The sequence below is a fragment of the Chiloscyllium punctatum genome, chromosome 45 (genome assembly GCF_047496795.1).
Source record: "Chiloscyllium punctatum isolate Juve2018m chromosome 45, sChiPun1.3, whole genome shotgun sequence".
Lineage (NCBI taxonomy): Eukaryota > Metazoa > Chordata > Chondrichthyes > Orectolobiformes > Hemiscylliidae > Chiloscyllium > Chiloscyllium punctatum.
Window position 1 is genome coordinate 29,404,443 of NC_092783.1, and position 288,358 is coordinate 29,692,800.

At 45.3% G+C, this 288,358-nt stretch overlaps 1 protein-coding gene across 6 annotated transcripts; it reads left to right on the plus strand.

Moving 5' to 3' along the window:
- Nucleotides 1-67,669: 67,669 nt before the first annotated feature.
- On the plus strand, nt 67,670-208,210 carry LOC140467264 (phospholipid phosphatase-related protein type 5-like). 6 transcript variants are annotated; one of them, XM_072563515.1, is made up of 8 exons: nt 67,670-67,804; nt 180,354-180,445; nt 185,074-185,262; nt 186,319-186,442; nt 190,486-190,736; nt 193,918-194,094; nt 203,527-203,645; nt 205,638-208,210. In XM_072563515.1, the coding sequence occupies exons 2-8, from the start codon at nt 180,380-180,382 to the stop codon at nt 205,741-205,743; spliced, it is 1,032 nt and encodes a 343-aa protein (XP_072419616.1). In that variant the 5' UTR covers nt 67,670-67,804; nt 180,354-180,379; the 3' UTR covers nt 205,744-208,210. The 6 variants fall into 6 exon arrangements, with proteins under 6 accessions (XP_072419616.1, XP_072419620.1, XP_072419617.1 ...); XM_072563516.1 differs by having other exon boundaries at nt 67,682-67,795; XM_072563517.1 differs by lacking the exon at nt 67,670-67,804 and adding an exon at nt 67,821-68,027 and having other exon boundaries at nt 203,527-203,661.
- Nucleotides 208,211-288,358: the final 80,148 nt, after the last annotated feature.

Sequence of the window (288,358 nt, forward strand, 5' to 3'; positions counted from 1 at the left end):
AGAAAGGTAGGACCATAAATTACAGGCTGGAGAGGTTAACAAAATTAGAAACTTCTAGAAACTATAATTCAAAATAGAATTGTTTACATGAAAAACATATGATTAGAAAGACTTAGGGTGGGTTTTCAAAATGGAATTATTGAATAACAAAGTTGGCAGAGGTATTGAAAATGGTAATAGAAAGGCTGGATGAAGGCAGCAGTGTTGACATATCACCCACAATGTTTTGATGGTTTTGACAGAATTCTTTGTCATGTATTTCATTGGGAATCTGCAATATATTTGACGGTAATGAACTAAAAGCTCTGGGACATATCTCCTGACAGCTCTCAATTGACTCATTTCTTTATCAGGTGAAGCATTGATTTGCTGGGATACCGCATTGCCCACTTGAGCTGCTCTCTCAACTTGGACTGAGTCGCTCCATAAATAAATGTGTTTGTGCAGCAACTCAAACTGCGCAGCATCAATCCGACTCTTTGTAATATGAATTCAGATTTGTTATAATCCCTTGCATTTGCTCCTGTAATGCTATAATACGCAAATTCTATAACATGCACCAACCACAGAAGGATGAAGCTGCCAGATATGCTGAAGAGTAAAATCACAGACCTCCTCCTATTCTCCATTCTGTGCCATTACTATTACTTTTGGTATTCTGACCTCTCAGTCTTTTATGAATGTGGCTACTTACTAACATATGTCTAATGGTCAGAACGTTCAGCAACAAAATTAAAACAAATGGGAGCAATGGCTTTGAAATCACAACAAAATAATTAAATAACACCCATCCAGGATCAATATAATAGCTTGGCTTTACATAACAGAACCACTCCACATTGTCTATTACAATTCCAGGTTCCTGTATAAAGTAGTGTGGTATGTTTTTTAAACAGAGGAGACCACCGCTTGTTGCTAGAACCACAGCTGCGATTCTTTCAGTTTAATATTTTGCTCTTAGACTCTGACAACAAATGGTCACAAATCGATCAAAGGTGAAATTAACAGTGAACCAGACTGAACATTCCATAGTTGCACATCACAGAGCATGGATAACACTACACACCGGTGTAATGAGGAAGAAAGATGTTGGGGAATAATAAAAAGTGATCCGCCACAGTATGATTTCTGTGATAATAAATAGTAGATCTGCTATTACCATAGCCACCAGATAGCGAGTGGTGCTAGTCGAAAGTCCACATTTTCCATGGGAAAGGATCAATATTGCCACTAAATTAACTGTAACAGAGAGAGAGAAAAATAACAGAAATGTGTGTTAAACTATTCAATGTGCCAATAGTGCAGTGCTTTTGCTTGGCTTTAGTTGATCACAACCTACACAATCAAAATCTCAGGTGATGAAGAGTACCAGCAGGAATCATGAAATAACAAAATAATTTTTTAAAATTTCAAATAGTAATTTCATAATATAAAAACCTCAGATGGTGAAAATTAACTGATCTGGCAATGATGTTATTGTCTGCTAAGCAATATTTCAAAAGTATCCACCTAAGGATAATTTGGAGAACCGAGACCTAGAGGGAACACTGACGTGAACAGAATTATAAATGGACAATTGCAGGGCATCATCAAATTCAGAACGAATGAAGTCAGTCAAATTCTGGGATATGTTTGGTAGAATGAGGCAGTGCTTGAGTTTTGAGGGGCTGCAGAAGGGAGATATTTACTTTGTTTATTTGATTGATCATCACAATGGGTGGGTAGAAGCAATCTGATTAATGACCATGAGTTATAGCAAAACTATGAGAGAGAACGCATAATTTGAGAAATGGACTGATAGTTGATACAAAACAAACCTCAGTGGAATATGTGTTAAATGTATCCAAATAGTTTGACAGAACATAGGAAGGTATGTTCTGCAAGGAATCACGACAAATTCATTGTACATAAAAGCAGAAACACATTTCCAAAATATACAGACACATACAAATTGAAATTATGGTTCATACAGAGGAAAATTAGAACAAACTGTCTGCATCTTTAGTGAATTTTCAGAGAGAACATTTAAAAGTGCAATTAAATTTACAATTACATTTGAACTTAAATTATTCTGCTAAGTTTGACTACGATCTTAAGATGAATCTTCTCAACTACCTCTTGGAGCTTACCAATGTGTGAATTAGAATCAGGAGCATGACATTCAGCTTGTTTAGGCTGCACTGCCATTCAATCAGTACATGGCTGATCAGACTGTAACTCAAATCCACATCCACAACTCCCCTGGATATAATTTTACCCACTTAATTAACCAGAATTTATCTACATTTACCTTAAAAATATTAAAGAACATTTTCAGAAAGACACATCCGAAGATGTCGTAGTAGCCAGACTACTCAGGCCCCTTGGCATCATGGTAACCCACAAACCCACAAACACACTAAAACAGCAACTAATGAACTTGAAAGACCCTATACAGACAACAAGCAAAGCTAATGTCATCTACAAAATACCTTGCAAGAACTGGAACAAACACTACATTAGACAAACGGGCAGAAAACTAGCCACCAGAACACATGAACATCAACTAGCCACAAAACGACATGACCCACTCTGATTAGTATCTGTACATATGGACAAGAAGGACACCACTTTGACTGGGACAACACACCCATCCTAGGACAAGCCAAACAGAGACATGTATGAGAATTCCGAGAAGCATGGCATTCCAACCAGAACTCTATCAACAAACACATTGATTTGGAACCCATTCACCACCCCTGAGAAAAATAACAGAAAATGACATCGCTGCAGGAAATGACATCACCAACCCAAGGAAACACAAACATATAAATAGAAAGCAGTCTACACCACCAGTGCTTCATTCAGTGGCTCACTGAAGATGTTACCTAGTATGGCGAAGAAACTTCTGAAAATGAACCTTTCAGCTCAACGAGCAAACCTACATCCAATGATTCTATGAATTGGATGCAAGTTACAGGTAAACTATTATAAATGGGGGATCTAAGATGGCACACTGCAGAGCTTCGCATCGCAGCAGGAGCAGGACGGTCCTTTAACCCACCCAACCCAGGTCATCAGGATTTCTTGGGGCATTGGAAAGATTGTGGAACCCCAAGAAACATTTAAAAATTGACTTACCTCTACTTTCAGCTGTCCAGAAATGCCTAAAAAGGGAGGAGGAGCATCTGAGGCCAGGTCTGCAGTTCAGCCTGCAGCAGCTTCGGAGGCGATTATTCTCCAGGACCTGGTGAATCAGCTCTCGAAATCTCGCGAGATGTTGGGGAAACAGATTGAAGAGAAGCTGGCTCCAGTCTCTCTCATGCTGCAGAAGCATGAGCAGCAGCTGGGAGACCTGGAGAAGAGGATGGATGAGGTGGAAGCTGATGCCAGTTCATTCAAGGAAGAGATCTAAGCCCTGAAGACGCAGGTTCATAGTTTGCGTGACCAAGTAGATGATCTTGAAAACAGTGACGGGAGAAAAAACATTCGGATCATCGGTCTGCCCGAGGGTAAGGAAGGTGAGCGGCCTGCGGAATCTGTTGAAGATTGGCTTCCGAAATTCCTTGACTTGGAGACTGGCATGAGAGGATTGAAGATAGAGAGGGCTCACCGGGTCACAGCGCGGAGGTCGGGTCTGGGTCAACGCCCTCATCCTTTCCTGGTGCGGTTCCATCATTACCGGGATAAGGAGAGAATCATGGAGGCTTCCAGACTCCAGGGGAAGGTTCCAAAGGTCCTAATTTATGACTAAGATCATGTTTTTTCAGGACTTTTCAGTGGTGGTGATCCAGAAAAGGAAATCATATGATGGTGTCAAGAGAAGACTGAAGGAGCTTGGGATTCAGTATTCCCTGAGATATCCGGCAGTGTTTTGGATCACCTTAAATGGATCCATGCATCTCTTTGACACATCGGAAAAGGCAAGAGACTTTGTGGACAAACTAATCTAATTTAAACAATTGCAGCATGTATAAATATTGTTGCTTTGGTATGCGTTTATCATTCTGTAAAAGAAATGGACGAAATCCGTTTGGAGCTTTGTTTTTCCCCCCTTTTTTTCTTCTATTGATAATAATTTGGTTCAAACTATGTCTGGCAGTCGTTAAGATGTACATTTTAAATTTCTAAGTTAGGACATACCAAAAGATGGATGGGGTATTTATATCCCCTTTTTTAATAAGAATGTTTTTTTGTTCATATTGATATTCTTTGGGGTGTTTACTCTTTTTAGCTTGTGCTTGCAATGCGGCTCTAGCTGGGAGAAGTGAAGGTGGTTGAGATGGTTAGATGCCTATTTATGGGCAGTTCGGGATGGGTAGTTGCCCCCTCTGGGCAGGGGGTGAGTTCCCCTACTCAGTGCTATTGGCGCTTTATATGTTGGTTTGTTTTCTGGTTTTTGCTGTTTTTTTATTTTTAATAATTTTGTATGTTTGTTAAATGTAGTGGTTTTAGTTTATGTAGTGTTTATATTTGGTGGACCATGCAATACTAAGGCTCTGCAATTTGTGGTTCGGGTTCCTCCGATCTGGAATTTAAATGTAATTACAGAAGATTATGGCTAATGATTTGATTAAATGGTGTATCTGGAATATCAAGGGAAGTAACTCACCAATTAAGAGGAAGAAGGTACTCTTGAGTCTTAGAAAGGAGAAGGTGGATATTGCTTTGTTACAGGAGACACATTTGGATGACAACGAACATCTGAAATTACAGCAGAATGGCTTTGACCAAGTTTATTTTCATCATTTAACACCAGAAGTAGGGGAGTGGCTATATTGGTTAGGAAAAATCTCTCATTTAAATTGTTGGAATGTGTTAAAGACACATACGAGGTTTGTAATTCTTAAAGCCTTGATAAATGGGGAAGAATATGGCATTTTAAATGTTTATTGTCCCCCAGCTAATCCTCTTAAATTCTTGGTAGATGCTTTTTCTAAACTGATAAGTCTCAAGTCTTGGCACATCATTATAGGGGGAGATTTTAACTGCCTCATGGACCCCACAGTAGACAGGTTGCCTAAAGGTCCCTCAATACCCTCTGCACAAACGAAACAGTTATTGGGTTTGTGTGGGGAATTAGGGTTGGTGGATGTCTGGAGGTGTCTCCACCCTACAGGTAGGGATTTCACGTTTTTCTCCAATCCGCACAGATGTCACACGAGGATTGATTTTTTTCTGCCCCCTGCGGTAACCCTGGATCTGGTGGCATCCTGTACGATTGGTAGTATTGCCATCTTTCATCATGCTCCAGTGTGCCTCATGGTTAAGATTAAGGATGTTACAGTAGATTCAAGTATTTCTGTAGGGAATTTCAGGCATTCCTAGACATCAACGTAGGCTCGGTTGAGAGCTCATCTGTTCTCTGGGAAACTGCCAAAGCTTATGCCAGGGGGTTAGTTATTTCATATTCCGCCAGTAGGAAGCAGCAGAAGGGTGAGCAGCAACGTCTCCTTGAAGCACAGTTGAAGGCAGCCGAGAAGGCCTATTTTGACAGACCCTCGTTTGTCAAACTACAGTGGATTATGGCACTGCAGTCTGCACTAAATTCCATGCTCACACAGGCGGCAAAGAAGGAGCTGGCTTTTGCAAAGCAAAGGTTATACGAGCATGGTGACAAGCCAGGCAAATACTTAGCAGACCTTGCCAGAAAGAGAAGTGCCCCACAAACCATTACAGCGATTAGGGAAGGGCCTGGAAGGCATTTGACCGAGTTGAGTGGCCGTACCTTTTCTATACTCTAGACCGGTTTGGTCTGGGCGAAGTTTTCGGTCTGGGTAAAGGTTCTGTACAGTGTACCTCTCACGGTGGTCATTACCAACGGGGCACGATCAAGCAATTTTAATATTTCTAGGGGCAGCCGGCAGGGCTGTCCCCTTTCACCATTACTTTTTAGGTTGGTGATTGAACCGTTGGCAGAGGCCATTTGTGGGGATCTCAATATATCAGCTGCAGAAGTGGGGTCAAAATTACATAAGATTTCGCTGTATGCAGATGATGTTCTAATTTTCTTGATAAATCCAGCAGTCTCAGTGCCTTGCCTGATACAGTGCATTCATGCGTTTGACGCTTTTTCAGGGTATAAGATTAATTTTGCTAAATCAGAGGCTATGCCTATGGGTGGTCTTACGAAACAGTTGGCTCTTGAGAGTGACTATAGATTCCCATTTAGGTGGTCACAGGGAGGTTTTGTATATTTGGGCATATTCATTACTCCAGTTCTGGAATGGCTGTTCAAAGCCAATTTTACTCAATTATTTGAAAAAGAATTAAACAAAATCTCCAAAGATGGGAGGCACCTCCAGGTTGGGTCGGATAGCACTTATTAAGATGAATATTCTCCCTCGTTTGCTATACTCTATACGGATGCTCCCCCTGAATTTCAATAAACAAACACAGACTGAATGGTTGGTACAGCTCCTTTATCTGGCATTGTAAATGACCCCTCATTAAATTAGCCAAACTGCAGTTGCCTGGGGAGAGTAGACATTCCAGACATTAAAAATTACCAATTAAGCTCGCTTTTGACCTACGTGAGTGATTGGGTTTGTGGGAACCCTCTTTCAATATGGCTAGATATCAAAGTCTCCCAGGCAAGGTGCCCCCTTACCAGTTTGCTGTTTATGGACAAGGTGAGGACAGGTGAGGGGAACGCAATGGGGAGTATGGAGTCAAGTAGAAAGATAAGCAGCAGGTTAGCATGTGTGCAGGGTGTAAGTTCAAGGCAGACTAGGAACGAAGCAAAAATGAAGGATAACTTAGGACATTTTACTGGAGGTGATGGAAATCACAAAGATAAGATAATTAGCATTAAAGTGCTTTACCTGAATGCTCGAAGCATTCATAACGAAGTAGATGAATTAACTGCACAAGTCATTGTAAAATGATTATGATGTGGTAGGCATCACAGGGACGTGGTTGCAGGGGGTTCAGGACTGGCAGTTAAACATCCAAGGATTTACAACTTATCAAAAAGACAGGAAGGTAGGTGGGGGGGGGGGGGGGGGGGGGGGGGGAGGGGGGGGAGGGGGAGGTTATGCTTGACCTGTTAGTTAAGAATGAAATTAAATCTATGCCACTGAATGACATATGGTCAGATGATGGGGAGTCTGTGTTGGTGGAGCTGAGGAACCACAAAGGGGAAAAAAAAAAGCCATAATGGGAGTTATGTACAGACCTCCCAGCAGTGGTCGTGACCAGGGGTGCAGCCATGTTCCTCAGCCATGTCAGGTAGGGCATGTCAGAAAGGCAAGGTCACGGTGATCATGGGGGACTTCAATATGCAAATAGACTGGGTGAATAGTATTGCCGATGGATCCAAAGAAAGGGAATTCATTGAATGCTTACAAGATGGCTTTTTGGAACAGCTTGTGATGGAGTCCACAAGGGAGCAGGCTATTCTGGATTTAGTGCTATGTAATGAGATAGACTTTATAAAAGATCTGAAAGTCAGGGAACACTTAGGAGGTAGCGATCAAAATATGGTAGAGTTCAGTCTGCAGTTTGAAAGAGAGAAGGCAAAATCAGATGTAATAGTGTTACAGTTAAATAAAGGTAATTACAGAGGCATGAGAGAGGAACTGACTAAAATAGACTAGAAGCGGAGCCGAGTGGGGAAGACAATAAAGCAACACTGGCAGGGGTTTCTGGGTGTAGTTGAGGGCACAGTATAGAGGTTCACCCCAAAGAAAGATTTCCATGGGGTGGGGGGGTGGGTTGGGTAAGCGGGTTGAATTAGACAACCATGGCTGAGGAAGGAAGTAAGGAAATGTATCACAGAAAAGGAGAGAGCCTATAAAGTGGCCAAGAGCGCTGGGAAATCAGAAGATTGGGAAAACTACAAAAACAAACAGAGGATAACAAAGAGAGAAATAAGGAAGAAGAGGATCAAGTATGAGCTAGCCAGGAATACTAGAAATGACAGTAAAAATTTCCTTCAATACATAAGAAACAAACGAGAGGCAAAAGTAGAGATTGGGCTGCTCCAAATTGATGCAGGAAGGCGAGTGATGGGAGATAAGGAAATAGCTGAAGAACTAAATAAATACTTTGTGTCGGTCTTCACAGTGGAAGACATGAGTAATATTCCAACAATTAAGGAGAGTCAAGGGGCAGAGTTAAGTATGGTACCCATTACAAAGGAGAAAGTACTTGAAAAGCTAAAAGGTCTAAAAATTGATAAATCTCCTGGCCCGGATGGGCTGCATCCTAGAGTTCAGAGGGAGGAGGCTGAAGAAATAGCAGAGGCATTGGATGTGATCTTTCAAAACTCTCTGGAGTCAGGTAAAGTCCCAGGTGATTGGAAAATCACTGTTATAATCCTCTTGTTCAAGAAAAGATCAAGACAAAAGATGGAAAATTACAGGCCGATTAGCCTAACCTCAGTTGTAGGTAAAATTCTAGAATTCATTGTTAAGGGTGAGACTTCTAAATTCTTGGAAGTGCAGGGTCGAACTAGAACAAGTCAGCATGGATTTAGTAAGGGGAGGTTGTGCCTGACAAACCTGTTAGAATTCTTTGTAGAGGTAACAAGTAGGTTAGACCAGGGAAACCCAGTGGATGTTATCTACCTAGACTTCCAAAAGGCCTTTGATAAGGTGCCTCACGGGAGGCTGCTGAATCAGGTGAGGACCCATGGTGTTCGAGGGTGAGCTACTGGCATGGACTGGAGATTGGCTGTCTGACAGTTGGGATAAAAGGTTCTGTTTTGGAATGAAAGTAGTGTCCCACACTGTTCAGTGTTGGGGCTGTAGCTTTCACTTTATATATTAATGATCTGGATGAAGAGACTGGGGCCATTCTGGCAAAGTTTGCTGATGATACGAAGTTAGGTGGACAGGCAGGTAGTTCTGAAGAGGTGGGCAGGCTACAGAAAGATTTAGACAATTGAAGGGAATGGTTCAAGAGGTGGCTGATGAAATTGAATGCGAGCAAATGTGAGGTCTTGCACTTGGGGAAAAAAAGAACACAGGCATGGACTATTTTATAAACAGTGAGAAAATTCATAAAGCCAAAGTACAAAGGGATCTGGGAATGCTAGTATAGAATTCTGTAAAGGTTGACTTGCAGGTTGAGTCCGTGGTTAAGAAAGCAAATGTTGTGTTGTCATTTATCTCAAGTGGGTTGGAATGTAAAAGCAGTGATGTGCTACTGAGACTTTACACAGCTCTGGTTAGGCCCCATTTGGAGTACTGTTTCCAGTTTTGGGCCCCACCTGGAATGTGTCCAGCAGAAATTCACACAGATGATCCCTGGAATGGTAGGCCTAACATAAGATAAACAGCTGAGGATCCTGGGATTGTATTCATTAGAGTTTAGAAGGTTATGGGGCAATCTAATAGAAACTTACAAGATAATGCATGGCTTAGAAAGGATGGACACTGGGAAATTGTTTCTGTCAGGTGGGGAGACCAGGACTCCTATTTCTTATGGTCCCATGGTCTTATGGAAAATTTAGTTTGATCCTAAAGCCAACCCTAATGCTAATCGTAACCGTGTCCCTAAATTGAATGATGAATTAAACCTTAACTCACATTGAACTTAAACATCAATCAAACCATAGCCCTAATTGTGATGTTTATCAAAAAACCAAAATATAAAAACCTGGACCAACTCCATCCTGACCCTCAAATTAATGATTGTTGTTATCCAACTGACAATTCTAAATCTGTGCTAAAAATGTGTTGCTGGAAAAGTGCAGCAGGTCAGGCAGCATCCAAGGAGCAGGAGAATCGACGTTTCGGGAATGAGCCCTTCTTCAGGAATGAAAAAGGGCGTATGCCCGAAACGAAGATTCTCCTGCTCCTTGGATGCTGCCTGACCTGCTGCACTTTTCCAGCAACACATTTTCAGCTTTGATCTCCAGCATCTGCAGTCCTCACTTTCTCCAATTCGAAATCTGTGTCAAAAATATTGTTAACCTTCAGAACCCATGCCTAACTATACCCATAAATCCTAGCTATTTCACTGCAAATGCTAATTGGAATCCTAACCTGTAATGAGGTAATAAACCGAACCATAACCCAATAGGTTCCACCAAATGTTAGCCCATTCCTTCAGGAATCGAGTTGTAAGCCTAGCTCAAGCAGCAAAATTAGATTTCATTACAATATACCCTCTGGTAAGGTATTGAATCAGCACCATTTAGGTTAAACCTGAGAATTTCTCTCTTCTCACTGTCCCCTTTTGGTGAGGAGGAGTGGGAGGGGTGGCTGACAGTAGAAACTGTGGGGGACAGAGATGGAGAAGGTGTAGATGGTGTAGGCTTCACTTCCTAAGGTCAAATCACATTGCACTAACTACATACCTTGCTCCCCTCACTGCTGACCCACTCTCCTGGTTGTTTCTCTCTCTCCGGGAATTACAGTGTTGCATAAATTCCAAATGGATCCTCCGACCGCTAAAGCAACTGAGATGAAGGTTATGTTTGTGGAACAGTGATGAGGGCATTAAAAAGTGATAGTTCAAATGTAAAGCATTCTACATAGAATAGGTGAGGGATTTGGAGGGAGGAGTAGTCAGGGAGATTAAAGGCAATTGAGGGGCTTTTTAGGTTATGGCTGAATGAATTTGAGACTTGACTTGAGTGCCTGAGAGTCGTTTACTTTCCTTACTATAATTAACATACTTGCAATGGGAGAGAGGTGATTAAAAATATAAAGATTCCCATGATTATGCTCTGGTCATGTAAAGGACTTTGTTCCCATAATTTATTTTGTTATGGACGAAAGCAGATCAGAACCACACCCAACTGCCCAATCCCCACCCCCCCTCAAAAATAAAAGTCTATAATGGAGATGGCACAGATCCTAATTTTCATATTCTTTCAAAGAATCATAGCTGGAACACATTTGTCTACTACCACATTTTCATCAAAATACACTATATCCGATAATGCAGTTAAAGTACAATAAAAAGAAAATTTTGCATCACTTTACTGTCTTGAAATACTTTATAAGAGAATGTATTATTTAACCACTAATCATTAACTAATTATCATCAGACAAGCAGCACCCCATAAGTATATCCTTGGCAAATGCAGTTTACCAAAACAATGATTATTTACACACGTTGTCTTTCTCCAGTCCAGTAGAAACAAGCACCAAAAGAAACAATCTCTCATTTTTGATTTATAAGAGGAAGCCTCTCTGTCTAGCAACAGAGAACTCAAACTTTCAGCTCCAGCATCCAGCAAAAAACACCAACTAACTGAAAGCAAAACCAAACTCCTTTGTCTTTCAGAGCCTGATCCTACTTACTCATGATTCTAATGCAGGTGGAACTCAAATCTGTTTATCAACTTCCTCTCTCAAGGAGACATTCTGGCTCAACTGTGACAACACACCTTTGCAATAGAAACAGCACATCTCATCAGGGAACAGTATCGTTACAGTATTCCAAGCAGTCAGGATGGGAGTGTTGACTGATGAGGAATGATTCAGCAGAGTAGGTCAGTGATTCTTAGATTGTCAAAAAAAGAAAACAAGATATGTTCTCTCTCCATTGTCTAGCAGTCCTGGAAACATTTACAATATTGATTACAACAGGTTTGCCTTTTCTTGGTCGGAGAATCTTGAACTAGGGCTCAGAGACCAATGTTGAGGATTCAGCAAATATGGGCTGAGGGGATGATAAGTTTCTTTACTTAGGGTGCTGTTAATATCTGGGATTTGTGGACACTGAGAGATTCCAGGTGACTTTGTTGGAGCTCTCTTGGAAGGGTCATATTTTCTTCATAACGTTGACATGAAATAAAATCTGCATGGAATTAAAGTGAACTGCTAATTAAGTATTTTTTAAGGCACAGTCATTTTTGTAACAGAGAAGACATATTTTTGCAAGGTTTGTGAAGGTTTGTAGCTCAGGTTGAGGCTTAGGGTGTAGATTTTCTCACTGAGCTGTAGGTTTGATATTCAGACGTTTCATTACCTGGCGAGGTAACATCATCAGTGGCAACCTCCAAGTGAAGCAAAGCTGTTGTCTCCTGCTTTCTATTATATGTTTGTCCTGGATGGGGTTCCTGGGGTTTGTGGTGATGTCATTTCCTGTTCATTTTCTGAGGGGTTGATAGATGGTATCTAGATCTATGTGTTTGTTTATGGCGTTGTGGTTGGAGTGCCAGGTCTCTAGGAATTCTCTGGCATGTCTTTGCTTAGTCTGTCCCAGGATAGATGTGTTGTCCCAGTCGAAATGGTGGCACTCCAACCACAGCGCCATAAACAAACACATAGATCTAGATGCCTTCTATCAACCTCTCAGAAAACGAACAGGAAATTACATCACCACAAACCCCAGGAACCCCATCCAGGAGAAAGATATAAATAGAAAGCAGGAGACAACAGCTTCCCTTCACTTGGAGGTCGCCACTAATGATGTTACCTAGCCAGGTAATGAAACGTCTGGGTATCAATCCTACAGCGCAGTGAGCAAACCTACACCCTAGAGAAGGTATATCTCAAATATTATAAGAGGAGAATCCCAAAACAGCTCAATGAGGTAGTAATTGTTTTCCTTTTCAGATGATGTTAGTTTAGTGATAACTAAAGGTGACATCAGTGAGAACTTCCCTCTGTTCTTCAATTCAGTGTGACCACAGGATGATTGGATGATATTAATGCATTTATTGTGCAACTGAACTTCATCTGAATGGCATCCCTTCAGTCGGCATTTCCCTTCAGTTTTAGTGCACAGTAAGGATGAGGAGTTGGCTGCTTCCAGGGATCTGGACATATGAGACAAAAGCTTTTACCTACCTGAGCAGGATTAATCCATGGACTGCACAGAATTATTGAAAGTTTTGTCTCAGCCAGTAATGTCTGTCTTTGAACAGTACAGTGTTTTCCAAATGTGATCCAAACAAGGTATATTGACACTGAGCCTGAACAATGATACCAGTGCTGGCCGAGTGTATCCAACAGGATGTGGAGGCAGGCAACAACTGTCACAATTATATTGTATCTGAAATGTAAGAAGAAATTACAAAGTGCTTAAATACAACATATGGAAAAACAATCATTTGTTTGTGAATGACATAAGCTGCTATCAAAAACAAGTGCCTAATTGCTCCTCAAACATTTTTTATTAAAAGACCCACCGAAAAGTGTTTAAGAGTTAGTCAAATGGGATTACAGAGGAAATTGCACCGCTTTCAGCACCATGAAGCAGAAGGCACAGACTCTAATGATGGTTTGTCCAACATCTTGCAATGCTCATGAAGCCAGAACTGATTGGGAAGATCTAATTGCTTGAATTATTTTCCAGCTTCAGATATTGAAGTGAAAGAGACATTGAACTCATGCTGTATTTTGTGAACAGTATCTAGATTTAGCACAGAACATCCCTGAGAGACAACCTGTCAGTTGGAACTATGACATAATGAAGGATAGATCAGTGGTGGAGTTCTATTCACGTGGGTTGATTATAATGAAAGCAATCTTGATTTGATTTGACTTCATTTCATTTATTACTGCCATGTGTACTGAGGTACAGTGAAAAGTGCTGTCTTACACACTTTATAGCGAGATTGCACTATACAAGTGCATCAGGATAACAGAACAGAGTGCAGGATACAGTACTACAGCTGCAGAGAGAGAGAGATCAACATTAACACTTAATAGGTCCATTCACAAGTCTGACAACAGCAGGAAAGAAGCTAATTTTTAATCTGTTCATATGTGTATTCAAACTTCTATACCTTCTGCCCAATGAAAGAGGCTGGAAGAGAGTATAACTAATGTGAGAGGGGTCTTTGGTGATGTTGATTGCTTTCCCGATGTAGTGGGAACTCTAGATGAAGTCAATGGATGGGAGGTCAGTTTGTCTGATGGACTGTGATGTGTTTACAACTTTCCATAGTTTCTTGTGGGGTTGGGAAGAGCAGTTGCCATAGCAAGCTGTGAAATAGCCAGATAGGATACTTTTGATGGTGCATCTATAAAAAATTGTCAGTGTCACAGCATCCTGAGGGAGTTGAGGCGTAGTTGTGCTTTCTTGGCTGCAGTGTCAATGTGGGTGGACCAGGGCAGATTGTTGGTGGATATCACTCCCAAGAAATTGATGGTCTCAAACTCCAGCACCGTCGGTTCAGACAGGGGCATGCCCTCCACTTCGCTTCCTGAAGTCAATGGCCGGCTCTATGATTTTGCTGATGTTGATGTAGAGACTGTTGTTTTTACACCATGCTGTTATGCAGTCTATCACCTTCCTGTACTCTGTCTCTTCGTTGTTCAAGATCCGACTTGTAATGGTGGCGTTGTCAGCTATCTTGTAAATGGAGTTGGAGTGGAATTTGGCTGCACAGTCATATTTATACGAGGAGTGTAGGAGGGGGCTGCAGGACAGAGCTTTGTAGGACACTCTTATTAGAACATAGAACAGAGAACCTTACAGCGCAGTACAGCCCTTCGGCCCTCGATGTTGCACTGACCTGTGGAACCAATTTGAAGTCTATCTCTTCTACACCATTCCATTTTCATCCATATGTTTATCCAATGACCATTTAAATGCCCTTTACGTTGGCAAGTCTACTACTGTTGCAAGAATTGCATTCCACGCCACTACTACTCTCTGAGTAAAGAAACTACCTCTGACATCTGTCCTATATCTATCGCCCTCAATTTAAAGCTGTGTCTCCCCCCACCCCAGGTGCTAGCCATCATCATCCAAGGAAAAATGCTCTCACTGTTCACTCTATCTAACGCTCTGATTATCTTATATGTCTCAATTAAGTCACCTCTCAACCTTCTTCTCTCCAACAAAAACAGCCTCAAGAGTCCCTCAGCCTTTCTTCGTAAGACCTTCACTCTATACCAGGCAACATCCTAGTAGATCTCTTCTGAACCCTTTCCAAAGCTTCCACATCCTTCCTATAATGTGGTAACCAGAACTGTACAAAATACTCCAAGTGCAGCCGCACCAGAGTTGCAGCATGATCTTGTGGCTCTGAAACTCAAACCGTATGCCTTCTTAACAACCCTTTCAAGTTGGATGGCAATTTTCAGGAATCTATGTACATGGACACTGTGGTCTCACTGCTTATCTACACTACCAAGAATCTTACCATTAGCTCAGTACTCTTTATTCCAGTTGCTCCTTCCAAAGTGAAACACCTCACACTTTTCCATGTTAAACTCCATTTGCCAGCTTTCAGCCAAGCTCTTCAAGTTTAGCTATGACCTTCTGTAACCTGCAACATCCTTCGGTCTTGTCCACAACTCCACCAACCTTAATGTCACCCATAAATTTACTAACCCATCCTTCTATGCCCTCATCTAGGTCATTGATAAAAATGACAAACAGCAGTGGCCCCAAAACAGATCCTTGCGGTACACCACTAGTAACTGAACACCGGGATGAATATTTCCCATCGATCACCACCCTCTGTCTTCTTTCAGCTAGCCAATTTCTGAACCAAACCACTGAAATCCATATACATCACATCAACCGCTTTATCCCCATCCACCTGTTTGATCACCATCTCAAAGAACTCAATAAGATTTGTGAGGCACAACCCACCCTTCACAAAAGCGTGTTGACTATCCCTGATCGACTTATTCCTCTCTAGATGATAATCACTATCATGCCATTGTGCAGCTTTTGTCAAAGAAAATGTGACGATTGTTGCTACTGACCACCTGCTAAGACCTAAGTAGCACACCAGGCAAGCTGATGTCTGCCAGAATTGGACAGTAAATTTCTTTTATTTTCAAATGAGAGGAGAAAAATTTACAAAACATGGAAGAGGCAAATATTTTACACAGAGGGTGGTTTGTGTGTGGAACGAACTTCCTGAGAATGTGGTGGATCTGCATACAATCATCATGTTTAAAAGACATTTGGATCGATACATGTATAGGAAATGTTTGGAGAGGTATAGGTCAGGAGCAGGCAGTTGGGAAGAGGTTAGTTTGAGATTATGTTTGGATTGGACAGGTTGGACTGAAGGGTGTGCTTCCATGCTGTATAACTCTATGACTAGTTGAATCCAAAACATAATTCCAAAAAAACTCATCTCCAATCTCTGGGACCTGGGTCTCTGTTCCCCACTATATGAATTAATTCTCCACTTCCTGACTAAAAGAATTTGGTGATTGTTTGGGAGGATGTAGGTGATGGGAAGGTGGGTCACAGATTTAAGAACTTATCTTGAGCGTCAGGGCCCTTCATTTTTGTTTCAGCAGCAGGAAGAGCGGGACTGTCGACCAGGGGGCTGACAGGAAGATGAATCACTGATTTAAAGAAGGTTATAGGCCTTGGATTGGTAAGATTGGGAAGGTAACTTGTCTTCTTTTACCCTTTATTTTTCTACAGTTTCGTTGGGAATTTAGAATAGTGGGGATGGTGATTAGGGCAGTTGAATGTTCCTCCTGCAGAATGTGGGGGGTAAGGGTCACTACTAATGTCCCTGCTGACTATATCTGTGGGAAGTGCACCCAACTCCAGCTCATTGAAAACCGCGTTAGGGAACTGGAGCTGGAGCTGGCTGAATGTTTGATCATTCGGGAGGTGGAGGAGATTATTGAGAGGAGTTACAGAGAGGTAGTCACACTTCAGGTGCAAGAGAAAGGCAGGTGGGTTACTGTCAGGGAATGGAAAGGAAACCAGCACATAGTGCAGGGATCCCCTATGGCCATTCCCCTCAATAACAGGTATACTGATTTGGATACTGTTGGGGGACCGACTTACTGGGGTAAGCCATGGGGTACAGGTGTCCGGCACAGAGTCTGTCCCTGTTGCTCAGAAGGGAAGGGGGGAGATTAGCAGAACATTAGTCATTGGGGACTCCATAGTTAGAGGGACAGATAGCAGGTTCTGTTGGGACGAGAGAGACTCACTGTTGGTTTGTTGCCTCCCAGGTGCCAGGGTTTGTGATTTCTCAGAATATGTTTTCGGGATCCTTGAGGGTGACGGGAAGCAGCCCCAAGTCATGGTCCACACAGGCACCAATACATAGGTAGGAACAGGGATGGGGGATTTAAGGCAGAAATTCAGGGAGTTAGGGTGGAAGCTTAGTGCTGAAACAAACAGAGTTGTTATCGCTGGTTTGGTACCCCTGCCATGTGATGGCGAAGAATAGGGAGAGAGAGGACTTGAATACATGGCTACAAGGATGGTGCAGGAGGGACGGTTTCGGATACCTGAATAATTGGGGATCATTCTTGGGTAGGTGGGACCTCTATAAACAGGATGGTCGACATCTGAACCAGAGGGGTACCAATATCCTGGGGGAGGTGGGGGTAACATTTACTAATGTTCTTTGGGAGGGTTTAAACTAATTCAGTAGGGGGGTGGGAACAAAAAATTGTAGTTCCAGTGTCCAGGAGTTTGAGAGCAGTGAGGTCAGAAATGAGGTTTCAAGGTCGCAAGCAGGAAAATGGATTGAAGTATGTTTATTTCAACACCAGGAGCATCCGGAATAAGGTGGTGAACATGCAGCATGGGTTGGTATATGAGACTTCGGTGTTGTGGCCACTTCAGAGACATGGACAAAGCAGGGACAGGAATGGTTGTTACAGGTTCCGGAATTGAGATGTTTCAGTAAGAACAGAGAAGATGGTAAAAGAGGTGGGGTGTGTCATTGCTAGTCAAGGACAGTACTACAGTGGCGGAAAAGACATTTGAGGACTCGTCTACTGAGGTAGTATGGGCCAAGGTTAGAAATAGGAAAGGAGAGGTCATCCTGTTGGGAGTTTTCTTCAGGGCTCCGAATTGTTCCAAAGATATAAGGAAAGGATAGCAAAGATAATTTTGGATAGGAGTGAGAGTAATAGGGTAGTTGTTATGGGAGACTTTAACTTTCCAAATATTGACTGGAAATTCTATAGATGGGTCAGTTTTTGTCCAATGTGGGCAGGATGGATTCCTGACGCAGCATGTAGACAATCCAACAAGGGCTGAGGCCACATTGGATTTGGTACAGGGTAATAAACCCAGCCAGCTGTTAAATTTGGAAGTAGGTGAGCACTTTGGTCATAGTAATCGTGATTTGGTTTTGTTTACTTTAGCAATGGAAAGGGAAAGGTATATACTGCAGGGCAGCCGTTATTGCTGAGGGAAAGGCAATCATGATACGATTAGGCAAGATTTAGAATGCATCGGATGGGGAAGGAAACTGCAGCGGGTGGACACAATTGAAATGTAGAGCTTATTCAAGGAACAGATATTTACCTGTCAGGCAGGGAGGAAGTGGTTGAGTGAGGGAGCTGTGGTTTACGAAGGAAGTTGAATCTCTTGTCAAGAGGAAGAAGAAGGCTTATGTTAGGATGAGATGTAAAGGCTCAGTTAGGGGGCTTGAGAGTTACAAGTTATCCATGAAAGACCTAAAGAGAGTGCGAAGAAGACCATGGAGGGGACATGAGAAGTCATTAGCAGATAGGATCAAGGAAAACCCTCAGGCTTTCTATTGGTATATAAGGAATAAAAGAATGACTTGAAAAAGATTAGGGCCAGTCAAGATAATGGTGGGAGGTTTTGTGTGGAGTCTGAGGAGATAGAGAAGCGCTAAATGAATATTTTTCATCAATATTTAAAATGGAAAAAGAAAATATTGCCAAGGAGAATACTGAGATATTAGTTATGAGACTAGATGAGATTGAGGTTTACAAGTAGGAGGTGTTAGCAATTCTGGAAAGTGTGAAATTAGATAAATCCCCTGGGCCGGATGAGATTTATCCTTGGATTCTCTGGGAAGCCAGGGAGGTGCTTGCAGAGACTTTGACTTTGATCTTTATGTTGTCATTGTCTACAGGAATAGTGCCAGAAGTCTGGAGGATAGCAAATATTGTCCCCTTGTTCAAGCAGGGGAGTAGAGACAACCCTGGTAATTATATACTAGTGAGCCTTATTTCAGTTGTGGGTAAAGCGTTGGAAAAGATTCTAAGATATTGGATTTATAATCATCTAGAGAGGAATAAATTGATTAGGGATAGTCAACACGGTTTTGTGAAGGGCAGGTCGTGCCTCACAAACCTTAAGTTGTTTAAGATGGTGACCACAGTTGATGTGGTGTATATGGATTTCAGTAAGGCGTTTGATAAAGTTCCCCACAGAAGGCTATTGCACAAAATAGAGGCATGGGATTGAGGGTGAATTAATGGTTTAGATCAGAAATTGGCGAGCTAAAAGAAGACAGAGGGTGGTAGTTGATGGGAAATGTTCATCCTGGAGTTCAGTTACGATTGATGATTGATGTAGACTGATGGGGCGGGTTGGATTTGTCCTGCTTTTATGTACAGGACATACCTGTGCAATTTTCCACATTGTTAGGTTTTGCTCCACATTGCCAGTTTTGTAACTGGAAGAGCTTGGCTATGGGAGTGGAAACTTCTGAAGCACAAGCCTTCAGTACAATTGCCAAGATGTTATCTGAGCATTTGCAGTGTCCAACTGTTTCTTGATATCATGTGGAGTGAATCGCATTGGCTGAAGACTTCTCTCTGTATTGCTGAGGACCACTGGAGGACACGAAGAGGGATCAGATCTTTTCTGCCAAATTGTAGCAGGGACAGTCAGAGAGTCAAGAAACCTACAGCACTGAAGAAAGATCACTCAGCCCATCAAATCTGTGTGGAGAAAAGCAGCCATCTAACTATTCCAATCCAGCACTTGGCATCCCAAGTACACATCTGAATACTTCTAAATGAGAGTTTGTGCCTCTACAAAGCTTACAGGCAGGGAGTTTGAGATTTCCACCACCTGTGTGTGAAAACATTATAATATCTTCTCTAAACCTGCTTCCCCTTCCCTTAAATCTATGGTCCCTGTAATTGTCCCATCCAATAAAGGAAAAATGTTTCTTCCCGTCTACTCTATTTAGTACCCTCAGAATTTTAGACATCTCTATCATGTTCCCCTCTCAACTGCACCACTCCAAAGGAAACAACCCAATCTCTCCAATTTTTCTTCATAACAACAACTCTCTAGCCCAGGTAACACCCTGGTAAATCCCCTTTGCATCCTCTCCAGTGCTATTGCATCCCTTCTCTGATATGCATTTTAAAATCTCACACAATGCTCTAGCTGTATGGCCTAGCCAATGATTGACACACTTAAAGCAGAATCTCACTACCTTAATGAAATTCCTGGGCTAATAAATGTAAGTATCCTGAAAACCTTCTTAAATACTATATCTCCCTGTTGAAGTTCCTATGAAGACTGATGGACATGCACACAGAAGTCCCCTGATCCTCAGTGCTTCCCAGCTTTCTACCATTCCACATGTATTCCCTTCTCCTTGTTGTCCTGTGTGGGAATATCACCTCATGCTTATCTGAATTGAAAGGTCTTCAGCATTCTGGTCAGGTCAGCTGCGAAGTATGTGGATCTCCCTGACCAGAGCTGTGTTTACACACCAGGAACTTTCTGATGAGCCTTGCGATGCTGAATGAGGTACAAGACACGGGTACTGACTCTTTCCTGGTCATGATCTGCAGCAGCTGCTTGGCTCTGAAGGAACATGAGTGCATCATCACAACTAGCTCTGAGTTAGACTGAGGTACCAGACATTGTTCCAGAGGTTTTGAATAAGGCTCAGTTGGTAGGCCTCATTATTTAGAAATCCCAAGCTGTTCTTTGCATCCACCCAAGTTTATCCCAAATCCACAAAGTGGTGGAGTCCAAGGCAGCAGGTGATATTAAACCTTTAAAGCCTCACACAACACAACCACAAAATAATTGGCAAAAATGAAACACACTCAAATTTGTCCTCATCAAGGGTATGGCTGAATCAAAACATTGTTAGCCCCTTGGAAGCAGTATCTCCATGTCCTGGACTGTACCCATTTCTGAGTTGATACAACTCAATGCCACAGATAGCTCTAGTCATTTGAATTGTAGTGTGCCATGAGGCATTCGTGAATACATCTGTGTGGGGAAACCATTCACAACTCACATTCAGCAGGCATCACAGGAATAGAAGTTGGCAGGTCCTGTTGGATGGTTTCCCGAGCAGTCCCCATTAAAATGTAACATTCAACACCTTCTAATTGTGAAAAAAAGAACTTTTAAAAGGTCATTTTGTCCTCAGTTGTTTTGATGGCAAGTTGCAATGGCAGAGATGCCGAAGTGGATCCTGGAGACAGCATATGTCAACAATTTAGGAGTCCTTCAGATTTTTTAAAAACAGCTATAATAACATTTGGAGGGAAGTAGCCAGTTCTCACAGATCAAGCTGTCTAGTCTGTAACTTTAGTGTCAGAAAGCTGTTTGGGGTCCCAGAAAATTTGGAGTTTCAGTAAATGATTCGTAACTGCTACTTTCTCTGAAATCTCTCTTCCTGTTGTTTCCTCCTGAATTGGCAAACTGCATGCAAGTATCTGAATTTATCCTTCTGCCAAAGGGTAGGTCTATGGGATGTTACTATACTGGAACAGTTATTTTGTAATTGTTACTGTATCTACTATTCGCTTAGGTTTGTCAATTGTTAAGTTTTCTAAATTCCTCTTTTGTTTGCACTTTAAGTTAGGGTTTAGGCTACCTTCTTAAAATATTTTGAGGGGGTCTGATCTGGTCCATAATACAATCACCATGTCCACTTTGGCATATGGAGTGAGGCAGCGTGAGGGGGAGTAGGGGGGCAAATGGTTCACTGGGACATGAGGTCAGGTTGCTGGGAAGTTCAAGTGGCAGCAACCAAGTGTTGGGATGTGCTTGGGATGTTTGTGGAGGAGAAAATGGCACTTCACTGATCTCCAGTAGGATTTGCTTAATAATGACATTACTAAGAGGTACAGTGGGGGTTGAGTATCTGTAAAGTTCCTGTTGGGAGTAAAAGTGTCAAATATCTATGTCCAATATTTGTAATAAAAGTAAAATTGGGCTGATTGCTTTTTGAGGAATTGCAACCTAGGCCTGTATCCTTGATGTTCAGGATAGCCAGCGGTGACTTAATGGAAACACATAAGATCCTGATGAGACTGGTCTGAGTTGATATGGAAAGGATGTTTAATCATGTGGACAATCTAGAATGAAGATCAGGATTTAAAAACAGGATTCAGTTATTTACAAAAGAGACAAGGGAACATCATTTTCTCTCAAATTGTTGTGATTCTTTGGAACCCCCTTCATCAAAAGGTAGTGGATGTAAAATCTTTCAGTATTTCTTTGGCAGAAGGAGGTCGATTCTTGATGGCGATGGGGATGAAAAATTATTAAGGGTATGCAGGATTATTGAGTTAAGGTGAAAACAAGATCAACCATGATCCTATTGAATTGTGGAGCAAGCTCAGATGGCATCCTCTTCAGCTTAGTTTGTACATTTGTGAGACCCTTTCATTCATTATTGCATTCAGTGAAATAGCATTTTGTCCTTTTTTCCAGAAGTAAGATTGAGAGAGGTGATGAGCAGTCTGCTTAGAGCTACTAGAGTAAACAATTTTTGGGACCTTCATTTTTAAAAAAAGTTAGAACAATAGAAGCAGCCTGAATGGGTGCGGTCACGTCCCCACAGGAGCAGGACTTTTAGTTTTAGTTTTCAGTAGTGGTTGGGAGGGTCTTGAAAGCTTGAAATGAAACTATTTTTCCTCCCTCAGTTACAACTAAAAGCTGGGAATTCTCTTCCTACTGCTGGAATTATATGTGAGACTATCTGTTTTACTGAATTTAGAACATAAAACAATACAGCAAAGTACAGGCCCTTCAGCCAATGATGTTGTGACAAGTATTTACCTGAATCTAAGATCAACCTAACCTACACACCCCTCAATTTACTGCTGCCTGTGTGCTTGTTCAGCAGTCGCTTACATGTCCCTAATGTCTCTGACTCTCCTAATAACACTAGCAGTGCATTCCACGCACCCACCACTCTCTGCATAAAGAACTTACCTCTAATGTCTCGCCTATACCTTCCTCGAATCACTTCAAAATGATGACCCCTCATGATAGCCATTTCTGCCCTGGAGAAAGGTCTCTGGCTATCTACTCTATTGATGCCTGTCATTACCTCATACCCTCTATCAGGTCACCTCTCATCCTTCTTCTCTCCAGTCTGAAATGCCCAAGCTCACTCAACCTCTCTTCATAAGACATGCCCTTCAATCCAGGCAGCATCCTGGTAAATCTCCTCTGCACCCTCTGTAAAGCAGCTACAATCTTCCCAAAATGAGGTGACCAGAACTGGATACACTATTCCAAGTGTGGTCTAAACAGGTTTTATAGAGCTGCAGCAAAACCTCGTGACTCTTAACTCAATCTCCTTGTTAATGAAAGCCAAAACACCAAAAGCCTTCTTAACAACACTATCAACTTGGGTGGCAACTCTGAGGGATCTATGTACGTGGACCCCAAGATTCCCCTGTTCCTCCACACTACCAAAAAGCCTGTCTTTAACCCTATTTTCAGCATTCAAATCCAATGTTCCAAAATGAATCACTTTGCATTTATCCAGGTTGAGCTCCATCTGCCACTTTTCAGCCCAGTTCTGCATCCTGTCAATGTCTTGTGGTCGCCTGAAACAGCCCTCGACACTATTTACAACACCAGCGACCTTTGTGTCATCGGCAAATGTAATAACCCACCCTTCCACTTCTTCATCCAAGTCATTTATAAAATCTACAAAGAGCAGAGGCCCAAGAACAGATCCCTGGGGGACACCACTTGTCACCAACCTCCAGGCGGAAAACTTTCCATCCACTACCACTCACTGTCTTCTTTTGGCCAGTTAATTCTGTATCCAGACAGCCACATTTCACTGTATCCCATGCCTCCTAACTTTCTGATGAAGGGCTTTTGCCCGAAACGTTGATTTTACTGCTCCTCGGATGCTGCCTGAACTGCTGTGCTCTTCCAGCACCGCTAATCCAGAATCTGGTTTCCAGCATCTGCAGTCATTGTTTTTACCTTTCTGAATAAGCCTACCATAGAGAACCTTCTCAAATGCCATACTGAAATCCATATACACCACATCCACTGCTCAACCTTCATCAACTTGTCTCGCCACATCCTCAAAGAACTCAATAAGGCTTGTGAGGCATGACCCTGCCCCTCACAAAGCCATGCTGACTATCTTTAATCAAAATATGTTTTTCCAAATAGTCATAAATCCTATCTCTCTGAATCGTTTCCAACACCTTCCTTACCACGGACATAAGACTGACTGGTCTGTAATTTGCTGGGATTTACCTATTTCCTTTCTTGGACAGAGGAACAACATTCGCCTCCCTCCGATCAGCTGGTTCTATTCCCATGGAGAGTGAGGATGCAAAGACCATTGCCAGAGGTGCAGCAATCTCATTCCTTGCCTCCCAAATTTGCATATGTCCAGGATCTGTTGATGAGATATTACTATATTGGAACATGACTTGGAGGTGCCGGTGTTGGACTGGGGTGGACAAAACACTAGCCTTCAGAGTGCTGTTCCTTCATCAGGTAGTTGTCACAAGCTAGTTGACTGTCACCTGTGGTGTGTGATTTTTAACTAATTGGAAGAGGTACTGTTGTGATGTTATACAATTCAACATTCTGTTAAGCTATCAAATCGAGTTAAGTTATTCCAATTTCTTCTTACACTGCAGTTAAAATACAGCAGAAGAATGAATAAGATCTGTTTTCCCTCAAATCTGATTGCTTGACAAATCAACTTGCATCCAGAATGCAATGCCTAGCATTTGCCTTTAAAATAAGAAACAAATTAAGGTCCAGGGCTACCTTCATTTCTCTCCTTTTATTCATTCATGGGATGAAGGCATCGCTGGCTAGGCCAGCATTTATTTCCATCCCTAATTGCCCAGACTGCAGTTAAAAGCCAAGCACATTGCTGTGGGTGAGGAGCCACATGTAGTCCTGACCGGGTAAGGATGGTAGTTTCATTCTTTAAGGGATGTTAGTAAACCACATGGGTTTTTATGACAATCAACAATGGATTCACAGTCACCAATAGACACTTAATTGCAGATTTTAATTTTCTTAAAATATTTTGAGGGGGTTTGGTCTAATCCATACCAGTAGACAGACTGGGGAAACAGACTTGGGGGAAAGACTCATGGAGACAGACAGTGGGGTCAGATTGAGAAGACACATTTGAGGAAGACAGATTTAGAGAGGGGGTGGTTTTGAAGTGAAGACGAATTCAGGGGAACAGATTTGAAAGACAAGCTAGTGGGGAAAGAACTGAGGGAACAGACTGTAAGAGAGACTGAGGTGACAGACTAAGGGAAGACAGATAGAGAAGAGAGATTGTCAGTGAGGGAGATAATGTCAAAGGGGGAGACCGAGAGAGGTAGGAGATACAAATTGGTTAGATGTTCACTCAGAGTCAAAAAGTGTGGCGCTGGAAAATCACAGCCAGTCAGGCAGTGTCCAAGGAGCAGGAGACTCAATGTATCGGGCATAAGCCCTTCATCAGGAATGTTAAGGCAGAAGGAGACTGAGAGATAAACAGGGCTTTGGGGGAAGGTAGCTTGAAAGATATTAGGTGGATGCAGGTGAGGGGTAATAGTGATAGGTCAGTTGGGAGGGTGGAGCAGATAAATAGGAGTGACAGGTCAAGAGGGCAGTGCCAAGTTGGTGGGTTGGATCTGGGATGAGGTGGGGAGAGGGGGGATTTGGACACTGATGAAGTCAATGTTAATGCCATGTGCTTGAAGGGTCCCGTGGTGGAAGATGAGGCTTTCTTCCTTCAGCTGTTAGGTGGCTTGGATTGGGGGGTGGAGGAGACCCAGGAATTGCATCTACTTGGGGGAGTGGGAAGATGAGTTGAAGTGGTTGGCCTCAGGGCATTGGGGATGTTCCCTGAAATGCTCCGCAAGTTGGGGTCCAGTCTCCCCGATGTAGAGGAGACTGCATCGAGAGCAACAGACACAGTAGATTTGGTGGGGGGATGTGCCGGAAAATCTCTGCTGGATATGAAAAGATCCTTTGGGGCTTTGGACGGAGGTGAAGGGGCAGGTGTGTGTGTGTTTCACCTCCTGGGGCAGCAAGGGAAGGTGCCAAGATGGAGGGTGGTTAATTTATTCTTCTCTGAATGAATGTTTATGCTGTCTGAAAGTTTGCTGTCATATTCTGAAACCAATCGAATTTAAGCTAAACCATCCTGATTTAATTGGGATTATTGTTGTCTTTCTGCAACCAATAGTACAAGGTGTTAAGCCCTTCAATTCTGGTTTGAGCTTGGTTGCAGCTGTACTATGTGCGGACCCATCCACCCAATCCGTGTTCAGAAGCTGGTAATAGATCAAATGAAAGACTACTGCAAGGCTCTTTGGGCAGCACGGTGGCACAGTGGTTAGCACAGCTGCCTCACAGCACCAAAGACCCGGGTTCAATTCCCGCCTCAGGCGACTGTTTGTGTGGAGTTTGCACATTCTCCCCGTGTCTGCGTGGGTTTCCTCCGGGTACTCCGGTTTCCTCCCACAGTCCAAAGATGTGCAGATTAGGTGAATTGGCCATGCTAAATTGCCCAGAGTGTTAGGTGTAGGGTAAATGTAGGGGAATGGGTGTGGGTAGGTGCGCTTCGGAGGGTCGGTGTGGACTTGTTGGGCCAAAGGGCCTGTTTCCACGCTGTAAGTAATCTAATCTAAAAAGGCTAAACTGGTTAAATTAGTCTGTGTGTCAGCTATATGCTGCACCTCTCTCTTGGAATGGGCAATTGGAGGAATGCTCAGCTCGACAGAGACACCGTTGTGCCCTCAGGCAAAACCTGGAACTTGAGCTCCTCGAACTGTGATTGACTGAGATTTAAGAATTCTCACTGAGATATTACATGGCTTAGAATGAACATCCCATGCATTTGGAATTCCTTGATACTTCTGTTTATAAAATGAAATAGCTGATATAATTAAACAACTACTAATCTCAGTTCTGTCTTTTGCTCATGCTTGTGAGTTCATTTATATCAAACCCCACCACACAGAGAGAAGGATAAATATTGAGGAATTGTCAACAGAGCAATTCATGGCCAATTTGTAAAGCCGCATAATGAGTATTTTAAAAACATTTGAAATAGAGGTTATGTGGATGGTTCTGTGGCTCACTCTCTCCCACTCATACCATGCAAGTGTTAAATCCTGACCCTGGAGTGAAAATGTTCCTTCTTCAGCTGATCCCTATGCGGATCAGATTAGCTTCTGCAGCACATTGGATCTCCATTTGTTTCTAGGAAGTTGGTTTAACATTAAATTTGATAATTAATTTGTGTAGTCATTTTCTTTTACATTCAGTTAACCTTGTGGTGATTGTCATCCTGAACAGAGGGCATTGTGGCCTCTCAAAATGTAGCACACATTCTCTGGTGGGAAAGGCTGTGGTCTGTATGATGCATTTCACATTGAGCTTCTGCATCACAAGCTATTCTCAGATTAATGCCTAAGCTGTATGTCAGCGCAGCATCGTTCACTACTTTGACTTTGTTGTTATACAGCACCGTGTTTCAAACATTGTCGCTTTTACTTTTGATTGATATGTGGCTATTTGTTGTCAGAAACTGAAAGCTAGATATTACACTCAGAAAATGGCAGGACATGTTAAAAGAAAAGAGGGCTAGGGTGGTGGGTGGATGTTCTTAAACTTGAACAGTTCTTTAACCATTCCTGGATTTTCTTCAGAGCAGAGGAGGCTGAGCAGGGACATGACTGAGATGCATACAAAAATCAGGAACTTTGATTTGCTGCACAGGAAGAAACATTTTGCCTTTGTGCAGGAATAAACAACAAATGGCATCGATTTCAGGTCAGAGGTAGAAAGGCTTAAGGGGAGAATTATCTGAGTACTGTCTTCACCCAATGGGTGGTAGTGCGGACTCACAGTTTGTCTCAGGGGTTTAGCCAGAAACCATGTTACATTAGGGAGGATTTAAATACTTACTGGCCATCCAAGAGGATGATGGGCCAAAATTTGGAAAATGGGATGAAGGTGGTCAGATCATTGTTGCCCTACAGATGGGCTGAATGGTATTAGTGAAGTTCCATTTGTATGCTGTGAAAGTCTATGCATCTCTGAGTAAGAGCTGTCATATTTTTTGTTTGATGTACACAGAGGCTGAGTCTGCATCCAAACTCCAGTGAATGTGAATTAATGTCAGTCTCCGTGGATTCCAGTTGTGTCACTGGAGGGTTTGGATAAACAATCTGTTTTATGCTATCCAATACTTTTACTATCCCATCCTAGCTATTGTTGGAGTCCCTGGTAAGTCTCCCCACCCAGTTGCTGATTCTAAGCATCTTGTTGAACAGAAATATTGTCCTGGCTAGTAATTCTTCCTCTATCTATGCTTGTGTTGTTTCTATTGGGCCTATTTGAGTTGTTCAATGTCTCCATCTTTTCACCTGACTCTGCACTGAACCCATCAAACAATCCATGGCAATTAATTGAAGTAAAATTCATGAGATTGACTGTTCAGTTAGCTCAATTACAGATCAGATCAATTTTAGATCAGATACAGATTTGGGTCAATTACATTTTTGGCTCAATTATAATTTTTGGTTATTACAGATTTGGGCCAATTGCATGTTTGACCAATTTAATCAGTTTAACTCTGATTTTTCTTCACAGATGCTGCCAGAAATGCTTTTCCAGCAAATGACAGTTTTGGATCAATTATGCATTTTGGATAAATCTGAATTTTGGTTCAATTACAGTGATGGAATGGTCTTTAGGGTGTTGGAGACATGTTGTGTGGTGCAGGTGTCTGTCAGAACATTAAGCCTTCTTAGCTTATTAACACAGCCTTTGTAGAATCACACAAATCAGTCAGTAACAATTCTTCATCTTTAAGATAGTTTTACATCATGGTCTTCTTTTTAATGAGATTCCTCAGTGTTCCCCTCACTCCTAGATCCACCATCATTCTCGGTTACCTTGCCATTTCTGCCTCCCATCACTCCTGCCTCACTCTGGTCTTCCTCCCCCCTGCTCTCTCATTGCTAATTCCCTTGGCTCTCCCGGTGTCTTTTGTTCTATACTCCTGACATCACTGTTAGGGATGTGTTAGTACTAGCTCCTGCATCTGACTGGAACCTGTCTTGCTCCACTATCCACCACTCATAGCAGCTCTGTAACCCTCACAAACCCATTAGTGCAGCAAGTCTGTCACTTCTGGTTCTGTTGACCCTCCAACTCCTTTTTCACTCAATATTTCTCTGTAACTTCTGCTCCTGCTGTCATCATATGCATAGCTGTCACTCCCAGTTGTGTTGTCGCTCCAAATTCCTAATAACTCCACACTTTCCTGCCACTTAGCATTGCCGTGTCTCTTGATCCTCCCGTTTTATCCTTACTCTGCCTCATTCCATATCATACTGTCATTGGATAATCTATATGATTCCATACTCCCCTGTAACGCCACATTCCCGTATGATCCCATATTTCCACATGCTTCCCAGCTGTGCTGTCGCTTCACACTGTCCTGGTACTTCCAGTTCTGCTGTAACTCCATACACCCCTACTGCTCCCAGTTCTGTTATATCTCCACACAACCCGACCACTCCCAGTTCTGTTATATCTCCATACCCCCTACCACTCCCAGTTCTCTTATATCTCCACACACCCTACCAGTCTCAGTTCTGTTTTATCTCCATACACCCCTGCCACTCCCAGTTCTGCTGTAACTCCATGCACCCCTATCAGTCCCATTTCTAACTCCACTCTCCAAGCACCCTCAGGATCCCATCTCATGATCCTTGTGACAGCAATCTCTCCACCTCAGTCAATCACTACTCCATTGTTAATCCAGCCTTCCAAAGACTCTCAAGTCCTCCAGCTCTCAGCTCCTCTGTCATTGCTATCTTTATGGAGTCCTTCCTACATTCCCTGTCATTCCGAACCCTCACCCTTCTCTTCTGGATTATGATGTTATCGATCAATTATGAATTACACTCCCTATAATTTTTAGTCTATTTACGGAATGGGGGTATTGCTGGTCAAGCCAGCCTTTATTGCCCATCCCTACTTGCACAGAGGGCAGTTAAGTCAACCACATTGCTCTGTGACTGGAGTCACATGTAAGCCAGACCAGGAAAGGATAGCAGAGTCCTTCCCAAAGGACATTTGTGAACCAGATGGGTTTTTCCAACAACTGACAATGGATTCATGGTTATCATTAGACTCGTAATTCCAGATTTTACTGAGTTCAAATTACACCATCTGCCCTGAGAGGCTTCAAACCCAGGTCCCCAAAATATTACTTGGGTCTCTGGATTAACAGCCGAGTGATAATGCCACTTGGCCATATTGATGAGCTAAATATAGAATTCTCTCTTACAGACACATTTAGGATGAATCTGTTTTGCCATCAATGAGTTTATTTACTGCAGTGCAAAAGACAGAAATTTCCAATCACTATTTGGCTTTTACTTTCTCTTGCTGCAGTGCTCCAGCGAAGCTTCACGCAAGCTGGAACAACAGCACCTCATTTTCTGTCTGGGGATCCTACAGCCCTCCAGACTCAATATCGAGTTCACTAATTTTAGGGCCTGAACTCCCATATCCTAGCCCCCTACCCCACACAACAGGTCTTGTTATCACAGAATCTACCACTAACAGCTATTCACCCTCCTAGTCAGATTATTATTCTCTCCTTTGTCTGTCCAACTGTCCTTCTCTCTCTTTGGGCTTGATCCCCACCTATTGTTTACACCTTACTCTCTCTCCCCATCCTACTTTCTGCAAATATTCCTAGCTACCATCAGGCCTGAGGAAGGATCACGGACCCGAAATGTTAACTCTGATTTCTCTTCACAGATGCTGCCAAATCTGTTGAGCTTTACCAGCAATTTCAACTCTGTTTTGTCTTTTACTGTCTGTGTTAGGATGCTTCAGTCTTACAAGGTTTTCATCCTCCACATTAAGAACTGTGAAGATGTGATCGGTGTCTGTTCTTTGGTGATCTAGTGGATGGTGGCTTCATACATTGTTCTTGTTACGAAGTCGAAAGCATGTATGTTCATTTTAAAATAGAGAGTATTTTCTGAATATTGAAGTAAACTTAAAGTGCAGGCTCAGCTGCCTGAATGGAAAGTGTGGGAGATGGGCTGTTCCAAAATAGATACATATAACAACTGGCTGTCCAAACTCAACCTGAGTTTTGGTTGCTGTTTTGACAACAATTAGAATTTACCAATTAATTGAAATTCTGCCCAGGATACAAAATCCCAATTGAGTTTGAATGTATTATTTTGACAACATCAGACCAATGATAGGGAACAATTTTGGGGGTATATAAGGTGTGGCCATTTTGAAAATTGTTCTGAGCAATGGCCACCAATCACCAAGCAACTGACCATCTAATATCTTGCTTTTCAAAAATTAGAAGACACTGTCTCACAAAGGTATATTTTCCTGTAAAACATACACACAGTAAAAAGAGGGAGATCAGCAAACGGAAGATTGAGGACAGTAGAGTAGAAAGAGACGGTGTGAACTTGAGATTAAGTTAGTGTAATGATTAATAAGTTTGTTATGGAACAGCATTGTATTCCATCAGGGGAAAGAGTGTTTAGTTTGTGAGTAGTTTTTTTTAGTTTTATTTTGAAAATATATTGTTATTTTTCTTTAAATAGTGGAAATTAGGAGTGCTCTTTCACTCCCTCACCCTTTAACAGATTACGAGGTGAGACAAGCTTTTCTGCATGTTTGGTTTTAATTAACAGAAAGATTCGATCTCTGCGTTGTAACAGTTCTCATATAAGTGTATCCATTGGTTTGAAGAGCAAGTGAGTCCTGTATTTGCATTTCATGTTTTCAAATAGTTTAGATCATTTCAATTGTTAATTCAGATACAAATGATTGAATTTGAAAATCTTAACTAGTTTTCAATCAACTAGTTTTCCTGTAGGCTGATGAATAACGTTCTTCATTTGCCTTCTTTACAGTTAACTTCATGACAATTTTCATACTGCTTCGCAGAAACTGTGGGCTGTCTAAATGGGCTAACTCATTATCTGCTGGCTTTGGCCATGGCTGGTCATTATTCTTGATCTGATATTGAGACATATTCCGATTGTTTAATTTATTCCCTGATGTCCCTCCCTGTGTGTAATATTCATGATCTCCTGATTTATGCAAGCTCTGACTGTTCTGTCTGGTTCACTGTGATGTTCACCATTGACCGATTTGTGGCCATTTTCTGCCAGAATCTGAAAAGTCAATATTGCAGTGAGAGAATGGCAACTGTGATTCTGGGAACAGTGACTGTGATCAGTTGTTTAAAGAATATATTCTGGTATTTTATGTTCTGGGGTTATTATCGGAGGCATAACATCCCTTGGTTTTGTTTGGTACCATCAGCTGGTCAGTGGTCGTCGGTCTATGGTGCAATCGAGTTCCTCCATAACTTTCAAAATCCATGTGTTCCATTTGTCCTGATATTGTTGCTTAATATTTGCACGGTCAGACATATTTTAGTGACCAGCAGAGCCCGCAAGAGACTCCAGGCTCACAGCAACACAGAGACTTCCAGAGACCAAGAGATGGAAAGTCAAAGAAAATCCATAATCTTGCTGTTTCTTCTCTCAGCCAATTTCATCCTCTTATGGTCATTGTTTATGTTTTATTCCATATGGTGGCGGATATATTCTTTGGGATATCAGTCTCTGTATCTTCAGAATATTGTGCAGGAATTGGGCTTCATGCTGCAGCTTCTCAGTTGCTGCACAAACACCGTGATTTATGCCGTTACCCAGACGAGATTCAGAGAGCACTTAAAGAACCTGCTATCATATCCATATACTCAGTTTTATCTATTAATTAAATATATTCATTAATCTATATTTTCAGGATGCCTTTCCTTTATTTCACATTCCCAACAGGTAAATGGTTTGATGCTGTAGTAGCAGATAGCAGATGGAACTTGTTTCTAATGGAACAGTACAGGGAAACTGTCCTGTGAGTAACAAAAATTATTTAACCATTGACATTCAAAATCAAAACAAAGTATTGCAGATTCTGGAGATCCAGAGGAGCAGCTAACATTCTGAATTCCAATCAGACTCTTCTTTGGACCTTAAATGATCGATTTTATGGTGATGGCGAATTGGGGAGGATGAGTAAGAGACACAGATTTTGAAGGGTCCCACAGCAAAAGATGTCCCACAGGGGATGCATATTTGTGTGCAGTTTTGGTTACTTTATCTAATGAATGACATGTCGGCGATGGAGAAACTGTAACAAAGATGTAATAGACTGATTCCTGTCAGGGCGGGAGAGGTACAGGTCTACCTGTCTATTAAAAAACATTCTTCCTGGCTTCTCGATTTGCAGGACCATATGAAGTGTTCAACAAAGTCCATCAGTGTACAAGGTGCTAACAGCCCCTAACAAGAATGGCTTGTATGATATGAACCAGCTAAAACTATTTGGAAGGGGACTGAATAATTATCACCATTTGCACACAATGTTGGGAGCAAGTGATGCCCAGAGTTAAGAGACTGGAATGTGATTGGTTTGGAAACCCAGTCCAAGCATTTGCAGGACCAGAGCGATGTTAACAAAATGACGATCCGGCAGGCACTTCATTGTCTCCCAACCCCGTAGGGCTCAGATGGATCCCTCACGCTCAACAATGGAAATGGAAACGAAGGCAAAAGGACAAGGGAAACAAGATGGATGGAACATCAATCCTCCAACTGAAATGGATAAGTGGAAGGGATGGAAGACTAGAACCATCCCTTGATGTAAATGAATTGGCTGAGGGGGTGAAGAATAGAATAAAAGGAATAAAGGAAAAAGCAATAGAATAAAAGGAATAAAATCAGATTGACTACACATAAGAGCAGAAACTATGTTTCTTTTATCGGACGGAGAATCATGATGAGAACATAGAAGACCACAATTGTTATTTTCCTTTGAAGGTGGTCCCTTCTTGGGTCAACACTCGGATGTTTTTATGAATAGGAGGGGATAATGTCGGTTGATTGTGAGCACTGTACATGAAAGGTTTGAACCGGTTTGAAATGTAGAGAGATTGAAGAACTCATAGGCTGGCAGATTTTGGAAGAAGGCAGCTTACATATGGTGGAGGAAGCAAGAATCTAGCACAGCTTTAGAGGATTACAAGTTTGCTAGAAAGGAGCTCAGAAATGGACTGAGGAGAGCCAGGTGGGGTCATGAAAAAGGCTTGGCAGGAAGGATTAGGGAGAAGCCAAGGGCATTTTACTCAAAGGTGAGGAATAAGAGAATGATAAGGGAGAAGGCCGGGCCGATCTGGGACAGTGTAGGGAAGTTGTGCGTGGAGCCTGAACATATAGGAAAATCCCTAATTGAGTTTTTTTGCTTTGCTTTTCACTAAGGAAAGGGAACTTGTTGTGAATGAGAACTTTGAGGAACTGGGATACAGCCTTGACCAGATCAAGACCGATGAAGTTGATGTGCTGTTTCTGTTGGCAAACATTAAAATTGATAAGTCCCTGGGACCACACCAGATTTATCCAAGGAAGGAAGAGAGGAGGTTGCTAAGCCTCTGGTGAAGATCTTTGCTTCGTCATTCTCCATGGGAGTCGTACCGGAGGATTGGAAGGCAGTGAGTATTGTTCCTCTTTTCAAAAGGGTAATAGGGAAATCCCTGGCAATTACAGACCAGTCAGTCTTCTGTCTGAGGTCAGCAAGGTTTTGGAAAGAATTCTGAGGGATAGGATTTGTGATTATTTGGAAAAACATAGCGTGATTAAAGGCAGTCAGCATGACTTTGAGAGGGGGAGGTTATGCCTCACAAATCTTAATGAATTCTTTGAAGAGGTGACAAGACAGGTTGATGAAGGTCAAGCAGTGGATGTGGCGTATTTGGACTTCAGCAAGGCATTTGATAGGGCTCCCCATGGTAGACTCATTCATAAAGTCAGGAATTATGGGATACAGGGAGATTTGGCTATCTGGATTCAGAATTGGTTGACTGACAGAAGGCAGAGAGTGGTTGTAGATGGAAAGTATTCTGTCTGGAGGTCAGTGCTGAGTGGTGTCCTGGAGGGCTGTGTTCTTGAGCCTTTGATCTTTGTAGTTTTTACAAATGAATTGGATGAGGAGGTGGATGGGTGGGTTAGTAAATTTGCAGATGATACAAAGGTTGGAGGTGTCGTTAATGGTATCGAGGGCTATTGAAGGCTGTAAAACGACATAGGCAGGATCCAGAGCTGGGCTGAGAAATGGGAGATGGAATTCAACCTGGATAAATGCAAAGCGATGCATTTTGGAAGGTCCAACTCAAATGCTGAATATAGGATTAAAGACAGGATTCTTGGAAGTGTGGAGGAACAGAGGGCTCTGGGTGTGCAAGTACATAGATCCCTCAACGTTGCCACCCAAGTGGATCAGTTTGTTAAGAAAGCATATGGAGTTTTGACTTTCATTAACAGGGGGATCAAGTTTAAGAGCCGTGAGGTTTTGGTACAGCTCTTCAAGTCCGTGGTGAGACCACACTTGGAATATTGTGTCCAGTTCCAGTCGCCCTAGTTTAGGAAAGATGCAGAGGCTTTGGAGAGGGTGCAAAGAAGGTTTACCAGGATGCTGCCTGAACCGGAGAGAGGTTGACTAAGCTCGGACTTTTCTCTCTGGTAGAGAATGAGGAAGAGAGGTGACCTGATCGAGGTATACAAGATAACGAGAGGCGTAGATAGAGTCAATAGCCAGAGACATTTCCCCAGGGCAGGATTGACTGGTATGAGGGGTCATAGTTTTAAGATATTAGGAGAAAGGTATAGAGGGGACGTCAGAGGTAGGTTCATTTACACAGAGAGTTGTGAATGCATGGAATGCATTGCTAGACGTGGTGGTGGAAGCAGAGTCATTCGGGACATTTAAGCGATTGCTGGACATGCATGTGGACAGCAGTAAGTTGAGGGGTGCGTAGGTTACATTAAGATTAATCCTTGGCACAACATCGTGGTCCGAAGGGCCTGTTCTATGCTGTACTTTTCTATGTTCTATGAACAAATGTCACTACGATGGTCACACTTTGGAAAGAAATGTGGGTTTTTATCGCACCATGGCCTGTCCCTGGAAGTTCCAGCCCTACTATCCAACCAAAATGGTGACTCCTTTTGTTTATTTCCTGTTTCCTTCTGTTCTTTTCCCCTTTTTGGTGTCTTCCCCTGATGTCGAGTGGACAGGAGGCATGGAGCAGAGAGGGCTGAAGGCCCAAGCAGCTCTTCAAACCCCAGAGACAACTTTGCTGGTGTGAATTTACATCAGAAAGAGAAAGGAGAAAGAGGGGGTTGATCGAGTTAGTGTGAGCAGGCTATGTATAAAGGATTCTGGATTAGTGGTGCTGGAAGAGCACAGCAGTTCAGGCAGCATCCAAGGAGCAGCGAAATCGACATTTCGGGCAAAGGCCCTTCATCAGGAATAAAGGCAGTGATCCTGAAGCGTGGAGAGATAAGCTAGAGGAGGGTAGGGGTGGGGAGAGAGTAGCATTGAGTACCATGGGTAAGTGGGGGAGGGGATGAAGGTGATAGGTCAGGGACGAGAGGGTGGAGTGGATAGGTGGAAAAGGAGATAGGCAGGTAGGACAAGTCCGGCCAAGTCAAGGGGACAGTGCTGAGCTGGAAGTTTGAAACTAGGATGAGGTGGGGGAAGGGGAAATGAGGAAGCTGTTGAAGTCCACATTGATGCCCTGAGGTTGAAGTGTTCCGAGGCGGAAGATGAGGAGTTCTTCCTCCAGGCGTCTGGTGGTGAGGGAGCGGCAGTGAAGGAGGCCCAGGACCTCCATGTCCTCGGCAGAGTGGGAGGGGGAGTTGAAATGTTGGGCCACGGGGCGGTTTGGTTGATTGGTGCGGGTGTCTCGGAGATATTCCCTAAAGCACTCTGCTAGGAGGCGCCCAGTCTCCCAAATGTAGAGGAGACCGCCTCGGGAGCAACGGATACAATAAATGATATTAGTGGATGTGCAAGTAAAACTTTGATGGATGTTGAAGGCTCCTTTAGGACCTTGGATAGAGGTGAGGGAGGAGGTGTGGGCACAGGTTTTACAGTTCCTGCGGTGGCAGGGGAAAGTGCCAGGATGGGAGGGTGGGTCCTAGGAGGGCGTGGACATGACCAGGTAGTCACGGAGGGAACGGTCTTTGCGGAAGGCGGAAAGGGGTGGGGAGGGAAATATATCCCTGGTGGTGGGGTCCTTTTGGAGGTGGCAGAAATGTCGACGGATGATTTGGTTTATGCGAAGGTTTGTAGGGTGGAAGGTGAGCACCAGGGGCGTTCTGTCCTTGTTACGGTTGGAGGGGTGGGGTTTGAGGGCGGAGGTGTGGGATGTGGACGAGATGCATTGGAGGGCATCTTTAACCACGTGGGAAGGGAAATTGCGGTCTATGAAGAAGGAGGCCATCTGGTGTGTTTTGTGGTGGAACTGGTCCTCCTGGGAGCAGATACAGCGGAGGCGGAGGAATTTGGGAATACGGGATGGCATTTTTGCAAGAGATAGGGTGGGAAGAGGTGTAATCCAGGTAGCTGTGGGAGTCGGTGGGTTTGTAAAAAATGTCAGTGTCAAGTCGGTCGTCACTAATGGAGATGAGAGGTCCAGGAAGGGGAGGGAGGTGTCAGAGATGGTTCAGGTAAATTTAAGGTCAGGGTGGAATGTGTTGGTGAAGTTGATGAATTGATCAACCTCCTCGTGGGAGCATGAGGTGGCGCCAATGCAGTCATCAATGTAGCGGAGGAAGAGGTGGGGAGTGGTGCCAGTGTAATTACAGAAGATCAACTGTTCTACGTAGCGAACAAAGAGACAGGCATAGCTGGGGTCCATACGTATGCCCATGGCTACCGCTTTGGTCTCGAGGAAGTTGGAGGATTCAAAGGAGAAATTGTTAAGGGTGAGGACCAGTTCAGCCAAATGAATGAGAGTGTCGGTGGAAGGGTACTGTTGGGGATGTCTGGAAAGGAAAAAACGGAGGCTTGTAGGCCCTGGTCATGGCGGATGGAGGTGTAGAGGGATTGGATATCCATGGTGAAGATGAGGCGTTGGGGGCCGGGGAAACGGAGGTCTTGGAGGAGGTGGAGGGCGTGGGTGGTGTCTCGAATGTATGTGGGGAGTTTCTGGACTAGGGGGGATAGGACAGTGTCGAGGTAGGTAGAGATGAGTTCAGTGGGGCAGGAGCATGCTGAGACAATGGGTCGGCCAGGGTGGTCAGGCTTGTGGATCTTGGGAAGGAGGTAGAACCGGGCAGTGCGGGGTTCCCGGACTATGAGGTTGGAAGCTGTGGGTGGGAGATCTCCTGAGGTGATGAGGTTCTGTATGGTCTGGGAGATGATGGTTTGGTGATGGGGGGTGGGGTCATGGTCGAGGGGGCAGTAGGAAGAGGTGTCCTCGAGTTGGCGTTTGGCTTCAGCGGTGTAGAGGTCAGTGCGCCAGACTACCACTGCGCCCCCTTTATCCGCTGGCCTGATGGTGAGGTTGGGATTGGAGCAGAGGGATTGGAGGGCTGTGCATTGTCAGGGTGAGAGGTTGGAGTGGGGGAGGGGGGTCGACCGGTTGAGGTGGTTAATGTCCTGGCGGCAGTTGGAAATGAAGAGGTCGAGGGCAGATAATAGGGCAGTGCGGGGTGTCCAGGTGGATGCAGTGTGTTGGAGGTGGGTGAAGGGGTTCTCGGAAGGTGGGCGGGAGTCCTGATTGTGGAAGTAAGCTCGGAGGCGGAAGCGACGGAAGAAGTGTTCGATGTCACGGCGTGTATTAAATTCATTGATGCTTGGATGGAGGGGGATGAAGGTGAGTCCTTTGCTGAGGACTGATCGTTCGTCCTCAGTGAGGGAGAGGTCTGGGGGGATGGTGAAAACCCGGCAGGGCTGGGAGCTGGGATCTGATGTGGGTGTAGAGCTGGGAGTGGGGTTGGAACCAGTATCTGGAGTGGGTGTGATGTGGGGGGAATGGGGGTGGAGGCATGAGCAGGGGTAGTGTTCACCTTGGGGTTCTGGGGGGTGGGGATAGTGACAGTGGGGTCTGTGGGGGGCATGTCAGCAGAATGCAGGTGAATGGCGCTGGTGGGGTCGGAAGTGGTGGTGGAAGTCACTGAGCATGTGGCATCCGCGATGATGTGAGGGCCGGAAATGGCTGTGGGAATGGCCATGATGGGGGCGGAAGTGACATCATCACTCAGTGTGGGGGTGGTAGCTGCATCAGCCGCATGGCTAATGGCATTTCTGAGGCCAGGGGAATCTTCTGGAATGTTTGAGGAGCGCTGGTTATGGAGGTGGGTAGATAAGTTTGTTGCACTTAGTTTTTGATGTTTGAGATGGAATTCTAATATTGTTTGTTGAGCGTATGAATTCTCCTGAGGATGTAGTACAGAGTGGGTCCTTTGCAATTCTGAGAGAGTGTGGCCCTCAGCTGAGGCAGGGCTGAATGTAGAGAGGTTAGGTGCCAGCGCATTGCTGCAAGCGTGGAGCGGAGGATCTTGAAGGAGAACTGTTGCTGGTGATTTTGAATCTGTAGTCTGTACTGTTTGTCCTGTTCAGGTCCGAACTCTGCTGGTTTAAAGGTGATCCGGAGTCTGTGTGGGATGAGTTGGTTACGGAGGCAGGCACTGAGGAAGCAAATGTGGCTGTGGTAGCGAGTTTGTTTCACGACATGGTTGAAGAGCTTAACCATACTGCGAATCCTCTTGCAAGGATGCCTGCCTTGAAGAAGTTTTCCTCCTCTCTCTACAAGAATCTCAGGGAGTCCCTCGCCCACTGCAACTCCCAGGTCATTTCCTCTGCCCTGACATTTTTTACAAACCCACCGACTCCCACAGCTACCTGGATTACACCTCTTCCCACCCTATCTCTTGCAAAAATGCCATCCTGTATTCCCAATTCCTCTGCCTCCGCCGTATCTGCTCCCAGGAGGACCAGTTCCACCACAGAACACACCAGATGGCCTCTTTCTTCATAGACCGCAATTTCCCTTCCCACGTGGTTAAAGATGCCCTCCAATGCATCTCGTCCACATCCCGCACCTCCACCCTCAGACCGCACCCTTCCAACCGTAACAAGGACAGAACGCCCCTGGTGCTCACCTTCCACCCTACAAACCTTCGCATAAACCAAATCATCCGCTGACTTTTCTGCCACCTCCAAAAGGACCCCACCACCAGGGATATATTTCCCTCCCCACCCCTTTCCGCCTTCCGCAAAGACCGTTCCTTCCGTGACTACCTGGTCAGGTCCACGCCCCCCTACAACCCACCCTCTCATTCTGGCACTTTCCCCTGCCACCGCAGGAACTGTAAAACCTGTGCCCGCACCTCCTCCCTCACCTCTATCCAAGGCCCTTAAGGAGCCTTCCACATCCATCAAAGTTTTACTTGCACATCCACTAATATCATTTATTGTATCCGTTGCTCCTGATGTGGTCTCCTCTACATTGGGGAGACTGGGCGCCTCCTAGCAGAGCACTTTAGGGAACATCTCCGAGACACCCGCACCAATCAACCAAACCGCCCCGTGGCCCAACATTTCAACTCCCCCTCCCACTCTGCCGAGGACATGGAGGTCCTGGGCCTCCTTCACTGCCGCTCCCTCACCACCAGACGCCTGGAGGAAGAACGCCTCATCTTCCGCCTCGGAACACTTCAACCCCAGGGCATCAATGTGGACTTCAATAGCTTCCTCATTTCCCCTTCCCCCACCTCATCCTAGTTTCAAACTTCCAGCTCAGCACTGTCCCCTTGACTTGGCCAGACTTGTCCGACCTGCCTAGTTCCTTTTCCACCTATCAACTCCACCCTCTCCTCCCTGACCTATCACCTTCATCCCCTCCTCCACTCACCCATTGTACTCTATGCTACTTTCTCCCCACCCCCACCCTCCTCTAGCTTATCTCTCCACGCTTCAGGCTCACTGCCTTTATTCCTGATGAAGGGCTTTTGCCCAAAACGTCGATTTCGCTGCTCCTTGGATGCTGCCTGAACTGCTGTGCTCTTCCAGCACCACTAATCCAGAATCTGGTTTCCAGCATCTGCAGTCATTATTTTTACCTATGTATTAAGGATCACAACTGTTAACACCCTTGGTGTACCAGAATTGGAGGCTTAGTTAAGTTCCCTCCAGGCAAAGGTGAGGGTAATAGTAAGTCAGGAAAATCGGGATCAAGAAAAAACAGGCAGGATAGGATGGCAAGCAGCACAGGTAGCCCTGAGTATCATTAAAATGTTAAGACCCCTTTGGAATATGATAAATGAGATTATAGACAGGATGGCTTATGACACAAACTGCAGTAATAACGTGGCATTTTGTTCTACATTTAGCAGCTAGCTTCTGTCCACGGTTAGCACAAATATGTTGAAATTAGATGCTCATCAAGTATCAGACTGGGTGTTGGGTGAGCATCTGAGGACATGGGTGGGGGAAGATGCCCCATATCACCTCAGATGTCTCATTCTCACCAAAGAGGACTTGTGCACCTGTGTTGACAATAAAGTTCAGCTTTACATTGATGCAGTGCTTCACACATCCAAACATAGGGACAATCTGACACTCCCCCTTATGCGAGATCGCAGTGTGGGTAAATACCATGAAGTAATATCATCAAACAGCCCACCAATCCATGCTATAGTTCTGGAGGCATCTAAAAGGGGGTTGAATTTTTCCAAATGTCATCTAGGGGAAATCGCTGGGCATGTCCAGAAGAAATCATCAACAAAGAGCTAACTCAGTGTGGATTTGTTTCTTATGAGAACTGCTGGTGAATAATAATTTTTTTCTTAAGTAGGCCTTAGGAGGACACATCTGCTGCCACTGCAGCCTCACAATACTGAAAAGGAAGGACATGGTGTACCTTAGAGGAACAAATTGTGGCTGTCAGCAAAACTCTTCGGATTGAACTATGAGCCACCAAGTTTTTATTAAGCCTGAAGACAATGAGAAACTGCACATTTATCCACTCAAATGGTACAGACAATGGTTTTTTCTGATTTCTAGCTATGGAACTTGTACCTATTCCATACTTCACTAAAAGCTGGTGAAGATCATTTTTGAAGGAAAGGAAGCTATTCATAAATCGACTATGTATCGTGGGCGGCATGATGGCACAGTGGTTAGCACTGCAGTCTCACAGTGCTGGGGACCCAGGTTCGATTCCATCCTTGGGTGACTGTCTGCATGGGTTTCCTCCATGTGCTCTGGTTTCCTTCCTTAGTCCAAAGATGAGTAGGTCAGGGGGATTGGCTATGCTAAAAAAGACATAGTACATTAGTCAGAGGGAAATTGGTCTGGGTGGGTTACTCTTTGGAAGGTTGGTGTGGACCTGTTGGATCGAAGGGCCTGTTTCCACACTGTAGTGAATCTAATCTGCACTTTTGGGATGACATGGTGGCTCAGTGGTTAGCACTGCTGCCTTACAGTGCCAGGGACCCATGTTCAATTCCAGCCTCGGGTGACTGTGTAGAGTTTGAACATTCACCTCGTGTCTGCGTGGTTTTCCTCCGAGTGCTCCAGTTTCCTCCCACAGTCCAAAGGATGTGCAGGTTAGGTGTATTGGCCATGCTAAATTGCCCTTAGTGTTAGGTGCATTTGTCAGGGGTAATTGTGGGTCGGGGTGGGTTACTCTTCAGAGGGTTGGTGTGAACTTGTTGGGCTGAAGTGCCTAGTGCCACCCTGTAGGGAATCTAATCTAAGAAGGAGATCAAAACTCACGCACAAGAGGCAAATAGGGACTTGCAGGCTCCAAGTTTCTGAAGTAAAACTTGAATTTGGGAACCAAACACCCGATTCTCAGTGTGGGTCAGAATTATATCTCATGTGATTGTTGTCCAGCAATTAGTTCTACTTACTATTGTAACAGCTTGTTTGTTAAAATGGAACATTAAGGAATGGAAGGGATTGACAACAGGAATTGGTCTCAGATACCAGAGGATAGCTCATATGAAGTTTATAATGGTTGCTTATTATAGGGTAGGAATAACGTCAACATAAGTTAGCTCGCTGAGCTGGAAGATTTGTTGTCGAATGTTTCATCACCATGACTAGGAAACACCAGCAGTTATAATAAAGAGGTGGGACATACCAGCAGCACTTCATCGGCGACTCTCACTGGTGATATTACTTAGTCATGGTGACAAAACATCTGAAAACAAACCTTCCAGCTCAGTGAGCTAACTTACATACTTAGCAGCAACCTGAGCTACAAATCTCAAAAATCAATAATGTAAACATTGCTAGTTCATGGTATTCCTTGCTATTTGTTTATTTGTTGTTTGTACTGATATTATGTATATCTTGCAAGATGTGAAAAGCACATGAAATGTATTTGTGACAGAAATAAATTGAATTGTAATATTGTTTACATTTATGACGATGGTTTGATAAGTACAATAATCTAAATGGCACTTCAGATAACACAACTGAAGTAATGCTTTGTTGAGAGTGGATCATTGGAAAGAGGTAATGCTCACCACTGTATGGAGGTGCCCTGGAGGATGAGGCCAACCCAATAGAGATGATCTTCAGATCAATCTTTGGACCAAAAGTGGGGCAGGTGGAGTGTTGGACAAGACTGAAGATAACTGGAACTGTTAAGAGGCTTTACATCCATCCAGGTCTGCTGGGAGTTAAAACTGCAGGAAATCAGTAACTCCAAATAAGGTGTGCGTTTGGACAAAATATTTGGGATTGCTCACTTGCATGGATAAGTCCAAATAAGGCATACACTTGGCACAGAGCCCAAAGCAATCTCTTTGTTCAGCAGCACATTGAAGATTCACATTGTATGAAGGTGCCCTACATCAGGAGGCATGGCGAAAATGTGGTGCTTGGTTACAGCCTGACCAGTTGCCAACTCTTCAGTAATAATGTTTGGGAAAGTTACAAAAATTATGGTAGTGAAAGATAGTGATCAACATAAATCTAGTCATTAAAAGTGTATGTTACTTGTTTAAATACTTAATAAATTAATTGGGTTTTATGCAGCTCTAAGTGTCTCGACTGTATCTTCACCTATGAATGTGGCGTTGTCTCGCAGAGATGGGCAACACTTGGGGTAGCAGGACTGATACATGAAGAGCGATAGAAACGATTTGACGTGTATTCAATGGCGTTTCAATGAATGATGTGGCATCAAGAGGAAACTACTACATTCCAACAGGAACAGCCAGGGTAAAGGTAGGAATGATGTTCTGGATGACCAGGATGTCCAGAACCAGGTGCTCACATTCTAAGGATATGGAGTAAACTATCTATGATTGAGCTGAGGAGAAATGTCTTCATCCAGACAGTGATGTGTCTGTCGAATTCACAGCCACTGAAAGTGGTTGCGGACAAAACATTGACTGTTAGCAAGGAGGAGATAGATATCGTTTTTAGGGCTAAATGGGTCAAAGGTTAAGAAGAGAAAGTGAGAACTGTGGCTTGAGTGTTAGATTCATAGATTCATACAGCACCCTTTGGCTCATTGATATAACTAACACTAAAATGCACTCGTTCTAATTTCCTGCACTTCCCTCGTATCCTTGAATGCCATGATATTTGAAGTACTCATCCAAATATTTTTTAAAGATTGTAAGGTTTGCAGGCTACACCATCTTCCCAGGAAGTGCATTTGACATTCCCATGACCCACTGAGTGAAAGTGTTTTTTTTCCCAAATCCCCCCTGAATCTCCTGACCCTTAGCAAGAACCAGGGGGCTGCAAGGAGAAAATGAGGACTGCAGATGCGATCAGAGCTGAAAAATGTGTTGCTGGAAAAGCGCAGCAGGTCAGGCAGCATCAAAGGAGCAGGAGAATCGACGTTTCTGGCATAAGCCCTTCTTCAGGAATTCCTGAAGAAGGGCTTATGCCAGAAACGTCGATTCTCCTGCTCCTTGGATGCTGCCTGACCTGCTGCGCTTTTCCAGCAACACATTTTTCAGCCCAGGCGGCTGCAGGGAAGGCAAATTTCCCATTTAGAGGCTGATCTCATGGAATCAGCTACCTTTGTTTAGCAGCAGCAGTGTGGGTGGTGAGAGCAAGGACCGGGGGCTGCAGGGAAGGTAAATTTCCCAACACCCCCACCACCCCACCCCCTCCATGGCCATTTCCCTCAATAATGCATACACTGCTTTGGGTAATGTTGGTGGGAGTGACCTACTACAATGTCCAGATCTCTGACACTGAGCCTGGTTCTGTGGCTCAGAAGGGATGGGGGGAGAATAGGTGAGTAATACTGATAGGAGATTTAATCGTGAGAGGAACAGACAGGAGATTCTGTGGTCACAAGCAAGACTCCCGGATGGTGTTTTGCCTCTCAGATGCCAGGATCTCTCTGATCGCGTCGACAGAATTGTTAAGGTGGAGGGTGAGCAGCCAGAAGTCGTGGCACACATGGATACCAATGACATAGGGAGGGAAAGGGAGGAAGACCTGAAAAGTGAATTTTGGGGAGCTCGGTTGGAAGCTAGAAGACAGGCCAAACAGTATAGCAATCCCAGAATTGGTCTAAATGCCACATACACGTGAGGCTAGGAATAGAGACTGGGAAACGTGGGACTTGTGCAAGAAGGATGGGTTGGACCTGTACTCAAAGGGCACCAATATTCTGGGTGGAAGGTTTGCTAGAGCTCTTCGGGAGGGTTTAAAATAGATGGACAGGGGGGTGGGAACCTGAGCTATGGATCAGATGATGGAGTAAGTAGTGAACTGCCAGATACAGAGAGTGGATGGTCTGTGAGGAGAGATAGGCACTTCATAGGGAAAAGGTGCAGTCAGCGTGATGGCTGAAATATGTCTATTTTAATGCAAGAGCTACCAGGAATAAGGGTGACAAACTCAGAGCATGGGTCAGTACTTGGAACTATGCTGTTGTGACCATTACAGAGACTTGGAAATCACAGGGGCAGGAAAGTTGTTGAATGTTTCAGGATTTAGATATTTCAAAAGGAATAAATGGGAAAGTAAAAGACGTTGGGGAATGGCATTGCTAATCACGGATAGCATCACAGGTGCAGAAAGGGAGATTGTCGAGGATGGTGTGTCCACCGAGTCAGTATGTGTGGAAGTAAGAAACAGGAAAAGAGCAGTCACTTTCTTGAGAGTTGCCTTCAGGACCCCCAGTAGCTACAGAGACACGGAGAAGCAGATTGGGAGGTAGATTTTGGAAATGTGCAGAAGTAACAGGGTTGTTGTCATGGGTAAATTGAATTAATTATTAATATTGATTGGAACCAAGTTAGTTCAAATAGGTTGGATGGAGCAGTTCTTGTCAGGTGTGTCCAAGAAGATTTCCTAATGTAATATGTAAATAAGTTGAATAGAGGAGAGTCCATATTGGTGCTTGGCAACGGACCATGCCAGGTGTCAGATCTCTCGGTGTAGGTGCATTTTGGTGATAGTGATCACACCTCCCTGATCTTTAGTATACTCATGGAGAGGGATAGGAGCAGATGGTATGGGAGTGTATTTAATGGGGGAGGGGGAATTACAATGCTATTAGGCAGGAACAGAGGTGCCAAATTAGAGAACAGATGCACAACAGAAATGTGAAGGTTGTTTAGGAAGCACCTGCTGATAGTGCCGGACAGGTTTCTCCCACTGAGGCAAGGGAGGGATGGTAGGTTGAAAGAAGCTTGGGTGACAAAGAATGTTGGACATCTCATCAAGAGGAGGAAAGAAGCTTCCTTAAGAATGATGAGGCAAGATGGTTAGCATTCAGGAAACCCCTAAGGCATTCTACACTTATGTGAGGATCAACAGAATGGCCAGAGCGAGGGTAGGGCTGATTAGGGATATTGGAGGGAACTTGCGCCTGGTGTTGGAGGAGATAGAGGAGGCCCTTAGTGAATACTTTGCTTCAGTAATTAAATACTTTCCCATACCATCTGCTCTACTTGATGTTCTGAGGGCAGCGTGAAATGGACTGATATGATAGAACAGGTTGCTGTTATGATGGAAGATGAGCTGAAAATGTTGAAAACCGTAAGGATAGGTAAATCCCCTGGGCCAGACAAGATACAATTTAGGTTACTACAGAAAGTGAGGAAAGAGATTGCTTCACCTTTGGTGATGATCTTTATGTCCTCACTGTCTACTGGAGTACTGTCAGATGATTGGAGTGTGGACAATGTTATTCCCTTGTTCAAGAAAGGGAATAGGGATAATCCTGGGAATTACAGACAAGTCAGTCTTAGGTCTGTGATGGACAAAGTATTGGAGAGGATTCTGAGAGTCAGGATTTATGTATGGTTGGAAAACCATTGTTTGATTAGAGATTGTCAGCATAACTTTATGAGGGGCAGGTCATGCCTCATAAACCTTATTGAGTTCTTTGAGGATGTGACAAAACACATTGATGAAGGTTGAGCAGTGGATGTGGTGTACATAGATTTTAGTAAAGCATTTGATAAGGTTCCTGATGGTAAGCTCATTCAGAAAGTAAGGAGGCATGTTAGACAGTGAAACCTCTCTGTCTGGACAGTGAAACCTCTCTGTCTGGATACAGAATTGGCTGGCCCATAGAAGACAGAGGGTGGTGGTAGATGGAAAGTATTCAGCCTAGAGCTCAGTGACCAGTGGTGTTCCGCAGGGATCGGTTCTGGGACCTCTGCTTTTTGTGATTTTTATAAATGAATTGGATGAGGAAGTGGAAGGGTGGATTTGTAAGTTAGCCAATGACATGAAGGTTGGTAGGGTTGTGGATAGTGTGTATGGCTGTCAGAGATTGTAAAGAGACAATGACAAATTGCAGAACTGGATTGATAAGTGACAGATGGAGTTCAACCTGGAAAAGTGTGAAGCCACTCACTTTGGAAGGTCAAATTTGAATGGAGAATACAGGGTTAAAGGTTGGCAGTTTGGAGGAACAGAGGGATCTTGGCATCCATGTTCATAGATCCCTCAAAGTTGGCACCCAGGTTGATAGACTTTTTAAGAAAGCATATGATATGTTGGTTTTCATTAGTTCAGGTATTGAGTTTAAGAGCTGCAACATTTTGCTACAGCACTACAGAGCCCTGGTTAGATCATACTTGGAATATTGTGTTCAGTTGTGGTTGCCTAATTATAGGAAAGATGTGGAAGATTTAGAGAAGGTGCAGGGGAGATTTACCAGATCGCTGCCTGGACTGGAGGGCATGTCTTACGGATAAAGGTTGAGGGAGCTAGGGCTTTTCTCATTGGAGCGAAGGATGAGAGGCGACTTGATAGAGGTGTACAAGATGTTGAGAGGCACTGATAGAGTGGATAGCCAGAGACTTTTTCCCAAGATGGAAATGTTTATCACAAGGGGGCATAATTTTAAAGCAATTGGAGGAAGGTTTGGAGGAGATATCAGAGGTAGATTCCTTATTCAGAGTGATCGGTGTGTGGAATGCACTGCCAGTAGTGGTAGCAGAGTCAGATATATGGGGACATTTAAGTGACTCTTGCACATGGAAGTTAGTACAATGAAGGGTGTGTAAGTTAGTCTGATCTTGGAATAGCATAGATAGCTGGCAAAATATCAAAGGCTGAATGGCCTGTACTCTGCTGTACTGTTCTATGTTCTATGTTACCCTAAACTGTGTCCCTTTGTGACTGGCTCCTCAACCAATGGGAACAGCTTCTCTCTATTCTCCCTGTTTATTCCCCTCATAATCTTATACACCTCAAGCATATCTCCCCTCACTCTTCTCTGCTCCAGAGAAAATAATCTAGGCCTATCTAGCCTTCCTTCTCGCTCAATTTCTCCATCCCAGGCAAGACCCTGGCGAACCTCCTCTGTACCCCTCCTTGTGCTATCAAAACCTTCCTGTAATAAGGTGACCAGAAATGCTCACAGTATTCCATTTGTGTTCTGACTAACGATCTGTATAACTCCTACATTACCTCCTTGCTCTTATACTCTATGACACAAATGGTGAAAACAAGTGTCCCATATGCCTTCTCAACTATCCTATTCATGTGCTCTGCTGACTTCAGGCATCTGTGAATAATTACTTAAAAATCCGTCTGTTTCTCTAAGCTACCCAGTGTCTTGCCAATCTCTAAATACTCCCTCATCTTGTTTCTTCTTCCAAAGTGCATCACCTCGCACTTATCAGGGTTAAATACCAGTTGCCATGGGCATTCTCATCTGACCAATCCATCTCGATCTTCCTGTAATCGACAACCATCTCCTTCGCTATTAACCACTCTACCAATTCTTATGAAGTTGAAGACATGTACCGTACCTTTAGGAGAAAGCGAATGCCGTTCTAAACTGAGAGATTACGAACACCTGTGATATGACTAAATGACAGTCTCAGAGTGTACTGGAAAGTTGAAAATGTGTAACATTTGGCTCTGAAATGGATACCCGAAATTAAACAATCAGTTTAAATTATGCCCCAGGACACTAAAACCCAATCAAGTTTGAATTTATTGTTTTGCCAATATGGAATCAATGAGATGATCTGATGTTGGGGATGTAAAAATGTGGACATTTTGAAAATTGCAGACAGCGCAACTGCCATCAAGGAGATCTAAGAAATTAGGAAACACTGTCAATCAAAGGGAGCTTTTCATATTAAACATATTCACAGTAAAAAGAAAGAAGGCAATCCAGGAAGATCTTTAGCCATAAGAAGAAAGACACTGAAGATGACAGCCGCTGTGTGGTTTTGAAATTAAGTTGACGTAATTTTAGTAAGTGTCTTGATGGAACATCATATTGTTATAGAGTTCGGGGCAGATAATAAGCAATTTAGACAAAGGGAGGCTTAGACTTGTGAATAGTTGTTATTTAAATGTTTACTTTTAGAGCTAAAAAATATTGATGTTGTTTTCTTTAAATAGTAGCATTTGGGAGTTCTGCGTCACTCATATGTTAACAGATTATGAGATGAGGTAAGCTTTTCTGGGTGTTTGGTTTAAATATCAGAGGGCTTCACTGCTGTGTCATATCACAATCTTGGTGTCATCTTCAAATTTGCGTAATATACCTTGCACATTTTCATCTATATCATGTCCATATGGAACAAACAGCTGACCCTTGTGATTCATCACTTGCACACTGGCTTCTAGTAACTCAAACAGCCATTACATATTACCCTTTGCATCCTTTTACTAATTCAGTTTTTGATCCACCTCACCAAGTTTCCCACAACTCAGTGTGTTTTTAAACTTCTCAATCAGTCTCCCAGTTGGCACCTTGTCAAAAGCTTTGCTAAAATCTACATTAATTGAACTTCCCATGATCATATTTTCAAAAGATTCTAACAAATTTGTTCAGCATAACCTCCCTCTGATAAAGCCATGGTGGATATCCCTCATTAACCCATGGATTTCCAATTGAATATTAATTTGATCCTTCAGAATGTTCTCAGCAGTTTCCCTATCACTGATATGAGACCCTCCAGTCGTAATGTCTGTTTCATCTCTATCTTCCACCTTAAACAGCGGAACCACATTAGCCATTCTCCAGTTCTCTGCACTTTCCCTGAGGCCAGAAAGGAAATAAAACTTTGTGTCAGCGCCCCTGCCTTGCAGCCCACAGCAATTCATCCAGGCCAATGGATTTTCCTTTTTCAAACCAGACACAGCCTTCAATACCTCCCCATTTCCTATGTCAAATTGTGCAAGTTCCTCATCGCCCCTCTTCCTGAATTCCATACCAACGTTCTCCTTTTCCAGAGTGAAGACTGAAGAGAAGTATTCATTCAACATCCTTCCAATATCCTATCGATTTACACACATTTGAATTGGATGATCAGTCATAATCATATTGAGTGGCACAGCAGGATCGATCAACTGAAAGGCCTACTCCAATTCTTATTTTCTAAGTTTCTTGAAACTATATAGAGATGAAAACATAGGTTTTAATGGTCAGTGTTAATCACACACAATGATCTGAGCAGAGAGACAAACAAACCATTTGGAGGGAGTGCTTGGATAAAACTGGAGGTTAGAATTTGCAGAATGGGGCAGACTATGACCTTTTCCTCAATTTTGACCATATCCTGCACCTTGTTCTATTCTTACTGGCATTTATTCTCTCCCAATCCATCGTCCAGTCAATATCACTCTCCATGTTTCACCCTTAACACCCAACCAATTTTCCATCACCAGGTTGATCATCACTGTCCCGTCCCACTCCACCATTTCTCATCACTAAGGGTGATTCACCATGTCGATTATCATTCTCACTGCTCAGTCCACCATCTATAAACACACCATCGGCCATTGTTATTTTCCTATTCCACTCCAACATTACTCCCATTTCAAGGGCCAGCCACCATGTCCATTATCACTTTCCCTGCCTGCTCTGCATTCTCGCATACAAAATGGACCAGTCTCCATGTTCATGATCACTTTCCCCTCCAACCACACCATATCTCACATACCATGGGCCGGTCACCACATCCAAAATCATTCTCCAACTCCACTCCAACATTATTGCCATCTCATGGGCTAGTCACACTTCCTCCCACCATCCCCGTCACCACCATCCTATTGGCTGGTTCCTATATCTGTTATCACCCTGCTTCACACTCCAACGTCCCTCACACCCCATTGGCCAGGCTCCATGTTCATCTTTACTCTTCCTGTCCTCCAGGTGATCACTCCTTCTTGAACCCCTGCAGTTCATATGCTGAAGGTTGACCCATAAAGTTATTAGGGAGGGAAATTTGAGATTTTGGATGAAGGAACAGTGGTATGTTTCCAAGTCAGGATTGTGAGTACCTTTCAGGTGAATTGCAGGGGGTGGTGTCTCCCTGTATCTGCTGCCTTTGCCCTTCCACATGCAAATGATCGTGGGTTTGAAAGGTGCTGACTAAGGAGCTTGGTGAATTTCTGCATCTTGTAGATTGTACAGACTGCTGCGACTGAGCATGTGTCTTAGAGGGAAGGAGGTTTGTGGATGTGGTGCTGATCAAACAGATGCTTTGTCCTGGATGGTGTCAAGATTGTTGTTTATTGCTGAAGGCGTGCCCAACCAGGCAAGTATTCCATTTAATCCTGGCATGTGCCTTTTACATGGTAGATGATTTTGAGAAGTCAGGAGGTGAGTTACTTCTGGCCGTATTCCTAGCCTTGACCTTCTCTTGCAGCTGCTGTGTTTATGTGGTGATTCCAGTTGACGGTATGGTAATAATTCCAATTTCCTAATCATTCTCCAATGTCATGTGTCAGTCACCATTTCCAACAACACTGTCCAACACAACAACAATGCAACTTGCATCCCATTCTCCAGTCTCCATGTCTAACCTCACTCTCCCAACCTACAGGACAGTCCCAATATCCATCATTACTATTGATTCCCATTCCCGACTCCCATCCCTTTGGTCAGTCCCCATGTCCTTTCATCACTTTGCCCTCCAAACAACCATCACATCCAATCCATTGACAAGTGTGCACGTATTGATCATAACACTACCCTCCCACTTTACCATCACTCCAGTCCCATTGGCAAACCTCCATGTCCATGATCATCCTTCCTCCACTTCCCACACCATTACTTCCATCCCATTGGCCAGTCTCCCCTTCTATCCAGATAATAAAACAAAGAACTACAGAATCTGGCGGTCAGGCACAGAAACAGAACTTGCCAGAGAAACACAGCAGCATCTGTGGGAAGAAAGCAGAATCAACGTTTCAAATATAGTGACTCGTCATCAGAAGTGATAGTAGTTCGAAAAATGTGATACAGTATTTATGCTGAAGGGATGTAAGTGAGGGAGCAAGGATGGGCGTATGGGTGGAGAGAGAGAGAGAGGGAGAGAGAAAAGCATTAGATAAACAAGAATATTATGTAACTGCAGGCCAGGAAGAGAAGCTGATCAAGAGCTAAGATTAGGAGAAGGTGTGTCAGCTGTGGTGAATGCAACCCATTTAATGTGAGAATACGTGACTATCCTGTCATGACAGGAGCAGTGGGTGATCAGTAAAAAGCATGGACAGATGAAGTCAGCCTCTAACATTACTATGGAGTGGCATGGTGACTCAGTGGTTAGCACTGCTGCCTCACAATGCCAGGGACCAGGATTCAATACCAGCCTCTGGTGACTCTCTTGGTGGAGCTTGCACATTCTCCCAGTGCCTGTGTGAATTTCCTCTGGGTGCTCTGAGTTCCTCCCAAAAATGTGCTAAATTGTCCATAATATTCAGGGACGTGTAGGCTAGATGTATCAGTCAGGAGAAATGTAGAGTAATAGGGCAGGGGATTGGGTCTGGGTGGGATGTTCTTTAGAGGGTCAGCGTGGACTTGTTGGGCCAAATGGCCTGTTTCCACACTGTAGGGATTCTATGATTATTGAACTCAATGTTGAGTCCTAGATGGTGCAAAGCCCCCAGGCAGAAAATTAGGTGCTGTTCTTGGAGCTTGCACTGAGGCTTGAAGGAACATGGCAGGCCTGAGACAGAAGTGTTGGAATGGGAACATGGTGGAGTTTTGAAATGTCAGGCAACTGGAAAGTCAGGGTAATTTTTGAAGGCAGAATATATAGGCTCTGTAAAGTGGTGGTCCAGTCAACGTTTCATCTCTCCAGTGTAGGGGACACCATGTTGTGAAGAGCAAATACAATAGACTAGATTGAACGAAATACAGATGAACCGCTACATCACCTGAAAGAAATGTCTGGAGCCTTGGAAAATGAGGAGGGAGGAAGTCAATGGGCTGGTGTTACAGCTTCTGCAATTGCATTGGAATGTTCCATCGGGGTGTGAGAAGATCTTAGGTATGGAGGGGAAGTGGATCAGAATGTCCCAGTGGGAATGGCTTCTGCGGAGTGTTGACAAGGAAGGGCAGGGGAAAATTAGTCTGTTTGTGGCATCATGTGGGAGGTGACAGAAATGGCAGCTTATGATCCTTTGGATGGGAAGGCTGGTGGGGTGGTAAATGAGGCAACTGGAAGCGAACTTGATACACTTTTCCAGTTCAGAACAAGAGAGGGAACAGCACTGATGATGTCAATTATGTCCCAAAGAAAAAGTTGTGGGGAGGAACCTGGGTAGGATTGGAACAAGGAATGTTCCACATGACCCACAAAGACACAAGCATAATTGTGGATACCCATGGCCACCACTTTGATCTGAATAAAGTGAGAGGAGTTGAAGGAGAAGTTGTTCACAGTAAGGACAATCTTGGCCATGGAGAGGCGGGTGGTGGTGAATGGGGATGGTTCAGGTCTTTTGTCCAGGAAGAAGTAGAGAGGCCTGACACCATCATGATTGCATGTCCATGGTGAAGAGGAAGCTGCTGGAGCCCATGAACTGGAAATTCACAAACTGAAGTAAAGTGTCACAGTGCCCTCCCAACTCCACCAGCACTCTCACCCCACTGGCCACTCCCTATGTTCATCATCAATCCTTTCCTCTCCACAAATGTCATCACATTTGTCAGTCTTAATGTGCATCATCACTTGCCCTGTTTCCACACCACTGCTGCTATCCCATTGGCCAGTCTCCATGTTCATCACTGAAAGAACTGCGGATGCTGTCAAACAGAAACAAAAACAGAAGTTGCTGGTAAAGCTCAGTCGGTCTGGTAGCACCTGTGAAGGGAACTTGGAGTTAACATTTTGGGGTCACTGGTCTGATTTTTCTTGACAGATGCTGCCAGACCTGCTGAGCCTTTCCAGCAATTTCTATATTTATGTCAATTCTATCATCCATCTGTTTGCTCACTCCTCAACCTTTCAGCGTCATTCGCCAGTCACCATTTCCAACATCACTGTCCTCACCCTAACAAAAAATATTCCTCCCATCTGAGTGTCCAGTCTCCATCACCAACATCACACTCTCATCCCATCCTGTATCCCTCTCAATCTAATGGCCAATCACGATATCCATCAACATTTTGTTCCTCCATCGAAACCATCACTCCTATTCTATTGCCCAGCTCCATGTCTTTCACATAGCTCCCCTCCAACCCTCCTAATACTTTCATCCCATTGAACAGAATAGAAGTTATTCATCACTCTCAGCAGCTTGGTCTGTTGGTGAGGCCCAGTATGGCCCACTTGAAAGACGATGGTTCTGAAATGTTTACTTCTTTATTTTTCTAATTTAGTCCTAAGTTTTGTACCTAGATACCTTGTATCTAATATGCTATGCCAATTTTCTTTTTTGTTAATCCAATTTATTCCTCAGATCGTGTACCTTGGTACCTTTGTACTTAAGATGCTTCTCTGCACTTATATGAGTTCCTGTGACAATAACACCCCCATCCCATTCCACTATCTTTGCCACTCCATTGGCCAGACCCTATATCAATCATTATTATTGCTCATACCCCATTATAACTCCATCCTATTGACCATTTCTATCATCCCTCAGCCAAAGATCACAGCCAACCAATTTCCCAGTCTCCATGTGTTTTATTTATTCGGCCTCTTTCTTGGCCGTCTATTCTGTCCCATTGGCTGGTCTTCTCCTTGGCTGTCATCACTCTCTCCATCCATCACTACTATCTCATTTCCCAATTTCCATGTCCATCATCACTCTGTTATACCAACAAACTTAACACTAGGTTATAGTCCAACAGGTTTATTTGGAAGTAAAAGCTTTTGCAGTGCTGCTTCATCAGATTTTGGGTACCGACATACAATCACTTCCATCCAATTGGCCTTTGCTCATGTCCACCATGACTATATCCACTCACCATCATTCTAATCCCAATGGCCAGTCTTGAGGACAATGAATCATCAATCAGCCCACACCGATGCTCTTAATCAATTGGCTAATCTCCATATCCACTATCACACCATCCTACAACACACATCCACTAGTGCTCTCACCCCATTGCTCAGTTTCCATATCTATTACTCAGTCCACTAACCCCACCATTTGCCCCATTCCATTGACCTTGTCCATCATTACTCTCCTAGCCTCCTAACAATGACACCTGTCCTAATAGGCAGTCTCATATATTCATCACCACGCTGCTCGCTCTTCACACCATCACTTCCCGTCTCACCATTAACCCCACCTCATTGTACAGTCTCCATTTTCATCACCCTCCGTCTTGCTAACCACACCATTACTCCCATCTCATGGACAGTCTCCATGGTCAGTTATCATGTCTATCAGGACTTTTTTTTTCCTCTGTGCATTCACTCACTCGCACAGTGTCTCAAACATGCAACTTTCACAGATACAGACTCCCTCACACTCGCGCACACTTTCAAACACACAGACACACTATCTCTCCCTCACACACAAACTCTGTCTCCCCCTCGCAACACACACTCTCTCCCCACCCCGACACACACACACATGTGTGCACTGTGGGGTGAATTTACATTTGTAGATTTGTATTTGCAGATACATTCTATTTTGCTCCAAAATCAGACAATTTGTGGACAGTTAGTCAATTAGGCATTTTATGAACTGGATGTAGGTTTGCTCGCTGAGCCGAAAGGTTCATTTCCAGATCTGCGCAGTTACTGCCTTTGCTGTTTGAATTCATGTATCGCTGGACATCGAAGTGCGTCTGGGAAAATTAACAAACAGTGAAATTCACAACGATCTTGGAAGAACTGTTTTGGCGAAGTTCACAGCACAGAAACAGATAAGTGAATTGTTTTAAGTGTTTGGGTTCTTTCTTGATTATATGTTTTTTTTAGATATGTCTTGTGATTAAACTTTAAATACAAGCCATAACTATTAATTTAACCTGGGGTAGTGTTTTGTAGAGGAATAAGACGGTGTTATTTTCTGGGTCTGTAGATTGTGAAGGAGCAAAACTGGCCTTTAGAAGAATGATATGCGCTTCTTGTCAGATGTGGGAGTTTAAAGAGAGTTTGTGGGTTACTGTGGATTATATCTGCAATAAATGCTTTTGGTTGCAAATCCTATCAGATCGAATGGATCAGTTGGACAAACTGTTACGAGCAATGAGGGATTTGCAACAGCAACAGTATGTGATGGATGGCAGTTATAGGAAAAGGGAAAAGTCGCAGATACAGTCACATAGATGGGTTAACTCCAGGAAAGGTAAGAGAGGTAGGCAGTTAGTGCAGGAGTCTCATGTGGTTATCCCCATTTCAATCAAGTATGCTGTTTTGGAAAATGTAGAGGGTGATGGATTCACAGGGGAACATAGCGCGAACAGCCAAATTTCTTGTATTGAGACTGGCTCTAATGCATTGAAGGATTCGCCAGGTTCCAAGAGATCAATTGTGTTAGGGGACTCTCTAGTCTGAGATACAGACAGACGTTTCTGTGGCCAGCAGTGAAAAATCAGAACAGTATGTTGCTTCTGTGGTGTCAGGATCAAGGATGTCTCAGTGAGGGTGCAGAATGTTCTCAAGGGGGAGAGGGGCCAGCAAGAGGTCATTGTCCACATTGGAACCAATGACATAGGAAGGGAAAAGGTTGAGATTCTGAAGGGAGATTACAGAGAGTTAGGCAGGAATTTAAAAAGGAGGTCCTCGTGAGTCGTAATATCTGGTTAACTCCTGGTGCTACAAGCTAGTGAGGGCAGGAATAGGAGGATAGAGCAGATGAATGCATGGCTGAGGAGCTGGTGTATGGGAGAAGGATTCACATTTTTGGATCATTGGAATCTCTTTTGGGGTAGAAGTGACTTGTATAAGAAGGATGGGTTACACCTAAATTGGAAGGGGACTAATATACTGGCAGGGAGATTTGCTAGAGCTGCTCAGGAGGATTTAAACTAGTAAGGTGGAGGGGTGGGACCCAGGGAGATAGTGAGGAAAGAGATCAATCTGAGACTGGTACAGTTGAGAACAGAAGCGTGTCAAACAGTCAGGGCAGGCAGGGACATGGTCGGACTAATAAATTAAATGCATTTATTTCAATGCAAGGGGCCGAACAGGGAAGGTAGATGAACTCAGGACATGGTTAGGAACATGGGACTGATATGATAGCAATTACAGAAACATGGCTCAGGGATAGCCAGGACTGGCAGCTTAATGTTCCAGGATACAAATGCTACAGGAAGGACAGAAAGGGAGGCAAGAGAGGAGGGGGAGTGGAGTTTTTGATAAGGGATAGCATTACAGCTGTACTTAGGGAGGATATTCCCGGAAATACATCCAGGGAAGTTATTTGGGTGGAACTGAGAAATAGGAAAGGGATGATCACCTTATTGGGATTGTATTATAGACCCCCCAATAGTCAGAGAGAAATTGAGAAACAAATTTGTAAGGAGATCTCAGCTACTTGTAAGAGTAATAGAGTGGTTATGGTAGGGGATTTTAACTTTCCAAACATAGACTGGGACTGCCATAGTGTTAAGAGTTTAGATGGAGATTAATTTGTTAAGTGTGTTCAAGAAAAGTTTCTGATTCAGTATGTGGATGTTGTTACAAAACTTGACCTGCTCTTGGGAAATAAGGAAGTGCAGGTGACTGAGGTGTCAGTGGGGGGGGAGCACTTTGGGGCCAGCGACCATAATTCTATTAGATTTAAAATTGTGATGGAAAAGGACAGACCAGATCTAAAAGTTGAAGTTCTAAATGGGAGAAAGGCCAATTTTGACGGTATTAGGCAAGAACTTTCAAAAGCTGATTGGGGGCAGATGTTCGCAGGTAAAGGGACGGCTGAAAAATTAGAAGCCTTCAGACATGAGATAACGAGAATCCAGAGAAAGTATATTCCTGTCAGGGTGAAAGGAAAGGCTGGTAGGTATAGGGAATGCTGGATGACTAAAGAAAATGAGGGTTTGGTTAAGAAAAAGAAGGAAGTATATGTCAGGTATAGACAGGATAGATTGAGTGAATCCTTAGAAGAGTATAAAGGCAGTAGGAGTATACTCAAGAGGGACATAAGGAGGGCAAAAGGGGACATGAGATAGTTTTGGTGAATAGAATTAAGTAGAATCCAAAGGGTTTTTACAAATACATTAAGGGCAAAAGGGTAACTAGGGATAGAATAGGCCCCCTCAAAAATCAAGGTAAAAACAATGACTGCAGATGCTGAAAACCAAATACTGGATTAGTGGTGCTGGAAGAGCACAGCAGTTCAGGCAGCATCCAACGAGCAGCGAAATCGATGTTTCGGGCAAACGCCCTTCATCAGGAATAAAGGCAGTGAGCCTGAAGTGTGGAGAGATAAGCTGGAGGAGGGTGGGGGTGGGGAGAGAGTAGCATAGAGTAGTTGCGGTGGGAGACGGACTCCCTGAGATTCTTGTAGAGAGAGGAGGAAAACTTCTTCAAGGCAGGCATCCTTGCAAGAGGATTCGCAGTAGGGCTAAAATCAACGAGGTAAAAACAATGACTGCAGATGCTGAAAACCAAATACTGGATTAGTGGTGCTGGAAGAGCACAGCAGCCTGCCTTGAAGAAGTTTTCCTCCTCTCTCTACAAGAATCTCAGGGAGTCCCTCTCTCACCGCAACTACTCTATGCTACTCTCTCCCCACCCCCACCCTCCTCTAGCTTATCTCTCCACGCTTCAGGCTCACTGCCTTTATTCCTGATGAAGGGCTTTTGCCCGAAACGTCGATTTCGCTGCTCGTTGGATGCTGCCTGAACTGCTGTGCTCTTCCAGCACCACTAATCCCCTCAAAAATCAGCAAGGCGGCCTTTATGTGGAGCCACAGAAAATGGGGGAGATACTAAATGAGTATTTTGCATCAGTATTTACTGTGGAAAAGGATATGAAAGATATAGAATGTAGGGAAACAGATGGTGACACCTTCAAAAATGTCCATATTACAGAGGAGGAAATACTGGATGTCTTGAAACGTATAAAGATAGATAAATCCCCAGGACCTGATCATGTGTACCCTAGAACTCTGTGGGAAGCTAGAAAAGTGATTGCTGGGCCTCTTGCTGAGTTATTGTATTGATAGTCACAGGTGAGGTGCCGGAAGACTGGAGGTTGGCAAACATGGTGCCACTGTTTAAGAAGGGTGGTAAGGACAAGCCAGGGAACTATAGACTGGTGAACCTAATGTCAGTGGTGGGCGAGTTGTTGGAGGGAATCCTGAGGGACAGGATGTACATGTATTTGGAAAGGCAAGTCTGATTGGGGATAGTCAACATGTCTTTGTGCATGGGAAATCATGTCTCACAAACTTGATTGAGTTTTTTGAAAAAGTAACAAAGAGGATTGATGAGGGCAGAGTGGTAGATGTGATCTATATGCACTTCAGTAAGGTGTTCAACAAGGTTCCCCATGGAAGACTGGTTAGCAAGGGTTAGATCTCTCGGAATACAGAGAACTAGCCATTTGGATACAGAACTGGCTCATAGATAGTGGGTGGTGGTGGAGGGTTGTTTTTCGGACTGGAGGTCTGTGACCAGTGGAGTGCCACAAGGATCGGTGCTGGGTCCTCTACCTTTTGTCATTTATATAAATGATTTGGATGCGAGCATAAGAGGTATGGTTAATGAGTTTGCAGATGACACCAAAATTGGAGGTGTGGTGGACAGCAAAGAAGGTTACTTCAGATTACAACAGGATCTTGATCAGACGGGCCAATGGGCTGAGAAGTGGCAGATGGAGTTTAATTCAGATAAATTCGAGGTGCTGCATTTTGGGAAAGCAAATCTTAGCAGGACTTATACACTTAATGGTAAGGGCCTAGGGAGTGTTACTGAACAAAGAGACCTTGGAGTGCAGGTTCATAGCTCCTTGAAAGTGGAGTCGCAGGTAGATAGGATAGTGAAGAAGGCGTTTGGTATGCTTTCCTTTATTGGTCAGAGTTCAAGGATGCTGCCAGGGTTGGAGGATTTGAGCTATAAGGAGATGCTGAACAAGGTGGGGCTGTTTTCCCTGGAGTGTCGGAGGCTGAGGGGTGACTTTATAGAGGTTTAAAAAATTATGAGGGGCATGGATAGGATAAATAGACAAAGTTTTTTCCCTGGGCTGGGGGACTCCAGAACTAGGAGGCATAGGTTTAGGGTGAGGGGGGAAAGATAGAAAAGAGACCTAAGGGCCAGCTTTTTCACACAGAGGGTTGTGCGGGTATTGAATGAGCTGCCAGAGGAAGGGTGGAGACTGGTGCAATTGGATGAGTATATGAATAGAAAGAGTTTGGATGGATATGGGCTGGGAGCAGGCGGGTGGGACTAGATTGAGTTGGGATATCTAGTCGGCATGGACAGGTTGGACTGAAGGGTCTGTTTCCATGCTGCACATCTCTATGACTCTACGTTTCATGACCCTACTAGGTATCATCTTCAGTGGGCCTCCAGGCTGCTGCTGATTCCTGCCTTCTATTGATATGTTTGGGCTTCTTTGGGTTGGTGATGTCATTTCCTGTGATGTTGTCATTTCCTGTTCTTTTTCTCAGGGTGTGGTAGATGGGGTCTAACTCAATGTGCTTGTTGATAGAGTTCCAGGTGGAATGACATGCTTCTAGGAATTCTCGTGAGTGTCTCTGTTTGGTTTGTCCTCGGATGGATGTGTTGTCCCAGTCAAAGTGGTGTCCTTCCTTATCTGTATGTAAGGATACTAGAGAGAGAGGGTCATGTCATTTTGTGGCTAGTTGATGTTCATGTATCCTGGTGGCTGGCTTTCTGCCTGTTTGTCCAATGCAGTGTTTGTTACAGTCCTTGCATGGTATTTTGTAAATGACATTCGTTTTGCTTGTTGTCTGTATAGGGTCTTTCAAGTTCATTAGCTGCTGTTTTAGTGAGTTGGTGGGTTTGTGGGTCAGATTTTATGAACTCCTACTGTGGAAATAAAATCTGTCTGATTCTGGGTTAAGACACAGATAGACACCAAACAAGACCTCATGCCGAAAATGTCTGACCTGAGGTGTCACCTCCTTTATATGGAAAACAGCTTAAGTTTTCTCTGGGTAGTGGGATTTGCATATTAGTCAATCGAAATCTGCGCCCTCCATTGTGGAATTATGCTCAATTCTTTTGCATGAGTAGTATGACCCTTTGATTTTTTCCTCATGAATTCTGTGTCTAAGGTCTTCCTCTCTCACTAGCACCTGGTGAAGGAGCAGCACTCCAAAAGCTAGTGTTTTCAAATAAAGCTGTTGGACAATAACCTGGCATCATGTGATTTTTGACCTTGTTTGACCCAAGTTCAACACCAGCACCTCCACATCTTCAAGCATATTGGATTGATAACACTCCATGTCCTTCATTCACTCACACTCCCACAGGTTTCCATGTACATCAATAAAGTTGTGGGTGGCACGGTGGCACAGTGGTTAGCACTGTGGCCTCACAGCGCCAGAGATCTGGGTTCAATTCCCACCTCAATGTGGAGTTTGCACATTCTCCCCGTGTCTGCGTGGGGTTTCCTCCGGGTGCTCCGGTTTCCTCCCACAGGAATGTGCATGTTAGGTGAATTGGCCATGCTAAATTGCCTGTAGTATTAGGTGAAGGGGTAAATGTAGGAGTATGAGTCTGGGTGGTATACGCGTCAGTGTGGATTGTTGGGCCGAAGGGCCTGTTTCCACACTGTAAGTAATCTAATCTAATCTAAAAAAAAGACATCACCCACCACAACATTTGTGCCATCGCATTGGCCAGTCTCCATGTCCATCATCACTCTCACACAACCCAGCATGACGGCCACACAAATTCAGTCTCAGAGAGGTTGACTGAAGGACAAAGGTATGAAAACTCCAAGACAGAGAGACAGAGAAGGGGACAAAGAGAGAAGAAGATCGAGAGAAACACAGTAATATAGAGAAAGAGATAGAATAACAAACAGAAAGAAAGCAAGAGAGAGACAGAATGATGAAATAGCAGTTAGATAGATACACTATGAGACAGAGGAGCAGGAGAAACAAAACACAGTACAGCCCAATTTCTCAGTTATAAATGTACCATTAACTATTGGATAGAAGCAAAATAATGCAGATGCTGGAAATCTAAAACAAATATAGAGTCTGCGGGAGAAACTCAGGAGGTTTGGCAATGTCTGTGGTGAGAGAAACAGAATTAATGTTTAGAGTCTGACATGAGACTTCTTCAGAACAATTCACAATTGGGTTGTTCTGCAGTCACAACCACTTCTTGAGGAAGAGAAAAAGAGAGGAAGTGAAATAGAGAGATAAGGGCAGAGACATAAAGGGAAGAGAGAGAGAGAGAGAGATGGTCAGAGAGAGGAGCAGAGAGAATGAGCAAAAGGCAGGGAAATGAAATGATTAAGGTCCAGACAGGAAAGGCAGAGTAAGGAAGATGGTCAGAGGCATAGATAGAGGGAAGGGCAGAGGGAATGACTGAGAAGAAAACAATGGAGAGAGAGAGAGAGAGAGAGAGGGTTAGGACCGTAAGACATAGGAGGAGAAGTCAGCCATTCAGTTCATTGAGTCTGCAATGCCATTTCATGAGATCATGACTGATCTGATCGTCCTGAACTCGGCACTCTTGCCTTCTGCCCACAATATCTTGATTCCCTTCCTGACGAAAAGTCTGTCTATCCCAACCTTGAATAAACTTAATGAGCCAGCCTCAACAACCCTCTGGATAAATAATTCAATAATTTTATGCACTACTGTCTAAGAAGTGTATGCAATGGGAAACGGTATTGTTCAGAGACTGTTAATCCAGAAACTCAGTGAATGTTCTGGGGACCCAGGTTAAAATCCTGCCACGGCAGATGTGGAATTTGAGTTGGTTAAAAAATATTTGGAATTAAGCATCTGCTGATGACAATGGCCATGCAACCATTGCTAACTGTCAGAAAACCCTGTCTCATTTAGGGAAGGAAATCTGCCATCCTCACCTGGTCTGGCGTGTATGTGATTTCAGACCCACGATAATGTGGTTGACATTGAACTGCCCTCTTAAATAGCCTAGCGGTCTATTCAACTGTATCAATTGCTACAAAGTCCAATAAAGAAATGGACCACTCGGAATTGACCTCAGCACCAGAAAAGACAACATTGGAACAGTCCTTTGACCCTGCAAAGTCCTCCACACTTGACATTTGGGGCTAGTGTCAAAATTGTAGAGCTCTCTCACAGACTAGTCAAGCAACAGCCTGATACAGATGTACCAACAGAATCATACCTTAAAACAATGTTCCAGACACGACCATTGCCATCTCTGGATATGTCCTGTCCCACTGCCGGCACAGAACCAGCAGAGGTGGAGACACTGTGGTACACAATCAGTTGGGAGTTGGTTTGGGATTCATTAGCATTGAATCTGGACCCCAGGAAGCCCATTGACATAATTTCAAACATGGGCAGTATACCTTCTGCTGGACGCCATGAGCCATCCTCCCTTGGCTGATGAATCTATATTCCTTCTTGTTGAACAACATTTGAAGGAACGATTGAAGGTGGCTAGGGTGCAAAATGTACTCTGGGAGGGGAATTGCCATGCACACAATGGCTCGGCAGCATCATTACTGATTGAGCTGGTCGGATCCTAAAAGACAAGGCTGCGATACAGAATCTGCAGTAGGTGCTGACGGAAACAACAAAGGGAAAAGCAGACTTGACCTTATTCGGACTTTATGTCCTTGTTTGTTAAGATCTGTCCTGTACTGCTCACAAAACAAAGCTTTTCACTGTATTTGGGCACCTGTGACTACAACAAATCAAATCAAAGGGCAGCATGGCGGCTCAGTGTTTAGCACTGCTACCTCACAGCGCCAGAGACTTGGGTTCAATTCCAGCCTCAGGTGACTGTCGGTGTGGAGTTTGCATATTCTCCCCGTGTCTGCGTGAGTTTCCTCCGGGTGCTCCGGTTTCGACCCACAATCTAAAGATATAAGGGTCGATGTAGACTTGTTGGTCCAAAGGGACTGTTTCTACATTGTAGGGCTACTAAAATAAAAGATGCATCTGTACATGACAGTATTGGTAAGAGTGACCACTTCACAATCCTTGGGGAGACAGGGTCCTGTCTTCACAATGAGAATGCCCTCATTGTGTCACTATCACTGTACTAAATGGGACAGACTTTGAACAGATCTAGCAATTCAACACTGAGCATCCATGAGGTGCTGTGGGCCTAAAAGCAGCAGCAGAATTGTCCTCCAGCATGACTTATAACCTCATGGCCTGGCATATCCCCAACTCAAGCATTACCATAAAGCCAGAGGATCAACCCTTGTTCAATGGAGAGTGCATGCCAGGACCAGCACCAAACATACCTGAAGGTGAGATGTCAACCTGATGAAGCCACCAAATAGGACTACTTGATGCCAAACAGCATAAGCCACAAGTGATAGGTGCAGCTGAGTGATCCACAACTAATGGATCAGCAGCTCTAGGCTCTGCAGTCCTGCCAGGGCCAGTGATGGACAATGAAGCAATTCACTGGAGAAGGTGGCTCCACAAATATCCGCATTCTCAATTATGGAGCTGCCAGACATATCAATGCAAAAGATAAGACTGAAGTTTTCGTAGGAATCTTCAGTCAAAAGTACCGAATGGACGATCCTTCTTTAGTAGTCCCCTTCATTACAGATGCCAGTCTTCAGCCACTTCAATGCATTGCATGTGACATCAAGAAACAGTTGGAGGCACTGGAAAGTGCAAAGGTTGTGGACTCCGGCAACATTCCAGCAATAGTAATTGAAAATTTGTGCCTCAAAACTTGCTGCTCCCTAGCCAAGTTGTTTCAGTACAGTCACAACACGGACATCCACCCAATAATGTGGGAAATTACCCAGGTATGTCCTGTATGTAAAACACTGGACAAACCCAACCTGGCCAATTATTGCCCAATCAGTCTACTTTTGATCTTCAGTAAAATCATGCCACTCATCCCCTGACTTCATGACAGCTTTAGTTCAAACATGGACAAAATAGCTGAATTTCAGTCGTGAGGTCAGGGTAACATTATGGCAGTATTTGATTGTGTCGCATCAAGGAACCCAAGCAAAACTGGAATCAATGAGAATTGGGGCAAAGTCTCCACTGGTGGAGTCATACCTGGCATGTAGGGAGATGGTCATGGTTGTTGAAGGTTGATGACCTCAGTTCCAGGACATCTCTGTAGGAGTTCCTTACGGTAGTGTCTTAAGCCCAACCATCTTCACCTGCTTCATCAATGACCTTGCCTCCATGTGAAGATCAGGAGTGAGGATATTCAGCAGTGCTTGCACAATGTTCATTATTACTACCTGTTATGCCAACCGTACCATTCAAGATCGGAGACAGTTACAGAAGGTGGTGAACTTGGCCCGACAATCACAAAGGCTAACCTCCCATCTATACAATCCATCTACCAGGCCCACTGTCAAGGAAAGGTCGCCAGCATTCTTAAAGATCCATCCCATCCTGTCAATGTTTTTCCACAACCTCTACAGAAGCTAGAACACACACACCAGTTGGCTTTGGAACAATTTCTACCTCACTGTTGTTAGAATACTGAATGGACTCACAAACTTTTAACATTCGCCTGTACCTGTGTTTTTGTTTTTGCCACTGTTTAACTATTATTTACTTATCTATGCTATTTAACCAAGCGATCTGCCTGTAGTACTCGCAAACAAAAAGGGACTCAGGAGCCAGGAGAGATTGCAGAATCTGGCTCTGCAGAATGAGGTGCAGTGAGTGTGTGCCTCGGTACACATGATAATAAATGCAATTCAATTCAGTTCATTTCATTCACAACTGCTCAGACAACTGAAGCAATCCACGGTCAAATGCAACAAGAGCTGGAAAATATCCAGACTTCGGCTGAAAAATGGTAAGTGACATTCGTGCCACACAAATGCCAGGCAATGGCCATCCTAATAAGAGACAATCTAACCACCACCCTTTGATGTTACTATCACTGAATTCCCCACTACCTACATCAACAGAAATTCAACTTGACTCACCACATAAACACAGTGGCTACAAGAGCAGGTTAGAGGTTAAGAATACCATAGTGAATATCACTTAATAGAGAGAAGTGTGTGATGATACATTTGCAGGAGTTAAATGAGGCCAGCGAATGAGTGATAAACACACTCACTGCACCTCACTCCCCAAAGTCTGATCCTGCAATCTCTCCTTGCTCTTGGGTCCCTTTATGTTTGTGAGATTCATAAATCGAATTTGTGCTGATGTATCTTCACTTATCCTACTTTCCTGCATTGGGCCTATTGCCTTGAACTACTCTCCCAGGCATTCCAGACTCACCCCACTTTCTGGGTGAAAAGGCTTTTCCTCCAAGCCCCTCCAAACCTCCAGCCCTTCACTTTAAAGTTATGTTTCCCGTTGTTATTGCCCCCTTGAAGAAGGGGCACAGCCACTTGCTATTCACCCTGTCTGCGCATCTTATAATCTTGTACACCTCTGTCAGGTTCCCCCTCAACCTCAGTTGCTCTCAAGGAAACAACCTGAGCTTGTCCAGCCTCTTTTGTGGGCGGCACGGTGGCACAGTGGTTAGCACTGCTGCCTCACAGCGCCAGAGACCTGGGTTCAATTCCCACCTCAGGCAACTGACTGTGTGGAGTTTGCACGTTCTCCCCGTGTCTGCATGGGTTTCCTCTGGGTGCTCCGGTTTCCTCCCACAGTCCAAAGATGTGCAAGTCAGGTGAATTGGCCATGCTAAATTGCCTGTAGTGTTAGGTAAGGAGTAAATGTATGGGTGGGTTGCGGGTCGGTGTGAACTTGTTGGGCCGAAGGGCCTGTTTCCACACTGTAAGTAATCTAATCTCTCTTCATGGTTGAAGTACTCCAGGCCAGGCAACATCCTGGTGATTCTCCTCTGCAACCCCTCCAGTGCAATCACACCCTTCTCATAGTTTGGGGACCAGGACTGTCCACAGTATTCCAGTTGTAGCCTAACAAAAATTCTGTACAGCTCTAACATAACCTCCCTATTATTATCAATGGCACGACTGATAAAGGCAAGTGTCCCATCTTAGCTACTCTATTAACCTACCCTCCACCTTCAGAGATCTGAGAACAAGCTGCCGATTAATCCTCTGTTCCTTTGGGCTTCCCAGTGTCTTGCCATCCATTGAATATTTCCTTGTCTTGTTCCTTTTTCCAAAGTGCATAAGCTCACATGTATCAGGGTTCATTTTCATCCACAGATTCCCCGCCCCCCCCCCCTCCCCCTCCTAGAACCTCCGGCACTTTTAAAAATGTTTAAGTCAAATCCACAGCTTCAGGCAGAGGATCTGTGCGAGGCAACATTCGCACATACAGCACAGCTCCCAGTCACTGTGTCTGTGTAAGTGCAGTGAGTATTGCGGTTCCTACTCTCTCTCTCTCAGCACAGCTGCCATGTTCCTTGCAGTGTGTTCCAGCTCCTGTTTGCAGTCTCTGTGTCGGTTCCCTGGGCTCTGGCTGCATTCCTGCTAGGTATCTCCGTGGATATATATGCGGGAGCCCTTTGTACAGCGTGGCGACTGGAGGAAGAGCAAGGGGGTTGGAAATAAACAGAAAATGCTTGAGGATTGAAGGTGAGGGTGTCGCCCCTCTGTATCTAATGGGATGGCAGCTGCGTTTTATTTTGTTGTTGGTTTTCTGTCGTGAGAAAATTTCAGCTCCAAACAGGGGAGCTGTCATTGTGCAGTGAAAGCACGGATTTCAATGGAGACTGGGGGAACAGGCACACACTGACAGCTGGAGAGTGTCACTGCTTCTAATTCGGATTTTTATACAAATTGAGATTGTTTTTAACAGTGGGCGGGCGTTCACATTCTCTGGTCGTGTTCGGTTTTCAAGACAATTGCAGTTTGGCGCCTTTTGTAAGGAGACAATGATTCAGACTGTCTCCCTCATACATCCAGGAGAACTAAAGACTTAATGGGGTCAGCAAGGCCGGTTTGAGAGAGGGGGGCGTAAGGCTGAGAGATGCAGAACAGGAAAGGTGAAGTGGGAGGTGGATGAAGACAATGGAGGGAGGGGGATCGGATTGTAGGGAAAGCAAAACAGCCACCGCCAAAAAGAGATTCTGCAGCAGAGATGGAGGTGGGGGAGATTGAAAGGACGGCATTTGCAAACATCACGGTGTGTTGCTCTCCTGCCACACAGACGGTCAGAGTTCATTCACAGAAACACAGAAGGAGAGGAATCACAGCAGGAATACCCCTTCTACACTGCTCCTCCGTTCATCATGGGCTAATCATCCAAGTCCCCGCTTCCAGCTCTATACCATATCCTTCAACCCCGTTCGCCCTAAGAACTGCATCTAACTCCTTATGGAATCATACACCACAGACGAGGCCCTTCAGACCATTGATTCTGGGCCAACCTTTTGACACATATCCTACTTCCAGGACTTGGCCCAAAGCCTGGAATTTTATGACATTTACAAGTGCACATCCAAGTACTTTTTAATGAGATCAGTCAATGTTTCAGCCTCGTTCACTTTCTGTGACAGAGAATTCCACAGGTTCCCCACTCTCTGGGTGAAGACATTTCTCCTCACTCAACCCTAACCCACATCCTTATACTGTGACCTCCTGGTTCATGAGTCCCCCTTTGGAAACATCCTTGCTGCAATAACCCTGACTTATCCTGTTCGAATTCCAAAGGTTTCCATGAGATTCCCCCACATTCATATAAGTGCCTATGAATTTAATCCTAAATGCTGCCTGACCTGCTGTGTTTTTCCAGCACCCCATTTTTCAACTCTGGTACTCCAGCATTTGCAGTCCTCACTTTCTCCTAAATGATACAGTCATACATCAGTCTTCTGTTCCTAGGAATCAGTCTAGGGAACCTTTGCTATACTCTCTCCATTGTCACAACATCAGAACATCAGATAAGGAGAGCAAAACTGCACACACAATACTGCAGGTGAAATCTGAGTAAGGTCCTGTACAATTGCAGCAAGACATCCCTGCTCCTGTTCTCGAATCCTCTCACAATGAAGGCCAACATGCCACTTGCCTTTTTCACAATCTGCTGCTCCTGCAATACTTACTTTCAGCAACTGGTATACGGGGGACACCCAGATCATATTGCACCTTCCCCCTTTCCCAATCAATCAAATGTTCGGAGAGTAATATGTCTTTCTGTTTTTGCTGCCAAACTGGATAACCTAATGTTCCTTACAGGAAATCTCTACAGTGTGAAAACAGGCTAATTGGCCCAACAAGTCCACTCTGACCCTCCAAAGAGTAACCCACCCAGACCCTTACCCTATTTCTCAACTTTGCCCCTGATTAATGCCCCTAATCTACACATCCATGACCACTACAGGCAGTTTAAGATAGCCAATTCACCTGGCCTGCACATCTTTGGATTGTGGGATGAAACTGGAACACCCGGAGGAAACCCACACAGACATGGGAAGAATGTACAAACTCCACACAGACAATCGCTCGAGGCTGGAATCGAACCAGAGTTCCTGGCACTGGGAAGCAACAGTGCTAACCACTGAGCCACTGTGTTCACCCACATTATACTATATCTGCCATGCATATGATTAGCTCAGTTGGGTGGATAGTTGGTTTGTACCACAGAATGATGCCTCCAGTGTGGGTTCAATCCACTGGCTGAGGTTACCAGACTTGCCCACCATGTTAACTGGGGCATAGTAACCCTCACGTTAAACTACCTGAGAATGAAACAGCCCCCGAATGGACAAAATCAATTTATATTTAATTGCAACACAGGCTGTCACTGTAGCGCTGGCTGAAATTATAGCACAGACTATAACTTTGGGACCAGCTGTATTGTAACATAGTTGTAACAATGGGACTGGCTGTCATTGCAGCCCAGACTCTAACAATGGGACTGTCTGTCATTACAGCACAGACTGTAACAGTGGGACTGTCTGTCATTGCAGCACAGTCTATAACAGTGGGACTGTCTGTCATTACAGTGCAGACTGTAACAGTAGGAACAGTCTGTCATTGCAGCACAGACTGTAACAGTAGGAGCCGTCTGTCATTGCAGCACAGACTGTAACATTGGGACGGTCCATCATTGCAGCACAGATTGGAATTGTGGGACTGGCTGTTATTGTAGCATGGACTGTAACAGTGGGAACTGTCTGTGATTGTAGCACAGACTGTAACAGTGAGGCCGGCTGTTATTGTAGCATAGACTGTAACAGCGGGACTGGCTGTTATTGCATCACAGACTGTAACAGTGGGACTGTCTGTAATTGCAGCACAGACTGTAACAGTGGGACTGTCTGTCATTGCAGCACAGACTGTAACAGTGGGACTGTCTGTCATTGCAACACAGACTGTAACAGTGGGACTGTCTGTCATTGCAACACAGACTGTAACAGTGGGAACTGTCTGTCATTGCAGCACAGACTGTAACAGTGGGACTGGCTGTTATTGCAGCACAGACTGAAACAGTGGGACCGGCTGTTATTGTAGCACAGACTGGAACAGTGGGACCGGCTGTTATTGTAGCATGGACTGTAACAGTGGGAACTGTCTGTCATTGCAGCACAGACTGCAATAGTGGGACTGGCTGTTATTGCAGCACAGTCTGTAACAGAGGGACTGTCTGTTATTGTAGCATGGCCTGTAACAGTGGGAACTGTCTGTGATTGTAGCACAGACTGTAACAGTGAGGCCGGCTGTTATTGTAGCATAGACTGTAACAGCGGGACTGGCTGTTATTGCATCACAGACTGTAACAGTGGGACTGTCTGTAATTGCAGCACAGACTGTAACAGTGGGACTGTCTGTCATTGCAGCACAGACTGTAACAGTGGGACTGTCTGTCATTGCAACACAGACTGTAACAGTGGGACTGTCTGTCATTGCAACACAGACTGTAACAGTGGGAACTGTCTGTCATTGCAGCACAGACTGTAACAGTGGGACTGGCTGTTATTGCAGCACAGACTGAAACAGTGGGACCGGCTGTTATTGTAGCACAGACTGGAACAGTGGGACCGGCTGTTATTGTAGCATGGACTGTAACAGTGGGAACTGTCTGTCATTGCAGCACAGACTGCAATAGTGGGACTGGCTGTTATTGCAGCACAGTCTGTAACAGAGGGACTGTCTGTTATTGTAGCATGGCCTGTAACAGTGGGAACTGTCTATCATTGCAACACAGACTGTAACAGTGGGAGTGTCTGTCATTGCAGCACATGCTTTAACAGTAGGAACCATCTGTCATTGCAGCACAGACTGTAATAGTGGGACTGTTTGTCATTGCAGCACAGAATGTAACAGTAGGAACCATCTGTCATTGCAGCACAGACTGTAACAGTGGGAGTGTCTGTCATTGCAGCACAGGCTGTAACAGTGGGACTGTCTGTCTTTTCAGCAAAGTCTGTAACAGTGGGAACTCTCTGTCATTGCAGCACAGACTATAACAGTGAGACTGTCTGTTATTGCAGCCCAGACTGTAACAGTAGGAACAGTCTGTCATTGCAGCCCAGACTGTAACAGTAGGAGCCGTCTGTCATTGCAGCACAGACTGTAACATTGGGACGGTCTGTCATTGCAGCACAGATTGTAATTGTGGGACTGGCTATTATTGTAGTATGGACTGTAACAGTGGGAACTGTCTGTGATTGTAGCACAGACTGTAACATTGAGGCCGGCTGTTATTGTAGCATAGACTGTAACAGCGGGACTGGCTGTTATTGCATCACAGACTGTAACAGTGGGACTGTCTGTAATTGCAGCACAGACTGTAACAGTGGGACTGTCTGTCATTGCAGCACAGACTGTAACAGTGGGATTGTCTGTCATTGCTGGGGCCACAGCTGTTCGCATTATATATTAATGATTTGGATGAGGGAACCGGGGGCATTCTAGCGAAGTTTGCCGATGATACAAAGTTAGGTAGACAGGCAGGTAGTACTGAGGAAGTGGGGAGGCTACAGAAGGATCTAGACAGGTTGGGAGAGTGGTCCAGGAAATGGCTGATGGAATTTAACGTGAGCAAGTGCGAGGTCTTGCACTTTGGCAAAAAGAATATAGGAATGGACTACTTTCTAAATGGTGAGAAACTTAATAAAGCCAAAGCACAAAGGGATCTGGGAGTGCTAGTCGAGGATTCTCTAAAGGTAAACATGCAGGTTGAGTCTGTGATTAAGAAAGCGAATGCAATGTTGTCTCTTATCTCAAGAGGGTTGGAATATAAAAGCAGAGATGTACTACTAAGACTTTATAAAGCTCTGGTTAGGCCCCATTTGGAGTACTGTGTCCAGTTTTGGTCCCCACACCTCAGGAAGGACATACTGGCACTGGAACGTGTCCAGCGGAGATTCACACGGATGATCCCTGGAATGACAGGTCTAGCATATGAGGAACGGCTGAGGATACTGGGGTTGTATTCGTTGGAGTTTAGAAGATTAAGGGGAGATCTAATAGAGACGTACAAAATAATACATGGCTTTGAAAAGGTGGATGCTAGAAAATTGTTTCTGTTAGGCGAGGAGACTAGGACCCGTGGACACAGCCTTAGAATTAGAGGGGGTCATTTCAGAACGGAAATGCGGAGACATTTCTTCAGCCAGAGAGTGGTGGGCCTGTGGAATTCATTGCCACGGAGTGCAGTGGAAGCCGGGACGCTAAATGTCTTCAAGGCCGAGATTGATAGGTTCTTGTTGTCTAGAGGAATTAAGGGCTACGGGGAGAACGCTGGCAAGTGGAGCTGAAATGCGCATCAGCCATGATTGAATGGCGGAGTGGACTCGATGGGCCGAATAGCCTTACTTCCACTCCTATGTCTTATGGTCTTATGGTCTTATGGACTGTTACAGTGGGAACTGTCTGTCATTGCAGCACAGACTGTAACAGTGGGACTGGCTGTTATTGCAGCACAGACTGAAACAGTGGGACCGGCTGTTATTGTAGCACAGACTGGAACAGTGGGACCGGCTGTTATTGTAGCATGGACTGTAACAGTGGGAACTGTCTGTCATTGCAGCACAGACTGCAATAGTGGGACTGGCTGTGATTGTCGCACAGACTGTAACCGTGGGACCTGTCTGTCATTGCAGCACAGACTGTAACAGTGGGACTGGCTGTTATTGCAGCACAGTCTGTAACAGAGGGACTGTCTGTTATTGTAGCATGGCCTGTAACAGTGGGAACTGTCTATCATTGCAACACAGACTGTAACAGTGGGAGTGTCTGTCATTGCAGCACAGGCTGTAACAGTGGGACTGTCTGTCTTTGCAGCACATGCTTTAACGGTAGGAACCATCTGTCATTGCAGCACAGACTGTAATAGTGGGACTGCTTGTCATTGCAGCACAGAATGTAACAGAAGGAACCGTCTGTCATTGCAGCACAGACTGTAACAGTGGGAGTGTCTGCCATTGCAACACAGACTGTAACAGTGGGAACTGTCTGTCATTGCAGCACAGACTGTAACAGTGGGACTGGCTGTTATTGCAGCACAGACTGAAACAGTGGGACCGGCTGTTATTGTAGCACAGACTGCAATAGTGGGACTGGCTGTGATTGTCGCACAGACTGTAACCGTGGGACCTGTCTGTCATTGCAGCACAGACTGTAACAGTGGGACTGGCTGTTATTGCAGCACAGTCTGTAACAGAGGGACTGTCTGTTATTATAGCATGGCCTGTAACAGTGGGAACTGTCTACCATTGCAACACAGACTGTAACAGTGGGAGTGTCTGTCATTGCAGTACAGGCTGTAACAGTGGGACTGTCTGTCTTTGCAGCACATGCTTTAACAGTAGGAACCATCTGTCATTGCAGCACAGACTGTAATAGTGGTACTGCTTGTCATTGCAGCACAGAATGTAACAGTAGGAACCGTCTGTCATTGCAGTGTAGACTGTAACAGTGGGAGTGTCTGTCATTGCAGCACAGGCTGTAACAGTGGGACTGTCTGTCTTTGCAGCACAGGCTTTAACAGTAGGAACCATCTGTCATTGCAGCACAGACTGTAATAGTGAGACTGTCTGTCATTGCAGCACAGAATGTAACTGTAGGAACCGTCTGTCCTTGCAGCACAGACTGTAACAGTAGGAACTGTTTGTCATTGCAGCACAGACTGTAACAGTGGAACTGTCTGTCAATGCAGCACAGACTGTAACAGTGGGGCTGTCTGTCATTGCAGCACAGACTGTAACAGTGGGACTGTCTGTCATTGCAGCATAGACTGTTACAGTGAAACTGGCTGTTATTGTTGCACAGACTGTAACAGTGGGAAATGTCTGTCATTGCAGCACCGACTGTAACAGTGGGACAGTCTGTAATTGCTGTGCAGACTGTAACAGTAGGAACCATTTGTCCTTGCAGCACAGACTGTAACAGTAGGACTGTCTGTCATTGCAGCACAGACTGTAATAGTGGGAGTGTCTGTCATTGCAGCACAGACTATAATAGTGAGACTGTCTGTTATTGCAGCCCAGACTCTAACAGTAGGAACCGTCTGTCCTTGCAGCACAGACTGTAATAGTGGGACTGTCTGTCATTGCAGCACAGACTGTAACAGTAGGAACTGTTTGTCATTGCAGCACAGACTGTAACAGTGGGACTGTCTGTCATTGCAGCACAGACTGTAACAGTAGGAACTGTTTGTCATTGCAGCACAGACTGTAACAGTGGAACTGTCTGTCAATGCAGCACAGAGTGTAACAGTGGGGCTGTCTGTCATTGCAGCACAGACTGTAACAGTGGGACTGTCTGTCATTGCAGCACAGACTGTAACAGTGGGACTGTCTGTCAATGCAGCACAGACTGTAACAGTGGGGCTGTCTGTCATTGCAGCACAGACTGTAACAGTGAAACTGGCTGTTATTGTTGCACAGACTGTAACAGTGGGAAGTGTCTGTCATTGCAGCACCGACTGTAACAGTGGGACAGTCTGTAATTGCTGTGCAGACTGTAACAGTAGGAACCATTTGTCCTTGCAGCACAGACTGTAACAGTAGGACTGTCTGTCATTGCAGCACAGACTGTAACAGTGGGAGTGTCTGTCATTGCAGCACAGACTATAATAGTGAGACTGTCTGTTATTGCAGCCCAGACTCTAACAGTAGGAACCGTCTGTCCTTGCAGCACAGACTGTACTAGTGGGACTGTCTGTCATTGCAGCACAGACTGTAACAGTAGGAACTGTTTGTCATTGTAGCACAGACTGTAACATTGGGACTGTCTGTCATTGCAGCACAGACTTTAACAGTAGGAACTGTTTGTCATTGCAGCACAGACTGTAACAGTAGGACTGTCTGTCATTGCAGCACAGACTGTAACAGTGGGACAGTCTGTCATTGCTGTGCAGACTGAAACAGTAGGAACCATTTGTCCTTGCAGCACAGACTGTAACAGTAGGACTGTCTGTTATTGCAGAACAGACTGTAACTGTGGGAACTTTCTGTAATTGCAGCACAGACTGTAACAGTGGGACTGTCTGTAATTGCAGCACAGACTGTAACAGTGGGAAGTGTCTGTAATTGCAGCAGAGACTGTAACAGTGGGAGTGTCTGTCATTGCAGCACAGACTGTAACAGTAGAAACTGTCTGTCATTGCAGCACAGACTGTAACAGTAGGAAATGTCTGTCATTGCAGCACAGACTGTAACAGTGGGTCTGCCTGTCATTGCAGTGTAGACTGTAACAGTGGGTCTGGCTATCATTGCAGCACAGGCTGTAACAGTGGAACTGTCTGTCTTTGCAGCACCGGCTTTAACAGTCGGAACCATCTGTCATTGCAGCACAAACTGTAATAGTGGGACTGTATGTCATTGTTGCACAGAATGTAACAGTAGGAACCATCTGTCATTGCAGCACAGACTGTAATAGTGGGAGTGTCTGTCATTGCAGCACAGACTGTAACAGTGGGACTGTCTGTCATTGCAGTACAGACTGTAACAGTGGGACTGGCTGCTATTGTAGCATGGACTGTAACAGTGGGACTGTCTGTCATTGCAGTGCCGACTGTAACAGTGGGACTGTCTGTCATTGCAGCACAGACTGTAACAGTGGGACTGTCTGTCATTGCAGCACAGATTGTAACAATGAGAATGTCTGTCATTGCAGCACAGACTGTAACAATAGGAACCGTTTGTCCTTGCAGCACAGACTGTAATAGTGGGACTGTCTGTCAATGCAGCACAGACTGTAACAGTGGGGCAGTCTGTCATTGCAGCACAGACTGTAACAGTGAAACTGGCTGTTATTGTTGCACAGACTGTAACAGTGGGAAATGTCTGTCATTGCAGCACCGACTGTAACATTGGGACAGTCTGTCTTTGCAGCACAGGCTTTAACAGTAGGAACCATCTGTCATTGCAGCACAGACTGTAATAGTGAGACTGTCTGTCATTGCAGCACAAAATGTAACTGTAGGAACCGTCTGTCCTTGCAGCACAGACTGTAACAGTAGGAACTGTTTGTCATTGCAGCACAGACTGTAACAGTGGAACTGTCTGTCAATGCAGCACAGACTGTAACAGTGGGGCTGTCTGTCATTGCAGCACAGACTGTAACAGTGAAACTGGCTGTTATTGTTGCACAGACTGTAACAGTGGGACTGTCTGTCATTGCAGCACAGACTGTAACAGTGGGACTGTCTGTCATTGCAGCACAGACTGTAACAGTGGGACTGTCTGTCATTGCAGCACAGACTGTTACAGTGAAACTGGCTGTTATTGTTGCACAGACTGTAACAGTGGGAAATGTCTGTCATTGCAGCACCGACTGTAGCAGTGGGACAGTCTGTAATTGCTGTGCAGACTGTAACAGTAGGAACCATTTGTCCTTGCAGCACAGACTGTAACAGTAGGACTGTCTGTCATTGCAGCACAGACTGTAATAGTGGGAGTGTCTGTCATTGCAGCACAGACTATAATAGTGAGACTGTCTGTTATTGCAGCCCAGACTCTAACAGTAGGAACCGTCTGTCCTTGCAGCACAGACTGTAATAGTGGGACTGTCTGTAATTGCAGCACAGACTGTAACAGTAGGAACTGTTTGTCATTGCAGCACAGACTGTAACAGTGGGACTGTCTGTCATTGCAGCACAGTCTGTAACAGTAGGAACTGTTTGTCATTGCAGCACAGACTGTAACAGTGGAACTGTCTGTCAATGCAGCACAGACTGTAACAGTGGGGCTGTCTGTCATTGCAGCACAGACTGTAACAGTGAAACTGGCTGTTATTGTTGCACAGACTGTAACAGTGGGACTGTCTGTCATTGCAGCACAGACTGTAACAGTGGGACTGTCTGTCATTGCAGCACAGACTGTAACCGTGGGACTGTCTGTCAATGCAGCACAGACTGTAACAGTGGGGCTGTCTGTCATTGCAGCACAGGCTGTAACAGTGAAACTGGCAGTTATTGTTGCACAGACTGTAACAGTGGGAAATGTCTGTCATTGCAGCACCGACTGTAACAGTGGGACAGTCTGTAATTGCTGTGCAGACTGTAACAGTAGGAACTATCTGTCCTTGCAGCACAGACTGTAACAGTAGGACTGTCTGTCATTGCAGCACAGACTGTAACAGTGGGAGTGTCTGTCATTGCAGCACAGTCTATAATAGTGGGATAGTCTGTAATTGCTGTGCAGACTGTAACAGTAGGAACCATTTGTCCTTGCAGCACAGACTGTAACAGTAGGACTGTCTGTCATTGCAGCACAGACTGTAACAGTGGGAGTGTCTGTCATTGCAGCACCATCTGTAATAGTGAGACTGTCTGTTATTGCAGCCCAGACTCTAACAGTAGGAACCGTCTGTCCTTGCAGCACAGACTGTACTAGTGGGACTGTCTGTCATTGCAGCACAGACTGTAACAGTAGGACTGTTTGTCATTGCAGCACAGACTGTAACAGTTCGACTGTCTGTCATTGCAGCACAGACTTTAACAGTAGGAACTGTTTGTCATTGCAGCACAGACTGTAACAGTGGGACTGTCTGTCATTGCAGTACAGACTGTAACAGTGGGACTGTCTGTCATTGCAGCACAGACTGTAACAGTGGGACTGTCTGTCATTGCTGTGCAGACTGTAACAGTAGGAACCATTTGTCCTTGCAGCACAGACTGTAACAGTAGGACTGCCTGTTATTGCAGAACAGACTGTAACTGTGGGAACTATCTGTAATTGCAGCACAGACTGTAACAGTGGGACTGTCTGTAATTGCAGCACAGACTGTAACAGTGGGAAGTGTCTGTAATTGCAGCAGAGACTGTAACAGTGGGAGTGTCTGTCATTGCAGCACAGGCTGTAACAGTGAAACTGGCTGTTATTGTTGCACAGACTGTAACAGTGGGAAATGTCTGTCATTGCAGCACCGACTGTAACAGTGGGACAGTCTGTAATTGCTGTGCAGACTGTAACAGTAGGAACTATTTGTCCTTGCAGCACAGACTGTAACAGTAGGACTGTCTGTCATTGCAGCACAGACTGTAACAGTGGGAGTGTCTGTCATTGCAGCACAGTCTATAATAGTGGGATAGTCTGTAATTGCTGTGCAGACTGTAACAGTAGGAACCATTTGTCCTTGCAGCACAGACTGTAACAGTAGGACTGTCTGTCATTGCAGCACAGACTGTAACAGTGGGACTGCCTGTTATTGTAGCACAGACTGTAACATTGGGACTGTCTGTCATTGCAGCACAGGGTATAACAGGAGCAACCGTCTGTCATTGCAGCACAGACTGTAATAGTGGAACTGTCTGTCATTGCAGCACACACTGTAACAGTAGGAACCGTCTGTCATTGCAGCACCGACTGTAACAGTGGGACTGTCTGTCATTGCAGCACAGACTGTAACAGTGAAACTGGCTGTTATTGTTGCACAGACTGTAACAGTGGGAAGTGTCTGTCATTGCAGCACCGACTGTAACAGTGGGACAGTCTGTAATTGCTGTGCAGACTGTAACAGTAGGAACCATTTGTCCTTGCAGCACAGACTGTAACAGTAGGACTGTCTGTCATTGCAGCACAGACTGTAACAGTGGGAGTGTCTGTCATTGCAGCACAGACTATAATAGTGAGACTGTCTGTTATTGCAGCCCAGACTCTAACAGTAGGAACCGTCTGTCCTTGCAGCACAGACTGTACTAGTGGGACTGTCTGTCATTGCAGCACAGTCTGTAACAGTAGGAACTGTTTGTCATTGCAGCACAGACTGTAACAGTGGAACTGTCTGTCAATGCAGCACAGACTGTAACAGTGGGGCTGTCTGTCATTGCAGCACAGACTGTAACAGTGAAACTGGCTGTTATTGTTGCACAGACTGTAACAGTGGGACTGTCTGTCATTGCAGCACAGACTGTAACAGTGGGACTGTCTGTCATTGCAGCACAGACTGTAACCGTGGGACTGTCTGTCAATGCAGCACAGACTGTAACAGTGGGGCTGTCTGTCATTGCAGCACAGGCTGTAACAGTGAAACTGGCAGTTATTGTTGCACAGACTGTAACAGTGGGAAATGTCTGTCATTGCAGCACCGACTGTAACAGTGGGACAGTCTGTAATTGCTGTGCAGACTGTAACAGTAGGAACTATCTGTCCTTGCAGCACAGACTGTAACAGTAGGACTGTCTGTCATTGCAGCACAGACTGTAACAGTGGGAGTGTCTGTCATTGCAGCACAGTCTATAATAGTGGGATAGTCTGTAATTGCTGTGCAGACTGTAACAGTAGGAACCATTTGTCCTTGCAGCACAGACTGTAACAGTAGGACTGTCTGTCATTGCAGCACAGACTGTAACAGTGGGAGTGTCTGTCATTGCAGCACCATCTGTAATAGTGAGACTGTCTGTTATTGCAGCCCAGACTCTAACAGTAGGAACCGTCTGTCCTTGCAGCACAGACTGTACTAGTGGGACTGTCTGTCATTGCAGCACAGACTGTAACAGTAGGACTGTTTGTCATTGCAGCACAGACTGTAACAGTTCGACTGTCTGTCATTGCAGCACAGACTTTAACAGTAGGAACTGTTTGTCATTGCAGCACAGACTGTAACAGTGGGACTGTCTGTCATTGCAGTACAGACTGTAACAGTGGGACTGCCTGTCATTGCAGCACAGACTGTAACAGTGGGACTGTCTGTCATTGCTGTGCAGACTGTAACAGTAGGAACCATTTGTCCTTGCAGCACAGACTGTAACAGTAGGACTGCCTGTTATTGCAGAACAGACTGTAACTGTGGGAACTATCTGTAATTGCAGCACAGACTGTAACAGTGGGACTGTCTGTAATTGCAGCACAGACTGTAACAGTGGGAAGTGTCTGTAATTGCAGCAGAGACTGTAACAGTGGGAGTGTCTGTCATTGCAGCACAGGCTGTAACAGTGAAACTGGCTGTTATTGTTGCACAGACTGTAACAGTGGGAAATGTCTGTCATTGCAGCACCGACTGTAACAGTGGGACAGTCTGTAATTGCTGTGCAGACTGTAACAGTAGGAACTATTTGTCCTTGCAGCACAGACTGTAACAGTAGGACTGTCTGTCATTGCAGCACAGACTGTAACAGTGGGAGTGTCTGTCATTGCAGCACAGTCTATAATAGTGGGATAGTCTGTAATTGCTGTGCAGACTGTAACAGTAGGAACCATTTGTCCTTGCAGCACAGACTGTAACAGTAGGACTGTCTGTCATTGCAGCACAGACTGTAACAGTGGGACTGCCTGTTATTGTAGCACAGACTGTAACATTGGGACTGTCTGTCATTGCAGCACAGGGTATAACAGGAGCAACCGTCTGTCATTGCAGCACAGACTGTAATAGTGGAACTGTCTGTCATTGCAGCACACACTGTAACAGTAGGAACCGTCTGTCATTGCAGCACCGACTGTAACAGTGGGACTGTCTGTCATTGCAGCACAGACTGTAACAGTGAAACTGGCTGTTATTGTTGCACAGACTGTAACAGTGGGAAGTGTCTGTCATTGCAGCACCGACTGTAACAGTGGGACAGTCTGTAATTGCTGTGCAGACTGTAACAGTAGGAACCATTTGTCCTTGCAGCACAGACTGTAACAGTAGGACTGTCTGTCATTGCAGCACAGACTGTAACAGTGGGAGTGTCTGTCATTGCAGCACAGACTATAATAGTGAGACTGTCTGTTATTGCAGCCCAGACTCTAACAGTAGGAACCGTCTGTCCTTGCAGCACAGACTGTACTAGTGGGACTGTCTGTCATTGCAGCACAGTCTGTAACAGTAGGAACTGTTTGTCATTGCAGCACAGACTGTAACAGTGGAACTGTCTGTCAATGCAGCACAGACTGTAACAGTGGGGCTGTCTGTCATTGCAGCACCATCTGTAATAGTGAGACTGTCTGTTATTGCAGCCCAGACTCTAACAGTAGGAACCGTCTGTCCTTGCAGCACAGACTGTACTAGTGGGACTGTCTGTCATTGCAGCACAGACTGTAACAGTAGGACTGTTTGTCATTGCAGCACAGACTGTAACAGTTCGACTGTCTGTCATTGCAGCACAGACTTTAACAGTAGGAACTGTTTGTCATTGCAGCACAGACTGTAACAGTGGGACTGTCTGTCATTGCAGTACAGACTGTAACAGTGGGACTGTCTGTCATTGCAGCACAGACTGTAACAGTGGGACTGTCTGTCATTGCTGTGCAGACTGTAACAGTAGGAACCATTTGTCCTTGCAGCACAGACTGTAACAGTAGGACTGCCTGTTATTGCAGAACAGACTGTAACTGTGGGAACTATCTGTAATTGCAGCACAGACTGTAACAGTGGGACTGTCTGTAATTGCAGCACAGACTGTAACAGTGGGAAGTGTCTGTAATTGCAGCAGAGACTGTAACAGTGGGAGTGTCTGTCATTGCAGCACAGACTGTAACAGTATGAACTGTCTGTCATTGCAGCACAGACTGTAACAGTGGGACTGCCTGTCATTGCAGTGTAGACTGTAACAGTGGGTCTGGCTTTTAATGCAGCACAGGCTGTAACAGTGGAACTGTCTGTCTTTGCAGCACCGGCTTTAACAGTCGGAACCATCTGTCATTGCAGCACAAACTGTAATACTGGGACTGTCTGTCATTGTAGCACAGAATGTAACAGTAGGAACTGTCTGTCATTGCAGCACAGACTGTAACAGTGGGACTGCTTGACATTGCAGTGTAGACTGTAACAGTCGGTCTGGCTATCATTGCAGCACAGGCTGTAACAGTGGAACTGTCTGTCTTTGCAGCACAGGCTTTAACAGTCGGAACCATCTGTCATTGCAGCACAAACTGTAATAGTGGGACTGTCTGTCATTGTAGCACAGAAAGTAACAGTAGGAACCATCTGTCATTGCAGCACAGACTGTAATAGTGGGAGTGTCTGTCATTGCAGCACAGACTGTAACAGTGGGACTGTCTGTCATTGCAGTACAGACTGTAACAGTGGGACTGGCTGCTATTGTAGCATGGACTGTAACAGTGGGACTGTCTGTCATTGCAGCGCCGACTGTAACAGTGGGACTGTCTGTCATTGCAGCACAGACTGTAACAGTGTGACTGTCTGTCATTGCAGCACAGATTGTAACAATGAGAATGTCTGTCATTGCAGCACAGACTGTAACAGTTGGAACCGTCTGTCCTTGCAGCACAGACTGTAACCGTGGGAACTGTCTGTCATTGCAGCACAGACTGTGACAGTGGGACTGTCTGTCATTGCAGCACAGACTGTAACAGTGGGAACTGTCTCTCATTGCAGCACAGACTGTAACAGTGACTCTGGCTATCATTGCAACACAGACTGTAACCGTGGGAACTGTCTGTCATTGCAGCACAGACTGTGACAGTGGGACTGCCTGTCATTGCAGCACAGACTGTAACAGTGGGAACTGTCTCTCATTGCAGCACAGACTATAACAGTGTCTCTGGCTATCATTGCAACACAGACTGTAACAGTGGGAACTGTCCATTATTGCAGCACTGACTGTAACAGTGGGAACTGTCTCTCATTGCAGCACAGACTGTAACAGTAGGAACTGTCTGTCATTTCAGCACAGACTGTAACAGCGGGACTGCCTGTTATTGTAGCACAGACTGTAACAGTGGGACTGTCTGTCATTGCAGCATAGACAGTAACAGTGGGACCAGCTGGTATTGTAGCATTGACTGTAACAGTGGGAACTGTCCGTCATTGCAGCACAGTCTGTAACATTGGGAACTGTCTGTCATTGCAGCCCAGGCTATAACAGTAGCAACCGTCAGTCATTGCAGCACAGACTGTAATAGTGGAACTGTCTGTCATTTCAGCACAGACTGTAACAGCGGGACCGCCTGTTATTGTAGCACATACTGTAACAGTGGGACTGCCTGTTATTGTAGCACAGACTGTAACAGTGGGACTGCCTGTTATTGTAGCACAGACTGTAACAGTGGGACTGTCTGTCATTGCAGCACAGGCTATAATAGTAGCAACCGTCTGTCAGTGCAGCACAGACTGTAATAGTGGAACTGTCTGTCATTGCAGCACAGACTGTAACAGTAGGAACCGTCTGTCATTGCAGCACCGACTGTAACAGTGGGAGTGTTTGTCATTGCAGCACAGACTGTAACAGTGCCTCTGGCTATCATTGCTGCACAGACTGTAACAGTGGGAACCGTCTGTCATTGCAGCACAGAATGTAACAGTAGGAACCGTCTGTCATTGCAGCACAGACTGTAACAGTGGGAGTGTCTGTCATTGCAGCACAGACTGTAACAGTAGGAACTATCTGTCATTGCAGCACAGACTGTAACAGTAGGAACTGTTTGTCATTGCACCACAGACTGTAACAGTGGGACTGTCTGTCATTGCAGCACAGACTGTAACATTGGGACTGTCTGTCATTGCAGCACAGACTGTAACATTGGGACTGTCTGTCATTGCAGCACAGACTGTAACAGTAGGAACCGACTGTCCTTGCAGCACAAACTGTAACAGTGAAACGGCTGTTATTCTAGCTCAGACTGTAACAGTGAAACTGGCTGTTATTGTAGCTCAGAATGTAAGAGTGGGAAATGTCTGTCATTGCAGTACCGATTGTAACAGTGGGACAGTCTGTCATTGCTGTGCAGACTATAACAGTAGGAACCGTTTGTCCTTGCAGCACAGACTGTAATAGTGGGACTGTCTGTCAATACAGCACCGACGGTAACAGTGGGACTGTCTGTCATTGCAGCACAGACTGTAACAGTAGGAACTATCTGTCATTGCAGCACAGACTGTAACAGTAGGAACTGTTTGTCATTGCAGCACAGACTGTAACAGTGGGACTGTCTGTCATTGCAGCACAGACTGTAACAGTGGGACTGTCTGTCATTGCAGTACAGACTGTAACAGTGGGACTGTCTGTCATTTCAGCACCGACTGTAACAGTGGGACTGTCTGTCATTGCAGCACAGACTGTAACAGTAGGAACTATCTGTCATTGCAGCACAGACTGTAACAGTGGGACTGTCTGTCATTGCAGCACAGACTGTAACAGTGGGACTGTCTGTCATTGCAGTACAGATTGTAACAGTGGGACTGTCTGTCATTTCAGTACCGACTGTAACAGTGGGACTGTCTGTCATTGCAGCGCAGACTGTAACAGTAGGAATGGTCTGTCATTGCAGCACAGACTGTAACAGTGGGAACTGTTTGTCATTGCAGCACAGACTGTAACAGTGGGACTGTCTATCATTGCAGCACAGACTGTAACAGTGGGACTGTCTGTCATTGCAGTACAGACTGTAACAGTGGGACTGTCTGTCATTTCAGCACCGACTGTAACAGTGGGACTGTCTGTCATTGCAGCGCAGACTGTAACAGTAAGAACGGTCTGTCATTGCAGCACAGACTGTAACAGTGGGAACTGTCTGTCGTTACAGCACAGACTGTAACAGTGGGACTGTCTGTCATTGCAGCGCGGACTGTAACAGTAGTAACCGTCTGTTATTGCAGCGCTGACTGTAAGAGTGGGACTGTCTGTTATTGTAGCACAGACTGTAACCGTGGGAACTGTCTCTCATTGCAGCACAGACTGTAACAGTGACTCTGGCTATCATTGCAACACAGACTGTAACAGTGGGAACTGTCTCTCATTGCAGCACAGACTGTAACAGTGGGAACTGTCTTTCATTGCAGCACAGACTGTAACAGTATGAACTGTCTGTCATTTCAGCACAGACTGTAAAAGAGGGACTGCCTGTTATTGTAGCACAGACTGTTACAGTGGGATTGTCTGTCATTGCAGCAGAGACAGTAACAGTGGGACCAGCTGGTATTGTAGCATTGACTGTAACAGTGGGAACTGTGTGTCATTGCTGCACTGTCTGTAACAGTGGGACTGTCTGTCATTGCAGCACAGGCTATAACAGTAGCAACAGTCTGTCATTGCAGCACAGACTGTAATAGTGGAACTGTCTGTCATTGCAGCATAGAATGTAACAGTAGGAACTGTCTGTCATTTCAGCACAGACTGTAACAGCGGGACTGCCTGTTATTGTAGCACAGACTGTAACAGTGGGACTGCCTGTTATTGTAGCACAGACTGTAACAGTGGGACTGTCTGTCATTGCAGCACAGGCTATAACAGTAGCAACTGTCTGTCATTGCAGCACAGACTGTAATAGTGGAACTGTCTGTCATTGCAGCACAGAGTGTAACAGTAGGAACTGTCTGTCATTTCAGCACAGAGTGTAACAGCGGGACTGCCTGTTATTGTAGCACAGACTGTAACAGTGGGACTGCCTGTTATTGTAGCACAGACTGTAACAGTGGGACTGTCTGTCATTGCAGCACAGGCTATAACAGTAGCAACCGTCTGTCATTGCAGCACAGACTGTAATAGTGGAACTGTCTGTCATTGCAGCACAGACTGTAACAGTAGGAACTGTCTGTCATTTCAGCACAGACTGTAACAGCGGGACTGCCTGTTATTGTAGCACAGACTGTAACAGTGGGACTGCCTGTTATTGTAGCACAGACTGTAACATTGGGACTGTCTGTCATTGCAGCACAGGCTATAACAGGAGCAACCGTCTGTCATTGCAGCACAGACTGTAATAGTGGAACTGTCTGTCATTGCAGCACACACTGTAACAGTAGGAACCGTCTGTCATTGCAGCACCGACTGTAACAGTGGGACTGTCTGTCATTGCAGCACAGACTGTAACAGTGAAACTGGCTGTTATTGTTGCACAGACTGTAACAGTGGGAAGTGTCTGTCATTGCAGCACCGACTGTAACAGTGGGACAGTCTGTAATTGCTGTGCAGACTGTAACAGTAGGAACCATTTGTCCTTGCAGCACAGACTGTAACAGTAGGACTGTCTGTCATTGCAGCACAGACTGTAACAGTGGGAGTGTCTGTCATTGCAGCACAGACTATAATAGTGAGACTGTCTGTTATTGCAGCCCAGACTCTAACAGTAGGAACCGTCTGTCCTTGCAGCACAGACTGTACTAGTGGGACTGTCTGTCATTGCAGCACAGACTGTAACAGTAGGAACTGTTTGTCATTGTAGCACAGACTGTAACAGTTCGACTGTCTGTCATTGCAGCACAGACTTTAACAGTAGGAACTGTTTGTCATTGCAGCACAGACTGTAACAGTAGGACTGTCTGTCATTGCAGCACAGACTGTAACAGTAGGACTGTCTGTCATTGCAGCACAGACTGTAACAGTGGGACAGTCTGTCATTGCTGTGCAGACTGAAACAGTAGGAACCATTTGTCCTTGCAGCACAGACTGTAACAGTAGGACTGTCTGTTATTGCAGAACAGACTGTAACTGTGGGAACTTTCTGTAATTGCAGCACAGACTGTAACAGTGGGACTGTCTGTAATTGCAGCACAGACTGTAACAGTGGGAAGTGTCTGTAATTGCAGCAGAGACTGTAACAGTGGGAGTGTCTGTCATTGCAGCACAGACTGTAACAGTAGGAACTGTCTGTCATTGCAGCACAGACTGTAACAGTAGGAAATGTCTGTCATTGCAGCACAGACTGTAACAGTGGGTCTGCCTGTCATTGCAGTGTAGACTGTAACAGTGGGTTTGGCTATCATTGCAGCACAGGCTGTAACAGTGGAACTGTCTGTCTTTGCAGCACCGGCTTTAACAGTCGGAACCATCTGTCATTGCAGCACAAACTGTAATAGTGGGACTGTATGTCATTGTTGCACAGAATGTAACAGTAGGAACCATCTGTCATTGCAGCACAGACTGTAATAGTGGGAGTGTCTGTCATTGCAGCACAGACTGTAACAGTGGGACTGTCTGTCATTGCAGTACAGACTGTAACAGTGGGACTGGCTGCTATTGTAGCATGGACTGTAACAGTGGGACTGTCTGTCATTGCAGTGCCGACTGTAACAGTGGGACTGTCTGTCATTGCAGCACAGACTGTAACAGTGGGACTGTCTGTCATTGCAGCACAGATTGTAACAATGAGAATGTCTGTCATTGCAGCACAGACTGTAACAGTAGGAACCGTTTGTCCTTGCAGCACAGACTGTAATAGTGGGACTGTCTGTCAATGCAGCACAGACTGTAACAGTGGGGCAGTCTGTCATTGCAGCACAGACTGTAACAGTGAAACTGGCTGTTATTGTTGCACAGACTGTAACAGTGGGAAATGTCTGTCATTGCAGCACCGACTGTAACAGTGGGACAGTCTGTCTTTGCAGCACAGGCTTTAACAGTAGGAACCATCTGTCATTGCAGCACAGACTGTAATAGTGAGACTGTCTGTCATTGCAGCACAAAATGTAACTGTAGGAACCGTCTGTCCTTGCAGCACAGACTGTAACAGTAGGAACTGTTTGTCATTGCAGCACAGACTGTAACAGTGGAACTGTCTGTCAATGCAGCACAGACTGTAACAGTGGGACTGCCTGTCATTGCAGTGTAGACTGTAACAGTGGGTCTGGCTATCATTGCAGCACAGGCTGTAACAGTGGGACTGTCTGTCATTGCAGCACAGACTGTAATAGTGGGACTGTCTGTCATTGCATCACAGACTGTAACAGTGGGGCTGTCTGTCATTGCAGCACAGACTGTAACAGTGAAACTGGCTGTTATTGTTGCACAGACTGTAACAGTGGGACTGTCTGTCATTGCAGCACAGACTGTAACAGTGGGACTGTCTGTCATTGCAGCACAGACTGTAACAGTGGGACTGTCTGTCAATGCAGCACAGACTGTAACAGTGGGGCTGTCTGTCATTGCAGCACAGGCTGTAACAGTGAAACTGGCTGTTATTGTTGCACAGACTGTAACAGTGGGAAATGTCTGTCATTGCAGCACCGACTGTAACAGTGGGACAGTCTGTAATTGCTGTGCAGACTGTAACAGTAGGAACTATTTGTCCTTGCAGCACAGACTGTAACAGTAGGACTGTCTGTCATTGCAGCACAGACTGTAACAGTGGGAGTGTCTGTCATTGCAGCACAGTCTATAATAGTGGGATAGTCTGTAATTGCTGTGCAGACTGTAACAGTAGGAACCATTTGTCCTTGCAGCACAGACTGTAACAGTAGGACTGTCTGTCATTGCAGCACAGACTGTAACAGTGGGAGTGTCTGTCATTGCAGCACCATCTGTAATAGTGAGACTGTCTGTTATTGCAGCCCAGACTCTAACAGTAGGAACCGTCTGTCCTTGCAGCACAGACTGTACTAGTGGGACTGTCTGTCATTGCAGCACAGACTGTAACAGTAGGACTGTTTGTCATTGCAGCACAGACTGTAACAGTTCGACTGTCTGTCATTGCAGCACAGACTGTAACAGTGGGACTGTCATTGCAGCACAGACTGTAACAGTGGGACTGTCTGTCATTGCTGTGCAGACTGTAACAGTAGGAACCATTTGTCCTTGCAGCACAGACTGTAACAGTAGGACTGCCTGTTATTGCAGAACAGACTGTAACTGTGGGAACTATCTGTAATTGCAGCACAGACTGTAACAGTGGGACTGTCTGTAATTGCAGCACAGACTGTAACAGTAGGAACCATTTGTCCTTGCAGCACAGACTGTAACAGTAGGACTGCCTGTTATTGCAGAACAGACTGTAACTGTGGGAACTATCTGTAATTGCAGCACAGACTGTAACAGTGGGACTGTCTGTAATTGCAGCACAGACTGTAACAGTGGGAAGTGTCTGTAATTGCAGCAGAGACTGTAACAGTGGGAGTGTCTGTCATTGCAGCACAGACTATAACAGTAGGAACTGTCTGTCATTGCAGCACAGACTGTAACAGTAGGAACTGTCTGTCATTGCAGCACAGACTGTAACAGTGGGACTGCCTGTCATTGCAGTGTAGACTGTAACAGTGTGTCTGGCTATCATTGCAGCACAGGCTGTAACAGTGGAACTGTCTGTCTTTGCAGCACCGGCTTTAACAGTCGGAACCATCTGTCATTGCAGCACAAACTGTAATACTGGGACTGTCTGTCATTGTAGCACAGAATGTAACAGTAGGAACTGTCTGTCATTGCAGCACAGACTGTAACAGTGGGACTGCTTGACATTGCAGTGTAGACTGTAACAGTCGGTCTGGCTATCATTGCAGCACAGGCTGTAACAGTGGAACTGTCTGTCTTTGCAGCACAGGCTTTAACAGTCGGAACCATCTGTCATTGCAGCACAAACTGTAATAGTGGGACTGTCTGTCATTGTAGCACAGAAAGTAACAGTAGGAACCATCTGTCATTGCAGCACAGACTGTAATAGTGGGAGTGTCTGTCATTGCAGTACAGACTGTAACAGTGGGACTGGCTGCTATTGTAGCATGGACTGTAACAGTGGGACTGTCTGTCATTGCAGCGCCGACTGTAACAGTGGGACTGTCTGTCATTGCAGCACAGACTGTAACAGTGTGACTGTCTGTCATTGCAGCACAGATTGTAACAATGAGAATGTCTGTCATTGCAGCACAGACTGTAACAGTCGGAACCGTCTGTCCTTGCAGCACAGACTGTAACCGTGGGAACTGTCTGTCATTGCAGCACAGACTGTGACAGTGGGACTGTCTGTCATTGCAGCACAGACTGTAACAGTGGGAACTGTCTCTCATTGCAGCACAGACTGTAACAGTGACTCTGGCTATCATTGCAACACAGACTGTAACCGTGGGAACTGTCTGTCATTGCAGCACAGACTGTGACAGTGGGACTGCCTGTCATTGCAGCACAGACTGTAACAGTGGGAACTGTCTCTCATTGCAGCACAGACTATAACAGTGTCTCTGGCTATCATTGCAACACAGACTGTAACAGTGGGAACTGTCCATTATTGCAGCACTGACTGTAACAGTGGGAACTGTCTCTCATTGCAGCACAGACTGTAACAGTAGGAACTGTCTGTCATTTCAGCACAGACTGTAACAGCGGGACTGCCTGTTATTGTAGCACAGACTGTAACAGTGGGACTGTCTGTCATTGCAGCATAGACAGTAACAGTGGGACCAGCTGGTATTGTAGCATTGACTGTAACAGTGGGAACTGTCCGTCATTGCAGCACAGTCTGTAACATTGGGAACTGTCTGTCATTGCAGCACAGGCTATAACAGTAGCAACCGTCAGTCATTGCAGCACAGACTGTAATAGTGGAACTGTCTGTCATTTCAGCACAGACTGTAACAGCGGGACCGCCTGTTATTGTAGCACATACTGTAACAGTGGGACTGCCTGTTATTGTAGCACAGACTGTAACAGTGGGACTGCCTGTTATTGTAGCACAGACTGTAACAGTGGGACTGTCTGTCATTGCAGCACAGGCTATAATAGTAGCAACCGTCTGTCAGTGCAGCACAGACTGTAATAGTGGAACTGTCTGTCATTGCAGCACAGACTGTAACAGTAGGAACCGTCTGTCATTGCAGCACCGACTGTAACAGTGGGAGTGTTTGTCATTGCAGCACAGACTGTAACAGTGCCTCTGGCTATCATTGCTGCACAGACTGTAACAGTGGGAACCGTCTGTCATTGCAGCACAGAATGTAACAGTAGGAACCGTCTGTCATTGCAGCACAGACTGTAACAGTGGGAGTGTCTGTCATTGCAGCACAGACTGTAACAGTAGGAACTATCTGTCATTGCAGCACAGACTGTAACAGTAGGAACTGTTTGTCATTGCACCACAGACTGTAACAGTGGGACTGTCTGTCATTGCAGCACAGACTGTAACATTGGGACTGTCTGTCATTGCAGCACAGACTGTAACATTGGGACTGTCTGTCATTGCAGCACAGACTGTAACAGTAGGAACCGACTGTCCTTGCAGCACAAACTGTAACAGTGAAACGGCTGTTATTCTAGCTCAGACTGTAACAGTGAAACTGGCTGTTATTGTAGCTCAGAATGTAAGAGTGGGAAATGTCTGTCATTGCAGTACCGATTGTAACAGTGGGACAGTCTGTCATTGCTGTGCAGACTATAACAGTAGGAACCGTTTGTCCTTGCAGCACAGACTGTAATAGTGGGACTGTCTGTCAATACAGCACCGACGGTAACAGTGGGACTGTCTGTCATTGCAGCACAGACTGTAACAGTAGGAACTATCTGTCATTGCAGCACAGACTGTAACAGTAGGAACTGTTTGTCATTGCAGCACAGACTGTAACAGTGGGACTGTCTGTCATTGCAGCACAGACTGTAACAGTGGGACTGTCTGTCATTGCAGTACAGACTGTAACAGTGGGACTGTCTGTCATTTCAGCACCGACTGTAACAGTGGGACTGTCTGTCATTGCAGCACAGACTGTAACAGTAGGAACTATCTGTCATTGCAGCACAGACTGTAACAGTGGGACTGTCTGTCATTGCAGCACAGACTGTAACAGTGGGACTGTCTGTCATTGCAGTACAGATTGTAACAGTGGGACTGTCTGTCATTTCAGTACCGACTGTAACAGTGGGACTGTCTGTCATTGCAGCGCAGACTGTAACAGTAGGAATGGTCTGTCATTGCAGCACAGACTGTAACAGTGGGAACTGTTTGTCATTGCAGCACAGACTGTAACAGTGGGACTGTCTATCATTGCAGCACAGACTGTAACAGTGGGACTGTCTGTCATTGCAGTACAGACTGTAACAGTGGGACTGTCTGTCATTTCAGCACCGACTGTAACAGTGGGACTGTCTGTCATTGCAGCGCAGACTGTAACAGTAAGAACGGTCTGTCATTGCAGCACAGACTGTAACAGTGGGAACTGTCTGTCGTTACAGCACAGACTGTAACAGTGGGACTGTCTGTCATTGCAGCGCGGACTGTAACAGTAGTAACCGTCTGTTATTGCAGCGCTGACTGTAAGAGTGGGACTGTCTGTTATTGTAGCACAGACTGTAACCGTGGGAACTGTCTCTCATTGCAGCACAGACTGTAACAGTGACTCTGGCTATCATTGCAACACAGACTGTAACAGTGGGAACTGTCTCTCATTGCAGCACAGACTGTAACAGTGGGAACTGTCTTTCATTGCAGCACAGACTGTAACAGTATGAACTGTCTGTCATTTCAGCACAGACTGTAAAAGAGGGACTGCCTGTTATTGTAGCACAGACTGTTACAGTGGGATTGTCTGTCATTGCAGCAGAGACAGTAACAGTGGGACCAGCTGGTATTGTAGCATTGACTGTAACAGTGGGAACTGTGTGTCATTGCTGCACTGTCTGTAACAGTGGGACTGTCTGTCATTGCAGCACAGGCTATAACAGTAGCAACAGTCTGTCATTGCAGCACAGACTGTAATAGTGGAACTGTCTGTCATTGCAGCATAGAATGTAACAGTAGGAACTGTCTGTCATTTCAGCACAGACTGTAACAGCGGGACTGCCTGTTATTGTAGCACAGACTGTAACAGTGGGACTGCCTGTTATTGTAGCACAGACTGTAACAGTGGGACTGTCTGTCATTGCAGCACAGGCTATAACAGTAGCAACTGTCTGTCATTGCAGCACAGACTGTAATAGTGGAACTGTCTGTCATTGCAGCACAGAGTGTAACAGTAGGAACTGTCTGTCATTTCAGCACAGAGTGTAACAGCGGGACTGCCTGTTATTGTAGCACAGACTGTAACAGTGGGACTGCCTGTTATTGTAGCACAGACTGTAACAGTGGGACTGTCTGTCATTGCAGCACAGGCTATAACAGTGGGAACTGTCTTTCATTGCAGCACAGACTGTAACAGTATGAACTGTCTGTCATTTCAGCACAGACTGTAAAAGAGGGACTGCCTGTTATTGTAGCACAGACTGTTACAGTGGGATTGTCTGTCATTGCAGCAGAGACAGTAACAGTGGGACCAGCTGGTATTGTAGCATTGACTGTAACAGTGGGAACTGTGTGTCATTGCTGCACTGTCTGTAACAGTGGGACTGTCTGTCATTGCAGCACAGGCTATAACAGTAGCAACAGTCTGTCATTGCAGCACAGACTGTAATAGTGGAACTGTCTGTCATTGCAGCATAGAATGTAACAGTAGGAACTGTCTGTCATTTCAGCACAGACTGTAACAGCGGGACTGCCTGTTATTGTAGCACAGACTGTAACAGTGGGACTGCCTGTTATTGTAGCACAGACTGTAACAGTGGGACTGTCTGTCATTGCAGCACAGGCTATAACAGTAGCAACTGTCTGTCATTGCAGCACAGACTGTAATAGTGGAACTGTCTGTCATTGCAGCACAGAGTGTAACAGTAGGAACTGTCTGTCATTTCAGCACAGAGTGTAACAGCGGGACTGCCTGTTATTGTAGCACAGACTGTAACAGTGGGACTGCCTGTTATTGTAGCACAGACTGTAACAGTGGGACTGTCTGTCATTGCAGCACAGGCTATAACAGTAGCAACCGTCTGTCATTGCAGCACAGACTGTAATAGTGGAACTGTCTGTCATTGCAGCACAGACTGTAACAGTAGGAACTGTCTGTCATTTCAGCACAGACTGTAACAGCGGGACTGCCTGTTATTGTAGCACAGACTGTAACAGTGGGACTGCCTGTTATTGTAGCACAGACTGTAACATTGGGACTGTCTGTCATTGCAGCACAGGCTATAACAGGAGCAACCGTCTGTCATTGCAGCACAGACTGTAATAGTGGAACTGTCTGTCATTGCAGCACACACTGTAACAGTAGGAACCGTCTGTCATTGCAGCACCGACTGTAACAGTGGGACTGTCTGTCATTGCAGCACAGACTGTAACAGTGAAACTGGCTGTTATTGTTGCACAGACTGTAACAGTGGGAAGTGTCTGTCATTGCAGCACCGACTGTAACAGTGGGACAGTCTGTAATTGCTGTGCAGACTGTAACAGTAGGAACCATTTGTCCTTGCAGCACAGACTGTAACAGTAGGACTGTCTGTCATTGCAGCACAGACTGTAACAGTGGGAGTGTCTGTCATTGCAGCACAGACTATAATTGTGAGACTGTCTGTTATTGCAGCCCAGACTCTAACAGTAGGAACCGTCTGTCCTTGCAGCACAGACTGTACTAGTGGGACTGTCTGTCATTGCAGCACAGACTGTAACAGTAGGAACTGTTTGTCATTGTAGCACAGACTGTAACAGTTCGACTGTCTGTCATTGCAGCACAGACTTTAACAGTAGGAACTGTTTGTCATTGCAGCACAGACTGTAACAGTAGGACTGTCTGTCATTGCAGCACAGACTGTAACAGTAGGACTGTCTGTCATTGCAGCACAGACTGTAACAGTGGGACAGTCTGTCATTGCTGTGCAGACTGAAACAGTAGGAACCATTTGTCCTTGCAGCACAGACTGTAACAGTAGGACTGTCTGTTATTGCAGAACAGACTGTAACTGTGGGAACTTTCTGTAATTGCAGCACAGACTGTAACAGTGGGACTGTCTGTAATTGCAGCACAGACTGTAACAGTGGGAAGTGTCTGTAATTGCAGCAGAGACTGTAACAGTGGGAGTGTCTGTCATTGCAGCACAGACTGTAACAGTAGGAACTGTCTGTCATTGCAGCACAGACTGTAACAGTAGGAAATGTCTGTCATTGCAGCACAGACTGTAACAGTGGGTCTGCCTGTCATTGCAGTGTAGACTGTAACAGTGGGTTTGGCTATCATTGCAGCACAGGCTGTAACAGTGGAACTGTCTGTCTTTGCAGCACCGGCTTTAACAGTCGGAACCATCTGTCATTGCAGCACAAACTGTAATAGTGGGACTGTATGTCATTGTTGCACAGAATGTAACAGTAGGAACCATCTGTCATTGCAGCACAGACTGTAATAGTGGGAGTGTCTGTCATTGCAGCACAGACTGTAACAGTGGGACTGTCTGTCATTGCAGTACAGACTGTAACAGTGGGACTGGCTGCTATTGTAGCATGGACTGTAACAGTGGGACTGTCTGTCATTGCAGTGCCGACTGTAACAGTGGGACTGTCTGTCATTGCAGCACAGACTGTAACAGTGGGACTGTCTGTCATTGCAGCACAGATTGTAACAATGAGAATGTCTGTCATTGCAGCACAGACTGTAACAGTAGGAACCGTTTGTCCTTGCAGCACAGACTGTAATAGTGGGACTGTCTGTCAATGCAGCACAGACTGTAACAGTGGGGCAGTCTGTCATTGCAGCACAGACTGTAACAGTGAAACTGGCTGTTATTGTTGCACAGACTGTAACAGTGGGAAATGTCTGTCATTGCAGCACCGACTGTAACAGTGGGACAGTCTGTCTTTGCAGCACAGGCTTTAACAGTAGGAACCATCTGTCATTGCAGCACAGACTGTAATAGTGAGACTGTCTGTCATTGCAGCACAAAATGTAACTGTAGGAACCGTCTGTCCTTGCAGCACAGACTGTAACAGTAGGAACTGTTTGTCATTGCAGCACAGACTGTAACAGTGGAACTGTCTGTCAATGCAGCACAGACTGTAACAGTGGGACTGCCTGTCATTGCAGTGTAGACTGTAACAGTGGGTCTGGCTATCATTGCAGCACAGGCTGTAACAGTGGGACTGTCTGTCATTGCAGCACAGACTGTAATAGTGGGACTGTCTGTCATTGCATCACAGACTGTAACAGTGGGGCTGTCTGTCATTGCAGCACAGACTGTAACAGTGAAACTGGCTGTTATTGTTGCACAGACTGTAACAGTGGGACTGTCTGTCATTGCAGCACAGACTGTAACAGTGGGACTGTCTGTCATTGCAGCACAGACTGTAACAGTGGGACTGTCTGTCAATGCAGCACAGACTGTAACAGTGGGGCTGTCTGTCATTGCAGCACAGGCTGTAACAGTGAAACTGGCTGTTATTGTTGCACAGACTGTAACAGTGGGAAATGTCTGTCATTGCAGCACCGACTGTAACAGTGGGACAGTCTGTAATTGCTGTGCAGACTGTAACAGTAGGAACTATTTGTCCTTGCAGCACAGACTGTAACAGTAGGACTGTCTGTCATTGCAGCACAGACTGTAACAGTGGGAGTGTCTGTCATTGCAGCACAGTCTATAATAGTGGGATAGTCTGTAATTGCTGTGCAGACTGTAACAGTAGGAACCATTTGTCCTTGCAGCACAGACTGTAACAGTAGGACTGTCTGTCATTGCAGCACAGACTGTAACAGTGGGAGTGTCTGTCATTGCAGCACCATCTGTAATAGTGAGACTGTCTGTTATTGCAGCCCAGACTCTAACAGTAGGAACCGTCTGTCCTTGCAGCACAGACTGTACTAGTGGGACTGTCTGTCATTGCAGCACAGACTGTAACAGTAGGACTGTTTGTCATTGCAGCACAGACTGTAACAGTTCGACTGTCTGTCATTGCAGCACAGACTGTAACAGTGGGACTGTCATTGCAGCACAGACTGTAACAGTGGGACTGTCTGTAATTGCAGCACAGACTGTAACAGTAGGAACCATTTGTCCTTGCAGCACAGACTGTAACAGTAGGACTGCCTGTTATTGCAGAACAGACTGTAACTGTGGGAACTATCTGTAATTGCAGCACAGACTGTAACAGTGGGACTGTCTGTAATTGCAGCACAGACTGTAACAGTGGGAAGTGTCTGTAATTGCAGCAGAGACTGTAACAGTGGGAGTGTCTGTCATTGCAGCACAGACTATAACAGTAGGAACTGTCTGTCATTGCAGCACAGACTGTAACAGTAGGAACTGTCTGTCATTGCAGCACAGACTGTAACAGTGGGACTGCCTGTCATTGCAGTGTAGACTGTAACAGTGTGTCTGGCTATCATTGCAGCACAGGCTGTAACAGTGGAACTGTCTGTCTTTGCAGCACCGGCTTTAACAGTCGGAACCATCTGTCATTGCAGCACAAACTGTAATACTGGGACTGTCTGTCATTGTAGCACAGAATGTAACAGTAGGAACTGTCTGTCATTGCAGCACAGACTGTAACAGTGGGACTGCTTGACATTGCAGTGTAGACTGTAACAGTCGGTCTGGCTATCATTGCAGCACAGGCTGTAACAGTGGAACTGTCTGTCTTTGCAGCACAGGCTTTAACAGTCGGAACCATCTGTCATTGCAGCACAAACTGTAATAGTGGGACTGTCTGTCATTGTAGCACAGAAAGTAACAGTAGGAACCATCTGTCATTGCAGCACAGACTGTAATAGTGGGAGTGTCTGTCATTGCAGCACAAACTGTAACAGTGGGACTGTCTGTCATTGCAGCATAGACAGTAACAGTGGGACCAGCTGGTATTGTAGCATTGACTGTAACAGTGGGAACTGTCCGTCATTGCAGCACAGTCTGTAACATTGGGAACTGTCTGTCATTGCAGCACAGGCTATAACAGTAGCAACCGTCTGTCATTGCAGCACAGACTGTAATAGTGGAACTGTCTGTCATTTCAGCACAGACTGTAACAGCGGGACCGCCTGTTATTGTAGCACATACTGTAACAGTGGGACTGCCTGTTATTGTAGCACAGACTGTAACAGTGGGACTGCCTGTTATTGTAGCACAGACTGTAACAGTGGGACTGTCTGTCATTGCAGCACAGGCTATAATAGTAGCAACCGTCTGTCAGTGCAGCACAGACTGTAATAGTGGAACTGTCTGTCATTGCAGCACAGACTGTAACAGTAGGAACCGTCTGTCATTGCAGCACCGACTGTAACAGTGGGAGTGTTTGTCATTGCAGCACAGACTGTAACAGTGCCTCTGGCTATCATTGCTGCACAGACTGTAACAGTGGGAACCGTCTGTCATTGCAGCACAGAATGTAACAGTAGGAACCGTCTGTCATTGCAGCACAGACTGTAACAGTGGGAGTGTCTGTCATTGCAGCACAGACTGTAACAGTAGGAACTATCTGTCATTGCAGCACAGACTGTAACAGTAGGAACTGTTTGTCATTGCACCACAGACTGTAACAGTGGGACTGTCTGTCATTGCAGCACAGACTGTAACATTGGGACTGTCTGTCATTGCAGCACAGACTGTAACATTGGGACTGTCTGTCATTGCAGCACAGACTGTAACAGTAGGAACCGACTGTCCTTGCAGCACAAACTGTAACAGTGAAACGGCTGTTATTCTAGCTCAGACTGTAACAGTGAAACTGGCTGTTATTGTAGCTCAGAATGTAAGAGTGGGAAATGTCTGTCATTGCAGTACCGATTGTAACAGTGGGACAGTCTGTCATTGCTGTGCAGACTATAACAGTAGGAACCGTTTGTCCTTGCAGCACAGACTGTAATAGTGGGACTGTCTGTCAATACAGCACCGACGGTAACAGTGGGACTGTCTGTCATTGCAGCACAGACTGTAACAGTAGGAACTATCTGTCATTGCAGCACAGACTGTAACAGTAGGAACTGTTTGTCATTGCAGCACAGACTGTAACAGTGGGACTGTCTGTCATTGCAGCACAGACTGTAACAGTGGGACTGTCTGTCATTGCAGTACAGACTGTAACAGTGGGACTGTCTGTCATTTCAGCACCGACTGTAACAGTGGGACTGTCTGTCATTGCAGCACAGACTGTAACAGTAGGAACTATCTGTCATTGCAGCACAGACTGTAACAGTGGGACTGTCTGTCATTGCAGCACAGACTGTAACAGTGGGACTGTCTGTCATTGCAGTACAGATTGTAACAGTGGGACTGTCTGTCATTTCAGTACCGACTGTAACAGTGGGACTGTCTGTCATTGCAGCGCAGACTGTAACAGTAGGAATGGTCTGTCATTGCAGCACAGACTGTAACAGTGGGAACTGTTTGTCATTGCAGCACAGACTGTAACAGTGGGACTGTCTATCATTGCAGCACAGACTGTAACAGTGGGACTGTCTGTCATTGCAGTACAGACTGTAACAGTGGGACTGTCTGTCATTTCAGCACCGACTGTAACAGTGGGACTGTCTGTCATTGCAGCGCAGACTGTAACAGTAAGAACGGTCTGTCATTGCAGCACAGACTGTAACAGTGGGAACTGTCTGTCGTTACAGCACAGACTGTAACAGTGGGACTGTCTGTCATTGCAGCGCGGACTGTAACAGTAGTAACCGTCTGTTATTGCAGCGCTGACTGTAAGAGTGGGACTGTCTGTTATTGTAGCACAGACTGTAACCGTGGGAACTGTCTCTCATTGCAGCACAGACTGTAACAGTGACTCTGGCTATCATTGCAACACAGACTGTAACAGTGGGAACTGTCTCTCATTGCAGCACAGACTGTAACAGTGGGAACTGTCTTTCATTGCAGCACAGACTGTAACAGTATGAACTGTCTGTCATTTCAGCACAGACTGTAAAAGAGGGACTGCCTGTTATTGTAGCACAGACTGTTACAGTGGGATTGTCTGTCATTGCAGCAGAGACAGTAACAGTGGGACCAGCTGGTATTGTAGCATTGACTGTAACAGTGGGAACTGTGTGTCATTGCTGCACTGTCTGTAACAGTGGGACTGTCTGTCATTGCAGCACAGGCTATAACAGTAGCAACAGTCTGTCATTGCAGCACAGACTGTAATAGTGGAACTGTCTGTCATTGCAGCATAGAATGTAACAGTAGGAACTGTCTGTCATTTCAGCACAGACTGTAACAGCGGGACTGCCTGTTATTGTAGCACAGACTGTAACAGTGGGACTGCCTGTTATTGTAGCACAGACTGTAACAGTGGGACTGTCTGTCATTGCAGCACAGGCTATAACAGTAGCAACTGTCTGTCATTGCAGCACAGACTGTAATAGTGGAACTGTCTGTCATTGCAGCACAGAGTGTAACAGTAGGAACTGTCTGTCATTTCAGCACAGAGTGTAACAGCGGGACTGCCTGTTATTGTAGCACAGACTGTAACAGTGGGACTGCCTGTTATTGTAGCACAGACTGTAACAGTGGGACTGTCTGTCATTGCAGCACAGGCTATAACAGTAGCAACCGTCTGTCATTGCAGCACAGACTGTAATAGTGGAACTGTCTGTCATTGCAGCACAGACTGTAACAGTAGGAACTGTCTGTCATTTCAGCACAGACTGTAACAGCGGGACTGCCTGTTATTGTAGCACAGACTGTAACAGTGGGACTGCCTGTTATTGTAGCACAGACTGTAACATTGGGACTGTCTGTCATTGCAGCACAGGCTATAACAGGAGCAACCGTCTGTCATTGCAGCACAGACTGTAATAGTGGAACTGTCTGTCATTGCAGCACACACTGTAACAGTAGGAACCGTCTGTCATTGCAGCACCGACTGTAACAGTGGGACTGTCTGTCATTGCAGCACAGACTGTAACAGTGGGACTGTCTGTCATTGCAGCCCAGATTGTAACAATGGGAATGTCTGTCATTGCAGCACAGACTGTAACAGTGAAACTGGCTGTTATTCTAGCACAGACTGTAACAGTGGGACTGTCTGTCATTGCAGCACAGATTGTAACAATGGGAATGTCTGTCATTGCAGCACAGACTGTAACAGTGAAACTGGCTGTTATTCTAGCACAGACTGTAACAGTGAAACTGGCTGTTATTGTAGCTCAGACTGTAAGAGTGGGAAATGTCTGTCATTGCAGTACCGATTGTAACAGTGGAACAGTCTGTCATTGCTGTGCAGACTATAACAGTAGGAACCGTTTGTCCTTGCAGCACAGACTGTAATAGTGGGACTGTCTGTCAATACAGCACCGACGGTAACAGTGGGACTGTCTGTCATTGCAGCACAGACTGTAACAGTAGGAACTGACTGTCCTTGCAGCACAGACTGTAACAGTGGGACTGTCTGTAATTGCTGTGCAGACTGTAACAGTAGGAACCATTTGTCCTTGCAGCACAGACTGTAACAGTAGGACTGTCTGTCATTGGAGCACAGACTGTAATAGTGGGAGTGTCTGTCATTGCAGCACAGACTATAATAAGGAGACTGTCTGTTATTGCAGCCCAGACTCTAACAGTAGGAACCGTCTGTCCTTGCAGCACAGACTGTACTAGTGGGACTGTCTGTCATTGCAGCACAGACTGTAACAGTAGGAACTGTTTGTCATTGCAGCACAGACTGTAACAGTGGGACTGTCTGTCATTGCAGCACAGACTGTAACAGTAGGAACTGTTTGTCATTGCAGCAGAGACTGTAACAGTGGAACTGTCTGTCAATGCAGCACAGACTGTAACAGTGGGGCTGTCTGTCATTGCAGCACAGACTGTAACAGTGAAACTGGCTGTTATTGTTGCACAGATTGTAACAGTGGGACTGTCTGTCATTGCAGCACAGACTGTAACAGTGGGACTGTCTGTCATTGCAGCACAGAATGTAACAGTGAAACTGGCTGTTATTGTTGCACAGACTGTAACAGTGGGACTGTCTGTCATTGCAGCACAGACTGTAACAGTGGGACTGTCTGTCATTGCAGCACAGACTGTAACAGTGGGACTGTCTGTCATTGCAGCACAGAATGTAACAGTGAAACTGGCTGTTATTGTTGCACAGACTGTAACAGTGGGAAATGTCTGTCATTGCAGCACCGACTGTAACAGTGGGACAGTCTGTAATTGCTGTGCAGACTGTAATAGTAGGAACCATTTGTCCTTGCAGCACAGACTGTAACAGTAGCACTGTCTGTCATTGCAGCACAGACTGTAACAGTGGGAGTGTCTGTCATTGCAGCACAGTTTATAATAGTGAGACTGTCTGTTATTGCAGCCCAGACTCTAACAGTAGGAACCGTCTGTCCTTGCAGCACAGACTGTACTAGTGGGACTGTCTGTCATTGCAGCACAGACTGTAACAGTAGGAACTGTTTGTCATTGCAGCACAGACTGTAACAGTTCGACTGTCTGTCATTGCAGCACAGACTTTAACAGTAGGAACTGTTTGTCATTGCAGCACAGACTGTAACAGTGGGACTGTCTGTCATTGCAGCACAGACTGTAACAGTAGGACTGTCTGCCATTGCAGCACAGACTGTAACAGTGGGACTGTCTGTCATTGCTGTGCAGACTGTAACAGTAGGAACCATTTGTCCTTGCAGCACAGACTGTAACAGTAGGACTGTCTGTTATTGCAGAACAGACTGTAACTGTGGGAACTATCTGTAATTGCAGCACAGACTGTAACAGTGGGACTGTCTGTAATTGCAGCACAGACTGTAACAGTGGGAAGTGTCTGTAATTGCAGCAGAGACTGTAACAGTGGGAGTGTCTGTCATTGCAGCACAGACTGTAACAGTAGGAACTGTCTGTCATTGCAGCACAGACTGTAACAGTAGGAACTGTCTGTCATTGCAGCACAGACTGTAACAGTGGGACTGCCTGTCATTGCAGTGTAGACTGTAACAGTGGGTCTGGCTTTTAATGCAGCACAGGCTGTAACAGTGGAACTGTCTGTCTTTGCAGCACCGGCTTTAACAGTCGGAACCATCTGTCATTGCAGCACAAACTGTAATACTGGGACTGTCTGTCATTGTAGCACAGAATGTAACAGTAGGAACTGTCTGTCATTGTAACACAGACTGTAACAGTGGGACTGCTTGTCATTGCAGTGTAGACTGTAACAGTCGGTCTGGCTATCATTGCAGCACAGGCTGTAACAGTGGAACTGTCTGTCTTTGCAGCACAGGCTTTAACAGTCGGAACCATCTGTCATTGCAGCACAAACTGTAATAGTGGGACTGTCTGTCATTGTAGCACAGAATGTAACAGTAGGAACCATCTGTCATTGCAGCACAGACTGTAATAGTGGGAGTGTCTGTCATTGCAGCACAGACTGTAACAGTGGGACTGTCTGTCATTGCAGTACAGACTGTAACAGTGGGACTGGCTGCTATTGTAGCACAGACTGTAATAGTGGGACTGTCTGTCAATGCAGCACAGACTGTAACAGTGGGGCTGTCTGTCATTGCAGCACAGACTGTAACAGTGAAACTGGCTGTTATTGTTGCACAGACTGTAGCAGTGGGAAATGTCTGTCATTGCAGCACCGACTGTAACAGTGGGACAGTCTGTCTTTGCAGCACAGGCTTTAACAGTAGGAACCATCTGTCATTGCAGCACAGACTGTAATAGTGAGACTGTCTGTCATTGCAGCACAGAATGTAACTGTAGGAACCGTCTGTCCTTGCAGCACAGACTGTAACAGTAGGAACTGTTTGTCATTGCAGCACAGACTGTAACAGTGGAACTGTCTGTCAATGCAGCACAGACTGTAACAGTGGGGCTGTCTGTCATTGCTGCACAGACTGTAACAGTGAAACTGGCTGTTATTGTTGCACAGACTGTAACAGTGGGAAGTGTCTGTAATTGCAGCAGAGACTGTAACAGTGGGAGTGTCTGTCATTGCAGCACAGACTGTAACAGTAGGAACTGTTTGTCATTGCAGCACAGACTGTAACAGTTCGACTGTCTGTCATTGCAGCACAGACTTTAACAGTAGGAACTGTTTGTCATTGCAGCACAGACTGTAACAGTGGGACTGTCTGTCATTGCAGCACAGACTGTAACAGTAGGAACTGTTTGTCATTGCAGCACAGACTGTAACAGTGGGACTGTCTGTCATTGCAGCACAGACTGTAACAGTAGGAACTGTCTGTCATTGCAGCACAGACTGTACCAGTGGGACTGCCTGTCATTGCAGTGTAGACTGTAACAGTGGGTCTGGCTATCATTGCAGCACAGGCTGTAACAGTGGAACTGTCTGTCTTTGCAGCACCGGCTTTAACAGTCGGAACCATCTGTCATTGCAGCACAAACTGTAATACTGGACTGTCTGTCATTGTAGCACAGAATGTAACAGTAGGAACTGTCTGTCATTGCAGCACAGAGTGTAACAGTGGGACTGCTTGTCATTGCAGTGTAGACTGTAACAGTCGGTCTGGCTATCATTGCAGCACAGGCTGTAACAGTGGAACTGTCTGTCTTTGCAGCACAGGCTTTAACAGTCGGAACCATCTGTCATTGCAGCACAAACTGTAATAGTGGGACTGTCTGTCATTGTAGCACAGAATGTAACAGTAGGAACCATCTGTCATTGCAGCACAGACTGTAATAGTGGGACTGTCTGTGATTGCAGTACAGACTGTAACAGTGGGACTGGCTGCTATTGTAGCATGGACTGTAACAGTGGGACTTTCTGTCATTGCAGCGCCGACTGTAACAGTGGGACTGTCTGTCATTGCAGCACAGACTGTAACAGTGGGACTGTCTGTCATTGCAGCACAGATTGTAACAATGAGAATGTCTGTCATTGCAGCACAGACTGTAACAGTAGGAACCGTCTGTCCTTGCAGCACAGATTGTAACGGTGGAAACTGTCTGTCATTGCAGCACAGACTGTGACAGTGGGTCTGTCTGTCATTGCAGCACAGACTGTAACAGTGGGAACTGTCTCTCATTGCAGCACAGACTGTAACAGTGACTCTGGCTATCATTGCAACACAGACTGTAACCGTGGGAACTGTCTGTCATTGCAGCACAGACTGTGACAGTGGGACTGCCTGTCATTGCAGCATAGACTGTAACAGTGGGAACTGTCTCTCATTGCAGCACAGACTATAACAGTGACTCTGGCTATCATTGCAACACAGACTGTAACAGTGGGAACTGTCCATTATTGCAGCACTGACTGTAACAGTGGGAACTGTCTCTCATTGCAGCACAGACTGTAACAGTAGGAACTGTCTGTCATTTCAGCACAGACTGTAACAGCGGGACTGCCTGTTATTGTAGCACAGACTGTAACAGTGGGACTGTCTGTCATTGCAGCATAGACAGTAACAGTGGGACCAGCTGGTATTGTAGCATTGACTGTAACAGTGGGAACTGTTTGTCATTGCAGCACAGACTGTAACAGTGGGACTGCCTGTTATTGTAGCACAGACTGTAACAGTGGGAGTGTCTGTCATTGCAGCACAGACTGTAACAGTAGGAACTATCTGTCATTGCAGCACAGACTGTAACAGTAGGAACTGTTTGTCATTGCAGCACAGACTGTAACAGTGGGACTGTCTGTCATTGCAGCACAGACTGTAACATTGGGACTGTCTGTCATTGCAGCACAGACTGTAACATTGGGACTGTCTGTCATTGCAGCACAGACTGTAACAGTAGGAACCGACTGTCCTTGCAGCACAGACTGTAACAGTGAAACTGGCTGTTATTCTAGCTCAGACTGTAACAGTGAAACTGGCTGTTATTGTAGCTCAGACTGTAAGAGTGGGAAATGTCTGTCATTGCAGTACCGATTGTAACAGTGAGACAGTCTGTCATTGCTGTGCAGACTATAACAGTAGGAACCGTTTGTCCTTGCAGCACAGACTGTAATAGTGGGACTGTCTGTCAATACAGCACCGACGGTAACAGTGGGACTGTCTGTCATTGCAGCACAGACTGTAACAGTAGGAACTATCTGTCATTGCAGCACAGACTGTAACAGCAGGAACTGTTTGTCATTGCAGCACAGACTGTAACAGTGGGACTGTCTGTCATTGCAGCACAGACTGTAACAGTGGGACTGTCTGTCATTGCAGTACAGACTGTAACAGTGGGACAGTCTGTAATTGCTGTGCAGACTGTAACAGTAGGAACCATTTGTCCTTGCAGCACAGACGGTAACAGTAGGACTGTCTGTCATTGCAGCACAGACTGTAACAGTGGGAGTGTCTGTCATTGCAGCACAGTGTATAATAGTGAGACTGTCTGTTATTGCAGCCCAGACTCCACCAGTAGGAACCGTCTGTCCTTGCAGCACAGACTGTACTAGTGGGACTGTCTGTCATTGCAGCACAGACTGTAACAGTAGGAACTGTTTGTCATTGCAGCACAGACTGTAACAGTTCGACTGTCTGTCATTGCAGCACAGACTTTAACAGTAGGAACTGTTTGTCATTGCAGCACAGACTGTAACAGTGGGACTGTCTGTCATTGCAGCACAGACTGTAACAGTAGGATTGTCTGTCATTGCAGCACAGACTGTAACAGTGGGACTGTCTGTCATTGCTGTGCAGACTGTAACAGTAGGAACCATTTGTCCTTGCAGCACAGACTGTAACAGTAGGACTGTCTGTTATTGCAGAACAGACTGTAACTGTGGGACTGTCTGTAATTGCAGCACAGACTGTAACAGTGGGAAGTGTCTGTAATTGCAGCAGAGACTGTAACAGTGGGAGTGTCTGTCATTGCAGCACAGACTGTAACAGTAGGAACTGTCTGTCATTGCAGCACAGACTGTAACAGTAGGAACTGTCTGTCATTGCAGCACAGACTGTAACAGTGGGACTGCCTGTCACTGCAGTGTAGACTGTAACAGTGGGTCTGGCTTTTAATGCAGCACAGGCTGTAACAGTGGAACTGTCTGTCTTTGCAGCACCGGCTTTAACAGTCGGAACCATCTGTCATTGCAGCACAAACTGTAATACTGGGACTGTCTGTCATTGTAGCACAGAATGTAACAGTAGGAACTGTCTGTCATTGCAGCACAGACTGTAACAGTGGGACTGCTTGTCACTGCAGTGTAGACTGTAACAGTCGGTCTGGCTATCATTGCAGCACAGGCTGTAACAGTGGAACTGTCTGCCTTTGCAGCACAGGCTTTAACAGTCGGAACCATCTGTCATTACAGCACAAACTGTAATAGTGGGACTGTCTCTCATTGTAGCACAGAATGTAACAGTAGGAACCATCTGTCATTGCAGCACAGACTGTAATAGTGGGAGTGTCTGTCATTGCAGCACAGACTGTAACAGTGGGACTGTCTGTCATTGCAGTACAGACTGTAACAGTGGGACTGGCTGCTATTGTGGCATGGACTGTAACAGTGGGACTGTCTGTGATTGCAGTACAGACTGTAACAGTGCGACTGTCTGTCATTGCAGCACAGACTGTAACAGTGGGACTGTCTGTCATTGCAGCGCCGACTGTAACAGTGGGACTGTCTGTCATTGCAGCACAGACTGTAACAGTGGGACTGTCTGTCATTGCAGCACAGATTGTAACAATGAGAATGTCTGTCATTGCAGCACAGACTGTAACAGTAGGAACCGTCTGTCCTTGCAGCACAGACTGTAACGGTGGAAACTGTCTGTCATTGCAGCACAGACTGTGACAGTGGGACTGTCTGTCATTGCAGCACAGACTGTAACAGTGGGAACTGTCTCTCATTGCAGCACAGACTGTAACAGTGACTCTGGCTATCATTGCAACACAGACTGTAACCGTGGGAACTGTCTGTCATTGCAGCACAGACTGTGACAGTGGGACTGCCTGTCATTGCAGCACAGACTGTAACAGTGGGAACTGTCTGTCTTTGCAGCACAGGCTTTAACAGTCGGAACCATCTGTCATTGCAGCACAAACTGTAATAGTGGGACTGTCTGTCATTGTAGCACAGAATGTAACAGTAGGAACCATCTGTCATTGCAGCACAGACTGTAATAGTGGGAGTGTCTGTCATTGCAGCACAGACTGTAACAGTGGGACTGTCTGTCATTGCAGTACAGACTGTAACAGTGGGACTGGCTGCTATTGTAGCACAGACTGTAATAGTGGGACTGTCTGTCAATGCAGCACAGACTGTAACAGTGGGGCTGTCTGTCATTGCAGCACAGACTGTAACAGTGAAACTGGCTGTTATTGTTGCACAGACTGTAGCAGTGGGAAATGTCTGTCATTGCAGCACCGACTGTAACAGTGGGACAGTCTGTCTTTGCAGCACAGGCTTTAACAGTAGGAACCATCTGTCATTGCAGCACAGACTGTAATAGTGAGACTGTCTGTCATTGCAGCACAGAATGTAACTGTAGGAACCGTCTGTCCTTGCAGCACAGACTGTAACAGTAGGAACTGTTTGTCATTGCAGCGCAGACTGTAACAGTGGAACTGTCTGTCAATGCAGCACAGACTGTAACAGTGGGGCTGTCTGTCATTGCTGCACAGACTGTAACAGTGAAACTGGCTGTTATTGTTGCACAGACTGTAACAGTGGGAAGTGTCTGTAATTGCAGCAGAGACTGTAACAGTGGGAGTGTCTGTCATTGCAGCACAGACTGTAACAGTAGGAACTGTTTGTCATTGCAGCACAGACTGTAACAGTTCGACTGTCTGTCATTGCAGCACAGACTTTAACAGTAGGAACTGTTTGTCATTGCAGCACAGACTGTAACAGTGGGACTGTCTGTCATTGCAGCACAGACTGTAACAGTAGGAACTGTTTGTCATTGCAGCACAGACTGTAACAGTGGGACTGTCTGTCATTGCAGCACAGACTGTAACAGTAGGAACTGTCTGTCATTGCAGCACAGACTGTACCAGTGGGACTGCCTGTCATTGCAGTGTAGACTGTAACAGTGGGTCTGGCTATCATTGCAGCACAGGCTGTAACAGTGGAACTGTCTGTCTTTGCAGCACCGGCTTTAACAGTCGGAACCATCTGTCATTGCAGCACAAACTGTAATACTGGGACTGTCTGTCATTGTAGCACAGAATGTAACAGTAGGAACTGTCTGTCATTGCAGCACAGAGTGTAACAGTGGGACTGCTTGTCATTGCAGTGTAGACTGTAACAGTCGGTCTGGCTATCATTGCAGCACAGGCTGTAACAGTGGAACTGTCTGTCTTTGCAGCACAGGCTTTAACAGTCGGAACCATCTGTCATTGCAGCACAAACTGTAATAGTGGGACTGTCTGTCATTGTAGCACAGAATGTAACAGTAGGAACCATCTGTCATTGCAGCACAGACTGTAATAGTGGGACTGTCTGTGATTGCAGTACAGACTGTAACAGTGGGACTGGCTGCTATTGTAGCATGGACTGTAACAGTGGGACTTTCTGTCATTGCAGCGCCGACTGTAACAGTGGGACTGTCTGTCATTGCAGCACAGACTGTAACAGTGGGACTGTCTGTCATTGCAGCACAGATTGTAACAATGAGAATGTCTGTCATTGCAGCACAGACTGTAACAGTAGGAACCGTCTGTCCTTGCAGCACAGATTGTAACGGTGGAAACTGTCTGTCATTGCAGCACAGACTGTGACAGTGGGTCTGTCTGTCATTGCAGCACAGACTGTAACAGTGGGAACTGTCTCTCATTGCAGCACAGACTGTAACAGTGACTCTGGCTATCATTGCAACACAGACTGTAACCGTGGGAACTGTCTGTCATTGCAGCACAGACTGTGACAGTGGGACTGCCTGTCATTGCAGCATAGACTGTAACAGTGGGAACTGTCTCTCATTGCAGCACAGACTATAACAGTGACTCTGGCTATCATTGCAACACAGACTGTAACAGTGGGAACTGTCCATTATTGCAGCACTGACTGTAACAGTGGGAACTGTCTCTCATTGCAGCACAGACTGTAACAGTAGGAACTGTCTGTCATTTCAGCACAGACTGTAACAGCGGGACTGCCTGTTATTGTAGCACAGACTGTAACAGTGGGACTGTCTGTCATTGCAGCATAGACAGTAACAGTGGGACCAGCTGGTATTGTAGCATTGACTGTAACAGTGGGAACTGTTTGTCATTGCAGCACAGACTGTAACAGTGGGACTGCCTGTTATTGTAGCACAGACTGTAACAGTGGGAGTGTCTGTCATTGCAGCACAGACTGTAACAGTAGGAACTATCTGTCATTGCAGCACAGACTGTAACAGTAGGAACTGTTTGTCATTGCAGCACAGACTGTAACAGTGGGACTGTCTGTCATTGCAGCACAGACTGTAACATTGGGACTGTCTGTCATTGCAGCACAGACTGTAACAGTAGGAACCGACTGTCCTTGCAGCACAGACTGTAACAGTGAAACTGGCTGTTATTCTAGCTCAGACTGTAACAGTGAAACTGGCTGTTATTGTAGCTCAGACTGTAAGAGTGGGAAATGTCTGTCATTGCAGTACCGATTGTAACAGTGAGACAGTCTGTCATTGCTGTGCAGACTATAACAGTAGGAACCGTTTGTCCTTGCAGCACAGACTGTAATAGTGGGACTGTCTGTCAATACAGCACCGACGGTAACAGTGGGACTGTCTGTCATTGCAGCACAGACTGTAACAGTAGGAACTATCTGTCATTGCAGCACAGACTGTAACAGCAGGAACTGTTTGTCATTGCAGCACAGACTGTAACAGTGGGACTGTCTGTCATTGCAGCACAGACTGTAACAGTGGGACTGTCTGTCATTGCAGTACAGACTGTAACAGTGGGACAGTCTGTAATTGCTGTGCAGACTGTAACAGTAGGAACCATTTGTCCTTGCAGCACAGACGGTAACAGTAGGACTGTCTGTCATTGCAGCACAGACTGTAACAGTGGGAGTGTCTGTCATTGCAGCACAGTGTATAATAGTGAGACTGTCTGTTATTGCAGCCCAGACTCCACCAGTAGGAACCGTCTGTCCTTGCAGCACAGACTGTACTAGTGGGACTGTCTGTCATTGCAGCACAGACTGTAACAGTAGGAACTGTTTGTCATTGCAGCACAGACTGTAACAGTTCGACTGTCTGTCATTGCAGCACAGACTTTAACAGTAGGAACTGTTTGTCATTGCAGCACAGACTGTAACAGTGGGACTGTCTGTCATTGCAGCACAGACTGTAACAGTAGGATTGTCTGTCATTGCAGCACAGACTGTAACAGTGGGACTGTCTGTCATTGCTGTGCAGACTGTAACAGTAGGAACCATTTGTCCTTGCAGCACAGACTGTAACAGTAGGACTGTCTGTTATTGCAGAACAGACTGTAACTGTGGGACTGTCTGTAATTGCAGCACAGACTGTAACAGTGGGAAGTGTCTGTAATTGCAGCAGAGACTGTAACAGTGGGAGTGTCTGTCATTGCAGCACAGACTGTAACAGTAGGAACTGTCTGTCATTGCAGCACAGACTGTAACAGTAGGAACTGTCTGTCATTGCAGCACAGACTGTAACAGTGGGACTGCCTGTCATTGCAGTGTAGACTGTAACAGTGGGTCTGGCTTTTAATGCAGCACAGGCTGTAACAGTGGAACTGTCTGTCTTTGCAGCACCGGCTTTAACAGTCGGAACCATCTGTCATTGCAGCACAAACTGTAATACTGGGACTGTCTGTCATTGTAGCACAGAATGTAACAGTAGGAACTGTCTGTCATTGCAGCACAGACTGTAACAGTGGGACTGCTTGTCATTGCAGTGTAGACTGTAACAGTCGGTCTGGCTATCATTGCAGCACAGGCTGTAACAGTGGAACTGTCTGCCTTTGCAGCACAGGCTTTAACAGTCGGAACCATCTGTCATTACAGCACAAACTGTAATAGTGGGACTGTCTCTCATTGTAGCACAGAATGTAACAGTAGGAACCATCTGTCATTGCAGCACAGACTGTAATAGTGGGAGTGTCTGTCATTGCAGCACAGACTGTAACAGTGGGACTGTCTGTCATTGCAGTACAGACTGTAACAGTGGGACTGGCTGCTATTGTGGCATGGACTGTAACAGTGGGACTGTCTGTGATTGCAGTACAGACTGTAACAGTGCGACTGTCTGTCATTGCAGCACAGACTGTAACAGTGGGACTGTCTGTCATTGCAGCGCCGACTGTAACAGTGGGACTGTCTGTCATTGCAGCACAGACTGTAACAGTGGGACTGTCTGTCATTGCAGCACAGATTGTAACAATGAGAATGTCTGTCATTGCAGCACAGACTGTAACAGTAGGAACCGTCTGTCCTTGCAGCACAGACTGTAACGGTGGAAACTGTCTGTCATTGCAGCACAGACTGTGACAGTGGGACTGTCTGTCATTGCAGCACAGACTGTAACAGTGGGAACTGTCTCTCATTGCAGCACAGACTGTAACAGTGACTCTGGCTATCATTGCAACACAGACTGTAACCGTGGGAACTGTCTGTCATTGCAGCACAGACTGTGACAGTGGGACTGCCTGTCATTGCAGCACAGACTGTAACAGTGGGAACTGTCTCTCATTGCAGCACAGACTATAACAGTGTCTCTGGCTATCATTGCAACACAGACTGTAACAGTGGGAACTGTCCATTATTGCAGCACTGACTGTAACAGTGGGACTGTCTGTCATTGCAGTACAGACTGTAATAGTGGGACTGTCTGTCATTTCAGCACCGACTGTAACAGTGGGACTGTCTGTCATTGCAGCGCAGACTGTAACAGTAAGAACGGTCTGTCATTGCAGCACAGACTGTAACAGTGGGAACTGTTTGTCGTTGCAGCACAGACTGTAACAGTGGGACTGTCTGTCATTGCAGCGCGGACTGTAACAGTAGTATCCGTCTGTTATTGCAGCGCCGACTGTAAGAGTGGGACTGTCTGTTATTGTAGCACAGACTGTAACCGTGGGAACTGTCTCTCATTGCAGCACAGACTGTAACAGTGACTCTGGCTATCATTGCAACACAGACTGTAACAGTGGGAACTGTCCGTCATTGCAGCACAGACTGTAACAGTGGGAACTATCTGTCATTGCAGCACAGACTGTAACAGTAGAAACTGTTTGTCATTGCAGCACAGACTGTAAAGGTGGGACTGTCTGTCATTGTAGCACAGACTGTAACAGCGCGACTGTCTGTCATTTCAGCACCGACTGTAACAGTGGGACTGTCTGTCATTGCAGCACAGAGTGTAACAGTAGGAACTATCTGTCATTGCAGCACAGACTGTAACAGTGGGACTGTCTGTCATTGCAGCACAGACTGTAACAGTGGGACTGTCTGTCATTTCAGCACCGACTGTAACAGTGGGACTGTCTGTCATTGCAGCGCAGACTGTAACAGTAGGAACGGTCTGTCATTGCAGCACAGACTGTAACAGTGGGAACTGTCTGTCGTTGCAGCACAGACTGTAACAGTGGGAGTGTCTGTCATTGCAGCACAGACTGTAACAGTAGGAACTATCTGTCATTGCAGCACAGACTGTAACAGTAGGAACTGTTTGTCATTGCAGCACAGACTGTAACAGTGGGACTGTCTATCATTGCAGCACAGACTGTAACAGTGGGACTGTCTGTCATTGCAGTACAGACTGTAACAGTGGGACTGTGTCATTTCAGCACCGACTGTAACAGTGGGACTGTCTGTCATTGCAGCGCAGACTGTAACAGTAAGAACGGTCTGTCATTGCAGCACAGACTGTAACAGTGGGACTGTCTATCATTGCAGCACAGACTGTAACAGTGGGACTGTCTGTCATTGCAGTACAGACTGTAACAGTGGGACTGTCTATCATTGCAGCACAGACTGTAACAGTGAAACTGGCTGTTATTGTAGCTCAGACTGTAAGACTGGGAAATGTCTGTCATTGCAGTACCGATTGTAACAGTGGAACAGTCTGTCATTGCTGTGCAGACTATAACAGTAGGAACCGTTTGTCCTTGCAGCACAGACTGTAATAGTGGGACTGTCTGTCAATACAGCACCGACGGTAACAGTGGGACTGCCTGTCATTGCAGTGTAGACTGTAACAGTGGGTCTGGCTATCATTGCAGCACAGGCTGTAACAGTGGAACTGTCTGTCTTTGCAGCACCGGCTTTAACAGTCGGAACCATCTGTCATTGCAGCACAAACTGTAATACTGGGACTGTCTGTCATTGTAGCACAGAATGTAACAGTAGGAACTGTCTGTCATTGCAGCACAGACTGTAACAGTGGGACTGCCTGTCATTGCAGTGTAGACTGTAACAGTCGGTCTGGCTATCATTGCAGCACAAGCTGTAACAGTGGAACTGTCTGTCTTTGCAGCACAGGCTTTAACAGTCGGAACCATCTGTCATTGCAGCACAAACTGTAATAGTGGGACTGTCTGTCATTGTAGCACAGAATGTAACAGTAGGAACCATCTGTCATTGCAGCACAGACTGTAATAGTGGGAGTGTCTTTCATTGCAGCACAGACTGTAACAGTGGGACTGTCTGTCATTGCAGTACAGACTGTAACAGTGGGACTGGCTGCTATTGTAGCACAGACTGTAATAGTGGGACTGTCTGTCATTGCAGCACAGACTGTAACAGTGAAACTGGCTGTTATTGTTGCACAGACTGTAACAGTGGGAAATGTCTGTCATTGCAGCACCGACTGTAACAGTGGGACAGTCTGTCTTTGCAGCACAGGCTTTAACAGTAGGAACCATCTGTCATTGCAGCACAGACTGTAATAGTGAGACTGTCTGTCATTGCAGCAAAGAATGTAACTGTAGGAACCGTCTGTCCTTGCAGCACAGACTGTAACAGTAGGAACTGTTTGTCATTGCAGCACAGACTGTAACAGTGGAACTGTCTGTCAATGCAGCACAGACTGTAACAGTGGGAAATGTCTGTCATTGCAGCACCGACTGTAACAGTGGGACAGTCTGTCTTTGCAGCACAGGCTTTAACAGTAGGAACCATCTGTCATTGCAGCACAGACTGTAATAGTGAGACTGTCTGTCATTGCAGCAAAGAATGTAACTGTCGGAACCGTCTGTCCTTGCAGCACAGACTGTAACAGTAGGAACTGTTTGTCATTGCAGCACAGACTGTAACAGTGGAACTGTCTGTCAATGCAGCACAGACTGTAACAGTGGGGCTGTCTGTTATTGCAGCACAGACTGTAACAGTGGGACTGTCTGTCATTGCAGCACAGACTGTAACAGTGGGACTGTCTGTCATTGCAGCACAGACTGTTACAGTGAAACTGGCTGTTATTGTTGCACAGACTGTAACAGTGGGAAATGTCTGTCATTGCAGCACCGACTGTAACAGTGGGACAGTCTGTAATTGCTGTGCAGACTGTAACAGTAGGAACCATTTGTCCTTGCAGCACAGACTGTAACAGTAGGACTGTCTGTCATTGCAGCACAGACTGTAATAGTGGGAGTGTCTGTCATTGCAGCACAGACTATAATAGTGAGACTGTCTGTTATTGCAGCCCAGACTCTAACAGTAGGAACCGTCTGTCCTTGCAGCACAGACTGTAATAGTGGGACTGTCTGTAATTGCAGCACAGACTGTAACAGTAGGAACTGTTTGTCATTGCAGCACAGACTGTAACAGTGGGACTGTCTGTCATTGCAGCACAGACTATAACAGTAGGAACTGTTTGTCATTGCAGCACAGACTGTAACAGTGGGACTGTCTGTCATTGCAGCACAGACTGTAACAGTGGAACTGTCTGTCAATGCAGCACAGACTCTAACAGTGGGGCTGTCTGTCATTGCAGCACAGACTGTAACAGTGAAACTGGCTGTTATTGTTGCACAGACTGTAACAGTGGGACTGTCTGTCATTGCAGCACAGACTGTAACAGTGGGACTGTCTGTCATTGCAGCACAGACTGTAACAGTGGGACTGTCTGTCAATGCAGCACAGACTGTAACAGTGGGGCTGTCTGTCATTGCAGCACAGACTGTAACAGTGAAACTGGCTGTTATTGTTGCACAGACTGTAACAGTGGGAAATGTCTGTCATTGCAGCACCGACTGTAACAGTGGGACAGTCTGTAATTGCTGTGCAGACTGTAACAGTAGGAACCATTTGTCCTTGCAGCACAGACTGTAACAGTACGACTGTCTGTCATTGCAGCACAGACTGTAACAGTGGGAGTGTCTGTCATTGCAGCACAGTCTATAATAGTGAGACTGTCTGTTATTGCAGCCCAGACTCTAACAGTAGGAACCGTCTGTCCTTGCAGCACAGACTGTACTAGTGGGACTGTCTGTCATTGCAGCACAGACTGTAACAGTAGGAACTGTTTGTCATTGCAGCACAGACTGTAACAGTTCGACTGTCTGTCATTGCAGCACAGACTTTAACAGTAGGAACTGTCTGTCATTGCAGCACAGACTGTAACAGTGGAACTGTCTGTCATTGCAGCACAGACTGTAACAGTAGGACTGTCTGTCATTGCAGCACAGACTGTAACAGTGGGACTGTCTGTCATTGTAGCACAGACTGTAACAGTGGGAGTGTCTGTCATTGCAGCACAGTGTATAATAGTGAGACTGTCTGTTATTGCAGCCCAGCCTCCACCAGTAGGAACCGTCTGTCCTCGCAGCACAGACTGTACTAGTGGGACTGTCTGTCATTGCAGCACAGACTGTAACAGTAGGAACTGTTTGTCATTGCAGCACAGACTGTAACAGTTCGACTGTCTGTCATTGCAGCACAGACTTTAACAGTAGGAACTGTTTGTCATTGCAGCACAGACTGTAACAGTGGGACTGTCTGTCATTGCAGCACAGACTGTAACAGTAGGATTGTCTGTCATTGCAGCACAGACTGTAACAGTGGGACTGTCTGTCATTGCTGTGCAGACTGTAACAGTAGGAACCATTTGTCCTTGCAGCACAGACTGTAACAGTAGGACTGTCTGTTATTGCAGAACAGACTGTAACTGTGGGAACTATCTGTAATTGCAGCACAGACTGTAACAGTGGGACTGTCTGTAATTGCAGCACAGACTGTAACAGTGGGAAGTGTCTGTAATTGCAGCAGAGACTGTAACAGTGGGAGTGTCTGTCATTGCAGCACAGACTGTAACAGTAGGAACTGTCTGTCATTGCAGCACAGACTGTAACAGTAGGAACTGTCTGTCATTGCAGCACAGACTGTAACAGTGGGACTGCCTGTCATTGCAGTGTAGACTGTAACAGTGGGTCTGGCTATCATTGCAGCACAGGCTGTAACAGTGGAACTGTCTGTCTTTGCAGCACAGGCTTTAACAGTCGGAACCATCTGTCATTGCAGCACAAACTGTAATACTGGGACTGTCTGTCATTGTAGCACAGAATGTAACAGTAGGAACTGTCTGTCATTGCAGCACAGACTGTAACAGTGGGACTGCTTGTCATTGCAGTGTAGACTGTAACAGTCGGTCTGGCTATCATTGCAGCACAGGCTGTAACAGTGGAACTGTCTGTCTTTGCAGCACAGGCTTTAACAGTCGGAACCATCTGTCATTGCAGCACAAACTGTAATAGTGGGACTGTCTGTCATTGTAGCACAGAATGTAACAGTACGAACCATCTGTCATTGCAGCACAGACTGTAATAGTGGGACTGTCTGTCATTGCAGTACAGACTGTAACAGTGGGACTGGCTGCTATTGTAGCATGGACTGTAACAGTGGGACTGTCTGTCATTGCAGCGCTGACTGTAACAGTGGGACTGTCTGTCATTGCAGTACAGACTGTAACAGTGGGACTGGCTGCTATTGTAGCATGGACTGTAACAGTGGGACTGTCTGTCATTGCAGCGCCGACTGTAACAGTGGGACTGTCTGTCATTGCAGCACAGACTGTAACATTGGGACTGTCTGTCATTGCAGCACAGACTGTAACATTGGGACTGTCTGTCATTGCAGCACAGACTGTAACAGTAGGAACCGACTGTCCTTGCAGCACAGACTGTAACAGTGAAACTGGCTGTTATTCTCGCTCAGACTGTAACAGTGAAACTGGCCGTTATTGTAGCTCAGACTGTAAGAGTGGGAAATGTCTGTCATTGCAGTACCGATTGTAACAGTGGGACAGTCTGTCATTGCTGTGCAGACTATAACAGTAGGAACCGTTTGTCCTTGCAGCACAGACTGTAATAGTGGGACTGTCTGTCAATACAGCACCGACGGTAACAGTGGGACTGTCTGTCATTGCAGCACAGACTGTAACAGTAGGAACTATCTGTCATTGCAGCACAGACTGTAACAGTAGGAACTGTCTGTCTTTGCAGCACAGGCTTTAACAGTCGGAACCATCTGTCATTGCAGCACAAACTGTAATACTGGGACTGTCTGTCATTGTAGCACAGAATGTAACAGTAGGAACTGTCTGTCATTGCAGCACAGACTGTAACAGTGGGACTGCTTGTCATTGCAGTGTAGACTGTAACAGTGGGTCTGGCTATCATTGCAGCACAGGCTGTAACAGTGGAACTGTCTGTCTTTGCAGCACAGGCTTTAACAGTCGGAACCATCTGTCATTGCAGCACAAACTGTAATACTGGGACTGTCTGTCATTGTAGCACAGAATGTAACAGTAGGAACTGTCTGTCATTGCAGCACAGACTGTAACAGTGGGACTGCTTGTCATTGCAGTGTAGACTGTAACAGTCGGTCTGGCTATCATTGCAGCACAGGCTGTAACAGTGGAACTGTCTGTCTTTGCAGCACAGGCTTTAACAGTCGGAACCATCTGTCATTGCAGCACAAACTGTAATAGTGGGACTGTCTGTCATTGTAGCACAGAATGTAACAGTACGAACCATCTGTCATTGCAGCACAGACTGTAATAGTGGGACTGTCTGTCATTGCAGTACAGACTGTAACAGTGGGACTGGCTGCTATTGTAGCATGGACTGTAACAGTGGGACTGTCTGTCATTGCAGCGCCGACTGTAACAGTGGGACTGTCTGTCATTGCAGTACAGACTGTAACAGTGGGACTGGCTGCTATTGTAGCATGGACTGTAACAGTGGGACTGTCTGTCATTGCAGCGCCGACTGTAACAGTGGGACTGTCTGTCATTGCAGCACAGACTGTAACAGTGGGACTGTCTGTCATTGCAGCGCCGACTGTAACAGTGGGACTGTCTGTCATTGCAGCACAGACTGTAACAGTGGGACTGTCTGTCATTGCAGCACAGATTGTAACAATGAGAATGTCTGTCATTGCAGCACAGACTGTAACAGTAGGAACCGTCTGTCCTTGCAGCACAGACTGTAACGGTGGAAACTGTCTGTCATTGCAGCACAGACTGTGACAGAGGCACTGTCTGTCATTGCAGCACAGACTGTAACAGTGGGAACTGTCTCTCATTGCAGCACAGACTGTAACAGTGACTCTGGCTATCATTGCAACACAGACTGTAACCGTGGGAACTGTCTGTCATTGCAGCACAGACTGTGACAGTGGGACTGCCTGTCATTGCAGCACAGACTGTAACAGTGGGAACTGTCTCTCATTGCAGCACAGACTATAACAGTGACTCTGGCTATCATTGCAACACAGACTGTAACAGTGGGAACTGTCCATTATTGCAGCACTGACTGTAACAGTGGGAACTGTCCGTCATTGCAGCACAGACTGTAACAGTGGGACTGCCTGTTATTGTAGCACAGAGTGTAACAGTGGGACTGTCTGTCATTGCAGCACAGGCTATAATAGTAGCAACCGTCTGTCATTGCAGCACAGACTGTAATAGTGGAACTGTCTGTCATTGCAGCACAGACTGTAACAGTAGGAACCGTCTGTCATTGCAGCACAGACTGTAACAGTGGGAGTGTTTGTCATTGCAGCACAGACTGTAACAGTGCCTCTGGCTATCATTGCTGCACAGACTGTAACAGTGGGAACTGTCTGTCATTTCAGCACAGACTGTAACAGCGGGACTGCCTGGTATTGTAGCACACACTGTAACAGTGGGACTGTCTGTCATTGCAGCATAGACAGTAACAGTGGGACCAGCTGGTATTGTAGCATTGACTGTAACAGTGGGAACTGTCCGTCATTGCAGCACAGTCTGTAACATTGGGAACTGTCTGTCATTGCAGCACAAGCTATAACAGTAGCAACCGTCTGTCATTGCAGCACAGACTGTAATAGTGGAACTGTCCGTCATTGCAGCACAGACTGTAACAGTGGGAACTGTCTATCATTTCAGCACAGACTGTAACAGTGGGACTGCCTGTTATTGTAGCACAGACTGTAACAGTGGGACTGCCTGTTATTGTAGCACAGACTGTAACAGTGGGACTGTCTGTCATTGCAGCACAGGCTATAATAGTAGCAACCGTCTGTCATTGCAGCACAGACTGTAATAGTGGAACTGTCTGTCATTGCAGCACAGACTGTAACAGTAGGAACCGTCTGTCATTGCAGCACAGACTGTAACAGTGGGAGTGTTTGTCATTGCAGCACAGACTGTAACAGTGCCTCTGGCTATCATTGCTGCACAGACTGTAACAGTGGGAACCGTCTGTCATTGCAGCACAGAATGTAACAGTAGGAACCGTCTGTCATTGCAGCACAGACTGTAACAGTAGGAACTATCTGTCATTGCAGCACAGACTGTAACAGTAGGAACTGTTTGTCATTGCAGCACAGACTGTAACAGTGGGACTGTCTGTCATTGCAGCACAGACTGTAACATTGGGACTGTCTGTCATTGCAGCACAGACTGTAACATTGGGACTGTCTGTCATTGCAGCACAGACTGTAACAGTAGGAACCGACTGTCCTTGCAGCACAGACTGTAACAGTGAAACTGGCTGTTATTCTAGCTCAGACTGTAACAGTGAAACTGGCCGTTATTGTAGCTCAGACTGTAAGAGTGGGAAATGTCTGTCATTGCAGTACCGATTGTAACAGTGGGACAGTCTGTCATTGCTGTGCAGACTATAACAGTAGGAACCGTTTGTCCTTGCAGCACAGACTGTAACAGTGGGACTGTCTGTCATTGCAGCACAGACTGTAACAGTAGGATTGTCTGTCATTGCAGCACAGACTGTAACAGTGGGACTGTCTGTCATTGCTGTGCAGACTGTAACAGTAGGAACCATTTGTCCTTGCAGCACAGACTGTAACAGTAGGACTGTCTGTTATTGCAGAACAGACTGTAACTGTGGGAACTATCTGTAATTGCAGCACAGACTGTAACAGTGGGACTGTCTGTAATTGCAGCACAGACTGTAACAGTGGGAAGTGTCTGTAATTGCAGCAGAGACTGTAACAGTGGGAGTGTCTGTCATTGCAGCACAGACTGTAACAGTAGGAACTGTCTGTCATTGCAGCACAGACTGTAACAGTAGGAACTGTCTGTCATTGCAGCACAGACTGTAACAGTGGGACTGCCTGTCATTGCAGTGTAGACTGTAACAGTGGGTCTGGCTATCATTGCAGCACAGGCTGTAACAGTGGAACTGTCTGTCTTTGCAGCACAGGCTTTAACAGTCGGAACCATCTGTCATTGCAGCACAAACTGTAATACTGGGACTGTCTGTCATTGTAGCACAGAATGTAACAGTAGGAACTGTCTGTCATTGCAGCACAGACTGTAACAGTGGGACTGCTTGTCATTGCAGTGTAGACTGTAACAGTCGGTCTGGCTATCATTGCAGCACAGGCTGTAACAGTGGAACTGTCTGTCTTTGCAGCACAGGCTTTAACAGTCGGAACCATCTGTCATTGCAGCACAAACTGTAATAGTGGGACTGTCTGTCATTGTAGCACAGAATGTAACAGTACGAACCATCTGTCATTGCAGCACAGACTGTAATAGTGGGACTGTCTGTCATTGCAGTACAGACTGTAACAGTGGGACTGGCTGCTATTGTAGCATGGACTGTAACAGTGGGACTGTCTGTCATTGCAGCGCTGACTGTAACAGTGGGACTGTCTGTCATTGCAGTACAGACTGTAACAGTGGGACTGGCTGCTATTGTAGCATGGACTGTAACAGTGGGACTGTCTGTCATTGCAGCGCCGACTGTAACAGTGGGACTGTCTGTCATTGCAGCACAGACTGTAACATTGGGACTGTCTGTCATTGCAGCACAGACTGTAACATTGGGACTGTCTGTCATTGCAGCACAGACTGTAACAGTAGGAACCGACTGTCCTTGCAGCACAGACTGTAACAGTGAAACTGGCTGTTATTCTCGCTCAGACTGTAACAGTGAAACTGGCCGTTATTGTAGCTCAGACTGTAAGAGTGGGAAATGTCTGTCATTGCAGTACCGATTGTAACAGTGGGACAGTCTGTCATTGCTGTGCAGACTATAACAGTAGGAACCGTTTGTCCTTGCAGCACAGACTGTAATAGTGGGACTGTCTGTCAATACAGCACCGACGGTAACAGTGGGACTGTCTGTCATTGCAGCACAGACTGTAACAGTAGGAACTATCTGTCATTGCAGCACAGACTGTAACAGTAGGAACTGTCTGTCTTTGCAGCACAGGCTTTAACAGTCGGAACCATCTGTCATTGCAGCACAAACTGTAATACTGGGACTGTCTGTCATTGTAGCACAGAATGTAACAGTAGGAACTGTCTGTCATTGCAGCACAGACTGTAACAGTGGGACTGCTTGTCATTGCAGTGTAGACTGTAACAGTGGGTCTGGCTATCATTGCAGCACAGGCTGTAACAGTGGAACTGTCTGTCTTTGCAGCACAGGCTTTAACAGTCGGAACCATCTGTCATTGCAGCACAAACTGTAATACTGGGACTGTCTGTCATTGTAGCACAGAATGTAACAGTAGGAACTGTCTGTCATTGCAGCACAGACTGTAACAGTGGGACTGCTTGTCATTGCAGTGTAGACTGTAACAGTCGGTCTGGCTATCATTGCAGCACAGGCTGTAACAGTGGAACTGTCTGTCTTTGCAGCACAGGCTTTAACAGTCGGAACCATCTGTCATTGCAGCACAAACTGTAATAGTGGGACTGTCTGTCATTGTAGCACAGAATGTAACAGTACGAACCATCTGTCATTGCAGCACAGACTGTAATAGTGGGACTGTCTGTCATTGCAGTACAGACTGTAACAGTGGGACTGGCTGCTATTGTAGCATGGACTGTAACAGTGGGACTGTCTGTCATTGCAGCGCCGACTGTAACAGTGGGACTGTCTGTCATTGCAGTACAGACTGTAACAGTGGGACTGGCTGCTATTGTAGCATGGACTGTAACAGTGGGACTGTCTGTCATTGCAGCGCCGACTGTAACAGTGGGACTGTCTGTCATTGCAGCACAGACTGTAACAGTGGGACTGTCTGTCATTGCAGCGCCGACTGTAACAGTGGGACTGTCTGTCATTGCAGCACAGACTGTAACAGTGGGACTGTCTGTCATTGCAGCACAGATTGTAACAATGAGAATGTCTGTCATTGCAGCACAGACTGTAACAGTAGGAACCGTCTGTCCTTGCAGCACAGACTGTAACGGTGGAAACTGTCTGTCATTGCAGCACAGACTGTGACAGAGGCACTGTCTGTCATTGCAGCACAGACTGTAACAGTGGGAACTGTCTCTCATTGCAGCACAGACTGTAACAGTGACTCTGGCTATCATTGCAACACAGACTGTAACCGTGGGAACTGTCTGTCATTGCAGCACAGACTGTGACAGTGGGACTGCCTGTCATTGCAGCACAGACTGTAACAGTGGGAACTGTCTCTCATTGCAGCACAGACTATAACAGTGACTCTGGCTATCATTGCAACACAGACTGTAACAGTGGGAACTGTCCATTATTGCAGCACTGACTGTAACAGTGGGAACTGTCCGTCATTGCAGCACAGACTGTAACAGTGGGACTGCCTGTTATTGTAGCACAGAGTGTAACAGTGGGACTGTCTGTCATTGCAGCACAGGCTATAATAGTAGCAACCGTCTGTCATTGCAGCACAGACTGTAATAGTGGAACTGTCTGTCATTGCAGCACAGACTGTAACAGTAGGAACCGTCTGTCATTGCAGCACAGACTGTAACAGTGGGAGTGTTTGTCATTGCAGCACAGACTGTAACAGTGCCTCTGGCTATCATTGCTGCACAGACTGTAACAGTGGGAACTGTCTGTCATTTCAGCACAGACTGTAACAGCGGGACTGCCTGGTATTGTAGCACACACTGTAACAGTGGGACTGTCTGTCATTGCAGCATAGACAGTAACAGTGGGACCAGCTGGTATTGTAGCATTGACTGTAACAGTGGGAACTGTCCGTCATTGCAGCACAGTCTGTAACATTGGGAACTGTCTGTCATTGCAGCACAAGCTATAACAGTAGCAACCGTCTGTCATTGCAGCACAGACTGTAATAGTGGAACTGTCCGTCATTGCAGCACAGACTGTAACAGTGGGAACTGTCTATCATTTCAGCACAGACTGTAACAGTGGGACTGCCTGTTATTGTAGCACAGACTGTAACAGTGGGACTGCCTGTTATTGTAGCACAGACTGTAACAGTGGGACTGTCTGTCATTGCAGCACAGGCTATAATAGTAGCAACCGTCTGTCATTGCAGCACAGACTGTAATAGTGGAACTGTCTGTCATTGCAGCACAGACTGTAACAGTAGGAACCGTCTGTCATTGCAGCACAGACTGTAACAGTGGGAGTGTTTGTCATTGCAGCACAGACTGTAACAGTGCCTCTGGCTATCATTGCTGCACAGACTGTAACAGTGGGAACCGTCTGTCATTGCAGCACAGAATGTAACAGTAGGAACCGTCTGTCATTGCAGCACAGACTGTAACAGTAGGAACTATCTGTCATTGCAGCACAGACTGTAACAGTAGGAACTGTTTGTCATTGCAGCACAGACTGTAACAGTGGGACTGTCTGTCATTGCAGCACAGACTGTAACATTGGGACTGTCTGTCATTGCAGCACAGACTGTAACATTGGGACTGTCTGTCATTGCAGCACAGACTGTAACAGTAGGAACCGACTGTCCTTGCAGCACAGACTGTAACAGTGAAACTGGCTGTTATTCTAGCTCAGACTGTAACAGTGAAACTGGCCGTTATTGTAGCTCAGACTGTAAGAGTGGGAAATGTCTGTCATTGCAGTACCGATTGTAACAGTGGGACAGTCTGTCATTGCTGTGCAGACTATAACAGTAGGAACCGTTTGTCCTTGCAGCACAGACTGTAATAGTGGGACTGTCTGTCAATACAGCACCGACGGTAACAGTGGGACTGTCTGTCATTGCAGCACAGACTGTAACAGTAGGAACTATCTGTCATTGCAGCACAGACTGTAACAATAGGAACTGTTTGTCATTGCAGCACAGACTGTAACAGTGGGACTGTCTGTCATTGCAGCACAGACTGTAACATTGGGACTGTCTGTCATTGCAGCACACACTGTAACAGTAGGAACTGTCTGTCATTTCAGCACAGACTGTAACAGCGGGACTGCCTGGTATTGTAGCACAGACTGTAACAGTGGGACTGTCTGTCATTGCAGCATAGACAGTAACAGTGGGACCAGCTGGTATTGTAGCATTGACTGTAACAGTGGGAACTGTCCGTCATTGCAGCACAGTCTGTAACATTGGGAACTGTCTGTCATTGCAGCACAAGCTATAACAGTAGCAACCGTCTGTCATTGCAGCACAGACTGTAATAGTGGAACTGTCCGTCATTGCAGCACAGACTGTAACAGTGGGAACTGTCTGTCATTTCAGCACAGACTGTAACAGTGGGACTGCCTGTTATTGTAGCACAGACTGTAACAGTGGGACTGCCTGTTATTGTAGCACAGACTGTAACAGTGGGACTGTCTGTCATTGCAGCACAGGCTATAATAGTAGCAACCGTCTGTCATTGCAGCACAGACTGTAATAGTGGAACTGTCTGTCATTGCAGCACAGACTGTAACAGTAGGAACCGTCTGTCATTGCAGCACAGACTGTAACAGTGGGAGTGTTTGTCATTGCAGCACAGACTGTAACAGTGCCTCTGGCTATCATTGCTGCACAGACTGTAACAGTGGGAACCGTCTGTCATTGCAGCACAGAATGTAACAGTAGGAACCGTCTGTCATTGCAGCACAGACTGTAACAGTGGGAGTGTCTGTCATTGCAGCACAGACTGTAACAGTAGGAACTATCTGTCATTGCAGCACAGACTGTAACAGTAGGAACTGTTTGTTATTGCAGCACAGACTGTAACAGTGGGACTGTCTGTCATTGCAGCACAGACTGTAACATTGGGACTGTCTGTCATTGCAGCACAGACTGTAACATTGGGACTGTCTGTCATTGCAGCACAGACTGTGACAGTAGGAACCGACTGTCCTTGCAGCACAGACTGTAACAGTGAAACTGGCTGTTATTCTAGCTCAGACTGTAACAGTGAAACTGGCCGTTATTGTAGCTCAGACTGTAAGAGTGGGAAATGTCTGTCATTGCAGTACCGATTGTAACAGTGGGACAGTCTGTCATTGCTGTGCAGACTATAACAGTAGGAACCGTTTGTCCTTGCAGCACAGACTGTAATAGTGGGACTGTCTGTCAATACAGCACCGACGGTAACAGTGGGACTGTCTGTCATTGCAGCACAGACTGTAACAGTAGGAACTATCTGTCATTGCAGCACAGACTGTAACAGTAGGAACTGTTTGTCATTGCAGCACAGACTGTAACATTGGGACTGTCTGTCATTGCAGCACAGACTGTAACAGTAGGAACTGTCTGTCATTTCAGCACAGACTGTAACAGCGGGACTGCCTGGTATTGTAGCACACACTGTAACAGTGGGACTGTCTGTCATTGCAGCATAGACAGTAACAGTGGGACCAGCTGGTATTGTAGCATTGACTGTAACAGTGGGAACTGTCCGTCATTGCAGCACAGTCTGTAACATTGGGAACTGTCTGTCATTGCAGCACAAGCTATAACAGTAGCAACCGTCTGTCATTGCAGCACAGACTGTAATAGTGGAACTGTCCGTCATTGCAGCACAGACTGTAACAGTGGGAACTGTCTGTCATTTCAGCACAGACTGTAACAGTGGGACTACCTGTTATTGTAGCACAGACTGTAACAGTGGGACTGCCTGTTATTGTAGCACAGACTGTAACAGTGGGACTGTCTGTCATTGTAGCACAGGCTATAATAGTAGCAACTGTCTGTCATTGCAGCACAGACTGTAATAGTGGAACTGTCTGTCATTGCAGCACAGACTGTAACAGTTGGAACCGCCTGTCATTGCAGCACAGACTGTAACAGTGCCTCTGGCTATCATTGCTGCACAGACTGTAACAGTGGGAACCGTCTGTCATTGCAGCACAGAATGTAACAGTAGGAACCGTCTGTCATTGCAGCACAGACTGTAACAGTGGGAGTGTCTGTCATTGCAGCACAGACTGTAACAGTAGGAACTATCTGTCATTGCAGCACAGACTGTAACAGTAGGAACTGTTTGTCATTGCAGCACAGACTGTAACAGTGGGACTGTCTGTCATTGCAGCACACTGTAACATTGGGACTGTCTGTCATTGCAGCACAGACTGTAACATTGGGACTGTCTGTCATTGCAGCACAGACTGTAACAGTAGGAACCGACTGTCCTTGCAGCACAGACTGTAACAGTGAAACTGGCTGTTATTCTAGCTCAGACTGTAACAGTGAAACTGGCCGTTATTGTAGCTCAGACTGTAAGAGTGGGAAATGTCTGTCATTGCAGTACCGATTGTAACAGTGGGACAGTCTGTCATTGCTGTGCAGACTGTAACAGTAGGAACTATCTGTCATTGCAGCACAGACTGTAACAGTAGGAACTGTTTGTCATTGCAGCACAGACTGTAACAGTGGGACTGTCTTTCATTGCAGCACAGACTGTAACATTGGGACTGTCTGTCATTGCAGCACAGACTGTAACAGTAGGAACTGTCTGTCATTTCAGCACAGACTGTAACAGCGGGACTGCCTGGTATTGTAGCACAGACTGTAACAGTGGGACTGTCTGTCATTGCAGCATAGACAGTAACAGTGGGACCAGCTGGTATTGTAGCATTGACTGTAACAGTGGGAACTGTCCGTCATTGCAGCACAGTCTGTAACATTGGGAACTGTCTGTCATTGCAGCACAAGCTATAACAGTAGCAACCGTCTGTCATTGCAGCACAGACTGTAATAGTGGAACTGTCCGTCATTGCAGCACAGACTGTAACAGTGGGAACTGTCTGTCATTTCAGCACAGACTGTAACAGTGGGACTGCCTGTTATTGTAGCACAGACTGTAACAGTGGGACTGCCTGTTATTGTAGCACAGACTGTAACAGTGGGACTGTCTGTCATTGCAGCACAGGCTATAATAGTAGCAACCGTCTGTCATTGCAGCACAGACTGTAATAGTGGAACTGTCTGTCATTGCAGCACAGACTGTAACAGTAGGAACCGTCTGTCATTGCAGCACAGACTGTAACAGTGGGAGTGTTTGTCATTGCAGCACAGACTGTAACAGTGCCTCTGGCTATCATTGCTGCACAGACTGTAACAGTGGGAACCGTCTGTCATTGCAGCACAGAATGTAACAGTAGGAACCGTCTGTCATTGCAGCACAGACTGTAACAGTGGGAGTGTCTGTCATTGCAGCACAGACTGTAACAGTAGGAACTATCTGTCATTGCAGCACAGACTGTAACAGTAGGAACTGTTTGTCATTGCAGCACAGACTGTAACAGTGGGACTGTCTGTCATTGCAGCACAGACTGTAACATTGGGACTGTCTGTCATTGCAGCACAGACTGTAACATTGGGACTGTCTGTCATTGCAGCACAGACTGTAACAGTAGGAACCGACTGTCCTTGCAGCACAGACTGTAACAGTGAAACTGGCTGTTATTCTAGCTCAGACTGTAACAGTGAAACTGGCCGTTATTGTAGCTCAGACTGTAAGAGTGGGAAATGTCTGTCATTGCAGTACCGATTGTAACAGTGGGACAGTCTGTCATTGCTGTGCAGACTATAACAGTAGGAACCGTTTGTCCTTGCAGCACAGACTGTAATAGTGGGACTGTCTGTCAATACAGCACCGACGGTAACAGTGGGACTGTCTATCATTGCAGCACAGACTGTAACAGTAGGAACTATCTGTCATTGCAGCACAGACTGTAACAGTAGGAACTGTTTGTCATTGCAGCACAGACTGTAACAGTGGGACTGTCTGTCATTGCAGCACAGACTGTAACATTGGGACTGTCTGTCATTGCAGCACAGACTGTAACATTGGGACTGTCTGTCATTGCAGCACAGACTGTAAAAGTAGGAACCGACTGTCCTTGCAGCACAGACTGTCACAGTGAAACTGGCTGTTATTCTAGCTCAGACTGTAACAGTGAAACTGGTTGTTATTGTAGCTCAGACTGTAAGAGTGGGAAATGTCTGTCATTGCAGTACCGATTGTAACAGTGGGACAGTCTGTCATTGCTGTGCAGACTATAACAGTAGGAACCGTTTGTCCTTGCAGCACAGACTGAAATAGTGGGACTGTCTGTCAATACAGCACCGACGGTAACAGTGGGACTGTCTAACATTGCAGCACAGACTGCAACAGTAGGAACTATCTGTCATTGCAGCACAGACTGTAACAGTAGGAACTGTTTGTCATTGCAGCACAGACTGTAACAGTGGGACTGTCTGTCATTTCAGCACAGACTGTAACAGTGGGACTGTCTGTCATGCAGTACAGACTGTAACAGTGGGACTATCTGTCATTTCAGCACCGACTGTAACAGTGGGACTGTCTGTCATTGCAGCACAGACTGTAACAGTAGGAACTATCTGTCATTGCAGCACAGACTGTAACAGTGGGACTGTCTGTCATTGCAGCACAGACTGTAACAGTGGGACTGTCTGTCATTTCAGCACCGACTGTAACAGTGGGACTGTCTGTCATTGCAGCGCAGACTGTAACAGTAGGAACGGTCTGTCATTGCAGCACAGACTGTAACAGTGGGAACTGTCTGTCGTTGCAGCACAGACTGTAACAGTGGGACTGTCTGTCATTGCAGTACAGACTGTAACAGTGGGACTGTCTGTCATTTCAGCACCGACTGTAACAGTGGGACTGTCTGTCATTGCAGCGCAGACTGTAACAGTAAGAACGGTCTGTCATTGCAGCACAGACTGTAACAGTGGGAACTGTCTGTTGTTGCAGCACAGACTGTAACAGTGGGACTGTCTGTCATTGCAGCGCGGACTGTAACAGTAGTAACCGTCTGTTATTGCAGCGCCGACTGTAAGAGTGGGACTGTCTGTTATTGTAGCACAGACTGTAACCGTGGGAACTGTCTCTCATTGCAGCACAGACTGTAACAGTGACTCTGGCTATCATTGCAACACAGACTGTAACAGTGGGAACTGTCCGTCATTGCAGCACAGACTGTAACAGTGGGAACTGTCTGTCATTGCAGCACAGACTGTAACAGTATGAACTGTCTGTCATTTCAGCACAGACTGTAAAAGCGGGACTGCCTGTTATTGTAGCACAGACTGTAACAGTGGGATTGTCTGTCATTGCAGCAGAGACAGTAACAGTGGGACCAGCTGGTATTGTAGCATTGACTGTAACAGTGGGAACTGTATGTCATTGCTGCACAGTCTGTAACAGTGGGACTGTCTGTCATTGCAGCACAGGCTATAACAGTAGCAACAGTCTGTCATTGCAGCACAGACTGTAATAGTGGAACTGTCTGTCATTGCAGTCCAGACTGTAACAGTGAAACTGGCTGTTATTCTAGCTCAGACTGTAACAGTGAAACTGGCTGTTATTGTAGCTCAGACTGTAAGAGTGGGAAATGTCTGTCATTGCAGTACCGATTATAACAGTGGGACAGTCTGTCATTGCTGTGCAGACTATAACAGTAGGAACCGTTTTTCCTTGCAGCACAGACTGTAATAGTGGGACTGTCTGTCAATACAGCACAGACTGTAACAGTGGGACTGTCTGTCATTGCAGCACAGACTGTAACATTGGGACTGTCTGTCATTGCAGCACAGACTGTAACATTGGGACTGTCTGTCATTGCAGCACAGACTGTAACAGTAGGAACCGACTGTCCTTGCAGCACAGACTGTCACAGTGAAACTGGCTGTTATTCTAGCTCAGACTGTAACAGTGAAACTGGTTGTTATTGTAGCTCAGACTGTAAGAGTGGGAAATGTCTGTCATTGCAGTACCGATTGTAACAGTGGGACTGTCTGTCATTGCAGCACAGACTGTAACAGTAGGAACTATCTGTCATTGCAGCACAGACTGTAACAGTAGGAACTGTTTGTCATTGCAGCACAGACTGTAACAGTGGGACTGTCTGTCATTGCAGCACAGACTGTAACAGTGGGACTGTCTGTCATTGCAGTACAGACTGTAACAGTGGGACTGCCTGTCATTTCAGCACCGACTGTAACAGTGGGACTGTCTGTCATTGCAGCACAGACTGTAACAGTAGGAACTATCTGTCATTGCAGCACATACTGTAACAGTGGGACTGTCTGTCATTGCAGCACAGACTGTAACAGTGGGACTGTCTGTCATTTCAGCACCGACTGTAACAGTGGGACTGTCTGTCATTGCAGCGCAGACTGTAACAGTAGGAACGGTCTGTCATTGCAGCACAGACTGTAACAGTGGGAACTGTCAGTCGTTGCAGCACAGACTGTAACAGTGGGACTGTCTGTCATTGCAGCACAGAATGTAACAGTAGGAACTATCTGTCATTGCAGCACAGACTGTAACAGTAGGAACTGTTTGTCATTGCAGCACAGACTGTAACAGTGGGACTGTCTATCATTGCAGCACAGACTGTAACAGTGGGAATGTCTGTCATTGCAGTACAGACTGTAACAGTGGGACTGTCTGTCATTTCAGCACCGACTGTAACAGTGGGACTGTCTGTCATTGCAGCGCAGACTGTAACAGTAAGAACGGTCTGTCATTGCAGCACAGACTGTAACAGTGGGACTGTCTGTCATTGCAGCGCGGACTGTAACAGTAGTAACCGTCTGTTATTGCAGCGCCGACTGTAAGAGTGGGACTGTCTGTTATTGTAGCACAGACTGTAACCGTGGGAACTGTCTCTCATTGCAGCACAGACTGTAACAGTGACTCTGGCTATCATTGCAACACAGACTGTAACAGTGGGAACTGTCCGTCATTGCAGCACAGACTGTAACAGTGGGAACTGTCTGTCATTGCAGCACAGACTGTAACAGTATGAACTGTCTGTCATTTCAGCACAGACTGTAAAAGCGGGACTGCCTGTTATTGTAGCACAGACTGTAACAGTGGGATTGTCTGTCATTGCAGCAGAGACAGTAACAGTGGGACCAGCTGGTATTGTAGCATTGACTGTAACAGTGGGAACTGTATGTCATTGCTGCACAGTCTGTAACAGTGGGACTGTCTGTCATTGCAGCACAGGCTATAACAGTAGCAACAGTCTGTCATTGCAGCACAGACTGTAATAGTGGAACTGTCTGTCATTGCAGCACAGAATGTAACAGTAGGAACTGTCTGTCATTTCAGCACAGACTGTAACAGCGGGACTGCCTGTTATTGTAGCACAGACTGTAACAGTGGGACTGCCTGTTATTGTAGCACAGACTGTAACAGTGGGACTGTCTGTCATTGCAGCACAGGCTATAACAGTAGCAACTGTCTGTCATTGCAGCACAGGCTATAACAGTAGCAACTGTCTGTCATTGCAGCACAGACTGTAACAGTAGGAACTGTCTGTCATTTCAGCACAGACTGTAACAGCGGGACTGCCTGTTATTGTAGCACAGACTGTAACAGTGGGACTGCCTGTTATTGTAGCACAGACTGTAACAGTGGGACTGTCTGTCATTGCAGCACCGGCTATAACAGTAGCAACCGTCTGTCATTGCAGCACAGACTGTAACAGTGGGACTGTCTGTCATTGCAGCCCAGATTGTAACAATGGGAATGTCTGTCATTGCAGCACAGACTGTAACAGTGAAACTGGCTGTTATTGTAGCTCAGACTGTAAGACTGGGAAATGTCTGTCATTGCAGTACCGATTGTAACAGTGGAACAGTCTGTCATTGCTGTGCAGACTATAACAGTAGGAACCGTTTGTCCTTGCAGCACAGACTGTAACAGTGGGTCTGTCTGTCATTGCAGCACAGATTGTAACAATGGGAATGTCTGTCATTGCAGCACAGACTGTAACAGTAGGAACCGACTGTCCTTGCGGCACAGACTGTAACAGTGAAACTGGCTGTTATTCTCGCACAGACTGTAACAGTGAAACTGGCTGTTATTGTAACTCAGACTGTAAGAGTGGGAAATGTCTGTCATTGCAGTACCGATTGTAACAGTGGGACAGTCTGTCATTGCGGTGCAGACTATAACAGTAGGAACCGTTTGTCCTTGCAGCACAGACTGTAATAGTGGGACTGTCTGTCATTGCAGCACAGACTGTAACAGTGGTACTGTCTGTCAATGCAGCACAGACTGTAACAGTAGGAACCGTCTGTCCTTGCAGCACAGACTGTAACAATGCGACTGGCTGTTATTGTTGCACAGACTGTAACAGTGGGACTGTCTGTCATTGCAGCACAGGCTATAACAGTAGCAACCATCTGTCATTGCAGCACAGACTGTAACAGTGGAACTGTCTGTCATTGCAGCACAGCGTGTAACAGTAGGAACGGTCTGTCATTTCAGCACAGACTGTAACAGCGGGACTGCCTATTATTGTAGCACAGACTGTAACAGTGGGACTGCCTGTTATTGTAGCACAGACTGTAACAGTGGGACTGTCTGTCATTGCAGCACAGGCTATAACAGGAGCAACCGTCTGTCATTGCAGCACAGACTGTAATAGTGGAACTGTCTGTCATTGCAGCACACACTGTAACAGTAGGAACCGTCTGTCATTGCAGCACCGACTGTAACAGTGGGACTGTCTGTCATTGCAGCACAGACTGTAACAGTGGGACTGTCTGTCATTGCAGCACAGATTGTAACAATGGGAATGTCTGTCATTGCAGCACAGACTGTAACAGTGAAACTGGCTGTTATTCTAGCACAGACTGTAACAGTGAAACTGGCTGTTATTGTAGCTCAGACTGTAAGACTGGGAAATGTCTGTCATTGCAGTACAGATTGTAACAGTGGGACAGTCTGTCATTGCGGTGCAGACTATAACAGTAGGAACCATTTGTCCTTGCAGCACAGACTGTAATAGTGGGACTGTCTGTCAATACAGCACCGATGGTAACAGTGGGACTGTCTGTCATTGCAGAACAGACTGTAACAGTAGGAACTGTTTGTCATTGCAGCACAGACTGTAACAGTGGGACTGTCTGTCATTGCAGCACAGACTGTAACAGTGGTACTGTCTGTCAATGCAGCACAGACTGTAACAGTAGGAACCGTCTGTCCTTGCAGCACAGACTGTAACAATGCGACTGGCTGTTATTGTTGCACAGACTGTAACAGTGGGAAATGTCTGTCATTGCAGCACCGATTGTAACAGTGGGACAGTCTGTCATTGCTGTGCAGACTGTAACAGTAGGAACCGTTTGTCCTTGCAGCACAGACTGTAATAGTGGGATTGTCTGTCAATACAGCACCGACGGTAACAGTGGAACTGTCTATCATTGCAGCACAGACTGTAACAGTAGGACTGTCTGTTATTCCAGAACAGACTGCAACCGAGGGAACGTTTTGTCATTGCAGCACAGACTGTAACAGTGGGGACTGTCTGTCATTGCAGCACAGACTGTAACAGTGGGACTGCCTGTTATTGTAGCACAGACTGTAACAGTGGGACTGCCTGTTATTGTAGCACAGACTGTAACAGTGGGACTGTCTGTCATTGCAGCACAGGCTATAATAGTAGCAACCGTCTGTCATTGCAGCACAGACTGTAATAGTGGAACTGTCTGTCATTGCAGCACAGACTGTAACAGTAGGAACCGTCTGTCATTGCAGCACAGACTGTAACAGTGGGAGTGTTTGTCATTGCAGCACAGACTGTAACAGTGCCTCTGGCTATCATTGCTGCACAGACTGTAACAGTGGGAACCGTCTGTCATTGCAGCACAGAATGTAACAGTAGGAACCGTCTGTCATTGCAGCACAGACAGTAACAGTGGGAGTGTCTGTCATTGCAGCACAGACTGTAACAGTAGGAACTATCTGTCATTGCAGCACAGACTGTAACAGTAGGAACTGTTTGTCATTGCAGCACAGACTGTAACAGTGGGACTGTCTGTCATTGCAGCACACTGTAACATTGGGACTGTCTGTCATTGCTGCACAGACTGTAACATTGGGACTGTCTGTCATTGCAGCACAGACTGTAACAGTCGGAACTGTTTGTCATTGCAGCACAGACTGTAACAGTGGGACTGTCTGTCATTGCAGCACACTGTAACATTGGGACTGTCTGTCATTGCAGCACAGACTGTAACATTGGGACTGTCTGTCATTGCAGCACAGACTGTAACAGTAGGAACCGACTGTCCTTGCAGCACAGACTGTAACAGTGAAACTGGCTGTTATTCTAGCTCAGACTGTAACAGTGAAACTGGCTGTTATTGTAGCTCAGACTGTAAGAGTGGGAAATGTCTGTCATTGCAGTACCGATTGTAACAGTGGGACAGTCTGTCATTGCTGTGCAGACTATAACAGTAGGAACCGTTTGTCCTTGCAGCACAGACTGTAATAGTGGGACTGTCTGTCAATACAGCACCGACGGTAACAGTGGGACTGTCTGTCATTGCAGCACAGACTGTAACAGTAGGAACTATCTGTCATTGCAGCACAGACTGTAACAGTAGGAACTGTTTGTCATTGCAGCACAGACTGTAACAGTGGGACTGTCTGTCATTGCAGCACAGACTGTAACATTGGGACTGTCTGTCATTGCAGCACAGACTGTAACAGTAGGAACTGTCTGTCATTTCAGCACAGACTGTAACAGCGGGACTGCCTGGTATTGTAGCACAGACTGTAACAGTGGGACTGTCTGTCATTGCAGCATAGACAGTAACAGTGGGACCAGCTGGTATTGTAGCATTGACTGTAACAGTGGCAACTGTCCGTCATTGCAGCACAGTCTGTAACATTGGGAACTGTCTGTCATTGCAGCACAAGCTATAACAGTAGCAACCGTCTGTCATTGCAGCACAGACTGTAATAGTGGAACTGTCCGTCATTGCAGCACAGACTGTAACAGTGGGAACTGTCTGTCATTTCAGCACAGACTGTAACAGTGGGACTGCCTGTTATTGTAGCACAGACTGTAACAGTGGGACTGCCTGTTATTGTAGCACAGACTGTAACAGTGGGACTGTCTGTCATTGCAGCACAGGCTATAATAGTAGCAACCGTCTGTCATTGCAGCACAGACTGTAATAGTGGAACTGTCTGTCATTGCAGCACAGACTGTAACAGTAGGAACCGTCTGTCATTGCAGCACAGACAGTAACAGTGGGAGTGTCTGTCATTGCAGCACAGACTGTAACAGTAGGAACTATCTGTCATTGCAGCACAGACTGTAACAGTAGGAACTGTTTGTCATTGCAGCACAGACTGTAACAGTGGGACTGTCTGTCATTGCAGCACACTGTAACATTGGGACTGTCTGTCATTGCAGCACAGACTGTAACATTGGGACTGTCTGTCATTGCAGCACAGACTGTAACAGTAGGAACTGTTTGTCATTGCAGCACAGACTGTAACAGTGGGACTGTCTGTCATTGCAGCACACTGTAACATTGGGACTGCCTGTCATTGCAGCACAGACTGTAACATTGGGACTGTCTGTCATTGCAGCACAGACTGTAACAGTAGGAACCGACTGTCCTTGCAGCACAGACTGTAACAGTGAAACTGGCTGTTATTCTAGCTCAGACTGTAACAGTGAAACTGGCCGTTATTGTAGCTCAGACTGTAAGAGTGGGAAATGTCTGTCATTGCAGTACCGATTGTAACAGTGGGACAGTCTGTCATTGCTGTGCAGACTATAACAGTAGGAACCGTTTGTCCTTGCAGCACAGACTGTAATAGTGGGACTGTCTGTCAATACAGCACCGACGGTAACAGTGGGACTGTCTGTCATTGCAGCACAGACTGTAACAGTAGGAACTATCTGTCATTGCAGCACAGACTGTAACAGTAGGAACTGTTTGTCATTGCAGCACAGACTGTAACAGTGGGACTGTCTGTCATTGCAGCACAGACTGTAACATTGGGACTGTCTGTCATTGCAGCACAGACTGTAACAGTAGGAACTGTCTGTCATTTCAGCACAGACTGTAACAGCGGGACTGCCTGGTATTGTAGCACAGACTGTAACAGTGGGACTGTCTGTCATTGCAGCATAGACAGTAACAGTGGGACCAGCTGGTATTGTAGCATTGACTGTAACAGTGGGAACTGTCCGTCATTGCAGCACAGTCTGTAACATTGGGAACTGTCTGTCATTGCAGCACAAGCTATAACAGTAGCAACCGTCTGTCATTGCAGCACAGACTGTAATAGTGGAACTGTCCATCATTGCAGCACAGACTGTAACAGTGGGAACTGTCTGTCATTTCAGCACAGACTGTAACAGTGGGACTGCCTGTTATTGTAGCACAGACTGTAACAGTGGGACTGCCTGTTATTGTAGCACAGACTGTAACAGTGGGACTGTCTGTCATTGCAGCACAGGCTATAATAGTAGCAACCGTCTGTCATTGCAGCACAGACTGTAATAGTGGAACTGTCTGTCATTGCAGCACAGACTGTAACAGTAGGAACCGTCTGTCATTGCAGCACAGACTGTAACAGTGGGAGTGTTTGTCATTGCAGCACAGACTGTAACAGTGCCTCTGGCTATCATTGCTGCACAGACTGTAACAGTGGGAACCGTCTGTCATTGCAGCACAGAATGTAACAGTAGGAACCGTCTGTCATTGCAGCACAGACTGTAACAGTGGGAGTGTCTGTCATTGCAGCACAGACTGTAACAGTAGGAACTATCTGTCATTGCAGCACAGACTGTAACAGTAGGAACTGTTTGTCATTGCAGCACAGACTGTAACAGTGGGACTGTCTGTCATTGCAGCACACTGTAATATTGGGACTGTCTGTCATTGCAGCACAGACTGTAACATTGGGACTGTCTGTCATTGCAGCACTGACTGTAACAGTAGGAACCGACTGTCCTTGCAGCACAGACTGTAACAGTGAAACTGGCTGTTATTCTAGCTCAGACTGTAACAGTGAAACTGGCCGTTATTGTAGCTCAGACTGTAAGAGTGGGAAATGTCTGTCATTGCAGTACCGATTGTAACAGTGGGACAGTCTGTCATTGCTGTGCAGACTATAACAGTAGGAACCGTTTGTCCTTGCAGCACAGACTGTAATAGTGGGACTGTCTGTCAATACAGCACCGACGGTAACAGTGGGACTGTCTGTTATTGCAGCACAGACTGTAACAGTAGGAACTATCTGTCATTGCAGCACAGACTGTAACAGTAGGAACTGTTTGTCATTGCAGCACAGACTGTAACAGTGGGACTGTCTGTCATTGCAGCACAGACTGTAACATTGGGACTGTCTGTCATTGCAGCACAGACTGTAACATTGGGACTGTCTGTCATTGCAGCACAGACTGTAAAAGTAGGAACCGACTGTCCTTGCAGCACAGACTGTCACAGTGAAACTGGCTGTTATTCTAGCTCAGACTGTAACAGTGAAACTGGCTGTTATTGTAGCTCAGACTGTAAGAGTGGGAAATGTCTGTCATTGCAGTACCGATTGTAACAGTGGGACAGTCTGTCATTGCTGTGCAGACTATAACAGTAGGAACCATTTGTCCTTGCAGCACAGACTGTAATAGTGGGACTGTCTGTCAATACAGCACCGACGATAACAGTGGGACTGTCTAACATTGCAGCACAGACTGCAACAGTAGGAACTATCTGTCATTGCAGCACAGACTGTAACAGTAGGAACTGTTTGTCATTGCAGCACAGACTGTAACAGTGGGATTGTCTGTCATTTCAGCACAGACTGTAACAGTGGGACTGTCTGTCATGCAGTACAGACTGTAACAGTGGGACTATCTGTCATTTCAGCACCGACTGTAACAGTGGGACTGTCTGTCATTGCAGCACAGACTGTAACAGTAGGAACTATCTGTCATTGCAGCACAGACTGTAACAGTGGGACTGTCTGTCATTGCAGCACAGACTGTAACAGTGGGACTGTCTGTCATTTCAGCACCGACTGTAACAGTGGGACTGTCTGTCATTGCAGCGCAGACTGTAACAGTAGGAACGGTCTGTCATTACAGCACAGACTGTAACAGTGGGAACTGTCTGTCGTTGCAGCACAGACTGTAACAGTGGGAGTGTCTGTCATTGCAGCACAGACTGTAACAGTAGGAACTATCTGTCATTGCAGCACAGACTGTAACAGTAGGAACTGTTTGTCATTGCAGCACAGACTGTAACAGTGGGACTGTCTATCATTGCAGTACAGACTGTAACAGTGGGACTGTCTGTCATTGCAGTACAGACTGTAACAGTGGGACTGTCTGTCATTTCAGCACCGACTGTAACAGTGGGACTGTCTGTCATTGCAGCGCAGACTGTAACAGTAAGAACGGTCTGTCATTGCAGCACAGACTGTAACAGTGGGAACTGTCTGTCGTTGCAGCACAGACTGTAACAGTGGGACTGTCTGTCATTGCAGCGCGGACTGTAACAGTAGTAACCGTCTGTTATTGCAGCGCCGACTGTAAGAGTGGGACTGTCTGTTATTGTAGCACAGACTGTAACCGTGGGAACTGTCTCTCATTGCAGCACAGACTGTAACAGTGACTCTGGCTATCATTGCAACACAGACTGTAACAGTGGGAACTGTCCGTCATTGCAGCACAGACTGTAACAGTGGGAACTGTCTGTCATTGCAGCACAGACTGTAACAGTATGAACTGTCTGTCATTTCAGCACAGACTGTAAAAGCGGGACTGCCTGTTATTGTAGCACAGACTGTAACAGTGGGATTGTCTGTCATTGCAGCAGAGACAGTAACAGTGGGACCAGCTGGTATTGTAGCATTGACTGTAACAGTGGGAACTGTATGTCATTGCTGCACAGTCTGTAACAGTGGGACTGTCTGTCATTGCAGCACAGGCTATAACAGTAGCAACAGTCTGTCATTGCAGCACAGACTGTAATAGTGGAACTGTCTGTCATTGCAGCACAGACTGTAACAGTGAAACTGGCTGTTATTCTAGCTCAGACTGTAACAGTGAAACTGGCTGTTATTGTAGCTCAGACTGTAAGAGTGGGAAATGTCTGTCATTGCAGTACCGATTGTAACAGTGGGACAGTCTGTCATTGCTGTGCAGACTATAACAGTAGGAACCGTTTGTCCTTGCAGCACAGACTGTAATAGTGGGACTGTCTGTCAATACAGCACCGACGGTAACAGTGGGACTGTCTGTCATTGCAGCACAGACTGTAACAGTAGGAACTATCTGTCATTGCAGCACAGACTGTAACAGTAGGAACTGTTTGTCATTGCAGCACAGACTGTAACAGTGGGACTGTCTGTCATTGCAGCACAGACTGTAACATTGGGACTGTCTGTCATTGCAGCACAGACTGTAACATTGGGACTGTCTGTCATTGCAGCACAGACTGTAACAGTAGGAACCGACTGTCCTTGCAGCACAGACTGTCACAGTGAAACTGGCTGTTATTCTAGCTCAGACTGTAACAGTGAAACTGGTTGTTATTGTAGCTCAGACTGTAAGAGTGGGAAATGTCTGTCATTGCAGTACCGATTGTAACAGTGGGACAGTCTGTCATTGCTGTGCAGACTATAACAGTAGGAACCGTTTGTCCTTGCAGCACAGACTGTAATAGTGGGACTGTCTGTCAATACAGCACCGACGGTAACAGTGGGACTGTCTGTCATTGCAGCACAGACTGTAACAGTAGGAACTATCTGTCATTGCAGCACAGACTGTAACAGTAGGAACTGTTTGTCATTGCAGCACAGACTGTAACAGTGGGACTGTCTGTCATTGCAGCACAGACTGTAACAGTGGGACTGTCTGTCATTGCAGTACAGACTGTAACAGTGGGACTGCCTGTCATTTCAGCACCGACTGTAACAGTAGGAACTATCTGTCATTGCAGCACATACTGTAACAGTGGGACGGTCTGTCATTGCAGCACAGACTGTAACAGTGGGACTGTCTGTCATTTCAGCACCGACTGTAACAGTGGGACTGTCTGTCATTGCAGCGCAGACTGTAACAGTAGGAACGGTCTGTCATTGCAGCACATACTGTAACAGTGGGATTGTCTGTCATTGCAGCACAGACTGTAACAGTGGGACTGTCTGTCATTTCAGCACCGACTGTAACAGTGGGACTGTCTGTCATTGCAGCGCAGACTGTAACAGTAGGAACGGTCTGTCATTGCAGCACAGACTGTAACAGTGGGAACTGTCTGTCATTGCAGCACAGACTGTAACAGTAGGAACTGTTTGTCATTGCAGCACAGACTGTAACAGTAGGAACTGTTTGTCATTGCAGCACAGACTGTAACAGTGGGAACTGTCTGTCGTTGCAGCACAGACTGTAACAGTGGGAACTGTCTGTCATTGCAGCACAGACTGTAACAGTAGGAACTATCTGTCATTGGAGCACAGACTGTAACAGTAGGAACTGTTTGTCATTGCAGCACAGACTGTAACAGTGGGACTGTCTATCATTGCAGCACAGACTGTAACAGTGGGAATGTCTGTCTTTGCAGTACAGACTGTAACAGTGGGACTGTCTGTCATTTCAGCACCGACTGTAACAGTGGGACTGTCTGTCATTGCAGCGCAGACTGTAACAGTATGAACTGTCTGTCATTTCAGCACAGACTGTAAAAGCGGGACTGCCTGTTATTGTAGCACAGACTGTAACAGTGGGATTGTCTGTCATTGCAGCAGAGACAGTAACAGTGGGACCAGCTGGTATTGTAGCATTGACTGTAACAGTGGGAACTGTATGTCATTGCTGCACAGTCTGTAACAGTGGGACTGTCTGTAATTGCAGCACAGGCTATAACAGTAGCAACAGTCTGTCATTGCAGCACAGACTGTAATAGTGGAACTGTCTGTCATTGCAGCACAGAATGTAACAGTAGGAACTGTCTGTCATTTCAGCACAGACTGTAACAGCGGGACTGCCTGTTATTGTAGCACAGACTGTAACAGTGGGACTGCCTGTTATTGTAGCACAGACTGTAACAGTGGGACTGTCTGTCATTGCAGCACAGGCTATAACAGTAGCAACTGTCTGTCATTGCAGCACAGACTGTAATAGTGGAACTGTCTGTCATTGCAGCACAGACTGTAACAGTAGGAACTGTCTGTCATTTCAGCACAGACTGTAACAGCGGGACTGCCTGTTATTGTAGCACAGACTGTAACAGTGGGACTGCCTGTTATTGTAGCACAGACTGTAACAGTGGGACTGTCTGTCATTGCAGCACCGGCTATAACAGTAGCAACCGTCTGTCATTGCAGCACAGACTGTAACAGTGGGACTGTCTGTCATTGCAGCCCAGATTGTAACAATGGGAATGTCTGTCATTGCAGCACAGACTGTAACAGTGAAACTGGCTGTTATTGTAGCTCAGACTGTAAGACTGGGAAATGTCTGTCATTGCAGTACCGATTGTAACAGTGGAACAGTCTGTCATTGCTGTGCAGACTATAACAGTAGGAACCGTTTGTCCTTGCAGCACAGACTGTAACAGTGGGTCTGTCTGTCATTGCAGCACAGATTGTAACAATGGGAATGTCTGTCATTGCAGCACAGACTGTAACAGTAGGAACCGACTGTCCTTGCGGCACAGACTGTAACAGTGAAACTGGCTGTTATTCTCGCACAGACTGTAACAGTGAAACTGGCTGTTATTGTAACTCAGACTGTAAGAGTGGGAAATGTCTGTCATTGCAGTACCGATTGTAACAGTGGGACAGTCTGTCATTGCGGTGCAGACTATAACAGTAGGAACCGTTTGTCCTTGCAGCACAGACTGTAATAGTGGGATTGTCTGTCAATACAGCACCGATGGTAACAGTGGGACTGTCTGTCATTGCAGAACAGACTGTAACAGTAGGAACTGTTTGTCATTGCAGCACAGACTGTAACAGTGGGACTGTCTGTCATTGCAGCACAGACTGTAACAGTGGTACTGTCTGTCAATGCAGCACAGACTGTAACAGTAGGAACCGTCTGTCCTTGCAGCACAGACTGTAACAATGCGACTGGCTGTTATTGTTGCACAGACTGTAACAGTGGGACTGTCTGTCATTGCAGCACAGCCTATAACAGTAGCAACCATCTGTCATTGCAGCACAGACTGTAACAGTGGAACTGTCTGTCATTGCAGCACAGAGTGTAACAGTAGGAACTGTCTGTCATTTCAGCACAGACTGTAACAGCGGGACTGCCTATTATTGTAGCACAGACTGTAACAGTGGGACTGCCTGTTATTGTAGCACAGACTGTAACAGTGGGACTGTCTGTCATTGCAGCACAGGCTATAACAGGAGCAACCGTCTGTCATTGCAGCACAGACTGTAACAGTGGTACTGTCTGTCAATGCAGCACAGACTGTAACAGTAGGAACCGTCTGTCCTTGCAGCACAGACTGTAACAATGCGACTGGCTGTTATTTTTGCACAGACTGTAACAGTGGGACTGTCTGTCATTGCAGCACAGGCTATAACAGTAGCAACCATCTGTCATTGCAGCACAGACTGTAACAGTGGAACTGTCTGTCATTGCAGCACAGAGTGTAACAGTAGGAACTGTCTGTCATTTCAGCACAGACTGTAACAGCGGGACTGCCTATTATTGTAGCACAGACTGTAACAGTGGGACTGCCTGTTATTGTAGCACAGACTGTAACAGTGGGACTGTCTGTCATTGCAGCACAGGCTATAACAGGAGCAACCGTCTGTCATTGCAGCACAGACTGTAATAGTGGAACTGTCTGTCATTGCAGCACACACTGTAACAGTAGGAACCGTCTGTCATTGCAGCACCGACTGTAACAGTGGGACTGTCTGTCATTGCAGCACAGACTGTAACAGTGGGACTGTCTGTCATTGCAGCACAGATTGTAACAATGGGAATGTCTGTCATTGCAGCACAGACTGTAACAGTGAAACTGGCTGTTATTCTAGCACAGACTGTAACAGTGAAACTGGCTGTTATTGTAGCTCAGACTGTAAGACTGGGAAATGTCTGTCATTGCAGTACCGATTGTAACAGTGGGACAGTCTGTCATTGCGGTGCAGACTATAACAGTAGGAACCGTTTGTCCTTGCAGCACAGACTGTAATAGTGGGACTGTCTGTCAATACAGCACCGATGGTAACAGTGGGACTGTCTGTCATTGCAGAACAGACTGTAACAGTAGGAACTGTTTGTCATTGCAGCACAGACTGTAACAGTGGGACTGTCTGTCATTGCAGCACAGACTGTAACAGTGGTACTGTCTGTCAATGCAGCACAGACTGTAACAGTAGGAACCGTCTGTCCTTGCAGCACAGACTGTAACAATGCGACTGGCTGTTATTGTTGCACAGACTGTAACAGTGGGAAATGTCTGTCATTGCAGCACCGATTGTAACAGTGGGACAGTCTGTCATTGCTGTGCAGACTGTAACAGTAGGAACCGTTTGTCCTTGCAGCACAGACTGTAATAGTGGGATTGTCTGTCAATACAGCACCGACGGTAACAGTGGGACTGTCTATCATTGCAGCACAGACTGTAACAGTAGGACTGTCTGTTATTCCAGAACAGACTGCAACCGAGGGAACGTTTTGTCATTGCAGCACAGACTGTAACAGTGGGGACTGTCTGTCATTGCAGCACAGACTGTAACAGTGGGAACTGTCTGTCGTTGCAGCACAGACTGTAACAGTGGGAGTGTCTGTCATTGCAGCACAGACTGTAACAGTAGGAACTATCTGTCATTGCAGCACAGACTGTAACAGTAGGAACTGTTTGTCATTGCAGGACAGACTGTAACAGTGGGACTGTCTATCATTGCAGCACAGACTGTAACAGTGGGACTGTCTGTCATTGCAGTACAGACTGTAACAGTGGGACTGTCTGTCATTTCAGCACCGACTGTAACAGTGGGACTGTCTGTCATTGCAGCGCAGACTGTAACAGTAAGAACGGTCTGTCATTGCAGCACAGACTGTAACAGTGGGAACTGTCTGTCGTTGCAGCACAGACTGTAACAGTGGGACTGTCTGTCATTGCAGCGCGGACTGTAACAGTAGTAACCGTCTGTTATTGCAGCGCCGACTGTAAGAGTGGGACTGTCTGTTATTGTAGCACAGACTGTAACCGTGGGAACTGTCTCTCATTGCAGCACAGACTGTAACAGTGACTCTGGCTATCATTGCAACACAGACTGTAACAGTGGGAACTGTCCGTCATTGCAGCACAGACTGTAACAGTGGGAACTGTCTGTCATTGCAGCACAGACTGTAACAGTATGAACTGTCTGTCATTTCAGCACAGACTGTAAAAGCGGGACTGCCTGTTATTGTAGCACAGACTGTAACAGTGGGATTGTCTGTCATTGCAGCAGAGACAGTAACAGTGGGACCAGCTGGTATTGTAGCATTGACTGTAACAGTGGGAACTGTATGTCATTGCTGCACAGTCTGTAACAGTGGGACTGTCTGTCATTGCAGCACAGGCTATAACAGTAGCAACAGTCTGTCATTGCAGCACAGACTGTAATAGTGGAACTGTCTGTCATTGCAGCACAGACTGTAACAGTGAAACTGGCTGTTATTCTAGCTCAGACTGTAACAGTGAAACTGGCTGTTATTGTAGCTCAGACTGTAAGAGTGGGAAATGTCTGTCATTGCAGTACCGATTGTAACAGTGGGACAGTCTGTCATTGCTGTGCAGACTATAACAGTAGGAACCGTTTGTCCTTGCAGCACAGACTGTAATAGTGGGACTGTCTGTCAATACAGCACCGACGGTAACAGTGGGACTGTCTGTCATTGCAGCACAGACTGTAACAGTAGGAACTATCTGTCATTGCAGCACAGACTGTAACAGTAGGAACTGTTTGTCATTGCAGCACAGACTGTAACAGTGGGACTGTCTGTCATTGCAGCACAGACTGTAACATTGGGACTGTCTGTCATTGCAGCACAGACTGTAACATTGGGACTGTCTGTCATTGCAGCACAGACTGTAACAGTAGGAACCGACTGTCCTTGCAGCACAGACTGTCACAGTGAAACTGGCTGTTATTCTAGCTCAGACTGTAACAGTGAAACTGGTTGTTATTGTAGCTCAGACTGTAAGAGTGGGAAATGTCTGTCATTGCAGTACCGATTGTAACAGTGGGACAGTCTGTCATTGCTGTGCAGACTATAACAGTAGGAACCGTTTGTCCTTGCAGCACAGACTGTAATAGTGGGACTGTCTGTCAATACAGCACCGACGGTAACAGTGGGACTGTCTGTCATTGCAGCACAGACTGTAACAGTAGGAACTATCTGTCATTGCAGCACAGACTGTAACAGTAGGAACTGTTTGTCATTGCAGCACAGACTGTAACAGTGGGACTGTCTGTCATTGCAGCACAGACTGTAACAGTGGGACTGTCTGTCATTGCAGTACAGACTGTAACAGTGGGACTGCCTGTCATTTCAGCACCGACTGTAACAGTGGGACTGTCTGTCATTGCAGCACCGACTGTAACAGTAGGAACTATCTGTCATTGCAGCACATACTGTAACAGTGGGACGGTCTGTCATTGCAGCACAGACTGTAACAGTGGGACTGTCTGTCATTTCAGCACCGACTGTAACAGTGGGACTGTCTGTCATTGCAGCGCAGACTGTAACAGTAGGAACGGTCTGTCATTGCAGCACATACTGTAACAGTGGGATTGTCTGTCATTGCAGCACAGACTGTAACAGTGGGACTGTCTGTCATTTCAGCACCGACTGTAACAGTGGGACTGTCTGTCATTGCAGCGCAGACTGTAACAGTAGGAACGGTCTGTCATTGCAGCACAGACTGTAACAGTGGGACCTGTCTGTCATTGCAGCACAGACTGTAACAGTAGGAACTGTTTGTCATTGCAGCACAGACTGTAACAGTAGGAACTGTTTGTCATTGCAGCACAGACTGTAACAGTGGGAACTGTCTGTCGTTGCAGCACAGACTGTAACAGTGGGAACTGTCTGTCATTGCAGCACAGACTGTAACAGTAGGAACTATCTGTCATTGGAGCACAGACTGTAACAGTAGGAACTGTTTGTCATTGCAGCACAGACTGTAACAGTGGGACTGTCTATCATTGCAGCACAGACTGTAACAGTGGGAATGTCTGTCTTTGCAGTACAGACTGTAACAGTGGGACTGTCTGTCATTTCAGCACCGACTGTAACAGTGGGACTGTCTGTCATTGCAGCGCAGACTGTAACAGTGGGAACTGTCTGTCATTGCAGCACAGACTGTAACAGTATGAACTGTCTGTCATTTCAGCACAGACTGTAAAAGCGGGACTGCCTGTTATTGTAGCACAGACTGTAACAGTGGGATTGTCTGTCATTGCAGCAGAGACAGTAACAGTGGGACCAGCTGGTATTGTAGCATTGACTGTAACAGTGGGAACTGTATGTCATTGCTGCACAGTCTGTAACAGTGGGACTGTCTGTAATTGCAGCACAGGCTATAACAGTAGCAACAGTCTGTCATTGCAGCACAGACTGTAATAGTGGAACTGTCTGTCATTGCAGCACAGAATGTAACAGTAGGAACTGTCTGTCATTTCAGCACAGACTGTAACAGCGGGACTGCCTGTTATTGTAGCACAGACTGTAACAGTGGGACTGCCTGTTATTGTAGCACAGACTGTAACAGTGGGACTGTCTGTCATTGCAGCACAGGCTATAACAGTAGCAACTGTCTGTCATTGCAGCACAGACTGTAATAGTGGAACTGTCTGTCATTGCAGCACAGACTGTAACAGTAGGAACTGTCTGTCATTTCAGCACAGACTGTAACAGCGGGACTGCCTGTTATTGTAGCACAGACTGTAACAGTGGGACTGTCTGTCATTGCAGCACCGGCTATAACAGTAGCAACCGTCTGTCATTGCAGCACAGACTGTAACAGTGGGACTGTCTGTCATTGCAGCCCAGATTGTAACAATGGGAATGTCTGTCATTGCAGCACAGACTGTAACAGTGAAACTGGCTGTTATTGTAGCTCAGACTGTAAGACTGGGAAATGTCTGTCATTGCAGTACCGATTGTAACAGTGGAACAGTCTGTCATTGCTGTGCAGACTATAACAGTAGGAACCGTTTGTCCTTGCAGCACAGACTGTAACAGTGGGTCTGTCTGTCATTGCAGCACAGATTGTAACAATGGGAATGTCTGTCATTGCAGCACAGACTGTAACAGTAGGAACCGACTGTCCTTGCGGCACAGACTGTAACAGTGAAACTGGCTGTTATTCTCGCACAGACTGTAACAGTGAAACTGGCTGTTATTGTAACTCAGACTGTAAGAGTGGGAAATGTCTGTCATTGCAGTACCGATTGTAACAGTGGGACAGTCTGTCATTGCGGTGCAGACTATAACAGTAGGAACCGTTTGTCCTTGCAGCCCAGATTGTAACAATGGGAATGTCTGTCATTGCAGCACAGACTGTAACAGTGAAACTGGCTGTTATTGTAGCTCAGACTGTAAGACTGGGAAATGTCTGTCATTGCAGTACCGATTGTAACAGTGGAACAGTCTGTCATTGCTGTGCAGACTATAACAGTAGGAACCGTTTGTCCTTGCAGCACAGACTGTAACAGTGGGTCTGTCTGTCATTGCAGCACAGATTGTAACAATGGGAATGTCTGTCATTGCAGCACAGACTGTAACAGTAGGAACCGACTGTCCTTGCGGCACAGACTGTAACAGTGAAACTGGCTGTTATTCTCGCACAGACTGTAACAGTGAAACTGGCTGTTATTGTAACTCAGACTGTAAGAGTGGGAAATGTCTGTCATTGCAGTACCGATTGTAACAGTGGGACAGTCTGTCATTGCGGTGCAGACTATAACAGTAGGAACCGTTTGTCCTTGCAGCACAGACTGTAATAGTGGGATTGTCTGTCAATACAGCACCGATGGTAACAGTGGGACTGTCTGTCATTGCAGAACAGACTGTAACAGTAGGAACTGTTTGTCATTGCAGCACAGACTGTAACAGTGGGACTGTCTGTCATTGCAGCACAGACTGTAACAGTGGTACTGTCTGTCAATGCAGCACAGACTGTAACAGTAGGAACCGTCTGTCCTTGCAGCACAGACTGTAACAATGCGACTGGCTGTTATTGTTGCACAGACTGTAACAGTGGGACTGTCTGTCATTGCAGCACAGCCTATAACAGTAGCAACCATCTGTCATTGCAGCACAGACTGTAACAGTGGAACTGTCTGTCATTGCAGCACAGAGTGTAACAGTAGGAACTGTCTGTCATTTCAGCACAGACTGTAACAGCGGGACTGCCTATTATTGTAGCACAGACTGTAACAGTGGGACTGCCTGTTATTGTAGCACAGACTGTAACAGTGGGACTGTCTGTCATTGCAGCACAGGCTATAACAGGAGCAACCGTCTGTCATTGCAGCACAGACTGTAACAGTGGTACTGTCTGTCAATGCAGCACAGACTGTAACAGTAGGAACCGTCTGTCCTTGCAGCACAGACTGTAACAATGCGACTGGCTGTTATTTTTGCACAGACTGTAACAGTGGGACTGTCTGTCATTGCAGCACAGGCTATAACAGTAGCAACCATCTGTCATTGCAGCACAGACTGTAACAGTGGAACTGTCTGTCATTGCAGCACAGAGTGTAACAGTAGGAACTGTCTGTCATTTCAGCACAGACTGTAACAGCGGGACTGCCTATTATTGTAGCACAGACTGTAACAGTGGGACTGCCTGTTATTGTAGCACAGACTGTAACAGTGGGACTGTCTGTCATTGCAGCACAGGCTATAACAGGAGCAACCGTCTGTCATTGCAGCACAGACTGTAATAGTGGAACTGTCTGTCATTGCAGCACACACTGTAACAGTAGGAACCGTCTGTCATTGCAGCACCGACTGTAACAGTGGGACTGTCTGTCATTGCAGCACAGACTGTAACAGTGGGACTGTCTGTCATTGCAGCACAGATTGTAACAATGGGAATGTCTGTCATTGCAGCACAGACTGTAACAGTGAAACTGGCTGTTATTCTAGCACAGACTGTAACAGTGAAACTGGCTGTTATTGTAGCTCAGACTGTAAGACTGGGAAATGTCTGTCATTGCAGTACCGATTGTAACAGTGGGACAGTCTGTCATTGCGGTGCAGACTATAACAGTAGGAACCGTTTGTCCTTGCAGCACAGACTGTAATAGTGGGACTGTCTGTCAATACAGCACCGATGGTAACAGTGGGACTGTCTGTCATTGCAGAACAGACTGTAACAGTAGGAACTGTTTGTCATTGCAGCACAGACTGTAACAGTGGGACTGTCTGTCATTGCAGCACAGACTGTAACAGTGGTACTGTCTGTCAATGCAGCACAGACTGTAACAGTAGGAACCGTCTGTCCTTGCAGCACAGACTGTAACAATGCGACTGGCTGTTATTGTTGCACAGACTGTAACAGTGGGAAATGTCTGTCATTGCAGCACCGATTGTAACAGTGGGACAGTCTGTCATTGCTGTGCAGACTGTAACAGTAGGAACCGTTTGTCCTTGCAGCACAGACTGTAATAGTGGGATTGTCTGTCAATACAGCACCGACGGTAACAGTGGGACTGTCTATCATTGCAGCACAGACTGTAACAGTAGGACTGTCTGTTATTCCAGAACAGACTGCAACCGAGGGAACGTTTTGTCATTGCAGCACAGACTGTAACAGTGGGGACTGTCTGTCATTGCAGCACAGACTGTAACAGTGGGAACTGTCTGTCGTTGCAGCACAGACTGTAACAGTGGGAGTGTCTGTCATTGCAGCACAGACTGTAACAGTAGGAACTATCTGTCATTGCAGCACAGACTGTAACAGTAGGAACTGTTTGTCATTGCAGCACAGACTGTAACAGTGGGACTGTCTATCATTGCAGCACAGACTGTAACAGTGGGACTGTCTGTCATTGCAGTACAGACTGTAACAGTGGGACTGTCTGTCATTTCAGCACCGACTGTAACAGTGGGACTGTCTGTCATTGCAGCGCAGACTGTAACAGTAAGAACGGTCTGTCATTGCAGCACAGACTGTAACAGTGGGAACTGTCTGTCGTTGCAGCACAGACTGTAACAGTGGGACTGTCTGTCATTGCAGCGCGGACTGTAACAGTAGTAACCGTCTGTTATTGCAGCGCCGACTGTAAGAGTGGGACTGTCTGTTATTGTAGCACAGACTGTAACCGTGGGAACTGTCTCTCATTGCAGCACAGACTGTAACAGTGACTCTGGCTATCATTGCAACACAGACTGTAACAGTGGGAACTGTCCGTCATTGCAGCACAGACTGTAACAGTGGGAACTGTCTGTCATTGCAGCACAGACTGTAACAGTATGAACTGTCTGTCATTTCAGCACAGACTGTAAAAGCGGGACTGCCTGTTATTGTAGCACAGACTGTAACAGTGGGATTGTCTGTCATTGCAGCAGAGACAGTAACAGTGGGACCAGCTGGTATTGTAGCATTGACTGTAACAGTGGGAACTGTATGTCATTGCTGCACAGTCTGTAACAGTGGGACTGTCTGTCATTGCAGCACAGGCTATAACAGTAGCAACAGTCTGTCATTGCAGCACAGACTGTAATAGTGGAACTGTCTGTCATTGCAGCACAGACTGTAACAGTGAAACTGGCTGTTATTCTAGCTCAGACTGTAACAGTGAAACTGGCTGTTATTGTAGCTCAGACTGTAAGAGTGGGAAATGTCTGTCATTGCAGTACCGATTGTAACAGTGGGACAGTCTGTCATTGCTGTGCAGACTATAACAGTAGGAACCGTTTGTCCTTGCAGCACAGACTGTAATAGTGGGACTGTCTGTCAATACAGCACCGACGGTAACAGTGGGACTGTCTGTCATTGCAGCACAGACTGTAACAGTAGGAACTATCTGTCATTGCAGCACAGACTGTAACAGTAGGAACTGTTTGTCATTGCAGCACAGACTGTAACAGTGGGACTGTCTGTCATTGCAGCACAGACTGTAACATTGGGACTGTCTGTCATTGCAGCACAGACTGTAACATTGGGACTGTCTGTAATTGCAGCACAGACTGTAACAGTAGGAACCGACTGTCCTTGCAGCACAGACTGTCACAGTGAAACTGGCTGTTATTCTAGCTCAGACTGTAACAGTGAAACTGGTTGTTATTGTAGCTCAGACTGTAAGAGTGGGAAATGTCTGTCATTGCAGTACCGATTGTAACAGTGGGACAGTCTGTCATTGCTGTGCAGACTATAACAGTAGGAACCGTTTGTCCTTGCAGCACAGACTGTAATAGTGGGACTGTCTGTCAATACAGCACCGACGGTAACAGTGGGACTGTCTGTCATTGCAGCACAGACTGTAACAGTAGGAACTATCTGTCATTGCAGCACAGACTGTAACAGTAGGAACTGTTTGTCATTGCAGCACAGACTGTAACAGTGGGACTGTCTGTCATTGCAGCACAGACTGTAACAGTGGGACTGTCTGTCATTGCAGTACAGACTGTAACAGTGGGACTGCCTGTCATTTCAGCACCGACTGTAACAGTGGGACTGTCTGTCATTGCAGCACCGACTGTAACAGTAGGAACTATCTGTCATTGCAGCACATACTGTAACAGTGGGACGGTCTGTCATTGCAGCACAGACTGTAACAGTGGGACTGTCTGTCATTTCAGCACCGACTGTAACAGTGGGACTGTCTGTCATTGCAGCGCAGACTGTAACAGTAGGAACGGTCTGTCATTGCAGCACATACTGTAACAGTGGGATTGTCTGTCATTGCAGCACAGACTGTAACAGTGGGACTGTCTGTCATTTCAGCACCGACTGTAACAGTGGGACTGTCTGTCATTGCAGCGCAGACTGTAACAGTAGGAACGGTCTGTCATTGCAGCACAGACTGTAACAGTGGGACCTGTCTGTCATTGCAGCACAGACTGTAACAGTAGGAACTGTTTGTCATTGCAGCACAGACTGTAACAGTAGGAACTGTTTGTCATTGCAGCACAGACTGTAACAGTGGGAACTGTCTGTCGTTGCAGCACAGACTGTAACAGTGGGAACTGTCTGTCATTGCAGCACAGACTGTAACAGTAGGAACTATCTGTCATTGGAGCACAGACTGTAACAGTAGGAACTGTTTGTCATTGCAGCACAGACTGTAACAGTGGGACTGTCTATCATTGCAGCACAGACTGTAACAGTGGGAATGTCTGTCTTTGCAGTACAGACTGTAACAGTGGGACTGTCTGTCATTTCAGCACCGACTGTAACAGTGGGACTGTCTGTCATTGCAGCGCAGACTGTAACAGTGGGAACTGTCTGTCATTGCAGCACAGACTGTAACAGTATGAACTGTCTGTCATTTCAGCACAGACTGTAAAAGCGGGACTGCCTGTTATTGTAGCACAGACTGTAACAGTGGGATTGTCTGTCATTGCAGCAGAGACAGTAACAGTGGGACCAGCTGGTATTGTAGCATTGACTGTAACAGTGGGAACTGTATGTCATTGCTGCACAGTCTGTAACAGTGGGACTGTCTGTAATTGCAGCACAGGCTATAACAGTAGCAACAGTCTGTCATTGCAGCACAGACTGTAATAGTGGAACTGTCTGTCATTGCAGCACAGAATGTAACAGTAGGAACTGTCTGTCATTTCAGCACAGACTGTAACAGCGGGACTGCCTGTTATTGTAGCACAGACTGTAACAGTGGGACTGCCTGTTATTGTAGCACAGACTGTAACAGTGGGACTGTCTGTCATTGCAGCACAGGCTATAACAGTAGCAACTGTCTGTCATTGCAGCACAGACTGTAATAGTGGAACTGTCTGTCATTGCAGCACAGACTGTAACAGTAGGAACTGTCTGTCATTTCAGCACAGACTGTAACAGCGGGACTGCCTGTTATTGTAGCACAGACTGTAACAGTGGGACTGTCTGTCATTGCAGCACCGGCTATAACAGTAGCAACCGTCTGTCATTGCAGCACAGACTGTAACAGTGGGACTGTCTGTCATTGCAGCCCAGATTGTAACAATGGGAATGTCTGTCATTGCAGCACAGACTGTAACAGTGAAACTGGCTGTTATTGTAGCTCAGACTGTAAGACTGGGAAATGTCTGTCATTGCAGTACCGATTGTAACAGTGGAACAGTCTGTCATTGCTGTGCAGACTATAACAGTAGGAACCGTTTGTCCTTGCAGCACAGACTGTAACAGTGGGTCTGTCTGTCATTGCAGCACAGATTGTAACAATGGGAATGTCTGTCATTGCAGCACAGACTGTAACAGTAGGAACCGACTGTCCTTGCGGCACAGACTGTAACAGTGAAACTGGCTGTTATTCTCGCACAGACTGTAACAGTGAAACTGGCTGTTATTGTAACTCAGACTGTAAGAGTGGGAAATGTCTGTCATTGCAGTACCGATTGTAACAGTGGGACAGTCTGTCATTGCGGTGCAGACTATAACAGTAGGAACCGTTTGTCCTTGCAGCCCAGATTGTAACAATGGGAATGTCTGTCATTGCAGCACAGACTGTAACAGTGAAACTGGCTGTTATTGTAGCTCAGACTGTAAGACTGGGAAATGTCTGTCATTGCAGTACCGATTGTAACAGTGGAACAGTCTGTCATTGCTGTGCAGACTATAACAGTAGGAACCGTTTGTCCTTGCAGCACAGACTGTAACAGTGGGTCTGTCTGTCATTGCAGCACAGATTGTAACAATGGGAATGTCTGTCATTGCAGCACAGACTGTAACAGTAGGAACCGACTGTCCTTGCGGCACAGACTGTAACAGTGAAACTGGCTGTTATTCTCGCACAGACTGTAACAGTGAAACTGGCTGTTATTGTAACTCAGACTGTAAGACTGGGAAATGTCTGTCATTGCAGTACCGATTGTAACAGTGGGACAGTCTGTCATTGCGGTGCAGACTATAACAGTAGGAACCGTTTGTCCTTGCAGCACAGACTGTAATAGTGGGATTGTCTGTCAATACAGCACCGATGGTAACAGTGGGACTGTCTGTCATTGCAGAACAGACTGTAACAGTAGGAACTGTTTGTCATTGCAGCACAGACTGTAACAGTGGGACTGTCTGTCATTGCAGCACAGACTGTAACAGTGGTACTGTCTGTCAATGCAGCACAGACTGTAACAGTAGGAACCGTCTGTCCTTGCAGCACAGACTGTAACAATGCGACTGGCTGTTATTGTTGCACAGACTGTAACAGTGGGACTGTCTGTCATTGCAGCACAGCCTATAACAGTAGCAACCATCTGTCATTGCAGCACAGACTGTAACAGTGGAACTGTCTGTCATTGCAGCACAGAGTGTAACAGTAGGAACTGTCTGTCATTTCAGCACAGACTGTAACAGCGGGACTGCCTATTATTGTAGCACAGACTGTAACAGTGGGACTGCCTGTCATTGCAGCACAGGCTATAACAGGAGCAACCGTCTGTCATTGCAGCACAGACTGTAACAGTGGTACTGTCTGTCAATGCAGCACAGACTGTAACAGTAGGAACCGTCTGTCCTTGCAGCACAGACTGTAACAATGCGACTGGCTGTTATTTTTGCACAGACTGTAACAGTGGGACTGTCTGTCATTGCAGCACAGGCTATAACAGTAGCAACCATCTGTCATTGCAGCACAGACTGTAACAGTGGAACTGTCTGTCATTGCAGCACAGAGTGTAACAGTAGGAACTGTCTGTCATTTCAGCACAGACTGTAACAGCGGGACTGCCTATTATTGTAGCACAGACTGTAACAGTGGGACTGCCTGTTATTGTAGCACAGACTGTAACAGTGGGACTGTCTGTCATTGCAGCACAGGCTATAACAGGAGCAACCGTCTGTCATTGCAGCACAGACTGTAATAGTGGAACTGTCTGTCATTGCAGCACACACTGTAACAGTAGGAACCGTCTGTCATTGCAGCACCGACTGTAACAGTGGGACTGTCTGTCATTGCAGCACAGACTGTAACAGTGGGACTGTCTGTCATTGCAGCACAGATTGTAACAATGGGAATGTCTGTCATTGCAGCACAGACTGTAACAGTGAAACTGGCTGTTATTCTAGCACAGACTGTAACAGTGAAACTGGCTGTTATTGTAGCTCAGACTGTAAGACTGGGAAATGTCTGTCATTGCAGTACCGATTGTAACAGTGGGACAGTCTGTCATTGCAGAACAGACTATAACAGTAGGAACTGTTTGTCATTGCAGCACAGACTGTAACAGTGGGACTGTCTGTCATTGCAGCACAGACTGTAACAGTGGTACTGTCTGTCAATGCAGCACAGACTGTAACAGTAGGAACCGTCTGTCCTTGCAGCACAGACTGTAACAATGCGACTGGCTGTTATTGTTGCACAGACTGTAACAGTGGGAAATGTCTGTCATTGCAGCACCGATTGTAACAGTGGGACAGTCTGTCATTGCTGTGCAGACTGTAACAGTAGGAACCGTTTGTCCTTGCAGCACAGACTGTAATAGTGGGATTGTCTGTCAATACAGCACCGACGGTAACAGTGGGACTGTCTATCATTGCAGCACAGACTGTAACAGTAGGACTGTCTGTTATTCCAGAACAGACTGCAACCGAGGGAACGTTTTGTCATTGCAGCACAGACTGTAACAGTGGGGACTGTCTGTCATTGCAGCACAGACTGTAACAGTGGGAACTGTCTGTAATTGCAGCACAGACTGTAACAGTGGGAGTGTCTGTCATTGAAGCACAGACAGTAACAGTAGGAACTGTCTGTCATTGCAGCACAGACTGTAACAGTAGGAACTGTCTGTCATTGCAGCACAGGCTTTGACAGTCGGAACCATCTGTCATTGCAGCACTGACTGTAATAGTGGGACTGTCTGTCATTATAGCACAGAATGTAACAGTAGGAACCATCTGTCATTGCAGCGCGGACTGTAACAGTAGTAACCGTCTGTTATTGCAGCACAGACTGTAACAGTGGGACTGTCTGTCATTGCAGCACAGACTGTAATAGTGGGACAGGCTGCTATTGTAGCATGGACTGTAACAGTGGGAATGGCTGTTAATCTAGCACAGTCTGTAACAGTGAGACTCTATGTCATTGCAGCACAGACTGTAACAGTAGGAAGTGTTTGTCATTGCAGCACCGACTGTAACAGTGGGACTGTCTGTCATTGCAGCACCGACTGTAACAGTGGGACTGTCTGTCATTGCAGCACAGACTGTAACAGTGGGACTGTCTGTCCTTGCAGCACAGACTGTAACAGTGAAACTGGCTGTTATTCTAGCACAGACTGTAACAGTGAAACTGGCTGTTATTGTAGCTCAGACTGTAAGAGTGGGAAATGTCTGTCATTGCAGTACCGATTGTAACAGTGGGACAGTCTGTCATTGCGGTGCAGACTATAACAGTAGGAACCGTTTGTCCTTGCAGCACAGACTGTAATAGTGGGACTGTCTGTCAATACAGCACCGATGGTAACAGTGGGACTGTCTGTCATTGCACAACAGACTGTAACAGTAGGAACTGTTTGTCATTGCAGCACAGACTGTAACAGTGGGACTGTCTGTCATTGCAGCACAGACTGTAACAGTGGGACTGTCTGTCAATGCAGCACAGACTGTAACAGTAGGAACCGTCTGTCCTTGCAGCACAGACTGTAACAATGCGACTGGCTGTTATTGTTGCACAGACTGTAACAGTGGGACTGTCTGTCATTGCAGCACAGGCTATAACAGTAGCAACCGTCTGTCATTGCAGCACAGACTGTAATAGTGGAACTGTCTGTCATTGCAGCACAGAGTGTAACAGTAGGAACTGTCTGTCATTTCAGCACAGACTGTAACAGCGGGACTGCCTGTTATTGTAGCACAGACTGTAACAGTGGGACTGCCTGTTATTGTAGCACAGACTGTAACAGTGGGACTGTCTGTCATTGCAGCACAGGCTATAACAGGAGCAACCGTCTGTCATTGCAGCACAGACTGTAATAGTGGAACTGTCTGTCATTGCAGCACACACTGTAACAGTAGGAACCGTCTGTCATTGCACCACCGACCGTAACAGTGGGACTGTCTGTCATTGCAGCACAGATTGTAACAATTGGAATGTCTGTCATTGCAGCACAGACTGTAACAGTGAAACTGGCTGTTATTCTAGCACAGACTGTAACAGTGAAACTGGCTGTTATTGTAGCTCAGACTGTAAGACTGGGAAATGTCTGTCATTGCAGTACCGATTGTAACAGTGGGACAGTCTGTCATTGCGGTGCAGACTATAACAGTAGGAACCGTTTGTCCTTGCAGCACAGACTGTAATAGTGGGACTGTCTGTCAATACAGCACCGATGGTAACAGTGGGACTGTCTGTCATTGCAGAACAGACTGTAACAGTGGGAACTGTTTGTCATTGCAGCACAGACTGTAACAGTGGGAACTGTCTGTCAATGCAGCACAGACTGTAACAGTAGGAACCGTCTGTCCTTGCAGCACAGACTGTAACAATGCGACTGGCTGTTATTGTTGCACAGACTGTAACAGTGGGAAATGTCTGTCATTGCAGCACCGATTGTAACAGTGGGACAGTCTGTCATTGCTGTGCAGACTGTAACAGTAGGAACCGTTTGTCCTTGCAGCACAGACTGTAATAGTGGGATTGTCTGTCAATGCAGCACAGACTGTAACAGTAGGAACCGTCTGTCCTTGCAGCACAGACTGTAACAATGCGACTGGCTGTTATTGTTGCACAGACTGTAACAGTGGGACTGTCTGTCATTGCAGCACAGGCTATAACAGTAGCAACCATCTGTCATTGCAGCACAGACTGTAATAGTGGAACTGTGTGTCATTGCAGCACGGAGTGTAACAGTAGGAACTGTCTGTCATTTCAGCACAGACTGTAACAGCGGGACTGCCTGTTATTGTAGCACAGACTGTAACAGTGGGACTGCCTGTTATTGTAGCACAGACTGTAACAGTGGGACTGTCTGTCATTGCAGCACAGGCTATAACAGGAGCAACCGTCTGTCATTGCAGCACAGACTGTAATAGTGGAACTGTCTGTCATTGCAGCACAGACTGTAACAGTGGGAACCGTCTGTCATTGCAGCACCGACTGTAACAGTGGGACTGTCTGTCATTGCAGCACAGATTGTAACAATGGGAATGTCTTTCATTGCAGCACAGACTGTAACAGTGAAACTGGCTGTTATTCTAGCACAGACTGTAACAGTGAAACTGGCTGTTATTGTAGCTCAGACTGTAAGACTGGGAAATGTCTGTCATTGCAGTACCGATTGTAACAGTGGGACAGTCTGTCATTGCGGTGCAGACTATAACAGTAGGAACCGTTTGTCCTTGCAGCACAGACTGTAATAGTGGGATTGTCTGTCAATACAGCACCGATGGTAACAGTGGGACTGTCTGTCATTGCAGAACAGACTGTAACAGTAGGAACTGTTTGTCATTGCAGCACAGACTGTAACAGTGGGACTGTCTGTCATTGCAGCACAGACTGTAACAGTGGTACTGTCTGTCAATGCAGCACAGACTGTAACAGTAGGAACCGTCTGTCCTTGCAGCACAGACTGTAACAATGCGACTGGCTGTTATTGTTGCACAGACTGTAACAGTGGGAAATGTCTGTCATTGCAGCACCGATTGTAACAGTGGGACAGTCTGTCATTGCTGTGCAGACTGTAACAGTAGGAACCGTTTGTCCTTGCAGCACAGACTGTAACAGTGGGTCTGTCTGTCATTGCAGCACAGACTGTAACAGTAGGAACTATCTGTCATTGCAGCACAGACTGTAACAGTAGGAACTGTTTGTCATTGCAGCACAGACTGAAACAGTGGGACTGTCTGTCATTGCAGCACAGACTGTTACAGTAGGAAGTGTTTGTCATTGCAGCACCGACTGTAATGGTGGGACTGTCTGTCATTGCAGCACCGACTGTAACAGTGGGACTGTCTGTCATTGCAGCACATACTGTAACAGTGGGACGGTCTGTCATTGCAGCACAGACTGTAACAGTGGGACTGTCTGTCATTTCAGCACCGACTGTAACAGTGGGACTGTCTGTCATTGCAGCGCAGACTGTAACAGTAGGAACGGTCTGTCATTGCAGCACATACTGTAACAGTGGGATTGTCTGTCATTGCAGCACAGACTGTAACAGTGGGACTGTCTGTCATTTCAGCACCGACTGTAACAGTGGGACTGTCTGTCATTGCAGCGCAGACTGTAACAGTAGGAACGGTCTGTCATTGCAGCACAGACTGTAACAGTGGGACCTGTCTGTCATTGCAGCACAGACTGTAACAGTAGGAACTGTTTGTCATTGCAGCACAGACTGTAACAGTAGGAACTGTTTGTCATTGCAGCACAGACTGTAACAGTGGGAACTGTCTGTCGTTGCAGCACAGACTGTAACAGTGGGAACTGTCTGTCATTGCAGCACAGACTGTAACAGTAGGAACTATCTGTCATTGGAGCACAGACTGTAACAGTAGGAACTGTTTGTCATTGCAGCACAGACTGTAACAGTGGGACTGTCTATCATTGCAGCACAGACTGTAACAGTGGGAATGTCTGTCTTTGCAGTACAGACTGTAACAGTGGGACTGTCTGTCATTTCAGCACCGACTGTAACAGTGGGACTGTCTGTCATTGCAGCGCAGACTGTAACAGTGGGAACTGTCTGTCATTGCAGCACAGACTGTAACAGTATGAACTGTCTGTCATTTCAGCACAGACTGTAAAAGCGGGACTGCCTGTTATTGTAGCACAGACTGTAACAGTGGGATTGTCTGTCATTGCAGCAGAGACAGTAACAGTGGGACCAGCTGGTATTGTAGCATTGACTGTAACAGTGGGAACTGTATGTCATTGCTGCACAGTCTGTAACAGTGGGACTGTCTGTAATTGCAGCACAGGCTATAACAGTAGCAACAGTCTGTCATTGCAGCACAGACTGTAATAGTGGAACTGTCTGTCATTGCAGCACAGAATGTAACAGTAGGAACTGTCTGTCATTTCAGCACAGACTGTAACAGCGGGACTGCCTGTTATTGTAGCACAGACTGTAACAGTGGGACTGCCTGTTATTGTAGCACAGACTGTAACAGTGGGACTGTCTGTCATTGCAGCACAGGCTATAACAGTAGCAACTGTCTGTCATTGCAGCACAGACTGTAATAGTGGAACTGTCTGTTATTGCAGCACAGACTGTAACAGTAGGAACTGTCTGTCATTTCAGCACAGACTGTAACAGCGGGACTGCCTGTTATTGTAGCACAGACTGTAACAGTGGGACTGTCTGTCATTGCAGCACCGGCTATAACAGTAGCAACCGTCTGTCATTGCAGCACAGACTGTAACAGTGGGACTGTCTGTCATTGCAGCCCAGATTGTAACAATGGGAATGTCTGTCATTGCAGCACAGACTGTAACAGTGAAACTGGCTGTTATTGTAGCTCAGACTGTAAGACTGGGAAATGTCTGTCATTGCAGTACCGATTGTAACAGTGGAACAGTCTGTCATTGCTGTGCAGACTATAACAGTAGGAACCGTTTGTCCTTGCAGCACAGACTGTAACACTGGGTCTGTCTGTCATTGCAGCACAGATTGTAACAATGGGAATGTCTGTCATTGCAGCACAGACTGTAACAGTAGGAACCGACTGTCCTTGCGGCACAGACTGTAACAGTGAAACTGGCTGTTATTCTCGCACAGACTGTAACAGTGAAACTGGCTGTTATTGTAACTCAGACTGTAAGAGTGGGAAATGTCTGTCATTGCAGTACCGATTGTAACAGTGGGACAGTCTGTCATTGCGGTGCAGACTATAACAGTAGGAACCGTTTGTCCTTGCAGCCCAGATTGTAACAATGGGAATGTCTGTCATTGCAGCACAGACTGTAACAGTGAAACTGGCTGTTATTGTAGCTCAGACTGTAAGACTGGGAAATGTCTGTCATTGCAGTACCGATTGTAACAGTGGAACAGTCTGTCATTGCTGTGCAGACTATAACAGTAGGAACCGTTTGTCCTTGCAGCACAGACTGTAACAGTGGGTCTGTCTGTCATTGCAGCACAGATTGTAACAATGGGAATGTCTGTCATTGCAGCACAGACTGTAACAGTAGGAACCGACTGTCCTTGCGGCACAGACTGTAACAGTGAAACTGGCTGTTATTCTCGCACAGACTGTAACAGTGAAACTGGCTGTTATTGTAACTCAGACTGTAAGAGTGGGAAATGTCTGTCATTGCAGTACCGATTGTAACAGTGGGACAGTCTGTCATTGCGGTGCAGACTATAACAGTAGGAACCGTTTGTCCTTGCAGCACAGACTGTAATAGTGGGATTGTCTGTCAATACAGCACCGATGGTAACAGTGGGACTGTCTGTCATTGCAGAACAGACTGTAACAGTAGGAACTGTTTGTCATTGCAGCACAGACTGTAACAGTGGGACTGTCTGTCATTGCAGCACAGACTGTAACAGTGGTACTGTCTGTCAATGCAGCACAGACTGTAACAGTAGGAACCGTCTGTCCTTGCAGCACAGACTGTAACAATGCGACTGGCTGTTATTGTTGCACAGACTGTAACAGTGGGACTGTCTGTCATTGCAGCACAGCCTATAACAGTAGCAACCATCTGTCATTGCAGCACAGACTGTAACAGTGGAACTGTCTGTCATTGCAGCACAGAGTGTAACAGTAGGAACTGTCTGTCATTTCAGCACAGACTGTAACAGCGGGACTGCCTATTATTGTAGCACAGACTGTAACAGTGGGACTGCCTGTTATTGTAGCACAGACTGTAACAGTGGGACTGTCTGTCATTGCAGCACAGGCTATAACAGGAGCAACCGTCTGTCATTGCAGCACAGACTGTAACAGTGGTACTGTCTGTCAATGCAGCACAGACTGTAACAGTAGGAACCGTCTGTCCTTGCAGCACAGACTGTAACAATGCGACTGGCTGTTATTTTTGCACAGACTGTAACAGTGGGACTGTCTGTCATTGCAGCACAGGCTATAACAGTAGCAACCATCTGTCATTGCAGCACAGACTGTAACAGTGGAACTGTCTGTCATTGCAGCACAGAGTGTAACAGTAGGAACTGTCTGTCATTTCAGCACAGACTGTAACAGCGGGACTGCCTATTATTGTAGCACAGACTGTAACAGTGGGACTGCCTGTTATTGTAGCACAGACTGTAACAGTGGGACTGTCTGTCATTGCAGCACAGGCTATAACAGGAGCAACCGTCTGTCATTGCAGCACAGACTGTAATAGTGGAACTGTCTGTCATTGCAGCACACACTGTAACAGTAGGAACCGTCTGTCATTGCAGCACCGACTGTAACAGTGGGACTGTCTGTCATTGCAGCACAGACTGTAACAGTGGGACTGTCTGTCATTGCAGCACAGATTGTAACAATGGGAATGTCTGTCATTGCAGCACAGACTGTAACAGTGAAACTGGCTGTTATTCTAGCACAGACTGTAACAGTGAAACTGGCTGTTATTGTAGCTCAGACTGTAAGACTGGGAAATGTCTGTCATTGCAGTACCGATTGTAACAGTGGGACAGTCTGTCATTGCGGTGCAGACTATAACAGTAGGAACCGTTTGTCCTTGCAGCACAGACTGTAATAGTGGGACTGTCTGTCAATACAGCACCGATGGTAACAGTGGGACTGTCTGTCATTGCAGAACAGACTGTAACAGTAGGAACTGTTTGTCATTGCAGCACAGACTGTAACAGTGGGACTGTCTGTCATTGCAGCACAGACTGTAACAGTGGTACTGTCTGTCAATGCAGCACAGACTGTAACAGTAGGAACCGTCTGTCCTTGCAGCACAGACTGTAACAATGCGACTGGCTGTTATTGTTGCACAGACTGTAACAGTGGGAAATGTCTGTCATTGCAGCACCGATTGTAACAGTGGGACAGTCTGTCATTGCTGTGCAGACTGTAACAGTAGGAACCGTTTGTCCTTGCAGCACAGACTGTAATAGTGGGATTGTCTGTCAATACAGCACCGACGGTAACAGTGGGACTGTCTATCATTGCAGCACAGACTGTAACAGTAGGACTGTCTGTTATTCCAGAACAGACTGCAACCGAGGGAACGTTTTGTCATTGCAGCACAGACTGTAACAGTGGGGACTGTCTGTCATTGCAGCACAGACTGTAACAGTGGGAACTGTCTGTAATTGCAGCACAGACTGTAACAGTGGGAGTGTCTGTCATTGAAGCACAGACAGTAACAGTAGGAACTGTCTGTCATTGCAGCACAGACTGTAACAGTAGGAACTGTCTGTCATTGCAGCACAGGCTTTGACAGTCGGAACCATCTGTCATTGCAGCACTGACTGTAATAGTGGGACTGTCTGTCATTATAGCACAGAATGTAACAGTAGGAACCATCTGTCATTGCAGCGCGGACTGTAACAGTAGTAACCGTCTGTTATTGCAGCACAGACTGTAACAGTGGGACTGTCTGTCATTGCAGCACAGACTGTAATAGTGGGACAGGCTGCTATTGTAGCATGGACTGTAACAGTGGGAATGGCTGTTAATCTAGCACAGTCTGTAACAGTGAGACTCTATGTCATTGCAGCACAGACTGTAACAGTAGGAAGTGTTTGTCATTGCAGCACCGACTGTAACAGTGGGACTGTCTGTCATTGCAGCACCGACTGTAACAGTGGGACTGTCTGTCATTGCAGCACAGACTGTAACAGTGGGACTGTCTGTCCTTGCAGCACAGACTGTAACAGTGAAACTGGCTGTTATTCTAGCACAGACTGTAACAGTGAAACTGGCTGTTATTGTAGCTCAGACTGTAAGAGTGGGAAATGTCTGTCATTGCAGTACCGATTGTAACAGTGGGACAGTCTGTCATTGCGGTGCAGACTATAACAGTAGGAACCGTTTGTCCTTGCAGCACAGACTGTAATAGTGGGACTGTCTGTCAATACAGCACCGATGGTAACAGTGGGACTGTCTGTCATTGCACAACAGACTGTAACAGTAGGAACTGTTTGTCATTGCAGCACAGACTGTAACAGTGGGACTGTCTGTCATTGCAGCACAGACTGTAACAGTGGGACTGTCTGTCAATGCAGCACAGACTGTAACAGTAGGAACCGTCTGTCCTTGCAGCACAGACTGTAACAATGCGACTGGCTGTTATTGTTGCACAGACTGTAACAGTGGGACTGTCTGTCATTGCAGCACAGACTGTAACAGTGGGACTGTCTGTCCTTGCAGCACAGACTGTAACAGTAGGAACTGTCTGTCATTGCAGCACAGGCTTTGACAGTCGGAACCATCTGTCATTGCAGCACTGACTGTAATAGTGGGACTGTCTGTCATTATAGCACAGAATGTAACAGTAGGAACCATCTGTCATTGCAGCGCGGACTGTAACAGTAGTAACCGTCTGTTATTGCAGCACAGACTGTAACAGTGGGACTGTCTGTCATTGCAGCACAGACTGTAATAGTGGGACAGGCTGCTATTGTAGCATGGACTGTAACAGTGGGAATGGCTGTTAATCTAGCACAGTCTGTAACAGTGAGACTCTATGTCATTGCAGCACAGACTGTAACAGTAGGAAGTGTTTGTCATTGCAGCACCGACTGTAACAGTGGGACTGTCTGTCATTGCAGCACCGACTGTAACAGTGGGACTGTCTGTCATTGCAGCACAGACTGTAACAGTGGGACTGTCTGTCCTTGCAGCACAGACTGTAACAGTGAAACTGGCTGTTATTCTAGCACAGACTGTAACAGTGAAACTGGCTGTTATTGTAGCTCAGACTGTAAGACTGGGAAATGTCTGTCATTGCAGTACCGATTGTAACAGTGGGACAGTCTGTCATTGCGGTGCAGACTATAACAGTAGGAACCGTTTGTCCTTGCAGCACAGACTGTAATAGTGGGACTGTCTGTCAATACAGCACCGATGGTAACAGTGGGACTGTCTGTCATTGCACAACAGACTGTAACAGTAGGAACTGTTTGTCATTGCAGCACAGACTGTAACAGTGGGACTGTCTGTCATTGCAGCACAGACTGTAACAGTGGGACTGTCTGTCAATGCAGCACAGACTGTAACAGTAGGAACCGTCTGTCCTTGCAGCACAGACTGTAACAATGCGACTGGCTGTTATTGTTGCACAGACTGTAACAGTGGGACTGTCTGTCATTGCAGCACAGGCTATAACAGTAGCAACCGTCTGTCATTGCAGCACAGACTGTAATAGTGGAACTGTCTGTCATTGCAGCACAGAGTGTAACAGTAGGAACTGTCTGTCATTTCAGCACAGACTGTAACAGCGGGACTGCCTGTTATTGTAGCACAGACTGTAACAGTGGGACTGCCTGTTATTGTAGCACAGACTGTAACAGTGGGACTGTCTGTCATTGCAGCACAGGCTATAACAGGAGCAACCGTCTGTCATTGCAGCACAGACTGTAATAGTGGAACTGTCTGTCATTGCAGCACACACTGTAACAGTAGGAACCGTCTGTCATTGCACCACCGACCGTAACAGTGGGACTGTCTGTCATTGCAGCACAGACTGTAACAGTGGGACTGTCTGTCATTGCAGCACAGATTGTAACAATTGGAATGTCTGTCATTGCAGCACAGACTGTAACAGTGAAACTGGCTGTTATTCTAGCACAGACTGTAACAGTGAAACTGGCTGTTATTGTAGCTCAGACTGTAAGACTGGGAAATGTCTGTCATTGCAGTACCGATTGTAACAGTGGGACAGTCTGTCATTGCGGTGCAGACTATAACAGTAGGAACCGTTTGTCCTTGCAGCACAGACTGTAATAGTGGGACTGTCTGTCAATACAGCACCGATGGTAACAGTGGGACTGTCTGTCATTGCAGAACAGACTGTAACAGTGGGAACTGTTTGTCATTGCAGCACAGACTGTAACAGTGGGAACTGTCTGTCAATGCAGCACAGACTGTAACAGTAGGAACCGTCTGTCCTTGCAGCACAGACTGTAACAATGCGACTGGCTGTTATTGTTGCACAGACTGTAACAGTGGGAAATGTCTGTCATTGCAGCACCGATTGTAACAGTGGGACAGTCTGTCATTGCTGTGCAGACTGTAACAGTAGGAACCGTTTGTCCTTGCAGCACAGACTGTAATAGTGGGATTGTCTGTCAATGCAGCACAGACTGTAACAGTAGGAACCGTCTGTCCTTGCAGCACAGACTGTAACTATGCGACTGGCTGTTATTGTTGCACAGACTGTAACAGTGGGACTGTCTGTCATTGCAGCACAGGCTATAACAGTAGCAACCATCTGTCATTGCAGCACAGACTGTAATAGTGGAACTGTGTGTCATTGCAGCACGGAGTGTAACAGTAGGAACTGTCTGTCATTTCAGCACAGACTGTAACAGCGGGACTGCCTGTTATTGTAGCACAGACTGTAACAGTGGGACTGCCTGTTATTGTAGCACAGACTGTAACAGTGGGACTGTCTGTCATTGCAGCACAGGCTATAACAGGAGCAACCGTCTGTCATTGCAGCACAGACTGTAATAGTGGAACTGTCTGTCATTGCAGCACAGACTGTAACAGTGGGAACCGTCTGTCATTGCAGAACCGACTGTAACAGTGGGACTGTCTGTCATTGCAGCACAGATTGTAACAATGGGAATGTCTTTCATTGCAGCACAGACTGTAACAGTGAAACTGGCTGTTATTCTAGCACAGACTGTAACAGTGAAACTGGCTGTTATTGTAGCTCAGACTGTAAGACTGGGAAATGTCTGTCATTGCAGTACCGATTGTAACAGTGGGACAGTCTGTCATTGCGGTGCAGACTATAACAGTAGGAACCGTTTGTCCTTGCAGCACAGACTGTAATAGTGGGATTGTCTGTCAATACAGCACCGATGGTAACAGTGGGACTGTCTGTCATTGCAGAACAGACTGTAACAGTAGGAACTGTTTGTCATTGCAGCACAGACTGTAACAGTGGGACTGTCTGTCATTGCAGCACAGACTGTAACAGTGGTACTGTCTGTCAATGCAGCACAGACTGTAACAGTAGGAACCGTCTGTCCTTGCAGCACAGACTGTAACAATGCGACTGGCTGTTATTGTTGCACAGACTGTAACAGTGGGAAATGTCTGTCATTGCAGCACCGATTGTAACAGTGGGACAGTCTGTCATTGCTGTGCAGACTGTAACAGTAGGAACCGTTTGTCCTTGCAGCACAGACTGTAACAGTGGGTCTGTCTGTCATTGCAGCACAGACTGTAACAGTAGGAACTATCTGTCATTGCAGCACAGACTGTAACAGTAGGAACTGTTTGTCATTGCAGCACAGACTGAAACAGTGGGACTGTCTGTCATTGCAGCACAGACTGTTACAGTAGGAAGTGTTTGTCATTGCAGCACCGACTGTAATGGTGGGACTGTCTGTCATTGCAGCACCGACTGTAACAGTGGGACTGTCTGTCTTTGCAGCACAGACTGTAACAGTGGGACTGTCTGTCCTTGCAGCACAGAGTGTAACAGTGAAACTGGCTGTTATTCTAGCACAGACTGTAACAGTGAAACTGGCTGTTATTGTAGCTCAGACTGTAAGAGTGGGAAATATCTGTCATTGCAGTACCGATTGTAACAGTGGGACAGTCTGTCATTGCGGTGCAGACTATAACAGTAGGAACCGTTTGTCCAGGCAGCACGGACTGTAATAGTGGGACTGTCTGTCAATACAGCACCGATGGTAACAGTGGGACTGTCTGTCATTGCACAACAGACTGTAACAGTAGGAACTGTTTGTCATTGCAGCACAGACTGTAACAGTGGGACTGTCTGTCATTGCAGCACAGACTGTAACAGTGGGACTGTCTGTCAATGCAGCACAGACTGTAACAGTAGGAACCGTCTGTCCTTGCAGCACAGACTGTAACAATGCGACTGGCTGTTATTGTTGCACAGACTGTAACAGTGGGACTGTCTGTCATTGCAGCACAGGCTATAACAGTAGCAACCGTCTGTCATTGCAGCACAGACTGTAATAGTGGAACTGTCTGTCATTGCAGCACAGAGTGTAACAGTAGGAACTGTCTGTCATTTCAGCACAGACTGTAACAGCGGGACTGCCTGTTATTGTAGCACAGACTGTAACAATGGGACTGCCTGTTATTGTAGCACAGACTGTAACAGTGGGACTGTCTGTCCTTGCAGCACAGGCTATAACAGGAGCAACCATCTGTCATTGCAGCACAGACTGTAATAGTGGAACTGTCTGTCATTGCAGCACAGACTGTAACAGTGGGAACTGTCTGTAATTGCAGCACAGACTGTAACAGTGGGAGTGTCTGTCATTGCAGCACAGACAGTAACAGTAGGAACTGTCTGTCATTGCAGCACAGACTGTAACAGTAGGAACTGTCTGTCATTGCAGCACAGACTGTAACAGTGGGACTGCCTGTCATTGCAGTGTGGACTGTAACAGTGGGTCTGGCTATCATTGCAGCACAGGCTGTAACAGTGGAACTGTCTGTCTTTGCAGCACAGGCTTTGACAGTCGGAACCATCTGTCATTGCAGCACTGACTGTAATAGTGGGACTGTCTGTCATTGTAGCACAGAATGTAACAGTAGGAACCATCTGTCATTGCAGCGCGGACTGTAACAGTAGTAACCGTCTGTTATTGCAGCACAGACTGTAACAGTGGGACTGTCTGTCATTGCAGCACAGACTGTAATAGTGGGACAGGCTGCTATTGTAGCATGGACTGTAACAGTGGGAATGGCTGTTAATCTAGCACAGTCTGTAACAGTGAGACTCTATGTCATTGCAGCACAGACTGTAACAGTAGGAAGTGTTTGTCATTGCAGCACCGACTGTAACAGTGGGACTGTCTGTCATTGCAGCACCGACTGTAACAGTGGGACTGTCTGTCATTGCAGCACAGACTGTAACAGTGGGACTGTCTGTCCTTGCAGCACAGACTGTAACAGTGAAACTGGCTGTTATTCTAGCACAGACTGTAACAGTGAAACTGGCTATTATTGTAGCTCAGACTGTAAGAGTGGGAAATGTCTGTCATTGCAGTACCGATTGTAACAGTGGGACAGTCTGTCATTGCGGTGCAGACTATAACAGTAGGAACCGTTTGTCCTTGCAGCACAGACTGTAATAGTGGGACTGTCTGTCAATACAGCACCGATGGTAACAGTGGGACTGTCTGTCATTGCAGAACAGACTGTAACAGTAGGAACTGTTTGTCATTGCAGCACAGACTGTAACAGTGGGACTGTCTGTCATTGCAGCACAGACTGTAACAGTGGGACTGTCTGTCAATGCAGCACAGACTGTAACAGTAGGAACCGTCTGTCCTTGCAGCACAGACTGTAACAATGCGACTGGCTGTTATTGTTGCACAGACTGTAACAGTGAGACTGTCTGTCATTGCAGCACAGGCTATAACAGTAGCAACCGTCTGTCATTGCAGCACAGACTGTAATAGTGGAACTGTCTGTCATTTCAGCACAGAGTGTAACAGTAGGAACTGTCTGTCATTTCAGCACAGACTGTAACAGCGGGACTGCCTGTTATTGTAGCACAGACTGTAACAGTGGGTTGCCTGTTATTGTAGCACAGACTGTAACAGTGGGACTGTCTGTCATTGCAGCACAGGCTATAACAGGAGCAACCGTCTGTCATTGCAGCACAGACTGTAATAGTGGAACTGTCTGTCATTGCAGCACACACTGTAACAGTAGGAACCGTCTGTCATTGCAGCACCGACTGTAACAGTGGGACTGTCTGTCATTGCAGCACAGACTGTAACAGTGGGACTGTCTGTCATTGCAGCACAGATTGTAACAATGGGAATGTCTGTCATTGCAGCACAGACTGTAACAGTGAAACTGGCTGTTATTCTAGCACAGACTGTAACAGTGAAACTGGCTGTTATTGTAGCTCAGACTGTAAGACTGGGAAATGTCTGTCATTGCAGTACCGATTGTAACAGTGGGACAGTCTGTCATTGCGGTTTAGACTATAACAGTAGGAACCATTTGTCCTTGCAGCACAGACTGTAATAGTGGGACTGTCTGTCAATACAGCACCGATGGTAACAGTGGGACTGTCTGTCATTGCAGAACAGACTGTAACAGTGGGAACTATTTGTCATTGCAGCACAGACTGTAACAGTGGGACTGTCTGTCATTGCAGCACAGACTGTAACAGTGGTACTGTCTGTCAATGCAGCACAGACTGTAACAGTAGGAACCGTCTGTCCTTGCAGCACAGACTGTAACAATGCGACTGGCTGTTATTGTTGCACAGACTGTAACAGTGGGAAATGTCTGTCATTGCAGCACCGATTGTAACAGTGGGACAGTCTGTCATTGCTGTGCAGACTGTAACAGTAGGAACCGTTTGTCCTTGCAGCACAGACTGTAATAGTGGGATTGTCTGTCAATACAGCACCGACGGTAACAGTGGGACTGTCTATCATTGCAGCACAGACTGTAACAGTAGGACTGTCTGTTATTCCAGAACAGACTGTAACCGGGGGAATGTTTTGTCATTGCAGCACAGACTGTAACAGTGGGAACTGTCTGTCGTTGCAGCACAGACTGTAACAGTGGGAACTGTCTGTCATTGCAGCACAGACTGTAACAGTGGGAGTGTCTGTCATTGCAGCACAGACTGTAACAGTAGGAACTGTCTGTCATTGCAGCACAGACTGTAACAGTAGGAACTGTCTGTCATTGCAGCACAGACTGTAACAGTGGGACTGCCTGTCATTGCAGTGTAGACTGTAACAGTGGGTCTGGCTATCATTGCAGCACAGGCTGTAACAGTGGAACTGTCTGTCTTTGCAGCACAGTCTTTGACAGTAGGAACCATCTGTCATTGCAGCACTGACTGTAATAGTGGGACTGTCTGTCATTGTAGCACAGAATGTAACAGTAGGAACCATCTGTCATTGCAGCACAGACTGTAACCGTGGGAGTGTCTGTCATTGCAGCACAGACTGTAACAGTGGGACTGTCTGTCATTGCAGCACAGACTGTAATAGTGGGACAGGCTGCTATTGCAGCATGGACTGTAACAGTGGGAATGGCTGTTAATCTAGCACAGTCTGTAACAGTGGGACTCTATGTCATTGCAGCACAGACTGTAACAGTAGGAAGTGTTTGTCATTGCAGCACCGACTGTAACAGTGGGACTGTCTGTCATTGCAGCACCAACTGTAACAGTGGGACTGTCTGTCATTGCAGCACAGACTGTAACAGTGGGACTGTCTGTCATTGCAGCACAGATTGTAACAATGAGAATGTCTGTCATTGCAGCACAGACTGTAACAGTGGGAACTGTCTCTCATTGCAGCACAGACTGTAACAGTGACTCTGGCTATCATTGCAACACAGACTGTAACCGTGGGAACTGTCTGTCATTGCAGCACAGACTGTGACAGTGGGAACTGTCTCTCATTGCAGCACAGACTGTAACAGTGACTCTGGCTATCATTGCAACACAGACTGTAACCGTGGGAACTGTCTGTCATTGCAGCACAGACTGTGACAGTGGGAACTGTCTCTCATTGCAGCACAGACTGTAACAGTGGGAACTGTCTGTCGTTGCAGCACAGACTGTAACAGTGGGAACTGTCTGTCATTGCAGCACAGACTGTAACAGTGGGACTGTCTGTCATTGCAGCATAGACAGTAACAGTGGGACCAGCTGGTATTGTAGCATTGACTGTAACAGTGGGAACTGTCTGTCATTGCAGCACAGTCTGTAACAGTGGGACTGTCTGTCATTGCAGCACAGACTGTAATAGTGGAACTGTCTGTCATTGCAGCACACACTGTAACAGTGGGAACTGTCTGTCATTGCAGCACCGACTGTAATAGTGGGACTGTCTGTCATTGCAGCACAGACTGTAACAGTGGGACTGTTTGTCATTGCAGCACAGATTGTAACAATGGGAATGTCTGTCATTGCAGCACAGACTGTAACAGTGAAACTGGCTGTTATTCTAGCACAGACTGTAACAGTGAAACTGGCTGTTATTGTAGCTCAGACTGTAAGAGTGGGAAATGTCTGTCATTGCAGTACCGATTGTAACAGTGGGACAGTCTGTCATTGCTGTGCAGACTATAACAGTAGGAACCGTTTGTCCTTGCAGCACAGACTGTAATAGTGGGACTGACTGTCAATACAGCACCGACGGTAACAGTGGGACTGTCTGTCATTGCAGCACAGACTGTAACAGTGGGTCTGTCTGTCAGTGCAGCACAGATTGTAACAATGGGAATGTCTGTCATTGCAGCACAGACTGTAACAGTAGGAACTATGTGTCATTGCAGCACAGACTGTAACAGTAGGAACTGTTTGTCATTGCAGCACAGACTGTAACAGTGGGACTGTCTGTCATTGCATCACAGACTGTAACAGTGGGACTGTCTGTCAATGCAGCACAGACTGTAACAGTAGGAACCGTCTGTCCTTGCAGCACAGACTGTAACAATGCGACTGGCTGTTATTGTTGCACAGACTGTAACAGTGGGAAATGTCTGTCATTGCAGCACCGATTGTAACAGTGGGACAGTCTGTCATTGCTGTGCAGACTGTAACATTAGGAACCGTTTGTCCTTGCAGCACAGACTGTAATAGTGGGATTGTCTGTCAATACAGCACCGACGGTAACAGTGGGACTGTCTAACATTGCAGCACAGACTGTAACAGTAGGACTGTCTGTTATTCCAGAACAGAATGTAACCGAGGGAACGTTTTGTCATTGCAGCACAGACTGTAACAGTGGGACTGTGTGTCATTGCAGCACAGACTGTAACAGTGGGAACTGTCTGTAATTGCAGCACAGACTGTAACAGTGGGAGTGTCTGTCATTGCAACACAGAATGTAACAGTGGAACGCTCTGTCATTGCAGTGCAGACTGTAACAGTGGGACTGTCTGTAATTGCAGCACAGACTGTAACAGTGGGAGTGTCTGTCATTGCAGCACAGACTGTAACAGTAGGAACTGTCTGTCATTGCAGCACAGACTGTAACAGTAGGAACTGTCTGTCATTGCAGCACAGACTGTAACAGTGGGACTGCCTGTCATTGCAGTGTAGACTGTAACAGTGGGTCTGGCTATCATTGCAGCACAGGCTATAACAGTGGAACTGTCTGTATTTGCAGCACAGGCTTTGACAGTAGAAACCATCTGTCATTGCAGCACTGACTGTAATAGTGGGATTGTCTGTCATTGTAGCACAGAATGTAACAGTAGAAACCATCTGTCATTGCAGCACAGACTGTAACAGTGGGAGTGTCTGTCATTGCAGCACAGACTGTAACAGTGGGACTGTCTGTCATTGCAGCACAGACTGTAATAGTGGGACTGGCTGCTATTGTAGCATGGACTGTAACAGTGGGAATGGCTGTTATTCTAGCACAGTCTGTAACAGTGGGACTGTCTGTCATTGCAGCACAGATTGTAACAATGAGAATGTCTGTCATTGCAGCACAGACTGTAACAGTAGGAACCGTCTGTCCTTGCAGCACAGACTGTAACAGTGAAACTGGCTGTTATTGTAGCTCAGACTGTAAGAGTGGGAAATGTCTGTCATTGCAGCACCGATTGTAACAGAGGGACAGTCTATCATTGCTGTGCAAACTATCTAAGTAGGAACCGTTTGTCCTTGCAGCACAGACTGTAATAGTGGGACTGTCAGCCAATACAGCACCGACGGTAACAGTGGGACTGTCTGTCATTGCTGTACAGACTGTAACAGTGGGACTGTCTGTCATTTCAGCGCCGACTGTAACAGTGGGACTGTCTGTCATTGCAGCGCAGACTGTAACAGTAGGAATGGTCTGTCATTGCAGCACAGACTGTGACAGTGGGACTGTCTGTCGTTGCAGCACAGACTGTAACAGTAGTAACCGTCTGTCATTGCAGCGCCGACTGTAAGAGTGGGACTGTCTGTTATTGTAGCACAGCCTGTAACCATGGGAACTGTCTGTCATTGCAGCACAGACTGTGACAGTGCGACTGTCTGTCATTGCAGCACAGACTGTAACAGTGGGAACTGTCTCTCATTGCAGCGCAGACTGTAACAGTGACTCTGGCTATTATTGCAACACAGACTGTAACCGTGGGAACTGTCTGTCATTGCAGCACAGACTGTGACAGTGGGAACTGTCTCTCATTGCAGCACAGACTGTAACAGTGACTCTGGCTATCATTGCAACACAGACTGTAACCGTGGGAACTGTCTGTCATTGCAGCACAGACTGTGACAGTGGGAACTGTCTCTCATTGCAGCACAGACTGTAACAGTGACTCTGGCTATCATTGCAACACAGACTGTAACCGTGGGAACTGTCTGTCATTGCAGCACAGACTGTAACAGTGGGAACTGTCTCTCATTGCAGCACAGACTGTAACAGTAGGAACTGTCTGTCATTTCAGCACAGACTGTAACAGCGGGACTGCCTGTTATTGTAGCACAGACTGTAACAGTGGGACTGTCTGTCATTGCAGCATAGACAGTAACAATGGGACCAGCTGGTATTGTAGCATTGACTGTAACAGTGGGAACTGTCTGTCATTGCAGCACAGTCTGTAACAGTGGGACTGCCTGTTATTGTAGCACAGACTGTAACAGTGGGACTGTCTGTCATTGCAGCACAGGCTATAACAGGAGCAACCGTTTGTCCTTGCAGCACAGACTGTAATAGTGGAACTGTCTGTCATTGCAGCACAGACAGTAACAGTAGGAACCGTCTGTCATTGCAGCACAGACTGTAACAGTGGGACTGTCTGTCATTGCAGCACAGGCTATAACAGGAGCAACCATTTGTCCTTGCAGCACAGACTGTAATAGTGGAACTGTCTGTCATTGCACCACAGACTGTAACAGTAGGAACCGTCTGTCATTGCAGCACAGACTGTAACAGTGGGAGTGTCTGTCATTGCAGCACAGACTGTGACAGTGGGAACCGTCTGTCATTGCAGCACAGACTGTAACAGTGGGAACTGTCTGTCATTGCAGCACACACTGTAACAGTAGGAACTGTCTGTCATTTCAGCACAGACTGTAACAGCGGGACTGCCTGTTATTGTAGCACAGACTGTAACAGTGGGACTGTCTGTCATTGCAGCATAGACAGTAACAGTGGGACCAGCTGGTATTGTAGCATTGACTGTAACAGTGGGAACTGTCTGTCATTGCAGCACAGTCTGTAACAGTGGGACTGCCTATTATTGTAGCACAGACTGTAACAGTGGGATTGTCTGTCATTGCAGCACAGGCTATAACAGGAGCAACCGTTTGTCCTTGCAGCACAGACTGTAATAGTGGAACTGTCTGTCATTGCAGCACAGACTGTAACAGTAGGAACCGTCTGTCATTGCAGCACAGACTGTAACAGTGGGACTGCCTGTTATTGTAGCACAGACTGTAACAGTGGGACTGTCTGTCATTGCAGCACAGGCTATAACAGGAGCAACCATTTGTCCTTGCAGCACAGACTGTAATAGTGGAACTGTCTGTCATTGCAGCACAGACTGTAACAGTAGGAACCGTCTGTCATTGCAGCACAGACTGTAACAGTGGGAGTGTTTGTCATTGCAGCACAGACTGTAACAGTAGGAACTGTCTGTCATTTCAGCACAGACTGTAACAGCGGGACTGCCTGTTATTGTAGCACAGACTGTAACAGTGGGACTGTCTGTCATTGCAGCATAGACAGTAACAGTGGGACCAGCTGGTATTGTAGCATTGACTGTAACAGTGGGAACTGTCTGTCATTGCAGCACAGTCTGTAACAGTGGGACTGCCTGTTATTGTAGCACAGACTGTAACAGTGGGACTGTCTGTCATTGCAGCACAGGCTATAACAAGAGCAACCGTTTGTTCTTGCAGCACAGACTGTAATAGTGGAACTGTCTGTCATTGTAGCACAGACTGTAACAGTAAGAACCATCTGTCATTGCAGCACAGACTGTAACAGTGGGAACTGTCTGTCATTGCAGCACAGACTGTAACAGTAGATTAGATTAGATTAGATTAGATTACATTACAGTGTGGAAACAGGCCCTTCAGCCCAACAAGTGCACACCGACCCGCCGAAGCGCAACCCACTCATACCCCTACATTTACCCCTACCTAACACTACGGGTAATTTAGCATGGCCAATTCACCTGACCTGCACATCTTTGGACTGTGGGAGGAAACCGGAGCACCCGGAGGAATCCCACGCAGACACGGGGAGAATGTGCAAACTCCACACAGTCAGTCGCCTGAGGCGAGAATTGAACCTGGGTCTCTGGGGCTGTGAGGCAACAGTGCTAACCACTGTGCCACCGTGCCGCCCACATTGGAACCGTCTATCATTGCAGCACAGACTGTAACAGTGTGACTGTGTCATTGCAACACAGACTCTAACAGTGGGACTGTCTGTCATTGCAGCACAGGCTGTAATAGTGGGACGGGCTGCTATTGTAGTATGGACTGTAACAGTGGGAGCTGTCTGTCATTGCAGCACAGATTGTAACAATGTGACAGTCTGTCTTTGCAATGCAGACTGTTACATTGGGATCGGCTGTGATTGTAGCACAGACTGTAACTGTGGGACCGGCTGTTATTCTAGCACACACTGTAACAGTAGGTACTGTCTGTCATTGCAGTGGAGACTGTAACAGTGGGACCGGCTGTTATTGTAGTGCAGACTGTAACAGTAGGACTGTCTGTCATTGCAGCACAGACTGTAATAGTGGGACTGTCTGTTATTGCAGAACAGACTGTAACAGTGGGAACTTTTTGTCATTGCAGGCCAGACTGTAACAGTGGGAACTGTCTGTCATTGCAGCTCAGACTGTAATAGTGGGACTGTCTGTCATTGCAACACAGAATGTAACAGTGGGATGCTGTGTCATTGCAGTGCAGACTGTAACAGTGGGACTGTCTGTCATTGCTTCACAGACTGTAACAGTGGGAACTGTCTGTAATTGCAGCACAGACTGTAACAGTGGGACTGTCTGTCATTGCAGCACAGACTGTAACAGTAGGAACTGTCTGTCATTGCAGCACAGACTGTAACAGTAGGAACTGCCTGTCATTGCAGCACAGGCTGTAACAGTGGGACTGCCTGTCATTGCAGTGTAGACTGTAACAGTGGGTCTGGCTATCATTGCAGCACAGACTGTAACAGTGGGACTGTCTATCATTGCAGCACAGACTATAGCAGTGGGACTGGATGTAATTGTACTATAGATTGTAACTTGAATTGGCTGTAACTGTGGGAGTGACTGTCACTGTAACTGTAACACTGGCTGCAACTATGTGAGTGACTGTTAAAATTACACTGACAGTAACTGTGAAACTGCCTGAAATTGTATCATACAGTCTAACTGTGTGACTGACTCACATTGACATAAACTATAACTGTAACACTGACTGTAACTATATCCCCGTGGGACTGGCTGTAATTAGTATAGCACTGACTGTAACTGTGGGACTGGCTGTTTTATATCTCAGACTAATTGTTGCCACTATATCACTGTCTGCAACTGGGATTATCTGTCACTGTAACTTTGGCTGTCACTGTAATGGTGTCAGTAATTATAACACTGCTGGTAGCTATAACACTGACTGTCACTCTGGGATTACTGGAAAAGCGCAGCAGGTTAGGCAGCATCCAAGGAGCAGGAGAATCGACGTTTTGGGCATGAGCCCTTCTTCAGGAATGAGAAAAGTGTGCCAAGCAGGTACAGCCAGTCCCACAGTGATACAGTTACAGTCAGTGTTACAGTTATAGTTTATGTTAAAGTGAGTCAGTCCCACAGTTAGAGTGTATGATACAATTTCAGGCAGTTTCACAGTTACTGTCAGTGTAATTTTAACAGTCACTCCCATAGTTGGAGCCAATTTTCCAGTTATAGTGACAGTCACTCCCACAGTTATAGCCAGTTCAAGTTACAATCTATACTACAATTACTGCCAGTTCCATAGTTATAGTCTGTGCAATAATGACAGCCCCCAGTCCCACAGTCACAGTCTGTGATATAGTTACAGCCAATCATAGAGTCATAGAGGTGTATAGCATGGAAACAGACCCTTAGATCCAACTCGCCCATGCCAAGTAGATATCCTCAGTTCATCTAGTCCCAGTTACCAGCATTTGGCCCATATCCCTCCACACCCTTCCGATTTGTCCCTCCGCCCTACCTTTTATCTTAGCCTGCTTGGCACACTTTCCTCATTCCTGAAGAAGGGCTCATGCCCGAAACGTTGATTCTCCAGCTCCTTGGATGCTGCCTGACCTGCCGCGCTTTTCCAGCAACACACTTTCAGCTCTGATCTCCAGCATCTGCAGTCCTCACTTTCTCCTGTCACTGTGAGATTGTCTATCACTGTAACCCTGGCTCCAGTATAATATTGCTAGTAACGATAACATTGTCAGTAACTGTAATACTGCTGGCAACATTGGACGACACTTGTGTGATTGTCACTGTAACACTGGCTGTCACTGTAACATCAGTGTTAATTGTTGACCGTGCACTGGATCATGCTTGCACAGTTTCCAGAGTGTGTGTTGATCAGCAATATGTTGGCATTCTCTTCCAGGTCAGGAGGAGCCTGTGGTACCAAACATGTCTCGAGAGGAGAGTGACGTGCGACGGAGCGACTCAATCATCCCATGTTTCATCTGTATTGAGGTTAGTTTGATTTTAAAAAAACCACCTTGAGCTCTGGGTCCATTTTAATCAATTAGAGAAGCCCTTGCACTTGAAGCCTTTGAAACGACTCTGGATCAGTTGGAATTATATTCAGTACGGTTTTGAAGAATGAGGAGGGAGACTCAGAGAAACTGAACACATTTTAACAGGGACGTAGAACATAGAGCAGTTCAGCACAGGAATAGGCCCTCCGGCCCACGATGTTGTGTCGAACATGACACCAAATTAAACTCATCCCTTCTGCCTGCCCTTGGTCCATATTCCTGCATTCCCTGCTTATCTAAAGTTCCCTTAAACCCCCCAATCATATCTGCCTCCACTCCCACCCCTGGAAGCACATTCCAGAGTCCTACCACTCTCTGTATAAAAATCTTGTTTCTCACATTTCCTTTGAATTCTCCCCTTCTCGCCTTTATGCCTGCCCCCTACTATTAGACATTTGAACTCTGGGAAAAAGATTCATTCAGTCAACCCTATCTATCCATCTCATAACTTTATTGACTTCTATCAAGTCTCCCCTCAGCCTCCACCACTCCAGCGAAAATGACCCAGTTTTTCTAGCCTCTTGTTATAGTTCGGAAGGAGAGGCTAATCCTGACAGCATCCTGGTAAAAGTCTTCTGCACTTTCTGAAGCCTCTACATCCTTCCTGTAATGTGGCAACCAAGATTAAATGCAGTACTCTAAGTTTGGCTTCACAGAAGTCCTTTAAAGTCGCAAATTGACATCCTGACTCTTTTACTCAATTTCTCAAGCAATAAAGGCAACATGCCAGATGGTTTCTTTCCCATCCTATCTACTTGTATGGTCATTTTCATGGAGTGATGGACTTGAACCCCAAAATCCCTCTGTACATCAATGCTTTCGGGGTCCTGCCATTAACTGTGTACTTTTCCTTCACATTTGATCTCCCAAAGTGCAGTACCTCACACGTGCCCGGATTAATTTCCATCTGACATTTATCCGCCCATATCTGCAACTGATCAATATCCCGTTAATGCTTTGACAACCTTCTACACTATCCATAATTCCACCGATCTCCATTGGACGAGACAGGGTAAAAACAGGAAGGATGTTCCTGATTACCGGTGGGAGTTATCACTCAGGAAGAGGAGATTATTGTCGAGGAAAAGAATGAGATATGAGATATTAGACTAGAAAGAATCGAGGTTAGTAAGGAAGAGGTGTTATCAATTCTAGAAGGAGTGTAAGTAGGCAAGTCCCCTGGGCTGATGGGATTTATCCACAAATTCTCTGGGAAGCTAGAGAGGAGGTGTTGGAGACCTTGGCTTTGATCTTTGAGTCGTCATTGTCTATAGGGTTGGTAGAGATGACCCAGGTAATTGTAGACCAGTGATCCTTACATCTGTAGCAGGAAAGGTTTTGAAAAGGGTTATAAGAGATAGGATTTATAATCATCTAGCAAGCAACAATTTGATTGCAGATTGTCAACATGGTTTTGTCAAGAGCAGGTCATGTCTCACAAAACCTCATTGAGTTTTTTGAGAAGGTGATCAAGCATGTGGATGAGGGGAGGGCAGTTGATGTCATGTACATGGACTTCAGTAAAGCCTTCGATAAGGTTCCACATGGTAGGCTGTTGGAGAAAATGCAGAGGTATGGGATTGAGGGTGATTTAGCAGTTTGGATTGGAAACTGGCTTTCTGTAAGAAGGCAGCGAGTGGTGGTTGATGGAAAATATTCAGCCTGGAGTTCGGTTACTAGTGGTGTGCCACAAAGATCTGTTTTGGGACTACTGCTGGTTGTCATTTTTATAAATAACTTAGACGCAGGAATAGGTGGATGGGTTAGTAAGTTGCAGATGACACTATAGTCGGTGGAGTAGTGGACAGTTTGGAAGAATGTTACAGGTTGCAGGGGGACTTGGATAAACTGCAGAATTGGGCTGAGAGGTGGCAAATGGAGTTCAATGCAGATAAATGTGAGGTGATGCACTTTGGGAAGAAAAACAGGAAGGCAGAGTACTGGGTCAATGGCAAGATTCTTGGTAGTGTGGATGTGCAGAGGGATCTCAGAATCCATGTACATAGATCCCTGAACATTGCCGTCCAGGTTGATAGTGAAATTAAGAAAGCATACAGTGTGTTAGGTTTCATTGGTAGAGGGATTCAGTTCCGGAGCCATAATGTCATGCTGCGACTGTACAAAGCACTTGGAATATTGTGTACAGTTCTGGTCACCCCATTACAGGAAGGACGTGGAATCATTGGAAAAAGTACAGAGCAGATTTACCAGGATGTTGCCTGGTCCAGGGGAAGGTCTTATGAGGAAAGGCTGAGAGACTTGGGTCTGTTCTCATTGGAAAGAAGAAGGCTAAGAGGGGATTTGATAGAGACATGCAAGATGATCAGAGGATTAGATAGAGTAGACAGTGAAAGTCTTTTTCCTAGGATGATGATGTTAGCTTGTACAAGGGGGCATAGCTACAAATTGAGGGGTGATAGATTTAAGACAGATGTCAGAGGCAGGTTCTTTACTCGGAGAGTGGTAAGGGTGTGGAATGCCCTGCCTGCCAATGTAGTTAACTCAGCCACATGAGGGAGATTTAAACAATCCTTGGATAAGCACATGGATGATGATGGGATAGTGTAGGGTGATGGGCTTAGATTAGTTCACAGGTCGGCGCAACATCAAAGGCCGAAGGGCCTGTTCTGTGCTGTTTTGTTCTATGTTCTATGAGTCTAAGGATAAGGGGTAGGAATGAGATGAGGAGAAATGTCTTGCCCCAGAGAGTGGGGAATCTGTGGAAGTCACTGTCATAGAGCATGGTCATGTCAGAAATATTGAATCCTTTCAAGAAGAAGTTGAATATAGTTCTTAGGGCTATGGGTATCAATGGGGACTGAGTTGTGTGATCTGCTACAATCAGATTGAATGATAGAGCAGGCTTGAAGGGCCAAATGGTCAAATGTGCTGTTATGTCTCACAAATTTGAGTTTTTTGAAGAAGTAACAAAGATGATTGATGAAGGAGAGCGGGAGACGTGATCGATATGGACTTCAGTAAGGCGTCCGGACAAGATTCCCCATGGGAGACTGTTTAGCAAGGTTAGATCTCATGGAATACAGGGAGAACTCGCCATTTGGATACAGAACTGGTTCGAAGGTAGAAGACAGAGGGTGGTGGTGGAGGGTTGTTTTTCAGACTGGAGGCCTGTGACCAGTGGAGTGCCACAAGGATCGGTTGCTGGAACCACTACTTTTTGTCATTTATATAAACGATTTGGATGTGAATATAGGAGTTATAGTTAGTAAATTGGAGGTGTAGTGGACAGCGAAGACAGTTACCTCAGAGACAACAAGATCTTGATCAGATGGACCAATTGGCTGAGGAGTGGCAGATGGAGTTTAATTTAGATAAATGCAAGGTGCTGCATTTCGGAAAAGCAAATCATAGCAGGACTTATACACTTAATCTAAAAGGTTCTAGGGAGTATTGCTGAACAAAGAGACCTTGGAGTACAGATTCATAGTTCCTTGAAAGTAGAGTTGTAGGTAGATAGGATAGTGAAGAAAGTGCTTTCTTTTACTGGTCAGAGTATTGAGTACAGGAGTTGGGAGGTCATGTACAGGACATTGGTGAGGCCACTTTTGGATTAGTGAGTGCAATCCTATCGAAGGATGTTGTGAAACTTGAAAGGGTTCAGAAAAGATTTACAAGGATGTTGCCAGGGTTGGAGGATCTGAGCTACATGGAGAGGCTGAACAGGCTGGGGCTGTTTTCCCTGGAGTGTCGGAGGCTGAGTGGCGACCTAATAGAGGTTTACAAAATTATGAGAGGCATGGATAGGATAAATAGGCAAAGTCTTTTCCCTGGGGTGGGGGAGTCCAGAACTAGAGGGCATAGGTTTAGGGTGAGAGGGGAAAGATATAAAAGGGACCTCAGGGAAATGTTTTCATGCAGAGGGTGGTACGTGTATGGAATGGGCTGCTAGAGGATGTGGTGGAGACTGGTACAATTGCAACATTTAAGAGGCATCTGGATGGGTATATGAATAGGAAGGGTTGAGAGGGATATGGGCCGGCTGCTGGCAAATGGGACTAGATTGGGTTGGGATATCTGGTCGGCAGGGACGAGTTGGACGGAAAGGTCTGTTTCTGTGCTGTACATCTCTCTGACTCTCTGACTCTATGATCCTCCCTTTTTGCCAATAAAATCTTTCCTGAGGTAAGGAAATTGGAACTGTACAAATGTGATTGATTTCTGTGAGATTTCCCCCCTCAATCTTTTAAACTCCAGTGCTTATAATCCTAATTGATCCAGTCTCTCTTAAAATGTCAGTCCTTTCCTCCTAGGAATGAGTCTGGGAAACCTTTGTAGTATTCCCACCATTGCCAGAACGTCTCTCTTCAGATATGGAGATCAAAACTGCACATACAGTACTCCAAGCTGAGGTCTCACCCTGTGAAAGTGCAGAAAGACATCCCACTCCTGTACTTGAATGCTCTCGCAATGAAAGCCAACATCCCATTTGCGTTCTTGACTGCCTGCTGCTCCTGCAATGCTGACTTTCAATGACTGGACACTTGTATCATCCTGCACTTTCTACACTCTCCAATAACTTTCAGACTGTTCTTTTCTTTGCAGTTGATGATTATGGTCGGGACAGTCTTGCTTACCTACTACCTGGAATTCACAGATACCTTCTCAGTCCATCATCAAGGCTTCTTCTGTTTTGACAACAGCTTCACGAAACCATATCCAGGGCCAGAGGAAACCAGCCTGCTACCCCCAGTCCTGCTCCAGTCCCTGGCCTCTGCTATCCCCATGACAACAGTAAGGATGACTTTCATCAGTTACAGCTTCTGGCACCTTCCTCACTGCTGACCGAGCCAAGCACCACCTGGTCCTGGGAGGGGGATGGAGGTTCACACTTCCTGGTCTTTGATCATGGTCGAAATGACTGACCCTGTTTCTCAGAGGGAGGGAGTCACATCTGCTGCTTCGAAGAGGAAGGGAGTCACAAATCTTATTCCTCAGAGAAGGGAGTCACTGATCCCGGTCCTGCAGGAAGGGAATCACATATTCTGCTTCTCAGAGGAAGGGAGTCACAAATTCTGGACCTTGGAGGGAAGGGGGTCACAGATGTTGAACATCAGAGGGAGGGAGTCACTATCATGTTTGTGGAGGGAGTGTTTCACTAATCCTGGTCCTTGCAGAGAGGGGCTTACACATCCTGGTCCTAAACCATAGCAGGAATCACTATCCTAGTCCTCAGAGTGAGGGAGTCACTGTCTTTGTCGTCAGAGGGAGAGAGTCATGATCCGAGTCCTCAGAGGGAGGAAGACATTCATCCTAGTCCTCGGAGGGAAGGAGTCACTAATCTTCTTGGAGGGAAGGAGTTACATATTCTGTTTCTCGGAGGGCGGAAGTCACAGTTTCTAGCCCTCAGAGGGTAGGACTAACCAATCCTGGCCCTCAGAGGAGGCAGTCACTAATCCTGTTGTCAGGAAGGTGTCGCATATTCTGCTTCTTGTATGGAGAGTGATTACAGTCCCTGATCCTTGAGGAGGGAGAGAGTTCCTCCCTGAGACTGATATTAATCTCATTTTCGAGTCTGGTGTGTGAGTGTTGGTGTGTCTCTGGGTGTATGTGTCTATGGGTGTGTTTATCTGTCTGTGTGTATGTATGGGAGATGTGTAAGTGTAGACCTCAGTGATATTGGCCCGCATGCCAATTGATCAGATTTTACCATGATGGATTCTGTCTCAAAACATTGCCCAGAGTTCAGAAAGTGCTGAAAGAGTGCTCAACGGATGGGCAAATGCTTCAAAAGTTGCTTGGCTGATTTGGAAGTAAATCTCAGTGTCCTTTGTTTTTCTTCCTTCCCAGATTGTTTTCGGTGAGTTAGCGGCGTTTGTCTTTCGGGCAGATTTAGTCCGTGAGGAGAGAACGATTGTGACTGCAGACTGCTGTTCCCTCAATCCGCTACTTCGCAGAGTCATCAGATTTTTGGGTCTGTCCGATTTCTTCACTCTCACCTATTAGCAGTTCGGGAGAAACGCAGGTCCAGACATGGGCATCTTTTGGTTTTTCATCTGCCCTTTCTCAGCACATGAGTGATGGTGCTGAAGTCATGCACCTATTCACACTCTGGGCAACTTCATTCTGAACAGGCCCAGACTCTCACAGACCTGAGATTGGGACTGGCATTGGGGCTGGCACTGGGGCGGCACTGGGGCTGGAACTGGACGAAGGAACTGAGGACTTATTGTTGCTGAATTTGCAGATGACAGGTGGAGGGACAGGTCATGTTGAGGAAAGGGGAGGCTGCAGAAGGACTTGAACAGCCTAGGAGAGTGGGCAGAGAAGTAGTGGATGAAACACAATGTGGGAAAGTGTGAAGTTATGTGTTTTGGTCAGAAGAAAAAAACGCATAGATTATTTTCTCAATGGTGAAAGACTTTTAAAGCATAATAGGATTTGGGAGTCCTAGTTCAGGATTCTCTTGAGGTTAACATGCAGGTTCAGTTAGCAGTTAGGAAGGCAAATGCAAAGTTAACATTCCTTTCAAGACAGTTAGAAAGCAAGTGCAGCGATATCAGCCGTGGTGAGTGGCAGAGTAGACTCTACACTCTGAGGCTGCAGGAGACTCTGGTCTGACTGCATTTGGAATATTGTGAGCAGTTTTGGGTCCCGTATCTAATGAAGGGTATGCTGGCATTGGAGGGAGTCCAGAAGGTTAGGGGCTGGAGTCTGGTCTAGGAGTGAGCATAGGAATGTGTCTGAGCCTGGGGTGGACATGACAGGCAGGGTCTGGTACTGGGACTCAGGCCAGGACTAGGGATAACACTGGCGATGGGGACTGGGCATGGAGATGGTACTGGGACTAGGACTGTGGATGGAAATGGTACCAGGACTTGGACTAGGACTGGGATTGGAGATGGGACAGGGTCTGGGTCTGGCACGGGGAACAGAGAGGGTCAGGGTCTGATACTGGGACAACGACTGGGGCTGGAGTTGTGGTTGACATTGGGATTGGGAATGGAATTGGGTCTGGAACTGGGACTGACACTAGGATTGAGACTGGGCCTGGAGCTGGGACTGACACTGGATTTAGGATTGGGCCTGGGGTTTGAGGTTGGAATTGGGCTCAGATGGCGTCCTAGTCTAGGGCAGGGGCTGAGACTGGGTCAGGGGCAGAGAATGGAGATGGGCCGAAGCTGGGTCAGTGGCAGGGAACAGAGACAGGCTGGGTCCAGAGCAGGAGTGGAGACAGGGACTGAGCCTGAGTTGAGCACGGGTCACAGACTCACTAACACCATACACACCACATTCACCCCGCCCACACTCTCACACATTCTTCCACCACCACACACCTACTCACGTGATCCCACGCTATCCCACACACATTCACACTATCTCATGCGCATACTCGCACACTCCCACATTATACCACCCACACTCACTCACTCATATGATCCCACACTCACACTTACTCACACTATCCCAGGTACACACTAACTCACACTACCCCAAGCACACACTCACACCATCCCAGACACACCATCCCACACCATTTCACTCACAGAGACAACAGAGACACACACACTATATTTCTCTTGTATACACGTACTCTGACTGGGCTGTGTCTCAGACTGTGCCTGGAGCTGGGGCTAGAACTGGATTGAGGTAGGGTAAATGCTGGATCAGGGGCTGGTGTTGGGGCACAGGCAGGGATAGAATCTCAGGATTGAGTTGGGATTTGGACTAGAACTGCGTCTAGGATTAGAATTCAGTCTGGCAATGGGTAGGGAATGGAGAGGGGCAGAGGCTAGTTCAATGGCTGGAGCTGGGATCGAAGCTGGGATCAGGATCGGCACTGGGACTGGGCTGGGGGCAAAGGGATGTGACTATGGTTCAGTCTGGGACAGGTGCAAGAGCTGGGGCTGGGACTGGGTTTGGGACTCAGCCTAGGCTGGCGATGGAGCTGGGACTGGAGTTGAAAATGGAACTGGGACAGGGACTCAGTCTGTGATTGAGGATAGGTGTAGGGCTGGGATTGAGGCTGGGATTGGGTTGACGATGGGGCTGAGGACAGGGTTGAAGTTGGAACACTGATTCACTTACACACATGATCTCCTACTATCGCACTCACACACTCATTCACTGTCCCACACACATTTATTCAGTCAACGTGCACTCACTCTAACCCCCCCAACACACACAAATATGCACACTTGTACTCAAACTTACACTCACACAATCCCACATGCACTCATTTGCACTCTCCCACACACATTCATGCACTTTCACAATCCCACATACTCACACATAATCCCATACACACACACTCAATCACATTGTCCCACAGGCACACTCACTCACACTACCCCGCACACACACTCAATGGTACTATCCTATACGTACATGTAATCTCACTATCTCACACAAACACATGCGCACACACACATATGCATACACACACACACACTATCCCTCACACACACTTAATCTCACTATCCCACTTGGACACTCACTGACACATCCCACATACACACTCACTCACACTCATTCATTCCATCTCACACGCGCTGACATTGGAATGCTATCCCCCCTCATGCACACACACATACTTACATATTCACATACTCACTCATGCTATCCCACACTGATACACACACAATCACTCACACTATCCTACACATACTGACACTATCTCACACTCACTCACACTCCCCTATGCACACACAGGCAGACTTTCACCCCTCCACAAACTCATGCACTTACACTCACACACTCAGTCACACAGTCACTCCCACTTTCTTCTGTCAGAGGGGAGTGAATCTGTAGAATTCTTTATCACTGAAGGCTGTTGAGGCTCAGACCTCAATTACTGTATATTCAAGGCTGACATAGACTTTTAATCATGAAGGGAATCTAGGTGTTATGGCTTAAAAATGGGAAAGTGGAGTTGAGGATGATCAGATCAGCCATGATCTCATTGAGCTGACCCAATGGACTATCTCTACTGTCAGGTCGTACAGCATTTCAGGCCTGTTCCTGGTCGAGTTATCTGAAAAAGGACTGACCTAGTGGAAGACTTTCAAGTGCCCCATGGTAGCTCAGTGATTAGCACTGCTGCCTCATAGTGCCAGGAACCCAGTTTTGATTCCACCCTCAGACGACTGTCTGTTACATGCACAGGGTTCTGCCTGTATTCAACCGAGCGGCAGCGAGGATCGATGCATCTGCAAAATGACCCCACACTCAGTAAAGTTTCATTGGGAGGACATTGAGAGTAGAAACCTGAGTAGGCATTTTAAACCATCCAGCCTATCCGTCCATTCCATGTGACCATAGCTGAGCTGCCTTATCTCTTTTGTGCTAATCCTCAACTCCACAATATTTCAAAAATCTATTCCCCTTCTTGAAATACTTCCATCGATCTAGTCGCCACACCTCTGTGGTAGGGAATTCCAGACATTTACTAGCCTCTGGGAGAAGAAATCTCTTTGTATCTCAGTTTTAAGTAAGTGCTCCCCTTATCATGGAATTGCTACAGTGTGGAAGCAGACCATTCAGCCCATTGAGTCCACATGAACTTCCAAACAGCATCCTACCTGGACCCTACACTATCCCTGTCACTCTGCATTTCCCATGGTCAATCCACCTAGCCTGCACATCCCTGGATACTATGGGCAATTTAATATGGCCAATCCATCTAACCTGCACATCTTTGGACAGTAAGAGGAAACCAGAGCACCTGGATGAAACTCGTTGTTGAACCGGAGTTGGATATAGTTCTTGGGGCGAAAGGAATCAAGGGGGTAGTTGGAGGGAAATGGAATGGGAGCAGAGCACTGATGATGAGATCAAATGGGCAGGGCAGGTGTAAAGCAATGAATGGCCTCCACCTAGCTTGCCGTCTCTCTAACCGTGACGTTTGGGTTGGGGTCGGGGGAGCACGGAAAAGCGAATGGTGAAATGGGGAGCCAGCACTGAAGCAGAGAGGCTGGGAAGCGAGCTGTCTCACGCTGTGCCTTGTTCTCCTCACAGGTGTCTATACATTTGGCTTGTGTGCCACAGACATCTTCGTGAACGCTGGGCAGGTTGTGACGGGAAGCCCTGCACCGCACTTCATGACAGTGTGCCAGCCTAACTATACTGCCCTGGGCTGCCAGCTCTCCACTCAATTCGTCAACTCAGAGAATGCCTGCACGGGGAGCCCGGGTATTGTGTCTAGTGCCAGACGTGCCTTCCCTTGCAAGGACTCCGCCCTCACAATGTATGCAGCGGTGTACACCGTGGTAAGACCCTTTGGCAGCACCAGTCACTGAAATATTCTGATCCCTTTCTCTTTTCTCTAGCCGAGTCTGCCTTGGCACCATCTAAATATTTCTTTCACGTTCTGATTGTTTCCATCTCTAACCAGTTTCTGTGTGATGGTACTACACCTTTTAGAGGGAATTGCTCTCTGGTGTTCCCCTTGCAGAGTGGTGTATCCACAGCAGTGTTAGAATGTCTGCTTCAGAAACAGTGAATACACAGCTCCAAGCTCCCGGAGTGTGTTTCTTTGACAAAAGAAGCATGAATGGGTGGAGTCAGATTCACACACACCCTTGAGTTTCAGGTTTTGCTTTCAGTTATTGGAGTTGAAGCTCATAGGTACAGCTCTCTCTCTGCTTCAGCAAGAAGCTTGAGTTTTCTCTCTCAGTTGCTCGATCTATTGCTTTCAGTGTTCCTTTCTCCTGCACTGGAAGGGAGATAGCCCGGGAGGAAAATACATTTTGCTAAATTGCCTTTGCCAAGCATGATGTTATATTGGATCAATCAATAAGTAGGAATTAAATAATATATTCTTTTATTAAACATTTCAACAGAGTTAAAGTTAGGTCAATTCTTCTTTTTATGTTTATTTCACTATGTTATAAGACTAAAGTATGCTTTGCTTAAAGCCTTTAGGTGGACTTATGGAATCACATCTGGAGGAGCAAAATATTGCAGATGGTGGAATGTGAACTGAAAACAAAACTTTCTGAAGATCGCAGCAGGTCAGGCAGCATCGATGGAGAGAAAGCTAATGTTGCTTTATTTAGACTCAAAATGTTAGCTTGCCTTCTCTCCATGTACGCTGCCTGACCTACTGTGATCTTCAGTATTTTTTGTTTTCAGAATCACATCTGGAACACAGCACCTTACACTTGCATTTACATAAAGGTTAGAGTCTGTGTTACCTCCATGAAATACTTTGAGGGAGTTTGATTGATCCAAAACAACAGGCAGTGAGTTCCAGATTCCTTCCAGTTGCTCTGGGATGAAAACATTTTGACCTACATCCCCTCTAAACCTCCTGTCCCTTAAATTAAATCTGTGTTCCCTTCATCACTGATCCCTCTGTCAAGAGGAAATGTTTCTGCCTGTCTACACTATCTATGCGCCCACCCCCAGCTACGTCCTGTTCAAATATCCAATATTTCCAAGCGCTAAATTGCATCCAGTGTCATGTTGGATTAAGAAAATTAAAGTCCATTCACTGCCTCCATGGTGTTCAGGCCCAAACAAGTGTGAAATGCTAGTGTGAAGACATTGAAAGGCAAACTCATATTGTAATGGAGAGAGGACCCAAAACGTGTGTGGCAGTGAGGGAGCTGGGTGTCCTTTTGCAAGAAATGTTAGCACACGAGTCCAGCGATTTAAGTTAAGAAGGCAACAGGATCCCCATTTATTCCAGAGGTGTGTAATAATATCTCTGAACAAGTTGATTAGAGAAACAGATCAAATCAAATAAAAAATAAGAAAAAAAGCAGATCTGGGGGGTGGTCCCTCTTGTGGCCCAGTGGTAATGACCCTACCCCTGGAATTTGAGCCGGGTTCAAGTTCAACTTATTCCCGAATGATTAGGAAAATGGAATAAATAAAATGATGGGAGAAAGCAGAACTGGAGAACTTGTGGCATGTTGGTTGTGTCCCTGGACAGGGAAACCTGGGTTCCATTCCCACCTGCTCCAGACTGTGTAATAAGACTTCTGAACAGATTGATTAGAAAAGTAGGTTAAAGAAGACAACTGGAATAATGGTTGTTATTGTGAGGGGCTTGGAATTTCAAAACTGTAAAGTCTTGTTGTAACAGTACAGGGTGCATGAGAGGTGGCAACCAGAGGTTCTGTGCACAGTTTTGGCCCTGTTTATTTTAAGAAAGGATTTATTGGCATTGGAGGTTGTTTAAAAAATAGGCTGGTTCCTGGTTTGAACAACTGGGTTAGGCCTTCATTTTAGGGGAAAGAGGGATGATTTTTTTTTGGAAACCTGCAACATTCTGGGAGTGGGATGTGACAGGGTGGATGTTGAGGAAATATTTGCCCCTGGAAGGGGAGTGTCAAAAGAGAGGATGGTGTTTCAAGACTCATAAAACAGAGATGCAAAGGAATTTCTTGCTCCCTAAGTGGGTGGGGGGGGGGGGGGGGGTGGTTGAAAATCCAAACTTTCAACCCCAGATAGATCCATGAAAGTATCAGAAGTGGAGGGAGATAGATTCTTGAATAATCAAAGCTGAGGGCTGGCACGGAAGAAGAGTCGAGGTCTGGGGTGGGTCAGCTGTGAATCTTCTTGAATGCAAGGTGGACCGAATGACTTACTCCCACACTCCTGGTTCTGATGATCAGAGCATGGTCTGATCCAACATCCCTGACTACACCTAACAGGGACCGTGCAAAGAGTGCTCAAGATTGTACCACACACTGAAGGAGAAAAGATGGGGCTCCAGGAAATTCAGGGCTAGGTAACAAGCTCTGGCCAACACTGTTAAAAAGTTGCCCCTCAGTACCTTTTACATTTTTCCTCTCTCGTCTTCAAACTATGCCCTCTACTTTTGGACTTCCCAACCCTGGGGAAAAGACCTTTGGTGTACCCCATGTAAATTTAGAAACCTCAATAAGGTCACCCCTTGGCCTTCTACACTCCAGGGAAAGGGCTCGCAGCCTATTCAGCCTCTTGTTACAATTCAAACCTTCCAGTCTTGGTAACGTCGCTTAAATTGTTTTTGCGCCATATTTCTCCTCATCTCAGTCCTACCCTTTAGCCTGTGACCCTCCTAGTTCTGGACTCCCCCCAAGGACTTTGGGAATGTCCTTCCTGCGTCTATCATGTCTAATCCTGGTAGAATTTTGTGGACTTCTATGAGATTAGTCTCCCAAATCATTCTTCGGAACCATTCCACTCTCTCTTCCACCATCGGGATCCGCTTGGGAAACCTTTGAGGAATTCTCTGCCACAGAAAGTAGTTGAAAGCCAAAACATTGACTCTTTTCAGGAAGGAGGTAAGATATTTTTCATGGGTCTAAAAGATTCAAAGAGTATGCAGTGAAGGAATGGGTGAAAATGGTACTGAGTGCAAAGGTAGACCTGAGAGGCCTGGCTGAATTACATGGATATGTCTCAATGTCCCTTTCTCTCACCCTTAACGTGAACCATTCATGCTTGTTTTCCCAGATGTACGTCACAATTATGTTCCAAGCCAAGGGTACACGTTTGACCAAGCCCGTGCTCTGCCTCACACTCCTGTGCCTGACCTTTTTAACTGGAGTGGTGCGTGTGTCGGAGTTTCGGAACCACTGGTCCGACGTCCTGGTTGGGTTCCTCACTGGTGGGGCAGTGGCATTGTTTCTGGTGAGTGTCAAGGAGCCAGCTTCCAGTCAGGATGTGTCTCGGAAGATCCAGGGTGCAAAGCCAAAGTTGATGGGCCACTGACCTAAGAGATGTTGATTTAATTTGATTTATTATTGTCACATGCACCGAGATACAGTGACAAGTATTATTTTGCCATGCTATCCAGACAAATCAATTATGAGGGGCATGGATAGGGTAAATAGGCAAAGTCTTTTCCCTGGGGTTGGGGAGTCCAGAACTAGAGGGCATAGGTTTAGGGTGAGAAGGGAAAGATATAAAAGAGACCTATGGGGCAACGTTTTCACATAGAGGGTGGTATGTGTATGGAATGAGCTGCCAGAGGAAGTGGTGGAGGCTGGTACAATTGCATTTAAGAAGCATTTGCATGAATAGGAAGGGTTTGGAGGGATATGGGCCGGGTGCTGGCAGGTGGGACTAGATTGGGTTGGGCTATCTGGTCAGTATGGACGGGTTGGACCAAAGGGTCTGTTTCCATCTCTGACTCTAAATCATACCTTACATAAGTACATCAAGTAACACAACGGGTTGCAGAATATCATATTACACCTATCGGAAAGGTGCAGTGAGAGATCAACTCGAATATATGAGAGGTCTGTTCATAAGTCTGATAACAATAGGGAAAAAGCTGATCTTGCATCTCTTGGTATGTGTTTTCAAACTTTTATATCTTCTGCCCAATGGAAGAAGTTCTAAAGAGCGTATACCGGGCTGAGAGGGTCTTTGATTATATTGGTTGCTTTCCTGAGGCAGTGGGAAGTGTATACGGAGTCAATTGAATGAAGGTTAGTTTGTGTGATGGTCGGGACTGCATTCACAACTCTCTGTAACTTCTTGCGGTCATGGGCAGACCAGTTGACATACAAAGCTGCGATGCATCTGGGTAGGATGCTACCTGTGGTGCATCTATAATAATTGGTAAGAGTCATTGTGGACATGCCGAATTTCCATAGTATGCTGAGGAGGCAAAGGCATTGATGTGCTTTCTTAACCATAATATTGAGGCGAATGTACCAGGACAGATTGTTGATGATATTTACTGCTAGGAACCTGAAGCTCTATTGATACTCACAGGGGCGTGTCCTCCATTCCACTTCCTGAAGTTGATGATCAGCTCCTTTGATTTGCTGACATTGAGGAAGAGATTGTTGTCTTCACTAAGTTGTGAATCTCTTTTCTGTATTTTGTCTTGTTTGAGATCTGACCAACCGAATTCCTCATGATCAGACTCTGAAAATTCCTCGTGAGCCAGAGACAACATCTTCTAAGCCATTCCAGTTGCACAACGAATCACAGAGTTGTCACAGCACAGCCCATTGTGCCTGCCCCCTCCTTCCCTCCCCCAGTACCCAATCTCTTGCCATCTCCCCAGATCCTTGCACACCACTTCTATCCCAATACCCATCCGATGTCCCTCTCTAATGCCTCAATTGAACCATATTTCCAGGATGTGCATTCCACACCCTAAACCACTCGCTGGGTGAAAATATTTTTCTTACATCATCCTTGCTTCTTTTGCACATCATTGTTAATGTATCCCCTCTCATTCTTGTTCCTTTTAAAAACAGGAACAACTTCTCCTTATCAAATCTATTCAGCCTGCTCCTGATTTTGAAAGCTTCTGTCAGATCTCCCTCTCGGCCTTCCTCTCTCCAAGGAAAACTGTCCCAGCTTCTTCAATCTGTCGTCAGAACTGAAATTCTCATTCCTGAACCATTCTTGTAAATTGCTTCTGCACTCTCTCCAAAGTGTTCACATCTTTCCTGTAATGTGGCATTCATAACTGTACACAATACTCCAGCTGAGGTCGAACTGGGGTCGAGGTGGGACCCAGGGAGATCATGAAGAAAGAGATCATCTGAGACTGGTACAGTTAGGAAAAGGAACAAATCAAACAGTCAGGGCAGGCAGGGACAAAGCAGAGAACAAGGTAGGACTGATAAACTAAACTGCATTTATTTTAATGCAAGGGGCCTAACAGGGAAGGCAGTTGAACTTAGGGCTTGGTTAGGAACATGGGACTAGGCGGCACGGTGGTTAGCACTGCTGCCTCACAGCGCCTGAGACCCGGGTTCAATTTCCGCCTCTGGCGACTGTCTGGGTGGAGTTTACACATTCTCCCCGTGTCTGCGTGGGTTTCCTCCCACAGTCCAAAGATGTGCAGCTCAGATGAATTGGCCATGCTAAATTGCCTGTAGTGTTAGGTAAGGGGTAAATGTAGGGGTATAGGTGGGTGGCGGGTCGGTGTGAACTTGTTGAGCCGAAGGGCCTGTTTCCACACTGTAATGTAATCGAAAAAAAAAAGGATATCATAGCAATTACAGAAACATGGCTCAGGGATGGACAGGAGTGGGAGCTTAATATTCCAGGATACAAATGCCATAAGAGGGATAGAAAAGGGGGCAAGAGAGGAGAGGGAGTGGTGTTTTTGATAAGGGATAGCATTACAGTTGTGCTGAGAGAGGATATTCCTGGAAAAACATCCAGGGAAGTTATTTGGGTGGAACTGAGAATTAAGAAAGGGCTGATCGCCTTATTGGGATTGTATTATAGAGCCCCCAATAGTCAGCAGGAAATTGCAAAACTAATTTGTAAGGAGATATCAATTATCTGTAAGGATAATAGGTTGGAGGGAATTTAAACTTTACAAACATAGACTCGGACTGCAATAATGTTAAGGGATTAGATGGAGAGCAATTTGTTAAATATGTCCAAGAAAAGTTTCTGATTCAGTATGTGGATGTGCCTATTAGAGAAGGTGCAAAACTTGATCTCCTCTTGGGGAATATGGCAGGGCAGGTGACTGAGGTGTCAGTGGGGGAGCACTTTGGGGCCAGCGACCATAATTCCATTCGTTTTAAAATAGTGATGGAAAAGGATAGACCCGGATCGAAAATTGAAGTTCTAAATTGGAGTAAGGCTAATTTTGACGGTATTAGGCAATAACTTTCAAAGGTTGATTAGGGGCAGATGTTCGCAGGTAAAGGGATGGCTGGAAAATGGGAAGCCTTCAAAAGTGAGATAATGAGAGCCCAGAGACAGTATATTCCTGTTAGGGTGAAAGAAAAGGCTGGTAGGTATAGGGAATTCTGGATGACTAGAGAAATTAAGGGTTTGGTTAAGAAAAATAAGGAAACATATGTCAGATATAGACAGCAGAGATCGAGTGAATCCTTAGAAGAGTATAAAGGCAGTAGGAGTATACTTAAGAGAGAAATCAGGAGGGCAAAAAGGGGACATGAGATAGCTTTGGCAAATAGAATTAAGGAGAATCCAAAAGGTTTTTACAAATACATTAAGGACAAAAGGGTAACTAGGGAGAGAACAGGGCCCCTCAAAGATCAGCAAGGCTGCCTACTTGTGGAACTGCAGGAGATGGGGCAGATTCTAAACAAGTATTTTGCATCAGTGTTTACTGTGGGAAGTACATGGAAGATTTCAAATGTGGGGAAATAGATGAAAAATGACCATATTACAGAGGAGGAAGTGCTGGATGTCTTAAAATGCTTAAAGGTGGATAAATCCCCAGGACCTGATCAGGTGTGTCCTAGAACTCTGTGGGAAGCTAGGGAAGTGATTGCTGGGCCTCTTACTGAGACATTTGTATCATCATTAGTCACAGGTGAGGTGCCGGAAGACTGGAGGTTGGCAAACATGGTGCCACTGTTTAAGAAGGGTGGTAAGGAAAAGCCAGGGAACTATAGACCAGTGATCCTAACATAGGTGGTGGGCAAGTTGTTGGAAAGGCGAGGACTGTTGAGGGATAGTCAACATGGGAAATCATGTCTCACAAACTTAATTGAGTTTTTCGAAGAAGTAACAGATAGGATTGATGACGGCAGAACGGGGTGGACGCAATCTATATGGATTTTAGTAAGGTGTTCGACGAGATTTCTTATGGTTGCCTGGTTAGCAAGGTTAGATCTCGTGGAATACAGGGAGAGTTAGCCATTTGGATACAGAACTAGCTCGAAGGTAGAAGGTGGTGGTGGGGGGTTGTTTTTCAGACTGGAGCCCTGTGACCATTGGAGTGCCACAAGGACTGGTGCTGGGTCCATTGCTTTTCATCATTTATATGAATGATTTGGATGTGAACTTAGGAGATATAGTTAGTAAGTTTGCAGATGACACCAAAATTGGAGATGCATTGGACAGTGAAGAAGGTCATCTCAGTGTACAACAGGATCTTGACCAGATGGGACAATGGGCTGAGGAGTGGCAGATGAAGGTTAATTTAGATGAATGTGAGGTGCTGCATTTTGGAGAAGCAAATCAGAGCAGGACTTATACACTTAATCTAAAAGGTCCTGGGGAGTGTTGCTGAACAAAGAGAGCCTACGGTGCAGGTTCATAGTTCCTTGAAAGTGGAGCTGCAGGTAGATAAGATAGTGAAGAAAGTATTTGGTATTCTTTCCTTTATTGGGCAGAACCTTGAGTGTAGGAGTTGGGAGGTCATGTTGCGGTTGTACAGGACATTGGTTAGGCTACTTTTGGAATATTGTGTGCAATTCTGGTGTCCCTCCTATTGGAAGGATGTTGTCAAACTTGAAAGGGTGCAGAAAAGATTGAAAATAGAACCCCTAAAGTGTGGGAACAGGCCCTTTGGCTCAACAAGTCCACACTGACCTTCCAAAGAGTAATCCAAACCCATTCAAACCCATTCCCCTACCCTATTATTCTCCATTTACCCCAGATCCCTGAAAACTGTGGGCAATTTTGCATGGCCAGTTCACCTAAACTGCACACCTTTGGATTGAGGGAAGAAACTGGAGCACCTGGATGAAACCCACACAGACACGGGGAAAATGTGCAAACTCTGCACAGACTGTCCCCAGGGCTGGGATTAAACGCCGGTTCCTGGCGCCATGAGGCAGCAGTGCTAACCAGGGCTGTTTTTCCTGGAGTTGCAGGCTGAGGGTGACCTTGTAGAGGTCTATAAAACCATGAGGGGCATGGATATCATAAATAGACAAGTTCTTTTCCCTGGGGGAGGGGAGAACTAGACTAGGGTGAAGGGGCAAAATTTAAAAGGGACCTAAGGGACAACTTTTTTATGCAGAGGGTGGTGCTTGTATGGAATGAACTGCCAGAAGAACTGGATGATGCTGGTACAATTACAACATTTAAAAGGCATCTGGATGGTTATAAGCATCCAAAGGGATATGGGCCAAGTGCTGGCAAATGGGACTAGATTAGATTAGGATATCTGGTCAGCATGGACAAGTTGGACCGAAGGGTTTGTTCCGTGCTGTTCATCTCTATGACTCTATGAGTCTTGTACAAGTTTGACATCACCTCCTGCTTGTACTCTGTGTCATAGTTCCATAGTAATATTAGCAGAAATAGGCTTACTCCGCCATTCATTAAGATCATGGCTGATTGATCCATCATCTCAACTCCTCCTACATGCATTATCCCCATCATCCTTAATTCCCCTACTATGCAAATATCCATCCAACTGTGTCCTGAATATATTTAATGAAGCTGCTTCTACTGCTTCCCTGGGAAGAGAATTCCATAGATTCATTACTTTCTGGAAAAAGTAGTTCCTCCTCATCTCTGTCCTAAATCTACTCCCCTTAATCTTGAGGCAATGTCCCCTAGTCCTAGTCTCACCCACCAGCAGAAACAACTTGCCTGCCTCTATCTTATCTATCCTTTTCATAATTGTGTATGTTTCTATAAGATCCCTTCTCATTCTTCTAAATTCTAGCGAGTCCCGTCCCATGCGGCTCAACCTCATCGCATAGAGTAACTCCCTCATCTCCGGAATCAACCTGGTGATCCTCCTCCTCACCACCTCCAAAGCCAGTATATCCTTCCTCCAGTAAGGAGACCAGAACTGCGCACAATACTCCAGCTGCGGCCTCACCAACACCTTGTACAATTGCAGCAGAACCTCCCTGCTCTTAAATTCAATCCCTCTAGCAATGGAAGTTAATATTCCATTTGCCTTCCTGTTGCACCTGCAAATCAATTTTTAGCAATTCATGGATAAGCACTCCTAAATCCCTCTGCATAACAGCATGCTGCAATCTTTCACCATTTAATAATACCTGACCTACTCCTTTTACTTCCAAAGTGGATAACCTCCCATTTGCCAACACTGTGCTCCATCTGCCAGACCCTTGCCCACTCACTTAACCTATCTAAATCTCTCTGCAGACCTTCCACATCCTCTGCACAGTTTGCCTTTCTGCTCAACTTAGTGTCATCTGCAAACTTGGATACATTACACTCGGTCTCCTCTTCCAAACCATTGATATACATCATGAACAGTTATGACCCCTGCAGCAACCCACTCACCACTGATCCCCAACCAGAGAAACACCCATTTATCTCAACTCCCTGCTTCCTATTAGTTAACCAGTCCTCTATCCATTCTGTTACATTCCTCACAACTCCATTCATTCTTATCTTATGGATGAGTCTTTTATGCGGCAGTTGATCAAACACCTTCTAGAAATCCAAGTATACAACATCCGCCTTTGTCCACCTCACTTTTTACATCCTCAAAAAACTCCAGTAAGTTTGTCAAACACGACCTTCCCTTCCTGAATCCATGCTGTGTCTGCCTGATGGATTACTTTCCACCCAGATATCTCACTATTTCTTCTTTAATGATAGCCTCCAGCATTTTCCTGACTACAGGCATTAAGCTAATTGGCCGATAGTTACCTGCCTTTTGCCAACACATATTTTTAAACAGCGGCATGACATTCACCGTCTTCCAGTCCACTGGAACCTACCCAGAATCCAGTGAATTTTGTTACATTACCACTAATGCATCTACTATAACATCTGCCATCAGGACCATGGGACTTATCCACCTTTAGGCCCTCAAGTTTGCTCAACACTACGTCTTTAGTGATAACAATTGAATTGAGGTCCTCACCTCTAATTGTATCCTTTACATCATTCTTTGGCATTTCAGAAACATCTTCCATTGTGAAGACTGACACAAAATCAAGGCCTCAGCCATTTTGGCATTACCCAATATTAATTCCCTTTTCTCATCCTGTGAGGGGCCTTCGGCCACTTTAGCCACCCTTTTCCGTTTTATGTATTTATAAAAACCTTTCCTGCCTGTTTCTATATTCTGTGCTATTTTGCTTTCATAATCTATCTTTCCTTTCTTTATTACTTGCTTTGTGGTTCTTTGTTGCTTTTTAAAGTTTTCCAAATCTTTCTGTTACCCACTACTCTTGGCTACTTTATAAGCCTAAGCTTTTAATTGGATGCCTTCCGATATTTCCTTGGTTATCCAAGGCTTGCTCTTCCAACCTTGCTATCCTTGTTTTTGAACAGCACATACTTTCCTTGAGCACTATGAAAAATCTCTTTGGAAGTCCTCCACTGTTCCACCATCTAATTTATGTTCCCAGTCTAATTTAACCAACTCCTTCCTCATCCCCTTATAGTGTCCCTTGTTTAAGCATTATACTCTGGATTTAGATGAAACTGTTTCACCCTCCATTTGTATCCAAAACTCGATCATACTGTGATCACTCTTTCCGAGAGGATCCTTAACTACGAGATCATTAATTTTACCTGTCTTATTACACAGGACCAGGTCTAAGATTGCAGGTTCCCTTGTAGGTTCAGTAACATGAAGAAAGTTATTATGGATGAGTTATATGAACTCCTCTTCAAGACTGCCTCTACTGACTTGATTCGACCAATCAACATGCATGTTAAAGTCCCCCATGATGACTGTGGTTCCATTCTTACATGCATCATATATTTTTTGATTGATTGCCTGTTCCACTGTAGCATTATTACTGTGTGGCCTATAGACCACTCCCACCAGTGACCTTTTCCCTTTACTATTCCTGATCCCACCAAAATGGATTCAACATTTTGCTCCTTAGATCCTACATCATTTCTGTGTATTGCCATAATCTCATCCTTAACTAAGTGACCACACATCCCTTACCTTCTTTCCCATCCTTCCTAATTACCTGATATCTTTGGATATTTCATTCCCAGTCAACTCCACCCTGCAACCACATTTCTGTCATGGCAACTACATCATACCCCATTGGACTGATTTGTGCAACAAGTTCATTGACTTTGTTTCGAATACTATGGACAATCAGATATAGTGCCCTTATACCCATTGTCCCTTTAGAATCTAGCAATCTCCCTGTCTTTTACGTATGATTCTGTCACCCAATTTTTCTTTTTTCATTTCTAACACTTGCTGTGGTCTCTGCATTGCTTCATTCTGCCTGGACTCCCATCCTCTTGCCGTTTTAGTCCACCTTTCCTCGCAATCTCTCTGCTCACTTCATCTACCATTACACCAATTGCTGCATCTTCTCACCAGACACTCTGGTTCCCACCCCCCTGCCAATCCAGTTTAAAGCTTCCCCAACAGCTCTAGCAAACCTGTCTGCAAGGATATTGGTCCCCACTGAGTTAATTAAGCCAAGGACACCGTCTGCTTTATTCATTGCTCTCTTTACTCATCCTGCCACCTTCAATAATCTTTGCACATAAATACCCTCTGCTGCTGCACTCCCTTTCGAATTCTACCCCCAATTTTATATCAACATTCAATATATTCAAGGCTGAGATAGCCAGACTTTTTTTAATCAGGGAGGGAATTACGGGTTGTGGGGGAAAACAAATCAGGAAAGTGGAGCTGAGGGCACTCAGATCAACTGTGATCTCATTAAATGACTGGTGGACTTGATGGACTGAATAGACTACCTCTTACCACCTCACTCAAGAGATTCGTCAGCCTGTGGAAATCTCAAATACAAAAAAGCCAGGTCACTCAGCACAGTCAAGAGATCAATAAGGATTTAAATGTTAAAGTCACTTCGGGGTATGAGAGTTAAAGCAAGAATATTGCATTGAGTTCGAAGCATGATCCAGATTAAAGGACAGAGCAGGCAAGAAGGCTTGCCAGTTTCTGTCCAGCAATAAGTTGTTGCCCTCTTCAGCAGGGTGCAGAATGGAAAGGGACAGAATCCTTATCAGTGTGATAAGGATTGTTCGCTGTTGGATGTGTAAAGACATTAGAAGTTTCAGAATTGATACCAGTAATTTTCTAATGACAGTAGGTACTGAAAGTTGTTTTGTTTTCTGCACAACAAAAGGGCCCTTCAGTCTGCTTTCTTTCTTTCTTCTTTTGTTGGAAGAACCCAATAATGCCCTTTGAGTCATAGGGTCATAGCATGATTGGGCCCTTTCAAGAGAAAAAGTAGACTCAAGGGCCCTCTTGTGGTGCAGAAAAGAAACAGAACTTATAGTTCCTACTGTTACTGGAAATTGCTGGTACCAATTTTCAAACTTCTAACGTCTGTGAACATACAACAACAAACAATCTGTACCACACTCAGTGGAATTCTGTCCCTTTTGTCTCAGAACTGTAAGTTCTAACACTATTCTGATAAACTCATGCAGGTGTGCTGTGTTCTGCATAACTTTAAGAGCCTGAAATTGTCCCGGGAGAATCCACGTGGCATGCAGGAACCGGTCTGTGTGAAGCTTGCGCTCCCGTGTGTGGAGAGTCCACTCGAAAAGTTAAGTGTCATTCAGGTAAGAGGTCAAGCAAGACCCAAAAGACCAAAGACGGGCAACGGGAACAGTCGACTTTGCCCGATCTCACTCTGAGGATGTGAAAGGAAAACATGGGCAGGAATTCACTCTCAAATCTTCTGGAGAAGAGATCCAGCCCATGACAGTAATCAAATATTATTTATTGCCAATTAGACAGTAATTGGATTGACTGCCGTCAAATATTAACAACTTCGGCACACAATCACTGTTTTAGCTACACTATCCAGTTTCATCATCTTATGAGATGACTCACTTGTAAATGCATGGCAATATGATGTTGAATGATCCTGAGTTATACACTTGGTGAGCAAAAACAGGAAGGTGATTATTATCCGAACAGCAATTGGTTGGAAAAGGTGGCGGGGGGTGGGGGATGTATGATGAGACCTGGGTGTCCCTCATACATCAGTTGCTGAAAGTCAACATTGAGGAGCACCAGGTGGTGATGAAAGCCAATGGGATGTTGGCCTTCATTGTGAGAGGATTTGAGTACACAAGCAGGGATGTCTCACTGCAATTGGACAGAGTGAGACCATTCCCTGGAATACTGTGTGCATTCTTGGTCTCCTTATCTGAGTTAGGATGTTCTGGCGATGGAGGGAGTGCAACAAAGATTTACCAGACTGGTTCCTGGGATGGCAGGACTGATGTTTAGAAGCGTGAGGGGGTTATCGCATAAATATTTATGAAATTTCAACAGGATGAGGCAGGGTAGATGCAGGAGGGATGTTCCCAATGACTGGGGTGGGATTGGGGGTTGAAGGCAGCACTAGGGTGTCACAGTCAAAAGGAGGTGGGTTAGAACTGGGATGAGGAGAAATGTCTTCACCCAAAGAATAGGGAGCCTGGAGAAATTTCTGTCATAGAAAGTGGTCGAGGCCGAAATCTTGACTGTTATTGAACTCCTTTTGAATGTTTTGAAGAAGGAGGTTTTTTTTAGAAATTCATTCATGGCCTGTGGCTAGGCCTGGGTAGGCCAGCATTTATTGCCCATCAGACAATTAAGAGTTAACAACATTGTTGTGTGTCTGGAGTCACATGTAGGCCAGGCCAGGATAAGGGTAGCTTCCATTCCCTAAAAGGCATTAGTGTACCAGATGGGTGAGTTTTTCCAACAATTGATTCAGGGTCCTCGTCAGACTCTTAATTCTAGATTTTTATTTAATTCAATTTCCGCCATTTACCATGGCCGGATTCCAACCTGGGTCCCAAGAGCACTAGCTAGGCCTCTGGATTGCTAGGCTGGTGATAACACCATTAGACCATTGGATTGACATCTTGGACCTGAGGCGATCAAAGAGTATGGGAAGAAAGTAGGAACAGTTGGACAATCAGCCACAATCATATCGGGTGGGGGAGCAGGCCCAAAAGGCCAAATGGCCTACTCCTGCTTCTGTTTTCTATATTCCGAGACCAATGAAAAAGTTGACCAAGAGACAATTAGATAGGCACACAACTAGAAACACTGTGGATCTGATCACCTGTTGCTCTTTTGTTCTGGTTTCCAATTAAACCAGGAGAGCTGATCTAATTGATGGGGAAGTGATGACCTTGTAGTATTATCACTAGACTATTAATCCAGAAACTCAACCAATGTTCCAAGAATCTGGGTTTGAATCCTGCCTTGGCAGATGGTGGAATTCGAATTGAAGTGATTTGAATTCATTAAAAATCGAGAATTAAGGGTCTAATGATGAATGTGAAACCATTGTCAATTGTTGGTGAAAAACCCATCTGGATTCCTTCAGAAAGGAAACTGTCATCCTTACCTGGTCTGGCCTACATGTGACTCCAGACCCATAGCAATGTGGTTGACTCTTAGCTGACCTTTGGGTGATTAGGGATGGGCAATAAATGCTGGTCTACCAGAGATGCTTCTATCCCATGGACAAAAGGCGAAATGCTGTGAACCTCAGTCTTTTTTTATAATGGAACTCCTCCCTCTCTTTTTTCAGAATTGCTCAGCTGCATTCTCAGAAGGTACGTGACCGGACTTCCAGCTTCTTCCCATCCACGCCGGATGTCCTGATTGCCACTCAGTCCGTGATGAGCGAAGTCTGAGCCGCAGCCCTATCGGCCGGGCTGCGTGCGGAGTGTTTTGCATGGTTTCCTTTCGCACAGCAGCAGTGTCATCATCTTAGAATGGAGTCTTGTGATTGTCAACTTCTTAGGATTGTTTGCCTGGAATATTGTCTGTCTGTTTTTCTGGTTGGTTTTCAATCTCCCCATCTTTGGAATTCAGTGTTGGAAAGTCATCCCCAGGGTAGTTGCTAACCCCAGTACAAACACAGCTAGTGCACGTGTTCATGTGTCAGACATCACTGGAGTTGAGTTGAAAACCTGTAGATGTTTATAAAATCATTCGGGGCATGGATTGGGTGAATAGCCAAGGTCTCTTTCCCAGGGTAGGGCAATCCAAAACTGGAGACTATAGGTTTAAGATGAGAGGGGAAAGATTTAAAAGGGTCCCGAGGAGCACCATTTTCATACAGAGGAAGGAATGAGCTGCCAGAGAGGTGGTGACAGCAGATACAATTATAACATTTAAAAGGCATCTGGATGGGTACATGAAAAGGAAAGGTTTAGAAGGATATGGACAGAATACAAGCAAATGGGACTGGATTGGTTTTGGATATCTGGTTGGCATTGACTGAAGAATCTGCTTCTGTGATGTACAACTCTATGACTCTGTAAATGCAGCTAGTTTATTGGTGGGAGACAGGCATTGAATGACTCTTTGCTTCTGGGATTGTTTTGTTCCCTTGAGCAGTTTTATTGCCTGTAGGGAGGTGACAACCTGGTGATATTATCTCTAGATTAGTCATCGGGAGACCCAAGTCATGTTCTGGGGACCCAGGTTTGATTCCCTCCATGGCAGGTGGTAGAAATTGAATTCAATAAAACAAATCAGGAATTAAAAGTTGAATAGTGACCATGAATTGATTGTCAGGATTAAAAGCCCATCTGGTTCAGTCATATCCTTTAGGGAAGGAAACTGCCATCCTTACCTGGTCCGGCTACACATGACTCCGGACCCATAAAAATAATATTAAAGATGGGCAATGAACGCTGCCCTAGCTAGTAATGCCCACATTCTGTAAATGAATTTTTTTAAAAATGACTCCGAGTGGCACTACTTCCAACAAAATGGACTGCAGCTTCTGGATTCAGAAATAGCGTAACACAAAGGTAACAGAATGCAAGGTTCTGAGGGGAAAGTGTATGATGTGGGGCAGTATGGGATCAGAGTGAGACTCAGTGTTTTGACCTCAGCCACTCTCTGTGGTAGACAATTCTCCAGGCTCCCCACTCTCCTGGTGAAGATATTTCTCTGCATCTCAGTCCTACCCCATTTCATTATTCTTGACTCTCCTGGTCATTGGAACATGCTCCCTGTGTTTATCCTGTTTCATCTAGTTAAAATTTGATAGGTTTCTCTGAGATTAGATTAGATTCCCTACAGCGTGGAAACAGGCCCTTCAGCCCAACCAATCCACACCGACCCTCCGAAGAGTAACCCACCCAGACCCATTTCCCTCTGACTAATACACCTAACACTATGAGCAATTTAGTATGGCCAATTCACCTAACCTGCACATCTTTGGACTGTGGGAGGAAACCCACGCAGACACAGGGAGAATGTATAAACTCCACACAGACAGTTGCCCAAGGCAGGAATTGAACCTGGGATCCTGGTGCTATGAGCCAGCAGTGCTAACCACAGAGCCACCGAGCCATCTCTGAGATGTCCCCCTCATTCATTTAAACTCCAGTGAATATAATCTTAACCAATCCACTCTGTCATCAAAAGTCAGCTCTGCCATCCTAGGAACCATCAGGAGTGGAGAAGTCGACGTTTCAGATGTAACCCTTCTTCAGGATCCCAGGGATCACAGTCTAGGAAACCTACATTGCACTCCCTCCATCACCAGAATGACCTTCCTCAGATAATTATCAAATCAGCCTTGGATCTTATTCAATGATGGAGCAGACCCAATGATCTCAATGGCCTACTTCTGCTGCAATGGTCTCTGAGGGGGGCTGCATATTAGAGACCGTCACATGAAACACAGAGCCTAGGATATTGGTCCACTGTTATCATTTTTTTACTGTTTAGACATTTGCAAAAGCTAATGAATCCTTTGCAGAGGCTTCATAGTGATAGTGATAGTTCACAGCCTCATCAGAAAATATACATTCAAGGACGACATTTTCCAACCTGGCTTTTTATGTGCTCTGTGGTTTTAGATGTCTTTTTGTAATCAATAAAGCTGCCAGGAATTTTGTAGAAGGGCAAAATCATTTGCTCTGAAAGTCAGGCTGATTGAACTGAATTAGCGAATCAGGGTGTTTATGCCATTGTGAGCTGTTGTGTCAAATGTACAAAACAACTGGGCAGGACGGGGATTGTGGAAAAATGTCATTCAGAAGTGATTGTCAGCTCCAAATTCCTCCAGGTTTGGGTGTGGTAAATTTTGTTCCACCAATAACATTTAATTAAATGTGATTAAACCATTTTTTTTGGAAACTAGTCTTTGTGTGTGGATGGATCATATTTCAGAAGAATTTTAAAGGGTTGACATTTGCACAGTGGTTGTTTTGGATAGTATTTCACACATCGATGTCTGTTCTGTGCTGAACACTCTATGACTCTATTATGGCTGATCTGATTTAAACCTCAATCTCGCATCTGCATATTCCCAATCATCTCTAATCGCTGTGATCATCAAGAATCTATCTACTTCTGCCTTAAAATATTTAAAGGATCTGCATTAGCTTCCTTTTGAGGATGGAGTTCCAAAGACTCACAGGCATCCAAGAAAAAAAACCTGTTTCCTCACCTCTGCTTTAAATGTGTGCATCATCACTTTTTATATTATCACCCCTAATTCTAGATTCCTTTACAAGTGGAAACATCATTTCCATATCCACCCAGTCACATATCCTCAGGATCTTATTTGTTTCAATTCAGATGTCTCTGACTCTTCCAAACTCTGAAGGATACAGACCCAAACCCTTCCTCAAAAGGCCATCCACTTATTCTAGGCATTAGTCCAGTAAACCTTCTCCGAACTGCCTCCAGTGGCAGTAACATATTTCCATACGTTCGGGGCACAGTATTGTAGCCAGTACTCCAGATGCAGTCACACTGCTGCCCTGTATACTGGATTAGTGGTGCTGGAAGAGCACAGCAGTTCAGGCAGCATCCAACGAGCAGCGAAATCGACGTTTCGGGCAAAAGCCCTTCATCAGGTCGATTTCGCTGCTCGTTGGATGCTGCCTGAACTGCTGTGCTCTTCCAGCACCACTAATCCAGTATTTGGTTTTCAGCATCTGCAGTCATTGTTTTTACCTTGCTGCCCTGTATAACTGATGCATGGCCTCCCTACGCTTGGCTTTTACATGCTAAATACCTTGATTGTTTGTGAAGTCTCTCATCTGTTAAGTGACCATGTTAGTTTCACTTCTTTCATATGTAAATCACAAAATGTTTTTTAAAAGTTTAGAAGTTCACTTGAGAATGTAACTTTTTAAATAGGGTTTGCGATTTACATATGAAAGAAGTGAAACTAACATGGTCATTCTAACAGATGAGAGACTTAATATGGGATATAGGTAAAGTAGTGTTACTTCTGCAATCATAATTACTTATGCAAGGTAAATGAACTTACACCAGTGTGTAATTGTTTCAGCCAAGAGCTGAGTCAACAAGAATGAAAACTATGTGAAGGAAATACGTAATTGTTTTTGTATTAGCGAAAATGTGCATACAAGAATGAAATGTGCCTGCAAACAATGGTAGATGTTATTACAAATATTACAAATGTGGGGGGGGGGTGGCGGGGGTGGGGGGAGGGGGTTAAGCTAGGTATGCCTGTACAAACAGTAGTTATAAGCATCTGTTTCCCGCTTCTGCAAAAACAAGAACAAACCACAATCAAGAAGTCATGAGGTCATAAGGTCATAACAAGTAAGGGAGGATGTACCTAACAATGGACCGCAGCAGGATGTGGTCAAACGGCTTGTGAGGCCAGAAATAAGCAGTTTGTCACAGACAAGGCAGGATAAGGCAAGAGGTAAACAAGAGTAATGGGCGCCGGTCTTAGAGAGGAGGGAGATGTAAACAATGGGATGAAAGCAATGGGATGAAAGAATAGGAACCAAATTACATAAATGTTGTGTACTAGTTGAATTCAGTGTGTGTGTGTGTCCCTGCCTTGTGGACAGTGGACACCACACCCTCTTGCAAGAGTGAAATAAATGACACTACTGATTCAGATCTTGTCTCAGACTGAAATTATTAAAGTGAGTGAGCTTAGTTTCTCACACTTAACAACAATGAAGATATTTTTCAATGTATAATTTCAGTTACATCACACTAAACCTTTGCTATCAATTCTGTGTCTTACAATTCGTGTACTCCACAACCACCTGATGAAGGAGCAGCGCTTTGAAAGGTAGTGCTTCCAATTAAACCTGTTGGACTATAACCTGGTATTGTGTTATTTTTAACTCAGATACTGAAACAATCAATGGTGAAATGCAATCAGATGATATCCAGGCTTGGACTGACAAGTGGCAAGTAACATTCAGGCCTTAGAAATGCCAGGTATTGACCATCTCCAAAAAGATCAGGCAGCATCCAAGGAGCAGCGAAATCGACGTTTCGGGCAAAAGCCCTTCATCAGGAATAAAGGCAGTGAGTCTGAAGCATGGAGAGATAAGCTAGGGGAGCAAACAGTATTTCAATTCCATCTCAAACATCAAAATCTGTAAATACAACAAACTTTTATCTACCCACCTCCATAACCAGCGCTCCTCAAACATTCCAGAAGATTCCCCTGGCCTCGGAATCTACTCAGACACCATTAGCCATGCGGCTGATGCAGCTGCCACCCCCTCGCTGATTGATGATGTCACTTCTGCTCCCATCATGGCCACTCCCACAACCACTTCCACCCCTCACAATTCCTTAAGCATCACATGTGACATCACTTCTGCCCCTCACATCATCGCTGATGCCACATGCTCAGTGACTTCCGACACCCCTACTGCTGTGGTCACCACCACTTCCGCCCCCACCAGTGCCACTCACCTGCATTCTGCTGACATGCCCCCCACAGACCCCACTGTCACTATCCCAACTGTCACTGTCACCCCCCAGAACCCCGAGGGGAACACTTCCCCTGCTCATGACTCCACCCTCATTCCCCACACAATCACACCCACTCCAGTTACAGATTCCGCCCCCACTCCCAGCTCTACACCCACACCAGATCCCAGCTCCCGGCCCTGCCGAGTTTTCACCATCCTCCCAGACCTCCCCCTCACTGAGGACGAACGATCAGTCCTCAGCAAAGGACTCACCTTCATCCCCCTCCGTCCACGCATCAATGAATTTAATACACGCCGTGACATCGAACAATTCTTCCGTCGCCTCCGCCTCCGAGCTTACTTTCACAATCAGGATTCCCGCCCACCTTCCGAGGACTCCTTCGCCCACCTCCAACACACTGCATCCACCTGGACACCCCACGCTGCCCTATTACCTGCCCTCGACCTCTTCATTTCCAACTGCCGCCGGGACATTAACCGCCTCAATCTGTCTACCTCCCTCCCCCACTCCAACCTCTCACCCTCACAACGCGCAGCCCTCCAATCCCTCTGCTCCAATCCCAACCTCACCATCAAGCCAGCGGATAAAGGGGGTGCAGTGGTAATCTGGCGCACTGACCTCTACACTGTTGAAGCCAAACGCCAACTCAAGGACACCTCTTCCTACTGCCCCCTCGACCATGACCCCACCCTGAATCACCAAACCATCATCTCCAAGACCTTACAGAACCTCATAACCTCAAGAGATCTCCCATCCACAGCTTCCAACCTCATAGTCTGGGAACCCCACACTGCCCGGTTCTACCTCCTTCCCAAGATCCACAAGCCTGACCAGCCTGGCCGACCCATTGTCTCAGTATGCTCCTGCCCCACTGAACTCGTCTCTACCTATCTCAACACTGTCCTATCCCCCCTAGTCCAGGAACTCCCCACATACGTTCGAGACACCACCCACGCCCTCCACCTCCTCCAAGACTTCCGTTTCCCCGGCCCCCAATGCTTCATCTTCACCATGGATATCCAATTCCTCTACACCTCCATCCGCCATGACCAGGGTCTCCAAGCCCTCCATTTTTTCCTCTCCAGACGTCCCCAGCAGTATCCTTCCACCAAACTCTCATTCGTTTGGCCGAACTGGTCCTCACCCTTAACAATTTCTCCTTTGAATTCTCCCACTTCCTCCAGACCAAAGGCATAGCCATGGGCACACATATGGGCCCCAGCTATGCCTGTCTCTTTGTTGGCTACGAAGAACAGTTGATCTTCCGTAATTACACCGGCACCACTCCCCACCTCTTCCTCCGCTACATTGATGACTGCATTGGCGCCACCTCGTGCTCCCGCGAGGAGGTTGAGCAATTCATCAACTTCACCAACACATTCCACCCTGGCCTTAAATTTACCTGGACCATCTCTGACACCTCGCTCCCCTTCCTGGACCTCTCCATCTCCATTAATGATGACCGACTTGACACTGACATTTTTTACAAACCCACCGACTCCCATAGCTACCTAGATTACACCTCTTCCCATCCTACCTCTTGCAAAAATGCCATCCCGTATTCCCAATTCCTCTGCCTCCACCGTATCTGCTCCCAGGAGGACCAGTTCCACCACAGAACACACCAGATGGCCTCCTTCTTTAGAGACCACAATTTCCCTTCCCACGTGGTTAAAGATGCCCTCCAACGCATCTCGTCCACATCCCGCACCTCCGCCCTCAGAACCCACCCCTCCAACCGTTACAAGGACAGAACGCCCCTGGTGCTCATCTTCCACCCTACCAACCTTCGCATAAACCAAATCATCTGCCGACATTTCCACCACCTCCAAACAGACCCCACTACCAGGGATATATTTCCCTCCCCACCTCTTTCTGCCTTCAGCAAAGACCGTTCCCTCCGTGACTACCTGCTCAGGTCCACGCCCCCCTACAACCCACCCTCCCATTCTTGCACTTTCCCCTGCCACCGCAGGAACTGTAAAACCTGCGCCCACACCTCCTCCCTCAACTCTATCCAAGGCCCTAAAGGAGCCTTCCGCATCCATCAAAGTTTTACTTGCACATCCACTAATATCATTTATTGTATCCGTTGCTCCCGAGCGGTCTCCTCTACATTGGGGAGACTGGGCACCTCCTAGCAGAGTGCTTTAGGGAACATCTCCGGGACACCCGCACCAATCAACCACACTGCCCTATGGCCCAACATTTCAACTCCCCCTCCCACTCTGCCGAGGACATGGAGGCCCTGGACCTCCTTCACCGCCGCTCCCTCACCACCAGACGCCTGGAGGAAGAACGCTTCATCTTCCGCCTCGGAACACTTCAACCCCAGGGCATCAATGTGGACTTCAACAGTTTCCTCATTTCCCCTTCCCCCACCTCACCCTAGTTTCAAACTTCCAGCTCAGCACTGTCCCCTTGACTTGTCCAGACTTGTCCTACCTGCTTATCTCCTTTTCCACCTATCCACTCCACCCTCTCCTCCCTTCATCCCCTCCCCCACTCACCCATTGTACTCTATGCTACTCTCTCCCCACCCCCACCCTCATTTAGCTTATCTCTCCACACTTCAGGCTCACTGCCTTTATTCCTGATGAAGGGCTTTTGCCTGAAACGTCGATTTTGCTGCTCCTCGGATGCTGCCTGAACTGCTGTGCTCTTCCAGCACCACTAATCCAGAATCTGGTTTTCAGCATCTGCAGTCATTTTTTTTATCTACAAAAAGAGGCAATCTAACCACCACTTCTTGACATTCAATGGTGTTACCATCACTGAATCCCTCATGATCAATATCCTGGGGGTTACCAGAAACCGATCGGGACTCACCACATAAACACAGTAGCTACAAGAGCAGGTCAGAGGCTGTAAATCTTACAGTGAGTAAGAGGTATTGATAGAATTAATGGTAGTTGTCTTTTCCCTAGGATAAGGGATTTAAGGACTGGGGACAATTTTAAAGTGAGAGGAAAGAGATTTTAAAATGACATGAAGGGCATTTGTTTTACACAGAGAGTGGTTTGCATGTGGAATGAACTTCCTGAGGAAGTGGTGATTGGAAGTGGGTATCATTACAATGTTTAAAATACATTTAGGTAACTACATGTAGAGGAACATTTTGGAGGGATATAACAAGTGCAGGCAGATGGGACGAGTTTAGTTTGGGATTATGTTTGGCATGGACTGATTGGACCGAAGGATCTGTTTCCTTGCAGTGTGACTGTATGTGGCTCTATATAATCTCCTGTCTCCCCAGAGACAGTTCACTGCCCACCAGGAGTGTGATGGCATAGTTCCCACTTGCCTGGATGGTTGCAGTTCTAACAACATTCAAGAAGCTTGTCACCATCAAGAACAAAGCAGCTCCTTGATTGGCACCACATCCACAAGTATCCACTCCCTCCATCATCGACATTAAGTCGTAGCAGACAAAGAACAAAGAACTGCAGCTACTGAAAATCTGAAATAAAAGCAGAAATGTCTGGAGAAAGTCAACGCGTCTGGCAGCATCAAGAGAGAAAGCAGAGTTAACATTCTGGGTCCAGTGACTTCTTCAGATATTAGCAATTATTATATTGTAAGATATAAAAGCAGAAGTAGGCCATTCAGCCCATCAAGTTAACTTTCCCAACATTTCCCTTGATTCCCTTCCTGATAAAAAAATCTGTCTTAGCCTTGAACAATCTTAATGACCCAGCATTGATAGCCTTCTGCAGTAAAGAATTCCTCAGATTCACTGCCCTCAGAGAGAAGAAATTTCTCCTCATCACTGTCTTCAACAGACAACCTATTATTTCCCTTTGCTCTGAGACCATCCCACAAGGGGAAGCAACCTCTCCTCATCTATCATATGAATGCGGCCCACTCCAAGATGAGAATCAGTCCATTGACTCTGTCTACACTTCCTGCTGCCACTGAAAAGCAGCCAACATGATCACAGACCTCCCCATCCTATTTTTCCACTCTTCCACTCTCTTTCATCGGATAGAAGATGCAAAAGTTTGAAAACATGCCAACAGGTTTAAGAACAGCTTCTTCCCCGCTGCTATCAGACGTATGAATGGATCGCCCATACATTTGAGTTGATCTTTCTTGGCATTTTCGCTGCAACTGTAACACAATATTCTGCATTCTGTTCTATTGCCCTGATAGGTCAGAGCAGATCGTTCCACATCTCGCAGAGGTATTCCTGCACCTCAACACATGTCATCTACTATGTCCGTTGCCCCTGATGTTATCCCCTCTACATCTGGGAGGTGCAGCCACAATTAGATTGACGTTGGGTAGATGCAAAGGGCTAAATGGCCTACCAAATTTTTTTGTGAGTAAACAAGTTGTTTCAGAATTTCAGAAAATCTATCAGATGTCTCTCATCACCTGTCCACATCGGCCACTTTATGAGATGGATAGAAAAATGTTCCAATCATTTTAATGGTATAACCCTGGGAACATTGTCAAACAGAGAGACCTATGGATTCAGGTACACAGTTCCTTCAAAATAGAGCAACAGGTAGACAGGGTGCTGAGGAAGGTGTTTGGCATTGGTCAGAGCACTGAATGCAAGTTGGGATGTCACTTTACAGCAGTACAAGACATTGGTAGGGCCACATTTGGAGTAATGCGCACAATTCTGGTTGCCCTACTACAGGAAGGATGCTATTAAATTTGAAAGGATGCAAAAATGTTCACAAGAATGTTACTGAGACTGGAAGGTTTGAGTTATAAAGGAAAGGCTGGATAAGCTTTTTCCCTTGGAGTGTATGAAGTTTATAGAGGTTTATCAAGTCATGAGCGACATAGAGTCATAGCGTCATACAGATGTACAGCACAAAAACAGATCCTTCGGTCCAACTCTTGCCGACCAGATATCCAAACCTAATCTAGATCCATTTGCTAGCTCTCAGCCCATATCCATCTAAACCTACTCATATATCTGACCAGATGCCTTTTAAATACTGCAATTGTACCAGCCTCCACCACTTCCTCTGGCAGCTCAGTCCATGCACTCACCACCCTCTGCGTGAAAGAGTTGTCCCTTAGGTCCCTTTTATATCTTTCCCAGCTCACGCTAAATCTATTCCCTCTATTCTGGACTCCCCCACCCCAGGGAAACGACATTGTCTCTTTATCCTATCTATGCCCCTCATAATTTTGTAAACCTCCATAAGGTCACACCTCAGCCTCCGAGGCTCCAGGGAAAGCAGCCCCAGCCTATTCATCCCCTCCTCATAGCTCAAATCCTACAAACCTGGCAAAATCCTTATAAATCTTTTCAAACCCTTTCAAGTTTCACAACATCCTTCCGATAGGATTGCACGCAATATTCCAAAATCCTGTACAGCCACAACATGATCTCCCAACTCCTGTACTCAATAGGTCAGGACCTGCTGCACTTTTCCAGCAACACATTTTTCAGCTCTGATCTCCAGCATCTGCAGTCCTCACTTTCTCCTGTACTCAATACTCTGACCAATAAAGGAAAGCATGCCAAATGCCTTCTTCACTACATGCGACTCTACTTTCAAGGAACATGAACCCGCATTCCAAGTCTCTTTGTTCAGCAACGCTCCCCAGGACTTAACCATGAAGTGCATAAGCCCTGCCCTGATTTGCTTTCCCAAAATGCAGCACCTCACATCTATCTAAATTAAACTCCATCTACCACTCCTCAGCCCATTGGCCCATCTGTCCACTACATTGCCAGTTTTGGTGTCATCTGCAAACTAACTATACTTCCTACATTCCCATCCAAATCATTCATAAAAATGATGAAAAGTAGAGGACCCAGCACCGATCCTTGTGGCATTCCACTGGTCATAGGCCTCCAGTCTGAAAAGCAACCCTCCACCACCACCATCTGTCTTCTAACTTTGAGCCAATTCTGTATCCAAATGGCTAGTTCTCCCTGTATTCTAAGAGATCTAAACTTGCTTACTGGTCTCCCATGCGGAACCTTGTCGAAAGCCTGACTGAAGTCCATATAGATCACATCTACTGCTTTGCCTTCATCAATCTTCTTTGTTACTTCTTCAAAAAACTCAATCAAGTTTGTGAGACATAATTTCCCATACACAAAGCCATGTTGATGATCTCTAATCAGTCCTTGCCTTTCCAAATACATGTAAATCTTACCCCTCAGGATTCTCTCCAACAACTTGCCCACCACCGACATCAGGCTCACCGGTCTATAGTTCCCTGGCTTGTCCTTACCACCCTTCTTAAACCATGGCACCACGTTAGCCAACCTCCAGTCTTTTGGCACCTCACCTATGACTCAATGATACCAATATCATCAGCAATCAGCAATACCCAGCAATCATTTCCCTAGCTTCCCACAAAGCTTTAGGGTACATCTGAATAGGTTCTGGGGAGTTATCCACTTTTATGCGTTTTAAGACATCTAAGACCTCCTCCTCTGTAATATGGACATTTTTCAAGATGTCACCATCTAATTCCCCATATTTTATACCTTCCATCTCCTTCTCTACAGTAAACACTGATGCAAAATACTCAGTTAGTATCTCCCCCATTTCCTGCGGTTCCACACATAGGCTGCCTTGCTGATCTTTGAGGGGCCCTATTCTCTCCCTAGTTACCCTTTCATCCTTAATATATGTATAAAACCCTTTGGATTATCCTTAACTCTATTTGCCAAAGTTATCGCTTGTTTATAAAGACCAGGACAACAATGTTGAACCATTTAATCAGTGCAAGTGTAAAGGAGTCTCCCCGTGTCTGTGTGGGTTTCCTCCGGGTGCTCCGGTTTCCTCCCACAGTCCAAAGATGTGCAGGTCAGGTGAATTGGCTATGCTAAATTGCCCATAGTGTTAGGTAAGGGGTAGATATAGGGGTATGGGTGGGTTGCGCTTCGGCGGGATGGTGTGGACTTGTTGGGCCGAAGGGCCTGTTTCCACACTGTAAGTAATCTAAATCTAATTGAGCAGAGAGTGTTTGTCCCAGTGATTCAGTGCCCTGATTGCACAGGTATACACACACAGAAATGTTGGAAATGTTGCAATTTTCAAACATTAGAATTACATTAAGTAATCCCAGGATGTCAGATTAACACAGAACATTCACACAGCTGAGTCAGACTCAAGACTCACCTCCCATCAACACTGAGAGGCTCTGATATCACACATTGATTAAAAGAGACATGAGGGGCAATATTCTCATGCAGAAAATGCGTGTATATGGAATGAGCTGCCTAGAGGAAGTGGTGGAGGCAGGTACAATTACAATATTTAAAAGGTATCTGGATGGGTATATGAACAGGAAGAGTTTAGAGGTTTATAGGCCAAATGCTGGCAAATAGGACTATGACTTGAACTTTCTATGATTTAAACTTTCTGTGATCTATAACAGATTGGGATGGCTGTTCAGCACAGACAAGTTGGACCAAAGGATCTGTTTCCATGCAATATGACTTTGACTCTTTGACTGTCAATTGGACTAGTTCAGATTAGAAAACTTGGTTGGCATGGTTGAGTTAGGCCAAATGGTCTGTTTCCATGTTATATATCTCGATGACTCTTAATGCTGACACAAAGTTCCAAGGCCAATCACCAGTTTGCAGTCACTGGGATGGTATGGAGATTGGATCTGAGCCTAGTCCCACCTGGGTCCTACTGCGTAAGTCTCCTTCAGGATACAGAAGCCAATGTATTGATGGTTTTCCAGAGTCTGAGTTGAGAACCTTCACTATCAGCAGATCTTCAGATCATTGTTGAGCGCAAAGCAATGTGAGTGTCTCTTTAAGGTATTTGAGGAGAAAGGAAGTCAGGGTCCTTTCTCTATATTGTCCATGCCACCATTGTTCATTCTCCTTGCACGGGGGAACTGGGTTGTTAAAATCGACACGTGCTAACCCCACATCCTGGCAGCACTTCTCCTGACCTTCCTAGGAAGTTCCAATGAACTTGAAGGAGGCAGCACTGACATGGTGGACCCCTTCAGAATATGGACCAGCATGCTGTAAGTCATGGTAACCCTGAAGGTGACCGCCAGTGGGAACACCACCGACCCTCCAGCTTTGCAATTGAAGGGAACTGCCAGGCAGCCTAGAGTGTGCCAAACCATTGGGATGTCAGGGCATATGGCAGTGGGCTGCAAAGTGACCCTCTGCAAGAACTGAAAACAGGAGGCCACCTGAATAAGGACTGCAAGGAATTCAAGAGCTGCAATGTGTGTAGGGGAAGCAGGTTACTTCTATAAGGCATGTCCAGGATGGGTGGGTATGAGGGGAATAATGCAACATACACTCAATTGATTGGAAGTGACAACGTGAACCACAGACCCCATCATGGTCAAGAGTGAATGACTGCTCATCCTGCAACTGATGACGTCCAGATGGCCATTCTGGTCAGGGACTTCAACTGCATCATCAACACGGATGGACAATCCAGAGGCCTGACAGCAAGCTGTACACCATCTTTAGATTCCAGATGGAAACAAAGTTGCCAGACTACACAACATTTTCAGCACCCCTGCAGATGGAGTGCAGTGTAGATACACTTGATCATGGCCAGGTGGCTCTCTCTGCTCAAGGACTGACTTCCTCTTTGAGTCCCGCATATTCTTGGTCAGATCCACGGACGTCATACTGGTGTTCTTTTCTGACCACTGCCTCCTGCTGGTGTTACTCTCTGACCGCTGCCTCCTGCTGGCGTTCTTCCCTGACCACTGCCTCCTGCTGGTGTTACTCTCTGACCACTGCCTCCTGCTGGCCAACTGTCATATAGGATGACCAGCAGGCTAGCAAGGGAATGTTGAAGCTCAATTTGAAACTGTTAATCTCAAAAAACATCTTGGCATCTCCAAATCAGAAAACATTGAGGAGCTCAAAAGGGACGTTGCCTCAGGTTGGAGGACCATAAAACCCCTTCTTTGAGTCTCCGTCGAGCTCATGGTAAACAGTCAAAGGGAATATCAAGAGGTTCTTCATTCTCAAAGGTGCTCAGAAGGCAGGAGAGAGATGAAGAAAACTGTCCAAATTCCAGAAAAACAAGCCTCATTGCTTGCTTCAGAGACCTCCAAGATATTCTTCTAGCCCAAGATGGAGCAGGATGAGATGTGTTTACGTTTCTTCTTCTGGAAGATGCACAAGGAAACTTCTGTGCTCAGCAGCCTGAAGGAAGAAGATAGCTCAGTAATGTCATCTCAGTCTAACAAGTCGAGGATCAATAAGCCCTTTTACGCAAGCCCGTATTAAACAAAGCTGACAGACAACGCAGCCTCCAATTTGTTCCTGTCCTCTATCATTGAGGTCTTAGACAACAGAATGTGGGAGATCTGGACCAGCCATTTTCTCTGGATGAGCTGACGAAGGCCCTCAAGCCCTTAGGAAAGAATAAAACTCCCAGAAGTGATGACTTACTGGCTGAGTTGTATTCGGCTCTGTGGAACTTGATGGAGTTGTACGACCGTTTGCACCTGTCAAGTAGCATGTGTGAGTCCACGAGGAAAGGTATCATCACCCTCATCTACAGGTGGAAGAGAGAGAGGGAGGAAATTAGCATTTGGTGACCAATTCACAGCTGAATACAAAATCCTGTCTCAGGTTATTGCCAAGCGAGTCAGGTTTGCTGTGGGATTAGTGATTCACTGTGAGAATACCTGTGTTGCACTGGGCAGTATGAATACTGAGAGCCTTACACTCCTCAGATCGCCTTGTGCAGCACAATGGGGTGGACTTATCCAGTCGGCCTCATAGGCTGGATCAAGAGAAGGCCTTTGACAAGGTATTGCACATGTACATGTGAGACATACTGTCCAAAATGGGCTTTGGGGAGAAAATCTACAAAGAGACCTCCGGCAAGTGTGAGGCCTTAAAGGTGAGAAAGCTAGTGTTCAAGGTCGAAATGTTCTTGTGAGGGTGAAGGATAAGGTTGGCAGGAAAAGAGAACCCTAGACAATAGAAGATATCAGGAATGAAGGCCTATTCCTGAAGCATTGAATCTCCTGCTCCTCGGATGCTGCTTGACCTGCTGTACTTTTACAGCAACACTCTTCTCGACTTTGAATAGGAATAGTCAGCATTGCTTTGTGTATGGGCAATGATGCCTCACAAATTTGTTAAAGTTCTTTGATGAAGTGACATGGAAGGTTTATGAGGGCAGGACAGTACGCATAGTCTATATGGATTTCAGAAAGGCCTTTGATAAGGTTCCACAAGATAGGCTGCCCTAGAAGTTAGATTGCATGGGATCCAGGGGAGCTGACAAATTGGATACACAATTGGCTTGATGGTAGGAAGCAGAGGGTAATAGTGGAAGGATGCTTGTCAGATTGGAGGCCTGTGATTAGTGGAGTGCTTCAGGTGTCAGTGCTGGGCCCATTGCTGTTTGTTACCTACATCAATTATTTGGATGAGACTGCACAAGGCATGATTAGTAAATTTGCCGATGACACTAAAGTAGGCAGCATCGTGGACAGTGAGGAAGGTTACCAGAAATTGCAGCAGGATCTTGATCAGCTGGGGAAGTGGGCTGAGAAATGACAAACGAAGTTTAATATAGATAAATGTGAGGTCTTGCATTTGGAAAGTCAAATCAAGGTAGGGCCTTAAGGGGTGTAGTGGAACAAAGGGACCTTTAAGTTCAGATGCATGGTTCTCTGAAAGTGGAGTCCCAGGTAGACAGGGCAGTGAAGAAGATGTTTGGCACACTGGCCTTCATCAGTCAGGGCAGTAAGTATAGATTGGGAAGTTATGTTGCAGTTATACAGGACGTTGGCAAGGCCACACTTGGAGTATTGTGGTCAGTTTTAGTCACCTTGGAAGGATGTTATTAAACTGGAAAGAGTACAGAAGGAAGTTACAAGGATATTGCCAGGACTCATGTGTCTGAGTTCTTGGGAGACATTGGACAAGCCAGGACTTTTTTCTTTAGAGTGTAAGAGACTGAGGGGGATCTTATAGAAGTGTATAAGATCATGAAAGAGATGGATGGGTTGAATGCGCTCAGTCTTTTTCCCAAGGTTGGGGAATTGAGGACTAGAGGGCATCAGTTTAAGGTTAGAGGGGAAAGAATAAAAGGGAACCTGAGGGGCAACCTTTTTACACAGAAGGTGGTACGCATGTGGAATGAGCTGCCAGTGGAAGTGGTTGAGGCTGGTACATTAACAACATTTAAAAGGCATTTGAACAAATACATAGATAGGAAAGGATTAGAAGGATATGGGCCAAGTGCAGTGAAGTGGGGTTAGCGTGGATTGACATTTTGGTTGGCATGGACTAGTGTGTGCCGAGGGGCCTGTTTCCATGCTGTAGGACACTGTGACTCTGTAACTGGATCTACACCAATATCTTTAATAGAGTCTCAATGATGGTGGGAATCAGCAAGCTTCATGATCAGATCCGGAGTCAGGCAAGGGTGCCTACTCTCTCCTGCCTTGTTTGTGTGTTGTATAGGGTCCTTTGGTGAGTCCGTCAGGAATGATGCGAGTCTGAGGAGAGGTGACTGTTCCAGTGGAGACTTGCGTCAAGCTTCCCTATACATAGACGATGTTGCTATCATCTGCTTGGATTCCCTGTCAGTGCACAGAGTCATGACCATTTCCATTCAGTCTGAACTGGCCCCGGGAGCCAAGATTAATTAAGACAACAGTGAGACCATGTTATTTGAGAAGTGGTCCGGCTGATACTTTATCTGCTTCAACATCGGGAGAGATTACCCAAAGATCCTGGGAATATGGTTCAGAGGGGTCAGGACGTGTGTAAAAACTTAGGAGAAGCACATGACCAAGGTGAAGCAGAAACTGGTCTCTTGGAAGCACCACTCTCTCTCTTTTGTGGATAAAAAGGTGTGAGGCATTCTCTCTGTTGTATGTGGTGCAGGTCTGACTTGTTTCCCAAAACTGAGCCATTGCAGTCACCCAAGTCATCTTCCACTTCATTTGGAGATCCAGAAAAATCTGGTTAAGCAGGGAGAAGAACGTATCCAACGTTGACCTCATTTTGATCTGTGCGGCTGCACCAAGCTGTGCGTAAACCCTTGGTACACAAACACTAAGTGTCATTATGCATTGAGGATCTACCTGTCGCCAGTATTGCAAAAGGTCACTCTGTGTTGCAGAATGCTCCCACAGTTGGACTGTTCCACATCATAGAACATAGAAGAACATAGGACAGTACAGCCAAGTACAGCGCTTTGGCCCTCGATGTTATGCTGAACTTTTACCATACTCCAAAGCAAGCTAAGCCACATAACCCTTCCTGTTACTACCACACACCCTGCACTCTCTGTGTAAAGAACCAACCTCTGACATCTTCCCTCAGCCTTCCACCAATCACGTTAAAACTATGCCCCCTCATGATAGACATTTCTGCCCTGGGAAACAGTCTCTGACTGTTTAATCTATCTATGTCCGTCATCATCTTGTACATGTCTATCAAGTCACTTCTCATCCTACCATGGGGAACCTTATCAAACACCATACTGAAGCCCATGTAGATGTCATATATATGGAATTTAGTAAGGTTCCCCATGGTAGGTTGATGGAGAAGGTGAAGTTGCGTGGGGTCCAGGATGTACTAACTAGATGGAAAAAGAGTTGGTTGGGCAACAGGAATCAAAGAGTAGTAATGGAAGGGAGTTCCTGAAAATGGATAACTGTGATGAGTGGTGTTTCACAGGGATCTGTGCTGGGACTGCTGTTGCTTGTGATATACATAAATGATTAGGAGGAAGGTATAAGGGGTCTGATTAGCAAGTTTGCAAATGACACTAAGATTGGTGGAATAGCAGATAGTGAAGGGGACTGTCAGGGAATGCAGCAGATTATATAGACTGATTGGACAGTTAGGCAGAGAAGTGGCAGATGGAGTGCAATCCAGGCAAATGAGAGGTGATGCATTTTGGAAGATCCAATTCAAGAGCAAACTATACAGTAAATGGACAAGTCTGGATAAAATTGATGTATAGAGAGATCTGGGTTATCAGGTCCATCGTTCCCTGAAGGTGGCAATGCTGGTCAATAGAGTGGTCAAGAAGGCATATGGCATGCTTTCCTTCATCAGATGGGGTATTGAGTACAAGAATTGGCAGATCATGCTACAGTTGTATAAGACTTTGGTTCGGCCACATTTGGAATACTGCATACAGCTCTGGTCGCCACATTACCAAAAGGATGTCGATGCTTTGGGGGTGGCTTTGGGGATGGTGCAGAGGACGTTCATCAGGGTGTTGCCTGGTATGGAGGGTATGGTATCTATTTTCAGTAGAAAGAACAATGTTGAGGAGGAATCTGATTGAGGTCGACAAAATCATGAGAGATATAGATAGGATGGATATCAAGAAGCTTTTTCCCAAAGCTGGGGATTCATTTACTAGGGGTCATGAGTTCAAAGTGAGAGGGGAAAAAGTTTAAGAGAGATATGCACAGAAAGCTCTTTCCACAGAGGGTGGTGGGAGTCTGGAATGCGTTGCCAGCAGAGATGATAGAGGTGGGCATGATAGCATCATTTAAAATGTATCTAGACAGATACATGAATGGGCAGGGAGCAAAGGGACACAGACCCTTAGAAAATAGGCAACAGGTTTAGATAGAGGATTTGGATCAGTGCAGGCTTGGAGGGATGAAGGGCCTCTTCCTGTGCTGTAACTCTCTTTGTCCTTTGTTCTTCTTTACTCCAATGAGAAAAGCCCTATCTCCCTCAACGTCTCTTCATAAGACATGCCCTCCAGTCCAGGCAGTATCCTGGTAAATCTCCTTTGCACCCTCTCTAAAGGTTCCACATCCTTCTTATAATGACACAACCAGAACTGAACACAGTAGTCAAAGTGTGGTCTAAACAGGGCTCTTTAGAGCTGTAGTATAACCTTGTGGCTCTTAAACTCAATTCCCCCGCTAATGAAAGCCAACACACCCATATACCTTCTTAACAATCCATCAACTTGGGTGGCAACTTTGTGGAACCTATGGAACTGGATCCCAAGATTCCTCTGTTCATCCATACCGGTAGGAATCCTGCCTTTAACCCTGTATTCTGTATTCAAATTCAACTTTCCAAAATGAATCAATTCACAATTTTCCAGGATGAGCTCCACCTGCCAATTAGCAGCCCAGTTCTGCATCCTGTCAATGTCCCGTTGCAACCTACAACAGCCCTGCACACTATCCACCACTCCAATAACCTTCGTGCCATTGGCAAAACTATTAATCCACCCTTCCGCGTCTTCATCCAAGTCATTTATTAAAATCACAAAGAGCAGAGGTCCCAGAACAGATTCCTGTGGAACACCACTGGTCACTGAGCTTCAGGCTGAATACCTTCAATCTACTAATACCCTCTGTCTTCTATGGGTCAGCCAGCTCTGAATCCAGACAGCCAAATTTCAGGGTATTCCATGCATACTTACTTTTTAAGTAACATTATCAAAGTCCTTGCTAAAATCATATCATGGGGAACCTTATCAAATGCCTTGCTAAAATCTATATATACCACATCCACTGCTCTACATTCATCAATGTTTTTTGTCACATTCTCTAAGAATTCATTAAGGCTTGTGAGGCATGGACAGCCCCTCACAAAACGATTCTGAGTATCTCTAATCAAACTGTGCTTTTCCAAATAATTATAAAAAATTCTGTCTCTCAGAATACTCAACAATAATTTGCCCACTATTGACGTAAGACTGACTGGTCTGTAATTCCCAATGTTATCCCTTTTCCCTTTCTTGAATGAGGGAATAACGTTTACTACCTGTACCACCTGTTTTCATGGAGAAAGTTGCAAAGATAAACACCTTTGACCACAAGTCCGCCAGGATGTGATCAACATGTAGTGTCCTGGAGAGAGAGAGTACGAGTGTGAGTGCGAGTGTGTATGTGTGTGTATGTGTATGTGTGAGTGTGTGTGTGTGTGTGTGTGTGTGCGCGCGCACACATGTGTGTGTATATGTATGTGTGTGTACGTATGTGTAAGTATGTTCGTGTGAGTGTGTGTGCGTGTGTGTCTGTGGATGTGTATCTGTGTGAGAGAGTGTAAGTGCGTGTGTGAGGGGGTGTGTGTGTGAATGTGTGTGAGCATGTGTGTTTGTGTGTGTGTGTGAGTGTGTGTGTGCAGGGAGGGGGTGGGTGGTGGGAGAATGCAGGAAGAGGCTAGTGGAACAGCTGTCATACATCCCTTGCTGAAATGTGGCTTTTCAAACGAAGACTGGTGAAAGGTGCAATGGTTTTTGTCAAGGGTGCTCCCAAACAGCTGTATGATGCAGGACTCTGTTCCCCAGGATCCACACTGAGACAACATTGAATGCTCCTGGAAGACCGTTAACTCAATGAAAGATGTTTGTTGTTCTTCCAGAACAAAGAGTTGACCTCGCCTGAGTGTTGTACACTGGCACATTCTAAAGTCAGGACTACGTGTTAAAGGACACACTAACGTTTGGGTAGCAGCTGCCGAGGCTCAGTGTGGAAAGACCACCATCTGAGGTCTTTTGCTGATATTAAATGGGGGTTCCTTCAGTTATTACTCTCTCCTGGTGCCTGAAATTCATCTAAATAAAGTCTGGTAAAAGTAAGAGATGCCCTTGATTTGTTTAGATAGAGGCAATCTTCAACATATTTTTGTTTCCTTGGTGTTATACTGTACAGAACCCAACTGCACTAACTATGTATATACAGAACATGGAACGGTACAGCACAGTACAGGCCTGTTGTTGTGCCAGCCTTTTATCCCACCCTAAGATCAAACTAACCTACATATCCTTCATTTTACAATCACCCAGGTGCTGATTCAAGAGTAGCTTAAATGTCCCTCTTATATCTGGCTCTACTACCACTGCTAGCAGTGCATTCCACGCACCCGCCATTTTCTGTGTAAACAACCTATCTCTGACATCTCCCCTAAATCTTTCTCCAATCACCTTAAAATTATGCCCCCTTGTGATGAGCATTTCTGCCCTTTGGGAAAAGTCTCTGACTTTTACCTCTATGTGTGCCTCTCATCATCTTGTGCACCTCTATCAAGTCACCTCTCATCCTTCTTCCCTCCAATGAGAAAAAAACCCTAGCTCCTTCAACCTCTCTTCATTAGACATGCCCTCCAGTCCAGGCAGCATCCTGGTAAACCTCCTCTGCACCCTCTCTAAAGCTTCCATATCCTTCCGATAATGAGGTGACCAGAGCTGAACATGGCATTCCAAGTGTGGTCAAAGTAGGTCTCTACAGAGCTGTAGCATAACCTCACGGATCTTAAATTCGATCCCCCTGCTAATGAAAGCTATACACCTTCTTAACAACCCTGTCACAAACAGCAGAGGTCCCAGAACAGATTCCTGTGGAACACAACTAGTCACCAAGCTCCAGGCTGAATACCTTCCATCTACTATCACTCTCTGTCTTCTATGGACCAGCCAATTCTGCATCCAGACAGTCAAATTTCACTAAATTTCATGCCTCCTTACTTTCTGAATAAGCCTACCATTGGAACCTTATCAAAGGCCTTGCTAAAATCCTACCATGGGGAAACGTATCAAAGATCTTGCTAAAATATAAATATAAAAATATATAAAGATTTTTTTCAATGAATTAAGTATATTTTTTAATTATCTGCTAACAGTTGTAATCACTTTCTCAGCTGGGTTTCACCAAGCTCTGTTTGATTTTGGTTGAGTCCCTCGTCAGGGCCTATTCAGAAAGGCTTACGAGATTGTCAAAGAAGTTCACGAGACAGCTGTCTGAATCTCTGAGTTGGAAAGATGCATTGAGATTTATTCCAATCTATGATGACCATGTTAATGCAGTACTTTGTTCCAACAGTGCAAATTCGATGATCATTCGATAACACCTTGCAAAACGGAAGCTTTGTAGTCATCAGGACTCACACATGATTTGGAGATGCCGGTGTTGGACTGGGGTGTACAAAGTTAAAAATCACACAACACCAGGTCATAGTCCGACAGCTTTAATTAGAAGCACACTAGCTTTCGGAGCGACGGTCCTTCATCAGGTGATTGTGGAGGGCTCGATCGTAACACAGAATTTAGAGCAAAAATTTGCAGTGTGATGTAACTGAAATTATACATTGAAAAATTGATTGTCTGTTAAGCCTTTCATCTGTTAGAATACAGTGATAGTTTCACTTCTTTCATGTGTAAATCACAAAACCCTTTTTTTAAAAGTTGCACTTTCAGGTTAGCTGTTAACAATGGTGATAGCTAGACAATATGTTGAAGGTGTTGGCCCCCTGTGTTCTCTGTCTATGACCTGATGTTTAGATTGATTCTAATCTAAATAGTGAGATAACAGAGTTTTACATAAATTCATGCAGTTTTTGAGCTCAGAGTTCTACATGAACGTATGCAGTTTTTGAGCAAAGTGCAATGTAACTCTGCAAGTACAAATTCACCCCACAAAATATATGTGTGCATGTGGGTCTTTGTCTGTCTGTGTGTGTGTGTATGTCTGGGGTGGAGGTTGTGAGAGTGAGAAAGTGTGTGTGTGTGTGTTTGGGTGTAGTGAGTGCAGAGTGTCTTAAGTCTGTGTGGGGGTGCATGTGTGAGTGTGGGAGTGTGTGTGTTCATAAGGGTGTGTGTGGGTGTCTGTGTGCGTGTCTGTGTGCACCTGTGTCCGTGTGTATGTGAGAGTGTGTGTGTGTGTGGGAATCTCTGTGTGTGTGTGTGTGTGTGTAGTGCAATGGTGATCACTTGTAATGTGACATGAACCCAAGGTCCCGGTGGAGGCCCTCCCTGTGGGGACCGAACTTCGCTATCAGCCTCTGCTCGGCCACTTTCCTCTGCTGCCTGTCCCAAAGTCCACCTTGGAAGATGGTCACCTGAAGGTCCGAGGCTGAATGTCCTGGACCACTGAAGTGTTCCCCAACTGGGAGGGAACCTTCCTGTCTGTTGATTGTTGTGCGGTGCCCATTCATCCATTGTTGTAGCCTTTGCTCGGTTTCCCCAATGTACCATGACTCCGGGCATCCTTGCCTGCAACATATAAGATAGACAACGTTGGCTGAGTCCCATGAGTACCTGCCATGTACAAGGTGGGAGGTGTTCCCACGCATAATAGCGGTATCTATGTCCACAATCAGCGTCCACCGTGACAGGGCTGTATGAAGTTGTCCTGAGAGCCGGGCAGTTTGCTACGAACAATGATCTGTTTGAGGTTTGGCGGTTGTTTAAAGGCAAGTAGTGGAGGTGTGGGGAAGGTCTGGGTGAGGTGCTCATCCTCATTGATAATGTGTTGCAGGTCACGAAGAACATGGCGTAATTTTTCAGCTCCTGGGAAGTACTGAACAATACTGAACAATACGGAAGGACTCACACAGTACTGGATTTAAAGGGACATGAGAGTACCTACCAGAAGCTGCTTTTCAGTTTGCAGGTTTACAGTTTTGACAGAGAGAAGTTGAAATGTTACAGTATATTCAGCTGCATGCACACATTTTTGAGTGAGGGAACCAACATAGACTTTAGTAAGGCGTTTGATGAGGTTCCCCATGGTAAACTAATGGAGAAAGTGAAGTCACATGGTGTGCAGGGTGTTCTAGGTGGATAAAGAACTGATTGAGCAACAGGAGACAGAGAGTAGTAGTTGAACGGAGTTTCTCAAAATAGAGAAAGATGACCAGTGGTGTTCCACAGTGGTCAGTGTTGGGGTAAATGTTGTTTGTGATATACATAAATTATCTGGAAGAGGGCAATAGTGGTCTGATCAGTAAGTTTGCAGATGACATGAAGATTGGTGGAGTAGCAAAAAGCATAGGGCACTGTCAGAGAGTACAGGAGGATATAGATAGACTGGAGAGTTGGGCAGATGGAATTCAACCCAGGCAAACCCAGGCACCAGAGACACGGATTAAATTCCCGCCTCAGGCAACTGTCTGTGTGGAGTTTGCACATTCTCCCTGTGTCTGCGCAGGTTTCCTTCGGGTGCTCCGCTTTCCCCCCACAGTCCAAAGATGTGCAGGTCAGGTGAGGTGCCCATGCTAAATCACCCAGAGTGCTAGGTGTATTAATCAGAGGGAGATGGTCTGGGTAGGTTACTCTTCAGAGGGTCGGTGTGGTCTTATTGGGCTGAAGGGCCTGTTTTTATACTGTACAGAATCTAATATAATCTAATATAATCTGGGAGTACAGGTCCATTGTACCCTAAAGGTTGCTGCACAGGTGGATAGAGTGGTCAAGAAGGCATATGGTATGCATGCCTTCATTGGATGGGTATTGAATATAAGAGCTGGAGGTCATGTAAAAATTGTACACAACGTTGGTTTGGTCACATTTAGAATACTGTGTATCGTTCTGGTCACCACATTACCAAAAGGATGTGGACGCTTTGGAGAGGGTGCAGAGAAGGTTTACGAGGATGTTGCCTGGTATGGAAGGTGCTAGCTATGAAGAGGGGTTGAGTAGGTTAGGTTCGTTTTCATTAGAAAAAAGGAGATTGGGGGGGACCTGATTGAGGTCTACAAAATCATGAAGGGTATAGACAGGGTGGATAGAGATAAGCTTTTTCCCAGGGTGAAGGATTCAATAACGAGAGGTCACGCTTTCAAGGTGAGAGGTGAAAAGTTTAAGGTGGATACATGGGACAAGTACTTTACACAGAGGGTGGTAGGTACCTGGAACACATTGCCAGCAGAGGTGGTCCAGGCAGGCACGGTAGATTCATTTAAGGTGCGTCTAGACAGATGCATGAGTCGGTGGGAAGCAGAGGGATACAGATGCTTAGGAATTGGGTGATAGGTTTAGACAGTGGATTTGGATTGGCTAGGCTTGGAGGGCTGAAGGGCCTGTTCCTGGGCTGTAAATTTACTTTGTTTCTTTGTTAATTCCAAGCTTCATCTTGCTGTTTGATGCTCTGTTTTGTAAGAAGTTTCAAAGGAAGATGAGGATGTGATGATTTTTTTTTGTCAGAATCATCTCTCACACACTCCAGACAGGAGGCACGGAGCAAGAAGCGGTCCCCTTCCACACTGTGACATTAAGCTGGGAGGCAGTGTGTGCTCTGTGGAGGATGGTAAGAGGCTACAGAGTGACTTAGACAGGCTGGCTGGTTGGGGAGAAATAAACAAATGCAATATCAATTTGGATAAAGGTGAAGTTATCCACATTTGTGACAAAGACAGGAAGCTAGGTTATGATCTGAATGGTGGCAGTTTAGAAAAGGTGAGGTGCAATGAGACCTGGGTGTCTTGGTGGAACAGTCACTGAAGGTTGGTATGCAGGGACAGCAGGTGGGTAGGAAAACTAATGGCATGCTGGCTTCATAGCAAGAGGATTTGAGTATAGGAATTAAGGGTGTCTTGTAGTTTTACAGGGTCTTGGTAAGGCCATACCATGAGGGCTGGGTGCAATTTTGGTCTCCTACTCTGAGGTAGGACATTCTTGTTATTAAGGAAGTTCAGTGAAGGTTCACCAGACTGATTCCCAGGATGGCAGGACTGACATATGAAGAAAGACTTGATCAACTGGGCTTGTACTCGCTGGAATTCAGAATAATGAGGGGGATGCTCACAGAAACATAAGATCCTGATTGGAATGAACAGACCACTGGGCAAGTCCAGAACCAGGTGTCACAGTCTCAGAATAAGGGGTAAGCTATTTAGGACTGAGATGAGTATGAATTTCTTCACACAGAGAGCTGTAAACCTATGGAATTCTTTCCCACAGATAGCTAATGGGACCAGAATGTTCAATATATTCAAGAGGGGGCTGGTCATGGCCTTTGCAGTTGAAGAGATCGTCGTGACATGGAGAAAAAGCAAGAGTGAGATACTGAACTCGCATGAACGACCATGAACATATTGAATTGTAGGCTTGAGATGGCCTGATCCTGCACCTATTTTCTACGTTTCTGTGTTTCCAGCCCCACTGCATCCTGGAGAAATTCAGTGCTGTCAGCTTGCTAATCTGAGGGAGGTTGTGCAACAGAGTCCTTCCTTCAGTTGTGGAGGAAGAATGTTCTTCATTAATGTTGTATTTTGTCTGGGTTATGTGTGACAGAGCGGGAGCTGTTGTTTATCGATCAGTGTCTGGGTGGTTTGTATGACCCTTCCACTCGGCTGTTTATCCATCCCGGTTATTCATGATTTCATATAAAGGATCAATTTCACCACTAAACATGCCCTTTTATCATTTCTTTGCTCTTGGGGAGAGTCAGAATGGGCAGCAAGGGGTTGTTAGAGGGAGTCACTTACCCGGGAAGCTGTAAAACTGACCCCTAGTGCCTTTCCCAACCTCAGTTCAACTGATTTTGCCCCTCAATGTCCCAATAACCCTGCTACACAGACTCGCTCTGTATGACTTGACCCAACTGTTACTCCCTCCAGAAATGACTGACTCCCTTCCTTCGCCAATCCAATTACTGCCCCACTCCCTCAAATCAGAGACAATGACCCACCGACCTAGCAGCCGCCCTCCCTTCCCCTGACGCAGCTACTTCCTGACACAACTAACCCCCGACACGGGTCCCCGCGATACCTCTGCACCCGACATGACTACCCCGACACAGCGAGCCTCTGACACAGCTATGCCCAAAACAACTGCCCCTTGACACGACTGCACCTTAACATGACTACTCGGTTACAGCTACACCCAACCTGATTAACCCTTGACATGACTCTCTACAGGGACGACTGCCCCAGACATGACTTCCCTCTGACCTGACTGCCCCAACACAGCCCCTCCCCTGACATGACTACCCCAACACAGCCCCTCCCCCAACATCCTGCCCTCAGCAGGACTGCAACACAAGAAGGCCAGCAATCGAAATGGGTGCAGCAACAATTTCTCCAGCGTCGTAAATTATGTTACTAGACCCGAGACTAGGAGCGATGCAGCTTTGCCTGTTAGCTGTCAATCTTCATCCACTGATGAACTGGTGGTGGGCTTGGGTCAGGTGCCCAGACAAGGTGGTCAACTTGTGGTCATCTGGGTGTTACAGGAGTTTGTAATCACAATCACATTTTCCTGGCTTACTACTTCACAAGTAGGATTCTTACTCAGAGAAGGGTTTGGGCATTGGGGGAGTAGGGGTAGTGTTTCTGGAGGGTATCAGGAAATTGCTCTTTGGATGCACCGATTCCCTGGAAAATTCCTGTCTTACTACCTGCATTTCCCTTGGTGGATAGCTTTTGCTGACAGATTTGCAAAGTCTGAACATCACATTGTCTGTTCATCAAGCTTAACTGCCTCCTAGTGGCAAAGCACTGCAACATCCTGATGGAGTAGGAGCGTGAAAGGCCGAGTAGTGGGGAAAGAAGCTGGGGAGTGGGGAGCAAGAAATGGAAAAGGATGAGGATATTGAGGAAAGGAGCAGAGGAGAATAGATAAGGAGCAGCATAAATGTCACAAAACGGAGGAGAGAAAGGTGATTGGAGATGGGGATAGGAGAGGGTAGAGAGAGTCACAATGTGATGGATTAGGTGTAAATTAGAGATAGAGAATGGGAGCCTGGAGGGCTGGTCATGGCTTTGGAGTGGAAAGCAGTTCAGGACACAGACAAAGAGAATTATAGAGGCGGGATTGGATGATGTGGCATTTGGAGACAGGAGTGAAGGAGGTGAGAGTGAGGTGGAGAAGACAGGAGCTCTTCTGAGGCACAATTGATTGAGGAAGGGCTTAAGTGAGTTACTGAGGAGAGGACTATGAAGAAAGGGATGAGTGGGAAGTGGGAAGTAAAATTAGGGACAAGACAGGTAACAGAAGAAGATAAGGAATTAGAGTACATCAGGCCATTCATCCCTTTGAGCCCTTGATATTTGATGAGATGTTTTCTGGTCTGTTTGCAGCTCAACCCACTTTCCTGACTGACCCTTCATAACACTCACTCCCTTGTCCTTGACAGACCTGTCTCAGCATCAAGTGTATACAATAGTCCAATCCCCACTGCCCCCTGGGAAAAGAATTCCACTGACCCACAACTGCCTCAGAGAAGGACAAACCTCTTTGTCCCCTTGTTAAATGGATGAATCCACTTCGGAGAAGTGAGAGGCGGGGGCCGGGAGGAGGTGACATTGGTGCAAGGTGATTGTTGGGAAGGCTGGTAAGTATATTTAAACTTCTTACCTTCAGGCCAGCAAGGGAGGAGTGAGCAAAGGACTTCTGGGAAGGGTAAGTAGAACAGTTTATATTTGCATGGTTGATCATGTTTTTGGGATCCTTCGGGGGGAGGGAGAGTAGCCCCAAGCCGTGGTCCACATTGGCACCAACGACATAGGTCAGAAGAGAGATGGGGACTTGAGGCAGAAGTTCAGGGAGCTAGGATGGAAGCTTAGAGCTAGGACAAACAGAGTTGTTTTCTCTGGTTTGCTGCCCGTGCCACGTGCTAGTGAGGTGAGGAATAGGAAGAGAAAGGAGTTGAACATGTGGCTACAGGGATGGTGCAGGAGGGAGGGTTTCGGGTTTTTGGATAATTGGAGCTCTTTCTGGGGTAGGTGGGACCTCTACAAGCAGGATGGTCTTCATCTAAACCAGAGGGGTACCAATATCCTGGGTGGGAAATTCGCTAAAGCTATTACGATGGATTTAAACTAATACAGCAGGGGGGTGGGAACCAAAATTGTAGGACAGGTACAGAAGAGGATGAGAGTAGGGAGTTCCCAAATTAAGTATCTGACACTGGCAAGCGAGAACCTGGTTTGAAGTGTGTGTACTTAAACGCGAGGAGCATCCAAAATAAAGTGGATGAACTGGCGACATGGGTTGGTACCTGGGACTTCGATGTTGTAGCCATTTCGGTGACATGGATAGAGCAGGGACAGGAATGGCTGATGCAGGTTCCGGGATTCAGATGTTTCAGCAAGAACAGAGAAGATGGTAAAAGAGGAGGAGGTGTGGCATTGTTGATCAGGGACAATATTACAGTTGTAGAAAGGATGTTTGGGGACTCGTTAACTGAGGTAGTATGGGCTGAGGTTAGAAACAGGAAAGGAGAAGTCACCATGCTGGGAGTTTTCTATAGGCCTCCGAATAGTCCCAGAGATGCAGAGGAATGGATAGCAAAGATGATTCTCGAAAGGAGTGAGAGAGGCAGGGTAGTTGTCATGGGGGACTTCAACTATCCAAATATTGACTGGGATCACTACAGTATAAGTACTACAGATGGGTCAGTTTTTGTCCAGTGTGCGCAGGAGGGCTTCCTGACACAGTATGTAGACAGGCCTACAAGGGGCGAAGCACTTTAAATTTAGTACTGGGTAACAAGCCTGGCCAGGTGTTAGATTTGGAAGTGGGTGAGCACTTTGGAGACAGCGATCACAATTATGTCAGGATAACTTTAGTGATGGAAAGGGATAGGTATACTCCATCGAGCAAGAGTTACAGCTGGGGGAAGGGAAATTACGATGCAATTAGGAAAGATTTAGGAAGCGTAGAATGGGGAAGGAAACTGCAGGGGATGAGCACATTAAAAATGTGGAGCTTATTCAAGGAAAAGCTCCTGTGAGTCCTAGATAAGTATGTACCTGTCAGGCAGGGGGGAAGAAAGTGTGGACTGCAGATGCTGGATTTACCAGAGTTGAAAAGTGTGGTGCTGGAAAAGCGCAGCAGGCCAGGCAGCATCCTGGAGCAGGAGAATTGACGTTTCAGGCATAAGCCCTTCTTCAGGCAGGGAGAAAGGTATAGAAGGCGTGAGCCGTGGTTTACTAAGGAAGTGGAATCCCTGGTCAAGAAAAAGAAGAAGGCTTATGTTAGGACAAAATGTGAAAACTCAGGGCGCTTGAGGGTTACAAGTAAGTCAGGAAAGACCTAAAAAGAGAGCTCAGAAAAGCCAGGAGGAGACATGAGAAGTTGTTGGCGGATAGGATCAGGGTTAACCCTAAGGCTTTCCATAAGTATGTCAGGAATAAAAGAATGATGAGAGTTAAATTAGGGCCAATCAAGGATATTAGTGGGAAATTGTGTGTGGAGGCAGAGGAGTTAGGGGAAGCACTAAATAAATATTTTCCGACAGTGTTCACTTTAGAAAATGAAAATGTTGGTGAGGAAGATACAGAGATACTTGCATCTAGACTAGAAGAGATTGAGGTTCACAAGGAAGAGGGATTAGAAATATTGCAGAGTGTGAAAATAGACAAGTCCCCTGGGCCAGATGGGATCTATCCTAGGATCCTCTGGGAAGCAAGGGAAGAGATTGCCGAGCCTTTGGCTTTGATCTTCAAATCATCATTGTCTACAGGAATAGTGCCTGAGGACTGGAGGATAGCAAATGTGGTTCCCTTGTTCAAAAAGGGTAGTAGAGACAACCCTGGTAATTACAGACCAGTAAGTCTCACTTCAGTTGTTGGTAAAGTGTTGGAAAAGGTTATAAGAGATAGAATTTATAACCATCTAGAAAAGAATAATCTGATCAGGGACAGTCAGCACGGTTTTGTGAAGGGTAGGTCACACCTCACAAACCTTATTGAGGTCTTTGAGAAGGTGACCAAACAGGTAGATGACAGTAAACCGGTTGATGTGGTGTATACGGATTTCAGCAAGGCATTCGATAAAGTTTTTTTAGATTAGATTACATTACAGTGTGGAAACAGGCCCTTCGGCCCAACAAGTCCACACCAACCCGCCGAAACGCAACCCACCCATACCCCTACATTTACCCCTTACCTAACACTACGGGCAATTTAGCATGGCCAATTCACCTGAGCTGCACATCTTTGGACTGTGGGAGGAAACCAGAGCACCCGGAGGAAACCCACGCAGACACGGGGAGAATGTGCAAACTCCACACAGTCAGTCGCCTGAGGCAGGAATTGAACCCGGGTCTCTGGTGCTGTGAGGCAGCAGTGCTAACCACTGTGCCACCGTGCCGCCCACAAGTGCATTTAAGTTGTCATTGGACAGGGAAGTGGACGTTCATGGAATAGTGTAGATGGGATGGGCTTCAGATGAGTATGACAGGGCGGCGCAACATCGAGGGCCGAAGGGCCTGTACTGCGCTGTAATGTTCTATGTTGTATGTTTGAAATTGATCCCTGATTTCTAGCTTCTCCTACAAGGTGAAAGCATAGCATCTATTCTGGCAATCCATTTTTGATCTTTTATGTTTCATTAAAACCACCTCTCCATTTGTCCTATTCTCTAATAAAGTGGCACAGTGGTTAGCACTGTTACCTCACAGCGCCAGAGATCCAGGGTCAATTCCAACCTCAGACAACTGACTGTGTGGAGTTTGCACATTCTCCCTGTGTCTATGTGGGGTTTCCTCTCGCAGCTTTAGAGGGTTACAGGCTTGCTAGAAAGGAGCTCAAAAATGGACTGAGGGAGCATGAAAAAGGCTTGGCAACAAGGATTAGAGAGAATCCAAAGGCATTTTACCCATATGTGAGGAATAAGAGAATGATCAAGGAGAGACAACGGAACGAGGACATGCCGCAACCCAAAGGACTAGCCACACTACCATACATCAGGAGCATTTCTGAACTGACAGCCAGACTACTGTGACCACCAGGACTCATAACAGCACACAAACCAACAGCCACGCTCAGACAACTCACCAGAACAAAGGACCCGATACCCAACATGAGCAAAACTAATGTAGTGTACAAAATCCCATGCAAGGACTGCACAAAACACTACATCGGACAAACAGGAAGACAGTTAACGATCCGTATACACGAACAGCAACTAGCTACGAAACGACACGACAAGCTATCCTTAGTAGCCACACACACAGACGACAAGCAACATGAATTCGACTGGGACAACACTACTATTATAGGGCAAGCCAAACACAGAACAGCCAGGGAATTCCTAGAGGCATGGCACTCATCCACAGACTCTATCAACAAACACATCGACCTGGACCCAATATACCGGCCACTACAGTGGACAGCTCGAACTGACAACCGGAAGCGGCAGAGACAGGCCACTATAAATACCGGAGAAAACAGCACAGAAGTGCTTCACAGGAGGCTCCCAAGCACTGAGGATGTCACCTAGACAGGGGACGAAACGTTTGCAAGACAAATTCCCAGCTCGGCGAACAGAACCACAACAACTATTAGAAACTGGTTAGATCCTGTATGTCTCAAAATTATAACTTCTTGTCCTTCTGCTCTTGTTCTTTCTGAGTAAACTTTATCCACTGAGGCGAATTCTTTGGAGAGATCAGGTATGAGCTCCATACCCAGCCCCTGCCTCGGCTGTGCACTCTCCTGCAGCATCTCGACTTTTATTGGGGTCTCCTTTACTACTTTCACTAATGACATTGGCTTAGCGTCTTTTATCACATCTTTTCCCATGGTGCCTATCTTTAACAACCAGTACTTTGACTTTACGTGCCCAACTTTCTAGCAGTGAAAACACCTTTTCCCAGTGCCCTTCTGAAACCACCGGTACTGTAATTTCCTGTGACCCACTCCATTACAGTGAAAACACCTGAGGCTTTCACCTCCTTTCCACCCTCTTGAGCTTCCTTTTCTACCTGCGCTAAACGCTTAACAGTGTTCTCCACTCTTTGTTTATAGTGCATGATCTCCCCTTCTCACAACTTCTATCCCTCACAGAGCAAAATTCTTGGTGGAAGCTTGTCATATGCTCCAATGTATATTCATCTGCTAACTCTGCTGCTCTTCTCACTTCCTGAACTTTCTGTTCATCGACATGAATTCTTACCATCTCTGGAAGCGAAGTTTTAAACTCCTCCAGCTGTGTAATCTCCCTTAGCTCCTCATAGGTCTTATCTATTTTGAAGGCCCACACCAATCTATCAAAATGACTATGTTTAATTATTTCAAACTCAAAGTAAGTCTGACCTGATTCCTTCTTTGTTTCTGAACAGCTGTCTATATGCTTCTGGTAACAATTCATAAGTACTTACATAGCTTGATTGACCTCTACATTATCTCTTGGCCCCCTCATCTGACAGCGTGGAAACACCTCACTAGCTCTGCCTGCCAGTTTAGTCTGAACTAACCTTACCCACAAGTCTGGATTAGTGGTGCTGGAAGAGCACAGCAGTTCAGGCAGCATCCAACGAGCAGCGAAATCGACGTTTCGGGCAAAAGCCCTTCATCAGGAATAAAGGCAGTGAGCCTGAAGCATGGAGAGATAAGCTAGAGGAGGGTGGGGGTGGGGAGAGAGTAGCATAGAGTACAATGGGTGAGTGGGGGAGGAGATGAAAGTGATAGGTCAAGGAGGAGAGGGTGGAGTGGATAGGTGGAAAAGGAGATAGGCAGGTTTGACAAGTCCGGACAAATCAAGGAGACAGTGCTGAGCTGCAAGTTTGAAACTAGGATGAGGTGGGGGAAGGGGAAATGAGGAAACTGTTGAAGTCCACATTGATGCCCTGGGGTTGAAGTGTTCCGAGGCGGAAGATGAGGCGTTCTTCCTCCAGGAGTCTGGTGGTGAGGGAGCGGCGGTGAAGGAGGCCCAGGACCTCCATGTCCTCGGCAGAGTGGGAGGGGGAGTTGAAATGTTGGGCCACAGGGCAGTGTGGTTGATTGGTGCGGGTGTCTCGGAGATGTTCCCTAAAGCACTCTGCTAGGAGGCGCCCAGTCTCCCCAATGTAGACGAGACCGCATCGGGAGCAACGGATACAATAAATGATATTAGTGGATGTGCAGGTAAAACTTTGATGGATGTGGAAGGCTCCTTTAGGGCCTTGGATAGAGGTGAGGGAGGAGGTGTGGGCACAGGTTTTACAGTTCCTGAGGTGGCAGGGGAAAGTGCCAGGATTGGACGGTGGGTTGTAGGGGGGCGTGGACCTGACCAGGTAGTCGCGGAGGGAATGGTCTTTGCGGAAGGCGGAAAGGGGTGGGGAGGGAAATATATCCCTGGTGGTGGGGTCTTTTTGGAGGCGGCGGAAATGTCGGCGGATGATCTTCTGAGTACTCCATCTGCCTCACCAATATTTCAAGTGAAATAAAGGAGTCTTCAACATTTTGTCATCAAAATGTCTTGATATGTTTGTATATACCTTCTCTTTTAATTTCTATCCTGTTATCTTGACATTGCTGATGAAGTTGCAACTTCTCAAGTTCAAATTCTCTCCATTTTTCTCTCTCCCTTTCTTCTCTCTCTGTTTTTCTCTGTCTCTTTGCTCTGCTCAGAACCTTCTCTCACTCTTTTTCCTCATTCTGTGTCTTTTTATCCTTGCTCTCCCTGTGTCTCTCTCCCTCCATTCCTTCTCTTGTCACTCCATTTTCCTTAATTGTAATTAATTTTGTCCTTGGTTAAATCCAATTGTAACCTCTTTGCTAATTCTAAGAATATGGTCTTTTTGTTTCTTTCTAAACTTTTTTTGGCAAAGAACATCTTTAGCAATTTTAAGAACCATTTCACTCAACTTTAATTTAACCAACCGCATGTAAGTAAAATTGAACAAATTGTCTCACCTGCATTATATTTAAAGATTTAGGACCCTAACCAGCAATTCAGTGTTTAAGTGTTTAAGTCTACTGGGATTTTTTTGTCCAACCTTCAGACTGGATCTCTCTAAACCTGTTCAAATCAGGGGTGTGAGCCCCCAAACTGTTATGACTTAGGGTAAACCCTGCTGCTAATTTAAACCATGCACACAGAAAAGCTCACCTCGCCACGTCATCTGAGTGTCAAAGAACCACCAAAATCCCTCTATGTAAAGAAAAGAATTAACAACTTTTTTTTTTAACTCTAAGAAACACAAGAACATTCAACAACAACTATCTTCACAGTAATCCTCCTTTGTGTGATCAATTTATCTACCTCCCATTCTACAACAATATACTGATCTGATAAAACTTCCCCAATTAATTTTAACAAAAAACAGCCAGTTACCGCTTTTCCCTTGATATCCTTGTTTGTACTTTCCTGGATTTTTTTCTTTGGTCTTCTGCTTCACAAATTTCATATGAAACGGAACCTTTCAGAGAGTGATTCTGCAGGCCGTCTCTGTTTGTTAGTGTTCTTTGCCACTCTGACGTACTGTTCAAAATGCCCAATTTTGCATCCCCCCAAAACATTGGGCCGTCTCATTAGTTTGATGTCATCCAAAACATTAAAATTCAAATTTCATTGGATTGTGATATCTTGGTGCATAATTTAAATTGATTGGCTGAATTCATGTTTGTTGTGTACCATGGCAACTCAGCTGCAGCTATTTGTTTCACAACCAAACGTTCCATATTTAAATTGTTCAGCATACTCTGTGTTCTCAGTCAGTCCTTGCCAGCTTTCACTCCCTCTTAAAGGTACAGTACACACCTACTCCTTCATAACACATCTGAAATTGGCTCTTCTGTGGTGTTATGGTCTTGCATACAAATTTCCTACTTTTTACCCCTGCAAACCTGTGGTACATGTTCTTCATGATTATATAGTACTTACACATTCTTCTCTGGTAATGATGATTGTTTTCAATTCATTGCCTGATTTTCTTTTATTTTTCATACTTTTCAATGTCATAATTTGTAAAGATAATGAGAAAATCAGTGTTCAATGTCTAAGCCATTTCCTCCTTTGTTGTTACTAATGCCCCAGTTCCAACCACTCAGGAATGAATATGCCCTTTCAGCCCCCTCATCCTTTTCTCTACTTCATGGAAGGTCTTACCATCTTACTTCCAAACTTTTCTTGTTTGTTTACTTTTGCATTCTGTTTTCTCCCTGCTTTTAAAAATAAAAACCAATGCATTTTTAAAAAAAATCATGTCAGTAAGCTTTGCAACATTAATCTTGCTTTGTATATTTTGACGCGATCCATAATATTCATGATTGGTTACTGCTGATGCATTCTTCTCGTTAGAGGATGTCTCAGTGGAATAAATCCATTTTGAAAGTGAGAAAATCTCCTTCAATGTCTGGTACTGCTGATTTACCAACTTAAGCTTTCAATTCACTTCTTTTTTTCAATCTACTCAAATGTGCTTTCATGGATTTATGTTTCTTTCATATAAATTTAAGGCATCAGGTTCAATCCATACTTCCCACACAAGACTAGAAGATGTTTCATCATGTCATGATTACTCTTGAATCAGTAGCTAAACCTTCGATTCTGTCTTATTTCCTTATGCTTCTACTCACACACACACAAAAATTGATTTTAGGTGGTGTAATTATTCAGTCACTCTCAAGATTTAATCCATTTCAAAACCGCTGCAAAGGGATAATTAACAATATTCTCCAACTGCTTTCTGAATTTGGTTTGAGTCACAACATGTACCACAGTAATTGTGTTGCAAATGGGTAGCTGGAGAATGCAGCCTAGTTGTATTACAAAAATAGGCAGCATTTTCAACATGTATCCCAAAAATACCATTTGCCAATTTATGGGAAACACCATTGATACTGATCATACAAGAATGAAATTTCCTGAAAGAAGAAACAATGAAATGATGGAATTCCTTCTTCTCTTCATTGTTGTGTCTCTGGCACTCTTCCTATTGCTCTGATGGTGAGGTGTCCTGTGTGATCTGCTGGTCACTATAGTGTGTCTGAACACTAAAACATTGAAAAGCAGAATGAAAATGAAAACAACCCCAGGTATTAGTCTGAAATGAAATAATTCGATTGCCCCCCCTCCCCTGCCGAATGAAGAATGTTCGATATACCATGGCAGCCAGCAGTACCCTCAGATTATACTTACCTGGAAACATAAAATAGAGTCATAGAGTCATAGAGATGTACAGCACGGAAACAGACCCTTCGGTCCAACCCGTCCAGGCCGACCAGATATCCCAACCCAATCTAGTCCCACCTGCCAGCATCCGGCCCATATCCCTCCAAATTCTTCCTATTCATATACCTATACAGATGCTTTTTAAATGTTGCAATTTTACCAGCCTCCACCACTTTATCTGGCAGCTCATTCCACACACGTACCACCCTCTGTGTGAAAAAGTTGCCCCTCAGGTCTCTATTAGATTTTCCCTTCTCACCCTAACCCTATGCCCTCTAGTTCTGGACTCCCTGACCCAAGGGGAAATACTTTATCTATTTACCCTATCCATGCCCCTCATAATTTTGTAAACCTCTATAAGGTCACCCCTCAGCCTCCAATATTCCAAGGAAAACAGCCCCAGCTTGTTCAGCCTCTCCCTATAGCTCAAATCCTCCAACCCTGGCAACATCCTTGTAAATCTTTTCTGAACACTTTCAAGTTTCACAACATCTTTCCGATAGGAAGGAGACCAGAATTGCACACAATATTTCAACAGCAGCCTAACCAATGTCCTGTACAGCTGCAACATGACCTCCCAACTCCTGTACTCAATACTCTGACCAATAAAATAAAGCATACCAAACGGCTTCTTCACTATCCTATCTACCTGCATATCAACTTTCAAGGAGCTATGAATCTGCACTCCAAGGTCTCTTTGTTCAGCAACACTCCCTAGGACCTTACAATTAAGTGTATAAGTCCTGCTAAGGTTTGCTTTCCTAAAATGCAGCACCTTTTATTTACTTGAATTAAACTCCATCTGCCACTTCTCAGCCCATTGTCCCATCTGATTAAGATCCTGTTGTAATCTGAGGTAACCTTCTTAACAAGAAAATGTTCTTCAAACAGCTCAACCCATTCAACATTCCCAGAATGACTGCCATTGTCTTCACATTGCAATATGTATTTTTCAGAATTGGGAAAAAATGGCCGCAAATCAATTAAAAGTGAAAGAACTATGAACCAGACAGAATCATCAGTAGCTGCATAAAGCAGGACAGTGAAGATATTACATGCAGATGTCTTGTAAGACATGATGCTTTTCCTTATAGACACATGGAATGAGTCACAATATGAGGTCAAGGATAAAGCCCAGGAGTTCTGCAATTGTCATGGCCACAGGTAGGAAGTCACACATTGGGAGAGTCCACACTTTCCCTGCGAGAGGACTCTAATTGTTATTACATTAGTTAAGAGAAAAGTAAGCAATGAAGTAACAAATTCTGCTTGGAGAAAAGGGACCAGTTTTACTTTTTTTTTCCTGACATTACCATCAAACAGTGGTTACGTTTATTTATCCCCAGCATCCATGTCATGCGTGCACAGGAGGGAAAAAACAAGAGAAATAACAATGATTTTAGAAAGCCTTTATTTATATTCCACCACCAGGAAGAAAGGAAACACCTGAGTGGCAAGTGACAAGCAATGCCCATCTCATCGAAGGGCAATGGCTAAGTGATCAAGAAAGTGAAGGGGAGGGGAGGGATTTAATCAAAATCGAATTGGAGAAGGAAAGAAAGCCCACAACATCCCATGTGCCACGGACTAGTCTGATAGATTACTGATCTTGATATGCAATGGACACTGTGCCATTGCTGTAGCAATTAATTGTCATGGTATTAGAGTTATCTGCTGGAGCCAGTGGTTGCCATTTTATGAATTTGATTATGAATTAGAAAGAATGGGCTGAGATAAACCTAGCTGTAGTCCATAAAAGTTCCTTATTGTTGGAACGAATGTTGCAGCAAATGATATAATCCAAAGGCAATAGTTTTGATGTGATCAAAGTAGTTTGAAGTTAGATCAGCTGGATGTAATGTGCCAGATTTCATTGTGACTGGGTTTTACTGGGCTAGGGTGGGGTTGCCAGTGATATATTCCCCTGATGAATAGTAAGTACTTCTGGGTGATTGTGGATCATTCAGACTACATTCTAAACATGGACCAGTAACGTGTGACCCAGTGTTGGAGTGTTGGAAATGATTAAGACACTTTCTCTGAACTCTCCTCAAGCAGAGATTTCAGAGAGTGCTTGCAATCTTGCATGGGGCTCTCAGATAGTTTTCTTTAATTCTGACTGTGATGCAATACTCCCTACTTGCAGCTCCAACATCATTCAAAAACCTGACATCATTAAGGAAATAAATAGTCCACGCACCTGGAACCTAGTTAATAACTCAAACAATCACTGGTACAATAGTGATTCAGAACTTGAGAATGGTACTTTAGAATGGTACCAAAATAGGGAGGAGTTTCACTAGGATGAATTATTTGTCTGTAAAATTTAATCAGTTGGGACCAACACATTGCATTGACAATCTGGCAAATTGATGCTGAATTTCAATCCACCATTGCAGCAAGTTGCAAACTATGATCTTGTTACTGATCTCTGTTAGTACCATGTGTGCTGCTCTCACTGACACTGTGGCAAACATGTCAAAAGATGGCCTTCTTAATAGCTGAGGGACGCCCTTCAGTTACACAAGTAGGATCTGCCGTTAATGACTGTGAAATAAACAAAGAGGTTTATTTAACTCCTTTCAATCAGGCACTCTCTGTCCCAGAATAAAGTGATGCATTCACCCAGGCCCATGAGTACAGAATGATAGAATTAATGGATCCACCTGACAATAACAGGAGCCAAGATGTGTAGGTGCCGGTGTTAGACTGGGGTGGACAAAGTAAGAAGTCACACAACACCAGTTTATAGTCCAACAGGTTTATCTGTAATCGCAAACTTTCAGAGTGCTACTCCTTCGTCAGGTGAAGTGAAGGAAAACACAGACACAGAATTTATAGATCAATAGGCATAGAGATCAAAATATCATACAAATTGTGAGTGGAGTGTCAATGGGCTGAATAAATAAGTCTCTGCAGGTGATCAAAAGTGTCCGATGATGTGAGTAAACTGTTAACAGCTGAATAGCAAGTGAAGGGATTACCTATAATCCAATGAATGGAAAGGGAGAGATATTTACAAAAATTGAAAGATAAAATGGTGCTGGAGCCAAATCAAATGGCTGGGTTAACATGATAGGTGTAAGAGTTGCACACCCAGGGTCTGCCCAAACTGACAAAGTAGTCCAAAACTGGATAAATGAATTAGATTAGAGAGATAATTACAGGTTATTTAGAGAAATTTATTATCACCTGTTTTATTTGTATTTTTTCCCTTTGTCTTGAAATGCTTGTATTTTGGGATGATTGGCATTGCTTTAGATATTTCTTCAGAACTCAAATACAGACACATAAATTAATTCAGAAATGAGAAAGTTAGTTTGAGACAAATATAATGAGTAGACCAGATTGTGGAGTAAAGAGCGGACCGAGTGCAGACTGAGCTGCGAGCTGAGCTGTGGCCAGAGATGAAACATTAACAGAGTGAGCATAGATTGTCCTGGGGTATGAGCCCAGCGCATGGAGGCAGTGAGGTCTGGTGTTCTGAAGCCCAGCTGGCATGGACTCTGAGAAAAGGACTTTAACTTGAGTACTTTAAAAACTTTTTGAAGTCTCATTCTGGAATACTTAAACTCGATGATAGCTTTTTAAAAAAACTATTTCAATTTTGTAACAACACTTAAAGTATCTATATCAAGGTACCCTGTGCCTAAGATGGTGCTGAGAGGCAACAATACAAACTTTTCACTGCGCTCATTCATGTGCCTGTGACAATAAAGACTATTCTATTCTGGCCACAAAAGCATATTAGAATTCCTTCTTGCAAATACATATTAATTTGGACTTAACCACCTTGTGGGTGAGCAAAACTCCCTTACACTCCAGGAAAAAAAGCCCCAGTGTATTCAGCCTCTCCCTCTCACTCAAACCCTCTAATCCCAGAAACATCCCAGTTAATTTTTTACGCACCCTTTCAAGTTGAACAACATCCTTCTTGTATCCTTCTCAAGCAGAAAATGTTGGACACTGTGCACTAACTTGGTCAGAATTGTCAGTGCAACAGGTCAAACAATTATTTCGGACAAGTTACAAGCTTGATCTTGTTGGAGATTAGATCCAGAAATTGGTGGCATTATGGCTCAGTGGTTAGCACTACTGCCTCACAGAACCTGGAAACTAAGTTTGACTCCAGACTCAAGTGACTGTCTGGATGGAGCTTGCACATTCTACTTGTGTCTGCATGGGGTCCTCCAAGTATTCTAGTTTCCTCCTACAATCCAAAGATATGCAGTTTAGGTGAATAGACCATTCTAAATTGCCCATAGTGTTCAGATATGTGTAGATTAGGTGGGTTAGTCAGGCATAAATGTGAAGTAATTGGGTTGGAGAATGGATCTGGAAGATTTTGACCCAGTGACTTTGATGGAATGGTAAGATATCTCCAAGTCTGGATGATGAGTGACTCAGAGGGAAACTTGCAGGGTTAGTGTTCCCATGTATCTGCTGCCCTTGTCCTTCTCGATGGAAGTGGTTGTAGGTAAAGAAGTCACTGCCTGAGGCACCTTGTTGTTGTTTCTCTGCAATGTACTGAGGAACCTTGATTATCTAAGTGACACCATTGGGGAAAATTTTGTTTGGATAATCAATTGTTCAGATAATCAAATGCAGGATAACACAGTGTAGCAAAGCATTGGGACCTTGCGATCATGCTGGAGAATCCAAAATTTGGATAATCAAATGCCAGATTATCGAGGTTCCTTTGTATATTGTGGATTGTACACACTACTGTTACTGAACAATAATGGTGGAGGGAGTGAATTTTTGTGTATTGATGCCAATCAAGATGGCTGGATGATGACAAAATTCGTGAATGTTAGAGCTGCACTCAACCAAGCCAGTGGACAGGCTTCCATCACTGACTTGAATCTTATAGATGATTGACAGGCTTTGGTGAGTCAGGTGGTGATTTATTGCTGTAGATTCTTACCCTGTAATCTGCTCTTGCAGCCTCTATGTTTTTACCACTTGGGTTAGTTCAGTTTCCAGCCAATGGTAAGCCCCAGGATGTTGAATCAGTGATGGTAAAGCCATTGGATATCAAACAGTGTTGGGTGAATTGTGTTGTATTGGACATCATAGAACTATAGAATCCCTATAGCGCAGATGGAGGCCATTTGGCACTGACCCTTGGAAGACTCCCACTCAAACCCATTAGGCAGATGGTCAGATATTACTAATTGATCAAGCCCGGCATTTGTGTTGAATGAATATTATTTCCCACTTGTCTGCCCAAGACTGGATAGTGTCCTGGTCTCACTTCATTTGAATATGGACCATAGCTGTTACTGAGGAGTCATGAATGGAGCTGAACACGGTGCAATCATCAGTGTGCATCCTCACTTCCGACCTTAGGAAAGGTCATTGATGAAGCAACTTTGAATGTATTTTCCCAGGGTTGATATGGCAATTGTAATAATTGCACAGTGTTCAAGTCTATTGATCTGAGTTGGCAATATGCGAACCCGAACCATTAATAGTTCATTCAGTGTCGTGTCAGCAATATCCTTTTGCACTTATCTGTCTGAAGGTCTTTGCTTGTTTCTTCACTTTAGGATTTATGAACACCTTCATTCCAAAAGAATCGTTCTGACTGAATGATAATTGGAAACTTTATTATTTTGATGTAATATATCCTTACAGACTCAAAACATAGAACATAGAACTGTAGAGCACAGGAACAGCGCATGATATTGTGGTGAACATGCTCCCAAATTAAACTAATCCCTTTTGCCTGCTCTTGGTCCATATCCCTCCATTTGTTGCATATTCATTTGTTTATCTAAAAGTCTTTTAACCATCCTTATTGTATCTGCCTCCATCACCACTATTGGCAGCACGTTCCATAGTCCCGTCGTTCTTTGTATAACAAAACTGCCCCTCACATCTGCTTTGAACTTTCCCCCTTTCACTTTGAATGCATGCCCTATAGTTTTCGATATTCTGACTTTTGGAAAACTCACTCTGACCGTCAACCATATCTATGCATCTCATAAACTTATACATTTCTCTCAGCCTCCACTGCTCCAGAGAAAACAACTGGAATTTTTCTCCACTCTCCTTATAACTCATACTTTCTAATCGAGGCAGCTGCATTCTGGTAAACCTCTTTTGTATCCTCTTCAATGTCTCCACATCCTTCCTGTAACATGGCAACCAGGATTGAACACGGTACTCTAACAGTTGCCTAACCAAAGGCGTATAAAGTTGCAACATGACATCCTGACTCATGTACTCACTTCTCCAACTAATAAAGGCAAGCATGCCCTATGCCTTCTTTGCCACCCTATCTATGTGTGTAGCCACTTCCAGGGAGAACCTCAAGACCCCTCTGTATATCAGTGCTGTTGAGTGTTCTATCATTAACTATATACTTTTCTGTAACATTTTATCTCCCAAAGTGCAGCACCTCACATTTACTGTACAGGATTGAGTTGATATTGCTGTTTGAATGCCCACTCAATGTTAATGTGTCTCTGTTAATATTTGGGTTCATTTTCAAGGGCTGAAGTTTTGCAACCAATTCCTGTACCAAATAGTTCATGTCATTAAAATAAATCATAACCAATGTCCCAATTCTTTCTTGAACTACCATATTATGACACATAAAGGACCAAACCCTCATATTGACAGCTGCTTCACCAATTAATAGTTGTATATGGGTTTCATGGGCACTAACATTAATACTTACATGAATGGTAACATTGCATTTACTTTCCTAACTGCTAATTGAGTCTGTATGTTAACCTTAAGAGAATCATGAACAAGGGCTCTTAAGTATTTTTGTGTTTCAGACTTCCAAAGCGTTTCCTGATTTAGAAAATTTTCTGCTACTCTGTTCTTCTTACCAAAGTGCATAGCCTCACACTTTTTGCATTGCGTTCCAACTGTCACTTCTTTTCCCACTCTATTTATCTGTCCAAGATCTTCTGCAGCCTCCCCATCTCTTCAACTCTAACTATGCCTCGACCTATCTTTCTGACAACCGTAAAATTAGCAACAATGCTGTCAGTTCCTTCATTGAGATTATTAATGTACAGAACATAGAACATTACAGTGCAGTCCAGACCTTTTGGCTCTCGATGTTGCACTGAACTGTGAAACCAACCTGAAGCCCTGTAACCTACGCTATTCCATTTTCATCAATATTTTGAACTCATAACCATTTAAATGCCTTTCAAGTGGGCGAGTCTACTAATGTTGCAGGCAGGGAGGACCATGCCCCTACTACTCTGAATAAACAAACTACCTCTGACATCTGTCCTCCATCTATCACCCCTCAAATTAAAGCTATGTCCCCCGTGCTAGCCATCACGATCCAAGGAAGACGGCCTTCACTGTCCATCCTATCTAACCCACTGATCATTTTATATGTCTCAATTAAGTCATCTCTCAACCTTCCTCTCTCAAACAAAAACAATCTCAGGTCCCTCAGCCTTTCTTTATAAGATCTTCCCTCATTACCAGGCAACACCCTAGTAAATCTCCTCTGCACCCTTTCCAAAACTCCCACATCCTTCCTCTAATGTGACGACAAGAACTGTATGCAATACTCCAAGTGTGCCAGAGCTTTGTACAACTGCAGCATAACCCCATGGTTCTGAAACTCAATCCCTCTAACAATAAAACCTAACACACCGTATGCCTTCTTAACAATCTTGTCAACCTGAGTGGCAACTTTCAGGGATCTATGTATACGGACACCGAGATCGCTCTGCTCATCTGCACGACCAAGAATCTTACCATTAGCCTAGTACTCTGTATTCCTATTGCTCCTTCCAAAGTGAATCACCTCACACTTTTCCACATTAAACTCCACTTGCCACCTCTCAGCTCAGCTGTGCAATTAACCTATGTCCCTCTGTAATCGGCAACATCCCTCAGCACGATCCACAACTCCATCGACTTTAGTGTCATCTGAAAATTTACTAACCCATCCTTCTATGCCCTCATCCAGGTCATTTATAAAAATGACAAACAGCAGTGAACAAAGAACAACAAACAAAAAAAATTACAGCACTGCAACAGGCCCTTCGGCTATCCAAGCCTGCGCCGATCCAGATCATCTATCTTTACCTGCTGCCTATTTTCTAAGGGTCTGTATCCCTATGCTCCCTGCCCATTCATGTATCTGTCTAGATACATCTTAAATGACTCCCACCCCTACCACCTCTCCTGCCATCACGTTTCAGGCACCCACCACCCTCTGCATGAAGAACTTTCCACATATATCTCCCTTAAATGTTTCCCCTCTCACTTTAAACTCATGACCCCAAGTAATTGAATCCTCCACTCTGGGGACAATGTTACTTGCTATCCACCCTGTCTACAAACATTATGATTTTGTAGGCCTCAATCAAGTCCCCCCTCAACCTCCATCTTTCCAATAAAAATAATCCTAATCTACTCAACCTCTTTTCATAGCTAGCACCCTCCATACCAGGCAACATCCTGGTGAACTTCCTCTGCACCTTCTCCAAAGCATCCACATCCTTTTGGTAATGTGGTGACCAGAACTGTAAACAGTATTCCAAATGTGACTGAACCAAAGTCTAATACAACCGTAACATGACCTGCCAACTCTTGTACCCAATACCTCGTCCAATGAAGAAAAGCATGCCATATGCCTTCTTGACCATTCCACTGACCTGTGTTGCCACCTTCTGGAAACAATGGACCTGAACACCCAAATCTCTCTCGACAGTAATTATCCCTAGGACACTTCTATTTAAATGCATCACCTTGCATTTGTCTGGATTGAACTCCATTTGCCATTTCTCTGCCTAACTCTCCAATCTATCTATATTCTGCTATATTCTCTGACCATCCCCTTCGTGATCTGCGACTCCACTAATCTTAGTGTCATCTGTAAACTTACTAATGAGGCTACCTACACCTTCCTCCAAATTATTTAATTATATCACGAACAGCAGTGGTCTCAGCATAGATCCTTGTGGGACTAGTCACATATCTCCATTTTGAGAAGCTCACTTCCATGACTACTTTCTCTCTCCTGATGCTCTTTATCCGTCTAGGTAGAACACCCTGGAGCACATGTAACTTCATCTTCAGCCTACAATGTGGAACCTTATCAAACGGCTTACAGAAGTCCATGCATATGACATCTACATCCCTTCCCTCATCAACCAACTTTGTCATCTCTTTAAAGAATTCTATTCAGTTTGTAAGACATGACTTTCCCTACAAAAAACCATGTTGCCTATCACTGATATCCCCATTTTCTTTCAAACGGGAAGAGATCCTATCCCTCAGTATCTTCTCCAGCAGCTTCCCTCCCACTGATGTCAGGCTCACCGGTCTGTAATTACCTGGATTATCCCTGCTACCCTTCTTGAAAAAGGGGACAACATTAGCAATTCTCCAGTCCATCAGGACCTCCTCCATGTTCAAGGATGCTGCAAAGATATCTGTTAAAGGTCCAGCTATTTCCTCTCTCACTTCCTTCGATAATCTGGGATAGATCCCATCCGGACTGGGGATAAGTCTACCTTTATGCCTTTTAGAATACACAACCCTTTCTCCCTCCTAATGCCGACTTCAACTGGAGTAATCAAAGATCTATCCCGAACCTCAACATCCATCATGTCCCTCTCCTCAGTGAATATTGATGCAAAGTACTCATTAAGAATCTCACCCATTTTCTCTGACTCCACACATATCTTTCCTCTGTCCTTGAGTGGGCTAACCCTTTCTCTAGTTACCCTCTTACTCTTTATACATGAATAAAAGACTTTGGGGTTTTCCTTAACCCTGTTTGCTATGGATATCTCAAGACCCCTTTAATTCCTCGTTTCAGATTGGTCCTAAATTTCCAATATTCTTCCAAAACTTTGTCTGTCTTCAGTCACCTAGACCTCGTGTATGCATCCTTTATCCCCTTAACTAGTCTCACAATTTCACTTGTCTTCCATGGTTCCCTCATCTTGTCATTTCTATCCTTCCTTTTCACAGGAATATATCTCTCCTGAGCTTTAATCAACCTCTCTTTAGAGGCCTCCCACACATCGAATGTGGATTTACCCTCAAACAGCTGCTCCCAATCTACATTCCCCAGCTCCTGCCGAGTTTTGTCATAGTTGGCAGTTCCCCAATTTAGCACTCTTCCTTGAGGACCACTCTTGTCTTTGTCCATGAGTATTCTGAACCTTACGGAATTGTGAATACTATTCCCAAAGTAATCTCCTACTTAAACTTCAAACACGTGGCTGGGCTCATTTCCCAACACCAGGTTCAGAATGGCCCTTTCCCAAGTTGGCTATTTACCTACTGCTCCAGAAAACCCTCCTGGATGTTCCCTACAAATTCTGCTCCATCCAGACCTCTAACACTAAGTGAATCCCAGTCAATGTTGGGAAAGTTAAAATCTGCTATCACCACCACCCTGTTGCTCCTCCATCTTTCCATCATCTCTCGACATACTTGTACCTCTATCTCACATTTGCTGTTAGGAGGCCTTTAGTACAGCCCCAACATTGTTCCCACACCCTTCCTGTTTCTGAGCTCTGCCCATGTTGCTTCACTGCTCAAGTCCTCCATCGCACCCTTCTTCAGCACAGCTGTGATATCCTTTCTAACGAGTAATGCAACACCTCCATCCCTTTTTCCTCCCTCTCTAGTGCTCATGAGTTAGTCAAACAACCCTGAGTATATTCTCTGATGGTAGGAATTCACTCAGTCAATCGCCATTGAGGGGAGGTCATCGCTGCCTTCATGCAAAAGCCGAGACCTGGAAATGGGGATGTTTGAAAGATCATCTCCATTTGGCTTGATCACAGCTTCCAATTCTGGTCATTTGCTTCATATCATTGCGACCCCTCATGGGTCAGTTGCTGTTTATTAACTTCAGTTAGTTTTACCCATCAAAGCATTAATACTGCTGTCGTCAGTTGTTTGTTCTAACTTTTCAAGGAAATATGCTTTGTTTAATTATGCAATCAAAGTATCCCCATGGAGATTTGGATGTGTATCTAATTAAGGCCCCAAGAAGGCATATCACAGAAGTAAAATTTGGGAAACTGCCGGCAGAAGTGAGGAACAAGTCACTGCACGCATGACATGCATCTTCCAATCCAAACAGTGAGGAAAATATTCTATATGGTCCTGGGCATAATAGGTCTTCCTGGTAAGTGACTTATAATTCGTGAGATTGTTTAAATCATGTCTGACCTAGTTTCTGATGTTATCCTAAGAGCCATAATGTTGCTTACAGTATTAGATCAGAATTCCCTGCATTGTTTGGAGTTAATGCACAATTTCCATTGTTACCAGTTCTCCCCATTTTGTTTTCTTACATTTCGTCAGGTTCTGATAAATAAAAGCAGAAAATATCTTGAGAATCTCACTCAGTGAACTGAAGAATTGAACACTGATAAATGCTGATCCTTCACAATGGAGACCAGGATGGGTTTTGTTTCAACTTTGTAAGTTTCAGAAATTCCAAGAAATGATGTGAATTTAGACAAATGAACAGCGAGTAACCTGGAAGTATTGTCTGATCATTTATTGACTTGATGTGTTACAACTTGAGGCCTTTTTAAAGGGAAATAGGCCCAGAAACAGATTCATCCTGACAGATGCATGGTCAGACAAAGCAAAACTGTCAACATCAGCAGCATATACTGTTAACACTGGAGCACACAGCCAAGCTGGGGAAAGGTCTTGGAATTCCTGACAAGAAATCCAGAAACAAAAAGGTTCTGTTGGCGACAAAGAGGAAGATAGGCTACAAAACAGTTGAAGACATACGTTTAATGAACGTTTGTTAAAGTTCTGGAGAGTAGAGAACAAATAAGAAAAGTAACATCAGGTGAATGCTGAAAATTCCCAAAAGTGTATTATATTGTAGCACTGGCAGATGAGCATGGCGCTTGAGCATGGAAGCACGAGTAACCCTTCACTGAGGTTGGAATATCTGTAATGTCATTAAGGAGGTAAATGAATTAACTTTTCCTTTGTAATGGCTCAACTGGGTAGCGCAGTGGCTCAGTGGTTAGTGCTGCTGCCTCATAGTGCCAGGGTCCTGTGTTCGATTCCAGCCTCAGGCAACTGTCTGTGTGGAGTGTGTATGTTCTCCCTGTGTCTGCATGGGTTTCCGCCAGGTGCTCTGGCTACCTCCCCCAATCAAAGATGTGCAGGTTAAGTGAATTGGCCATGTTAAATTGCCCATAGTGTTCAGGGATATGTGGGTTATATGAATTAGTCTGTGGTAAGTGTAGAGTAGGGCAATGTGTCTGGGTGGGTTGCTCTTATGAGGGTCGGTGTGTACTTGTTGGGTGGAAGGGCCTGCTTCTGCACTGTTGGGACTCTATGTTTGGGCTCATTTCAAAGAGTTCTGAACAGTATGACATTGTTTGTGTATTTGTCCTCTTGTGCAATAATCTTTTAAATTAAAAATACATTAACAGCCTTTTGTGAGCATGTCGAATGACTGACCTCTATTGCAAGCAACGATATGACAAAACTTCTGGGGGTCTGCCAAAACAAACTTCACTCTGGTTCAACGTTTGGGAGAAGATTTGTAGCTCGGGTGCTCGTTGTTGTGGTTCTGTTCGCCGAGCTGGGAATTTGTGTTGCAGACGTTTCATTCCCTGTCTAGGTGACATCCTCAGTGCTTGGGAGCCTCCTGTGAAGCACTTCTGTGATGTTTCCTCCAGCATTTATAGTGATTTGTATCTGCTGCTTCCGGTTGTCAGTTCCAGCTGTCCGCTGCAGTGGCCGGTATATTGGGTCCACTCTGGTGTTTGAGGACTTCAGTGTTGACATCAGCTGGTAACAATATAGAATGGCTACCAAATGTATGGCTACATTGAATGTTTTAGTTTACCCAAGAGATTGTGTAATAATTTCCAAAACCCATTGTAAAATGGAGTAGGACAGGGATCAGTTCTGGGTCCCTCATTTTTTGTGTTATTCATAAATGATGTACATGAGAATGTAACAATTGGTAGGGGACACAACATAATTTTGTGGATGACACAACGATTGGCCGGCTGGCTGACAGTGGGAAGGAAGATGTTAGATTCCAGGAGGTGGAACGTAATCCTGATAAATGGGAAGTGATGGAAATTGGAAAACCGAGCAAGACAGAGAGAGTACACAATAAATGGCTGAACACTAGGAGGATCACAGTAACAGAGAGATCTTGGGGCACTTATCCACAGACCCCTGAGGGTGGGCAGACAAATCCATAAGGTAGTTAAGAAGGCATATGGAACTCTTGCCTTTACACCACCGTGCTATGCACGGGCGTCAAGGTGGCACAGTGGTTAGCACTGCTGCCTCACAGCGCCTGAGACCCAGGTTCAATTCCCGCCTCAGGCGACTGACTGTGTGGAGTTTGCACATTCTCCCCGTGTCTGCGTGGGTCCCCTCCGGGTGCTCCGGTTTCCTCCCACAGTCCAAAGATGTGCAGGCCAGGTGAATTGGCCATGCTAAGCTGCCCATAGTGTTAGGTAAGGGGTAAATGTAGATGTAGGGGTATGGGTGGGTTACGCTTCGGCGGGGCGGTGTGGACTTGTTGGGCCGAAGGGCCTGTTTCCACACTGTAAGTAATCTAATCTAATCTAATAAGAACAGGTATGTCATGTTCAAGCAATTCAAAACTTTGGCTAGGTGACAACTGCAGCAGAGTGTGTAATTCTGGTCTTTGCACTCTAGGTATGATGTGATTGCTCTGGAGCAAGAGCAACAGTGTCACCTCGGATGTTCCATTTCTGCTATGACGGGAAACTGGATCATCTCAGATTCCTTCTTCAGAGCAAAAAAGAATGAGTGAATAAAGGTGTATAAAATTATGAGGTGCATGAACAGGGTGAACTGAGTGCAGCTGTTAGACTTCATTGAATGGTTAATCATATTGAGGCAGATCTCAAAAGTGAAAAGCAAGAGGGTTAAAGAAGATTTGAGGAAAATTGTTTTTCATTAAAGGGTAGTGCGTTTCTGGAATGCACTGCCTGGGAGAGTAATTGAGGTGGATGTCTCACAAACTTTAAAAAGTACTTGAAGTCTCATTATGTTCAATGCTGTGTGCCCAGTGCATGAAAGTGGTTTATTGTACTGTATTTTGTTCATTGTATGATTATAGGCTTGTTGTCTTTTTGGCTGTACAGACTCGATATGTCACTTGATAGCTCTTCGGTGCCGTACGAATCTGTGATTCTCTGGAATTATTCTGAAGCTGGATACCTGACTGGATTGAGACAAATGATCCAAGTGAATTTGCACTGATTTGAGGATTTATTCGTATGCATTTGTATCACTTAATTCTGACTCCAAACAGTGTGAGATTAAGTAACTTGAGGAGCTGATTCATCTCATTGCCTGACCTCATTGAGTGGAAAGTATAAATGATTGTCATTACCTAACACTGAATTTACTGCTATTACAGCTGGACACTTGGCATTTCAACCAATTGTGATATGATTATCTTTATGCTCCACACAGCCCTTTTTCCATTTTAACTTTTCCAGCCTTATGAATGCACCCTGAGATTCCTGCCTCCTTTATGCACAGACTTTGCCTCATCTTCATTGTTTTAACAAGTCCCTAATTGATACGGTCTATACTCCATATCCTTAGTGCAAATGACCTTGCACCTGAGTCGATCACAGAATTTATTGGTTGCTATCTTCTATTTCCCAGATTTGCAACTGTCACAAGTGGAAATATGTCCTTGAGGTTTTTAATCAAATACCATTGAGGTATGAAAAAGCTAGAGTGAGTCAGACATCAGCATTCCCTTATCCAAAGGATACAGTCACTGTCACTTTATTGGCATTAGTTTCTTAGGGCATTATTCATGTAGAAAATAAATACACCTACACCAATGTCTTCACATGCCTTAAGGTGTGAAAACCTTATTGTACTCTATGTCTTATAACTATGGTATATGTAAGTTAACACAAATGATGTTCTTTTAGTTGTTCAACAGAAGTGGTCCAATGTTGTTTGATTTTGTTTACACGGAGTCATTAAACCTCTGTTAAATCTTAAACCTTTATGGATGGCTCACCAATGAAAGGGATCTTTTTGAGAACAATGATTGTGTGCTATCTGAGGGAGCGATCTGGGTGTGTAAGAAGTGCTCTCTTATTCTGGGGAGTGATATAAATTCAGGCTTGGGCATTCCTGATTCTGGAATTGGTATGAATGCACCAGATAATTTCTGATCAACCTGTTCCTCAGTTTAATTATTAACCAGTCTACTTTTATGCTATAAGTAACTTAGCACATACTGATAATCCTAATGTTTTCAAACTAGAAGATTCAGTGTTGATGGCATGTGGGTGACATATTTCTGATTATGAAACTCTTATTTAATTCCACTTACACTTTCATGGTGTTAAAATCTAAGCATTAACACCTTGCCTCAGCAATGAAAAATGTTTGTCTGGATATTCTAGGTTTTTTTTCCTTCTCTCTTTTCGCAGTTAATTCAGTGACGATTGCAATCTTGTCTCAGAGAAAGTGTGGCCTCTCTGCTTGCACCACTTGCTACCTACTGGCCGTGGCAACCATGGATCTATTGTTTGTTAACTTTGAGATTATACATAGCAAAATCAAAAATGATTATTTCCCTGATTCATTCTTGGACATCACCCCTGTTTGTAGTGTTCGCTATGCCCTGCACCGTGCAATCTTAGACTGTTCTGTTAGGTTTACTATTGCTTTCACACTGGATCGACATGTCACAATTTGTTGTGAGAAGTTGAAATCTAAATTTTGTACAAAGAAAACTGCAACTGTGATTCTAACAATAACCAGAATTCTGTTCTGTTTGAAAAACATTCCCATCTACTTTCGATTTCAACCATCAAAAGTTGTAGACAGCATACAATGGGGCTGTTCTAATTCAGATGCTTATTATAATGACCCCATCTGGGAAGGAGTTAAGAATTTTGAAAAGATTTTAACTCCAATAATCCCGTTTGCTTTCATTCTGTTCCTCAACACCCTGACAGTGAAACATATTTTTGTGGCCAATCAAGTCTGTAAGGGTCTGAAGGGTCAGAGTAAGAAAGACAATCACAGGGATCCAGAGATGGAGAATCAAAAGCAGTCAGTGATCTTCCTCTTCTCCATATCGGGTTCCTTAATTTTTTCTATGGTTGTGGTATTTTTTATATTATTTTGATGTTCATGATCCTTTAGACAGTGTTGGCGAGTATACATATAAACAAGTTGCATATATGTTGCGAAATTTGAATTGCTGCACAAACACCACTATCTATGTAGCAACTCTCTCCAAGTTCAGAGAGAAGCTCAGGAACCCATTAGATGCCATTTTTACATAGAAACATAGAAAATCCCAGCACAGTTCAGGCCCTTTGACCCTTGACATTGTGCTGACCTGTGAAACCAAGCCTATCTATCCTCCGCTATTCCATATATCCAATGATCATTTAAATGACCTTAAGTTTGGCAAATCTAATATAGTTGAAGGCAGAGGGTTCCACACACGTGCTACTCTCTCAGTAAAGAAACAACCTCTGACATCTGTCCTATGTCTATCACCCCTCATTTCATAAGCTATGTTCCCTCGTGCTAACCATCACCATCTGAGGAAAAAGACTCTTGCTCTCTACATCATCCAATCCTCTGATTATCTTACATGTTTCAATTAAGTCACCCCTCAACTGTATACTTTCAAACGAAAACAGCCTCAAGTCCCTCAGCCTTTCCTCATAAGATCTTCCCTCCATACCAGGAAACATCCCAGTAAATCACCTCTGGTGCCTTTCCAAACCTTCCACATCTTTCCGATAATGCGATGACTATAACTGTATGCAATACTCCAAGTGCAGCCGGACCAGAGTTTTGTACAGCTGCAATATGACCTTGTGGCTCTGAAACTCAATCCCTCTACCAATAAAAGCTAACACACTGTATGACTTCTGAACAACCTGATCAACCTGGCTGGCAACTTTCAGGGACCTATGCACATGGACTCTCTGTCGATCTACACTGCCAAGAGTCTTACCATTAGCCCAGTACTCTTTATTTCTGTTGCTTCTTCCAAAGTGAATCATAGAACATAGAACAATACAGCACAGAACAGGCCCTTCGGCCCATGATGTTGTGCCGAACTTCTATCCTAGATTAAGCACCCATCCATGTACCTATCCAAATGCCGCTTAAAGGTCGCCAATGATTCTGACTCTACCACTCCCACGGGCAGCGCATTCCATGCCCCCACCACTCTCTGGATAAAGAACCCACCCCTGATATCTCCCCTATACCTTCCACCCTTCACCTTAAATTTATGTCCCCTTGTAACACTCTGTTGTACCCGGGGGAAAAGTTTCTGACTGTCTACTCTATCTATTCCTCTAATCATCTTATAAACGTCTATCAAGTCACCCCTCATCCTTCGCCGTTCTAACGAGAAAAGACTGAGAATTCTCAACCTATCCTCGTATGACCTATTCTCCATTCCAGGCAACATCCTGGTAAATCTTCTCTGCACCCTCTCCAAAGCTTCCACATCTTTCCTAAAGTGAGGCGACCAGAAGTGAACACAGTACTCCAAATGTGGCCTAACCAAAGTCCTGTACAGCTGCAACATCACTTCACGACTCTTGAATTCAATCCCTCTGCTAATGAATGATAATACACCATAGGCCTTCTTACAAACTCTATCCACCTGAGTGGCAACTTTCAAAGATCTATGTACATAGACCCCAAGATCCCTCTGTTCCTCCACCTGACTAAGAACCCTACCATTAACCCTGTATTCCGCATTCTTATTTGCTCTTCCAAAATGGACAACCTCACACTTGGCAGGGTTTAACTCCATCTGCCACTCCTCAGCCCAGCTCTGCATCATATCTAAGTCCCTTTGCAAACGACAAATGCCCTCCTCACTGTCCACAACTCCACCTATCTTCGTATCATCTGCGAATTTACTGACCCACCCTTCGACTCCCTCATCCAAGTCATTAATAAAAATTACAAACAGCAGAGGACCCAGAACTGATCCCTGCGGAACTCCACTTGTAACTGGGCTCCAGGCTGAATATTTACCATCTACCACCACTCTCTGACTTCGACCGGTTAGCCAGTTTTCTATCCAATTGGCCAAATTTCCCTCTATCCCATGCCTCCTGACTTTCCGCATAAGCCTACCATGGGGAACCTTATCAAATGCCTTACTAAAATCCATGTACACTACATCCACTGCTCTACCCTCATCCACATGCTTAGTCACCTCCTCGAAGAATTCAATAAGACTTGTAAGGCAAGACCTATCCTTCACAAATCCGTGCTGGCTGTCCCCAATCAAGCAGTGACTTTCCAGATACTCATAAATCCTATCCCTCAGTACCCTTTCCATAACTTTGCCTACCACAGAAGTAAGACTAACTGGCCTGTAATTCCCAGGGTTATCCCTATTCCCTTTTTTGAACAGGGGCACAACATTCGCTACTCTCCAGTCCCCTGGTACCACCCCCGTTGCCAGTGAAGACGAGAAGATCATTGCCAACGGTACTGCAATTTCCTCTCTTGCTTCCCACATAATCCTAGGATATATCCCGTCAGGCCCGGGGGACTTGTCTATCCTCAAGTTGTTCAAAATGTCCAACACATCTTCCTTTCTAACAAGTATCTCTTCTAGCTTACCAGTCCGTTTCACACTCTCCTCTTCAACAATACGGTCCCTCTCATTCGTAAATACTGAAGAGAAGTACTTGTTCAAGACCTCTCCTATCTCTTCCGACTCAATACACAATCTCCCACTACTGTCCTTGATCGGACCTACCATCGTTCTCGTCTTTCTCAGGTTTCTCACATACGCATAAAATGCCTTGGGGTTATCCTTGATCCTATCCGCCAAGGATTTTTCATGCCCTCTCTTAGCTCTCCTAATCCCTTTCTTCAGGTCCCTTCTGGCTATCCTGTATCCCTCCACTGCTCTGTCTGAACCCTGTTTCCTCAACCTTATGTAAGCCTCCTTCTTCCTCTTTATTAGACATTCAATCTCCCTCGTCACCCAAGGCTCCCTCACACGACCATTTCTTTCCTGCCTGATAGGTACATACATATCAAGGACACGTCGTATCTGCTCCTTGAAAAAGTTCCACATTTCCACCACATCCTTCCCTGACAGCCTATGCTCCCAACTTATGCTCCTCAAATCCTGTCTTACAGCATCGTAATTTCTCTTCCCCCAATTGTAAAATCTACCTTGTTGTGCGCACCTATCTCTCTCCATAACCAAGGTGAAAGTCACAGAATTGTGGTCACCATCACCAAACTGTTTACCCACTAACAAGCTCATCACTTGTCCCGGTTCGTTACCAAGTACCAAATCCAATATGGCCTCCCCTCTGGTTGGACAATCTACAGACTGAGTTAGAAAAGCTTCCTGGACACACTGCACAAACACCGCCCCGTCCAATCTACTTGATCTAAAGAGCTTCCAATCAATATTTGGGAAGTTGAAGTCGCCCATGACTATGACCCTGTGGCTTCTGCACCTTTCCAAAATCTGTTTCCCAATCTGTTTCTCCACATCTCTGCTGCTATTGGGGGGCCTATAGTAAACACCCAACAAAGTGACTGCACCTTTCCTATTTCTGACTTCAGCCCATACTACCTCCAAAGGCAGATCCCCCTCAAACTTCCTTTCTGCAGCCGTTATACCATTTCTAATTAGCAATGCCACCCCCCTCCTTTTTTACCACCCTCCCTTATCTTACTGAAACATCTGTAACCAGGAACCTCCAACAGCCATTCCTGTCCCTCATCTATCCACGTTTCCATGATGGCCACAACATCATAGTCCCAGATACCGATCCACGCCTTAAGTTCACCCACCTTATTTCTGATACTTCTTGCGTTGAAGTATACGCACTTGAGCCCATCTCTGTGTCTGCAAGTAGTCCCTGTCAGTGCTACCTTCTCCACAGCCTCCCTACAGTCTTGGACATCCTGACACACAGCTAGCTTACTTGCTGGACTACAAGTCCGGATCCCATCCCCCTGCCAAATTAGTTTAAACCCCCCCGAAGAGTGCTAGCAAACCTACCCCCCAGGATATTGGTGCCCTTCTGGTTCAGGTGCAACCCGTCCTGTTTATACAGGTCCCACCTTCCCCAGAATGCAGTCCAATTGTCCAAATACCTGAAGCCCTCCCTCCTACACCATCCTTGCAGCCACGTGTTCAACTGCACTCTCTCCCTATTCCTTGCCTCACTGTCACGTGGCACCGGCAACAACCCAGAGATGACGACTCTGTCCGTCCTAGCTTTTAGCTTCCAGCCTAACTCCCTGAGCTCTTGAATGGCCTCCCCACTCCTCTTCCTACCTATGTCGTTGGTGCCAATGTGTACCACGACTTCTGGCTGCACACCCTCCCCCTTAAGGATTCTGAAGACACGGTCTGAGACGTCTCGGACCCTGGCACCCGGGAGGCAACAAACCATCCGAGAGTCTCGCCCATGTCCACAGAACCGCCTGTCCGTCCTTCTAACTAGAGAGTCTCCTATAACTAGCGCTCTCCTCCTCTCCCCCTTTCCCTTCTGAGTCTCAGAGCCACAGACCCCTTCACTGCAGCTTACACCTGCAAGGCTGTCCCCCCCAACAGTTTCCAAAGCTGTATACTTATTATTTAGGGGAACGACCACAAGGGAACCCTGTACTGCCTGCTTCTTCCCCTTCCCACCTCTAAATGTTACCCAGCTACCTCTGTTATCCGGCGTAACTATGTCCCTGTAGCTTCTATCAATCACCGTCTCAGCCTCTCGAATAATCCTCAGTTCATCCAGCTCCAGTTCCAGTTCCCTAACTCGTTCGGTGAGGAGCAGGATCTGACTGCATTTCCTGCAGACGAAGTCGGCAGGAGTATTGGTGTTCACCCCTACCTCAAACATCCTGCAGGAGGAACATTCCACCGCGTGCGCTGCCATGACTGTACACTTTGTCTCCAAAACAAGAACACTGAGTCAATAACACTGAGTCGCTTACCTGTGGACTTTATAGTTAGGTTAGAGGAGGCCCTACGAAGTAGGGCCTGGGGTCTAGAACACACCCACTCAAATACTAATCACTTACCTTCCCGACCAGCTCTGCGCTCCAACCTCACTTCCGCCCAGCTCGCGCCGCTCTCTGCGGTGAAAAGTCTCCCGGGTTTGCTTTTACTCGGCCGCTGCTCCCACTCAAATGACCGTTGGTGTCAACGGGTGAGTATTTATACTCACTGTTCTCCTTCCCGGCTGCCCCTCTGCTTGCCGTCACTTCCTCTGCTGCTCCCGCTCTTTCTGTGAAGCGAGAGAGAAAAAAAAACACCGCTGCCCGCTACAGGTAAGTAATTTTAAAACAAACTGTCTTACCTTAGCTGAAGTCTCCCGGGTTCGCTTTTACTTGGCCGCTCATCCCACTCAAAATCATCTCACACTTTTCCACATTAAGTTCCATTTTCCGCCACTCAGCCCAGCTCTGCAGCTTATCTATGTCCCTCTGTAACCGAGAATATCCTTTGGCACTGTCCACAACTCCACCAACCTTAGCGTCATCCGCAAATTTACTATCCCATCCTCCTATGCACTCATCCAGGTCATTTATAGGAATGACAAATAGCAGTGGCCCCAAAACAGATCCTTGCATTACACCACTAGTAACTGAATTCCAGGATGAACATTTCACATTAATCACCATCTGCTGTTTTCTTGGAGAAAGCTAATTATTGATCCAAACTGCTAAATCACCATCAATCCCATGCTTATATAATTTGTGCAATAGCCTGCCGTGGGGAACCATACTGAACGCCTTACTGAAATCCATGACCGTCACATGAACTGCTTTACTCTCAACCACCTATTTGGTCACCTTCTCAAAGAACTCAATAAAGTTTGTGAGGCATGACAGATCCTGCACAAAACCGTGTTGACTATCCCTAATTAACTGATTCCTTTCTCAATCATTGTAAATCCGATCCCTTATAGCCTTTTCCAATGCTTTACCAACAATCGAAGTAAGGCTCACTGGTCAATAATTACCAGGGTTTTCTCTACTCCTCCTTTTGAAAAAGGGAACAACATTTGCTCTCCTCTAGTCTTCTGGCACTATCCCTGGAGACAATGATGACATAAGGATCAGGGGCAAATCTCCTCCCTGGCTTCCCAGAGAATACTAGGATAAATCCCATCTAGCCCAGGGAACACTAGCCATAAGACACTGAGCAGTGACTTATTGATGGGGCAGTCACTCCCAGGGCCCGTGGTTTTTCCTCCCTCACTCTCTATCCCACCCTGCCTCCCACGTTTGTCTTTAATCAGCTCCCTTCAGCTGGTTATCTGCCAGCCTGGAGGGGGGAATGATGAAAAAAGTACAAAAAATAAATCTAATTTTTCCCTCTCTTCATCTCATTCATATTCATCGGGCACAACCACCTCACCCACGGCCCACTCCGTCCAGGATTGGTGCTATTTCGATATGAAATAGAACAAAGAATAAAAAAATCTCAAGTACAGGAACAGGTCCATTGACTCTTCAAGCTTGGGCCAATCCACATCCTCTATCTAAACCTGTCACCTATTTTGCAAGGTTCTGTATCCCTCTGCCCCTGCCCATCTTAGATGCTTCTGCCACCTCCGCTGGCCATGCATTCCAGGCACCCTGTGTAAACATTTTCTCACACATGTCTCTCTTAAACTTTTCCCCTCTCACATTGAACTCATGACCCCCAATAATTAAATCCCTCTCTTTAGGAAAGAGCTTCTTACGATCCACCCAGTTCATAACTCTCATAATTTTGTAAACCTCAATCAGCACCCCACTCCCCCCCACCCCTCCCCCCCCACCCCCCGCCCAACCTTCATCTATCTGCTGAAAATAATCCTGATCTCCTCAACCACTCTTCACAGTAGGCACCCTCTCTACCAGGCAACATCCTGGTGAGCCTCCTCTGCACCTTCTCCAAAGCATCCACATCCTTTCGGTAATGTGACAACCAGAACTGTACACAGTATTCCAAATGTGACTGAATCAAAATCCTCTACAATTGTAACATGACCTGCCAACTCAATAGCATGTTCAATGAAGGAAAGCATGCCGTATGCCTTCTTGACAACTCCATCGACCTGTGTTGACACCTCAGGGTACAATGTACCTGAACACCCAGATATTACTGTAAAACTATTTTCCTCATGGTTTTTCCTTTTACGGTATACTTTGCTCGAATAATTGACCTTCCAAAATGCATTTTCCCGGATTGAACTCCATCTGCCATTTCTCCGCCCAACTCTCCAATCTATTCTGTATTCTGCTGTAATCTCTGACAGCCCCCGTCACTATCTGCTACTCCACCAATTTTAGTGTCATCTGCAAACTTGCTAATCAGCCCACCTGCACCTTCCTCCAGGTCATTTATGTATATCCCAGCACAAATCCCAGTGGAACACCACTGGTCATCGTTCTCCATTTTGAGAAACTCCCTTCCATTACTACTCTGTTGTCCAGCCAGTTCCATCTAGCTAGTACACCCTGGACCCCATGAGACTTCACTTTCTCCATCAGCCTGCCATGGGGAACCTTATCAAATGCCTCACTGATCAATCAACTTTGTTTCTTCTTCAAAGAATTCTATTAAGTTGGTAAGATGTGACCTTCCCTGCACAAAGCTATGCTGCCTATCACTGACATGCCCATTTTCTTCCAAATGTAATTGGATCCTATGCCTCAGTATCTTCTCCAGCAGCTTCCCTAACCCTGACATCAGGCGCACCGGTCTATAATTACCTGGATTATCCTTGCTGCCCTTATTAAACAAGGGGACAATACTAGCGATTCTCCTGAGTCCTGTGGAACCTCACCTGCATTGAAGGATGCTGTAAGGATTCCTGTTAAGGCCCCAACCGTTTCATCTCTCACTTCCCTCAGTAAACTGAGATAGATCCCATCTGGACTGTGGACTTGTTGACCTTAATGCCTTTTAGAATAACCAGCATCTTTATGCCAACTTCACATAGAATAAGCCAGCATCTATCCCTCAGCTCAATATCCATTATGCACCTCTCCTCGTTGAATATCCACACAAATTACTCGTTAAGAATCTCGCCCACGTTCTCTGATACCCCACATAACTATGTTCCTTTGAGTTAGCCCCTTGTTCCTCATACACAAATAAAAGGCTTTGGGATTTTCCTTAATCCTGTTTGCTAAAGATATTCGATTACCCCTTTTAACCTTGTTAATTCCTTGATTCAGATTGGTCCTATTTTCCCAATATTCTTCCAAAGCTTCGTCTGTTTTCAGTTGTCGAGATCATATGTTGAACATTGAACATAGAACTTTACACAATACAAGCCCTTCAGCCCTCAGTGTTGCGCCGACCTGTGGAACCAGTCTGAAGCCCATCTATCCTACACTATTCCATTCTCGAACATTTAAATGCCCTTAAAGTTAGTGAGTCTTCTATTGTTGCAGGCAATGTGTTCCATGCCCCTAGTACTCTTTAAGTAAAGAATCTACCTCTGACACCCCCAATTTAAAGCTATGTCCCCTCATGCTAGCCATCAGCATCCGAGGAAAAAGGCTCTCACTGTCCACCACATCGAACCCTATGATTATCTTGTATGTCTCAATTAAGTCACCTCTCAACCTTTTTCTCTCCAACATAAATGGCCTCAACTCCCTCAGCCTTTCCTCATTACACCTTCCCTCCATACCAGTCAACATCAGAGGAAATCTCCTCTGAATCCTCTCTGAAGCTTCCACATAATCTTCCTATAAGGCGGTGACCAGAACTCTATGGAATAGTCCAAGTACGACTGCACCCGAATTTTATACAGTTTCAGCATATCTTCATGGCTCCGAAATGCAATCCCTCTCCCAACAAAAGCTAACACAATGTATGCCTTCTTAACAACCTTATTAACCTGGGTGGCAACTTTCAGGGATCTATGTGCATGGGCCCACAGATCTCTCTGCTCAAACACACTCCAAAGGTTATTACCATTAGCCCAGTACTCTGTATTACTGTTACTCCTTCCAAAGTGAATTGCCTCGAACCTTGCCACATTAAACTCCATTTGCCACCTCTGCACTCTGTAGCCTGCAGCATCCTTCAGCACAATCCATAATTCCACTGACCTTAGTTTCACCTGCATATTTACTAACCCATCCTTCCATGGCCTCGTCCAGGTCATTTATAAAAATGGCAAACAGCAGTGGCCCCAAAATAGATCCTTGCAGAACACCACTAGTAACTGAACTGTAGGATGAACATTTCCCATCAAACACCACTCTCTGTCTTCTTTCAGTGAGCCATCTTCTGATCCAAACCACTAAATCACCGTCAATCCCATGCCTCTGTAGTTTGTGCTAAAGCCTACCATGGCGAATGTTTTTAACACCTTACTGAAATCCATATACACCACATCAATCACTTTACTCTCATTCACCTGTTTGGACCACCATCTCAATGAACTCAATAAGATTTGTGAGGCACGACCTACCCTTCACAACTCGTGTTGACTATCAACTTATTCCTCTCTAGGCGATTATTAATCATCGTCTCTTATAATCTTTTCCAACACTTTACTCACAATCACTTGTCTATAATTACCAGCATTACCTCTAATCCCCTTCTTGTACAAGGAGACAACATTTGCTATCCCCTGGTCTTCTGGCACTATTCCTGTAGACAATGACAATATAAAGATCAAAGCAAAAGGCTCTGCAATCTCCTCCCTGGCTTCCCAGAGGACTCTACAATAAATCCCATCCAACCCAATGGATTTATCTAGTTTCAGACTTTCCATAATTGCTATCACCACATCCTTTTGAACATCATTTCCTTCTAGTCTCGTAGCCGGTATCTCAGTATTCTCTTCGACAAAATTGCCTTTATCCAGTGTGAATACTGGAAAAGTGTACAGTTAGCACTTGCCCTATCTCCATGCACAAATTCTTACCACTATCCTTGATTGGCCCTAAACATTCTCTTGTCATTGGTTTTTTTACTGTTATACCTAGAGAAAGCTTTAGGGTTTTCCTTGATTCCACCTACAATGACTTCCCAGGCCCACTCTTGGCTCTTCTCAGCTCTCTCTTTAAGTCTTTCCTGACTGATGTATAACTCTCAAATGCCCTAACTGAGTCTTCATGTCTCATCCTCACATAAGATTCAACTTCTTTAGTAATCCACGGCTCCCTCGTTTGACCCCTTCCCCCCTGCTTCACAGATATGTACTTATCAAGGGCACTCAGTAGCTGTTCCTTGAATAAGCTCCACATTTTAATTGTGTCCATCCCTTCTAGTTTCCTTCTCCATACGATGCAACTAAATTTTGCCTCATCACACCATAATTGCCTTTCCCCCAGCAATAAGACTTGTCCTGCATTATATACCTCTCCCTTTCCATCACGAAAGTAAACATAACCGAGTTGTGGTCACTATCATCAAAATGCCCACCTACCTCCAAATCTAACATCTGGCCAGGTTCATTACTCAGTACCAAATCAAACTTGGCCTCATCTCTTCATGGCTTGATCCATACGGTGTTAGGAAGCCATCCTGCAAACATTGGACAAAAACTGACCCATCTAATGTCCTCAAACTATAGTATTTCCAATCAATATTTGAAAAGTACCCATAAAAAATATCCTGGTACTCTCACTCCTATCCAGAATTATCTGTGCTATTGTTTCGTCGACATCTCTGGAACTATTTGGAGGCCTATAGAAAACTCCCAACAGGGTGACCTCTCCGTTCCTATTTCTATCCTCAGCCCATACTACCTTCGTGGATGAGTCCTTAAACATCCTTTATGTTACTGTAATACAACCCTTGACTAACAATGCCACATCTCCCCCTCTTTTACCACCTTCTCTGTTCTTACTGAAACATCTAAATCCCGGAACTTGCAACAGCCATCCTTGTTGCTGCTTTATCCATGTCTCCAAAATGGCCACAACATCGAATTCCCAAGTAGCAACCCAAGCTGCAGGTTCACTCACATTATTCTGGATGCTCCTGGCATTGAAGTAGACACACTTCAAACCACATTCTTGCTTGCCGGTGAATTCTTGCGACCTTGAAACCATTTTTCTGACCTCACTACTCTCAACCTCACAGACATTGCAACTACTATTTCAGTTCCCATCCCCCAACGTAATAATTTTAAACCCTCCCGAATTGTATCAGCAAATTCATCTCCACTGCACCTCCCTCCCCCCTCCCCTGTGCTCAGGTTCCCCTTTGGTCGAGGTGTAGACCATCATGTTTGTAGTGTTCCCACTGACCCCAGAAAGATCCCCAATTATCCAAGTATCTGAAACCCTCCCTCCTGTATGATCCCTGTAGCCACATTTTCAACTCCTCTCTCTCCCTATTCCTCCCATCTCTAGTATGTGGAACAAGCATTGAACCAGAGATAACAAATCTGTTCTAGCCCTAAGCTTCCATCCCTGAATTTCTGCATGAAATCCCTTTTCCTACCTATCTTGTTAGTACCTCTCTGGACCATGACTTGGGACTACTCCCTCTCTCCAACAAGGATCCTGAAAACACGGGTCGAGACACCACAAACCCTGGCACCAGGGAGGGAACACAACAACTGTGAGTCTCTATCGTTCCCACAGAACCTCCTCTCTGTCCACTTAACTATGGAATCCCTAATGACTAATGCTCCGCTCATTTCCCCCCACCCCCCCAGTTCCTTTCTAAGCAACAGGGACAGAATCTGTGCCAAAGACCTGCACCCCATGGCTTACCGCTGGTTAAGTTGTTTCCCCCCGCGCCCCCCCAACAGCATACTTGTTATTGAGGGAATCTCTGCACTGTCTGCCAGTTCCCTTTCCATCCCCGACTGTAACCCTTCTGCCTTTCTCTTGCACCTAAAGTGTGACTACCTGCCTGCTACTCGCCTCAATAACCCCCCTCCACCTCCCGAATGATCTGAAGTTCATCCAGTTCCTGCTCCAGTTCCCTGACCTGGTTGGGTGGGTGCGCTTCCCACAGATGAAGTCAGCAGGGACACTAGTGATGACACCCACATTCTGCAGGAGCAACATTCAACTTCCTTAACTGCCATCCCCACAATTCTAAATTTCCAAAGAGACCGCAGAAAAAATAGTATTTAAAAAAACTAGTTACCTTCGTAATTCAGTGCATGCTGAAATGCTTCATTTTTCCCCTTAGCTAGTCTTACAATTTCACCTGACATCCATGGTTCCTGAATCTTGCCATTTCTATCCCTCATTTTCACAGGGACATGTCTATCCTGCACTCTAATCAACCTGTCTTTAAAAGCTTCCAACATATCAAATGTGGATTTACCCTCAAACAGCTGCTCCCAATTCACTTTCGCCAGTTCCTGCCGAATATTGGTATGGTTGCCCTACCCCCCGATTTATCATCTTACTTTTGGACCACTCTTGTCTTTGTCAATGAGTATTCTAAAACTTACAGAATTGTGATCACTATTCCCAAAGTAATCCCCTACTGAAACGTCAACGACTTGGCCGTACTCATTCCCCAACACCAGGTTTTTATGGGCCTTTCCTGAAATGGACTATTTGCATCCTACTCTGCAAAGCACTCCTGGATACCCTTTACAAATTCTGCTCCATCTAAACCTCTAGCACAAAGTAAACCCCAGTCAATGTTGGGAAAGTTAAGATATCCCATCACCACCTTCATCATCCCATAATCTGTCTGCATATTTGTACCTCAATCTCACTCTCGCTGTTGGGAGGCCTGTAGTACAGCCCCAACATTGTTACCGCACACTTCCTATTTCTGAGCTCTGCCCACATTGCCTCTGCTCGAGTCTTCCATAGAGCTCTCCTTCAACACAGTTATCATGTCCTCTCTGACCAGAAATGCAACTCCTTCGCTCTGTTTACCGCCTTCACTATACCACATAAAGCTTCCAAATCCTGGGATATTTAGTTGCCAATCATTCCCTTTCCTGAACCAAATCAAGCCCTACGTTCATCTGCCTTACCTACTACATTTCTCACATTAAAACAAAAGTAACTCAGACCACCTGCCCCTTTGTGTTCATCATCTGCTCCCTGCCTACTCTTCCCTTTACTCTCACTGACGGCAGGATCTCGTTCCTTACAGGTTTTAGCTGCCACCCCCTTTTTGTCCACAAAAATCCTCATTTGGTTCCCATCCTCCTGCCATATTAGTTTAAACTGTCCCCAACAGCTTTAGCAAAAGCGTCCCCAAGGACATTGATTCCAGTCCGGCCCATGTGTGGACCATCCTATTTGTAATAGTCCCACCTGCCCCAGAACTGGTCCCAATATTTCAAAAATCTGAACCCCTCCCTCCTGCAACATCTCTCAAGCCACTCATTCATCCTGCCTATTCTTTCATTCCTACTCTGGAGAACACATCATAGTATTCAGTTTGATACTTTCACTGGTAGCGGCTACTCTCTCTTTATCTCTGCACCTGTCTTTCGCTCTCTCCTTTCCTCCTCTCTCCCTATCTCTCCCTTTCTCTGTCCCTATTCACCTGTCCTTCTTTGGTCTGCTATTTCCTGCTCTTGAGAATTGACCAATATCTCTCTCGCTCTTTCTTTCTCACTGTCTCTATCTCCAACCTTTGTCTGTCCATATGCATTCTCTCTTCCTGCTCAGAGATTCCCTCCAAATCCTGTCAGAGCCCATATTCACGCAGCACTCTAATGCCCCCATAAAGAGAGAGGCTGCTATTGGAACAAATAACATTCTGGATAGCACCCCAAAAACCCCCACCCTGCAAAATGAGACTGAAGTTTTCTGCACTTCACCACCTACGATCAGAGCTCGTCCTCCCCCCCCCACCTCCCCTCCTCGTCTGAATTTGGAAACTGTGGCCCCCTACCACTGTAAAAGAAAAGGTTGCATGCTGTTCCTGTACAAAAAGATCCCACAGGCTGCAATGTGAGAATAGACATCTTTCTTTTAGTTAACAGCAAATACTAAACTCTTCCATTTCAAACTGGACCTGGGATCGGACTGAAAACTGGGGTTAACCCCGCACACCTTCACCCAGTTCTTGTCCCTACGCCACACCATCGCTCCCTCTCTCTTTTAGCAGTCTCACCTTTCCCCAACACCTCCATTCCCTCACCCTTCAGAGATGTGTTATGACACGGCAGTGAGCCCTTTTGTTAATTAAATCAAACCGCCAGAAAAGCACACCTAGCCTCGTAATCCATTAAAATATGAGTGACAGAGTACTCCTAAATTACACTCCCTAAAGAAAATAATATGAATTTATCCTTTAACTCTATAAGTGAACATTAAACAACAATGATTCACAACTCTAAGCCCCATTTCTCTGAACTGCTTAACACCTGCCTCCAACTCTGTAACAGCATACTGTTACAATTGAACACTTATGAAACTACATCAATTTAGTTTCAAAACCATAAAGTGCCAGTCCTCACTCGTATCTTCTTTCTTCCAGCTGAAGATCTCACTGCGTTGTCTTCTTTCTTTTTGCTCTGAAGATGTTTCATATAAAAAGGTACCTTTGATAGAGAGTGTTTCAGTGGCACCTCCTCTGTCGAATGCAGTTACTCTGCCTGACTTTCAAAGTGCCTACTTTTTTTCTACTCGCAACATTGGGGATCATCGCATTGATTCAATGTTGACAAAACAATGAATTCAAAAGTGTGTGGATTTCAGTATCCAGGGGCATAATTTAAACTGATTGGTTAAATTCAAATTGTCAAAACAGCAACCAACTCAATTATCTATTTCACAGCCAGATGTTATATATTTTGAATTTTCCAGTACACTCTGAGACAGCTAATACTTCATTTGACACAGGTGCTTGTTGGCTGTCAGTGCAAAATAGCATTCACACTCTCTTAAAGATACAGTATATGCCTTCAACTTCATAACAACAGGAACAAGGTCAATGGACGGAGGCATCTGTAGGTAGCTGGGATGACTAAAGTGGAGCTTGATAGCAAATATGCTCAGGTTAACACAGATGACTCAAGGGGCACATGATAGAAAATACTGTTTGGCCTGCGTGAGTCATGCTTACTGTGAAAGAGAAATAAAATAATTAAATGCACAGTAAAGGTAAGTCTGTTTATCACAGTAGGGACAGATAACCATAAGAAAGCTGTATAAACAAGCATCACATGGAAGTGTCGCTTGCAATGCTGTATAAAAAGCCACCACTACTTACAGAAAATGTAACTTAAGCTTGAAGATGTAGTCAGAAGTGCTTTCAATGGAAAGACCCTTTAAGACTGGTCTCTTTAAGACTGGCAGCAGCCTGGTCTCTGTCTCGCTCATATTTGCTGGTCTTGGAAAAAATCCAAAACTTTGACTTTTCAGCACATTCATAATAAGATGCCCGACCACCACCATCATTCTCTTTTCAGTCTACTGGCATCTACTCCTCTATGTGAAAGTCCTCGGGTGAAAATGATATTCTGTATAGTGGAAGGTCCCGTCTGATGAAATCCAAAGAAGGTGAACAGAGTCGGTTTTGAATCTATTATTAAACAGAGATGTCTTTTTCAGTAATCAATTAGATCACCTCCATTCAAAAAGAGTCCAGTTTTTGTTCTGATCTAAGAGATGTGATATCCGAAGCAAAATGTCATTAACAAATACTGTCAAGGCGGGCAGGCAACCGCCTGACATTCGAGAAGAGGAAGGCTTACAAAAACTGAAAGAATGTATTGAACAACGGCTCAATCTCCCTACTATTTAATGTACATCTGTAAGAAATACGGGAACTCCATGGACAATATCAATGAATTTGGGGAAAAAAGTACCCAAGTCAAAGATAAACAACTAAATTGATGATCTCTGTATTTTATGCAACAGTTAAGACAGAGACAAGAGATCTTTGACAAGTCCAACTATGTCCGAGAAGTGAACAATTTGAAAGATTAGTTAGAAAGGATATGTAATGAATTAAAAACAACCTAAGATGAATTGGCTTCCGATAAAAAAAAACGAGATAGAACACATTATGACTGTTTCTCCTCGTCCGACACCTCACCCTGCTACACCTTTCTGTCCCATTCTTACTCCGAGTGTGACCTGTATTAAAAGCAAAATGGAATTGTCTTCAGAGAGCGAAGGTGATTCTGATACCAATAAAGGAACCCCGTGGCATGCGCCCAGTCTGACTAAAACCACAAAAACGGATGAAGAATAAAGAATTATGTTGAAGAGAAGGAAAATGAGCAGGGTGGGTTCAAATCTGAATACACACAACGGGCTTTTTATGAGCCCCACTCCCCCCACGCCCCCATCCTAAATTGGTCTAAAGGTGGGGAAAGAATTGATGCACCCTAAGAAATAAGGGGTGGACTGTTTAAAAGCATAGAGAAAGTGCAGATTGCAGATGCTAGAGATTAGAGTCGAAGGTATGGTGCTGGAAAAGCACAGCAGGTCAGGCAGCATCAGGAAGGGCTCTTACCCAAAACGTCGATTCTCCTGCTCCTCGGATGCTACCTGACCTGCTGTGTCTTTCCAACACCACACTCGACTGTTTAAAAACATAGTGAGAATTAGAAAAGTTGTAAAGGTGTACTCTGTACATCACGTGAACGGAATTCAAATTTTCACTGTCATGGTAGGATCACATAAACTTCCCACTTATGCAGACATTAGAGGACGGTTGGTGTTCAATCCACAACTTAGAACATCTGCAGTGTGGAAATATGCCATTTGGCCCAACATGTCCACATGAACACTCTGAAAAGTTACCCACCCAGACCCATTCCCCTACATTACCTCTGACTAATGCTCCTAACCTACACATCCCTGAACACTATGGGCAATTTAGCATGGCCTATTCACCAAACCTGCATATCTTTGAATTGTGGGAGGAACCCAGAGCACCCAAAGGAAATCCATGCAGACACGGAGAGGATGTGCAAACTCTACACAGGCAGTCACCTAAGGCTGGAATCGAAACTAGGTCCCTGTGAGGCACTATGAGGCAGCAGTGCTAATCACTGAGTTACCGTGATTACAGTGTGAATGCAGCATGATTACTAGCTCCATGACAATGACTTTCCCAAGATAGATTTGAACAAAATAATTGCCTGTGGAAAATAAAAGGCCCTGAAGACATTCGCGACATTGCAGAATGTTTAATTGATATTTGGACAGAAGACTCATGGCTTGATTGTGATGACAGGGAGAACAGTAATGAACAGCAGACACTAACTCCATTGACATCAGCTCTGCTGGCCAGCGTGAAAACTAAACTTGTAAAAATGCTCAAGTTGCACTGTTGCAATTTGGAGCAGGACCGCATCATCCTTCGACACTTGATTGGAGAGGGAAGTAACCTTAGTGGGTTTTCAGAAGATTTGTATATCAGGTTGAGGTTCTGTATGTAGGTAAATTCGCTGAGCTGGAAGGTTCATTTCCAGACATTTCATCATCCTACCAGTACCCGGACCCCACTGGACATGTTACAGTAGGGTGATGAAACGTCTGAAAATGAAACTTCCACTCAGCCAGCAGCCCTACGTCCAGAAGGAAGTAATCTGGAATGAGACATGGAATTGAAGCTCAGAGTCATGCAGACTGTAGGCCCGACTAACACTGATAAACATCTTGGAAAATGCCACACTCGGAGAAAGGAAGGACATTGGACCAAAAACTGCAGACAAACAAGAAAGGATCCAGGTGGGAAATGGAGCCCCAAACAACCTAAGGAGACCTGTGGATGGGAAACATTTGTCCTAACAGAACACCTGAGTCTACTTGTGCAACTTCAAAGTTCTCGCAGCCAGACGATAGACTGAGACAAAGAGAGGAAGACCCTAGACTGAGGAAAGTGCAGGGAGAGAGAGAGAGAGAGACGGACAGACCGAGCGAGAGAGAGAGAGACCGAGAGGGAGAAAGAGAGAGAGAAAGAGAGAGAGAGAGAGAGAGAGAATGTAAAATCTGACACTCTGCAAATGACATATTGACACTGAGCTACTTAGAGTCATAGAGACGGACAGCACGGAAACACAGAAACAGACCCTTCGGTCTAACTCGTCCATACTGACCAGATATTACAACCCAATCTAGTCCCACTTGCCAGAACCCCGCCAATATCCCTCCATGCCCTTCATGATCTTATAAATCTCTATAAGGTCACTCCTCAGCCTCCGATGCTCGATGGAAAATAGCCCCAAAGTATTCAGCCTCTCCCTTTAGCTCGAATCCTCCAACTCTGGCAACATCCTTGTAAATCTTTTCTGAGCCCTTTAAAGTTTCACAATATCCTTTTGATAGGAAAGAGACAGAATTGCATGCAATATTCCAAAAAAGGTCGAACCAATGTCCTGTACAGCTGCAACATGACCTTCCAACTCCCGTACTCACTACTCTGGCCAATAAAGGAATGCATACCAAATGGCTCCTCACTATCCTATCTACTTGTGACTCCATTTTCTAGGAGCTATGAACCTGCACTGTGAAGTCTCTTTGTTCAGCAACACTCCCGAGGACCTTACCATTAAGTGTGTAAGTCCTGCTATGATTTGCTTGCCAAAATGCAGCATCTCACATTTATTTAAATTAAACTCCATCAATCACTTCTCAGCCTATTTACCCATCTGATCAAGATCCCATGGTAATCTGCAGTAGCCTTCTTCGCTGTGAACTACAATCCAATTTTGGTGCCATCTGCAAACTTATTAACTCTCCCTCTTATGCTCACACACGAGTCATTTATATAAATGTTGAAAAGTAGTGGTCCCAGTACTGATGCTTCTGGCACTCCACTGGTCCCAGGCCTCCAGTCTGGAACAAACCCCTCTACTATCACCTTCTGTCTTTACCTTCGAGCCAGTTCTGTATCCAAATAGCTGGTGTGGATGCAATGTTGCATCTAATGTAGCACACACCGCAGGTAATTTGACATACAGCAAGATCCGACAAGCAGCACGGTGACTGCAGGTATATTGTCTGTCTCCTTGATGCTGGTTAAAGGCTTAATTCTGGCTCCAAGATTCCAATGAAGGACAAATCGTGCTGTCTGCCAATTTCAAACTATTTCCCCTTTTCTATTTTGTCTCTGCAGTGTCTCTGTCTTTGCCTCTCTTTCTCCCCCGATACTTCTCTGATCTTTCTCTCTCTCTCTGATTTAATCTTGCACATTGTAACCTTTATCTCATCTTTTTAAAAGACCGTACTATTGGTTTCAACAATATTCTGCTTCTATTAATTGAGGCACAATTTCTCTCAGTCCTTGTGCCAGCAATGCTGCAGGCCATTGATGCACAGTATCAGTATCTCACAGGTCGTCCCTTCATGCTCCACAATGTGTTGAAATCCCACTTTACGTTCAGCCAAGTGGCTGTTGGTCACTTTGTGATTCCTTTAAAAAGAAATTCACCCATTCACTTCAGGATTTAATGTCATGGATGACACTTTCTAGAAGGAAATTATTAGAGCTGGGCAGGGTGTAATATCTCTCCTCACTGCCAAGATGCGATCTCCCTTAGCCAGGCCAGCTACAAAGACACAACTTGCTCTTTTATTGCTCCCTCTCACACTATGTTTGCCATGGTTTATGTTTTGTACCCCTTTGCCTCAAAAAATCATCTTGTGCTGCAAAACGCTTCTATCTCCCTGCTTCAAATAATGACAGGTCACAGTGTTGTGTGTGGGATGTTTCTATCTGTTTGCAAAATCAACAAAAGGCAGCTAGAGAATTTTAGGAGAGGAAATAGAAACAAAGGCAAAGATCCCTTTGAAGACACTCAGGGAATTGAATGAAAATGGCCAATCTGTGTCTTACTGATGTGACTATCAAATTTTATCGTCCTGGCCTACACACATCACACATTACTCTGACATGACAATGAGTCTTTGGAGAGAGTTTTTCGTGCAGGGGTCTAATTTCCTCTTTAGGGATTCCTGTTGATCAGACACTCAAGGCCTCAGTAACCTTCACCCCAGGCTTCAAATATGCTTTTAAATGCCAGGGCCGCAATCTGACAGAATCCATTTAACCAAAGGCTCCTAAGAACCAGGGTTCCCCAGAGGAAATCAAACCTCAGGGTAATAAACAGACACAACTCACGTGGGCACCACTGGGTCCATCCTGTCAACTAGCCTCAGGCCAATAATCACCCCCCTCTCGAAAAATCTTCTGTCTCAGGGAAATGTTTCTTGACCCGTTGTAGTTTCAAAATAAAAATTCCTGCACGAGGTAGTTGGAGAGGCTGAGAGGGAAAAATTATTGGAGGAGAAAAGGAAAGACATCTTTGAAGAAGTTAGATAGCAGGAGGCCAGGATTTTGTATTTCTCCATCATGACAACTATCCCTCAGGAATGCCCAGTTCAGATCCAATGAGGAAAATTTTGTGAAAGTGCTATTCCAGATCCAACAGGCAGTTTGAAAACCATGAGTTTATCAATACAGTCATTGCTTCAGTCATATTGCTGCAGGTCAAAGAGGCACAGCAAGATCTCGGGAACAAGGTATGCACAATTTTGTAATGGGATGCTGGTTAATTGGCAAATACCTGCTGTAAAATCAGGAATGAAAATGACATTTCAAATGTCTCTCCCTACTTCCCCCTTCTTTTTTTCCCCTGCCCTTCTCCCACTTTCAAGTTTGCCTCTCACTCCTGTGAGATGTTGTGTGATGATCTCTTTGCCAACTCACTCACAAGCACTCTATGTTTACTATTCATCCATTCATGAAATCGCGCTGTTGTGGTACATTTGACTCAACTAAATTTAAGATCCTTTCTGACCCATTATTGCTTCTTCACACATTTAAACACTTCTCGTGCCCATGCTGCAAACAGTTTCCAGACATGTTTCTGGCTACACCTGACTCAGAAAAATGTCACTTCGCCATTGTGTCTCCATCACTTAGGGACCTGAATACGTTGCAGAACAGCAAAGAGTTTCCTTTATCATTATGTATCTTTAAAATACATATGAAATAGGGCTGCTACCCCATTTAAGAAGTTTACTATCAAAAAAGCGTTTCCAAGAAACTGCTTGAATAAATATGTAAGAATTGTCAAAATCAGTATTAATAAAAGAAATTTCGCGACCCAGCTGCGGGAAAGCACTGTAATATCCTCTATATTTTTACTTAGTACGCGTACACTTTTTCACTTTCTCAGATCATAATGGTCTAGCATTTTTGCTGACATTACTACTTGTAAAGACAAAAGACTAATATTTCATAATTATGCAAGTTCAGACCGGACAGCCATTCTAATCGCATCAGAAGTAACTGACAGTGCTTCTCAAGGACAGATGTCCCGCAAGCTTGTGTACAACAGACACGTCTATGTGATGCAATAATTGAAAAATTTCCTAATGTCTGTCAAAACTGTGTATAAAGCAGTACTGTAAAACTGTACTTTCAATTCCTTTGCCACCTCGAACTGTGCCATTGTGGATGCGCAATAAAGAGGCTATTTTTGCGACTCACCAATTTCAGCTGTAACTGAACATAATCCCACAACTTGTCATAAACGCAGGCTCACTGGACACAGTCGGAAGTGACTGGTCACTCACATTACCCCGAAGATAAGAATTTTTCTTCTTGGAGTCCTGACTGGGGATCTGAATGGAATCCTGAAAGTCTGTGAGTTGGCTTTTTTTTAAATCCCCCGCATCCAGAACTCGAGCCCTTCGAATTGGCTGAAATTGCCTTCTGAAGGAAATTGATTACAACGTGAGTATTCAGGTCACTATGAGTGACCCCAGTAAGCTGCCGACATCCTCCTAAGGCCGTCTGGCCCCTCCCGACAGAGCCGAGGAAGAAATGCTGCGGCAGTTCCAGAATTGTGTTGATGTACAGTTCTGGGTAGGGAATACCGGAAGGAAAATCGGGCAGTAATACCATATTCCCAAAGATAGTGCATCCTAGATGTCATGAAACGGGCTTGGGGGAAAACCAGTGACAGAATGATAAGGACAGAATTAAGTGGTCCGTTGCTTTAATGGGTCAAAGACGCCAAAGGAATGAAATCATACCTTGATTAAGCCATGTCCGTGAATGGAACCATCTTAAAGAGCAACTAAAAGCAGTGCATGAACAGCTGCAAAAGGAGAAATCGAAGTGGGAAAGAGCTGAACTTCAAAATCAGGATCTTGAGAAAGAAAAAAGATGAAACTGAAGGAAGAGATAATAGTCCTGTCAATTTCTTCCCCGGTTCCCAAGCTCATACAGAATTTGGATCCGACATCTAGGAAGTAGTTCAGCTAAACCAAACCATTGCCCTTGGGAAACAGGCGAATGAATGTGGTGGGTCCTCTGGCAGTGAAGCAATGAGGACTGTATATTCCCCCCATCACTTTTATGAACTTTTAAAACCTAGAAGATAAAAATAGAGAATGAGGTCAGGAAAAAGTTTGAGGACAGCACTGAGGTGGATATTCCAGTAAAATGGACAAAAAAGCACACTGTGCATGACCCTACAACTCCTGGTAACATCGACAGGCGGGTCTAAAGAAATGCCTCAGAAAAAGAAGGGGCCAATGAAAATTTGTGAAAGCCTAGAACGGTGAAAAGGAATATATGGGTTTCATCCCTGAGCCGGGGGTAGATACTGAAAGTGATTGTTGCGAAAAGAGAAGGACACCTCTTCCGTGAGGCAGTCAAAAGTACTATTGGAGCAGGAGCTGCAAGCTGGCTACACAGCAATAAGACATTGGTTATAGGGATACAGTCCACGTAAGACCGATCAGACAAAAGTCACAGCTTCCTGGCAAAAACCCACGGAGGCAGTCACACAATATGAGGAAAGATTTCGGATGACCTGCAAAGGAGTATGCAGGAGTCCCAAATGTGTCGGAAGATTTTGAAGGATGCTTTTGTGGCCGGACTTAAACTTGAGCTCACCGAAATGTTAAAGCTAACTAAACCGGACTGGGACCAGAGGGGGACTCATTACTATTAATTGGTGGACCGGGCCCACCAGCTCAACAGAGGGATGGGCACCAAACTGCAAGCCTTACAGTTAGAACAAATAGGACAGACCTTCCATAACCCGAGAAAGACCTAGGACAAACGCCCGGTGAAGTTTTATACCTGTGGGATGGAAGGCCGCTGAGCTAAGCGGGTGCTCATAATGGTGAAAAGGGAGAAGTCGTGTAATAAACAGTGAGGAAGAGGAGACACCGAAAACTGGCAGTAAGACCAATCTCATTGAACCGTTTGAAAGCTAACTGCCCAACAGCAGCAGGAAAATGACCAAAGACAGACAGCTCGCCCCGTACCCCTCTGGCTCCTGCAGCCCTTCATCCAGGAGAGGGGAGACGGCCTGTATGTGACCATGAGGGCAAGTGACCTGGACATTGAGCGTCTTTGGGACACAAAAGCAAAATTACATGAGAGCTATGAGAGCAAATTCCCTCTAGACAGGGCAGTGAGGACAGTTTACAGAGACAGAACTGACAGGGTTGAAATTAAAAGGACCAACACCTTTTTTAATGGATTTCAGCCCCCACAAGTTAGCAATCGTTATATGTATAGGACATGTAGCCCAGCCGCTACTCGGAATGGATATTCTCACCCAACTGAATTCATCTTTATACTTCGATGGTGGACAGTTAACGTGGTCTATCAGAATCCTACAAAAAGAAGAATTAAAAGACCATCCCACTGAGCTAAAGACAAAGATGACTGCAGGTTAGTGAAAATAGAACCCACGACTTTTATAGCAATACCTCCACCTTGAACCAAAAGGTATCCCATCAAACCGACATATATTCCAGGAATCCTTCCAATAATACAGACGTTATAGGAAAAGGGAATCCTTGTAAGAATCATAGCACCCCCAAACTGTGGCTCACGTGAAAGACAAGTGCGGAATGGATTATAACTATAGATTAGCAGCGAGACAAACAATGCATCGATCAAAACGCCCCACGACCGCTCTCCCATATCAAGTGCCTTAACACCAGACCACAAGTGGTTCTCCATCATAGATATAGTTCACGCCTTCCGGCCGGTAGCCCTTTCAACTGAAGTACAGTCGTGGTTTGCTTTTACTGTTTGATAATGGCAGTGCACATGGACCCGACCACCACAGGGATTCGAGAACAGCCCCAACTGTCTACCATATGGCCTTACAAAACCACCTCTGTGAAAGGCCGCCAACCGAATCAGTCATCATTCAGTATATGGGTGATATATGGATAGTTTGTGAAAAAGATAAACAACATGAGACAGACATTGAGACTTTGCTAAAGCAAATGCAATGGAAAGTCATAAGGCCCGTTTTGGAAAGGCCAGATTGCCCAGAAAGGGATAATCTCCCCCAGGACCAAAAATCTCCCATGGGAAAAGGGAAAATACCCAGGGAAAAATCGGACTGCAGCCATGCAGGCATCCAAACAGCCTAAAACAATCCAAGAACTGAGGGCGTTCCTGTCGGTGTCACTTTCACCGGTGCTGGGTTGTTTCTTACACTCAACAAGCTCAGCTCCTGCCAAACATCCTGAAAGAGAAACGGGACCCAGAAGAACACCTTGCACTGACAATGACCCAGACGAAGTATTCCAGGACCTGAAGAGAACACTGTGTTCCGCTCCAGTATTGAGCATCCTCATTAAGAGGAAACTGTTGATATTATTTGTCCATGAGAAGAAGGACCATATGACAGCCGGGCTGACTCAGGAACACGGAGGCAGGCTGAGACCTGTGGGGTATTATTCAGGGATATTGGACAGTGTAGCCCTTGGTTGAGGGAGCTGTTTGAGAGCAGTGCAAGCTATGTGCATGGCAGTGGGAGTTATTGCGAGTCTTGTGTTGGATCGGAGATGAATAATTAATGCCTGCATTGCATACACACTTTGCTCCCTGCAAACAGAGTATCCCAGGTAAATGCTGCCCGTGGACACCGATGGACAGCGACACTGGAAGCCCCTAGTCTGCACATAGTTTGTGGGAGCCTGATTAGTCCAGTGTCTGCAGGAGAAGAAAATGACCACGATTGTGTACGTAGTCCTGCAGGAATCGGAGGAGAATAACCAAATGATGAATGAGGCTTTGCAAAACTCAGATCGTATTTATCACAGAAAATGGGATTAGGAAAACCAGATTGAGTGTCGTGACCCTCCACACCATCATGGCATCGGAAAGCCTACTCCACGCACCCCACCCCCACCTGCAGCATTGGCACAGCAAGCGGAATTATGGGCTCCGACTGAAGCCTGCAGAAAAGCAGAGGACCAGTCTGCCAACATCGACATGGTTGTCTGCTATGCTTTTGGAGTTGCACGCGACATTGACCAAACGTGGGAACCATGTGGATTCCTCACGGCTGCAAGTGCATCCATCAGAAATGGGAACTAAGTCAAGGTTGGAGGCTCTCCAGCTGGCCAAAGGAATGGTGATATTAAAGTGCAAAGCACCAAAGGTAATACTATGGAAGCCTCGGTAGCCAAAACAGCCGTCTCCCAATCCCTGCTGCCAAGAGACAAAAGGACACATCTGCCAGCTCGACACTGGTACAGCAAATCAAAATTTGCTAACAATGCAGAATAAATGCTCCCATGAGGATAAATCGGAATAGATTGATAATGGGTACAGACTACTTAAAAACGGAGTTTGGAGATATCGACAATCTAAAATGACCAGTCACGTCCAATTCCTTCGTGCCATTTCTAGCACAACAAATCCACTCATGGGGACACTTGGGGCCTGATTAGATGACAGCCTGGTTCCAGCACAGCTGGGGAGGACGAGCTTTTAGAACATATGCCGAAGAGATAGTGGACTGCTGATGCACTTGGCAGAAGAACAACCCCAGAGCCAAAGTTCCAGTTCCCCAACTGCAAGCACTGGCACCTCCAGGGGCATTCCAACACTTGAGAGTTGATTTATTTATCATCCCTATGCTGTCAAGGTTACTCAAACGTCCTTCTTATTGTGGGCTTGCTTTCCAGATGGGTGGAAGCAGCCATCCACATAACCAAAGTACTGTGCAAGGATGACAGACCCCATTGAGGGCTACCCACCAGCATTGACTGGGAGCAGGGCGCAGAATTCACAGAAACAGTGTGTCAAGGCGTTGGCTGATTATTGAAGATTGAATGGAACATCCACTGCCCCGTCATCCACAGTTATTGTGGTTGGTGCAAAGAATGAATCAGATCATGGAAGGGCGACCGGATAAATACCATCAGGACGAATTACCCTGGCCCCAGGCTTTACCAATATTTTTGTGCAATGTTAGGGCTACCCTAACAAAACAACAGGTGTGAGTCCGTTTTAAATAGTGACAGCCATGCCTACCCGGGGCAATAGCCTGATGGAAGCCCGATTGTCATCTCATGTGTGATGTCCTATTATCTTACTGCCATGCACTAATGGATGCGTATGTTCTAACTTCTCACAGGCATTGGCTGTGTGGAAGGACCCCCCTGGAGGGAGGTCATGATATCATACTGGGTGAATGGGTTCTTATGAAAAATGCACAAGGGACACTTAGGCGTGAAGTGGGAACAGACATACCAGATGTGGCTGATCACCCAGTCAGCTGTCAAGGTCCAATGAAAGAAGGCCTGCATTCACACCTTTCACATCAAACTGACATCCTACAGTACAGCAGAACCAGTGACTGACTGGCCACCATGATGACTACAGTCACTTCTTCAATTATAGTTAATTGCAGATTTTGAACTATACATGTAAATACTCCCCTCTGTATGTCTTTGAAAGTATGAACCATCCCCACTATGAACCACGTCCCCTAAAAGACCCAAGTGGTACATTTAAGTTATGATTAATTGACTGATTTTCTTCGAAGGGTCTCAGTAGAATTAAAAGGGGGCTGTCAGATATTGTAGATTTTGTACTATGAATCTCTTTACCAATTTACTCACAAGCATTTGATGTTTACTATACCGTGTTTCCATTCAATCATAACTCTTTACTAACTCAGTCACAAATGTACAATGTTTACTATACTGCGTTTTTATTCATTTATAAACAGCGTTTTTAAAACGACGTTATACTACTTCAAGATAACCTAAATTATAACTTATTTTTTCCAAACCATTACTGATGTTTTACATCTTTCCTACACAGAAAAATACCACCTTGTGTCTCGACAAACCATTCAAAATTTGGAAAGATAATGATTTTAATTAGCTCTTAGCAATCGCCTTTTGGGACTTGAGTAGATGGCAGAACATCAAACAGTTCCCTCCAGTAGTAGAAACAGGGCGGCTGGCCCATTTAATAAACTGACGATCACAATATCGGCACTGGGGGCTGTTTTCATTGGAGAAAAGAAGGTTTAGGGGTGACTTGATAGAGGTGTACAAGATGATTAGGGGTTTAGAGAGGGTTGACCATGAGAACCTTTTTCCACGTATGGAGTCAGCTCTTACGAGGGGGCATAGCTTTAAATTAAGGGGTGGTAGGTATAGGACAGATGTTAGGAGTAGATTCTTTACTCAGCGAGTCGTGAGTTCATGGAATGCCCTGCCAGTAGCAGTGGTGGACTCTCCCTCTTTATGGGCATTTAATCGGGCATTGGATAGGCATATGAAGGATAGTGGGCTAGTGTAGGCTAGGTGGGCTTGGATTGGCGCAACATTGAGGGCCAAAGGGCCTGTACTGCGCTGTATTTTTCTATGTTCTATGTTCTACAATAGCGCCTCGGTGAAATTGCATGAGTGGATGTGTTAGAACTATCAAAACTAGCAAGAATAATTGAAATTTCACGACCCCGCAGCGGGAGACCACTTTATTATCCTCTGTACTTTTATTTTGTTCACAAATAATTTCTCATTTACTTCGATCATAAAAGTTCAGTATATTTACGAACATTACTAACTTTAAAGACAAAATGACTAACACCTCTTAATCGTGCAAGGTCGGAACGGACACTAATCCCATCAGAAGTAACAGCCAGCATTTAACAACGGCTTACACCATTGCTTGATTCCCCAGAAAAAATGTCATGCATTTTTTTTGAATTGAATAGAACTATGTAACACCATGGCGCTAATCATTTAATGTATGCAAGAACTGTGTATACAAAGGCTTCTGTAAAACTGTGCTTTGGACTCCATCGGCACCTTGACTTGTGTTAATGGAACATGATCGCTCACGATCTAATATCTGGTCAAACAGTTTTAAAAAAAAGATGAGAGAGCAAGCACAAAATACAAAGACTGATTGTGAAACTGAGCTGAATGATGTTGGTATTTCGTGGGGTCAGCATGTAAGAATATAATGAAAGCTGCCGGATTGTAGCAAAAACGTAGGTATATGCCAGTGCCCTTCAGGGAATTGAACCTGTCGCTAGGCTTGGACCTAGACAAGACAAGTCGGGAAGTTATCAAAGAAGGGTTTGTATGTTTGAGTTTTGACAGAGCCTGTCACCTCTACAACCTGGAAAGCCAAGAGCAGCAGGTGCGTGAAAGCATTTCTTCCAAATCCCTTTGAGGTCACATTCTGATTTGGGCATAAATTGCTATTTCTATAATTATTGCTGGATAAAAGTCCTGTACATCCTAACTTGAAAGCATTGGGTCTTGCACCTTCACCACCTTGTCTGCAGCTGCTCAATGGGAAAGGAGTCATTACCTTGTTCTAACTTTGAATCGGACAGATGGTCTTACCAGTGACACCCATATTCCAGGAATGAAGTTCGTGCTGTCAACGCAGTTCAAATGAATGAAAAGAGCCCACGTTCACACATCTTAACAACACAATGCGCTGTTTCTAATGCACTGTAGGCACAGTGCCCATTTAGCAAACAGTTTTGCAAAGAATCTAGCTCTTCTTAACAACTCACATTGGACATTGCCACGCCCTTCTATGTTCTAAAGTATTCTGGATTAAACCCTGCAATTTCTTCTTCATCTTTCTTCCAGTTCAAACTGCCCTTATACCCAATACCCATCCTAATTCAAATTAAGTTGAATTTTACTTGCCTGGTTATAAAACAAACATGAATCTGGAAACGTTATTTCTTGAAATCTGAATTAGAAAATTTTGCAAATTATCATAGAATTCCTACAGTGTTGAATCAGACCATTCGGTCTATCTGTTCAACACCGACCCTCCCAACAGCATCACACTCAGACAATTATTCCCTAACCAATCCCTTCATTTCCACTGGATAAACCACCTCGTCTACACATTCCTGGAAACTGTGGTCAATTTAACATGGCTAATCCACCGACCCTGCACCTGAACTGTAGGAGGGAACCGACACAGACATGGCATTGAAGAGCGGAAATTAAACTGAGTCCTGACTGTCATAAGGCAGCAGCGTTAATCAGTGACTCAAAGAGTGTGGTGCTGGTAAAGCAAAGCCAATCAGGCAGCATCCGAGGAACATGAGAATCAAAGTTTCAGGCATATGTACTTCATCAGGAAATGTCGCTTCTCCTGCTCCTCAAATGCTGCCTGACCGGCTTGGCTTTTCCAGCAGAACACTCTTTGACTTTGATCTCCAGCAGCTGCATCCCTCACTTTCTCCTAAGCACTGACTCAGCATGCCAGCAATTCGAAGGAGGAAAAGAAAAGTTTGGTTAAACCTAAGCTCAGAGCAAATAGCGCAAATTCCTCCTGTGCTGGGAAAATCTCAAAGTTTGCAACAAGGATCCTGTTTGTAATATCTGAGTGTATTAGACACATGAGTATATGAGGCGAAATTGTGTACTGCAGATGCTGGAGATTAGAGTCAAGATTAGAGTGGTGCTGGGAAAGCACAGCAGGTCAGGCAGCATCTAAGGAACAGGAAAATCGACGTTTCGGGTAAAAGTCCTTCATCATGAGTATATGAGATGGTGAGATCTATATTTCTGTCCATTTACTTGTATCACTGTCTGTTGTCGGTATCTATCTTTTTATCAATATACACACAATCGATGCACAATCCATAGAGGGATAGTGTGTTTGTGTATGGGACAGAAAGACATAAAAAAAAATATGAGAGAGGCAGATAGTGAGATTGTGTACGTGAGATATATAGTAAGATTGACTAGGACAGCGAATGAGGTTGTATGTCAGAGAGAGAGAGTGTGAGAGATTGTGCAAGAAAGAGATAGTGAGGTGGTGAGATTGTGTCTCAGA

Coding starts and splice junctions, on each gene's coding strand:
- LOC140467264 (XM_072563515.1), top strand. CDS start 180,380: ATGTCTCGAGAGGAGAGTGACGTGCGACGGAGCGACTCAATCATCCCA. Junction 180,446..185,073: donor CATGTTTCATCTGTATTGAG/GTTAGTTTGATT, acceptor TTTTCTTTGCAG/TTGATGATTATGGTCGGGAC. Junction 185,263..186,318: donor CTGCTATCCCCATGACAACA/GTAAGGATGACT, acceptor CTTCCTTCCCAG/ATTGTTTTCGGTGAGTTAGC.